Source organism: Doryrhamphus excisus, chromosome 16 (genome assembly GCF_030265055.1).
Source record: "Doryrhamphus excisus isolate RoL2022-K1 chromosome 16, RoL_Dexc_1.0, whole genome shotgun sequence".
Classification (NCBI taxonomy): Eukaryota; Metazoa; Chordata; class Actinopteri; order Syngnathiformes; family Syngnathidae; genus Doryrhamphus; species Doryrhamphus excisus.
The window spans coordinates 12,255,820-12,540,398 of NC_080481.1; the positions used below are offsets into that span (position 1 = coordinate 12,255,820).

The 284,579-nt window shown below is 41.5% G+C and overlaps 12 protein-coding genes across 32 annotated transcripts; 5 read left to right on the forward strand and 7 right to left on the reverse strand.

Moving 5' to 3' along the window:
- Positions 1 to 3,636: 3,636 nt before the first annotated feature.
- hspg2 (heparan sulfate proteoglycan 2) lies at positions 3,637 to 89,050 on the reverse strand. Of its 10 annotated transcripts, XM_058050689.1 has the most exons (91): positions 88,647 to 89,050; positions 62,002 to 62,131; positions 61,681 to 61,740; positions 54,737 to 54,796; positions 51,529 to 51,638; positions 51,342 to 51,400; positions 51,003 to 51,175; positions 50,844 to 50,882; positions 49,305 to 49,430; positions 48,975 to 49,172; positions 48,782 to 48,901; positions 48,367 to 48,498; positions 48,091 to 48,235; positions 47,651 to 47,808; positions 47,419 to 47,559; positions 47,144 to 47,307; positions 46,900 to 47,079; positions 46,619 to 46,815; positions 46,334 to 46,481; positions 46,111 to 46,238; positions 45,915 to 46,001; positions 45,480 to 45,538; positions 45,280 to 45,338; positions 45,040 to 45,180; positions 44,702 to 44,875; positions 43,927 to 44,106; positions 43,733 to 43,851; positions 43,541 to 43,652; positions 43,307 to 43,420; positions 42,995 to 43,122; positions 42,734 to 42,820; positions 37,950 to 38,017; positions 37,798 to 37,862; positions 37,550 to 37,690; positions 36,914 to 37,105; positions 35,704 to 35,937; positions 35,543 to 35,596; positions 35,130 to 35,213; positions 34,655 to 34,747; positions 34,481 to 34,573; positions 33,849 to 34,079; positions 33,659 to 33,772; positions 33,456 to 33,583; positions 32,756 to 32,842; positions 32,586 to 32,644; positions 31,880 to 32,044; positions 31,676 to 31,786; positions 31,489 to 31,589; positions 31,141 to 31,321; positions 28,940 to 28,999; positions 26,531 to 26,653; positions 26,298 to 26,450; positions 24,909 to 25,069; positions 24,587 to 24,664; positions 22,471 to 22,606; positions 22,238 to 22,389; positions 21,323 to 21,458; positions 20,936 to 21,079; positions 20,521 to 20,655; positions 19,552 to 19,733; positions 19,266 to 19,461; positions 18,976 to 19,155; positions 18,665 to 18,846; positions 18,373 to 18,568; positions 18,079 to 18,258; positions 17,633 to 17,893; positions 17,355 to 17,517; positions 16,512 to 16,609; positions 16,174 to 16,440; positions 15,837 to 15,949; positions 15,058 to 15,205; positions 14,856 to 14,972; positions 14,714 to 14,731; positions 12,838 to 12,922; positions 12,619 to 12,763; positions 12,460 to 12,562; positions 12,264 to 12,373; positions 12,084 to 12,192; positions 11,902 to 12,000; positions 11,585 to 11,806; positions 10,815 to 11,059; positions 10,550 to 10,721; positions 9,386 to 9,508; positions 9,117 to 9,173; positions 8,387 to 8,462; positions 8,227 to 8,305; positions 7,972 to 8,019; positions 7,381 to 7,451; positions 7,213 to 7,296; positions 5,815 to 5,918; positions 3,637 to 5,735 (listed from the first exon to the last, which is right to left on the reverse strand). In XM_058050689.1, the coding sequence occupies exons 1-91, from the start codon at positions 88,704 to 88,706 to the stop codon at positions 5,560 to 5,562; spliced, it is 11,676 nt and encodes a 3,891-aa protein (XP_057906672.1). In that variant the 5' UTR covers positions 88,707 to 89,050; the 3' UTR covers positions 3,637 to 5,559. The 10 variants fall into 10 exon arrangements, with proteins under 10 accessions (XP_057906672.1, XP_057906677.1, XP_057906674.1 ...); XM_058050694.1 differs by lacking the exon at positions 54,737 to 54,796; XM_058050691.1 differs by lacking the exon at positions 50,844 to 50,882.
- A 2,142-nt stretch (positions 89,051 to 91,192) lies between these two features.
- Positions 91,193 to 95,510, reverse strand: agmat (agmatine ureohydrolase (agmatinase)). The gene is made up of 7 exons (XM_058050549.1): positions 95,171 to 95,510; positions 93,972 to 94,174; positions 93,430 to 93,478; positions 93,075 to 93,270; positions 92,399 to 92,578; positions 92,237 to 92,321; positions 91,193 to 92,148 (listed from the first exon to the last, which is right to left on the reverse strand). Exons 1-7 carry the CDS (start codon positions 95,467 to 95,469, stop codon positions 92,075 to 92,077), a joined length of 1,086 nt encoding a protein of 361 aa, XP_057906532.1. The 5' UTR covers positions 95,470 to 95,510; the 3' UTR covers positions 91,193 to 92,074.
- A 150-nt stretch (positions 95,511 to 95,660) lies between these two features.
- LOC131103959 (tubulin alpha-1B chain-like) lies at positions 95,661 to 98,047 on the forward strand. Its single transcript, XM_058050547.1, has 4 exons — positions 95,661 to 95,828; positions 96,468 to 96,690; positions 96,770 to 96,918; positions 97,006 to 98,047. The coding sequence occupies exons 1-4, from the start codon at positions 95,826 to 95,828 to the stop codon at positions 97,984 to 97,986; spliced, it is 1,356 nt and encodes a 451-aa protein (XP_057906530.1). The 5' UTR covers positions 95,661 to 95,825; the 3' UTR covers positions 97,987 to 98,047.
- A 735-nt stretch (positions 98,048 to 98,782) lies between these two features.
- Positions 98,783 to 146,583, reverse strand: LOC131103963 (trypsin-3-like). Of its 2 annotated transcripts, none has more exons than XM_058050554.1 (6): positions 146,448 to 146,583; positions 101,093 to 101,158; positions 99,737 to 99,887; positions 99,511 to 99,649; positions 99,169 to 99,423; positions 98,783 to 99,089 (listed from the first exon to the last, which is right to left on the reverse strand). In XM_058050554.1, exons 2-6 carry the CDS (start codon positions 101,142 to 101,144, stop codon positions 98,937 to 98,939), a joined length of 750 nt encoding a protein of 249 aa, XP_057906537.1. In that variant the 5' UTR covers positions 101,145 to 101,158; positions 146,448 to 146,583; the 3' UTR covers positions 98,783 to 98,936. The 2 variants fall into 2 exon arrangements, with proteins under 2 accessions (XP_057906537.1, XP_057906536.1); XM_058050553.1 differs by lacking the exon at positions 146,448 to 146,583 and adding an exon at positions 101,327 to 101,422.
- On the forward strand, positions 103,436 to 109,366 carry zmp:0000001088 (trypsin-3). Its single transcript, XM_058050555.1, has 5 exons — positions 103,436 to 103,490; positions 106,809 to 106,968; positions 108,651 to 108,792; positions 108,867 to 109,133; positions 109,199 to 109,366. Exons 1-5 carry the CDS (start codon positions 103,436 to 103,438, stop codon positions 109,364 to 109,366), a joined length of 792 nt encoding a protein of 263 aa, XP_057906538.1.
- Positions 137,224 to 139,369, reverse strand: fam43b (family with sequence similarity 43 member B). Its single transcript, XM_058050552.1, has one exon. The coding sequence runs from the start codon at positions 139,060 to 139,062 to the stop codon at positions 138,085 to 138,087; it is 978 nt and encodes a 325-aa protein (XP_057906535.1). The 5' UTR covers positions 139,063 to 139,369; the 3' UTR covers positions 137,224 to 138,084.
- Positions 143,296 to 145,735, forward strand: mul1b (mitochondrial E3 ubiquitin protein ligase 1b). 2 transcript variants are annotated; one of them, XM_058050550.1, is made up of 5 exons: positions 143,296 to 143,444; positions 143,792 to 143,909; positions 143,995 to 144,082; positions 144,378 to 144,498; positions 144,563 to 145,735. In XM_058050550.1, the coding sequence occupies exons 2-5, from the start codon at positions 143,796 to 143,798 to the stop codon at positions 145,290 to 145,292; spliced, it is 1,053 nt and encodes a 350-aa protein (XP_057906533.1). In that variant the 5' UTR covers positions 143,296 to 143,444; positions 143,792 to 143,795; the 3' UTR covers positions 145,293 to 145,735. The 2 variants fall into 2 exon arrangements, with proteins under 2 accessions (XP_057906533.1, XP_057906534.1); XM_058050551.1 differs by lacking the exon at positions 143,296 to 143,444 and adding an exon at positions 143,458 to 143,646.
- A 6,881-nt stretch (positions 146,584 to 153,464) lies between the features above and the next one.
- On the reverse strand, positions 153,465 to 194,750 carry fgd (faciogenital dysplasia). Its single transcript, XM_058052291.1, has 19 exons — positions 194,519 to 194,750; positions 166,612 to 166,770; positions 164,885 to 165,089; positions 164,205 to 164,796; positions 161,710 to 161,799; positions 159,544 to 159,680; positions 159,125 to 159,281; positions 158,890 to 159,028; positions 158,591 to 158,649; positions 158,112 to 158,258; positions 157,942 to 158,034; positions 157,789 to 157,868; positions 157,551 to 157,581; positions 156,821 to 156,925; positions 156,152 to 156,205; positions 155,970 to 156,071; positions 155,753 to 155,881; positions 154,834 to 154,974; positions 153,465 to 154,687 (listed from the first exon to the last, which is right to left on the reverse strand). Exons 1-19 carry the CDS (start codon positions 194,538 to 194,540, stop codon positions 154,442 to 154,444), a joined length of 2,688 nt encoding a protein of 895 aa, XP_057908274.1. The 5' UTR covers positions 194,541 to 194,750; the 3' UTR covers positions 153,465 to 154,441.
- Positions 194,751 to 197,785: 3,035 nt separating this feature from the next.
- LOC131104778 (protein bicaudal D homolog 2-like) lies at positions 197,786 to 230,229 on the reverse strand. Its single transcript, XM_058052292.1, has 10 exons — positions 229,697 to 230,229; positions 215,776 to 215,988; positions 209,075 to 209,227; positions 208,765 to 208,979; positions 208,441 to 208,672; positions 207,120 to 207,377; positions 206,845 to 207,048; positions 206,206 to 206,754; positions 204,918 to 205,069; positions 197,786 to 202,049 (listed from the first exon to the last, which is right to left on the reverse strand). The coding sequence occupies exons 1-10, from the start codon at positions 229,934 to 229,936 to the stop codon at positions 201,695 to 201,697; spliced, it is 2,571 nt and encodes an 856-aa protein (XP_057908275.1). The 5' UTR covers positions 229,937 to 230,229; the 3' UTR covers positions 197,786 to 201,694.
- Positions 230,230 to 230,616: 387 nt separating this feature from the next.
- LOC131104779 (protein tyrosine phosphatase domain-containing protein 1-like) lies at positions 230,617 to 237,247 on the forward strand. 5 transcript variants are annotated; one of them, XM_058052295.1, is made up of 10 exons: positions 230,617 to 231,584; positions 231,694 to 231,806; positions 232,704 to 232,789; positions 233,058 to 233,223; positions 233,294 to 233,374; positions 233,443 to 233,561; positions 234,066 to 234,203; positions 234,285 to 235,297; positions 236,502 to 236,684; positions 236,760 to 237,247. In XM_058052295.1, the coding sequence occupies exons 3-10, from the start codon at positions 232,744 to 232,746 to the stop codon at positions 237,072 to 237,074; spliced, it is 2,061 nt and encodes a 686-aa protein (XP_057908278.1). In that variant the 5' UTR covers positions 230,617 to 231,584; positions 231,694 to 231,806; positions 232,704 to 232,743; the 3' UTR covers positions 237,075 to 237,247. The 5 variants fall into 5 exon arrangements, with proteins under 5 accessions (XP_057908278.1, XP_057908277.1, XP_057908276.1 ...); XM_058052296.1 differs by having other exon boundaries at positions 230,618 to 231,806; positions 236,760 to 236,870; positions 236,949 to 237,247; XM_058052294.1 differs by having other exon boundaries at positions 230,617 to 231,806; positions 232,693 to 232,789.
- fbxw12 (F-box and WD repeat domain containing 12) lies at positions 233,572 to 240,488 on the reverse strand. 6 transcript variants are annotated; one of them, XR_009119826.1, is made up of 12 exons: positions 240,338 to 240,488; positions 240,232 to 240,269; positions 239,993 to 240,159; positions 239,802 to 239,926; positions 239,456 to 239,662; positions 239,214 to 239,378; positions 238,922 to 239,132; positions 237,651 to 237,832; positions 237,435 to 237,565; positions 237,268 to 237,368; positions 236,990 to 237,087; positions 233,572 to 235,251 (listed from the first exon to the last, which is right to left on the reverse strand). XR_009119826.1 is itself a non-coding variant. In XM_058052300.1 (11 exons), exons 1-10 carry the CDS (start codon positions 240,428 to 240,430, stop codon positions 237,269 to 237,271), a joined length of 1,419 nt encoding a protein of 472 aa, XP_057908283.1. In that variant the 5' UTR covers positions 240,431 to 240,488; the 3' UTR covers positions 233,572 to 235,251; position 237,268. The 6 variants fall into 6 exon arrangements, 4 of the variants coding, with proteins under 4 accessions (XP_057908283.1, XP_057908282.1, XP_057908284.1 ...); XR_009119825.1 differs by having other exon boundaries at positions 236,990 to 237,368; XM_058052300.1 differs by lacking the exon at positions 236,990 to 237,087.
- An 858-nt stretch (positions 240,489 to 241,346) lies between these two features.
- LOC131104782 (protein Wnt-7a) lies at positions 241,347 to 250,190 on the forward strand. The gene is made up of 4 exons (XM_058052304.1): positions 241,347 to 241,694; positions 241,870 to 242,096; positions 246,162 to 246,433; positions 248,937 to 250,190. Exons 1-4 carry the CDS (start codon positions 241,624 to 241,626, stop codon positions 249,417 to 249,419), a joined length of 1,053 nt encoding a protein of 350 aa, XP_057908287.1. The 5' UTR covers positions 241,347 to 241,623; the 3' UTR covers positions 249,420 to 250,190.
- The last annotated feature ends 34,389 nt before the right edge of the window (positions 250,191 to 284,579 follow it).

A 284,579-nucleotide genomic window follows, 5' to 3' on the forward strand; every position in this document is an offset into this window, starting at 1 on the left:
ACTCACATTCATACCTATGGACAATTTGGAGTCGCTAATTAACCTAGCATGTTTTTGGAATGTGGGAGGAAACCGGAGTACCCGGAGAAAACCCACGCATGCACGGGGAAAACATGCAAACTCCACACACAGATGGCCGAGGATGGAATTGAACCCTGGTCCTCCTAGCTGTGAGGTCTGCGCGCTAACCACTTGACCGCCATGCCGCCCTATTTATGACATTATTCTTGTAAAATTCTGACTTTTTCAGCATTTTTGACTTCATTCTTGTAAAATGACCAAACCATTTTGCAGGTTTAGCATTTTTTTTCTTATAATATATATTATATATATATACTATATATATATATTATATATATAATATATAATTGAAATATTTGGACACCCGTGTTGTATACTCCAAACCAAAAAAACCCTTTACAAATCGATGTTTTCAGGTTAAAAATGCTTCCGCACTAACATGTGTCAGTTGCCGTTTTATAGGTATTGGTAATGAAGTATCAGATATCAGGAAAAAAAAGCCAATATCATACGTGTGGAAGACGTTCCTTGTGTTCTGTGACTTCATCCCGGCAATCGTCTGAGCCGTCATGTCCACTGGGTCGGAACAGATCCTGTTCTGATGCTTCCTTCTCAAGTCAGCCAAGAGCTCAGAGTCACCTTCTACTGATGCATCTCCGTCATCAAACCAGGCGGTCTGACACGCTGAGGGTCACAACCGCAAAAAAATGATGATTCCATTGAATGAACATGATTCCATAGTCATTTAGCATGGATACATTACTGGATACATACTTTCACTTGCGTGAATGCCAAATAAGTCTGCAGGAAAATCACAGTGGTCAATTCAAAACTTTCATTCAATTGTTATTTTGTGTCAATTTGTAATTGTATTATTACCTGAGACAATAAAACAATAAACTGCAAATCTCTGAAAAAAAAGTTACATCAATTCACAAGCAAATAGAAAAGATAAAGGCAATAAGGAAGGAAAAAAGTAAGTCAAATTACCTGAAAGGAAGTCATGACTGATGATCTTAAAGAGAGAAGATGACATACATTGACTTTTAAAAGTGTTTACTCACTCTGTCCTTACTGCGTGTAAAACGGTCATTCATGCTAGATAATCATATCCACGTCTTGATTCCTTACCTGGCCAATGGACTTGCTCCTCTGGGACTCTGTGGAGGGCGTGCGCTGCGTTTTGTGTTACTGCACTTCCCACAAAGGGTTGACTCTCACTTTTGAAAGAAAAACCAATGTTGTCGTTTTGGGTTTGAGCAACTTTCCATAGGATTAAATAATTCATTTATTTTCTACCGCTTATCCTCATGAGGGTTGCAGGGGTGCTGGAGCCTATCCCAGCTGTCTTCGGGCAAGAAGCGGGGTACGCCTTAGCACTATGGGGAGCAGAGCTTTCAGCCGCTCTGCTCCCCAACTCTGAAACTCATTGCCACCAGACCTCCGTAACTCTGCCACCCTTCCCATTTTCAAATCTAAACTCAAAACCCATCTGTTTAAACTTGCCTATTCCCTCTAACAGCTTCACATGGTCCCCCCTCTCCCGATTTATTGTATGCTCTTATTTATTGTTTGTTGTCTTTTATCTTGTATTTTATATAGGTGTTTTTTATCTCCTGTACAGCGACCTTGGGTGTCCTGAAAGGCGCTTTTAAATAAAATGTATTATTATTATTATTATTATTACACCCTGGATTGGTCGCCATCCAATCACAACCCAACGTTATTGGTTGATTACAAAATATTTTGACTTTTATTCTCATAAAATGACAGCAGTTTTTAGCATAAGTGCTGCTGCTGTTGTTGTTTTTAATTTGCCAATTATTTCACGTTTCTTCTAGTAAATTTTCTTCCTGTACTTTTCGTGTTACTCCCAGAATATTTTGACTTTATTCTTGTGACAGCTAATTTTCCCCAAATTATGTAAAACTTTGTTTGTTGTTTTGTTTGTTTCTCGTAATATGACAACAAAAAACATTTGTCTTTAATATTTGAACCTTTATGCTACTAAAATGACTTTTTTTCATATTTATGACATTCATTCATTTTCTACCGCTTTTTCCTCACAAGGGTCGCGGGGTTGCTGGAGCCTATCCCAGCTGTCTTTGGGCGTGAGGCGGGGTACACCCTGGACTGGTCGCCAGCCAATCACAGGGCACATATAGACAAACAACCATTCACACTCACATTCATACCTATGGACAATTTGGAGTCGCTAATTAACCTAGCATGTTTTTGGAATGTGGGAGGAAACCGGAGTACCCGGAGAAAACCCACGCATGCACGGGGAGAACATGCAAACTCCACACAGAGAGATGGCTGAGGGTGGAATTGAACCCTGGTCTCCAAGCCGTGAGGTCTGCTCGCTAACCACTTGGCCGCCATGCCGCCCGTTATATTATATTATACTATATTAAATTACATTACATTATTGTGTGGCCTGTTCCCATTTCCGAAAGATGCCATTTGCCACATGAGATTCTTCTGCATTATTTTTTGGCACATTTCAAGAACATCATCCAGCACGCTATAGGAAAGGCATCAGCCCTGTAACCTTATGTAAGTTAACCTTGATAATCACATTGTTTGCTCAAACGCTTCATGAATGACATCTCTTTTAGCGCAAGTTGACCTGCTGGCTTTTCTTTATTTGGGATGCGAGTGTAGTTCTTTCATCTAATAACAATGCAACACAATGACGTGTGGCAAGATGAGCCAAGTGAATTGGGTGTAACCTGGAACGTAACACTGGAGGACACTACTTAAATACGCTTTATAATGAACTTTCCCCCGTATCACTCTCACTCGACGTAAAGCATCCATTTGGGAACGATGATGGGTTGTCTGTAGAATGCTTACAGGGGACCTATTATGCTCTTTTTTCAACACTTTGTATTAAGTTATGGACTCCTATAGAGCAGCTATACACAATAACTCGCATAGAAAACTTTTTAGATCTTGCAGAATCTGCACCTATTCCAGCTGGAATGGATTTCCCATGCTGCTGTGATTGGTCACATCCCCAAGAACTGCTAAATACTGTAATTCCAAACTACTGCCAAACCCCACTTTCTAATTTTGTGGGTACAGGAAATTGATAACAAAAAAAAAACAAAAAAGCTACTAGTAGCTCATAAGCTACTGGCTGGAAAGAATGGTAACGTAGGTCCGTGTTTAGTGAGTGCAGGTGTCCGACATTAATGCACCTTTCCCGGCAAGAGCATCCTGCTTCAGGCTTCAGCAACAGTTTGGCGGATATTTCAGGTTCAAGTTCACAAAAACAGTCCTGTGTGAAATGGGAATCACCAATTCCAACCACTTTTTTCCTGAGATTGCCTCGTACAAAGATTTCCTGCGAGCCATAGCTAACAACCACAAACAGAGAGAAACAGAGCTGTGGGGAGGGCTTATCTGGTTTGCCCATATAAGGAAGTCCTGCTCCCTGTGACATCACAAACAGCCAGTGTTAGAAAAAACTCACTGAAACCAAGCTTTCTTCCAAATGATCTAAAACTTTCATTTAACATTTATAGGTCAGAAAAGTGGAAAAAGCATAATAGGTCCCCTTTTAAAAAAAACATGGTAGTAACAAAATAAAACCCACAACATTACAAATAGCACATGAATTTTGTTTTTATTAAAGAAACACAAATGGTAATGGCATGTCGCTCCAACGTTGGGTCATCAGTTTTTCCTGACATAGACTATAATTCACTCGGGTTCAATTTAATCCATAGAGAGAAGAAAATCCATCATGACTAAAAGTGCACTTTTTTTTATAGAGAGTTCATACCAATATGCTGATTTACAAACCAAACACATCTCAATTGACAGTGTACATATTTAGATCCAGTTTCAGAACATTTTAAACGGATCATGGTCTTGACTCTCCAATTACGTCTTCACATTCAAACATGGCGGAAATCTATGTATCAAATTCGCTGCCTAGGAGGAACTTTTATGGGTGTGTTCAACCTTGAGAAGGGGATGATACACAAGAGGAGGGGGGGCAGAAAGACAATGCAGAGCAAAAGAAGGTAAAGAGACTTAGAATAAATAAGAATGAAGCATGGTGGTCGTCTAAACATTATAAGCAAATTAAAAGTGTTTTGTCAAAACGTGGGCAAACATTGCTCGATCGGTGTCACAGCAACTCCAGACGACACACAGACATTTTGGTGCTGAAGGGTCCACCTCAGAACCACACGGTCCATGACAGAAGAAGACTAATACAAAACATCTCAAGGCACCTAAATGACCCGCCCCCCCCTCCTTTGTGAGGCCAACACATTTCTCACAAGCGCACACAAGCCACCGTTGGCATCTAATATTAGTGGCTTCAAACTGCTGAGCTAAGCAAAAAAAAACAAAAAAAAAAAATCGATTTTTGAGATCTACTCATTCAAATAAAGCTGGGGCGCCAACATATCATAATCACATTATCTCATTGACGGGCGATCAATGAATACGCATTTACTTTCCAATGCTTATCCTTAGCTGGAGCCTATCCCAGGTATGCCCTGTCAATCAAAAAATCAAAATAAAAAAACAACAATACACGCTGTGTTGGAATCAATCCTATGCTGACTGTAATAATGCCAAGCATGTGTTAGGTTAGACTTTGTTACCGGGAGCCAAAGCAGACGCAGCCGTACAGGGCGCTGCCATCTTGAAAAAAAAAAAAAAAAAAGTGTATCACTACACCACCGGAAAAGCTCTTCAATGATAATAAACTAAATTCTGAAGGCACATTTACTTACTGGATAGCTGACGTTAGCTTGCCAAAAAAATAAAAAAAAAACAAATAGCATGCTTGCTTTCCTGGAAGGTTGCCACCACTAAACATGATATCCTTTTTTTAAAAATTCGGAATCGAATTAAAACTGTACCCTCGTGTCTGATAATATTTAGCACCAGTTCATACCAAAAAGAACAAAAAAAAAAAGACACAAAACACAACTGCAAAGACATCAAAACAAATATTTTTGTTGTTGTTGATGACTTGAGTTGTGGACTGAAGTTGCATGCGACTGTGTGTGCCCCCCCCCCCAAAAAAAGCAAGCGTACATGCACCCGACACAAGCAAGGAAAGATGGAAAGTCAAGTGTGAAAACCTGTGAAACGCTCCGTTAGATGCCAGAATCATTTCTAGGAAGTGCACTGATGGTTAGTTAGCAAGTTTATACCTCCCACAAATATCATATTCATATGCATATAAATAAAATTCAGTGCTGTAAAAACGTCTCCTTCTCCATAGGATCTGACTTATCACGACAAAAAAACTACTGCTGCGAGTATGTAAACTGCACATGTTCTCTCCTTCATCCAGAATAAAACACCAAGGAGAAGAAGAAATGTTAATGGTTTTTTTTTTGTTTTGGTTTCACCGCACCAAGATGTTGTATCGTCCGTTTTTTTGGTAGCAGCCAAGCACCAAGTTTGTGTAAGTTTCCGTTGTCAGTCTCTCTGGGAAGTGTGTATGTCGATGAAATCACTCCACATTCTTTGCGTGTGTGTATGTGTGCATGTGTACGGGGTCTATAATGTGCAAGGCTGCACGTTGACGCTGTGAGCCGCGTGGGCTTGCAAGTCGACGGTCTGAGCCGCTTCATCGTCTCCAGGCCGGGCGTTCATCAGGGATAGGTTCCTCACGCATCCCGTCATTCCAGAGGAAAACTTCCCTCCAGTCATGGCTGCCATATCTGGAGCTCCACCTGTCACACAAAAAAATACATATTTGATTAATTTCCTCTACCATCACTTTCATAAAAGACACCGCGCAGGTCCACCCACCCAGGTAAAGGTGGCCTTTTGTGTTGACCATAATGCTTTTGCCCTTGGACTGTCCATGGAGAGCAGGTCCTTCATCAATCTGAATGTAGCCGTCTTTTCCAGTCCTGCAAGTAAAAAAAAAACACAACACATAATGTATGTTGAAATATTATATTTAACTAAAATAAAGCAAAATTACATTCTGACTCATCAATAAAAAACCTCCCATGTACACAAGAGTACACTTTCAAGGTTGTAGAACTTTATAGTCCATTGTTCTGTAACCGGGCGATCTAGTGGTTAGCGCGCAGACCTCACAGCAAGGAGACCAGGGTTCAATTCCCACCCTCGGGCATCTCTGTGTGGAGTTTGCATGTTCTCCCCGTGCATGTGTGGGTTTTCTCCGGGTACTCCGGTTTCCTCCCACATTCCAAAAACATGCTAGGTTAATTGGCGACTCCAAATTGTCCATAGGTATGAATGTGAGTGTGAATGGTTGTTTGTCTATATGTGCCCTGTGATTGGCTGGCGACCAGTCTTGCCCAAAGACAGCTAGGATAGGCTCCAGCATCCCCCGCGACCCTCGTGAGGAAGCGGTAGAAAATGAACGAATGAATGGTTTTGTTCCTAATTTCTCACCAGTTTCTCCTTTTTTTTTGAGGTGATTGGTTGGGGCACAAACATGGAGGCGCGCCCATGTGAGTGCAGGCCAGAGTTTGCTCACCTTAATTGGTTCCTCCCAAAGTGTCACCTGGAGGAGGGGGGGGAATAACTGGGTGGTAGTTGGGTAATCTAAGTTGTTATGTGTAATTGAGTGTTTAAATGTATACAGGAAGTGACACTTCAGTGTGGGACTCTTTGTAATGACTTTTGTAATATAAAAGAATGGTGTTATAAATGTAAATAGTATGGTACCTTTTAGACGTATTGCCTCACCCTCTCATTGGGAACTATGGTTGGCCTTTCACGGGTAAAAGGGGGCTGAGTGAATTGTTTAGGAGAGGCCTGTTGTGTGTGTGCTAGGGGGGAAATACTGGTGCACGGTCTGGCGAAATAAACTTGAAGAGCATTTCAGCTGCTATGGCTATCCCGGGCTCGTAAGACGGCATTGTTTCCAACTGAAAATCTTCCACTTCCATGCAATGTTGAAGAGACATGTCAGAGTTATTTGACAACCTCAGATGATCCCTCCATAGAAGGTATGTCAGTAGGATTGAAGAGGAGAACCTCAAAGTATTCCATCCCCGTGATTATGTCCTCAATCGAGGTTAGCAGGCACTGAATTCCCGCTGTTTCCTGTTTTGACGCCAACCAAAAATCATGTTCCACGAACCCGAGTTTTTACCTCAACACACAATTTGGATTCTGGAACCAAACACCTTAACTCTAACACTATGGATAGTGTAAATGCCGTGTTACCTGACTGCTGTAACTTTGTGCCATTTCCCGTCATTGATGGTCCTCTTTGACATGATTGCTGCTTCTCCGCTGCCCAACTGGTAACTGAGAGAGATCAAATAAAGCGTCAGTATGGCTTTATATGAAAGTACTCTCCTAAAGGAAATATGCAGAACTACGAGGCTGAACCTGAAAACTAGGTGTCCGTTGCGAAGGCCCAGGCTGATGAAATCCTTGCCTTTGCCATGTTCTCCTCGCTCCTGGAAGTTGGTGTATTTAGTTTAGCGGGTGCAACATGTAATAAAATTAACTTAATATAACAATAATAATTAATTATTTAATTATTATATTAATTATGTATTATTGTTAAATAATAATTATTATTAATAAAAATTAATTACAAATAATAATAATAAATTATTTAATTATTATATTAATTTATTATTATTATTATTATTAAATAACTAATTATTGTTATTATTTTTCTTATTTTATTTTAATATTATTTTTAATAATTAATATGTAATAAAATTACAAAATGCAAGAATTTTATTACAGGGTGTCACTAAAGTGGATTCGGTGACCTCCTAATTTTTGACCAACTGCTTAAAAACCAAGTGTTTTTTCAATATTCAGTCCTCAAGGACAATAATGGAATAAATATTCCGCCACTTCATAAACATTGTGCCAATCATGCAAACATATGTGATGATATGATCATATTAGTATGACAACATGCCAAATAAGAACGTGTCTGGTGGAGTGGATCAGAGTGGATACCTTTTTACTAGCATGCACCTTTCGCACATTGAGTGTGCCATTGGTCTCCTGGGGGACATGGGAGGCGGAGTTAGAGAAGCAACATGCATTAACTGAAACACAGCATGCCCATCAATGGCACGGTCAACAGCAGTGAGGTGATGAAAGTGACAACCATGATGTTAAAATGTACTAGATTCTTCAATGGTGATCTTAAAGCGAGGAAAAGGCGACAGGGTAAGTAATTCAAACCCGGATTTGGATGTCAGGACTTACAACTCCTTGCCACAGGACCAGACCCTCAGAGGAGAAGGTGTTGATCTCCAGTTCGATGGTCTCTGGAGAGTCATGAGCGCTAAAGCGTGTCAAAATATAATATTAATCAATCATAAATAGAGAAAAAACATGAAACAATTACAATTATAATAACAATTACCTTCTTTGGAAGCTGGACTTAGGAAGGGCAACGTATCCATCGTTGTTAAAATGAGCTGCATACTGATAAGGGGAATCTACAAGCAATAGAAAAACCCAAATTAATACTTCACATTTGTACTGCTATGGCGCCCTCTAGTGGCAAACACTGGGAAACACATTTTTTGGTGAAAGTCTTATTTTTTACTTGTGTGTCACATTATTTGGTGATGGAGACGATTAGAAGCATTTGCAAATAACAAATAATATCAAATGTTATATGCATAACAATAAAAATCTGCAATTATTAATGCTTCTTATCTCTGACCACCAAAAGAACTGCGACTCCATGCAGAAAATAGCATATTCAGCACAGAGTACATGACATCACTCTGCGCTTTAATGTCGTTAATAGAAGTGCAAACGTGGAGGACATTGAAGGTTTGGACTTGGACGGCTTGAGGAGGGACACAACATGTATTTGCAGCTTTAGTTATTGTCAAAAAGCAGAACAATTATGTGAGTCATCATATCATATGAACTGACACAACCAAAGGGAAAAATAGGAGAATTCCACTTGGAGCGTTCGAGTACTTGGATACCAGTTCTTAGTACTGATGCAGAACCCCCCCTTTTAACCCAGTTTGAATGCAGGCATATGTTTGGTATGTTGAGGGGTTATGGGGCCTCCCAACTTCAGATGGGTCCCTGTTAGTCATGGTCAGGTCAGACTCAATACGTATATACTGTACCATTGGCCTCGCTGGCCTCTGAATTCCACTTGGCCTCTGGGAAGATGGCGACACGGCCTGTGAGTGCAGGATATATAGCCATGAGAGGACGGGGGGTAAGACATATTGAATCATTGAGGGGGGGTTGTCTCCCAGCATGCATGCTGTGCAGTATGCCAACGAGAGGCATCCGATCTTCCTACTCGAATCATATGTTCTTATTTCTGACTGAGTACCAAAGTATTTTCCATGTCGTTAACCTGACAGCGAGGTCATCATTTCACACTCACTTTCTTCACAGTTGAGGCCAGTGAAGCCCGACTGGCACACGCACTGTCCACCAATACAGTTGCCGCCATTTTGGCATTGAAGGTCGCTCTGGCAGACATCTTTCATGATCTCACAATGCTCGCCTGAAGGGTCACATGACAATAACAGGTGAAAGCATGGACACATCCTCCGTAGTATGTCACCAAAGATGATAATAATAATAATAATAATAATAATAATAATAATAATAATAATAATAATAATAATAATAATAATAATAATAATAATAATAATAATAATAATAATAATAATAATAATAATAATAATAATAATAATAATAATAATAATAATAATAATAATAATAATAATAATATGATTTTTATTATTATATATTATTATATATTATTATATTATTTTTATTAGCAATAATATTATTTTTAAATATTATTTTTCTTAGTTTATTATTATTATTTATTATTATTATTATTATTATTATTATTTATTTATTTAGTTAGTTAGTTATATTTAGTTATTCAGTTATTTTTGAATTATCATAATATTATTCTTATTGTTATTAATTATTTTTATATTTAATAATAATAATTATTATTATTTATTAAGTTATTTTTGTATTATCATAATAATTATTGTCATTAATTATTTTATATTTAATAACAATAATAATCATAATCATAATAATCATAACATCATAATATCGTAATAATCATAATAATCATGATAATCATAATCATGGCTGCACAGCCGACAAGTGGTTAGCGTGCAGACCTCACAGATTGGAGACCAGGGTTCAATCCCACCCTCGGCCATGTCTGTGTGGAGTTTGCATGTTCTCCCTGTGCATGTGTGGGTTTTGAATGAATTAATGAATAATAATAATAATAATAATAATAATAATAATAATAATAATAATAATAATAATAATAATAATAATAATAATAATAATAATAATAATAATAACAAATTTTAATATAATATAGACAAAAAACATTCGCACCTATGGACAATTTGGAGCCCACACACATATGAGGAGAACACACCAACTCCACAGAGATGCCCTAACCACCAATCACTTGACTGTGAGGCTAACATGCTAACCATTTTCCCACCGTCCAACCCATTAACAATTACAAACTTCCATTATACTAGAGTGTATTCCCACAAACCTTCAAATCCATCCTTGCAGAGGCACTGGTACTCATACTCAGCATTGGGCATGCAGTGGCCCCCATGCAGGCAGGGCCTGCGGTCACACGGGCTGGTGTCCACACACTTGCGGATGGCCCTGCTTTCTGTAAAGCTGTAGGACAGATCTACCTTCTTGTTGTTTATCAGGACCTAAATAGAAAATGTGGAAATGTGGAAAAGTGGACAAAATGACATTTAGAAAATGACTCGCACTTTCTTGGCTCCAGCATAAAGACAACTCACCTCTCCTATGCAGCCCTCAAACATATTGCTGACATTTGCAGGCTTGGGCAGGATGTCCATGTTGGCGACGCCTCCTAGGAACATGGGCGTGTGGATATTGAGGCCCTGGGCTTTTCCTGGAGACGCCCTCTTTTCCACTGGACCATGGTCAACTCTAAGGTGACCGTCCCGCTTGTTCCGCTCAGCCACTAGTCGATGCCACTGGCCCAAAGAGACTGGTTCTTGACTGCGAAGTACTGCCTGACCTGAGAATGAAGGCGTATTCATTTATGTTCATGTATGTAGAACATACATATCTAGAAAAATCATTCATTCAAGGGTTGCGGGGGGTGCTGGAGCCTATCCCAGCTGTCTTTGGGCGAGAGGCGGGGTACACCCTGGACTGGTCGCCAGCCAATCACAGGGACAAACAACCATTCACACTCACATTCACACCAATTTGGTACCAATTTCTTTGGGCGAGAGGCGGGGTACACCCTGGACTGGTCGCCAGCCAATCAACCATTCACACTCACATTCATACCAATTTGGAGTGGCCAATTAACCTAGCATGTTTTTGGAATGTCGGAGGAAACCGGAGTACCCGGAGAAAACCCACGCATGCACGGGGAGAACATGCAAACTCCACACAGAGATGGCCGAGGGTGGAATTGAACCCTGGTCTTCTAGCTGTGAGGTCTGCGCGCTAACCACTCGACCACCGTGCCGCCCCTCTAGAAAAATCAATAACAACATGAAATAGCCTTGGCATAAAAATGTTCAAATTTTACCTGTGCCCAGTTCGTATTTGAACTCGACATGCCCTTCCGTCATGGAAATGGCCACAAAGTCCTCAACCCTCATCTTCTTCCCTCCGCAGAAGAACATCAGACCATCTCTCTGAAGGGGTTTAAACTCCAGTTCAACCCGCAGGTCATCATGGACATTGGTCAGAGGAGGGTAGGAGATGTACGAGTCCTCTCCGTCAAACAGTGGAGTTGTTACCAATTCCCCTTGAGGGAATGGGAAAATACATTAGCTTTTTCATTTTTTTCCCAAATAGGAAAAATAGTAACCAAAAAAGGGCGTAGGCGGCTTCCTGTCTTACCATCCATGCATTTGTTCCCAAACTTTCCGAGGTGGCAGCGACAATCATATCCCAGGCCGCTTTGCCGATTAATGCAAGTAGCGTCTGGTCCGCAAGCGTCTGTGAGTGCACATGTCACCAAAGGTCAGAGTACTTTCTCGTTATAGTACTCAGCGGCGTTAGCACTCATCTGTTGCATGTACCCGAGTGGCAGTGAAGGGATGAGTGGTGCTGGCAGTTGCTGCCAGTAAATCCTCTGGGGCAGCTACACTTATACAAGCTAGCATCCGAGTCCTCGCACCTCCCTCCGTTCTAAAAAAGGAAGTAAACACAATAAAAACATGCACACGGGAGAAGAATTTGAAGGTATGGAAGCTGCTGACCTGGCACGGGTGATCCTTGCAAGTGGGACAGTTTGTAACACCAGTAGAGCTGCGATCCAAATCCTTGAAGATGACCTCATCACCTTGGATGACAAGCTGGCGAATGCAACCTGGACATGTCCGAATAATAGTAGATGAATAACAGAAAAAAAAAAAAAAAGTCCCACATTTTCTCCTAGGGTGTGTCTAGTCATACCAACAAACCCGGTCTTGATTCCAGCAGTTTTAGCCAAAGCCGTATAGTTGGGGTAACCACCCACATGCAGCTCCTCATTCAGATCCAAGCCCTTGAACTTGCCCTGAGGAACGAAGCTGTAAAACACTAGCAGCACATATGCAGCATTGAAAGACTTACTTGTGAGCTTCCATTAATGGGCTCTCCCCCATCCACTATGATGTAGCCAAGGGTGTGGTTCCGATACAGCTTGACTGTGTGAAATTCTCCAAGTTTAATAGGGTTAGGGTCACGAATGGTGGCCATGCCAGAACCCACATCAAACCTGTGACGACACAATGAATGCTTTTGAATGACAGATGAATTTATGACGCAAACATTTAACAGTATAAAACTGACCTGAACTCTAAACGGCCGCCCACAAGACCAAGAGAAATGAAGTCGGCTCCAGTGGTCCTCCTCTGGCCATTGTAAAGGATCATACCTGCAGAGCAAAAAACAATGTTAGTTTGTATTCAATCTAATCAAAACTGCGTAAAAATATCCAAAATAAATATTTACATTCATGCAGCAATTGCAAAGAAATGGACTCAGTCACACTTATGAGGTACATACAGTACCATTACTTAAAATGAAGGCTTATAGTAAGTCGTCTCTATGCATTGATGCTTTCACTTTTAAGTTGTGCTTTCACTTTTAAGTCCCCCAAAACCAGAAAACTTTTCAATGATGTCAGAAAAAGTAATTAGTCGCTTTTGAGAAACATGCAGGAGAACATGCCCGAGTGGAGAATCGAACCCTGATTGTCTGCGCGCTAACCACTCGTCCACCGTGCATTGAGAAAAATAAGAAAAATAGACTGCAATGAGATTGTCAGTTTTTAGTTGAAAAGATTTATTAACGTCCTACATTACGTTTATTAAATCCCGAGGATCCGATCTGTACATGCGATGAATGCGACCAAAAATTCCAAAAAGTGGAGCGTGCACATGAAATATTATGTGATGGCATGGAAAAATTTGAAAACAAGTTGGTAGACGGGAATTTTACATCATACATTTACTGTGAAGATAGAACAACACGGAAATCTTCGGGAAATACCACACACAAAATAAATATTTACATTCATGCAGTAATTGCAAAGAAATGGACTCAGTCACATTTATGAGGTACATACAGTACCATTACTTAAAATTAAGGCTTATAGTAAGTCGTCTCTATGCATTGATGCTTTCACTTTTAAGTCCCCCAAAACCAGAAAACTTTTCCAATGGTGTCAGAAATAGTAACTAGTCGCTTTTGAGTAACATGCAGAAGAACATGCCCAATTGGAGAATCAAACCCAGATCGCCTGCACGCTAACCACTCGTCCACCGTGCATTGAGGCAATAAAAAAATAAGACTGCAATGAGATTGTCAGTTTTTAGTTGAAATGATTTATTAACGTCCTACTAGTGGAGAATCGAACCCTGATCACCTGCGCGCTAACCACTCGCCCACCGTGCATTGAGGCAATAAAAAAAATAAGACTTAAATTTCATCAGTTTTTAGTTGAAACAATTTATTAACGTCCTACATTACGTTTATTAAATCCTGAGGATCCGATGACTGCAACCAAAAATTCGAAGTGGAGCGTAAAAAAAAATTGGAAAAATTTGAAAACGAGGTGGTAGACGGGAATTTTACATCATACATTTACTGTGAGGTGATGTCAACCTAGAACAACACGGAAATCTTCAGGAAATACCACACGCAAACCAATGAAAAGCACGCTTTTGGGGGCTAGACCTCCAACGAAAGCTGGTACCGGTGAAGCGGACCTGTGAGTTGCATTAAGTAATGGCAATGACTGTATACTATGACATTCATTCATATTGCATACTCTTAAAGCTGGATGGTAATAGCGGCATGCAAGTGGAAAGCCAACCAAAAAGCCTGGTTATGATGACACGGGTACATTCCAGTGTATCCAGTCACATGATGAGCATCTCCACATGCCAGGCACATGCCATTATCCGTGGGGATATGGTCACATCTTTTGCAAATGTCTGCCTCAAGCATCACTGATGCTTTATTGTAGCAGAATACTGTATTTAAGTTCCATGTCAGTTTCCTAGTAAGAGTTGAGCTTGTGAGCTAGTGAGTTTGGTGATTGTGACTGAAAAGCCAGCACAAGAACCAAGCGCCATACATCATATTTGCGTCACTATGATGGCCGATAAACCAGCTCTGGATGCAGCATCAACATTCCTGCAATTCAAGCACTGAGACTCACCAGCATACAATATGAGACCTTCCCATAGAGGTGGTCAAGGAGGAGAAAGGGACGAAGATGCAGTGACATTACACATGAGTTATAAACAACACTGTTGATGTTGCAATATTTGTGTAAAATATACAACACTATACTCACTCACCATCAACATTATCAGGCCTGAAGTTGATTTTGATACTGAAAGCCTTGTAGGCGTTTTTGATGGTGGGCAGGGTGAGATAGGACAATGGCTCCTGGGCAAAGTATGGCATCACTCTCTCTGGAACGGTACATCATCTCACAGTTAGACACAAACAAAACTACATTTACGATCACACCTGAGATGGTCCACATAGCAGACTAACCATGAACGTCCAGTCTAGTGAAGGCTTCCACTTTGCCATGTTTGTTATAGGCGGTGCACACGTATGTCCCCGAGTCGCTATCTGTGACTCGAGGAACCGTCAGCACGTTGACTTCCTGGAAGCACTTTGCAGGAAGCTCACCTTCAACCTAAAAGTGGAAGAGACAGATACACAAACAGAGCGTATAGATTGGAACTACTTGGGGTTAATATTTCCTTCAAACAGAAGGCATCACTCTCGGAATTTAGTAATGACAAAAACATATCTTCAAGATTATTGAAAAAAATAAAAAAATAACTTAAACTGTATTATGGAAAGCAGGAAGTGAACAAATGTAACAGTTACTGATTGTAAAAGTACCAGATGGAAGGGTAGGATTTAATAAGCTTTGCTTCTTCCTAGGGCGGCACGGCGGTCTAGTGGTTAGCGCGCAGACCTCACAGCTAGGAGACCAGGGTTCAATTCCACCCTCGGCCATCTCTGTGTGCATGTTCTCCCGGTTTTCTCCGGGTACTCCGGTTTCCTCCCACATTCCAAAAACATGCTAGGTTAATTGGCGACTCCAAATTGTCCATAGGTATGAATGTGAGTGTGAATGGTTGTTTGTCTATATGTGCCCTGTGATTGACTGCCGACTGTGGAAGTGTGAACTGATTATGTGATGCATTCAATTGTAATCTGATGCATGTTCAAATGAAATAAAACCATTACCATTACCAGATTCAACATCTGACCCAGTTACCCCAAGAAAAACCTAAAAACAACTCTATCTTGGATACCTTGGACCATCTGATGTCCGGCACTGGATATCCCGATGCCACACAAGGCAAGACAGCATCAGATCCAACAGTCACCTCCTTCCTTTCAGGGAGGGCAGAAATTTGAGGAAGTGCTATTGGATAAAAAAAGGGTGGGTGGTGGTAACAGATTAGACACAAGGACCATTGGAGGAAACTGCATTAAGGGCAAGCGCCCCATCAGGTTTGCTTTTCTTTATTTTTCATATAGATTTCATGGAGATCACTGCAATAATGTTTATTGGGACTGTCCATTGGGACAAAATGATTATTTTGTTACGTAACAACCCACCATGTATAAGTAAGTATATGTACTCACACTGGACATTAAGGACCACTTGGGACTGTACCGAGCCCACGTCATTGGTGGCTGTGCAGCGATACTGCCCTGCGTCAGCCTCCGTCACTCGTTCAATCTTCAACATGCCGCCCATCACCACAATGTGTGCGGGCAGAGTGCCACCCACTTTGCTCCATTTGACTGTGGGCTCCGGGTCGCCAATAGCCTGGCATTCAAACTCTACAGAGTTCCCGATCATGACGGTCTGCACTGAGGTGCGCACGTTGATCATCACCTTGGGCAGTGCTGCAGAAAAGTTAGAGGTCAAGCGTGTACGACATTTGTAAAGAGCGTAGCATATGCTAAATGTAACAAACCTTGAATGGTTAGCCTGGCTGCATCCTGAGCCTGACCATACACACTGCTTGCTCGGCAGATATAAACACCTTCATTGCTTTGCTCAAGGTTCTCGATTCTGAGGAGGAGCATACAGATAAGCTAGGGCTCATTTTTAGCACCAAATATTTACAAAACTAAATTTGTGGCCTGAGTGCTGTAAGCCCTTTTAAGGACAGGTTTAGGTTATTATGCAGTGATACAATGGAGAAAATTATCTTGTGTGTTGACCTACTGCTGCTATAAATGACTGTATTACTCCAAAATGAAGAACATATTTCAGACTGTTTAAACACATGGGCTTGAGTTGGCGGAATTTTGTATAAACTGTAATAAATATTTTTCTGAAGTAGATGCAGGAAAGCATGCTAGCAGATATGGAGGGATGAAACACTACAGTGCACCTCCCACATCAATCAAAATATAACTTTGCATTATTTACATTTGTATTCAACTATCTGATCACAAGCCCAAAAGAAGTAGGCTGAAGCAAAAGCTTATAAATGCCTACCCCTTTTTGCAAGATATAATCATGTTCATGCCACTGTCTTGTTTTCCCCTGTTATTATTATCATTGTAATATTATTATTATTATTATCATTATTGTTATAATCTTTATCATTATTACCATCATTATAATCATCATTAATATTACCATTTTCGTCATTATAGTTAACAATTTTTTTTTATTTTATTTTATTTTTTTTAATTATTTAATTTTACAGACTTCATCACTGTACAGGTCTACACAAGCTGTCTATCATTGCAGGGGCTCAGCTGCAAAGTCATTAAGTAGGCATTGTTATCTGTTGGCTATGTGTCACCTGAGCACGCCATCCTTGACATGGTGGTTCGGGGGCAGAGCACCTCCCTCCTTCAGCCACTCAATTTTAGTTTCTACTCCCCCGGCTGCTGAACATGTGAACTCCACAGCGCTGCCCTGAGCCTTCACCTCCACTTGCGGTGACACACGGACAGCCAGTGGAGCTACAAAGAGGAACATCAGTGAGCAGTATGATGTTAGTAGTGTTCCAACACCGTATTATGGTCAGTTTTTAGTCATTCCGAGGTTATCTAGAATTAATGTATTCCTTAAACATACATCGGACTGCAACTTTAGCCACGACTTCACTGTGGCCAACTTTGTTGCTGGCCACACACTTGTAGCTGCCAGCGTCTTCGGTGGTCGCCAGATTGATCTGAAGATCCCCGTCGCTGACCTGGGCCCTCGAGGGAAGCCCACCATCCAGCTTGGTCCAAGTGTAGGCCAAAGGAGGAGTGCCATGCGCCAGGCACTGCAAGCGGATCACCTCCCCGACACGCACTGCCACATTGTCGGGCACAGACGTAGCATATGGAGGGGCTGCCAAAAAAACGTGTATCAGTACAAACACAAGAAATATTCTAATCTAAACATTACAATAGTGTATTTGCATGCATATTTAAAATGATATGCAAATATGGTTAAGGTTCACACTTATTGAAAACCGTTTTCCAAACTGTTATTTTAATAATAAAGGTGTATACAAATAAAAACCCGTTACTAACTTTCCACATCGAGTGTAACAGTGACTTCAGTAGTGCCCATGGTGTTGGTGGCGGTGCAAATATATTCCCCAGAGTCCTGCCGACCCACGTTGGGCAGTACTAGGTTGTTGTCCACCACCTTATGTCGCCAAGGCAGAGGTGACCGCAATTTGGACCATGTGACAATTGGAGGGGGGAAACCTTGAACAGCCAAAGGGAGAACATGCATAGATTTACATCAGTACTTTTTTTTTACTAGTATATGTGCCTTACAGTCACATGACACAGGAGAGAAGTAGAAATGAGTTTGACTACCATGAGCTTCACAACGTAGGGTGGCGGTATGACCTTCCACCACAACCATCAGTGGTTCGGGAACAAAAGCTCTTGGTGCTGAGGGCAACTGGGAGCCTTCCTCCACAATGACCTCCACCCTGGTCTCGGTGCTGCCTTCTTTGTTGCGTGCCGTACACACATATGTGCCATTATCTTCTAGACGAGCCACAAGAATCTGAAGCATAGAAAGAAAGATACGTGATAATATTTAGGAATAATGTGGTAACAAAAACAAATGCTAATGTAGAGATTGTGATAGTTTTTTGGAAACCTGCATGACTGCATTGGACTCCACTGGAACGGGGCTGCTAAGCATGACCTTGCGGTTGCTATCCAACCTGTGCCATGACACGGAAGGTCGAGGATCTCCGGAAGCCTGGCACTCCAGATTAATGGGTTCGCCTACCCTGATGCGCACTGGCCCAACAGGGGTGACGATGGCCACAGGGGATTCTGTGTACACACACACACACACAAAACCAACATGGCTGTATATCTGAGACACCACAAAAGGAGGAAGTCCTCAAGAAAGTATTATGTAGCACTTGTAAATACAGCAGGCATAAAAAAAACGTTACTAACTTTCCACATTAAGTGTAATGGTGACTTCGGTAGTGCCCATGGTGTTGGTGGCGGTGCAAATATATTCCCCAGAGTCCTGCCGACCCACGTTGTGCAGTACTAGGTGGTTGTCCACCACTTTATGTTGCCAAGGTAGAGATGACCGCAATTTGGACCATGTGACAATTGGAGGGGGGGAACCTTGAACAGCCAAACAGAAAAACATGTTTACATCAGTACCTTATTTACATATGTCCCTTTCAGCTTACAGTCACATGACACAAGAGAGCAGTGTAAATGAGTTTGACTACCATGAGCTTCACAACGTAGGGTGGCGGTATGACCTTCCACCACAACCATCAGCGGTTCGGGAACAAACGCTCTTGGTGCTGAGGGCAACTGGGAGCCTTCCTCCACAATGACCTCCACCCTGGTCTCGGTGCTGCCTTCGTTGTTGCGTGCCGTACACACATATGTGCCGCTATCTTCTGGACGAGCCACATGAATCTGAAGCATAGAAGGAAAGATATGTATCTTCAGGAATAACGTGGTAACAAAAACAATACAGTGTAAACAGCATGATTAGTTTTTGGCAACCTGCATGACTGCATTGGACTCCACTGGAACGGGGCTGCTAAACATGACCTTGCGGTTCCTGTCCAACCTGTGCCATGACACGGAGGGTCGAGGCTCTCCCGAAGCCTGGCACTCCAGGTTAATGGGTTCCCCAACCCTGATGCGCACTGGCCCAACAGGGGTGACGATGGCCACAGGGGATTCTGTGTACACACACACACACAAAACCACCATGCTGTATATCTGAGACACCACTAGGGGGAGCTCTCAAGAATGTGCAAACTCATAGGACACAAGGATGTGCTTGGTTAGGGGCTGCGCGAGTGGTTAGAGCGCAGGCTTCGGGTTCAATTCCCCCCTGGGTAATGTTTCGCAACTAACATTAGATATCATTGAATTTATAATAATAACACAATAATTACATTAATAATATCATCATCGTAATCATAACTATCTGTGTAATACTTGCTTTTATAGTCACTATAGTTACTCCAGACCCCATTCACTGTGCAATATCTGATCAACCTCCATGTGCAATATTAAGGGCTCAAGTGTGAAGTATTTCCATAATGCCTCATATTAACTCTCTAACAAGATCTCAGTGTATAGACTGGTCATATATCTCATCTCGTTTCATATTATCTACATACTGTATTGTATATAACTCTGGGAAAAACTGTTGATTTTGTTAATACTTGGGTTGTTTATATTGTTTATTTTTCTATATTGTGTATTTTGTACTGCTTAACTGACTCTGTACTCTTGCTGTTGTGCAATACAAATTTCCCCACTGAGGGACGAATAAAGGCATATCTTAATCTTAATAACATTGGCTATTGTTGACCTCAAATTGACCCCTGAATTTCAATAATCTTAAAATGTATTGCTATTGTTATTTATTGTTAATCAATGAAGAAAATGAGTGCCCATCTGGAATGTGAAGAGTTGTTGAGCAAATATTGCGTACATTGCGGTATGACATTCTTTTACCTTTCACAATCAAGGACACAAAAGTGTGGGTGATGCCAAATGGGTTGCTGGCCACACAGCGGTAAGCACCATGATTGACCGGTTTTGCGTTTGAAATGGTAATAACGGAACCATCAGGGCCAATCTGGACATTGTCTGTGGACAAGAGTTACAAACAAATCATTAGCGTAATGCTAGTTAAAAGGAAACACAATCAAAACAATGCTCAAAGAAAAAAAAAATCATCCTTCAAGTCTATATGAGACGTAACTTTGAGGGGAAAAAAAAAGTCATTAAAAAGTCATTAAACAAAGACAGATGTACTTCATGGGGGATGCTTGCTGTAATTATAATGACATCATAAAACCAGTAAGGTGAACATTTATGCTGTGTGTGAGAGAGCGCGAGAGAGAGTGTGTGTGTGTTTGCATAGTACCTGGCAACGGTTGGTTGTTGGATAGTTTCCACTCCAGCCTTACAGGTTGGGCTCCGCTATACACTTTGCACCTAAAGCTGGCCGACTCCCCCACGCGTAATGCAGCGCTGTGGGGCTCGATGGCTATGATGGGACTTTGAAGACCTGTGAAAGAGACAAGCGTTTTTTTGTTTTATTGCAGGAATATTCCTATGTGGCATCTCACTGACTTATCAATGACATTGATAGCATACGTCGGCACAGATTCAAGTCCAGAAAAAGAAACCGAGATCATTAAATTTGGACATGGAAAGCTCATTCACAAAGTGAGGTGTTTTAGTGCTGTCATTTCCTTTTCTTGCTGAAATGTAATTTAATCAATCTCTGAGAGGCCCTAAGCATGCTTACGTGAGGAGGATGAAGTGACCGAAACAAAGACAGTGGCCCGTTGGATGTGAGATCCAGGGATGCCCTGCACTTGACATATGTACTCTCCTGAATCCTCTGGAGTAGCCGACAGGATACGGAGCTGACTGCCAACAACCTGTAATCAGAATAGTAGTACAGTAAACCTCGGATATATCGGAAATTCGCTCACAACGGACAGATAAAAAAGAACCGATTTTTCTGTAATGCATTTCCAATAAAAATTCATTGCATATATCGGATTTTTTATAACGGATTTCGCCTATTTCGGACAAAATCTCCAGTCCCGTTCCAATGCATTTCCATTAAATTTCCCTCGCATATATCGGATGGCCGCATCGTGGCGCTCCGAAGCTAGCTGACATTCTGAGACGTTTTAAAGCAGAGGACATTTTTAATGCCGACAAAATTGGGTTATTCTGGCAAATGCTGCCAGAAAACACCCTGGGATTTATTGAATGAGATCTTAACCTCACTATTGGAAATAACGTAGGCCTGACGGGCGTAACAGGGCCTAGCTTAAATAACAATTTGTTATGCTCAGAGTCCAATAAAGTTAAATTCTCATTACCTTACGTCTCTTTTCATTGCCCAGTCCAGGTACATTGGAAACATAGTCAAGGAAGTGCCTTTTTATAACGGATAAAATCCGATTTACGCATATACCGGATATAAATCCGATATATGCGTAAAACGGACATTTTCCGATATACGCATATAACAGATTTCACTTATATCGGACAAAACCAGCGGGAACAATTGAATCCGATATATCTGAGGTTTACTGTAGTAATATGAAATACGCACAGTGGGAATGCCCAAGCGTAGAATCGAACCCAAGTCCCAAGCATATACAGTCTTTGTATTATATTCATACACAGTCATGTTTAAGTCTACCTGGTGGTTAGAAGACAGCCTTCCACCAGCTCTTGTCCAGGTGATTTGAGGAGGAGGATTACCAGAGGCCACGCAGTTCAAGGACAAGTCTTCACCCTCGTGGACGTCTGCTGCCGATGGCAGGATTTTGATGTTTGAGGAGCTTTGATCGGCTGCATAAACACAAACATAACACTGATGGGCAAAGCTTGATTATTACCAAATCATCTTGTCGCAAGAGTTGAACAGCTCACCTTTCAACACCGTAACTTGAATGGGGGCGCTGTTGGAGCCCACATTGTTGCTGCCTACGCACATGTATGTGCCCGAATCAGATACCTTTACATTTGGGATGAGTAGAGTACCGATATCGGTGCGATCCATGCTGACCTAGAAAGGAAGTGAGTAGATTAGAAAAGCTTGCCAAACACTATTATTTTGACTCACAGTTACACCATACCAACAAACAGTAGATGCACATGACTTACCTGAACGAGTCCTTTGCAATAAACACAAATATGACACACGTTGACATCACTAGCTAGTGCAAAACAAAAGCGCTACATTTGATAGAGACAAGAACAGACACTTCTACAGAATTTTGTTCCTAATTTCTACGTCATGTTTGAGAATGATTGCTGGTGTTATGATTTGTTAATGTCACTGTCAGTGATGATTACACCCCGCTGATTGGATTCAATGATGGATACGTTAGGGGCTGTTAGAACTGAGAGCTTGTGAGAAATGACGGCTGTGTGATTAAGTCTTACAAAATACTGTAAAAACTAAGTCCCCGAATGAATCAGAAATAAAGTGCCAGGATCAAAATCCACACAACTGAATGCTAACATCTGTCAGCCAGAATTTGGACTCTGTAGACTATGTAGTTTCAAGGCTGAAAATTAGCTTTTTTTTAAAAATAAGATAAGATAGGATATGCCTTTATTCGTCCCTCAGTGGGGAAATTTGCATTGCACAGTAACAAGACTACAGAATCAGTTAAGCAGTAAAAAATACACAATATAGAAAAATAAACAATATAAACATCCCAAGTATTAACAAAACAGTTTTTCCCAGAGTTATATACAATACAGTATGTACAGCTGTACAACCAGCACCGCTCCCAACAGACTTGTACACCACTATGTACATCTGTGTAATACTTTGTTTCTATACTCAGTATAGTTACTCCAGACTCCATTCACTGTGCAATATCTGATTAACCTCCATGTGCAATATTAAGGGCTCTAAATGCAATATACTAAGTTCTATGTGAAGTACTTCCATAATGCCTCATATTAACTCTCTAACAAGATCTCAGTGTATAGACTGGTTATATATATCATCTCGTTTCATATTATCTACATACTGTATTGTATATAACTCTGGGGAAAACTGTTGATTTTGTTAATACTTGGGTTGTTTATATTGTTTATTTTTCTATATTGTGTATTTTGTACTGCTTAACTGATTGTGTACTCTTGCTGCTGTGCAATACAAATTTCCCCACTGAGGGACGAATAAAGGCATATCTTAATCTTAATCTTAATATGAAACGAGATGAGATATATGACCAGTCTATACACTGAGATCTTGCTAGTGAGTTAATATGATGCATTATGGAAATACTTAACATAGAAGTATACTTCACTTAGTATAGTATTGCATTTAGAGCCCTTAATATTGCACATCTCATCTCATAGGGAGCGGTCTGGTACGGCATTCCCATATCCGGAGCTGCTTAGCTGCAGCTTGTCCAAGTGTACTGTAAGCTAAGCTAAACTGAGCATCTACGAGTGCAGGCGCTGATGGGTTCACAAAGCAAGTTGTTTGCAAGAATATAGAATTTCTGGATGATTGCAAGACTCATCCCGACTCACAAAAGGAGTGGCATAACTGAACAAGCCTGAAAAGTTTCTCTCAGCTCCTGGAGCTTGGTGCAGGACTCAAGTACAAAAAAAAAAACAAAAAAACGCAAGCAAAATATGCTTCTTGTGCCTCCTGTATGCTTTGTCCTGCAGTCAAATCAGTGCCGTGAGCCCAATTATGTACATGAGCGATGGTATGATGCGGACGGTACAAAACGAAGGACAATGGATCATCAATAGGAGACAACATAAAAGTGAGTGCTGCATGCAAGTACATTAAGAAGCCAATTGGATCCAGAAGGTTGCTTTTAATGTGTGTTGGCACCATCACTAAAAGGACTCTGCAAGTAGCTTAGGGGAATTAATAGCTCCTAAAAGGCGTGAATCAAGGACATATTGGATCATGCACTTAGTTAACAATGTGTGAAGACAGGGTCAGTAAAGGACAATGGATGTGATCTACACACAATAAGACGGACAGACAGCGGACAGATGGACAGACCTGCGTCTCCTCAATACGTCTGTGTAACACATCGACACTGTTGCTTTTAAACTGATGGAAACCATGAGAGGGAATGGCCTGAGTAAACGTCAGAACAAGGGGGGGATACCAAAATAAAAAAAGGGTAGGGGATAGGGGAGGAGACAAAGGGAAAAAAAAGGAAAAAATAGAGGTACAAGGTCAAAATGCAGAAACAGTCACAGTGTGGTTATCAACCTTTGGGGCCGGAATTGCCTGTGAGGATATTTGTTGTTGTTTGTGAGTACGCTGTCAGTCATGTTAGCATCATCTTACTTAATTAGTCATTCTGGTGTTATCTCACCTGGGATGGGATTTGTCCTCCATTTTTCAGCCAGGTGAGTTCAGGGGTTGGTGATCCTGTTGCACGACAGTACAATCTCAAGGTGTCCCCTTCATGAGCACGGATATTTTGGGGACTGACTTGGACTTGGGGCTGGGTGCCAAAGCCGTTGGGGTTGGATTCTTCCAAATAAAAAAACATGGTAAGAATTCCTGACATATAGATGATGTAGATGTAGATGCTTAATTATTTTTTATCAAAGTAATCTCATATTCATTTGTTGTTTATTTTTTTCCCTTTATTTGGGCAAATATATGAAACATTACAGTGCATTTCTTACATCAATCAAAATATAACTTTCCATTATTTACATTTGTATTCAACTATCTGATAACAAGCCCAAAAGGAGTAGGCTGAAGCAAAAGCTTATAAATGCCTACCTCTTTTTGCAAGATATAATCATGTTCATGCCACTGTCTTGTTTTCCCCTGTTATTATTATCATTGTAATATTATTATTATTATTATCATTATTGTTATAATCTTTATTATTATTACCATCATTATAATCATCATTAATATTACCATTTTCATCATTATAGTTAACAATTTTTTATTTTTTTATTTTTAATTATTTAATTTTACAGTTTTAGTGTTCATTAAATTGTAGGCTACTTCTATTGCTGGGTTGCAACCATCTGATCTACAGGATGTCGCTTAAATCCGGCCTCCATTCAGTTATCACAGAGATGGGTGGATGTCGGAGTATTATCTGCAAAAAAAATAGCTAAACAGTTTTCAAGAACTACCAAAGTATGGAGACATATCAGATTCATCAACTATTGTTCTTGGCGTGTCGTGATGACTACGGTTCTTTGCACCACCATCTGCAACTGCAACTGGACGTGACGTCACATGCAATCCAGCAGTTACCAATTATAGAAGATATACTGCTTCACAGGTTAATGGCTCTCCTTTGGCCCATTTGTTGATGGAATTTGTTTAGTATTTTTTGTGTACGGAAGTCTTGTCCTGCTCTACAATTTACTGTTTATTATCTAAAGTGTTTCACTTTGACAATCTCCGATCCAATAAGTAAGAAAGGTTTTCACATCCCAGAAGTCCAACCGATTCAGTGCACAATTGGGCTATTCATTCTTTCAAAGTATCCGACATTAAAGTTGTTAAATGAACAAATAATGATTGGATTGGCGCTGCAGTCATTTTTCAAAAAGTGTGATTCTTGCAACGGTGGCCAAAATGTGGTGAACAAGCCTTCTTTGATCCAAAATGTTTGTATTAAAAGTGGTAAGAGTGCACTAAAACAGTATGGAGCCCCTGATGTGACGTAGTGTCACCTTTCCTAAAAAAAATAAAAAAGTATCAGATATGATGCACAGAGAGAGCATACTTTTCACAAAGAGGGAAACCCATGCTGTGTGCTCGCCGTGGGTATTCAGAGCTTTGCAGGCATACTCGCCCTCATCCGCCTGATCCACTGCTGTGAAGGTCAACAAGTTTCCTCTTATCACAGCCCTGGGACTCATTCTGTTCCCGGGGCCCCCTGTAACAATCACAATTGCACTCTGTCACCCCCCAACAGTGAAGAAATAATAAATCTGCATGAACTCCAGCCTGTCGTACCGATCCATTCAACGGCAGGAGTTGGGTTCCCGGTCACAGTGCAGCGAAACTCGGCTCTATGCCCCTGCTGGACAGTCAGCGAAGAAGGGTTGATGGTGGCCACAGGCTGGGCCCCCTCCGCAGCTACAGAAGACAAAACAGTCAGAATGGATAAACCGATGGAATGTGTGATTAAGCGCCATAGTAGAGCCTCTATGGTACTTTTGGGTAGTCTTGCTCTTCAGAGTCGATGGAGGAAAAGAGAAGTGGCATGAAGCCCTTGGTTTGGCCTCAGGGCATATTGCTTGCCTTTAAGACTTTGGCAGGCTGCAAATCCTGTAAGCTGCCAAAGCAAAAGAAAGGCCTCTTTCAGCAAGGCTGGAGTAGTTTAGGCAGCCAAGCCAAAAACCTCTGGGACTGTAGCAATGACACTCTGCCCTGAGTGACAACAACAGTTCAGAGAGGCTTGATGGGAAGGAGAACAAAGGGGGGAAACATGGTGGGGATGACCTAAATAGTTTTAACCTTAAATTTAAAGTATCTGAAATGTGTCTTTGTATTTCAGGTTTTCAAGGATGAATTACTCAGAAAAGTTGCTCCGCAGTGACTAAAAAGTGATCCGATCAATAACTTCTTGTTTGTCTCATGTGTGCATAATCTTCACCGTTAGACCGACATTCAAATTTATGTCAGCAGGGAAACACGACGACAATGAATCAATCATCTTCAGAGTTTCTGGCAAAAAATGAAAGAAATGATTGCCAAAATCGAAGAGTCTTCAAAAATCATTGATGAAAAGTGACGTGATATTTAAGTACGACTCCTTGCAGATTTAAACTTAACACTCTTGTTGGTGTGGAAAACAGAAGAGTACAAATGAACTCTATAGAAATCACAACAGTAAATAATGTCTAAATTTGTACTGCATCTTAAATAGGCTACATGGTACATTTAGCTATTATGCAAGATGTTGTGATGGGATGTATTAAGCACAGTATGATGTTTGAAGCCCAGATGAGAGCACTTTCCTGGCTCAGCATGTTTCTTGAAAAGATGGAAGAAAAAAGGAGGGAAAAAAAGGAAAATGAGTAGGGACAGCTCCCATGCCTGAATGTGGAGACACTGTTGCTTTAATGATTTTGGCCATTTTTATGTTTTTTTAATAGTGCTTAAAACTGCAGTGGACCCTTGGAATGCAAATGCAAAAAATCAAAAGTTAATCCAAAAGAAAATAAGGCGCAAATTGTACTGTGCTATTTGGTTGCTACTCCTCCACAGAATGAGTGCCATGGAGGAGTTTATGGAGGACGGGGCTAAACATGATGTCAGGCTGACACACAGCTGCAGATATCTGCTGGAGAAAAGCACACTATAAAGAGAGAGACACCGCCTCGTTCCGTGGGGGAATTCCACCCGCAATTACGACTGTTCATGTTAAAGTGTGAATGTTAGACGACTGCATTAGCATTGCAAATGTGATATTTCGATACATTCATTCATTCATTTTCTACCGCTTTTTCCTCACGAGGGTCGCGGGGGGTAATGGAGCCTATCCCAGCTGTCTTCGGGCGAGAGGCCGGGTACACCCTGGACTGGTCGCCAGCCAATCACAAGGCACATATAGACAAACAACCATTCACACTCACATTCATACCTATGGACAATTTGGAGTCGCCAATTAACCTAGCATGTTTTTGGAATGTGGGAGGAAACCGGAGTACCCGGAGAAAACCCACGCATGCACGGAGAGAACATGCAAACTCCACACAGAGATGGCCGAGGGTGGAATTGAACCCTGGTCTCCTAGCTGTGAGGTCTGCACGCTAACCACTCGACCACCGTGCCGCCTATTTCGATACGTGATATTTATATTTACAGATGTAACATATATAGCTAGGATATAAGTTTGATGTGAAACATTTGGGTCACCGCTTATCATTGAGTGGTGTTGATGGGTCCTCGCAACCCTCACGAAACAGATTGCGTTTGAATACCGAGGGTCCCACCGTAGTCTCATAGAAAATGTATTTCATTTAGTAAACTTTACATTATCCACTCTTCATGTGGAGTGGTGATGTTTACACTACACGTTGAAATGTTTTCAAAGGCCTTACATTTATAGCCTCACCCAATGAGTGAAGGTGCACTCAACATTCATGAGGAGTTGCCCGTAAGACTGAATGTGTGTACTTTTCCCTGCAGAAACGAACCCCTATAAACCAAAGAGTGGGAGCCAGCAATGCTCATGTACAACCTAGAACATGTTACGGACTGAAACAAAGAGCCCACTTGATCGTACATGGGCGCTACCGGACCATAACCACATCCATGCTGTGGAAGATGAGTGCATGCAGACGATCAAGAGAGGCAAGAGGCGAGTGTTCTTCTGAAAAGAGAGAGAGAGAGGATACCATGCCCATGCTGACTTACGCTTTCTGTGTCCTTCAAACATTTCATAGGCTGTGTAAAACATCTGTGTCTGTGAGGCCTCTAGAGATGGGGGAGGAAGAAGGAGGAAGCGACAGGTAGACTGTCAGGTCAGTTCTCTCATGGGAAACACTTGTTTTAATCCCGTCTCTCCCAGAGACATTATCCACTGCGAGGCCATTCTGGTGTCGCTGGAATCGGTACCATTGAGTGCTAAACTGAACTGAACTCAATTGGCGTGGAAAGTACCAAAAGTAGATTCTCTGAGGGGTTAACATCAGCTTTGGTAAAGTATATGGTCATGTAACAGGCTTGTCTAAAGAGGCCCTCTTAAACATAAAACAGATGTATTATGTGGTAACTATTGAAGGTTTTGGGGGTGTGAAGGCCATTTTCACTTGCCCTGTCCTCTTTTCCATGAATGTTTTGTCACAGTTTGCCTCCAGAGAGGGCAAAACCATGGTCATGAGAAAACAATGTGCATTCAAAGACATAATACTTGAATTCAAAATGCAAAGCACAAACTCAGTGCATCCAATCAGATAGTTCATGATCAGGTTCAGCTTTCTTTTCGATGACATTGAATCTCTGCATGTTCTGCATGTGAATTGCTTGAGTATAAAAGTGTCATTGTTGTATTGCCATATTACATGAACATATACTAAACACACATCATAAAACATAAGCTTTAAGAGGAGATGTTTGTGCCTTGGAATTCATACTCACATGCAATCAAATTTCAGACTTACCTCATATATACTCAATGAAAATTTAATGCAACTGACTTGAATCACGCCTATGTCACCCCAGGACGGAAAATAGGTTAAATTGCAGAACAAAAACAATTTCTCACAATGCTATAGACACACACAGGGTATGACAATGAAGGGGGGTATGCAGGTACGCAGCATGGCCACACATGCAGGTTAGTAGCAGCAAGCCATTTCAGATACATCAAACCACACTATGGGGTTGCATTACAGCTTGGGGGTCATTTTGTATTTATGTCAAAGATAACATGAGATCTGTTCATATAGTATTCACAGTCATGATAAATAGGTATTACAACTTTGAAACAACACATACAACTTGGTGTGTGAACATTACATGAGTTAAATACAAGCACCTTTGGGTATACAGTATTTGGAAATGTTACCACATAGTCAATAAATGGGCACCAATGACAAATACAGGAAAAAAAAAAGCAAAGAAAATGTGACCTGCTAAGTCCGAGAGCCAGGATAAAGCATACAAATCATTTTTTTTTGGTAAAACAACTCCTCTTAATTCTTGAAAATTATTTGCAATTACATTGGCAGTAACATTTCTGCAACCGATTTCAGTCAAAGATTTGTCAACAAAACTGTGAATAGGAAGATTATAGCAAGTCAGACCAGAAATAAGCAAGTTACTTGCTCATAAAAGTGACTTCTGTCGTCACTCAGGCAACAAAAGCTATTGCAGGAAGACATTAAAAAGTCAACCACAGGTTTGGCCAACAGCACCGGTTCATCTGAAATATCACAGCAAATTCTTGAAGGAATACTGGGCTTCTTTTCTTTGCTCCTTAAAGAAGTCCTCGTTGATTGTCAGTCACTAAGCACCTTTTGGGCATCCACGTTCCTCCTCACTACTGCACTCTACAGCTCAGGGAGGGGAGGACACCAAAGAGCCCAAAGTTCAAGAATCCCACACCCTGCGAGCAGAACCTCTAGCCCGAGTAATCAGCAACAAGTCATCAATAAGCCAATAAACCACCACCGATTTATTCAACCCGTGTGGAAAAGAAGTAGAAAAAATATAAGCGCTCTCAGAAAAGAGTGAGTGCCCGTTAGTAATCACAAAATGCATCATAACTGATTCCTTAGTCGATTCCAAAGATGTCATTTTTTAAAAACCCACAAGCTGTATCCCTGGAGGTAGAGCAGAAAGAAGGAGTAGAATATGCAGCTGGATGGGCTGATTGCCATTCATTATGAGAACCAGGCTTCAATGTTTAGATGCAGAAAGCCAAAAAAAACATTGTGAGTCAGGGCTGCAAGCTTATGAAGTCGTTAGCCGGTCGCCAAGTGTTCACAGAGCACAAAAAGCAAACAAGCATGCGCCGTCTCAAACTGAAGCAGGAATAAGGGTGGGTGGGGTGGGTGGGGGAGTCAGAGCTGGTAGGGTGGTGGAGGATGCTAACGGTGCCATGGATCACGAACCTGGCACATAGAGGATGGCATTGCCCTCGTCCATAGCATACATGTTGGAGCCTGTGCAGACGTAGATGCCCGCGTCTTCTGGCTGGACATTCTGAATGGTCAAGATGCCGTTAAAGTCCATGGCCCGGTTGGGCAGCTTCCCGTTACCCTGCCGGGTCCATACCAGCGTGTAAGCTGGTGACTGTGAAAGAACACAGAAGATTGAATCACCCAAGATTAAAGAGTTCTTCATTTGTGATGTTGCAATCAGATTGAGAGGCCTTTGCTCTGTTTTTTATCTTAAAGATACCAAAAAGGTAAAATAGACTTTATGAATGGTGAGTTCAACAAAGCGATAGGCGATGTTACCTTGCTCTTTGCTGTACAGATGAAGTTTACAGTTGATCCCACTCGAATTGTTTGGGCTTTGGGTTCCTCAACGGTCACTTCTATGGGTTTGGTCGGGACACCTGGTGAAATGATGTGAAATTTAAACGCTGCAATTGATAACCACAAAGTACTGTTGTCCCTGTCCCTTGAAAAGACCCCTACACACTTGTGACAACAATTTCTGCCCGGCTCCTGTTGCTGCTGCGCTGGTCCCGGCAGGTACAGACGTAAACGCCAGCATCACTTGGCTGGACATTGTGGAAGTGCAGTTCTGCTCCTGCACACAAAAACAAAGACGTTATAGTTTTTGTCGCAGGTGTACAGCAAATCCTATCAATGATATTCTGAGTTTATAGCATATGTATGAGACCTTGTCTGCGTCTGTCAGCGCTGCTTGAGATGGGCCGTCCGTCCTCTCTGGACCAGTAAATGTAGTGTGGTGGCGAGCCAGAAACTTGACACCGCAAGATGACTGATCCACCCTGAGTTGTCAGAACCCTCTCTGGATACACCTTCACCACCAGTGATGCCGCAGCTGCAAAGTAATAGGTCAAAACAACCCGACAAACCATGTCTGACTTTCTGTTCCATGTAAAGAACACAAGGTAAAATGACTGAGAAGGCTAAAAAAAACATTAGTTATGATCATGTGCAAGAGATACAGTATTTAGGTACACAAAATTAAACTAGTTAATGAACCTACCTAAGACTAACCACTACTCATTAGTTCCGAGGTTATGGCAGAGTGGTTAGCATGTTGGCCACACAGTCAGGAGATCGGGAAGACTTGGATTCGAATTTATCATAATTTGTCTATTGGGTGGCGACCAGTCCAGAGTGTATCCCACCTCTCGCCTGGACTCAACTGGGATAGGCTCCAGCATACCCCAGTATAGAAAATGGATGAATGTATAGTTCCTCAGAAACGACTCTAAACTTTTTAGTTCCTCTGTATTTTAGTGTACCTTATTGTAAAGTGAGAGTGATATTTATGCCGACAGTGAGAAATGAGTTTTGCAAAAAAAAAAAAAAACTGTGTTCCTGTGTGTGTGAACGCACCCCAACTGTCCCCTTACCATCGTATGGACGACACTTCTGTCTCTCTTGTGGGTTGCCAACATAACCAGGAGCACAACTGTCAATTAAAAAGACAAAACAGTCAGAACCCAAATGTTAACAAAATAGCAAAATACTGACTAATTTTGTAGCTTTTTTTGCAGTTTGGCCCTGATCACAAGATGCTTACCGCTCGCAGTACTGGCCTGTGTATCCAGGCTGACAGGCAGTACACTGGTAGCCCCCGTTACCAAGGCTCTCGCAGGTAGGGGAGAACCTGTTGTAAAGAAGACACTGAAATACCAAATCTCTCTCACATTTCAACTTACTTCTGCACTGTCCTTTCCTTATGCTGTCTTAATGGTGTTTATACATAGATTACAGTTACAGTACAAAAGGCCACCAATAGCTTTGTTGTTTTACTGACCTTTTCATTGTAGTCATTTTGACAGAGTAAAACCGGAAGTAGTTGGTCAGACACAGGTGTTAGGTGTTGTATCTCGTATGTTTTCCTTTTTTAAAATACTGATTTGGGCACCATTTAAGCACTGGCATCGTTTCATGGAAACAGTACCCATCCTACTGTGGAGGTGTTTTTTTTTCTGGTTGAATTCTAGCAAGACTGGAAAAGTTGTGTTCCTGAATGAGATCATTCGCACAGCTCATAAATTCCCAGCAAGTGTGTTGTTGCGGAGAAAAATTCTGATTTGTTAAAAGATGTACATGGATAGTTTGGTTTGCCGTAAAGAATACTGGCTACAGGACTGAGCCACCCTCCAGATTTTACAGGATTGTTGCATTTGCTGTCAACAAAAGCATGTGAGCGATACAAGGCTTGGACTATAAATAGAGGAAGAATGTGCAGTCCAAAAATCTGTGCCAGGACTCACTGGTTGTCCGGGTCAGTGTGAGGGCAGGCGCAGGGTTGGCAGTCCTCTGGTGTGCCAACAGTGGGGTCACCGAAGAAGCCGGGGGCACACTGCTCACAAAGTTCACCCTGAGTGTTGTGCAGGCAGCTCTGGAAAGAAAAATATGTTTTAATATTGCTCGTTCATTATATAAAGGTATGTTTTGGTAGTTTTGCGCCTCCTACTGTGCAGACGCCAGTCTCTGGGTGGCAGGAGTCAGAGTGGCCATTGCATTCACAAAGCTCACAGTGACCCAGGTATAAGCCTCCACCGGTGCGAGTATAACCAGCCGCACAGTCCTGAAATAGAAAGTCTGTCATTTAGAATATGATAAGACCATTTTATTGTATTTTTTTATCCAGGAAAAAATATAACCTGGCAGGAAAGTCCGAGGTAACCGGGTGGGCAGCGGCACTGCTCCACCTCGAGTGCCTGCGCCAGGCCGCTGTAATTGGGCATGGCGACTTCCATGCTGATGTCAGAGATACTGGAGGAGCGCATCTCACTGTAGTAGGACGCTCGGATCAGGATGTCGTCTAGATCAGCCAGAACCATCAGCAAGTGCTCTCGTGTGGCAGGCATGCCGTCAGGGCGACGCCAGTGTTCCTAGAAGGGACAAAGATAAGGAAGTGTATCTACTCTTCAGTCCGTTTCAGATAAAACCATCCATTAGCTAACATTTTATTAGTTCTGGGCACAGGCGTGGGTAAACTACGGCCTGGGGGTTACATCCGAACATATGAGCTAGCAACATGACTTAGAAGTAGTCAGAGTCAGTCAATTTCATTCAACCTTTTAATGGTTTAAATAGCTTTCCACATGCAGCAGTCCAGAAAACTACATCACCAATGGTGGCAAACAATTCTAGATTTAGTGTGATAACTCCAACATGGGCATGCAGGATGGCTTCTACGTATTTGAATTGACAAGCTGGAAACAGTGAGTTGCCAACGGGCAATGTCCGGCACTTCAGCACAGCTTGCAGTCTGTTTGACCGTTTCGCTCACCTCCGTGAAGATGACCTCAAACTGTCGAGTCTCTCTGCTGCCGTGCTGCCTTCTCTGCCAGGACTGTCCAGCAACCAGAGTTATGTCATTACCCTGCAGAAAACAACAATTCACAACCTGGAGGTGAGAAAAAGATCTGCATAAAATGTGAATAAGAACAGAAGGAGCACTTACGATAATCTGCACATCGGCGTCTTCGAGTACGGTTCCTCTTGCACCAGCCACATAGGAGATGGTATATTTGAGTTTGCCACCGTATGAGCCCACCTTAAATATATTGAACAGGAATTAGTATATTTTAGATGCTTTGATGCTAAACAGATGTAAACGCAATGAAAACAATACAAGATTTAAATTGCATTCCTCAGCATACTGTATACTTTCATCAGCTAATGTACACTAGAAACATTATCAATATATTTATGTCATAGTCTGTTTTTAAAAACCTTTATCAATTGAATTACGACCTGAGGCCTTCCTCTGGCAGTTTAACCACAGAGGACTCATATGTGTGTGTGTGTGAGGACCCTTTCCAGTAGATGGAAAACAAGAGGACTGGGATAAAGGAAAGTTCATGGTGAATGTGGGATGGAGTTCCTAGGCTGCTGGGAGGTCAAGTTCAGGGATTTGACCCAGAGTTTTCAGTTACCTTATCCCCTGTGAACTGTGCAGGGAGCTGCCAGTAGAGCAGATCATCCTGGTGCAAGCTGAAACCTTTGTAGACCAGAGAGTACTGGGAGGCAAGGAGTGAGGGAAGCAAAGGAGATTGAGACACAGACATGGAGAAAGTCGAGCGAGCAGAGAGGAAGTCTGGGAGGAGGAATGTGTGGCATACAGCAGAACTCTTTGTAAGTATATGCTCTGGAGCGCTGTTAAACCGTCCATTGTGCTACCGACTGTCCCGCTCTGACAACTTCCACTCACAGTAATGTGAAAATGACAGCTTACGGCATTTGAGGCCAATTTTAAACAAGACATCATGAAAGTGAAACCAAAGTTGCTTTTAAGACGCCCGTCTCTTTTCTAAATCATTCACATTTCAGTTGAGCTGCTGTCATCTACCTCGCTTTTGGCTCCAGAGGGTTGGCCATTCGTCTTGCTCACTGTGTTCTTGCTCTGTTGATTCATAGCAAAACCAAATTCCAAGAGAAGATAAGTCACCATAGTAACGAGAAAGCTAAAGGCCCAACAACGTCACGTTCACAATCTCTGACTGAGGGTACCTGCAGGTGAGGCGCATGGCCTGGGGAGTACGGTTGGGGTCTGGTTGGTTTAACTGAAGAGGAGATGCCAGACGGACGAGGAGGCGGGCTCCGATTTTGCAAAGACCATTGAGAGGAAGAGTGTGAAGATGTTGGAAAACGAACAGAGGAGGAAGTGGAAAGTGGAGATCGTTGAAAGGAGAAGTTTGAGAGGAGTGCCCAGACCTCATCATCCAGCTGTCTGACATCTTCACCCTGACAGTGGGGATATACAGAGGATACGTAATGGTGCTGAGGCAGGGGTTTGGCGTTCTCCCATCATGTACACTGATGTACGTCACTGCAAGGAGCAATCATGCTGAATCATGCATTTTAGACAGTAAGAGTATGCACAAGTTTGACTGTTTTCTCACTCCCACACTGACACCACACAGATTAAAACCAGCAACCTTTCAGTAATTGAAGATTAATTGCTTTTAACTGTGGTCCCCCTGTAACTAACTACCTCTTTTTGTTCTGTGGGTGTCCTTATTCTCAGAGGTTATTCGGTTTCAAATGGAAGCATCTTTCCTTCGCTGCTTCTCGCTGCCAAAATTTGCGCCACTCTCTTGATGTGGACATAACGTGTTTTGACTTTGATCATCTTCCTTATGACTGAACGGATGGTATTTGGTATTGTTTTGGCGGTGTTATTCAAGCAAAGTTAAAATGTATGAAGCTCTTTAATGGTCCAGTAATGATTCTTCTATTTGCATGGCTTGCATTATTTCAAGCAGAATGCAATTCGATGTGCAGTAGGCGGCGGTGCAAGCTCTCCAAAAATGAGTTGAAATATCACGGAGCTCAACATACAATCACAGATTAGAGCAAAACAAAACAACTTCTCAATGTATAGATGCTCAAAATACATACATGACTAAACGACACTTAGCCTCTGTCTGACAGTTTCATACCTGCTCGGCTCGTTTGATACGAGTCAAGGACCGGTCGTTCTATAAGCATAACAGATCAGATAAAACAAGAAAAAAATAAATTAAAACATCAAATTGAGTGATTGAAAACCAATGGTTTTACCAGACTACACACAAATGCAGCTGTATAGAAAAGATAGACAGATAAAAGACGAGCTGAGGTTTTAAAGAAGAAAAGCAAAACTTGTAAGAGGAAAAGTGGTCTACAGGTTCCCGGTGCACAACAGGGTTCTCTGCTCAAACCTTCTTAAAGTACTGACCTTGTCTCCCTGGAAGACCCCCGGAAGCTGCCAGTAGTGGGGCTCTTGTCCAAGGTAGTCAAAGTTGCTGTAGGACAGCTGAGTGCCCTCGGTGGAAATCTCCACTGTGAAACCAGTGGAGATACGGTTGGTGCGTTGGCGGTTCACCAGTGCGAATCCTTGGAAGTTCCCTGGATAAAATGTTGAGGACACCTACAGGAATGCATTTACAAACACAATAAAAAAAAGGGCACAACAATCAAAGCAACAAAAAACAGTAAGGCTTTCATTTACAGCATTTTTCCTCATAAAACCAAACTGACTGACACAAACAGTTAGAAAATTGCTGCTGTATAAAACCAGAATAAATAGAGTTTGGTTTCCCAAGGTGGAAACCAACAAAACCACAAGGCCTTTTGCCATGCAAGGCCTCACCCTTCACTTTCCTCAGACGTACTGTTGTTCAGTGACAAATGGCGGACAGGCTATTTTGATTCTGGTTTATTTTCCTTCATTGCGACAGGCATACGCAAATGGTAAGAGTAGTTCAGCAGTGGTGCTACTTGATTGACAGTTTAATCTTTCTTTCCCTGTAAGTCCAAAAATTATATTTCAAGTGGGAAACGCTGCCCTATAGCTGGACCGTGTCTACCTTACCAGGTCTCTGTAGTAGTTAGAGCTGGAGCACTGCTGTGTGACACCCATACAGAAACAGGACAGGCAGCCATCTTTGTTTTGCTGGCTTAGATGGAAGGTTCCAGCCTTGCATGTGGCACAGGATGGACTTTCAACATTCATCTAGAAGACAGTGGCGTGTGATCATGGGGTGCATAATGCCATTCCTTTTGAAATTATATGCAGAAGAATTGAAACCAAACATGACAAAAGTATTTTGTTATGATTACTTTGCAGCGACAAGAACCGCCATGGCAGCCTTCGCTTCCTCTTGGGTCACAGTTGTAGCAGTTACCTAGAAAGGGACGATGGACCGGATAGTTTCAGTCTGTGGAGATCAGTTAAGAATAATATTGATGTGTTTCTAAGCTCAGCATTTTACCATTGACTTCGTTACCAGCGGTGCACCTTTGTCCAAGTAGTGGGTTGCCGGTGTATCCTGGTGCACATCTGGATTAAACAAAAAAAGACAACATTGTTGCGATGTACATCTTTTGGAAAACAGACAATCACTAATAGATCACTTAATGTACATGGAATTTTTATGGTATTCAGTTCTGTAAAATAAGTAATAAGTAATATTTCCATTTGACACAAAAAAGCTTTCCCAAAAAGCTTTTTTGATTGCTTGCCACAGAAAGGCATAAAGCACAGCCACAGAAAAGGTATTCAACATCTCTCTGATGAAGTGAGTACACCCCTCACATTTCAGTAACCCTTGTATTAAATCTTCTCAAGGGACATTAAAATAGAAATGAAACTTCATTCATTCATTTTCTACCGCTTATCCTCACGAGGGTCGCGGGGGTGCTGGAGCCTATCCCAGCTGTCTTCGGGCGAGAGGCGGGGTACCAAGTCCAGGGTGTGCCACTCTGGACTGGTCGCCAGCCAATCACAGGGCACATATAGACAAACAACCATTCACACTCACATTCATACCTATGGACAATTTGGAACTCGCCAATTAAACTAGCATGTTTTTGAGGAAACCGGAATACCCGGAGAAAACCCACATATGCACAGGGAGAACATACAAATTCCACACAGACATGGCCGAGGATGGAATCGAACTCCAAGCTGTGTGGCCTGCGCGCTAACCAAGCCATAGTAATATGTAGTAAATAAACTTTATAATGGAAGTTCATAAAATGAGTAGTCAGTGTACATCTGGCAAAGCATGATACATTTACTCATCTCAGAAAAAAAGCCCAATTCATAATTGTTTTACATTAGGCTTATCCTCATTAGGGTCTCGGGAGTATGCTGGAGCCTATCCCAGCTGACCTCAAGTTTAAGCTTAACTTGCCAATTGTACCGTGTATATACGTAATATACGTATTTCCAATGACATCCATCGTTAGCTTGCTCATATTAACTCACGCTCATATTTTCTCACGCTAAAGGCACAGTAAAGGGAAAGAAATACTGAAGAAATTAATTGTGAATGATGGACAAAGTTCCAAAAAAAGTGCAGATTACTATGTACAAGTTGTACACTGACTACTGTCCCTGTAATAGAAATATTTCCTGAAATTTGAGGGGTATACATTTTATACACAGAATACCAAAAAATACACTCAGAAACATACATGAACAGAAATATTGGACAGGTAATATGCTCAGTTGGAGAACGAGATGAAAGTTAAGACAATGTGCCATCCACCCCACCCAGCAGCAAAGCACTACCACCAGAGGAAAGGCTGATCCAAGTACAGACTAAGCAGGTCGCCTGGAGTCTTACCTCACCTGTCCTACGGCAGCTCCGAAGGTCAACTGTCAACAAACTGCTTCCATGTTGGGAAACTATTCTAACTTTTGAGACACGCTGTAGATTCCCTATTTTTTTACTAACAGAAGATTCTAGTAATGCATTTATTTGACATCGACATGTACCTGACAGATGCCAATGTTGAAATGTCGCCCCGTGAGTAGTCCAGTCAAGAATAGGTCAAAAGCTTTCAACAATGTCTACATTAAAATTGACTGCAAAGTATGCATCGTTGTTCTTGTCATTTTTAGTGAACCCCAAACCATCCTTTCTTTTACAAGGAAACCAACCTGTGCCAATCACACTTAGTTTTCCATAGACAGACTAATCATAGTCTGAATCCACACCACTGCTCCACTGGCAAAACTCTTGTTAGATAAAATACATTTAGTAATAATACAACTGACAGGACTGTCATCAGCTTTGAAATAATAAGTATCCCCATGTGCTATGTTTAAAAGGATTCAAATGTAACATCTGCGGACCAAATGTTTCCCTTTTATGGCAAGTAAAGGGATAGGTTTTGATGGTTCTTCACGCTAAAATGACACAGAAAAGCATTTTGTATCTTTATTTTAAGATCTAAAATCACCCTCAGTATATACAGGCTACATGCCGGCATGGAACTAACTAATAAAATGACTGCAGTCACTATAAAAACGTGATAGGCATGACCTTTTCAAAATGAGCAAGCCAATAAATGGTGCAAAGCCTGAGGTAGTAAAGTTATCAAAAAACAAACCGAAAAAAAATAAAAAAAATCAACAAATAAGAGGTACTAACGCTAAGCTGTCTCCTGACTGTACGACTTCTGTGCAACGACTTTCAAAGATGTAGCCATGAATCAGATCACAAACTCAAAAGTAATACATCATACGTACAGTGTCATACATTCAAACCCTTCATCGAGTTCCCTACATATGGTTATATTCAACATAAATAAAGAGCCAATGGTTATAAAGTCAGTGAGAAAATAATAGAAATAGTACAATATGCACTAGTCATCAGGGATAATCCTTATAGGGATGGCCAGCCTTCCCAGAACAACATGAAGAGAACCATCGTTGTGATTTTTCTGCTTTGTCGATGTTTGCCCTCCTTTCAATAACCTCAGTAGTTCCAAAATTCCAGATTTAGTATTTGTCTTGTCTTTCTGTCGTGTTTTCTTTCCTGCCTTCACTGCAGGGTTAGCTTTAGCTTTAGTTTTTGCTTTAGCTTTAGATGAGGGTGTTTTTACCGATGACTTCTTTACAGTAGTCGGTGCTTTTGTTCCAGGGCGTGTCAATGTAGATTTTGTTGGTTTATTTGACTTCTTTGTGGTTCTAGGAGGGGCAAGTCTTGCTTTTGTTGTTGTGTTGAGCTTTTTTGCAGACGTCACTTTGGATCTTACAGGAGTTAATATCGTTGTCGATGTGATTTTGGTTGAAGCTGAAGAAGAAGCCTGTGTTGTTGTTGTTGTTGTTGTTGGGTTAGGCCTGATTTTTGCCCTCACAACCTTGGTAGGATTCTCTGTTTTCACTGCATCCTCTGCTCCCTTTTGGTCATTCTTTTTAAGTGGTTCATCTGACCTAAATGATTTGTTATGCCCACGGTTAGTGGGGGTCCTTGCCGGGGTTTCACTGTGAGATGGTGGCTCCAGTTGAAATTTAGTGATTGCTCCCTCAGCTTGAACGTGCTTTAGTCGTTTAGTGTGGTTTGATTGGGAGACATGTTTAGCTGTCACATTAGGCTTCTCCTCAGACTTTGCTGTAGTTGTAAATCGAGGTTGAGCTTCATTGTTAACATTTTCTTTTGCCTTCAGTGTAGAATTAGAGACATGTTTACTTTTCCGAGGTGAGCGAGTGGGTTTACTATTAGGGAGATTTGGGGTAGGTATGATTTGGGGTACTGCGGCTTGATGGATGAGTGGTCTCTTTGTTTGTGTTCTTCTGCCTGGAGGCTGAGGTGTTGAGAATGTTGGTGGTAGAAGCACAGTGCTCAGTGAGGGCAGGGCCAACCTTTCCTCCGGCGAACGGGAAGTGTGTCTTGAACGTTTCATCTTGTTCATCTCCTGAGCGAGGGCCGTGAAGCCATCAATGAGGATCTCAAGTCTTCCCTCGAGTCTACTCAAACGGGCCTCCATATCTGTGTAGCTCTTTTCCAGCTCACTGACCCTCTTGGTCTTTTCCGTTGTTGCCTGAACAGCAATAAGCTCCTTCAGCTGGGAGCTGAGATCACTCTGTTGATCTTCCATTCTACGGATGCTTTCTCTCATATCAAGTGTGTTGCTTTCTAGCATGCTGAGACGCTGGTTAAAGGTGTTCAGATGAATCCGGAGGAGGTGCTGAAAGCTGGAGTGCCTAGTGTCTTGGTCAGGCATGAAGCGTGGTGGGAGTCTGGTTGCTATTGACCTATTGTGAGTGACTGAAGCACTGCCCGTCACAATTTTTGGAACAGAAAGCGTGGTGCGACGGTGAGCAGGAGTAGAAAGTATTTTCCTGCTTGGAAGGACGGTTGTTTGTGCAGTGGTTTCAGGCCAAAGGTAGTCATCGTCATCACTATCACCACTTCCAAAGGGTCTAATCACTTTATCCAGGCTGTAATTTAATACAGCTTCAGCTCCACATCCCAAAGGGAGATAGCCATCTAGCATCTTCTCTTGGAAAGGGTCCCCACAACTGTCTGCAGATGGCATCTCCTCTCTTAATGTCAAAACAGCACAATGAGGATGGTTGCTGGTATATACATGTTTAAATATTAAATTATTTGACAGTTGTATTTTCAACTTGTCATCTTTGCCGTCAAAGCAGCAAAGATTCTTTTTCAGCCTCATAAATGCCTCAGCTACATTTATGTTAAAGAGACCCAGAAAATCCATTTGCTGTGTGCACAGACAGATCACAAGAGCCAACATAGCCTTTAAATGTATGCAACCAGCATAGCACAAAGCTGAAGCAGGAAGCAACCATTGAGAAGACAAAATGTACAAAACAAAGCAAAAAGTCCATCAACCAACAAACTGAAGGTTACCAGAAAACATCAAGCACTAGCCTACTTGCACAAACCATTTTTCAACATATAATAAAATCATGGTCGGCACCAGAAAAGAACAAGTAATCCCTGATGAAGATGTGTCTATCCCAAAGCACATGAAATCAAAGTTGGCTTATATTTAAAATCTCCAAAAGCACAGTTAAAGCTAATTTGAGAATGGGTCTCCCATTCCTCCACTGCCAATGAAAAACCACGCACAAAACTAAAGTGAACCACCATCATGCATACATCCCATTCGAATGAAGATGCTAGTGCCTATTAACAGTGCTGCCGGCCCACCCAGTTACCCCAAACCCTGAGCGGTGTCCAAATGGCCCTGAGCAGAAGATGTAGGGGAAACGGAATCTAGGAAGAGCATAGTGTACCTTTCGCAGCGTCTGCCAGTGTACCCAGGGGGACAGCTGTCACAGGTTGGTTGACCGTCAGATTCAAGATAACAGGTTCGGGAGAATCTGTTTAAAGAGTATGTGAAGTAAAAATTATGTGAGGTTTCTGCAAACAATCATTCATTAGAAGCTAAGAAAAATTAAGTGGCATCATGGTCGACTATGATCCATGACCATGACCAATCTGAGCTTATCATAGCTTTTAACCCATTCTGAACATCAGTTTAGACTTCAACTTACTGGTTGTTGGATGCAGTTCCTGGACAGGGGCAAGGCTGACATGCCTGAGCACCTCCTGTTGTTGGGTTTCCATAGTAACCAGTCTCACACAGCTCACACCTTGGTCCAGTAGTTTTGTGGAGACATTGCTGTTGGTCAGGACAGACACATACAAAAAAAAGAGAGATGCAATTCACTGAGAGGTTGATGCAAAGTGCACAAGGCTTGTTTTGTATTTATCCAAAATAACATTATTGCATTCCAGTGCAGATATGATTTAGCAAGTTGAACAGTGAACAATAACTAAGAGATGAAAAGTATTATAAGACCTACAAGACACCTGCCGCTCTCTGGATCACAACTGCTGGCATGCCCATTGCAGTCACACCTCTCACAGGTGCCCAGGTAAAGACCAGAGGTGGTTCGAGTGTAACCTTCTTCACAGTCCTGCAATACCAAGCCATAACATCTCAGGTGAGGAAAAAAAATGGGAAATATGGTATCTGCAACTTCCCCATAAATAAATATTTTGATTCATTAATTCAGAAAACAAGTGAAACGTTATACCTGGCAAGATGGTCCTCTATAACCTTGAGGGCACGCACACTCTTCCACCTCCAGGGCACGTTCATTCCCAGTTGAGCGAGGAACAGCGATATCCATCTTGATGTCTGATATACTGTACAGGGAAATTTGCCATTAGCTGCAGCCATTTTTACATGACTTTAAATTGGCTTAAACGGGGACCTCCCATCATACCTGCTCTCTGCCATGTTGTCCGCATATGTGGCCCTAATGAGCAAGGCGCTGACATCGGCCAAAGCCATGAGGAGGTGTTCCCGCGTACACGACTGCCCATCAGTGCGACGCCATTCAGACTACCAGAAAATGTAATCCAACTATTATTTTGGGGTCCATTAAGTAACAAGATAGACCCTGAGAGTGACACAAACCTCTCTGAATGTCACCGTGACAGTTTGTGAGACACGAGGGAGGGTTTTGGTCCGCGTGTAATGCTCCAGAGAGATGCCATTGCCCTGGAGAACTACATCTGGCTGACCATCAATCGTCAGTGAACGCTGAAATTGCTCAAATCGCACAGTGTAGCGAAGTTCCCCACCATATGCTGTCACCTGGTGGCAAGATAGTAAACGGAAAAGCTCATGTGAACAAAGAAAAATATGTATAAGCAACAATGTGTTGTTGTCTGCAAGTTGCAATTGGTAAGGCGGAAAAAAAAGTATGACCTCAGATACCTCAAGTACTGTGTATTTCATATGATTTAAATCAGTGAGGTTCATTCAACAATAATGATTATATCAGTTGTACCGTTGATGTCAGCTACCTCAGCTTTCATTAAAAAAATGGGATTTAATCTCTAAGATATGAAGATTGGTGGGGAATTGTGTTGTGGATGCAGCAGATTGAGGCTAAATCCTGAGTGGTTCTGTTGTTTTGCCAAGACAAAAACTATTTTCTTAAGCTAATGGTGGAAAGGTATTTACCCGCCCAGGCTATGATAGTGAGAGAGAAGTCACAAGACATCTGTGCTTCACTGTGAATTTAAGGTTCAAAGGAGCTCTGCTGTACAGGCAGGTCCAGGTCCAACATGTTGAGGCATGATTGTGTGTGACGGAAAGGGCAGAGAAATGGAGCTAAATGAAACACCCAATTTATGTTTTCCTTCCTTTCCCCTTGCGTGCACTGTGCTTTGTTGATTTGCCTCACCTTATCTCCTCTGAAACTGTCAGGCATGACCCAGTAGTAGATGTCGTCTGGGATACTGGTAAAGTAGCGGTAGACAACCTCCGAGGGGCCCCTCTGAGAGATGCCCTCAGTAATAGTTCTCGTATTTCCACTGTTGGTGAGTTTAAAAAGCTGCCCATTTACTCCTCCTCGCACCTAAAAAACACATTACCTGAGATGTAACTTAAAATATTCACCACAAATACTATTCACTCCCTCTTTGTCTCCCTCCATGCGGTGCCTGCAAGGATGTGCTGATGCAGCAAGAGTGCAAAAATAAAAGAATGTACCCCTCCCTTTACTATTCATGTCTGCTGTACCTGATCTCGACTCCAAGTAGAGCTGGCACACTGTTTGGTGACGCCCATGCAGAAACAACGCAGACAGCCCTCGGGGTTGTTCTCTGATAGGTGAAAGAAGCCAGACTTGCACTCATCACATTGAGCGCCTGCCACATTGTTCTGCAACGTAAATAAAAACAGATCATATTGCTCGGGTGGCTCATTTCTTAAAAAAAAACTTGATATGAAAGAACTACACAATTAACAATAAATGTAAACCTTGCAGGTGCATGGCCTGCTGCTTGAGCTGATGCTTCCTCTGTTATCACACTTGGTTTCTGCAGGGGGGGATGAGGAAAGATGGAGACATATAGAGAGGAAGGTTCATATGGGAGTGTTCCAGAAACGCTGCATACACATTTTACTGCCAACACTACTGTGAGGCAAAAATCCTAGAAATTTTAGAAAAAGGCACTCACGCTGAGGAACGCATTTTCCGTTTGGCAGAAGAGGGTTACCCTGGTAACCAGGAGCACATCTGAAAAAAAAAATAGAGATAGTAGCGACCAATGTGCAATACAGTGCAATCCTATTTTAACAGACACTAATCTGGACTTTGCTCTAGTTAAGTTAAATTGTGTTTCTCACCTATGTTATCAAAGTTATGTAACCTTTTTTTGAAGCTGTCCTAAATTAAAAAAATCCTATACGTACTGCCCAGTGCTTGTAAGGAGGACGGAAGGAGACAGATACAGAGTTGTTCATCGTTGCGTATGTGTATGAACACCACCCACAAACCCGTAATAATAGTAATAATGATAATAATGACGATGAAAGGATTCCCCTCTATATTGTCCTGTGAGAACTGGGGAGTATAAAAGAGTCCCACTCTACATTTACTGTAATTTGCTCACTTTTCACAGCGTCTTCCTGTGTAGCCAGTCCTACAGGCATCACACGTTGGCTGTTGGTCAGAATCAAGGAAGCAGGTATCAGAGAACCTGCAGTGACAAAGAGCCAGAGGTGAACATTTACAGTGGTGGGTTAATAAGTAGCATGTGGAATGAATGCACCATTGTGTTCAAATATATCCGACAGAGCATGGCTTACCGGCGGGTGGTTTCATAGTATGGACAGGGGCAGGGCTTGCAGTCATCGGGCCGGCCTCGTCTTGGGTCACCAAAGTAACCGGCGCGACACTTGTCACACTGAGTGCCCTCTGTGTTATGCTGGCAGCTCTACAGTAGAGAATCGGTAGAAACAAAGTTAATCAGCAGCAGGGTAGGAGGGTGTATCCCTTTAAACCATCATAAAAATCACTATTGGTGTTTACCAGACAGTGTCCACTGATTGGATCACAGGCGCTGGCATGTCCATTACAGTTACAACCGGCGCAGGTGCCCAGATAGGAGCCACCAGGGACACGCTCGAAGCCAGAGGAGCACATTTGACAGGACAGGCCCGTATATCCAGGAGGACATCTGGGAACCATAAATGCGATCATGAGAAAGCAAAAGCCCACACCAGATGTCTCAACATGATGTTATGCAGAATGACACCACCAGCTTTGATATTATTAATAGATATCAGCATTTAAAGAACAGCTTGTTTTTCTCACCTGCACTCTTCAACGTCTTTAGCGTGACCCCGAGTGCTGAACTCTACAGTGGTGGTATCCATGACGATATCACTGAGTGCCACGCTGACCATGTGGTTGTCATAAATTGTGCGGATGCTGATGCTGTCCAGGTTAGCCAGTGTCATCATTAGTTCCTCACGGCTTACCTGCCGGCCGCTGGAGTGTTGCCAGTTATCCTTCATAATCACAAAATGTTTCCATTCGTGAAAGCATATCAGTGATTTAGTATACATATGTTGTCTATTCCTTTTAAGACATACTTCAGTGAATTTGATTTCTCTCTGGTTGACCACACCAGCAGGTACGGCGCTGCCTCTACGGTATATGAGCCTTCGTCCATTTCCAACAAGGATTACATCTGGCTTCTCCACAGGCTCAGACAGACCTCGAGCTAATATGTAGCGCACCTTGTACTTCAGGGATCCTCCATAGGAGTCAATCTATAAAAAGACAGATTCGTTTTGAAATGGACCTTAAGTCAAGAAAGTCTCTCAGTGGTTATACCTTATTGCCAAGAAACTGGCGAGGCAAGGTCCAGAAAGAATCCAGATTGAGAAAACGACGTGACAGATCAACTAGTTGGAATTCTTCCATCTCAGGGTTGATGAGGAGCTGAGTAGAGGAAAGAGGAGGAGTGCCTGGCCGAGATGGGTAGCTGACATTCACTCCTGAGAGGTGCAAAACAGACATATTCAAAGTAAATTCCGAGAATGTTGTAAATGCTTCTGTATTTTTGTGTCAGTTTGAATTTAATTCAATTGAATCCGTTTCATCTGTACCTTTAAAGTCTTCCTCCTCAGTGAAACGCAGGCTGATCTGATTGCGGTAGCGTCCAGTGCTCTTGCAATTCTTGGTGATTCCAGCGCAGAAGCAGGAAACACAACGACCTTCCACACTAAAGTGACCATCTGGGCAGTTTCCTGGCAAGATCAAGACCATTTCTCTGCTTACCTGAACTTGAATTCAAGCATGGCTTGCCATGAAAACCGTCCAGTGTTTGCTCAAGTGTACCTGGGTTGGGATTCGATGTAAGGGTTAGCACTCCATCAGGAATACCAAACACCAGACCTTTGGCATTGATGGCCTCGCAAGTGTAGGCCCCCTGATCGGCCTCCTTCACGTCACGTATTGTGAGGGTGCCACGGCCATTCTCACTGGTCATGGAGATTCTGGTATCATACGGACACAACACATTGTGCAAAATTACATCTGTTGATGATGACACAGCAGTGATACATCAAACATGTCGGCCCTTAAGAATAGTCTAAATGGGATTATGAGGGAGTACTGAAATATCGCTCTAAAATAGCTCCTGACAAGTTTGTAGCCGCTTTGTGACTCATAAAGCGTTGATGAGAAACCTCAACGGACTGGGGCTGAATGATACCTAAACCAAATAACCTAGAATAATCTGTAATGACAGTGCTAATGATGGTTTCCAGCAAACCCACCTGCCGCTGATAGGAATGTGTCCCCAGTTCAGTCTCCAGGTGATGATGGGTGTTGGCACTCCAACAGCCTGACAGGTGAATGTCACAGTAGCTCCTCTTGCAGCTTGAATGGATTCTTCTGGCGGGCTTGTCACCGAGGGAGGGGCTGTGAAGTTTTTTTAAAAAAACAAAGACAGGACCTTCCTTAAGTTCAGTAGAGCTCAGAAGCAGGAGCTCGGAGGCAGACAAATGTACTAGTACACTACAGAGAAAAATACAAGAGGGGTGCGGACTTACTGCAACCGTATTCATCCGAGCGGTCGGGGCAATCTGGCTCTTCATCACATTGGTAACTAGCTGGGATGCAAGTGCGATCGCTGAGGCATTCAAACTGCTCTGGAGCACACCTGTCATCGGGACCCTTGGTGGCTGCAGTGGACACAATTTGCTGATTCATTCATCATTTGCATAATTTCTGAGCTGACACTTGAGCCAATCGCTAGTGGACATTTTTTAAGTTTACATCGACTCAGTAGCTCATAAGCCATGGTTATAGTTGAGAAATTCGAAGTAAAAGCTGTCAAAGTGTCCAGACAAAGGTAACCTTCCCACAGCAAACTTCCTTATTGATAAAAAAATTGTTATAGTTATGAACATCATGACCACATCACTCCAGATGCATGTCAGAACAGTGCCTTAGATGGAGACTCACGGCAGTCGAGCTCATCGGAGTTATCCTCACAGTCATTGTCTCCATCACAACGCCATAGCTTGAGGGCGCAACGACCGTTTTTACACTTGAACTCATTTGGTTCACACGGGGACGGAGTTCCTGTAAAGACAAGAAGTAAGTGCCGATACTGCTCTAAGGGTGTGCACGCACACGAAAGTGTACAACCACTGACCACATCGGAATTCGTCACTTCCGTCTGAGCAGTCTCTTTCTCCATCACAGATGTAGTCTCGAGGGATACACTCTCCACTCTGGCATTTTGCTTGATCCGCCCTGCACAGTCCTGGAATGACGGGTGGCTGCGGAGGTTTAACGATGGTGGTTGTGGTGGCACGGGTGGGTACGGTTGGGATAACGGGCCTTATCAAATCTGCAACAGATCTCTGGTTAAATTTAGCAACTGTGGTGATAAGACACATGATGAGACACATGGCACAATGTCAGTTCATGCCGGGGCCAACCATGCTACAACCTGCCAGCCGGTCAGCCTAAAGCAACTCACCACAATTGTTCTCATCACTCATATCACGGCAATCTGGTCGGTTGTCACACAGGTATTCCAACAGGATACAAGTCCCGTCACCACACCTGTGCTCATCCGGCATGCAGGGTCTGATGACGGGGGGTACTAAGAAAGATGCAGATGGGGAGGAGGAGGGATGTGTTGAAGGATCAACATGCAAGCCAACACTTCAGGACAACCAATGCACTGCATCACGTCACAACACATATTAAGCAACTAACAGCCAGTTAATGGTAAAAGGACCACTTGATTTGTACTTTATTGGGTACCAGATTATTATTATCACAGTGAAGTGGTTCCAGATGCAACCGCAAAAGTCGGGAGTAGGATTCAATATGAATAAACAAAATATTTCCATAACTGGAGTATAGAAAACATGTTTCTAAATACAAATTTTAACACTGCTAGAGATCAGTAGGCATTAATTAACACCCCAATTGCCACTTTTACAGTCCAATTATTGGATCACATTGCACAGGCTACGGAATCATCTGCGTTGTCACAACTCAAATTTTTTACCACTTCCACACGAATTGAGAGGAAAGCTTTTTTTGTCATTCTTCACCTACTGCGTGCAAAGCACTTTCTCAAGTTTAGAATAAGTAAATCGATGTCTAACTAGTTGGCTCAGTAGCTTGCTATGCTAGCGGGGGCTTTTTTTGTCGTTCTTCACCTTCTGCGTGCAAAGCACTTTCTCAAGTTTCGAATACGTAAATCGGTGGCTAACTAGTTGTCTCAGTAGCTTGCTATGCTAGCGGCGGCCATCTGCGTTGTCGCAACACAAATTTTTACCACTTCCACATGGATTGAGAAGAAAACTTTTTTGGTCATTCTTCACCTACTCCATTCGAAGCACTATCTTGGTATGTTTTTACCACATCCTCGCGAATTGAAAAGAAAAAAACTTTTGCCCCCACACAATCTCAGCCATGGCATGCCGCTCAGTAGCCAGTCTTCGTGTAGTGTGAAAAATAATTTTTGGAAAAAATGTAATACATTGAGGGACATTCGAACCGTTATTTAGCGAGGGACGACTGTATTGTTATTTTTGTCCCCTCAAACAAATAATAGGTAATTAAAATAACATATGACAATGTAATGTTTTTGTCACATAATATACAGCAGAACCTTATCTAAACTATGGATACTATTTAAAAAAAAACAGCTTTACAGATGCCATAGCTGCCTGTTTTTAAATTCCGTCGCAGCATTTAAACGTAAATATGTCATCACTGCACTACACTTACAATCAAAAAACACACAAATTGTGTGTATTAGATACATAGATAGGTGGAGCAATAATAATAATGAAAGTCATGCCATGCGAGAGTCCTCTTTTTATTACTGTGCAATGCTATTTTTCATTGATGTTCCATGCAAAACATTCAGGGGACCACGTGAGTTTGCACTTTGCACGTGTCATCAAAGGCTCTTCTTAAAGCCACTACGTTACAGCCATCCTAATGCTTCTATGGCTCAGCTCAGTCGCCATGCAGAGCTACGTAACAAAATACAAACCTGGCACCGCTATGGGCTTCACTGAGGGCAGAGGTTGAACTAGAAACCAGAAGGAAATATTAGCAGCCCCCGCTTTACCACGTATGGTGGCTTCTATTTCGTCGCAACCTCCTGCGTCAATGAGTCTGTCAGCTAGCAGCTCCGGTGTGTGATCCTTACCTTCCCCAAGCTGTCTGAACTGAAAGCCCTCCACTGATGTGACGTAGGAGGCGATTTCGCCATGCTGCACTACGCTGTACAGCACACTTCGAATTTGTTCGCTGTTGCTGTTGTAGTCAGAGCCCACGTCCAGTTCCACAAATACGTCAACGCCGTTCTCTCTAACCACCTTCCTGTAAGAGCATAGTTGATGCGTTACAGTTGATGAGTTACAAATGGCAGTCCTTCACCACCTTGTGTGGTGTGGAAAAAGGAAAGAAATCAGAGGCTCTGGCACACAGCTGCAGGGACTCTACTTAAGGTGTCACAATGCTTGACTTAAAGCATTTGAGTACGTACTTAACAAGGACCACGCTGACTGTCTGGACACCTGAAATCCTGTTGTACTCTGACTCCAGCTGGGGAGGAAAAAAAAATCAAATATAAGCATATTTACCAAAGTCTTAAATCACACACACACACACAAGCCTTATAAGGTAGCGGTCTGGCGTCTGAGCGCAGTTAAGAAAAAGTATTGAAGACATACCGTGTCAACCACAGCTTCTGAGATCTCATTAAAGGCAGGGGAGAAGATGTCCTCCAGCTCTGAGCTGTAGACGATGGAGTTGGTGAAGTTGACTAGAGCTCTGTAATAAACTAGATTCAGAGAGTGTGAATAAGAATCTATGAGCAAAAAAAACACACAATATACAGCAACCACACACTGGATTTGAATTCAAACTTTGGATATTAAGCCGACATGAAATGCCGAAGCCCACTAACGTAGTGGATACTGGATATTTCCTCTCAAAACGTGGATGGAGCCGCCTGAGGCTTAAAGGAGAACCGCAGTCCAATTATGGGATCTATTTTCATATCTCAATTGTGGTTGGGTTTTCACTAAAGCCACGAGCTGCCGTGTTGCTCTTCCCAGGCACACGCTTTGACAGGCGTGTTCTTAACCCACACTGTCAAATATAACTGTGAAATTACAACATGCCTTTCTCTATACCCTTGTCGTCCTGTGAAATATGCTGACAGTCAGAAATACCTAAAATTGTTCGATATAAAATGAAGTGTAAGTGCTTCTGTTTGAACAGTTATTAATTATTATTAATTATACAGGTTGACCAGTTGGGGGGGTGCACTCAATGAATTTTACAACAGGCAATTATTGCATCAATTGAGGTTAGTACACTAGGTTACGCTTCCGCCTCTACAAAGATCAAAATGCTTAGCTATGATATGAGATGTATTAATTTTACAGCAAAGAATAGGTTGGGTGAATTACTGTCTATTCTATTAGTCTTTATGTATTGACATATGTAATACACACCGGTGGTTTATATGAGTGACTCAAGTACAATGTCAACACCATTATTATATTTCCTGTGTCACATACATAGCCCATGAAGCTAAAATAGTCCAGGCCTGCAGGGTGCCCTCTTCTCACATTGCTGCCAACACTTTGTTAGGAAGAGTCTGCCAGCCTCAGTCAGGCTGCCAGTGCAGTTCAGGAAGGAAGTCAATATTTGAACAGTTTCTTGCAGCCTTGTGCTACTTGCCATGCACAAAGGAAAGGGTCATGTTCTGGAGTGCTCCCTATTTTAAAGGCCTGTGGAGAGACTGACGGTATTAAAAGACATGCATCCTGAATGTGCTGGTTTAGCTGATAATAAATTGAGGACTGCCTATAAAAACTCACAGCGAGGTGAACTACATTATCTTCAGGCTTGAGTGCAGCCTGGCAGGGTGCCGAACTTCATGTGCTCATGGTTTCTGTTGAACTGAACATGAATAATTGTCAAATTGCCTAAATGTGTAACATCAAAGTTCCCCATCAAAGCGCTTCATTTGACCCGGATCTAATCGCATCACTTGAGTGGGCACCCGTCGTTAGGTCAGCTCCCTGCTCGCGTTAACTTTACAGGCTAACGAGTGTGGGAGTGCCGCCGCTTGAGATCTTTTGATGAGAGTGCTGCTAACGAGCAAAACCCATTCTCACTGGTTCCAGTGGAGGAAATCCCCAACAGCAGCTCCACTATGTCAAGGGTGATGAAACAGGGAGTATTAGTCCAGACATGGAAGCAAAAGAAGTCCGGGGAAAAAACATTCCGCACACTTGATTGAAAAACTTATTCGGCTATTAAAGCTGCTCAGCAGAACTGTAGCGGCTTTGTGCCTTGGGCTCCCGCCAAAGACAAAGACTTGATTGAGAGCTGAGCCCAGCCTGGCCTTTAAAGCCCAGTCGCTTTGTGCTTGACCTTCAACCCCCGAGGCAGCACCCACGGCAATGGTCTGGGCCAGAGTAAAAAGAGGATGATCAAAATATACATAACATTAAACCATTCAAAATCATGTAATTTTATTACATCTCTTAAATGACAGTGGCGGGCAGTCAAGGCCAGCAATACCCTCTCTGATGGCCTAAGCACAGTCAAAACAACTGACCTACATTTACAACTTAAATTCTCGTATGTGTTCCATTCAATTGTAATAATTTATTGCCATTTATTGCCTATTATCTCCATGCCATAGCGTGTATGTTTGATTTTTGTTTTTTGTCCAATTAGATTTGAGTTGTGTTGCCATGTCAATGTAATCTGCCCAGGGCCAGTGCTGGTGGATGTCACATAAACCCTATCAGAAATAGGGCTGTATAAATCCCAGTCAAGGTGATATCGTATCTCTTTAAAAGATAGTGGGTTTCACACCAACAACAATTCTGGCCCACGACCAAATGTAATTGAGGACCCCTGCTGTAATTGTAAGCTATTTACTGTATATTGGCTTTTTGCATATTGGTGGTTTGTTAAAGACACAAGCGTGGATTAAATATAAAAACTGTGAAGCCAAGTTTGTGTGTGTGGGGTACAGCAGTGATTCTCAACTTGTGGGTCGGAGCAGTTTTTTACCAAAACACTTTTGTTTAAATGTTTTTTTTAATTTGTGTATAAAAAACTGATCATGAAACTTTTTGTGTTGACACATCACATTAATTTGCACGACCGCAAATTCAAACTGTACTTTAATGTGTTTACATTAAAGGGACTGTTTACAACTGGCTCAAAATTACACCTCCAGCACTTAACAAAGGCTCCTGTGCATGTTCCCTGTGCATGTTCTTGGCAGACACATAGCTGTTGCAAACATTCCCTCAAAATGTAAAATTTTATTAAATATATAACATATATAAAGTTTGCATTCAAAGATTTATGCAATCACGGCTTGTTATGTATTTCTATTTCCCACCCAACAAGTCCGGTTTTTCTCTAATAAGAACGTGTGGCATTCAGTTGAGGCTTTGCTGTTAGTTTGGCCGGTAGTTCTCACAGTGTGTATGATATGATACATGCAGCAGAATGTCTATTAGACAGTCTGTGTTGCAGTGTAAAACAGCTGTTTCATTTCATCATCCCCACCCCTACACTATACAGAATGCAAGGTTGAATGCCCATTAGGACAACTATGTCATCCTTCAACAAAAATGTTTTGGGAAAGTGCTGTCATCCAATCATAATTACCATGTTCCTATAATCCATGATTTTTCCATTGCCATGTGGAAAAAATGAGAGACAGTGGAAAAAAAACAGCATTTCCATACACAATGGTGGCATGCCCAAGCTGAGTCTTTCTTGGAATGTTATCTGCAAGTGTCTTTAGAAATGAGAGTGAATAACTGAGCAGAGCAGATTGCGGGAGAGAGCGTTAGAGGAATGACACAAATAAAAAGAAATCACGGCTGGAGGACTTACTGTAGGATGGCTCAACTGAGTTCTTTATGTTCCCCACATAGGAAGAGTCCAACCAGTACTCTACAATAAGCAATGTTGGGTAGGGAGCAAAGGAGCGAGAGACACAAGGAGGAGACGTGGCGAACAAAAAAGGGAACAAACATCAACGATCATACAAGAAAAGCGACACAGTGAGAGGTTGGAGTGGAGTTAGCCAGGCAGGCCCAAAGAGATTATTGGACATCAGGGGAGTTAGGAAATGATTGGAAGTGGAGAGAAAATAGAAAGTTTTTATTATTTTACATAAACACACACACATACAGAGATGTTTCATGGTTGAAATCCATGAAACACTGGTGAAAACACATAAAGCCCTGGAGAAGAATTAAGCCAACTAAAAAACATACGTATATGTCAGCCATTCCATTCCAGTGTTTGTTGAATTTCTCTATATACCTGCATACCCGCCACATTGTCTCGCACCTACTGTGAAATTTAGCAACGGATCTGTGATCCTACAGCAGTGCTAGAATCTGGCAGATTTGTCTTTGTGAAGGAAGCATGAATAAAGCCCTGTACAGAATTGTTATGGAAGTCAATATTCTCTGTGCTCTAACAATGTTCTCTAACTCTTGAGGACTGTTTGTCCATGCCGCACAAAGCCAGGTCATTGAAGCTACAGGCCTGAATCCCAATGAAAACCTCTGAAGTGTGATCAAGAGAAACATGGTCACCATAAAAAAACAAACAAAAAAAAACCAGAACTGCTTGAATCTTGAATGTAGGAGTGGCATAAAGTCAATGGGAAAAACTGGTCTGGAGCATACCAAGAAGTGTACAGATCAGGGTTATCGCATTAAGTATTTAGAATAAACAAAAAAAAGAGTGTTGTCTGGTTGATGAATATGAACTTGTGTTATTTGTATCATTTAAGATCTGAAAACGGTTGTTTTGTTTTGACCAGTTGTGACTTTGTCCCCGAATAAATGCTCTAAATCAGTGGTTCTCAACTGGTTCTCAATTGCCGACATTTTACAACTCAGAATTCTCAAATATTTTATATTCAAACTACTTGCAACACAATGTAGGCATCTGTCTCTTTAAAACATTCATTCATTCATTCATTCATTTTCTACCGCTTTTCCTCACGAGGGTCGCGGGGGTGCTGGAGCCTATCCCAGCTGTCAATGGGCGTAAGGCAGGGTACACCCTAGACTGGGCGCCAGCCAATCACAGGGCACACATAGACAAACCTCTTTATAACATGCTCTACAAAAAAATGAATGTGAGGTGCATTCACGGACATCGGGTGGTTTAATTTTTTTTCCGAGGAAAAGACCCGCAACACACTGAAAACGGCTCTGCCACCCACCAGTTGAGAATCACAGCTCTAAATTACTATATTTGTAATTTTAGACAAACACAAAATGTTTATTTACTTCAAGTGTTATTTTACGGCTTAAAACACATACTGTACCTAGAACTCATAAAACAAGAGAAACTTGGCAAAAGTATGTCAGCCCCCCATAAAGCCATCACACAACTGAAAACTGTAACCTTACAAGTATCACCACCGTTTTAACTTTTAAGACCGGTTGAAAATAGATCAGATATCTAAATATCAGCATCTAATCTCCCTCTGCATATAAAAGGCCTATTTCTCTCAAACATTGTTCACAGATAACAGAGTCTGCGTTGGTGAGCGTTCATAATTCATCCACATATGGATGGCAAAACGCCCAAACGTGCAGTTTAACTGTACTGAAATCTGTGTCAAGTCTGGTTGCATTGCATGACTGTCCACCATGTAACTGCAATCCATGTATTATGATTAGGTCATGGCATAAAGGATGTTGGGAGCTTAACACATCTGGAGACAAACGAGGAAGTCTGCTGGCCCGATGGCGTCAAGGATGAAAGAGTCAGAGGGCATCCCTTTAGAGATGACAGCTCTTTAGTCCAACAAAGAGGATATCCTCCTAACTAGATAAATACACCCACTGCCGTTCACATCTTTGTTGTCTAAAACACATATCCACTGATGCCGGGAGGAGCTGCTTCCTGTTTTGCCTCACTATATGGACATAACCGACCCCCAATGCAATCATCGCAAAAGTTAAGCCCTTCTTGGACTGGCATCAGTGTGAGTGTCAGCTCTGATTTATGTTGACTCATTTTCCATCGCTTTGAATGGAGCTACAGCTTAGGGCATGAAATGTCAGACGATGCGCTTTATAAAAAGAACCCTTGTGTGAAGATTTACTCTCTAAGTCCGATCCAGATCTGGTATGAATCCAGTCCATAAACTGTAACACACTACTGCACTTTAACAATCAAGTGACTGTGGTGGATCCAGCTGTTTTTCAGTCACACACTTGAGACAACTGTGAGATTCGGGAAAATGTGGGTGTTGAATCTCGTTGTGGGTGCAGCCAAAGATGTTTACTGAGATAAAAAGTGCAAACTGTTTTTTCCAGGGAAAATAATTAGGGTTTGATGTCCAGCCAGGAAACATTTGACAGAAGTCTCTAATTTCCATCCAAGCTAATTAAACCTGAAGGAGTATCCACTGCTTTGAATCTGAAGCTCTAATCCTGGTCAGGATGGGTATCGGGTCCTGAGAGAAGGATGGATATTACTGTATCAGGACATATTACTTTTTGGTTTTGAGGCTTATTATGGTTGTTGTCCCGAGTCCTATTTGAATGTTCAGGATTTATATCTGGCATCATATGAGGGTTCAGTTTCAATTCAGTTTCCTTAGAATCATTCCCCCCTGTTCAGTAATTCCCAATGAAATCATCACAGTTATGAGGTCATGAGGTATTTCTGGGTTATAGGGAGTACAGGAGTGGTCAGAGGTTAGAGTGAACCTGACTTTTGACCACCAAAATTCTAAGGAAACTCCTTAAATGCATTGCTGCAACTGGAGGACAGACATACAGGCACAACCAGAAATGTTCTTTTTCAAGGCCATCGCTCGGAGGCATAATCCCCAAGAGAGATATTATGTTCCGAATATGCACACCCGTTTTAAGTTTTAAGCCAGGAAACCACTGGTCATCAGGGGGCTTTGTCCAAATCTCCAAACTATAGAACAACAGACAACATGGATGATAAACACTAATTTAATTCACATGCAGGATTTCTCCAATCTGTGTTCTCGTCTCTGCAAGCTCACATGATTACAAAGGTAAAGATTGTTAAGATAAACAATCAAACCCTATCTCTGTGCACTGCCCGAGGGGGGGGAAAGGTATTTTTAAACAGCAACACAGTCTCTTTCACTGAATTGCTTTCCTTAGGAGGAGCGGTACAGGTCAGTTCTCCAAGGCAACACGTTTGTTTTTGGTACAACAATGTTTAATCGTTGGCTTGAAGTGCCACAATGTGATCCTCCAGCAGGAGTCATCAACATAAACGGCCAATGTGTGTTAAACTGACGGACAACTATTTGCTAACGAGGACCATCTTTTAACAGTAACACATGCTATCTTCTGTTTATCAAAGAAAGGAAAATTATCGGATTATGATCTTAAGTCTCTCCTGAACCGTCCTATTTTTTTTCTCTTTTGTTTTATGCTCTCATGAGCCCCCTTCAGGGCCCACAGTGGCCAAACAAACAAAGAGCTCTAAAATAACCACAGCTGCCAGCACTCATCCCCCTCTGTACATAATGACCCAGCAGACTGAGGGCAAACTTATAGTATCTCACCCACTGCATCAAGAAAACCGTGGCGGCCGACAGCAAGTATGTTTACGTTTTGTCATCGCCACTGTGCGAAATCTGATAAGCAATAAGAAAAATCAGTTTAACTTAAAATATAAACGCTTACCCGCAAAATAGGCAGGCTGCACTGTGACCACCATTTGCCTCAAATACTATTGTAGTGTCCAGACAGTATCCTGGCTATTTAAGAACTGTGGTGTATCAAGCTTCCAGGAATTACGTATGTACAGATCCTTCCAACATGGGGTCATACATGATCATGCTACATGACATGATGATGCCCATATCATAACAACGCCACCGCCATGGGCCACTTGAGCCGCAACAGAGCATTTTATTGACTATTGGTCCTGACTGGAACCAGGAAATATGGTCATGTTGTTCTAGTACTCAGGTATCTGCACTGGCTTACTGTCACTCGGAGAATACACTTTAAAACAGGCGGACAACACTTCGACTTCAACTGTGCATTTGACAACTGAAAGTATTTCATCTGCATTCTTCATTTTTATTTTTGTGTTTTATGGAATGATTTTATATATTGATTTTACCCTTCTTTACTGTGCAGCACTTTGAATTACCTTGTGTACGAATTCTGCTGTATAAATAAACTTGCCTTGACTTGAAAGTACCATTTCAAGCACCTTTTAATAGGGTTTGATCGATTCTTGTTCCTAATAATGTTTGATTCAGATTGTTTCTAGAGGTAGGGTTGTAAAAAGTTTGCATGGTCCCTCGTATTTGAGGGGTAACTACGTAGCGACAGCGTTGCCGCTGTTATGCCACCGTATATCCAATTACTAATGTGAAGTTAACAGCGATGGAGATCAATATCCAATGTTCAACGTGCAACTAGCTTGACCACGCGAAACAAATAAGTTGAATCAAGTATCACTTAAAGCGGGGTCTGGTCAACTTCGTCAATAAGGGCCACGTCAATTACGTGCTTATTGGTTGGAAGAACTTGGGCATAGCGAGTCACTCTCTGTACACTGTGAATCCAGAGGTGTTTCATCCTGTGAGTGGTGCATCCACCTTTGCACAAGCCTCCTTTTTTTGCACAATTTCAACCACTGTACATGGTTGAAATGGATGAACACAAACACTTCCAACCGCATCTTCTTGTTTGACAGAACGTGGGCACTGGACGTTTTAAAAAAAAAACAGTCAGAACCAGTTCCCATCCATGGTCGATACCCAACCCTACCGTTTAAGCACCAGCACTGTTTCAAAAGTACCGATGTTGGCACCAGTACAATATGTACGGTAAATGATACCTGATGCTAGTGTTGCATACAATTCTAAATCTCCCTTTTGTGGTGACAGGCATTGTGCTTTAAAGACATCACTGATGATGATATGATGAGATGTGAGGAACTGCGTAACTTAACTTTTATAATAATAGAAATCATTACTGGGAAGAACGTAACCCGAGCAGCCCCACGCCCTTTTTACTCAATGGTAACCTTTATTTCTAAATGAAGTAGCCAACATCTCGGGTGCAGTGGGAATTGGCTGTGAAGCTATAAAAATATCTCACACGAGATAAAATGGATTTTGTGTACCAGCGCTCTCTTGGAATTCTCTTAGGGGACCAGAGTGCACAGATCAAGAAGAGAGGTTATAAGGACATGGGACTCCATCTCTCTCTGGAAATACCATTAAATGCGGGAAGATGGACAACAATGGACAAACAATGCTCAAAATAACATTGTTTCTGTAGCAATGCACAGTCCAGATGGTCAATACTGGTGCCAATGATCAGCACAAGTCGGGATCTTTCACCTTACAACAGGAAAGAAGGAGTAATGAGAGCAACAGGGGTACTGATAGCCATAGAAACGGAAGGAAGGCTTGGGTCTGGACAGAGACATTCAGCAAAGCCTATAGAATTCAGTACAGGAAACTACATTTCCTTCCCAACACTGTGGTCAGATCTATGTATGGCATCATTCAAATCATATCTCCATGACCATTTCACTGCAGAACCTGGAGGATTCTTCCTGAAGGAAAACAATTGTAGGGAGGAAAATTAAGGCTTAACAACATTTTGTTAATGTTTTGGTAAAACAAGCATATTGGCATCTTTGGGGGAAAATAAATATTTCTAAATGATCTTGCATTGTCCGGTCAAAATTTTTCACTGTACTTTTCTTAAAATTCATGTTAAAATCTCGTCTGGTTCTTGTGACACCCCTACCCAAAACCAATGGTTAGTCCAGGCAATATCAATGGTAACATTTTGTATTTTTATTATTTACCATTGTTTACTTTTATGTTATCACAAAACTCATGCTTTCAAGGTGCCACATTGTTCCGCGTACTGCATTTGTTCTGTGTGCATGTATGGATTATTCCAGTTAATGTAAACATGTAACGAATGCCGGTGTAGCTGTGTGAAAGGAAAAGTTGGTAAAGTGCTCAAAGGGTTACGGTTAGGACTAAAAATGATCGTACTCACTTAATAAAGCATTTTTGTCAAAATATGACAAAACGCCGTCTGGATCTGTGACGTCACAATCAGAACATGTTACGGGAATCAGATACAAACTCATGCAGCAATGAACTCACAGCTAGAAAATTAAATATTCACAACCATAACGCAATAATAACATTGACTGATATTGTGTTGTGATGAGTGTGATATACACAGACAGCTATATGTTACTGCTATACTGTTATTTTAAGATTCGAAATAAAAAAAAAGGAATTACTTTACTGATAGGTCGACTGCTTTACGTCGAGAAGTACAGATGACACAAACAAGAACAGCCATGAACGCACACAACAAAAGTGACATCCAGCAATAACATTCCCTAATATTGTCTTGTGAGGCGTATGATATGTTTTACTGTCAGCTGTCAGCAAGCTCTATGGACAATGTACAAAGCTGAAAACGAGTGGCATCAAATCCCATCGTTATCATTTTGAGATTCGTAGTGACGCTGCAATCAAAGAGGTTTTCCTTGCTTTTGTAGATCTTAACTGTATCGTCACCTCTGCCGGTAAGCGAGAGGATGAAAGAGATGTTTATGTCTCCGAGACAAAGCTAAAATGCAGTGTTATGACCTGACTGGCGGCTTGAAGCAGGATGTGAGGCCGTCATGGCACACATGAACAGACGTCAACACACAGATGTGGGAACATTAAAGTGAGCGGTCTTCCACACACATACACACACACACACACACAGAGAACTTCAACACAACTTATACAGTATTTACTGGTCTCTTACTTGTGGTATCAGAAACTGGGGGCCATGGTGTACTTCCGTCATCCTCACCACTTGGCAAATCTATGGGCACATGGGAATTGTAAGACCTTCAATGACTTTATCTACAAGGCTTAATTCCTGCCATTTAGACATTAATGAGAATTACATTCAGCAAGTATGTCCTTATATATATATATATATATATATATATATATATATATATATATATATATATATATATATATATATATGTATATAACAGGGCAAAATCTCTTCCGTTTTGGCATGTGCATATAAACGCAAGTAAACACAACTGGCGTGGTTGCGTTTGGTCCAGCCCACCTCCTGAGGCTTCATCAGCGACAAAGTCCTCATCGTCCCCCAGTAAGCTCGGTGCCGCCTGGACATCCTTCTGCTCCACTAAGTCGTCTGGCAGCGGGACCTCGCCCCACACCTTGGAGGCCCGTGTCACCTGAGACAAACAGAAAGATTAATAAGGGTCGAAGTCTCCATGGTGCACGGTTACACCCAGGGATATTCATGGACCTTGGAAGGGTGGAGGGAAAACAAAGGCAGCGGCAGGAAACAAAGCATTGAGATGTGTTTACTTTCAACGTTTATTATCTCGTTGAGGCCTCATCAAGAGTTCGCATGCAAATAAAAGTTTGTGGACACTTTACGTGACGTCTACGCCTTCACAAGACTGCCTCAAATACAGCTACTCAAACAAAGAAGATACTCAGGCAAAGATTGGAATGCCACAACAACACAGTTGTGTATTCCAGGTGAATATGTGTATTTCTAAACTGCTTATGCTGGTCAGTATTGTGGCGAATTGTGGAGTCGATCCAACTTACTTCACCCTGGATTGAACTTTGATCAATCACAAGGCATATACAATTTTGTAAAATCTGATAAAGTATGACTTCAACTTTAATTTGATACCCCATTCGCTTCCGTGCCCCAAATATCAAAGAAGTTAGAGCCGATTTTATACCAGAAAATAGTGCCTTTGGTCCCCACTGAGTAAAGACAAAAGCTGTGATCAACCCACAGACTTTAGCAAGTGCAACCGTACTACAAAATATAGAACTTAGGCTTTGAAAATCAGTCTTTAAAGTCAACAGAGTAGTTAATTACCTTTTTTTGATCATCAAAAAGTCCAGGGAAGAAAGTCAAGTGTTATATTTTTCCTGTACTATATACCTCACACATGCTAGTTTGCTAGCAAAAAAGTACTATGTGCTTGACAAGATTGCAAACTAAACATTTAAGCATATTTTCATATACAATTTTGTAAAAACTGATAAAGTACGACTTCAACTTTAATTTGATACCCCATTCGCTTCTCTGCACCAAATATTAAAGAAGTTAGAGCAGATTTTATACCAGAAAATAGTGCCTTTGTTCCCCACTGAGTAAAGACAAAAGCTGTGATCAACCCACGGACCTTAGCAAGTGCAACCGTACTACAAAATATAGAACTTGGGCTTTGAAAATCAGTCTTAAAAGTCAACAGAGTAGCTATTTACCTTTTTTGATCATCAAAAAGTCCAGGGAAGAAAGTCAAGTGTTATATTTTTCATGTACTATATACCCCACACATGCTAGTTTGCTAGCAAAAAAGTACTTTGTGCTTGATAACATTGCGAACCAAAGATTTAAGCATATTTTCATTATTTTGTCAAATGACGTTGTCTTATAGTATATTCAAATTTAAAATGAACTTCATCTACAAGTAATTATAATACAAGTCAATACTTTACAAAGATCTTGGAGGTCAATGAGGAGCACCCTCCCCTCGTGTCTACCTGATATATCTACACGACTTCACAGAGGAGTCTCAAAGTGAGCCAGACATCCTTGTATCTGATCATCTTGATAGAGCTAACCCTTTTGGAGAGGCACCGCTTTCCCAAACTCAGCAGCCGAGCTGCTCAGACGCGAGCTAGAAGTTTAGATACGACTCTGGCAGGATGACAGCGTTGGCATTTCCAGCTGGCATGGCCCGCCAGTTCCTATTTCCACCCAACTCTGTCATGGTAGTTTCCCTTTAAAATGGCTCTAGATAATAAATAACTACATCTATCCCCCCAAATCCTCTCTCCCCTGACTGAACACCCTTACAACAACAATCCTGGGCCATTTTCAAAAGCAAAGCGCTGACCAAACAAATTCCTTTCAGTGGTGCCGACCAGTCAACCATTAGTATGATCTTCTATTACGTCCCCCTGCTCCCTGGGGATGGGACATCGTGTGGTTGTGGGCACTGTGTGGCATCTGGGCAAAAACCTACACAAATTTACACAAGCATCGACAAATGCGCTAATATTAAAGCCAATAAGCTATGTGTGCATAAATAAGAGCTTCATATGATTGAGTTATCTGTCCTCACTCGGGTCACGGGAAGCTTGAACCTATTCCAGCTGACTTTAGGCAGGCTACAAACTGGTCTGGATGCCAGCCAATTACAGGGCACATAGACAAATAACCATACCCACTCACAATCACACCTGTGGACAGTTTAAATCATATTTTTGGTTTCCCCGTAAAATTTTTAGTATTATGTCATAAAATTAAGTGAAGTCGGTATGACTTTGTTGTGTCATATTCAACTTTTCCAAACTGACTCGTTCTTGCTGGCTCTCTGCTATTGCTGAGTCATTTGAATATAATATTTTGAGGACATGAATTCATGATCTCATAGATAATTAAATCCATCACGTTATTACATTCACAGCACAACCTTTAATATATTTTCGAATACGAGTATAAGAGTGGCGGTACGGCGGACGAGTGGTTAGCGTGCAGACCTCACAGCTAGAGACCAGGGTTCAATTCCACCCTCGGCCATCTCTGTGTGGAGGTTGCATGTTCTCCCCGTGCATGCGTGGGTTTTCTCCGGGTACTCCAGTTTCCTCCCACACATTCCAAAAACATGCCAGGTTAATTGGTGACTCCAAATTGTCCATAGGTATGAATGTGAGTGTGAATTGTTGTTTGTCTATATGTGCCCTGTGATTAGCTGGCGACCAGTCCAGGGTGTACCCTGCCCGAAGACAGCTGGGATAGGCTACAGCAAAGGAAAAAGCGGTAGAAAATGAATGAATGAAGTATAAGAGTGGTGGTATTACTACTCAAAGTCCAAATCTAAAAGTCTGGTGTTGTTGTCCACAGTGTTCCCATCCTAGGGACCATCGGGGGACTTGATGGAAGCTCCCATGTTGATAATAAAGCAAGTCATGCAGCTGCAGGACAAACTGTGGGAAACGGGTTTCATAGAGAATAAGCACGTTAGCATTGACGGATGTAACAAAGGTGTATCAAATACCCATAGTTCAAGCACTCTGCTGGGATTTGAAGTGGCAACATGCATTGACCAAGCACGAAATCTAAACTGCATGCACCAGGCACCAGGCACCAGCAAGACCTGGGCTTGGTTTCTATTTGAGAGTGTTGCATAAAATGGACAACTTTTAGCACCACATCCTTAAAAATGTGTTTTCGCGTGGATACATGGAAAAGAACTTTAGATATGACAATTGTGGCAACAAAGCAGCTTTGTGCGCCTGGAATGGCGGGTGAACTGACAAACTGCCACTCACGACACTAAACCTCTAACCTGGGCCCCTCCTGAATAAAAGGCCTGATGAGTGAGGTCCTGGAGCTCCGTGCAGCTCCTTTGACGTTTCCACAGGGTTTAATCTAAAGTGATTGGACGGGAGAGGAAGTGGAAAGAGGTTCTTCATTCAACAGACAAACACTCTTTGACAGGTGCAGGGATTGTCTTCCCAAAGTGTTCCATGACTAACAGGATGGGCGCAACAAACATGCTTGGAGGGGGGGGGAAAGGGAGGGAGAAGAGAGGCATTTGGAGTGAACAGTGTTGCTTTTTGAGAACACACTTGAAGTCTTCTTCTCCAAGGTCATCCAGTCAGTCTCCCACACAACACACATACCATGCTTGGTCTGCTGCTTCAAAGCAGCCCTGACATTTCCTTTCGGTCACTCCCATCCTGAAGATTTGGCAAAAAATCCAAGTTTAAAGTTTAAATAATAACTGCAACTATATACTGACAGCAGCATATATACAATGGCACAATCTTATTCTACATAACACTCTCAAAAAGAGCCAAATGTTGAAAAAAAAGCATTGCAATAATGCATAAAGCCATTATACCGCTAGTAGAGCAGTGAAAACAAATGTGTTGGCTCAAGATACTCCGACAATCCATAGAGAATGAATGCAAAATCACTATGATTCCTTTGAAACTAAAAAGGAAAAGACGCAAAATCTTAGAATCTGTTCTATAATTCAAAGGAACACCTTTTGTTCACTTTGCTATCCTGCAACATTAATACCACCAACCAAAAACAACAGGCACCCAAGTTTCTACATACATGTACGGAATCGCTGAATTGGCCAATAAAAACGGAATTTACTGATAAAAATTGAATCTTGTGGAAATTGACATAATATGAATGAAATGTTGTGACTGTGAGCAGAAGGATGTCCCTGTGGGGAAGTCTTTCCCCGGCAAAGTTTAGCAGAGCATGCTAGTGCGGCTGAGTGTGTGACTCAAACTGGATGAGTGCTGTGTTTTACAGCTTTAATGTAGGGAGCGTTTTACAATGTAGCATTTTGTGGCAATATATGCAGAGGCTGACATCCATGTTTTGCTGGTAGAATAAGTGTAAAATGTCAAAAACTAAATTCAAAAAATGGAAAGGGAAAAAAATGAATTTGCAAAAAAAATTAAACAGATTTCATAATTTCAGAATTCCATACGTGCCATGCTGTGTCTATCCTTTCTACGCAGGCACTGATTTGCTGTCATGCCAACCCAGGGGGCAGAAATGTTTTCACTTTTGAGAAACTGATAATAACTATTTATTATGTAGAGAAAAATACAAGCGTAATCAAGAGTCCAATTGCATTTTGAGTACAATAAATGTGTACATGTTGGCAGGTCAGCACTAATATTGAAAGTCCAGTTCACCACGCCACCCCAGCGGCGCCTTCCCCACTATTTGAAAAGCACTGGTCTACAGGAACAACAGCTGAACAACCTTGTTAGACTAACATTTTCACCATGTGCAGGCTGTGAAAATAGAAGTCAAGTTTCCTTCTCTGGTGAGCAGAGTCTGCAGCACATATTGTATGGAGGCCTGTTGAAAGAAGAGCATCGAGCCTGTGTGGACTTGTTTGAATACGGAAAGATGATGCCCACAAGGCGATAATTTAAGTGTACTTACATGTACTGTATCGCAACGGATGTACACTTTTCACATGGTTGCTTAAAAGCATGTTTACATTTATCTCACTTACATTTGAATGCCCTTTAAATCACAGCCTTTAAAGACCACAAGGCCTGAAGAATCGCAAACCATTTCCACCAATTTTACATTTGTTTTTCAGACTGTATGGTCAATAATAGGGCTGCAACTAAAGACTATTCTCTTAAATCGATTAATCTGAAGCTTGTCGTTGCAAACTGAAAAATCAAAGGATGCAGGGCCACTTTTACATTTTTTTAAACAAACACAGGTGGTTATGCTGACACAATTTTTAAAATATATTTAAACTATTTTTCTCTTAATTTTCTGACTTTATTGTCCTAATATTTTGTCTTTATTCTTGAAAAAAAATACAGATTTTTTTTCCTTCTTTTCTATCCCCTCCTGCTCCGTTTGTCCGCTCCAAATTTACACAAAAAACATAAAATAAAGCCAAATAATACGCCATATAACAGGGAAGATGGAGCTTACACTTTTCCCAAGCAGAGCAAATCTGTTTAGCATGCATCAATAATACTATCTACCCCAATGGTGGGACAGGACATTTTTTTCCCATTTTTGTTAGTTCTCTTGTTTAATTTTATTTTTAAAATGGTTCAAGGCCCAATAAAAAGAAAACAGCTATGGGCCATAAATGCTTGTTTTCCGTCAGCATTTGCCATCAGGACTGGAGTACACGTCTTGTGCTGGAAGACACAGCCACCCCAATGAGAGGAGACATCGTAAGTCATATTTCACATAGTAAGGATTGTGAATGATGCGCAAAATTCCCCAAAAAGTCCAAGTCCCCTTTAAGTTGGGGGGGGGTGATTATGTAAATTTCCGTGAGATTCTGCATTAAACAGTAAATTTGTGTTTTATTGGCTTATTCCGCGATTCTATTCACAATTCCATTAACAAGGAAATGATCGTGCTTGACCTGTATTCATATAATATCACACAATATTTTTAGCTTTTGGATAGTAAAACCTGTAGGAGACCGAAACTGTCTTTTGAAAAAGTGAACGGAGACATGTCCGCCCCCATATTAAGGCCAAAGGTCACAGTCCGGCGACACAAGAGCCATACAGCTTGTATGTTTAAATGGCTGTTGAAATCTGACACTTGACAGTCACCCAGATGCTCCCTGATGGGCTTTCTTATTGTAAAGACAGCAGACCACTATGCCGCGTTTTATTATTCCTCAAGCTACATTAAAGACAATCCTCTCAAGGTTATTTTAGTGGTGATACTGTAAGTTATTGTCACTGTGGGTGGGATGTCCCATTCTACCCAAATGTCCCCAAGAATGAAAGCCCTAAGAAGCCAGCCTTGTCAAGTATCACCTCAGCAGGGGCCCCCAACAGGACCCTTCATCGCCAGACCACCTAGAATCTCCAAAACTGAGAGCCCTCACCAGCGATGAAGAAAAGACCTCCCAAAGACACTTATTTACTCATGCAGCTTTTAACACTTGAGCACACATGGACATAAATGTAAAATAAAACACACCGGCTAAGAAGGCACACTTATCAAATGGCTGTTCTAGTCAGGAATGAGCCTGCTCCGTTTTTTAATAGGCGGTCTGTGGAGAAGGGCAATTTTGTGGACGGGAGTTTGGCGCTTAATAAAACCACTGGAGTGCTTGTTGATAGAAAAATATCCCAATTAATGTTTAGACTCACAGTGAAAACAAGTCAAAGCTAAAATATTTAGAGCAGATTCAAAGAAATACATATTTTTCTTACGAGACCTGAATAAAACATCCAAAATAAAACCACGTGAGAACGGTCTGTTGGTCTATATTTAGTGTTCATGTTTCCAGTAACATATTTGAGAGTCATGGGTTGGCTGAGAGACCAGCTCCAGTTGCTCCAGATGACAGCTGCGTGCCCGGCGTGGTACGGAGACTGGCAGCCACTTGGAAGGGAGGAGCAGTGCCAACGTGGCCATCTGAGACCTGTTTATTTATAACGGAAATATATACCATAAAAACACTAATGTGTCCCTTAGAGGTCTAGTCTGCTTCTTGCGGGCCAAATGCCAAATAGCTGACGCAGATGAGCAGTGCCACCACGGTGAGCTAAATTGACGTGTATGACGGCATAATACCATCCAGCACTTTTTTGCACAATGGAGTCAATATCATTAAACATCAGTAGCATTCCACATACTCTGAAAAAATGCCTCCTCATGCAATGCTCTTTAATTTGAAAAAACTCAAAACCCATCCATCCATCCATTCATTAATTTTCTACCGCTTATCCTCACAAGGGTCGCAGGGGTGCTGGAGCCTATCCCAGCTGTCTTCGGGCGAGAGGCAGGGTACACCCTGGACTGGTCGCCAGCCAATCACAGGGCACATATAGACAAACAACCATTCACACTCACATTCATACCTATGGATGAATGGACATATAGACTAGACTTAGACTAGACCAGGGGTGGGCAAACTTTTTGACTCGTGGGCCGCATTGGTTTAACAAAATTGACGGGGGGCCAGACTATATATTTTACTTATTTTACTTTATATTTTACTATATTTTTAGTTATAAATTAAATGTATTATTATTATTATAATTATTATTATGTGCTTGTGTCCCTTTTTTCAGGAGCACTTTGTAAACAACAGACCACACCAAATAACAATATTGATAAAACAGCTACTTCAACCATGAAAAGCCATGATGCCAGGTTGTACGTTAAGTTTAAATGAAAAACCTTAGAAAGAACGGGCGGGCCGTAGTCAAACACTTGGCGGTCCAGATGTGGCCCCCGGGCCGTAGTTTGCCCACTCCTGGACTAGACTCAAATTGTAAAGCACGTGTATTTATTGGTAACAAACTGGCTAACTTTTCTAATGGGATGTCAGCCTCTGCAGACATAGGTAATAAATCTTCAACTAAATGTAACGCCAGTGCTTGTGATTAAGGAAGATGTAGTCGCCCAGGCAATTACAACTGCAAGATATTTTTTATGACAAATAATATACGCAAACTGCGTACGTTTACGCAAACTGCAAATGCATTCTTATTTTGAATTTACAGACCTTTCACAGCCTTGCAGCTCAGCCATACGGTCACATAAAAACGTGATTAATGGCTCATTTTTTAGACAAACTTCTCAATTTTCTCTGTGCCTAATTAGTTGTTTCATTGGATGTTTAGTTTTGGCTCCATCTTCGTCAGAAGGAGGTGTACACAGGGCCAAAATCCACCTCGGTTCTCACTCTAACGCTACATCATCGGAGGCTGAAAAACAACTGTTTTTTTGCAAACAACTCCTCGTCCTGGCCACACCGTTTTAGCTAGCTTGATTTCTTTTGGTGAAAACTTAGAAATCTTCGTCCCTTTTCCAAAAATGTCCCTCTTATGGCTGAGCTATGTACGGATTGCCCTCTGTGGCCCCTAAAAGCGACAAAAGCCTAAAAATTCTCCCATTGACTCCCATGTTAAAGATGCCGTCTTTTGTTTCTCCAACTCTTCAATTGTCGATGTTTTCGACTCGTCCTCTTGCGGTCATTTCTTGACCTAGCATAATATCTGTTAGCATGTATGACTCACATCTAAAGGCTAATACAGACATGGCGTGATGCAGGGATATTGTAGGTTTCGCGATAGAATGCCATCTCACTAGATGCTAGCGTGCTAACAGTTAGCATGTTTGTTTTTTTGCTAAATTCCTCATGTAATGTACGCACAGCATTGCTCGGCGGTGTGGCACAGTAGACACCGGGCCCATAAAAATTTGTTTATGTTTATGTTTTAAGTCATTTTATTTTCATTGGAAGAATCTATCCCGGTATTCCGGTATTAAAAAATGCAGTAGAAAATCAGGATGAACAGGTTGGTATACACATTAAACTTTTAAATGTACAAAGGAAAAACTGAGCAATATAAAATGATTCTTGTGCGTAACAGTGGACAACCCTCTGTTGTTGACAACTAGAAAACATTTGAAATCTTTTTATAACAATAACAGCTCATCCTGCATTGGTTTTTGGAGAGGAGAGCTGTGGTTTGAGCCCTGGTTTTCCCCCAAACTGATGTCAACAGCAACAGACTCACCCTCCTCCCTTTCTTTCACACTCATTCCTGCCTCAGGACCAAATAATTGGACACCACCTGTTGACTTGGCCCCACTCGTGTTGTCCCACATAATGGCAAGCCAGAAGTCATTCATGGCCCCCTCGTGTAACACACTCCATTAGCTCATCTCTCCTGGAGGAATAAAGACAAGCTAAAGCTGATGCAACCTTGATTGCAATTGAGGGAGGTTCTGCGCCCCCTCTCCCTGTATTTTGCATCTATTAATACATGAGAGTTAGTGATGGTATTGTGAGTGGAAAAATAATCAATTGAATTATTCAGGAAAATAAGATTAAGGTTAATTAACTGGGATTTGTGGGGGTACCATGGTGACATTTTAGAAACCTAAAGCAGTTCCAGCAGTTTTGCAAGCCAAGATGTAGCTTGGAACATCACAACAGAGCCTGCTATTCAACCCAGAAGAACACGTTCAAAGACCGTAGTCATTCCCGCTTTTCACACAACTTTGGTAGAGCTGTGCAAAAAGTGACAAAAGGAAAGTTAACTAAAGCGAGGAGATGTGAGAATGAGAATATTCCTTCTCAGATGTTGACGTCACTGGTATAAATAAGATTGCTATAGCAACAAGGACAGATGTGCACCTCTCCTGCACTGCACATCCCCAATGGAAAGTACCTAACCACTGTTGTTGCTAAGCAGTCTACAATGGGACAGCTCAATGTGGGAGTGAGGAAGCAGAAATGAGAGCCTGTCTGGCATCATTTTGCCTCTGTTGCTTCAAGACACAAGCGAAAATTAAGTTTTGTACTTCAGAAGAATACCGCACAAACCTACGAAAAAACCAAGCCATGTGAACATATCAGTCTAAACAGGGCATGCTAACAAATAACAATGAAGAAAAGAACAAGGAGCGTTTTGTGATTGTTGGCCACAGTAAGGAGATTTTATTCAAGGAGAGACTGAGGGCAGCTGAAAACTGAAAAAAATAGAAAAAAAATGAGACTGGAGACTGTGGCTTATAATAATAATAATACTGCAGTAACAAGCGCTAAGGCACAGCAACAGGGTAAGCTATCGTTAGCATATTTCTTTTTTTAGTTGTTTATCTTCTAGAAATAGTACCTTGTATAATGTTCTGAATCAGTTGAATTTCAGTGATTCTGGTTCTGATTCCAAGTTTTGATTCTGGTTCCTAACGAGTCTTAATTTAGATTTTTTTTCCACAGGTAGGTTCATAAAAAGTTAGCATGGTTGAAAGGAGGGTGCTAACTCAAGTTATTAATGATATTATGTTGCCGTTTTCCGTCAATGTAAATGCTTTTGTACTACTACAATAGTAAATCATGTGAAAATAAAACATGAGAAAATTTCTCATTTCAAAAAATCTGTCACAATAATAAACCAATAAATTAATCACATGATAAATTCATTCATTAATTCATTTTCTACCGCTTATCCTCACGAGGGTCGCGGGGGTGCTGGAGCCTATCCCAGCGGTCTTCAGGCGAGAGGCAGGGTACACCCTGGACTGGTCGCCAGCCAATCACAGGGCACATATAGACAAACAACCATTCACACTCACATTCATACCTATGGACAATTTGGAGTCGCCAATTAACCTAGCATGTTTTTGGAATGTGGGAGGAAACCGGAGTACCCGGAGAAAACCCACGCATGCACGGGGAGAACATGCAAACTCCACACAGAGATGGCTGAGGGTGGAATTGAACCCGGGTCTCCTAGCTGTGAGGTCTGCACGCTAACCACTCGATCACCGTGCAGCCCCTCACAGGATAAATGAACTTCATAATTTTGCCGGTTTCCATATATTGCCATGCATATGCTTTTCTTGTCTCTTGTCTATTGGTTCAGCACCTAGATGCTTCATTGAACAAAAGAGAACAGAGTGAGACATCTTGTCGGCCATGCAATCGGGAAAAAGTTGTCGTGTAGTGCACACATCAGCAAAAACAGAAGAAGAAATATGTTTTGAAGAGTTCTGCTGTTCCACCACCCCAGGTAAGAAGTAGCTATAATAGCTAATTAAATGGTGCCCATGAGCACATTGTTTGTGGCTTTTTCGTGTGGGGATAAAAAAAAGGCATTGTGAGGCAAATGTGTTACTCTAGAACTATTTTCCTCAACACCGAAAACTGACCAGAATTTGCCTACTTGCCTGAGTCAAATAATTCACAGAGTTAGATGTGTTTAGACGGGAGAGGTGGAAATTTAGAGGGAGATAAAAATACCTCAGAAGCCATGTAGCTGCAGGTGTTATTTCACCCTTGCACCAGCGTTCCTGCAACCTTAATGTGTATAAGACAGAATATACTGGAGGTGCCTGTGTCCAATCAAATAAATGTAATAAAAACTAATATATATAATATCATAAAAACAAATATATATTCATTCATTCATTCATTCATTTTCTACAGCTTTTCCTCACGAGGGTCGCGGGGGGGTTGCTGGAGCCTAACCTAGCTGTCTTTGGGCGAGAGGCGGGGTACACCCTGGACTGCTAGGAGACCAGGGTTCAATTCCACCCTCGGCCATCTCTGTGTGGAGTTTGCATGTTCTCCCCGTGCATGTGTGGGTTTTCTCCGGGTACTCCGGTTTCCTCCCACATTCCAAAAACATGCTAGGTTAATTGGCGACTCCAAATTGTCCATAGGTATGAATGTGAGTGTGAATGGTTGTTTGTCTAAAAAAAGTGGTTTTAAAGTAGTTTTAGCCCCATCATCAAATAAAACATTTTCAGAAGCTCTAAATCTCTACAAGACCAGCCAAGGCTGCATTCAAAACAGACTTCACAGTCGTACATAGGGCATTAATATACACTTGATTGCATTAGAATATGTGTTAAGATGTTCTTTTGCGAGGGATTCAGTCCAGTGTGCTGTCTGCCGCTGTGGTCTGCAACCCTTCCCCCACCTTCTAATTTGAGGTTGGCCTTGGACAAGAACCAATAAACACAGAAGAAAGTGGCGGCAGGCACAACCAACTACTAATCGCCGACTGACACGCCCGCATTTGACCTAAGATGTCATTCACCTAGGTGCGAAGAAGAACCTCCAGTCTAAAATGTTACAGTGTATAGACAAGAAATGTTAATGGCCGCTACCCAAACAAGTCAAAAGTCACACTTATATGTTTTTGGTCAGCGATTGCGTTGAAGAAACTGCTGCGGCTACTGCCTGTTACATTTTTAATGACTAAAAATAGACTTGCATGTTATGAATCAAACCCAGCTTCACTGCGGGAAGCGTAGCTGTGACATTAAGCTTGGGCCTAAAAAGGGACTTCCCAGCAGGTTGTCTCTTTTGTTTGGTGAAGGAAGTCATTTACCCCCCCCAAAACCCAGGATCAAGGCAAATCTTAACCATTCACCGACCCCAAAAAAGCCAGTAAGCTTTACTGCTTTAACTATTTACCCTAAAGCAGAGAGCAGTGAACATTCCTGAAACCAATTACGGGGTTTCAGCATGTGAGAAGGGTCAGGTGCCCACTTTGTCTGCCTTCTTTCTGATTGGCTCACACCCTCTCCATTCAGATCCCCTCTGTCACCTTGTGACAAAGGATCAAGAGGCGGGACACTTGCTTATCTTACGACGGCTATCTACAGCAGAAGGATTTAGGGCAGGGGTCTCAAACTTGCGGCCCACGGGCCAAATGCGGCCCATGAGACACTAGTTTGAGGCCCCTACCTTGATACCAAACTTTAATGTTGAAATAACAGCTTAAAGCTGTGTGCACACCGGACACAATTAACATGATTTTGCCCCACCCATACTGTTACCCTACCCTGTTACCCCCCGCCCTGTTTTGCTTTGGATTAGCAATGAAGCTAATAAAGGCTTATGACGCTGGGTACAAATAAATGCAGGAAATGATTTGGAATAAAACGGAAAATACACGACAAGATAAAGCATCTCATCAAACATGTTGTTAAAGTTACGACGCTGTTCCCAGATGGAACTGAGTACGATGCTAACTTGCTAATTGGGTAAAAATTATTAAGTTTCATTAATGTTCATGTTAAAGGTTAAATAACTGTTAATACTGTGCATTTGAATCTGAAAGAAATAATTTCTCTACCAACTGTATGTGGTTTCTTACGTTTTTCTTATTTGCTGTTTTATTATTATTTTACTTATTACTGATTGATTGATTTATTGTCTTTATTCTTAATTTGTTTATTTTTTTTATCTTATTTTGTGTATAGAAAAAAAATTAAGATATTTGAGAACAGTGGAATGTTTTATCAGATATTTTGGTGTGGAAAACCGGAACCAAAGTACTGAAAAAGTGTAGGGTATAGCAGAAGCAAAAGCATTGAAGATTTTTTTGTCCAGTTTTTAATAAATGGGTTTTGGGTTTTTTTTGAAAAACTGATGCGGCCCGGCTTCACCCAGAACCTAGCTCCGGTGGCCCCCAGGTAAATTGAGTTTGAGACCCCTGATTTAGGGAATCCCAGTAATGCAAAGCTTAGTCAGTTTAAAAACAGCAACGGGGTAAGTTCTCATTATTTTGAAAAGTTCTCCATCTTTTTACACCTACAAATGCCCCTCCCGAGTCATTGTCGAATCCCGCATTTGTTTGTGATAACAGGAACTTCCCTCGTTAATGAGTTGAAAACAAAAAACCACTCTGTTAAACTTTTAACAAGATCAGACAGCCGCTGTTTCACAGTTGAGCACTCGCCTGAGGGGTTCCTTTGCGCTTCTAGTGCATCCATGTTTAGAAATAAGTGTGTAAATCCAAGACAAATAACAAGTGCAGACCTTGAAGGATGGAGATATGGCAATAAATGACGGTTACAGAAAATTCTGTTACTACTTTTACGAGTAGCTGCAGTATAGCAATGAACAAATACATGAACAGTCACGTTCCTCGGGCGCACTGCGATTGTTTTATCGTTTATGAGTCTTCAAAGCACGTGTGATTGTGGATATGTGTTTATTGACAGTATGGACCGAGTGACTTCATGAAGTTTATTAACTCACCTCCTGATTCATCCTGTCTAGACTTTAAGCCTGCAGGGATTCTTCTCGCTTTTTTTTTTTTTTTTTGTATCAGACATACTGACAAGAAGCTTATGTTGTGGTATATAAATATAAGATTTAACGCCAGCAGATGTGCAACGTGTGTCACAAATCACAGATCAGAGAAAGAGTTAATAGCATCAGTACACTGACATTCACATATTACATATATGCAGTCAAATGCCTATGCTGGAAATGTTTATACTAGCTTTGACCTAGTTGACCGGTTGTAAACATCCTTAAGATCAAATCAGAGCTTTGGAGAGGGAATTACCCCCTAAAAGGGCCGTGTACGACACGGTACATAAAAGGCTGAAAAAATCCTTGAGCTGAATTAAAACTCGTCTCTCGCTTAATTTACCCTTCCGATGAACTACCGTAATTTCCGGACTATAGAGCGCACCTGATTATAAGCCTCACCCACTACATTTTTAGAGGAAAACCGATTTGTACATACACAAGCCGCACTTGTATATTAAAAGCTTGCAACCAAAAGCGCTAAATCCAATTTTCACTGAGTTGCATGTTTTTCATGAGTTTAATAGACCTCTGTCATGTGTATCCAAATCACATATTTTGGTCTTGAAATCATTTTAAAAAATATGAACCAAAAGGCGCTAAATCCAATTTTCACTAAGTTGCATGTTTTTCATGAGTTTAATAGACCTCTGTCATGTGTATCCAAATCACATATTTTGGTCTTGAAATCATTTTTAAAAATATGAAAAAAAGTGATATGAAATTTATGCTTTCAACCAAAAGGCGCTATTTCCATTTCAGATTTCAACCAAAAGGAGCTAAATCCCTTTCTTTATTCTTTATTCTGATTGGCCCAAGTTTCCCATCTATAATCTGACCAATCAGAGAGAAGAATACAATTGGCACTGCACATACAGAAAGCCAGTATCAGTGCGCATCCTGTTTTGTTTGTGTACATTAAGTACACGTATGATAGTTACAGTATGTTATGCAATTCAGGAGAACACAAATTGTGTTTTTACAGTATTCTGTAACATGGAAGTTTTTTTTTACGCCATAAAAGGCATGTCTCTACCTTGACACCTCCAACTTTCACGAGAAACATTATTTTACTTGTACTAAAAAACATACAATGTAAAGAGTTTGTAATGAGATGATTTTTGTCGAAATCCATCATTTCAGCCAAAAGGCACTAAATCCGAAAAAAAAAAATAATTCAAAAAAATATATAAAATACATGGTGTGTGCATGATTTTTATAGCATGCATTTTTATGACCTATATTGATAGCTCTTTCATTTGCAATATAGACTTGATGACCAAATAGATTGATATGTGCGTAATTAAAAATCATTGATTTTCTCGAAATCAGTCAAAATGGATTTAGCGCCTTTTGGTTGCAAGCTCATATTCATATAAGCCCACATTAAAACATGTAAACATATTTACACAAGAAAGACGGCTTTTATTACCTCTGAAAGCTTTTTTTTCGTCTTTTTACATTGCTCCAGTTCTTCCCGCTGCAGTTTCCAGCGTCTCACCATTGATTCGTTTATGCCAAGTTTACGTGCAGCAGCTCTGTTTCCTTCTTTATTGGACAGCTCGACAGCTGCGTCATATGCTTTTCTTTTTGCATTTTCCATGATGAGGGTATGTTCACGTTAATTTAATTTATGCACAAGACAAGAAGTTGCAGTCTTCGTCGACGCATATATTCCACCGGTCTTAATCTTACCTTTTCTACTCGAGAGCCCCTGGCGGACGTTAGAAAAATTACATAAATTGGCCGCATCACTGAATAAGCCGCAGGGTTGAAAGTTTGGGAAATTACGGGAATTTACGGTACTGTTGTCTAGAATTGGCATTGGTTTGTTTCTCAGGGAAGTTCTGTTTAAAAGTAATTAATTTCCAGCATCACATGGTGCTGAAGTCGCTCCGATTGAATCATAATATCGTTTTATATGATTGTTTCTCGTTGCTAATGACCGCTAACCCCAGCGTCCCTGCTGCTAATTGGAAGTCTACAATTTATTGAAGCTAATCGTTGCTGCTGTTCAGCTTGGAAAAAAAAGGGCTATTTAACGAGTGTGTTCTGTAAAATGCTAAAATATAGCCGGGAGCTAGAAATAAAAGTCAGTCGTAAAAAAAAAAAAAAAGAGGTGAAGTAACTGACCAGAAGGTCTTTTTCATAGGATTACTGAAGGTATTGGATACAATTTAATGAATCAGTTTGTCATTAAGACACCAAACACACGTGGTTTGTATGTTGGCGTTTTACAAGTCGCTTTTCCAAATGCATGAAGGCTAACCAGGGCCAGGTGGAGTCCAAACAACATCAGAGCTGCTTTGATTTCCCTTATTTTATTACAAGCAGGGCGTTCTGGCCAACTGAAACAGGTCTATAGAGCTAAGCGAGCCCAGGGGGCCCCAACACAAGACATCCCTTAAACAGAGCCTGCACGGGAATATCAAGCTCACAGCAGCTGACAGATAAATTTCACCTGTCCTCATAACTCACAAACGGGGCCTTAATTTGAAGGTGTGCTCACACACCCCAAAAACATCTGTTAACCAGGAGTTGATGCAGTTAATACAAGAAAGCCGCACGGCCAAACCTGCCCTTTCATTGGAAGCAGATGTCAAGGGGTCCGTTTCCTTCTGTAATAAGATGTAATTATAGGCAAAGGGGGACTCTGTGGGCCTGTGTGAAAACACACCACCGAGGTCTGGTGGTTAATCAGCAATGAAGACGACAAGAGACAGTGAAAATCACTTCGACCTTGGGCTCTAACAGACAAGCCAGAACAAGCGAGTTGGGAGCTTCCAGCAGGAAATAAGCAAAAAAATTATTGCATGACACCTCTTTGATGACATTTTTTTTTTATCACTCTGTTGCTCTTTTTCTTTGAATACTTTTTTTTCTGACATCACAGAAGTGCACCAGTGATGCAAAAGAGAAAACATGTGATAAAGACCATAAACGTGATTAGTGTGATGGGTTCCAAGCCGTGAGAGACCGCATACAGATCAGCCCTGACTCGTATTTTTCTTCTTCTATTATAAGGCTGACATCTACTGTATTTGACAGTCGTCTTAAGATCCTCTGCCCCCCCACCACCTGTACCCAACACAAGGTCACGGCAGAGCCTGAGCAGGGTGCTTATGTTGAACTTGCATGAAGTATCAGCAAGAAGCATTTAATTACGTACGCCTTTTAAAGTCCGAATTCACCCACAATGCTGGAGGATTTGACATTTTGATAAATAAACAACCTTTATATGATACAAATTGGAATAAAAACACAATTTTCGACTTGTGGATGTCAGACATAACCAAATATCTGCAATAGCCATACACTAGTAACTTCATTGCAATACTGTACATATTACTGTTTTTATATATTGTCACATCCATACTGTGCATACTGTTTATAATCTGTATAATCTATCCTCACTGTATTATAGTCATAGCCTGTTATAGTTTTTTTTTTACAAAAATCTGTCCATTTTTTTCTACATTTACTTACTACTAAGGTACTTATAAAATTGCACTTCTGGTTGGATGCTAACTGCATTTTGTTGCCCTGTACCAGTGACATGAGCAATAACAATAAAGTTGAATCTTATCTAATCTAATATCAGTCTTCTGCTGTCTTGTGGCATGGTGCAGGCACTGTTGGTCAGACTTAAAAGTAAATTATCACAAGTGAATACGCAGTCTGACTTGTATTTCCATGAAGGTTCCTGATTTTTCAAGTGTATGACTATACAAACAAATGACCTGAGCATCCATTGGACCTCTGTAAGCACCATCAGACATGCACACTGTATTATCACACCTGTCCAAAACCTGAGAACTGAAGTCGTCCGACTACTATGTATGTATATGTGTGGGTTCAAAAGGCAAAGCATATTGTTCATAATTATTTGTTAATGTTCCATTTATTTTCTTTTTTACCATTTATTTTGTTAATTATGTATACTTTAGGGCTGCACGGTGGACGAGTGTTTAGCGCGGAGGCCTCACAGCTACAGTTTACATGAGTTTACATGTTCTCCCCGTGCATGCGTGGGTTTTCTCCGGGGACTCCGGTTTTATCATGTGAAGGACTGCACGGCGGTCGAGTGGTTAGCACGCAGACCTCACAGCTAGGAGACCCGGGTTCAATTCCACCCTCGGCCATCTCTGTGTTTGCATGTTCTCCCCGTGCATGCGTGGGTTTTCTCCGGGTACTCCGGTTTCCTCCCACATTCCAAAAACATGCTAGGTTAATTGGTGACTCCAAATTGTCCATAGGTATGAATGTGAGTGTGAATGGTTGTTTGTCTATATGTGCCCTGTGATTGGCTGGCGACCAGTGTAGGGTGTACCCCGCCTCTCGCCTGAAGACAGCTGGGTTAGCCTCCAGCACCCCCTGACCCTCGTGAGGATAAGAAAATGAATGAATGTATACTTTAATTCCCTTGGATCTTGTTACTGATTCTTGTCCTCTGCCCAATGGTACAGAGTGAACTGTTTTGTATGTTATTTACTTTATTTGGTGCGCTTCATAGATTTGCGCGCCTGTGCACCTGTAAGGGAACATTGGTCATCACTGCTTTGCAACAAGAAACTCGACAAAAACCACGTCACCAAGTGTTTATATACTGTTAATAGTGTCCCACCTTGAGAGCTGGCTACTATTCACCACTATGCAAACATTTGCCTGCTCATTATACATGACCATTATGGTAGTGTGAAATGTAACAACAACCAAAAAGCACACAGCCATTCATTTTTACACAAAGACTTGAGACAGCATTCCACCTATATACAGTATGGGGGCTACTGCAACAAGCGCTGACATCAACATAGTCGTTGCAGAGTTGACAGCAGTTTACTACGTGTAAAAGTCAAGAAGTCGGACAAAAGCCATTACCTCACACGAAACATACTGACTCATGAACACCAAAACTTTTTGCCCGGTGTCACATTTTGACCAAGTATGGGCTTTTTTTTTGTTTTGTCACATCAATAAATGTCCTGCCACTCAGGGGAAACGTGCTTTTGCAAGAGGTCAGGAGAACTTGGGTCACAAAGCAAAAAGTACATTTTATTTATTATACCTATTGATTGCTTAGAGAGATTGAGGTAATAACCACTTGGGGTGTTCAGTGCCTTGCTGCATGGCACTACTGCAGGATACTTTTTCAGGATAAAAACTGATACATAAAGTACCATAAAATGTAGTTAGAATTTTGTATTGTGGTGTTAACCGATGCCATAGTTTCAGATAATGAGGTTGGCGCATTTGGAAGTGGAAGTTTGGGATGGCACAAAACATTCGGTTTCAAAAGGCGTGGTTAAACTGCCCCTTTGTGATGTCACAGAGCGGTGGACTTCCTTATATGGTTCATATATTGGGCATGTGACTAATCACAATGGAGTGGGTGGAATAAATTAATTTGATTTGTCAGAAAGCACAAATCCAAGGAAATACAGCTGGAATAGTTGCAGATTCTACTAAATCTAAAAAGTTTTCTATGCAAGTTATTGTGTGTAGCTGCTCTATAGGAGCCGGGCTATGTATGATACATTAATATTTGAGGACCACAGTCCAAGTATCACTAACTTTGTACCCTTCATCTTCAGACTTGCAAGCTCCCAATGCGTCCAGTCTTTGGATTTATTTTGAATAAGTCAAAATGAGCAGAGATAAAATCTGAACCCCCCACCCCCTTCTCAGCTTCTCCCTGATAACAATCTGGTAAAGCTAGAGGAGTTTAAACGCGATCAGAATGTGGCCATAATTTCCAGAAGCTACAATTTTAATCTTGTTAAAGATTTCACCACATTCCAATCTTATCCATGGCTTAAACAATGAAAATGCTATACCTTTACGCTCGATATTGCCATGACTTCCTCTACTAGGTTTCTTAAAACAATGCACTGTCCTGAAATGTTGCTTGACATTGTACTTTATAAGTACCAAACTTGTAAAGGAAACTTTCTAACCAATGTACTACAGAAAATGTAAGAAGCAGAGCTTGCACAAATAGGCTGCAGGGGAATTCATCATCCATAATTCAAGTAGGTTAATTTAATAATGCTGCTTTAAGCCGGCACAAAATTGATTCCGGTTGGGAAAAAAAAAAAAAACACCATACGGCAGGCATATTTGACTCAGCATATACTGTACTCAGCAGGACATTCGAACGACATACAGGAAAAGCCTGAATAAACTTTGCTTCAGGGGAAATAGGGGGGGGGGGCTCTTGGCACGAAGATAACACCAGGTTTTATTTCCCCAACAGGAAGGTGACTCAACAGAGGTCAAAGCTTTCACATCATCACAAGCTGATGCATCTGAACAATAGATAACTGCGAACATTTCCCTCTGATAGGCTGATAGTGCTCACATGTATAAATACACATATAGACAAACAACCATTCACACTCACATTCATAGCTATGGACAATTTGGAGTTGCCAATTAACCTAGCATGTTTTTCTCCCCGGAGAAAACCCACGCATGCACGGGGAGAACATGCAAACTCCACACAGAAATGGCCGAGGCTGGAATTGAACTCTGGTTTCCTAGCTGTGAGGCCTGTGTGCTAACCACTCGTCCTACTTTTGCTACTTTGCAAAACAATATATTCATTCATTCATTCATTTTCTACCGCTTATCTTCACAAGGGTCGAGGGGGTGCTGGAGCCTATCCCAGCTGTCTTCAGGCGAGAGGCGGGGTACACCCTGGACTGGTCGCCAGCCAATCACAGGGCACATATAGACAAACAACCATTCATACTCACATTCATACCTATGGACAATTTGGATTTGCCAATTAACCTAGCATGTTTTTCTCCCTGGAGAAAACCCACGCATGCACAGGGAGAACATGCAAACTCCACACAGAAATGGCCGAGGGTGGAATTGAACTCTGGTTTCCTAGCTGTGAGGCCTGCGTGCTAACCACTCGCCCTACTTTTGCTACTTTGCAAAACAATATATGTATAATTTATTTTTATTTTTGTACTAGTAAATAAAAGTATAGTATTCCGAAGTATTCCGAAGGGGCTCAGCATGTGCAATGCAATTCACTGGATCAAGATCTGGAAAAAAATTAGCATAATAGATCCCCTTTAAATTGAGACAGGGACTGTTACTGAGTTAACACATACTGTAACAATGTCTCTAATCGCCACAATTTGGACACCTTGGCACAAAGTGCTTTTAGCTACTGGACTGACTGAGGGTATGCCATGTTTGTTATGTTATGTTTGTTATTTTTCTTACAGTTATCGTATGTATTTGAATGTGAAGTGGCTGAAACTACATTTATATGCGTCAACCCATTCAGTGTGATTCCAAAAATATGCATGTTAGGTTAATTTGAGATGTTAAATTGTCCATTGGTATGAATGTGAGTGTGAATGGTTGTTTGTCTATATGTGCTCTGTGATTGGCTGGCAACCAGTACCCCGCCTCTCGCCTGAAAACAGCTGGGATAGGCTCCAGCACCCCTGCAACCCTCGTGAGGATAACCTCGTTTGGGATAGTCTCATTCCATTAACTGGGACTGATTTTCATCAGTTCAGTATATTCTTTTCACCCCAGTTTACTCGATATATTGTGTTTATGTGTGTGTCTACTGTTGTGCCTAGTTGGGATGGCGGTTCAAATTTGTGCAGGTCCTCCTGGGAAACTCTGCAGCGGGAATCTAAGACCAGAAAAACTTCTCGATTAACTTTTGTTATTGTGCGAGGACTACATTTATACTGTAAACATAAACATATACAGCTGCTTTAGGGATCCTAGGTATCCTAAGGTCTTATCGTCTGTTGCAAATTAATTACAAGGAAACTGAAAAGGGGAGGCAAGCATTTGCGTGTATTTCCTTTTCTTTGAGTCATTATACCCTGAAGCTTGCACAAATCCACTTACCGAAATCCCTCTGTGGATTTTAATTCATGAGCAGAAGCTCCAGATAAAATTCACAGGTAGAGACTTGTTGCACAGTAAGACACCATGGCACTGTTTGCCCAAGTTATAAAACGTAAGAGACACAGAGAGTTGTGGCTTTTTAAAAAAAAAAAACGACTACTTGGGTGAAAAGGGTCATGGCGGTCTACCATATAAGACAAAGCAGCAGCTCTGCCAAAAGTGGCTTCACATCACAATGCCATTAGGAAAGACAATGGTTGACTACAGAGCAGCTTCAAGGGGAAGCATGACCATCAACTTAGCATTTCAATGAGTCAACAAGCCTGGTGGTCCCTTGCAGAAATGCAAAATAGAAACTGATGGCAAACTCATTCCTGTTGAGTCAGAGCAAATTCCAACGGACAAGGCAGGATTTTTTTTTTACGACCTACACAAATAAGTCAAGTTCTGATTTGCTACACGCAAATACTTGACCATTAGCTGGTTTTTATTGCTCTTTATTGCTTGTTCGTGTCCTCGAGTCATCTGCGACCTGACTATGAACTCTGTCGGGTTTACTGCACCTGCAGCTTCATAACACAGGAATGAAGAGTGATATATACTTTCAGTACACAAGGAAAACGGGCAGATGTTTAAGACTTTGACTGCTGGAAAATGTCATGCAAGAATGCTGTTTTTTTCTGATGTATACACGGGTGCCAGTGTATATGTATAAACAGAAAATATATAATGTGCTTTTTTTCGGATACAGCATTGCTACAACTATGTGATTTGTGCCACAAATCCTGTTCAGTCACAGAGTAGGGGGGGGGGGGGGGTGCACCCTGGACTCAACGCCGGTTTCATTGCCATTTCAAAAATCCATGTGTTCCAGGTGAGCCTTGCATCGACTGTATATTTACAGAACAGCGTCATTCCTCCAGCATGAGCACTACATAGGAAAAAAAAAAAACCTAAAGGTGTGAATGGAAAGAGTGGGGCTCCAGTTACAATGAGAAGTACTCGAGAGTATGTGCGCGCATGTCGGCACATGCACGGTGTTGCTGCGGCACTAGCTGAGGTGCAGCTGTGTTTGGAGTCTGCGGCTTAGACGTGTATGGATGCAGCGCTATGCACAAAAGCGAGGCGTGACAATCTGATGGAGACGACCGACATTTGTTTGTCAGGGGCAAATATTTCCATAGAACTTTATGGAGGGTTGTGACATGGGTTCAAGACCAAACCATTGTACAGCCAGTGTATTTAAATTCAACATAGTTAAAAACATGTTAGGTTAATTGGCGACTCCAAATTGTCCATAGGTATGAATGGGAGTGTGAATCAGGGGTCTCAAACACGCGGACACTAGCTTGAGGCCCCCGCCTTGATAAGAAAGTTTAATGTTAGTGCGGCCCGCGCAAGTTTGATATGGATGCTGTATGGTATCATGTACCCAGAAAAAATTATTACGTTTGATTAATGTTCATGTTAAAGGTTAAATAACTGTTAATAGTTATCCTCCCTATCCGTGTGGAAGTGGTAAGTTTTTGGCTATTTAAGTTTAAAGGAAACAACTTGAAGGCTACCGTTTAGGTCGCTAGCTCTCTAGTTTGCGAGTTAGCATGTGTCTCAAGACCCTGCAGTTGCGCAATATGTTGTAAATAAACAGAGTATAAATGTGACTATAGTCGTGTTTTGGGCTCTAATAATGCTTTGTTAATTTCAATCTGAAAAAAATAATTTGTCTACCCACCAACTATATGTGGTTTCTTAAGTTTTTATTATTTGCCGTTTTATTATTATTATTATATTTATTTATTACTGATTGATTGATTTTCTTTATTCTTGATATGTTTATTTATTTTTCATTTTATTTTGTGTAGAAAAATAAAAAGTAAAATATTTGAGAACAGTGGAATGTTTTATCAGAGCTTTTATTGTAGAAAATTGGAACCAAGGCGAAATTTTTTTGTTTTTAATAAATGCGTTTTTTGGGTTTTTTTTTTTTTTTGAAAACCTGATGCGGCCCAGTCTCACCCAGACCCTAGCTCCAGTGGCCCCCAAGTAAATTGAGTTTGAGACCCCTGGTGTGAATGGTTGTTTGTCTATATGTACCCTGTGATTGGCTGGCCACCAGCCCAAAGACAGCTGGGATAGGCTCCATCACCCCCTGCGACCCTCGTGAGGAAAAGCGGTAGAAAATGAATGAATGAATGAATAGTTAAAAACCAGATCTTCTGCTTCGACTGTTCTCAAACTGACTATGCATCAAACTTCTGCAGACTGCTTCATCGCTTTTCTGCGGTGTTAAATTATCTACCACAACACGGCCTTGGCAGAGGTGTACGCTCTGTTGAGTGCCAATCTAGTTTTAGCTGTAAATGAACCCCGGAGAAACCACCGATGAATCACCAAAAAACCACCTCACACTTCCACAGAGAGGCAACAACCGTCCATACGTGCCAGTGTGCTGCCTCGTGCCACCCGCCAAGATGGCCTCCCTCCTGCCGCTATAACTCAACAATGCAATGTTTACTGAACCCAGTCTTCAAGTAATTATGTGGAAGGGTCTTGTGTGGGTGTGTGGGTGTGTGTGAGGGGGGTTCCCTTCTGTCCAAACAATGGAGTGCAGTTGGTGTTTGCCCTGCTGTGCTCGCAAGTCCTCATCGACTGTGAATGGGAATTAAACACCAGGTAGTCTGAATCAACAAAGCGCCACACTCAAGCGTCCACATATTACTGAGCAAAATAAATCAAGAGATTAAGTTGTCACATTGAAATACTTTTCTGTGCATGACGCGGTTAGGTTACACAGACCGGAGAACAAAATTATTGCCACCAATGACATATGCAAGATATATACCGTCAAAGGAATTCAGGCCACCCCACCCCCCAACCCTCGTCCACCATGAAGTCAGGGGACACTTGTGTCACTCTATCCTGGGAGACAACGCAGATCCAAAAGTGTTCTTAGAGATGATACAAACATGTAAAAAATACCCAACACAACAGAGTCAAACTACTGCTGTCTGTTAGCAGGACACTGGTACTCATTTGGGATGCAAAAACTACTTCTGTTTTGATGTGCATGACCCCAACATTCCAGCATGGTGGGAGGGGTTGGAGGGGGGGGCCTGTGGCAACAGCAGTGCAGACGCTTAATTGAATCATGGGACAGTGAAAATTTTGCCGCCGTAGTTCAAAGTCATCATATAGAAAACAGATGCTTGCGGTTCCACGTAATTCAATTATGTTTTGGTATGTTTGGGACCTGGTAATCAATCAAGGCTGCGGGTTAGGACTCATCTTGATGCCTTCCAGTGTCATTACTGGTGAAGACGCACATCGCCACTCGATGATCAAAATACGTTCAGCACAACGATACGTCTTCTAAATGCTGCAGGTGGAAGATGTATGCCGTGGCTGGATCCTCATCGTTCATAACGTCCTCGGATCAAATCAGCACCGGAGAGGCCTGATATCTCAGCAATGACAGCTACAAGACACCCAGACACAAGATCTACTGGGTGTTGGTGGGGGGGGGGGGGTGCAGGCAAGCCTCTTAAACAGTTCAGACATAGACATATCAAGAAATAGTAACTGATGCACGGTGGTCTAGTGGTTAGCTCGCAGACCTCACAGCTAGGAGACCCGAGTTCAATTCCACGCTCGGCTATCTCTGTGTGGAGTTTGCATGCCCCCCCCCCCCCCCCCCCCCCCCCGTGCATGCGTGGGTACTCCGGTTTCCTCCCACATTCCAAAAACATGCTAGGTTAATTGGTGACTCCAAATTGTCCATAGGTATGAATGTGAGTGTGAATGGTTGTTTGTCTATATGTGTTGCTGATGTTAATGACGTCTTCCATATCTTAGCATTTAACTGACTTGGGAAGCATTGGGAAGCAGGTCACCCACCCACCCACTCAACAAGCACTTTTTCCACACATGGAAAAACAGGTGTGATGTCATTGACCCAATATTACATTGCTTTGATTATCTGAAACAATTAAGTGTGACAGGCTGCAGTGGTTAGCATGCATGCCTCACAGCTTGGACACTCGAGTTCGATTCCACCCTCAGTCATCTCTGTGTGGAGTTTGCATGTTCTCCCCTCGTGCATGCGTGGGTTTTCTCCGGGTACTCCGGTTTCCTCCCACATTCCAAAAACATGCATGCGACTCCAAATTGTCCATAGGTATGAATGTGAGTGTGAATGGTTGTTTGTCTATATGTGCCCTGTGATTGGCTGCCGACCAGTCCAGGGTGTACCCCGCCTCACGCCCGAAGACAGCTGGGATAGGCTCCAGCAAAGTAAAAAGTAAATGAATGAATGACATTATGAAGTTTAATAGAAGTGAAGGTGAAGCCGGAATAAAAGCCAAATGTGCAATCAGAACACAGTATAATGTAAACACAAGTGCATACTTGGTTTACATTAGTTTAGATATTTATCAACAAGTTTGACACTGGAGCTTTTGGTGCATCCATGAGTGCTTTGAGGGGCGAAGGCCATGCAGGTTGGACTATGAATAGCTTGTTTCTGTGGACAAACTTAGAGCAGGTCTAGTTTTCTAGAGCTAGTTTGTCATCTTTACATGCTGTAACACCAAAAAACAGTTCACTGAACATATATGGCAACATCAGGATATAAGATATAATGTTCTTATTTATGGATTTGACCTTTCAGGAGGTGAGAGCAAGGGAAAGTTTAAAAGTCATTCCAAATCTTACTTACAGTAACCAGCTGGCATGAGAGTAGCAAACAGAGGAGAAGTCCACGGATCCAAGAGCCCATTTTCCTCCAACCCAGCACAGGCTGCAAACCGCTGGGGGAAAGGGAAAACAACAAGGTCCTTCTTTCCTCTTGCCCACCGGGACTGGATCCACTCCCGCACCCTCTTCACGCGTTATGTCCCGGGGAACAAATCAAACGTCTCTCCTGCGTCCCGGACCCCGTCGGGACTTCATCAACAGGTGGTGGGGGGGCGAAGATTTATATTGAAAAGGAGATCCACTCCGGTTTTGGCTTTGTGCGTTAGGCGATCTACTCCTAAAACGTGCGCGCTGGGCCGTGCGCTCCAACACTCTGAAGTGGCTGAGGGTTGAATGCATGCACTCTTTTGCAAGTCACAGGGAAGTCCTGTGTGGGACGGAAGAGAGCTGCTGGAAAAGTAAAAGGCGGAATGGAATTCAGGGAGCCAGTGGGCTAATCTCTGTGCGGACAGCCGCCAACTAGCAGACTCTTAAACCGGCGCGCTGCGTAACTGCGCACACATATTACAAAACTATTCTCAAGACAATAAATATGGCGCTATGGAGTTAGACATTAATCATGTTGGTACTTGTTTTATTTATTTGACGCTTGATGTAACTTTTAGCTTTGTTTTCATGACTCTTTCTGATCCTACAAAGATTGCCATTAATGTGTGGGAATACTTGCATATTATTGTACATTTTCTAAACCTTACACGATTCTATAATAGTCTACAAATACGTACTAATGTACTGTTCTGCTACATGCAATTAACAGCCATGCAAACCTTTAATTGCGCCTTATAGTTCGGATTATTACAATGTAGATAGTGCCCTCTAGTGGAGAAAGAAAATAACACTGGAAAAAGTCCTTATGGTAATCTTCCATTCATTCATTCATTCATTTTCTACCGCTTTTTTTCAGGAGGGTCGCGGGAGTGCTGGAGCCTATCCCAGCTGTCTTCGGGCGAGAGGCGGGGTACACCCTGGACTGGTCGCCAGCCAATCACAGGGCACATATAGACAAACAACCATTCACACTCACATTCATACCTATGAACAATTTGGAGTCACCAATTAACCTAGCATGTTTTTGGAATGTGGGAGGAAACCGGAGTACCCGGAGAAAACCACGCATGCACGGGGAGAACATGCAAACTCCACACAGAGATGGCCGAGGGTGGAATTGAACCCTGGTCTCCTAGCTGTGAGGTCTAACCACTAGACCACCGTTCGGCCCTGGTAATCTTCCAATGTGAGATTAAAAAATAATGACTAATAACTTACTGTGCCATTATATGGTCCATTCTTAGCCAACGTACAAGGCTGTATGAATCCACTCTTTCTGTCTGGGAGCAACTGGAGCAGCGAGAGATTTGTCACAACAGCTGCTTTCCAATTAAAGGCTGAAGTCTGGATAGAAATAGAAAAGAGCTGCACTTATGTGCTCATCAAAACGTTTGTCAAATATACCTATCAATAACACAGTACAGGATTGGGTGTCACATTTTTTTTAAAACGCCTTTTAAGTCAGTATAGCCTCCAGCCTTTTACTAAAAAGTAATGGAAAAGTTGTCTCAACCATGTTGGGGGGGGGGGGGGGGGGGGGGGAACCAAACCATTATTATAGGTCCCAAAACCAAAGTACACTGAAACAGTTTGGGATTCTTCTGCTGAACACTCTGACTCACATTTCGATTTCACTCATTATACACTTGCACGCTCCAGTACACATAAATATAAAACTGTTAAGCTTGACTTACGTTGTAAGAGAGATATCATAAGCGCAGTAGTTTCCAATGCAATAGTTCTTTTTTTATTTAAAACACTACCTTAAACTTATTTTCTCGGCATATTGATACTTCCAGCTAGTTCCAGCAACAACAGCAGCATAGATACAGCGACAACACTTACGATGTCCGCTCTCCTTGGGATGGCTGTGTCTTCCAGCACATGACGTGTGCTCCAGGTAAAAAATGATAACAGCAAACAAGCATTTTGTTGACTCTTTGTCATGAAATTGAGAATTTGCATGTTCATTCATTCATTAATTTTCTACCGCTTATCCTCACGAGGGTCGCGGAGGTGCTGGAGCCTATCCCAGCTGTCTTCAGGCAAGACACCCTGGACTGGTCGCCAGCCAATCACAGGACACATATAGACAAACAACCATTCACACTCACATTCATACCTATGGAAAATTTGGAGTCGCTAATTAACCTAGCATGTTTTTGGAATGTGGGAGGAAACCGGAGTACCCGGAGAAAAAAAACCCACGCATGCACGCGGAGAACATGCAAACTCCACACAGAGATGACTGAGGGTGGAATCAAACTTGAGTGTCCAAGCTGTGAGGCATGCGTGCTAACCACTCGCAGCCCGTCACACTTAATTGTTTCAGATAATCAAAGCAATGTAATATTGGGTCAATGACATCACACGTGTTTTTCCATGTGTGGAAAAAGTGATTGTTGGGTGGGTGGGTGACCTGCTTCCCAATGCTTCCCAAGTCAGTTAAATGGTAAGATATGGAAGACGTCACCGGCCGCTTCTGTGCATTAACATCAGCAAACACTGTGCATGTCGTGGTAGAGTTCAACTTGAGCAGGACTCTGCAGCTGCAGGAAGCAGCTGTGATAAATGAGCAAGACATCGGCCAAGTTACGGTCAACGCCCTTTTCAGCTGGACACACTTTAGAACCCCAGTGAGAGACAGAAGGACTATTCATTTCCAGAAAAATCTGATGGGATTTTGAACAACTTGAAATAATTGAAATGGCATATGCTTATCTTGCTCATGTCCAGTTTATAACGAGCCAATAGTACCAAAGTACAACAAAGCCAAACAGTGTAGTGGATCAAGGACTTTGACTTCTGTACTCAATTTGACACAAACACCTTTTAAAATGAGTCATACTGTCAGAAAATACACACAAATATTTCAATTCATTTGTGCTGGAGCCTATCCTAGCTGTCTTTGGGCGAGACATCCTGAACTGGTCGCCAGCCAATCACAGGGCACATATAGACAAACAACCATTCACACTCACATTCATACCTATGGACAATTTGGAGTCGCTAATTAACCTAGCATGTTTTTGGAATGTGGGAGGAAACCGGAGTACCCGGAGAAAACCCACGCATGCACGGGGAGAACATGCAAACTCCACATAGAGATGGCTGAGGGTGGAATCGAACTTGGGTCTCCTAGCTGTGTAGCCTACGCGCTAACCACTCAAGCAAAATGAAGCCCACACATAAATATGTTGTTTTTAATTAAACATTCACCTGTATCCTCACGTGACACTCCCCTTATATTGTACATAAAACCTTGCTCGCATATAATTAAAATATATGAAAATATTCTTGATAATCTTGATAATGCTGAATAAGCGCTTAGGGTACTAAGGATCAGTAGTATTTCACATTTGGGAGGACACACAACATTTCAAAGAGGAGGTTGGCACCTGTCAGGGCAGTGTTTCCTGTCAGGGGAAAAACAAACAATTAGGTAAAACCACATCAATTACCTTTAATGCCACAAGGTGGCAGTGTGTCGAGTAGGTAAAGTACCTGTTGTATCATAGGGAGGAGACACCTCAACCAGATCACATCCCACAAGGCTTAGTCCACGGCAGCCTCGAATGATCTCCACACCCTCAATTCACACAAGACATTAAATATGGCTTTGAGAAAACCCGATTACTGATATGTTGTGTAATGGACAACGAGTACCTGTATAGGAGTGAGCCCAGCAATCTCTGGTGTTCCTGTTCCAGGGGCAAAACCCGGGTCCAGAGCATCGATGTCAAAACTGAGGTACACGGGGCCGGTGCTGACTTGACCCCTGACCTCAGCCATGAGAGGTGCCAGTGATTTGAACCAGCATTCTTCTGCTTGTATCACCCGAAACCCCTGAAAAAAAAAAACAAACTCTTGCTTATTTCGTCCGATGACAGATGTCATTCAAAATCATTCATTCATTCATTTTCTACTGCTTTTTCTTCACGAGGGTCGCGGGGGATGCTGGAGCCTATCCCAGCTGCCAGCCAATCACAGGGCACATATAGACAAACAACCATTCACACTCACATTCATACCTATGGACAATTTGGAGTGGCCAATTAACCTAGCATGTTTTTGGAACATGGGAGGAAACCGGAGTACCCGGAGAAAACCCACGCATGCACGGGGAGAACATGCAAACTCCACACAGAGATGGCCGAGGGTGGAATTGAACCCTGGTCTCCTAGCTGTGAGGTCTGCGCGCTAACCACTAGACCGCCGTGCCGCCCTCATTCAAAATCAATAGACTGGAAAATACATACATACATACATTAACATTCAAAAACATGAACAATATTTGTCCGTATTATATTGTATTATATTGAACAGTTATCAAGCTGTGTACCTGTGCCCGACTCCATTCGTACGAGTCAGCTGAGTAGCCTGAACCTCGCAGGCCGATCTGTACCACTCGCTTGCAGTCCAGCAGGCCCTCCTCAACGCATCGCCGGAACGGGGTCCCATGGCCAATCTTTTCCCCCAAGACCACATTGCTTGTGTCAGAGTGAGCATCCACATGGATCAGCCCAACCGGGCCATACCTGTTTGTACACAGTAGAATAGTAACTACAGTATACCTGTATAACTCCATGTTAGGCATTTATCACTATGCTCTTCATGCAAATAGTAGCCTCATTGGTCATTTTTAGAAATATACACAGCATCGTTTATGTAGATATGCAGTTCCTAACAATGCTTACTTCTCTGCAACAGCTTGCAAGATTGGATATGTAATTGTGTGATCACCACCTGTGACATAAACAAAACAAAACAATGTTTGGTCAATAGACCACAATATTTTACAAGATAAGGTCATACAGCATTTATGCAAACAAATTATAAACTTCCTGAATGATATGTCAGTAGTGGTACTGTTATGTTCGGTGACATAGCCAACCGTCAGACTTGATTGCCGGAACAACAGGCTTTAATTGCAGGTTTGAATTATCAGGCACATATTATTATTCATTCATTCATTCATTCAAACTCATGCAAACTCCACACAGAGATGGCAGAGGGTGGAATTGAACCCTGGTCTCCTAGCTGTGAGGTCTGCGCACTAACCACTCGAACGCCGTGCCACCCATTATATTATTATATTATAATATAATTAACAGGCAGTTTTCTGCTTACTGCACTTCTTACTGTACTGGGATCTTCAGGTTTTCACACAAACCACTATAGTAAACTTTTCGTCTGACAGGAGGACCCCCACCTTTGGTTTGTTATTAGTTCAACTCACCCATAGTCAGAGGAATGCAGCCAAAGGCCATAATCTTTTGATAGGCCTCCCTGATGCGTCTGCATGTGTCCTTCAGGTCATACATGTTCACATTTACATCCCCGATGTCAGCCACCACCAGAGATTCAAAAGGAGCCGCCCTGGTGCCACTGTTATATGCTCTCAGCATGGCTGATTCCACTCTGATCTGCCGGGGACCAAACCTGAGAAAGTGGACAGAACAGTCTGTTAATCATTAGCATTTTCGAACTTAATTCAAAATATTATAACTTTTAAAATAATGTTCGATATACTGCAATACATCACTGGGGAAGGTACTTTTTGAAGTTTTAGTTTTCACACAATACTTGAGGAGGGGGGTGCAGATCAATGCAAATATTTACGTTATCTATACCAAGGGAAGTTAGGTAATGGTAATTTTTAACACGCATACAACATTAACATTAAAGGAGACCAATTATGCTCATTTTTCAACTCTTTGTATTGAGTTGTGGACTCCTATAGAACAGCTACACGCAATAACCAGCACAGAAAGCGTTCTAGTTCTTCCAGAATCTGCACCTATTCATTCATATATCTTTGTATTTCGTGGCTCCCGCAAAAACAACTCTTTGTATTGACTAGTGGACTCCTATAGAACAGCTACACGCAATAACCAGCACAGAAAGCATTCTAGTTCTTCCAGAATCTGCACCTATTCATTCATATATCTTTGTATTTCGTGGCTCCCGCAAAAAAACAACTCTTTGTATTGACTAGTGGACTCCTATAGAACAGCTACACGCAATAACCAGCACAGAAAGCGTTCTAGTTCTTCCAGAATCTGCACCTATTCATTCATATAGCTTTGTATTTCGTGGCTCCCGCAAAAAAAAAAAACATCTGTTTTAATGTATTCCACCCACGGCCAGCCTCCAGGTAGGCCCACTCTGCTGTATTTGGTCACACTACAGAGTGCATAAAAATACTTCCGGTTTATGTCGCCAATATTATTTATTTACTTGGTGTCGGATGGATCAAAAATAGCAGTATAGCCCACCCAGCTAAAAGTAGCTGCACGCCTGCAACTAATGTAAAAGTTAGCAAAGTGCAGTTGCCTACAATCAATTAATGAAATACACCTGTTGCGTTTTAGCGATGAATGAAAAAAACAGTTTCGCAATGGCTGTTGTAATCATAAGACAATATGGTAAGAGCACCTCGCTCCGGGTCGGTTGGAGGTCCCCGTATCAATCGGAACTCCAATGAAGGCTGCATCCAGGCCGTCCGCGGTGTCCCGGTAAGGTAGTTTGGCCATTGTGGGGATTCCGGACACTCTCGCAACAAACTCGGCGCTTGGTGGAACATTTAAGCGTTTCCCGGAGTATTTTCTGTTGAGACTATTACTTAAAACTCCACATCCCGGAGCACCAACAGACTGCCGAAGCCGTCCCGAGAAGGTACGTGCAGAAGACCAAGTGGAAAATACAAGATTGTAACGACTGGCAGTTGTCAACATGATTCTCCACGGCTGCTCACCCACACAGTGCAGTGACCCGAGTGTGTGGGGGCTCTTTTAAAACATATGGGACTCCTTTATTACATATAAATTAACTGTATTTTATAAATTAGATATTGATAGTATTATTAATATTTAATTCGATTAATATTAATAATAGTAATTATTTACTATTCTAGTCTGAAGCATTAATTTGGTTTTGTCAATAAAGTTTATTTAAAACGGTTACTGCGGCAAAGGAGGCGTGGTTTTGATTACGTCACCAGCTAAGGGCTGGATGAGCGGGTCAGTAAGCCGGCAGGATTCAGACGAAGCACACTTGGTTTATTGCCTCAGAGTAACTACAACAACCAATCATGGTAAGCCCATTTTTTTCATTATTATTTGCCTCACAATTTGTCTTTACATAGTTTGTTTTAGATATCTGATTGTATTAAAGACGAGTGAGTTTTATTAGAGCGTTACAGTATAAGGTGTCTTATTGTTCCTCCTCGAGCGGGAAATAGTCACATTTTCATCATGGCGTCGATCCGCTAGTCAAACGGTTCTATGTGATGCAGAACGTTATTCCGGATCACAGTACTCGCTGTTAAAATTATTTAGGGTGCTTAGTCATTTTGATTTTCTTACTGGTTTTGCTACACTGTCGCACTGTGTAGAAAATGGATGTATGGCAAATCTGAATGACCCGCACCCCCCCTTTTTCCAAAATGTCTGCCCTAGACTAATCCTACTCTACAGTAATCCCAAATACGCAGTTTGGCATTGCAGCAAGCCTGCAGCAAAGACCAATAAATACCATCTGAAAGAGATGGGAGTTTCCTAATGAATTGATGACATTTGTTCCTGTTAAACAGCAAAATGTTTTAATATTTAGTATAATTAATGGAGGTTTTTTTCTGATTGAAAAAACGGTTTTAGGAAAAAATAACCAGACATGTTGTATTCTAAGTCATGTTATTTGAGATTTCACAAGGTTTTTGCTCCCCGCTCCGCAGCGTGAGTGTATCTCCATCCACGTCGGTCAGGCCGGTGTCCAGATTGGCAACGCCTGCTGGGAGCTGTACTGTCTGGAACATGGGATCCAGCCGGATGGACAGATGCCCAGTGACAAGACAATTGGGGGTGGAGATGATTCCTTCAACACCTTTTTCAGTGAGACCGGAGCTGGAAAACATGTTCCTAGAGCTGTTTTTGTGGACCTGGAGCCCACAGTCATTGGTAAAACTAGCTCAAATAAATACAGTTTTTTCCTGGTCTGTAATAGTCTTAATCATATTGACTGACTGTCTTCTTAAAGATGAGGTGCGTACTGGGACCTACCGGCAGCTGTTCCACCCCGAGCAGCTGATCACTGGCAAGGAGGATGCTGCCAACAACTACGCCCGTGGACACTACACCATCGGTAAAGAGATTATTGATCTAGTACTGGACAGGATCCGCAAACTGGTGCGTAACTTCACAAGTTTTGGCCGAATAAGCATTGTTTTACTAGAATCCATTAAGTGAATCTGTATCTTTTCTCCGTATGGTCAGGCCGACCAGTGCACTGGTCTCCAGGGCTTCTTGGTGTTTCACAGCTTCGGAGGTGGCACTGGCTCCGGATTCACTTCCCTTCTGATGGAACGTCTCTCTGTAGACTACGGAAAGAAGTCCAAGCTGGAGTTCTCCATCTACCCAGCTCCCCAAGTGTCCACTGCTGTGGTGGAGCCCTATAATTCTATCCTGACTACACACACCACTTTAGAGCACTCCGACTGTGCCTTCATGGTAGATAATGAGGCCATCTATGATATCTGCCGTAGGAATCTTGATATCGAACGGCCTACTTACACCAACTTAAACAGGCTGATCAGTCAGATTGTGTCCTCTATTACGGCTTCTCTTCGTTTCGATGGTGCCCTCAATGTTGATCTTACAGAGTTCCAGACCAATTTGGTGCCGTATCCTCGCATCCACTTCCCCCTGGCCACTTATGCACCAGTCATTTCAGCTGAGAAGGCATATCACGAGCAGCTCTCCGTGGCCGAAATTACAAACGCCTGCTTCGAACCCGCCAATCAGATGGTCAAGTGCGACCCTCGCCACGGCAAGTACATGGCGTGCTGCCTTTTGTACCGTGGCGATGTGGTGCCCAAAGATGTCAATGCTGCCATCGCCACCATCAAAACCAAGCGCTCCATCCAGTTTGTGGACTGGTGCCCGACTGGTTTTAAGGTGGGCATCAACTACCAGCCACCTACTGTGGTTCCTGGCGGTGACCTGGCTAAGGTACAGAGGGCGGTGTGCATGCTGAGTAACACCACTGCTGTCGCAGAGGCCTGGGCTCGACTCGACCACAAGTTTGACTTAATGTACGCTAAGCGTGCCTTTGTTCACTGGTACGTAGGGGAAGGTATGGAGGAGGGGGAGTTCTCTGAGGCCAGAGAGGATATGGCCGCCCTGGAGAAGGATTATGAGGAGGTTGGAGTCGACTCAATTGAGGGCGAAGATGAGGAGGAAGGAGAGGAGTATTAAAAAGTGAAATGATTTGTTCCAAATGTACTTCAAAATAAACTCCTGTTCTAAAGTCCTGTAACATGTGGGATTTTTTTTTGCTTGCAAAACAAATATGTTAAAAGACATTGATGCTGTAGTTTCGCTTTGTTCATGATATACAGTAAACCTCAGATATATCGGAAATTCGCTCACAATGGACAGATAAAAAAGAACGATTTTTCTGTAATGCATTTCCAATAAAAATTCATTGCATATATCGGATTTTTTTTATAACGGATTTCGCCTATTTCGGACAAAATCTCCAGTCCCGTTCCAATGCATTTCCATTAAATTTCCCTCGCATATATCGGATGGCCGCATCGTGGCACTCCGATTTGCCGAATCGTGACAGGCCGCTATATGACGTCATTTGCAGCGTTGCCTGCGCGTCCAGGTACATTGGAAACATAGTCCAGGAAGTGCCTTTTTATAACGGATAAAATCCGATTTACGCATATATCGGATTTATATCCGGTATATGCGTAAAACGGACATTTTCCGGTATACGCATATAATGGATTTCGCTTATATCGGACAAAACCAGTGGGAACAATTGAATCCGATATATCCGAGGTTTACTGTATTTATCTGGAAATGGGGCTGAAATAAAACAGCTTTATGGTACGAATGTGAGTGTGAATGGTTGTTTGTCTATATGTGCCCTGCGATTGGCTGGCGACCAGTCCAGGGTGTACCTCGCCTCTCGCCCGAAGACAACTGGGATAGGCTCCAGCACCCCCCGCGACCCTCGTGAGGAAAAGCGGTAGAAAATGAATGAATGAATAAAACAGGTTTATCAGGGAAAAACATTCTCAATTCATACATTCCAAGCTAAAAGTGTATTTGTTTACATTATATTGCATGGTTACTGGCTACTGACTGATAAATCATAATTGGCATCGGTGATCCAACTCAAGATACCCGTGTATTTATGATCCGTTTTCAATAATCCCATTGATCCAAGGCAAATAGTTCCTCACTTTGGTGTAGACTCCTGGGTAGCGGGGGTTGGCACAGCTGATACCCCATGACACTATGCCCTCCAGGTAGCCATTGCAGATGAGGGGACCACCTGAGTCACCCTGTGGATGACCCACACAAAAGCAATGTGATAACTGCATTTGAGGATACAATTATAAATACAACAAATTTTTACTTTACCTGGCAAGAATCTTTTCCTCCCGTTGCAGATCCAGCACATAACATATTTGAGGTGATCATACCCCAGTAGTAATAGGAGCAATAAGTTATGATATTGATGTCCACAGCTCGTAGCACAGGAGAAAGGGCGAAGCTTTGCGCTGCCTTCGCACCCCAGCCGCTCACCGTGCAGACGTCACCGTTGAGCAGAGGCCGGTTTACATCTGGCAACTTGGCTGGTTGAACGTTAGCGTTAAGATGTGCAGGTTCGCTTAGCTGGATCAGATAATAAACCGAGTTAGCTCGCTATAGTATATCTCCATGGACCGTACCATTGTGTTCAAGCATCTACTTCATGTGCACCTTGAGGAGCATGATGTCATTGTCAAACGTCCGGGAGCTAAAACTGTTGATATATATCATGGATACGTTGAAGATCTGCTCAAATCCATCTGTTGTAGTCAGGTTGTGTTCACTTAACACCACCGTCATTATTTGTCTCCTTGAGGTCCAAAGCAGACACAAAGTATGCTACTTTATATCAAGATGCGGTTTTAATGGTATATTTGTGACTAGTGTCAGTACTTACGGTCTCCAGCAGTGGGCAGCAGACACCACCCATTGAGGGTGCACCAGTGTTCCTGCACAGTAGTGCTTCCCTTTGGTCTGAAGAGAAGCCTGATACTTGACGGAGTATGGCTCGACCTCATGACCCCCAACAATCCTATCTGCGTATGTCTCTAGAGACCGTGGAATTTTTTTTTTAATTATTCAAATGTTGCATTTGCGTGCATGCGTGGCTTTTCTCCGGGTACTCCGGTTTCCTTCCACATTCCAAAAACATTTATTCATTCATTTTCTACCGCTTTTTCCTCACGAGGGTTGCGGGGGGTGCTGGAGCCTATCCCAGCTGTCTTCGGGCGAGAGGCGGGGTACACCCGAGGCTGGTCGCCAGCCAATCGCAGGGCACATATAGACAAACAACCATTCACACTCACATTCATACCTATGGACAATTTGGAGTGGCCAATTAACCTAGCATGTTTTTGGAATGTCCAAATGGCCAATTAACTTAACATGTTTTTGGAATGTTTTTGGAATGTCCAAAAACATTCCAAAAACATGCTAGGTTAATTGGCAACTCCAAATTGTCCATTAGGTATGAATGTGAGTGTGAATGGTTGTTTGTCTATATGTGCCCTGTGATTGGCTGGTGACCAGTCCAGGGTTTACGCCGCCTCTCGCCCCGAAGAAAGCTGGGATAGGCTCCAGCACAAGCATAAGCGGTAGAAAATTAAATGAATTAATGAATGTATTGGATCTCATTAGAGTATCATTATGCAAATATACTATGCAAATAAATATGCAAATGCAATATACTAAGTTCTATGTGAAGTATTTCCATAATGCCTCATATTAATTCTCTAACAAGATCTCAGTGTATAGACTGGTCATATATCTCATCTCGTTTCATATTATCTACATACTGTATTGTATATAACTCTGGGAAAAACTGTTGATTTTGTTAATACTTGGGTTGTTTATATTGTTTATTTTTCTATATTGTGTATTTTGTACTGCTTAACTGATTCTGTACTCTTGCTGCTGTGCAATGCAAATTTCCCCACTGAGGGACGAATAAAGGCATATCTTATCTTAACTTATCTTATTATTGCCATATTGAATATAATTATATCAGCTACTTTGATTACCTGTAAATTCTGAAAATGTAAATGTGATTTAGAGAAAGAGGTACATCATTTTGACATTTTGAACTTGCATGATAAAAATGTGTTTGCTGTCCTGATTTCTATGTATAACAGGCCTAAATAATTACTCATATATTTTCATAACTAGACTTCTGGTCTAGGATGACATATTTACAGTCAAACTGGCAATTTAAAACTATTCACAACTATTCCGCTTGACAGCAAAAAGAACTTACCTGTTAAAAAGAAAGCCAAAAGTAACAACACCGATCTTCTCAGCGGAACCATCTTTTATTACTCACCTGTAAAAACACAAATAGACAATTATCAGCTTCATTGGACAGTTACTCTACCATGTATGACTTTCAAGCCGATGTTACAATATTAAACATTTGCATATTGTCAGTAATAGCATTAAATTCTTAAATAAAATGGTTGCATCTTGACATTGTGTTGGAAATACTACTCACCCGGAAACTTAAACACAGCAACGTTCCACGTTTCTCCAACAAATGAGGCCACATCTCTGGTGTTGCCTCTTATAGTGTCACCTTCATCCCGTATTTCTGATAAGACGATAAACACAACAATGAAACTGACCTACTTGTTGACCTACTTGTTGGATACTCCATTGAATAGACGTTCTAGTTTTTCTGCTTGTACTGTATGTGAATGTCGTCATGGTGGCACCCCCTTTTACACAGAATGCATCCATCCATTTTATATACCACTTATCCTCAGTAGGGTGGCGGGGGCATGCTGGAGCCTATCCCAGCTGACTTTTAGCGAGAGGCATGGTACACACTGAACTGGTTGTCTGCACAAAACAAGCTCACATACACATAGTAGTTGGTTAATATTCTGCATTATACGTTGGTAGTGTCTTGTTTTTTTTTACAGAGTCAGTACAGAGTCAGTTAAGCAGTACAAAATACACAATATAGAAAAATAAACCATATAAACAACCCAAGTATTAACAAAATCAACAGTTTTTCCCAGCGTTATATACAATACAGTATGTAGATAATATGAAACGAGATGAGATATATGACCAGTCTATACACTGAGATCTTGTTAGAGAGTTAATATGAGGCATTATGGAAATACTTCACATAGAACTTAGTATATTGCATTTAGAGCCCTTAGTATTGCACATGGACTTAACTACATCTAAAAGAAATACAGTATGGTTTCATCTTTATTGTCAATGTGCTCATATTTGCAGTCACTCAAATGAGCCATAAAAAAACAGTGTTTATTTCTTTCCGTGCAGAAGGTTGTGCCACCATGACATGAAAACTAGAACGTCTGTTCAATAGCGTATCCGTGTCAACAAGTAGGTCAGTTTCATTCTTGTGTGTTTATTGTCTCATCAACAATAAGGAGTGAAGGTGACACTAGAAAAGGCAACAACAGAGAAGTGGTCACATTTGTTGGAGAAACGTGGAAGATGTATTATTCCTAACACAATGTCAAGATGCAACCGTTTTCAGGAGTAATGCTGCTACTGACAATATGCAAATGTTTAATACAAACCAGTTGAAAAATAGCTAGAATTTGGATCTTAATGAGGTGCCGGGTAGAAAAGGTCAAGGTTACATTTGTTCTCATGAGAGAATAAAACCTTTTTCCACCTTTCAATGTCCCATGTTTAATGCATCTTTGTAGCGTTGAAGGAGACAAGGTCTTTGAATTTCTTTTTTGTTTTTTGAAACCCTTTTCCTGCAGATTCCATCTGATGGCAGTCTGCACCAGTAAGGGCCTTCATTAGGATCAACAATAGACAGGATCCGGATCTTCCGGCTCAGCGCAGGTGTATTTTTTGGGGGGTCTACCACTTGACTTTTTTGTTCTGTTATGCTCAGTATCGTTCAAAAAAGGTTTTAGGCAGTTTCTATTGAGTCGTGGACCCCTATAGAGCAGCTACACACAATAACCCGCAAAGAAAAATTTCCAGATCTTCCAGAATCTGCACCTACTCCAGCTGTATTTCATTTGGATTTCCAAGGTCTGTTTTAATTGATGTTGGAAAATTGGATTTTGTCATACTGTACAGATAACTTAAGGGGTTGGTCAGTTTAACTGTCAAAAAGCCTAAAAGAGTAAAAAAAAAAAAGAAAGCGGTTGAAAAGAAGAAAGAGCCCAGCAAAGAAGCTGACAGATTCCACCTGAGGTTGAGTACCAGTTAGGAGACCTTCCCTGACTACAAAGATGATCTATTGGCATCTTCCATCAAGATGATCATCTTTGAAGAGCTTCAACCTCAGCTCAATGGTGTCAAATGACTCAGAAGGTGACATCGATGGTGTTACATAAACCAAAAAGGACCGTCTGACAATACATTTTAGTATATACCATCCACTTGTCCTCTCATTTGAAGGCCCCCCCCCTTCCCCAGCATGGGTAGGTCACAGAAGAGGCACCGGGGAGTTCAATTACTGTATATATCAGTTCGTCACATAGAGGTGACCATGGAAACTGAAATCGGAACTACAAGAAACTCGAGAGTGTTGGTACGATGTGTTGGTCACATTGACTGAATACAGGTAGAAGTCAAGTCTTTCCCACTGTGTCTGACGATGGACTTTATGTTTATATTACTCTGCATTCTGATGGACGTCCTAACCAGCAGCTGTAAGTACCGCCATCTTTATATTCCCTTTTGACAAATGAATGATTCTTTGATTGATTCCAGCTCAGCCATGCAAAAAGCAGATACCCACTTTCAAAGTGAAAAGGTCAATAAGAACGACAAATGAAAGTGCAGAGCAGCATTACGATAACTAATCAACGCCAACACACCCTCGGTCGGTTATGTCACAAAGACCCAATGTAAAACGAGACCGATAACCATTGTGAGGTAATTGAGCATCTATTTAGTGAACACAAGAGCTTGAATGCATTTAAAACAATGCTTGACTGATGAAAGTCTATTCAGACATGAACATTTCAGCAGATACGGTTAAACCTGCGAGCCAATTCTGTATTGTGGATTACACACGATAACCGCACACAGAAAGCCTTTCTAGATCTTCCAGAATCTGCACCTATTCCAGCTGTTTTAATGTATTCCACCCAAAGACCACTCCACTGTGATTGGTCACAATCTTTCCAAAGACTACTGTCCCATTGTCGGTGTTAGAGTTGATCACAAATTAATAAACCATTTTTGGAGAGTGGTTTGGACCGTGAGGGATAACGTAGGTCGGCATTTACGAAGTATTTTAGCACAACATCGGTTATGAAAATATGTTCATTAGTCGTTTTTTTTTTTGCAGAACTGAAAATAAGCACAATAGGTCCCCTTTAATTAATGTTTTAAAAAACACAATAAAGTGAGGGGTCCATGTTCGATATTCGACTGTACATGGAAAGAGGATCCTGATCCTTTTGTCGATGATGTCATCAGTGGTTGAAACTGTAGTTTTTAGCTAACTGACACAGTTACACCACAAGTCTAAAAAAATAACACAAAACCTGCTTTGATAGTTTTCTAATTATAGATTTACATGCAAACTATTACTAAATAGTGATTTGGACTCAAATCAAATGTGACAATAACACATGCATCATGGGTTACGACAATCAAAAAAGTGTACGCCAGGAAGTGAAAATTTTGGGGTACATTTTCCATGCTCACCGGGGTTTTGCAAAAGGCCTGTTATTAATATTCGGTTAAATTCAAGGAAAACACAGAGTTGCATCTCAAAGATTGCCACCATAAGTCTCACTCAAAATTATTCATTCAAGATTCAAGTACATAGCGTGCCTTTTTTATGTAATATATAGCTGCGAGTCACCAATTTGTAATTTCGCCATGTGAAAACACAATAAAGATTCTTGATTGATACTCGAGAAATGATTGGCCTGCGGTTTTTACGCGAATGGCATAGCAAAACTGCTGCACGGGGAATGAATGAGCAGCACCCCATTGACATAATGTGGCTGAACATACGTCTGAGAAACCCCGATGGTCTCATCACTCTGGAAGAGGGTCAGTCTGGACTCATTAAGGACAACATTACGATTTTCCCCATTATTCCACAGTCCAATATGTTTCCTTACAAATTGATTTAATAATAAGTAGAGATGCTGGATATTGTTTTTTTTCTAGATATCTGATATCTACAAACTGTGTAGTACTACGTTTTGTAAGGGATACACAGTTTTCTGTTTTTTTGTATGTGAAAATGCTCTTCTATTTTCTCACCTCATTTCTTCCCCAGAAGTCCAATACTATCCATCCCGCGTTTAATAATGCATGAAACAGTTGTCAACTCTCTTTTAGTTGTTCAAGCAATGTCCTTGTCACACTTTCTGATCAAATGGTTACCGAGACCTTCAGGGTTCTACTCTAAGGGATTACATAATGCGCTTTCAGTATGTGTAAATGTGTTCTTCTGAAACACACCGATTGCACACACACAGAGGTCACGGTCTTGTGTTACCACTTTACTGATGACTTGCACCTTTTGGTGCTCAGCAGCAGCAACTTAATGCTTATTGTCTCTGGCAGTGTTAAAGTCATAGTAAGAAAAGCCTTTAGGTCAGTCAAAAAAAAGCACGGAGCGGCGATTAGTATTTTCTGTTCACATTTTTACACGTTCACAAGTTTACAGGTGGGCGGCACGGTGGTCTAGGGGTTAGCGCACAGACCTCACAGCTAGGAGATCAGGGTTCAATTCCACCCTCGGGCATCTCTGTGTGGAGTTTGCATGTTCTCCCCGTGCATGCGTGGGTTTTCTCCGGGTACTCCGGTTTCCTCCCACATTCCAAAAACATGCTAGGTTAATTGGCTACTCCAAATTGTCCATAGGTATGAATGTGAGTGTGAATGGTTGTTTGTCTATGTGTGCCCTGTGATTGGCTGGCGACCATTCCAGGGTGTACCCCGCCTTACGCCCGAAGACAGCTGGGATAGGCTCCAGCACCCCCCGCGACCCTCGTGAGGAAAAAGCGGTAGAAAATGAATGAATGAATGAAAGTTTACAGGTAATAAAATCCTTCATTCATTCATTCATTTTCTACCACTTTTTCCTCACGAGGGTTTACACGAGGGATTACACATGATAACCGCACACAGAAAGCCTTTCTAGATCTTCCAGAATCTGCACCTATTCCAGCTGTTTTAATGTATTCCACCCAAAGACCGCCTCCAGGCACGCCCACTCCACTGTGATTGGTCACACTCTCAAGCCTTTCCAAAGACTACTGTCCTATTGTTGGGTCGCGGGGGGTGCTGGAGCCTATCCCAGCTGTCTTCAGACGAGAGGCGGGGTACACCCTGGACTGGTCACCAGCGAATCACAGGGCACATATAGACAAACAACCATTCACACTCACATTCAATTTGGAGTCGCCAATTAACCTAGCATGTTTTTGGAATGTGGGAGGAAACCGGAGTACCCGGAGAAAACCCATGCATGCACGGGGAGAACATGCAAACTCCACACAGAGATGGCCGAGGGTGGAATCGAACCCAGGTCCTCCTAGCTGTGAGGTCTGCGCGCTAACCACTCAACCGCCGTGCCACCCGGTAATAAAATCATTTGATATAATTATATTCAATATGACAATAAAGATCATTCCACAATAATTGTGTGTTGTTTTATGTCGATGCTATGTATCGATAATAAATAGCTACAAAGCGTCCATTAGGATAGTAAACTGATGGATGCCGACCACCATTTTCCTCCTTGGGTTCATTATTGCTAATTTGTCAAAGAACAACGCTATCAGAATGGATCCAAGACCTCAAGAGCCAAATAACGTCAGCACGTCTCACTCAATCAGAATCCCTCCCCAGGTGAGATTGTGTTTCATCGATCTCCTCAATCCTAAACAGTCACGTCCCTTTGGTGACGTCTAAGACAAGACAAAAGCAGAAAAAAAAGACACATGGTGCGTTCGATGCTGTGGTGTAATTTTTTTTTCTTTCTGTGTGTGTCAAAGGTCAAGTCTTCCAACAGGGACGCATTGTGGGAGGATACGCACCAGTTCCACATTCAATCAGGTACATTGTATCGATACAGACGACAGACCGTCGACACCTTTGTGGGGGTTCCTTGATCACTCGGGACTGGGTCATCACAGCAGCACACTGTGATATCGGGTGAGCTGTTTTATTATTGGTTCCTGATTGGGAATACTGGGAAATATCAAGCTGGATGTAGTTTTTATTAATTTAAAGAGTAAGGTTATTACCCAATACCGGTGCCAAATCAGTACTTTTTAAGTTGTGTTGGTACTTAAATGATGGCCAAACCCCAGTCGCTTGAGGCTACATCAGGGGTCTCAAACATGTGGCCCGCGGGCCAAATGTGGCCCACAGGACACTAGTTTGAGGCCCCCGCCTTGATATGAAAGTTTAATGTTAGTGCGGCCCGCGCAAGTTTGATATGGACGCTGTATGGTATCATGTACCCAGAAAAAATAATTACATTTGATTAATGTTCATGTTAAATGTTAAATAACTGTTAATAGTTATCTTCCCTATCCGTGTGGAAGTGGTAAGTTTTTGGCTATTTAGGTTTAAAAGAAAATAACTTGAAGGCTACCGTTTAGGTCGCTAGCTCTCTAGTTTGCGAGTTAGCATGTGTCTCAAGACCCTGCAGTTGCGCAATATGTTGTAAATAAAAAGAGTATAAATGTGACTATAGTCGTGTTTTGTCATGTCTACAGGGCTCTAATAATGCTTTGTTCATTTTAATCTGAAAAAAATAATTTGTCTACCCACCAACTATATGTGGTTTCTTAATCTTATTATTTGCCGTTTTATTATTATTATTATAATATTTATTTATTACTGATTGATTTTCTTTATTCTTGATTTGTTTATTTATTTTCATCTTATTTTGTGCAGAAAAATAAAAAGTAAGATATTTGAGAACAGTGGAATGTTTTATCAGAGCTTTTCTTGTAGAAAATCGAAACCAAAGCAAAGTTTATTCATTTTTCTGTTTTTAATAAATGAGTTTTTTTTTTTTTTTTTTTGGAAAACCTGATACGGCCTAGTCTCGCCCAGACCCTAGCTCCAGTGGCCCCCAAGTAAATTGAGTTTGAGACACCTGATCTACATTAACTTAACACTTAAATGAAGTACCGATAGCTACTTAATTTTTCAGTCCAGTTAAGCTTGACTAAACTTGTTCTAAACTGGCGTCAAATACAGTCGTCCCTCGCTCTATTGTGGTTTTTCAAAAATGAATGACTGAAAGAATGAATAAATTATCGCTGTTTTGTGGTTGTTTATAGCCTATTATTATTCAATAAATATTGCAAGACAATTCACATGTAGTCTTCTGCTCACTAACTGTCAGTCATGTTACATTGATGGAATATTACCTTAGATTACATAACCTTAAGGGTGCATGTAGATGAAAAATGTTCTCCTCCCATTTCGTGTGGAAGTGGTAAGTTCTTCTTCCCCACTCTATTTAAAATATAATAATATGAACTCAAAGAACTCGGGCATCTAGTCCGGATGCCTCCCGGATGCCTTCCTGGTGACGTGTTCCGGGCATGCCCACCCGGGAAAAGGCCCCGGGGGAGACCTAGGACACGCTGTAGGAATTATGTCTCACAGCTGGCCTGGGAACGCCTTGGTGTCCTCCTGGTGGAGCTGCAGGAGGGAAGTCTGGACTTCCCTACTAAGACTGCTGACCCCCGTGACCCGGACCCGGATAAGCGGAGGAAAATGGATGGATGGATGGATGGATGAACTCAAAGGATGATGATGATGATGATTTTTAATAATGACTGATGATTTGACTGAAAGTTTTTTAACGTTGGCAGGGTGGATAAAATGACAATAGTGGCTGGAGATTACTCTCTGATCATCTATGAAGGGACAGAGCAGGAAATCGTACCCAAGCTATTGGTGCCTCATCCCAAGTACAGCAGCTCAACCAATAACAATGACATCATGCTCATAAAAGTTAGGTGACACCAAACTGCCCAATATTAGCATACAGATAAGGAGATGTTCATCCAGGTATTCTCTCTCTCCAGCTGAGTTCCCCGGTGGATCTGAACAACTTTGTATCCATCACATTACTGCCCAGTCAGAGTGCCTCCATTGCTGAGGGCAGGCTGTGCCGGGTGTCTGGGTGGGGATTCACAAAACCAGAAGGAGGCCAGATCCCTTCCACGCTGCGCACGGTTAAGCTGCCTATCATCGACTCGAATAAATGCAACACCAGTGACTCTTTCAATGGCAGCATCACAGAAAACATGCTCTGTGCCGGCTACAGTATCGGCGGGAAGGATGCCTGTCAGGTAAGAACTTTTAACTTTTGATTTTACTTCACATAACTAACATGGAATGCCCGCTGCGTTCGCAGGGGGATTCTGGGGGTCCACTGGTATGCGATGGACTTCTCTACGGCTTAGTGTCCTGGGGTAATGGGTGCGCTGATGCCCAATTTCCTGGAGTCTATACCGCTGTATCCAAGTACCGCAGGTGGATAGACGATACGATACTTAGCCACCAGAGCAGATGTACCAATTAGAAACAATCAGGATCTCTGCTTGGCCGTCATTGTGGACAAAACTATTACTTAACTTGATACAGGTTGGTTATCTGAATGTATCTAACTCTTTTCCAATCAAACTTCAGACCTTCACACCCTTCTGTTAAACTGTTTGAATTTTTGTCATATCAAATCAAATCAACTTTATTTGTATAGCACTTTTCCTGCAAAAGACATGCAACACAAAGTGCTTTACAGAATTAAAACAATTACCACAATTAAAAGGAAAAAACAAAGAAACAAAAGAAAGCCCCTCCTTCCCACCCTCCATACTAGACCCACACACACACACACACACACACACACACACAATCACACACAGTAGGGAGACATGGCATAGCACTGAGGAACAAGGAAACGCCACCTTTGGGGTCGTCCACACTGGGAGGAGCTGCAGGCCGTGCCATCGGGGGACCAGCACCCGGGCTCCCCCGACTCCGACAGACGGGCGGACCCCCACATTAAAAGGGAGGAACCCCCAGCCGGCCGGGTCGAAGGGACCCAAGGATGGCACCCCCTCAGCAGACCCGACACAGCCCCCAGTGTGAAGGACCCCCCCCTGAGGAAACACTGGAGTTAAAAGCTGAAGACTAAGAGCATAAAATAGGACTAAAAAGATAAAAACAAAACACTGGAGTTAAAAGCTGAAGACTAAGAGCATTAAAATAGGACTAAAAAGATAAAAACAAAACACTGGAGTTAAAAGCTGAAGACTAAGAGCATAAAATAGGACTAAAAAGATAAAAACAAAACACTGGAGTTAAAAGCTGAAGACTAAAAGCATAAAATAGGACTTAAAAAGATAAAAAACAAAACACTGGAGTTAAAAGCTGAAGACTAAAAGCATAAAATAGGACTAAAAAGATAAAAACAAAACACTGGAGTTAAAAGCTATAAGACTAAGAGCATAAAATAGGACTAAAAAGATAAAAACAAAACACTGGAGTTAAAAGCTGAAGACTAAAAGCATAAAATAGGACTAAAAAGATAAAAACAAAACACTGGAGTTAAAAGCTGAAGACTAAGAGCATAAAATAGGACTAAAAAGATAAAAACAAAACACTGGAGTTAAAAGCTGAAGACTAAGAGCATAAAATAGGACTAAAAAGATAAAAACATAAGAAAAGTTTAAAAAATATTAGTTAAAAGCCTGATTAAAAAGGTGTGTCTTTAACTTTTTTTTTTTTTAAATATCAACAGTCTCCGCAGTCCTGAGACTCTCCGGCAGGCTGTTCCACAGGTGGGGGCCATAGTGGCTAAATCTCATTGTGGGTTTTGTCATGTGCATTGTCAAATAGTTTCCAGAAAAAAAACAATATTAACATGTCAACAATGAGGTGCCATATTGTTGTGCATTATTTAGTGTTCAATTGCTGTGGGTGTGCTAGCGTGCAAATGCAAAAATGACATATCATGTGATCATTTGTGTACAAGTGACAGCAACTTTGTGACAACATTGTCTCACAATTGCATTAAAAAAACAAACATCAAAGTACTGCAAAAACAATGAATAAAATGTCTTCTAGTCATGCATACATGCCACAATATATTCTCCTGTCAGTTTGAGTGCATCGTGTGTGTGACGACTTTTGTTTTTTCTTTTCAAAATGATTGATTTTTATATGCAGTTGAGGACTGGCTCCGCTATAAACATTGTTTAAGGCACCTTATAATGAGAACAATGAGAATATGCATACACTAGAGATGTGGTTATGTTAGAAAACAATGATTGTCATATCATACATTTAAATAAAATTACCCATCATCACAAATCCAACAGATACAAATATGAAAAGATAACACTTCTATTTTCTAAATCTACTGAATGTTAGTCCTGGTCACTGGCAGCTGCTGAAATTGTAATGGTCTTATGAAATATGCATGCAATCTGTCATTTCCTCCTAGCAATCTGTTTAATGGCTGCAAGGCCATTAAACATGAAGACGTTAGCCTTAGCTGACATGGGTGTAAATCAATAAAATCTCACCTTAAAATAAGCCCTTATTTGGCTAATAGAGTGGCAATGGCAAAATCTGATTTGCTACATTTGTGGTCCAATATTAGTGGAGGAATAGACAGCTTCTTGTTAAAGAATAAACAGGAAGCCGCAATCACTGCAGCTTACTTCTTGATGCATATATATATTTTTTTTCAATGGACAATTGTTAAATCTTCTAATAATACTACTAGTATTATTAGTGCCTCAGAATGGTGAAAAATAGCTGACAAGTACTGGCGCACTGTCATGAGTCCATGACCTGGTTTCAGTCAGTGGGTGTGACGGGGACCCCATCTGATTTGACACCTTTTCTGATTTTACAAGATCAATTACATGACAGAGGAGGTCTCTTGTTTCAGGACAATAAGCTTCACCTCACTATTCTTTGGGAAATCATGACTCTACGCCCTACAAATAACGGTCCTTCCTTGAATGTCTACTCCCAATAGTATTAACCCAGACAATATTAAGCACTAGGTCACGTTGAGCCTTTACTAATAGAATGTAATACTGTACTGTATAGGGTTGCCACTCCCTCAAAAATAAATCAGCCGACCCGATTACCTTTACTTATTTTTATTTGTGGGAAACAACCTTTATACTTATATTTTACTTGATCCAGAATTGAATTAGATGCATGTTTTGGAGTAATTTTTTTTCAATATTATAGTATATGTATAATAATGATGATGTTACGCTAGGTGGCACTAGTGTGTGGTTAGTGGTGAGTGGTTAGTGCACAGACCAGGGTTCAATTCCACCTTCTGTGTGGAGTTTGCATGTTCTCCACGTGCATGCGTGGGTTTTCTCCGTGTACTCCGGTTTCCTCCCACATTCCAAAAAAACATGCTAGGTTAATTAGCGACTCCAAATTGTCCATAGGTATGAATGTGAGTGTGAATGGTTGTTTGTCTATATGTGCCCTGTGATTGGCTGGCGACCAGTCTAAGGTGAACCCCACCTCTCGCCTGAAGACAGCTGGGATAGGCTCCAGCAACCCCCGCAACCCTTGTGAGGAAAAGCGGTAGAAAATGAATGAATGAATAATAATGTGGAGAATAAATAAATAATAAAATATGAACAACAATGTACAGAGTAAACACAAATAATTTAATAATAATTTAAATAATTTTGTATAAATAATAATAATTTAAAGTGCCAAAGTGTTGAGGACCACAGAGCAGAGACCAAGGCAAATGTAGTAAAAAGTATTAAATAATAAACAAAGGGCGCTCGGTAAGGAGGAAAAACAAAGTACAACAAAAGACGAGTATGAAGTAGCAAATAAGGATTACAAAGTGGCTCAACTACTCACTCAAAGTAGGCAGAAAATACAAGTTACAGGGCAGAGAGACAAAAGGTCAGGAGCAAAAATGAAGCGTGCAATGTGCAGGCATGACAAGGCAACGAGGGGAACAGGGGAACAATGGGAACGGAGTGGTATAAGAAGGCTTCATAGCTGATGGGCAACAGGTGTGCAGACCAGGAGAACAAGGCAGGAGTGACAGATAATAGTGGGTGTGTGTGCTGGGGGGGGTTATGTTCATTTTTTTGTCATGTATCCACTATTACCAACGTTGCTGTTGCTTTAACCAATCAAATTTCAGACTCAGCCAGCAGGCCCACAATAAGGTCAGCGTGGTTTGTACAATAGCGATGTGGTAGTGGTGGCATTTAGAAGTAGATTAAATTTGTTCCCGCTCAATGAAGTCCCCACTGAAGGCTCAGGTACCGAATGAACAGCCCAGCACTGAATTTCGAAGATTGACTGACACCGACCTGAGATGTTCAGGGTTTACTTAAACATGGGAAATCCCTCATGGGGGGAAAAAGTTCAAATTAATTAAAATACACGTGACTTATTTGAGCCACAAGGGAGCATTTAGTCATAGAGCATAAATAATAAGAGCATAGCAGATGAGGAACTGCCTCATTTTCTCCCTTAAAAGCCAATAAAATAAATAAAAATGAGACCAGTGAGAGAAAGAGGTCAAGGCTGGGACTTTTATGTGTCCACTTTGATACTCCGAGGCAGGACAGATGCTTTATGGAAACGTGACTCGGTTAGTGTTTTGTCCTCCAAACCAAAGAGCCATTCAATTTCCCAGACAAGGTTTTTTATTTTTTTTTATTTTTATTTTTTTAGCTGTACACTTCCTCTCTTTTGCTCCTGGCCCTGCAGAGATGCATTTACTTTGTTAGTGATTTCTCATCCTAATTTGTTATCATGACTTCAGCCAGGAGGCATTTTTAACTGAATCTGGGACAGCAGGTCTGCCTGTTAAAAAGGGACAAATATGTTGCAATGTCATCTTTTACCAGAACTATATTAATATTGTCTGTTAGAAATATTTCTTTTTTTTTAAACATGCTGTTTAGTTGATTTTCATGGCAAGATTTGTTTACTACTACTGTAGACACAACAATGGTAGATGGGAACTTAATGTTATCTGTTAACTTAACTTAAAAAAGTTAATTTTTTCTACCACATTTTCTACCACTTTCTACTTTCATTTTCTACCACTTATCCTCACAAGGGTTGTGAGGGTGCTGGAGCCTATCCCAGCTGTTTCCGGGCAAGAGGCGGGGTACACCTTAGACTGGTCACCAGCCAATCACAGGGCACATATAGACAAACAACCATTCACACTCACATTCATACCTATGGACAATTTGGAGGAGAGTAAACATTTTAATTGTAAATCCGAGGAGGTAGAGCAAGTTGTGCAGAACCCAGAAGGTTCCCTTCACACAGTCACTCTTGTCCACACTTCACCCACTTTGCCCCCCCCCCAGTGCTGCCCACAATGGTGTATGTATGTGAATGAATATTTGGTGGTCGTAGGCACGAATTGGAATACGTCACAATACCCCAGGGCAGCTGTGACTACAGATGTAGATTACCACTGCGCGACTGAGGACTGAATGAATAATGGGTTTACTTCACTTCACTAATCTATTATTCATTCCATTACATTTGAACCCACTTTCAATGCCAGCTGTGAATGTTGATCACATACACAATGACCATATTATATATATATATATATATATATATATATATTTTTTCCCTTTATTTGGGCAAATATATGAAACATTACAGTGCATTTCTTACATCAATCAAAATATAACTTTCCATTATTTACATTTATATTGAACTATCTGATACCAAGCTTATGCCTACCCCTTTTTGCAAGATATAATCATGTTCATGCCACTGTCTTGTTATATATAATATAATATAATATAATATAATATAATATAATATAATATAATATAATATAATATAATATAATATAATATAATATAATATAATATAATATAATATAATATAATATAATATAATATAATATAAATATAATTGATTTGTAAATTTAAAAATACAAAATGAGTAAAGTACTCACACAACCCTCTCTTTTCTCTTTGCCACTTGCGCCAGTGGGAGGGATGGAGGCGTGGGTGCGCTGTGCTGCACCAGACTGCGCTCATCACGGAATTTGCAAAGCGGGTGCGTCGCGCCTCTGCCTGGTCTACGAAATTAGAGCCTAAAGTGTAACTGTAACTGCTCTGTGTTTCCGAAATACAGTAGCTAACATTCCAACGCTGTGGTGAAACATCAACTTATCATATTAAGGGGAAAGTTTGTTTTGGTGTACAACTATGATTCATCATGAGCAGAAAACATTGGGAAAAGCTCAGGTCTTGCCGGGTTGTATGCAAAACACTCATAAATTAAAAAACCACCAACACATCTGGAGTCAATAATGTGGACGCCTGGAGCAGCTGGTGTAATGCAACCAAGCTACATGCAATCATACTTGCTACTGTGCAGTACTTCTCTGAATAATAAATGATGAGCACGGAGCATTGTCTGTCATAGTACAAGACCCCTGTGCTTTAGTGGGTTACTATCAGGGGGGCCTTGTCACTGTTTAGATTCCATCGAAATTTAAGGAAGTAATGAGATGCCAATACTAATTCCAAATAACAGTGCATCAGTTCTGTGACGCCTACACAACAGAGAACAGGAAAGATGAGAATTTTGTGTACCCAAGTCATCAAAAGGTGAAGTCACCACAGGTTTAACGTGCAACAAGAAGGGATGTCAAACTACATTTTTGAAAAGCAGCTCCCATCCCTTCTTTTCGTCCTTTCTCTTACTCAGTAGATTTATCACATTTCCCCCTGAGAGAATTGGCAGAAAGTAGAGCACTTTAATCATGTTTCCCCTCGATAGGGTTGCCATCAAAGGGAAGCCCGTGCTTTGTTCTGTGGACTAGCTATTGCTGATAAGCCCCACGGCTGCCCACTTTTGTAAGGCGGATGGATTTTGTCTCAACAAGTCAGAAGTACAAATGTTCACGTCTATTCTAATTGACTTCCTGTATTACCCTTCTGTTACCTCTGACAAACACACGGATGAGTGCAATAAAAATGAAAACTGCAAGCAGTGATGAGCAGGCTCGAGCACCCTGCACGCTCGGGGGTACGCACGCGAGCGGATGGGCGCACGGACACGTCGTACAAAAAAGCGGGGTGATTGGATAAGTCGTAAGGGAGTTACGGGACCTACAAATCCCCAGGAGGGGGTGACACTGGTGACAAGGTGGGTAAAAACACAGTGGAAACCTCCCACACACTCAACAGGGGCCCCAGAAGAACCCAAAAATGGCATAAAATGCCAGAGTTTAAATTTTGTGATTTTTGGCAAAAAACGTAAGGGGTTAGTATGTCGTTTTTTTTCAGTTTTTTCAACTTGCTTTTAATGCACCTTTCTGGTGAAAAAACACAGTGGAAACCTCACACACACACTCAACAGGGGCCCCAGAAGCACCCAAAAATGGCATTAAATGCCAGAGTTTGAATTTTGCGATTTTTGACAAAAAACGTAAGGGGGGGGGGGGGTGTATCGTTTTTTTTTTCAGTTTTTTTCAACTTGCTTCTAATGCACTTTTCTGGTCAAAAATACAGTGGAAACCTCACACACACTCAACAGGGGCCCCAGAAGCATCCAAAAATGGCATAAAATGCCAGAGTTTAAATTTTGTGATTTTTGACAAAAAACGTAAGAGGGGGTGTATCGCTTTTTTCCGTTTTTTTCAACTTGCTTCTAATGCACTTTTCTGGTCAAACAAATCGTCATGAACAATGTGTAAAATGCATACTTCCACTTCCACATAATGCAGCCTAATACGGCCATCTATTCCGAACCTAGAAAACACGTGTGCATGAAATGAAATCAACTTTATTTGTATAGCACTTTTCCTGCAAAGACATGCAACACAAAGTGCTTTACAGAATTAAAAACAATTACCACAATTAAAAGGAAAAACTATTCCTAAGAACGCCTCCCTCCCACCCTCCATACTAAACACACCCAACACACACAGTAGGGAGACATGGCATGGCACTGAGGATCAAGGAAACGCCACCTTTGGGGCCGTCCACACTGGGAGGAGCCGCAGGCCGTGCAATCGGGGGACCAGCACCCGGGCCCCCTGACTCCGACAGACAGGCGGACCCCCACATTTAAAGGGAGGAACCCCCAGCCGGGACCCAAGGATGGCACCCCCTTAGCAGACCCGACAGCCCCCAGTGTGGAGGACCCCCCCCCCTGAGGAAACACTGGAGTTAAAAGCTATAAGATAAGCATAAAATAGGACTAAAAAGATAAAAACATAAGAAAAGTTTAAAAATATTAGTTAAAAACCTGATTAAAAAGGTGTGTCTTTAAAGACTTTGACATTGATAGGTGTGTGTGTGTGTGTGTGTGTGTGTGTGTGTGTGTGTGTGTGTGTGTGTGTTTGATGTGGAAAAACTCACAATCCCTTTGAAGTCAGCCAGCATCTTAAACCCTCCAACATTCCTAATCTTTAGTGGATTTTGGTTAAGTACATCTAAATCTCAAACACGTTCCTTTAATCCTTGAAGGACTATCGTATAAATATTTTCACGCTACCACAGAATAATACACTTGATGGAATGAATTTCTGCATGCTAATTATTATTTACAAATAGGATGCAATGGTGACTTAATTGCTGGCCTTCTTATCTCGGTAATCGTTAACCAAGACCTCATATGGTAAACTAAAGGCTGCCTGTGCCGAGATGTTCTCTTTTGAGATTGTCCATCTTATGTTTCAATCAATCACACTGTAAAATAAATTGTCAAACAGCAAATCTGACATTGACAGAACACACACACACACACAGTGTTGCTCTGGATTACGGCATGTGAAGAAGCATCACGGCCTTCAGTGATTATTGCAACTTGAAAGTGAGAAAACTTGAGCGCTTTAGTTGCTAAGCAATGGGATGGCACCTTCTCTTGAAGGGGTAAGAGCGATGATATATTGTAGCTTGTAGCAGGGCCTGAGAGGTTTCAAAAGAGAACCATAACTGAGGCCGCACGGTGTATAAGTGGTTGGCCATACAGTCAGGAGAGCTGGAAGATCTGCATTCAAATCTCTATTGGGCATCACTGTGTGCGTGTTTCCATGTCCAAAAACATGCATATTAATTGAATAAGTCCAAGGTGGGGCGGCACGGCAGACGAGTGGTTAGTGCGCAGACCTCACAGCTAGGAGACCAGGGTTCAATTCTCTGTGTGGAGTTTGCATGTTTGCATGTTTGAGTTTGCATGTTTTCTCCGTTTTCCTCCCACATTCCAAAAACATGCTAGGTTAATTGGTGACTCCAAATTGTCCATAGGTATGAATGTGAGTGTGAATGGTTGTTTGTCTATATGTGCCCTGTGATTGGCTGGCGACCAGTCCAGGGTGTACCCCGCCTCTCGCCCGAAGACAGCTGGGATAGGCTCCAGCACCCCCGCGACCCTCTTGAGGAAAAAGCGGTAGAAAATGAATGAATGAAAGTCCAAGGTGTACCCGCCTCTCGCCCAAAGTTAGCTGGGATAGGCTCCAGCATACCCCCGCGACCCTTGTGAGGATTAAGTGGCATAGAAAAAGAATGAATGAATGAACCATAACTGAACATAACAGAGTCAATTTCTGCTCCTGCCTCCCAGGGGGTTCAAGTCCACACTTTTAAGCTGGACACATTAGATCTCATCTGCATGCACAGTGCAAGAACAGCCGTCCTCGGTCTTCTCCTCGAGCCAGTGATTAGTCGGCGCAAAGAGGGAGGGCAACAAAATCAATATGGAGGAAAAAGCAAGAGATTGGACCCAAAAGTACACAGGTCTTAGCTAAAGAGATTCACTTTAATGCTTGCCAATAACAAACTAAAGGTAGGTGTAATGCAGAGCCCCCGGGGTCTTACATAATGGTATTTCTAGAAAAGCAGAAAAAAACAACAAACTCATGATAACAACCACATCAATAAAAAAATACTATTGATGCAGGCAAACCAAGTACTACTACAATAGTATGCCCTGCACAGGTTTGGTCGCCATGATGGGAAGATCCGAAAACATTGACTATGAATGTGAGTGTCAATACTTTAATCTTGCTGTATTTTGACGATTTAAAACACTACCGAACACGACACCTCGCTAACCACTCGCCTCAGCGTCATTCACAGACGGTAGAGTGGCTACGTACTTCTCCATTTTACTACAAAGACTCAACAAGATTCTCGTTTGCCGTCAACCTTGGAGCACGCGTCTTGTGCTGGAAGACACGGCCATCCCAATGAGAGCGGTAAGTGTTGTCGCCGCTGTTGTTTTTGACAGAACTAGGGGTTTCAAACACGCTCTGATAACACCCCTTCTATAAACCTTTTTCATAAAACAACAATGAAGTAGAATACAAATATAAAGGCACCCAGGAGACGCATACATTTTTTTTTTCTTTATCTGTAATCCATTGCTGATGTACAGGTAAGAAGATGTAATCTTCCATCCATCCATTTTCGGCGGGGTACACCCTGGACTGGTACCCAGCTAATGTCAGGGCACGGATGTGATTTGCTCTCACAAATATCACACATTATTATTATTATTATTATTATAAGTATGATTATGACTGAGATACAAAGTGCATGGGTGTCCACATGTTTGGTAAAGGTTCGTTAATCCTAATCAGTGGCCTTCACTAATGATGTGATCGCCAGAAGCATTCTGGGCTGCTAATTACCAGCGTGACCCAACATTAATTCACTTTTTATTTGCTAATGACTTATTCATTTATATTTTATTTGTTTCTATTGGGAGATAATTATTTCGTTCACAAGGCTCATTCTATTTAAGTTTCACTCATATCCAGTTCATATGTGCTCACATGTAAACCAATTGCAAATTCACGAGTGACACATTTCAATGAGGACTTTTGAAGCTGCAGGAACAAGGACATGTGTTTGTCTTGGGAGGCCTGAAGGCGGAGTACTTGTGTGGAGAAGCCAAAATGCGAATAAATAATATAACATGATCTTGGCAGTGAATGTGCATGAGGCCCGAAAGTCACTTCATTATTTAATCATCAAGTCAAACATAATACCGCTTCATCGTTAAATTGGAGATGGAAGTATTTATATAGCTGTGTTAATAATGATGACCTGGAATTGGAATAAGATTATGATGATTTTAGAAGTCAGCACAGCATCGGGAGTTTTTTTCCCTCTTCGTCTTCATGCAGCTCATGTCGGACAACAGCTGTCACTTTTTGAGGGCAAAGCAAGGTGAATGAAAAGAACCCAGACGTGATTCACATGTAAACTACTAACCATGCAGATTAATATCATATAATATCATATAACCATTCCAATAAAATGGTACCACAAACAATGGAAGACATCAGCATAGAGATATGAGTATGTTTACATATTTTGTACTAATAGTCGACTGGGCCGACGCCAGGTTTGACCAGAACTGTGGTGCCAGTTCACGGCAATGCAATTTGCTGTGGCTCCTAGTGTCGCCAATAAGGTGCCTAGTGGCGTGCAGTGGCTCAAACGGCCTCCCAATTGAGTTTGGCAGCAAATTTCAAAATGTTTAAAATCTTCGTTGCGAAGTGTCTACCAAGTGGAACCAAATGTCACAAACCTATTGGAATCCACTGGATTGTAATGGCGCGAGCCAAGTTGCGCCAATGATGCTAGGAGTCCACTGGGCCGGTGCCAGTTGGTGCCAAAGATTATGTGATTGGCACGTAGTGGCTCTCTGTAGCGCTGAATAACTGCAACATGGCAACATTCCGAGCGAACATTAAAACTAACAAAGTATTATTAGAGCCCTGTAGACATGACAAAACACGACTATAGTCACATTTATACTGTTTTTATTTACAACATATTGCGCAACTCCAGGGTCTTGAGACACATGCTAACTCGCAAACTAGAGAGCTAGCGACCTAAACGGTAGCCTTCAAGTTATTTCCTTTAAACTTAAATAGCCAAAAACTTACCACTTCCACACGGATAGGGAGGATAACCATTAACAGTTATTTAACCTTTAACATGAACATTAATCAAACGTAATAATTTTTTCTGGGTACATGATACCATACAGCATCCATATCAAACTAACATTAAACTTTCATATCAAGGCGGTGGCCTCAAACTAGTGTCCTGTGGGCTACATTTGGCCCACGGGCCACGTGTTTGAGACCCCTGATATAGACCATACTGACCATTTGTACATATCATCTATGCATATTCAGAGAGGTCGATTATTGTATGTCATTGTATGGGACCTATTGTTGTTTGGCGTTTTTGAGGTCAGCAGTCAGTTTGATGCATGTTTTTGTTGGTGTTCTACCAGGCACGCTCCACATCATCAAAGTGTTGGTCCCACGAGTGAGGAAAATAAAGCATTGCTCCAGTGTTTACTTGCTAGCAAAGCCTCGAATGGGAACGCCACGTTTGTTTACAATTCCTAAAGATGCCACCATCAGGCACAAGTGGTTGGAGTTCCCGATTCCCGACCATGCGTTTGAATTTGTCAACGACGTTTCACACTGGATTGTTTGTGATCATGGGCCACTATGCAGCTGGACTAGCTGACAGTAGGGTTTGTGTTGTTTGTGTATGTGTGTGTGTGTGTGTGTGTGTGTGTGTGTCATGCAGTAGGTGAAGGAAGAAAATTGCAAAGCATTTCTCTTCTCCACCTTCAGCGTTAATGTCTCACTTGGGCTCCCTCGCTCATGATTCCTCATTTTCCAGCTGCTGCGTTTTAATAAGAAGTCCACCCAGTGAAACTGGACAATTGGTGGATTAATAGCCTAACCGGTGCTCTATTTGGTCTTCAAGTACACTTTATGATCCTCCTCATGTATTTGTGGCCTCCCACCTCATTGGTTTGTGTTTTCCAATGTTCATGCATCAACACATCTGCTGCTTGTGCCATCATCTATATCCCACAGTAAAAACAAGGAAAACATAATGTATTACAAGTGAAACATTATCTGTAAGCGTCGGCTTTTTATTTCTTTTAGGTTCAATCCATTTGCTCGGTCTATTCCAGGACATTTCTACAAGAAAGCAGATTAAGAGACTATCAAGGCTTTTGAGAACATCCACCGGGGACTTTAGAGGCTGAAGCAGCAATATTGCGACCAACTTTAGTGAACCAGCACAAGAAGCAATTAAAAAGAGCTACTGCAGCTACTGCCCACTAGACAGCTCTTTCAAATTAAAAGGACAGAGACCAGAAGGAGGTAGCTCCTTGCGGCCGGGATGAGTTAAGTTGTCAGAGGTTGCTCTGTGGGATTTGTTGCTAGTTATATGAAGCTTCTCGCCTGGGAGGACGTACAGTATGAAGAAACACTAAAGAGTAAACACGGCGACCGCAGATATGATGAAAGGATGTGATGAATTTATGGACGCTCCCTGAGGAGAACCTTGGTTCTCCACTTAATGATGTTATGAGGGCAGCGGGCAGTAAAGGCTCTGTATCGAGTATAAATTATAGTGCCCTTCCTATAAACCAGGGGTCTCAAACACGCGGCCCGCGGGCCAAATGCGGCCCACAGGACACTAGTTTGAGGCCCCCGCCTTGTGCTGGAAGACACAGCCATCCCAATGAGAGTGGTAAGTGTTGTCGCCGCTGTTGTTTTTGACAGAACTAGCATTAGTACGTGTATCAATGTACTGAGAAAATACGCTTTGGTAGTGTTTTAAAACAGGGGTCTCAAACACGCGGCCCGCGGGCCAAATGTGGCACGCAGGACACTAGTTTGAGGCCCCCGCCTTGATAATGAATGTTAGTGCGGCCCGCACAAGTTTGATATGGATGCTGTATGGTATCATGTACCCAGAAAAAATTATTACGTTTGATTAATGTTCATGTTAAAGGTTAAATAACTGTTAATAGTTATCCTCCCTATCCGTGTGGAAGTGGTAAGTTTTTGGCTATTTAAGTTTAAAGGAAATAACTTGAAGGCTACCGTTTAGGTCGCTATCTCGCTAGTTTGCGAGTTAGCATGTGTCTCAAGACCCTGCAGTTGCACAATATGTTGTAAATAAAAAAAAGTATAAATATGACTATAGTCTGGTCTATATCCTATACAGTATAAGCACGGATGAAGAGTTTATCTTGGATATAAAGGAATTCCAAGTGGACCATCCATCCATCCATTTTCTGTACTGCTTATCCTCACAAGGGTCGTGGGCATGCTGGAGCCTATCCCAAATGTCTTCGGGCGAGAGGCGAGGTACACCCTGGACTGGTCGCCAGCCAATCACAGGGCACATATAGACAAACAACCATTCACACTCACATTCATACCTATGGACAATTTGGAGTCGCCAATTAACCTAGCATGTTTTTGGAATGTGGGAGGAAAACCCCACGCATGCACGAACATGCAAACTCCACACAAGCGGGAAATCAAACCCGGGTCTCCTTGCTGTGTGGCCTATGCGCTACCCACCGTGCAGGTGTTGATGACCATGTACAATTGATAAAGTTGCACTTAAAGTGGACCGACAGTATTTTGCTCATTGTCAGCGCTTTCTATGGAATTGTGGACTCCTATAGGTAAAAACACAGCTACATATGAGAGCTTTCTAGATCTTTCAGATTCTGCGCCTCTTCTACAGTGTTTCCATGGAATTCCTGCTTCTGAACCAAATGATCTGTTTGATTTACCCCAACTTTTCTCCAGGTACGATTGGTCACACTCCCTACAACTTCCGCATACATAGGTTTGAATGCAGGCAATTTGCAGCCCATATAAGGAATTCCAGGTTGCAATGCCGTCAGTAGAATCTATTATCGAACACAAATACAACATTGTATCAACGTTTACAGGTCAAAAAAGAGGAAAAAGGCATAAAAGATCCTCTTTAAATGAATTGATGTTGCCATGAAGAGCTGCAGCTTAACTTGAATCCCAAAGGAGGTTTATCTATCACAGCTCGGTCCCAGAAAGCTGATGCGGCTTTACTGTAACGAAGGCTCTGACCCCCCACTGCTTATTACGCTCACACTTACGTGTGTGTGTGTGTGTGACTGGGATTGTGGTGTGAGTCGACTCAATAAAGCAGTCTTCATCAAAATAACCAGGAGGAACATGAATACATAATTCTGCTATGGGATTCCTTTTCTAGATATTTCTACAAGAGTTCTCTTAGGAGTGACTCCCAAATGAAACTCGTCTATTCCTGACCTACTTTCTTTTTATGTCACATTGTGACTCTCTAAACCCTTTCTAAATTGTATTTTTATGTCTCTATTCTTTTCTTTTCTTATTGTTGTGGTACCCGCATCCCCATTCAATCATGTGGGAAAAGCTTGGTTTCACATTGTCATCTGTTTGGGATGAGGTTTCCGAGTTTGTTACTTGTGCATCCTATGGTTTGTGTAGCAATACGGAATGTGCAATGTTCATGAAGAATGAAAGTCAACTGGGTATTCCATAGAGAGCTGGACTAGAGCTTCGTATTTCTCTTTGGGCTTTTCCCTTCAGGGGTCGCCACAGCAAATCACACTCCTCCATCCAACCCTGTCTTCTAACACCAAGTACCCTCATTCACTACATCCATAAACCTCCTTTTTGGTCTTCCAGCTCTAAACGTAGCATCCTTCTACCAAATATATGGACATGTCCCAACCATCTCAGTCTGGCCTCTCTGACTTTATTTCCAAGGTCTCTAACAAGTAATGTCCCTCCGATGTCCTGATCCTATCCATCCTGGTCACTCCCATTGAGAACCTCAGCATTGGGATTGACTAGAGAGCTAGACAAGAGCTGGAGTTCCAAAATACTACACCAAAATACTGGCTTAAAATATTCAAGTAAACACAACAATGGGGATATGTGGCCTTATTTTGAGGTGGGTATAATCTGCATTCAGACAGAGCTCAAATCTAATTATGTCATCGAAATAGAACTCGCCATATGTGTGTGTGGGCACACCCGCGACTGCTTTTTGTTTTACAGTCGTTTCATCCACTTGTCTCATGCGGAACACTGACGAGTGGGTGGCTATTTACGGACGTCAATGAGAGCTTCCTGATGAACTGTGGGAGTGTGGGAGGCAATGCTTTCACATTCTGGTGGATTTACACCATCTATGGCTTACTCTCGTCTGATTTGTCAAATGGCTTTGTAGTCTAAGCAGGCATTATGATGGAGCAAATGATTTATGGATTTAAATATATTCCAGACATATGTTCCTGAAAGTACCGCCTAACCTGCAAAAAAAAAACACCAGCGGGGTTTGTAATGAAACATCGGTTTGCGTATGTTTTTTTTTAAAGCTGAAAGTGATGTTCAATGTTAATTTATTAATTTTATTCATCATTTATTATTATTTCACATTGTTTTCTGCACGTTAAACTGTAAGGATTCTCTATAAATTGTATTTTTATGAATATTTTTAGCTGTCTGAAACAGATACTCGTTTTGGTTTTGTCTGACCTTGAGGAATTAATTAATAATGAGAAATAAGGCACTGCGTTATATTATAATGATAATAATCGCAATAGGCCTACCTTCCATTGAACTTTCAGAAACAATTTTTTTTTACCATAACTAAAGAGCCAATCCCGGGGACTCCAAATTGTCCATAGGTATGAATGTGAGTGTGAATGGTTGTTTGTCTATATGTGCCCTGTGATTGGCTGGCGACCAGTCCAGGGTGTACCCCGTTTCTCGCCCAAAGACAGCTGGGATAGGCTCCAGCATGACCGCGAACCTCGTGAGGATAAGCGGTATCGAAAATTGATTGATGGAAGGAGCCAATTCCCATGTTATAGGCTATATGCTAATGTTAATTCTAATTACTCAGTGTTTGTTCGTTAAAAAAGACAATTAAATAGCATTTACTCACAGGAACCAGATGCTACTGTAAACAAGTGTGTGAAGCAAGCGGGATGAAAAAACCTTCTGCACCTCAGAATCATTTGTGTGAACAAGAAAAACAAATAAGAAGATTGATAAGACATTTCAAATGAAGCCAGATTCCACTCCCGTCCCAGAAGAGGAGAGGAGTGATGCTGGAGAATTTGTCGTTCAAAGACTGGGTTTCGCCGTAGGGCTTGGCAGGCCCACCACATTGTTTAAAGCTTCATGAGATTAGTTGAGCTTCGACTGCTGCCAGTGTTCTGATACGACGGCTGGCGTATTTACGGCAGCACCACCAAATTGATGTTGGCTCAGCCTCTCCGGAGAGAGAACCTTTGGCCGGGATGGGCAGCCTATTGCTGTGGAGAAGCTTGTCAGCAACCACTGAAACAGCCTTGAGCTGAGGCAGGGAGAAGGGCACAGGTTATCACCTCCCCCCCCAGGCGATGCCTCCACCTCCAGGCAATTTCATTACCACTGAGCCTCTGCAGTCAGGTACATCGTGAATCATTTGGCTCTAATTTATTCTTGAATGGAGCCTCCTGGAGAAACCTCACCTTCTCTCAGTCACATGAACTGGGAGAACATGCAAACTCCACACAGGAGGTGCCCAAGTGGAGATTTTAGTCCTATTTTATGCTCTTAGTCTTCAGCTTTTAACTCCAGTGTTTTGTTTTTATCTTTTTAGTCCTATTTTATGCTTTTAGTCTTCAGCTTTTAACTCCAGTGTTTTGTTTTTATCTTTTTAGTCCTATTTTATGCTTTTAGTCTTCAGCTTTTAACTCCAGTGTTTTGTTTTTATCTTTTTAGTCCTATTTTATGCTTTTAGTCTTCAGCTTTTAACTCCAGTGTTTTGTTTTTATCTTTTTAGTCCTATTTTATGCTTTTAGTCTTCAGCTTTTAACTCCAGTGTTTTGTTTTTATCTTTTTAGTCCTATTTTATGCTTTTAGTCTTCAGCTTTTAACTCCAGTGTTTTGTTTTTATCTTTTTAGTCCTATTTTATGCTTTTAGTCTTCAGCTTTTAACTCCAGTGTTTTGTTTTTATCTTTTTAGTCCTATTTTATGCTTTTAGTCTTCAGCTTTTAACTCCAGTGTTTTGTTTTTATCTTTTTAGTCCTATTTTATGCTTTTAGTCTTCAGCTTTTAACTCCAGTGTTTTGTTTTTATCTTTTTAGTCCTATTTTATGCTTTTAGTCTTCAGCTTTTAACTCCAGTGTTTTGTTTTTATCTTTTTAGTCCTATTTTAATGCTCTTAGTCTTCAGCTTTTAACTCCAGTGTTTTGTTTTTATCTTTTTAGTCCTATTTTATGCTTTTAGTCTTCAGCTTTTAACTCCAGTGTTTTGTTTTTATCTTTTTAGTCCTATTTTATGCTTTTAGTCTTCAGCTTTTAACTCCAGTGTTTTGTTTTTATCTTTTTAGTCCTATTTTAATGCTCTTTGTCTTCAGCTTTTAACTCCAGTGTTATGTTTTTATCTTTTTAGTCCTATTTTATGCTTTTAGTCTTCAGCTTTTAACTCCAGTGTTTCCTCAGGGGGGGTCCTCCACACTGGGGGCTGTGTCGGGTCTGCTGTGGGGGTGCCATCCTTGGGTCCCTTCGACCCGGCCGGCTGGGGGTTCCTCCCTTTTAATGTAGGGGTCCGCCCGGCTGTCGGAGTCGGGGGGGCCCGGGTGCTGGGCCTCCGATGGCACGGCCTGAAGCTCCTCCCAGTGTGGACGACCCCAAAGGTGGCGTTTCCTTGTTCCTCAGTGCCATGCCATGTCTCCCTACTGTGTGTGATTGTGTGTGTGTGTGTGTGTGTGTGTGTGTCTAGTATGGAGGGTGGGAAGGAGGGGCTTTCTTTTGTTTCTTTATTTTTTTTCCTTTTAATTGTGGAAATTGATTTAATTCTGTAAAGCACTTTGTGTTGCATGTCTTTGCAGGAAAAGTGCTATACAAATAAAGTTGATTTGATTAGATTTTGATTCGAACCTTAGTCTTTGTGGCCAAGATGCAAATTATGATTGGGAAAAAGCGTCTGTTTCATCCCTGCATTGCAAATGAGTAATAAAGTGGAACACTGGCATTTTGATGTGCATCTGACAGCTAAGTTATCTGGGTTTAAAAACTCTTGCCCTAAAATAACAGTCGCTTAAATGTAGAAACAGCCAGACTTTATGTCCCCGGAATTCTCTCACGCAATAAATTATTTGTAGAGCGGCTTAGATTTGGTCTCCAGATTATTTCACAGGCAGTTGCTCGGGCTTTCTGCTTGAGCTTCATACGCTGTCTCACATGCTTAATGTATGTATTGCAGTGTTACCTTATCCACGGTGGTCTAATTTGTGGCTTTATGAGCCGTTCCTCTGAGGTCACTGCGGAGGGTGTAGCCTGCTGAGATATTCTCTCATTAGAACTAGAGCTCTGAATGAAGAGGCTATGAGCATATAATATGATGCATCCTAGTAATAAAGCCTGCCTCATTCAAAGGTCCACTTAAATAGTTGGACTCCAGCGTGGGTTGAAAACTGTAAAAGTGAAAAGAAAAGTGTTCGTTTGGGTTTTTGTTTGATATTGAAACTGCCTGGTGCTGGCAGACAGTCGGGTGAATGCTGACAATGACTCTCCCCCACCAATGTGTGGGAAGATTAAAAAAAAGCACTATGCAAAGCAAAGTATTGGTCATGCTTAAATGCGGATGATCCCTAGCTCTGCTGAATTGCCTTACAGTTTGCTTGTGATGTGGGGGGGGATCGGGGGGGGGGGGGGCACTGAGGATGTAAACAAAGAGGACTGTGACAGAATGAAGAAAGCTCAGGTTTTTAGTAAGCTTTACTGCAGGGGTGGGCAAACTTTGACATGCTGGCCACAATGGGTTAAAAAAATTGTGGCGGGGCCGTCTATATATATATATATATATATATATAGGCGACATCAAGCATAATGACATACTTGCTCACGGAGCAACAAAACAAAAACACAACACATCCACAGCAAGTTAACGCATCACAAAACATAACACGTAACTTAAAAATGTTATTTCCAAAGGCCCTCAAGGCATGCTGGGCAGTTCAGCCGCAATAACAATATCAACTATGAAAAATAAAACATTGGATATCAAGTGTAAGTGTATGCTAACTCCACCTTGTTCACTTCTCTGACAACTTCCTCAACATATTTTGCCATCAAGCAAAAATGTGACAAACACAGCAAAATGTTGGGAGAAAAAGCTACCCAGCATGCCTTGCGGTGGGAATATATGGGTGTTTAGTGTGGGAGATGTTGCCACCAATATTATCTCAAAAACAAAATGACCAAAGTAATATGATAGTATCCCGGAACCTTGGTTTGTGTCATTAATATGTTCCATATGGTCAAATTTGAACCAAAACGGATGTTAACCAAATCAACATTTCCCATGCAAAATCATGCAAATGAATCCCATATGTAATTTAATTCATTCATTTTCTACCGCTTATCCTCCAACTGGAGCCTATCCCAGCTGTCTTCAGGCGAGAGGCGGGGTACACCCTGGACTGGTCGCCAGCCAATCACGGGGCACATATAGACAAACAACCATTCACACTCACATTCATACCTATGGACAATTTGTCGCCAATTAACCTAGCATGTCCGAGGGTGGAATTGAACCCTGGTCTCCTAGCTGTGCGGTCTGCGCGCTAACCACTCGACCGCCGTGCAGCCCCATATGTAATTTCTCTTCCAAAAATCATCATAAAAAGCATCCACGTTACTATTCTCTGAAACAGACGCTATTGCAGAGGCTCTAACTCGTTTATTTCCAAAACTGCCAAAAAATGACAAATTCCAGGTTCATTGGAGAGAATAAACCAACATATCCATTTAACCTGAAGCAGAGTTTGAAATAGTAGGGAGCTCGGAATTGTCAACAACACGCCGACCCCTTCATTCATCACGCTGAGCATGCTGGCGTTTCCTGTCAGGGTGGCGTGATATTTGGTTGCTTTTGGCAGCACTTGACTACGTGCAAAAAGATGTTAAGGTTGAGGTTCATTAAACATGCAACACATTCCATCACATGGTTGGGATGTGAGGGTAGAACGTTTGATACAACTTCTTGTACCGTCATGTATATTAACCATGTTTCCTTTTCTTTGCCATCTCTTCTCATCACTTATTCACCGACAGTGCCTCAGATGAGCAGGACATCCCTGTATGCGTTTTGTCAGTCGCGGCTCGACTCTGAAACTGTTGAAAAGAGCCGGAGGGCAATCCACATAAAACACGCTTTAATGACAATTACCATACAACGGCATCGTCTCCCGTGTCTGGATGAGGAAGACTAATGAAGAAAAAAGAAACAACAACAAAATATCCCAGAGCTTGGTGCACATGCTGTGCTTGATTTCCTCCTTCATCATGTGCCACAGGGAGAGACTGAATGTGTGTCATTGGCTCCAGCTGTTGTCTTGATTAAGTGCGTGTAGAACTTTGGGTTCAACACAAGTTTGTAAATGAAGATTTAAAATACAGCCGTGACGCTTTTTTTTTTTTTTAACCCAAAGTGTCATGTTCCTTTTAATATGAAGCGGAAGACAAAATCTATTCAATTCCGAAATTACCCCCTGATGGTAAAGATAATATAAAGATAATAGATAAAGATAATATTGATAGCAGTGAAGTATAGCAGGCGGCACGGCGGTCGAGTGGTTAGCGCGCAGACCTCACAGCTAGGAGACCAGGGTTCAATTCCACCCTCTGCCATCTCTGTGTGGAGTTTGCATGTTCTCCCCGTGCATGCGTGGGTTTTCTCCTCCCACATTCCAAAAACATGCTAGGTTAATTGGCGACTCCAAATTGTCCATAGGTATGAATGTGAGTGTGAATGGTTGTTTGTCTATATGTGCCCTGTGATTGGCTGGCCACCAGTCCAGGGTGTACCCCGCCTCTTGCCTGAAGACAGCTGGGATAGGCTCCAGCACCCCTCGCGACCCTCATGAGGAAAAGCGGTAGAAAATGAATGAATGAATGAAGTATAGCATTAAGTTGGGAGTCTTAAAGGGACAGACCCCGCCATTGCATTCATGTGTATGTGATGAAGACGCTAACATTTTCCTTCACATCCATAATGGCAGCAGCGCTCCGTCTCAGAAGTGGATACAAGCGTCTTTGTCATATACACTACATGGACAGGCGGCAGACAAAGTGCTATTACGACACGTATGTGCATATCTCCAACTCACAACCATATCTAAATAAATCAACAGAAAGCGCGCAGACCTCACAGCTAGGAGACCAGGGTTCTATTCCACCCTCGGACATCTCTGTGTGGAGTTTGCATGTTCTCCCTTGTGCATGCGTGGGTTTTCTCCGGGTACTCCGGTTTCCTCCCACATTCCAAAAACATGCTAGGTTAATTGGCCACTCCAAATTGTCCATAGGTATGAATGTGAGTGTGAATGGTTGTTTGTCTATATGTGCCCTGTGATTGGCTGGCGACCAGTCCAGGGTGTACCCCGCCTCTCGTCCGAAGACAGCTGGGATAGGCTCCAGCACCCCCTGCGACCCATAATGAGGATTCATTCATTCATTCATTCATTCATTTTCTACCGCTTTTCCTCACGAGGGTCGCGGGGGTGCTGGAGCCTATCCCAGCTGTCTGCGGGCGAGAGACGGGGTACACCCTGGACTGGTCGCCAGCCAATCACAGGGCACATATAGACAAACAACCATTCACACTCACATTCATACCTATGGACAATTTGGAGTGGCCAATTAACCTAGCATGTTTTTGGAATGTGGGAGGAAACCGGAGTACCCGGAGAAAACCCACGCATGCACAAGGGAGAACATGCAAACTCCATACAGAGATGTCCGAGGGTGGAATAGAACCCTGGTCTCCTAGCTGTGAGGTCTGCGCGCTAACCACTCGACCACCGTGCCGCCCCCATAATGAGGATAAGCGGTAAAAAATTATAATGAATGAATGAATGATGTGTATTTGTATTTTTGTCATTCCATGTTCATTTTAGGCTGCATGTTGCTAGTGGTTAGTGCGCAGGCCACACAGGTAGGAGAGCTGAGTTCAATTCCGGCCTGTTCTCCCTGTGCGTGGGTTTCCTCCCACATTCTAAAGATTTCATATTGTCCATAGGTATGAGTGTTCAAATGTCACTGGTATTATAAAGTATTCTTGTCATGCATCATGCAAAGTCGGAATGGTCTCTCTCTTTTTCATATTATTTAACATATTAGTTAGATAGGTAGGAAGGAAGGATGCAGACATTACTGTTTGTTTTGGTACATTCAGTGCCGTCCGAACATGTGCCAGCCCACTCACATGCCATCCGTGTCCACCCACTCCACTGCCCCCTTTCTCCACCTGCCACTCTTTATCGCTCATCAAATTGAAAGAGACTGAAAAAAAAACCCTCTTATCCTTGCTAACTACCTAAATGTAGTGCCTCCCAGCTGTGTGTGTGTGTGTGTGTGTTATGTGTGAGTCTTGGCCCTGATTCTTTCATGGCCACGTGTACCTTTATAAAAGCTCTTTCCGTCACCAGATGACCTGCGGCCTGGCAAGTGGCGACAACCAGATGTTGGACTGCGTGGCTCTTTTCTGTCAAACAAAAACACGAGGGTTCATTGCGAGAGCCTGCATAATCATAACAGCCAAGGAGACGTCAGCGGTGTTTAATAAGAGGAGTGTTTTAGCTGTGAGCCACAACATCACTGCAACGTTGTTAACTGCGTGAGGCGTTTGCGCTTTAATTCAAATTCCTCTTGATTGGCTCTGCAGGTTGTGCATAAACATGAAAAGACCGTCACTGAGGCTCATTCTTCACTTTAACCCGAGTATGCAATAATTCCCTGCTCTTTGCATGCTTTTTCTCTTATAAGTCAGAGAACAACACCTTTTTTATGTTTTCATGCCAGGAGGCCTGAAAACGCTACAAACCCAGCATGCACCTTGCAGCCTCCATCTGCTCCCTCTCTCCTTAATGCTTAACGAGACTCATGTAAAGTGCCGATGTATTTTAAGGGGGAGGAAAACAGACACGCACAAGAAAGAAGTAAACACACAAAGGCACGAAGAGAGAAATAAAGTGTCTTGTGATGACAGCAGGTGTGACCAATACCATTCATGCATACTGGAAATGTACTGTACACCACTTGGAAACCTTCTGAGGGAAGGTGACCTCCATTTATTGAAATAAAATGGAATCAACACATCAACAGCAGCGCAGTTCCAACACCATATACGTATGTATGTATCTCCAACTCACAAAAAGCATTTGCTTATTGAGACGACCGTGAGATGCATTCATGGACACTCAAAAAAATCACAATAATGTCCTAATTATGCATGGGTGTATGGTCTAAATCAGGGGTCTCAAACTCAATTTACTTGGGGGCCACTGGAGCTTGGGTATGGGTGAGACTGGGCTGCATCAGGTTTTCCAAAAAAAAAAACGCATTTATTAAAAACAAAACATTTTTTAAAACTTCGCTTTGGTTCCAATTTTCTACAAGAAAAGCTCTGATAAAACATTCCACTGTTCTCAAATATCTTACTTTTGATTTTTCTACACTAAATAAGATGAAAAATAAATAAACAAATCAAGAATAAAGAAAATCAATCAATCAGTAATAAATAAATAAATATAATAATAATAATAATAAAACGGCAAATAATAAAAACTTAAGAAACTACATATAGTTGGTGGGTAGACAAATTATTTTTTTTTCAGATTAAAATTAACAAAGCATTATTAGAGCCCTGTAGACACGACAAAACACGACTATAGTCACATTTATTTTTATTTACAACATATTGCGCAACTGCAGGGTCTTGAGACACATGCTAACTCGCAAACTCGAGAGCTAGCGACCGAAACGGTAGCCTTCAAGTTATTTCCTTTAAACTTAAATAGCCAAAAACTTACCACTTCCACACGGATAGGGAGGATAACTATTAATTAGTTATTTAACCTTTAACATGAACATTAATCAAACATAATTATTTTTTCTGGGTACAGCATACCATACAGCATCCATATCAAACTTACGCGGGCCGATGGTCAAGGGTGGAATTGAACTCGGGTCTCCTCGTTGTGAGGCCTGAGCGTTAACCACTCCTCTGCCGTACAGGCCAAAAAAAAAAAAACAATAAGTGAATATTCTTATCACAAATCTAACTATTGCAGAAGTACAATTTGATGCATTTAAGTATGCTGGGAAACCCAAAATGTGAATTCAACTTAAATGACTTAGTGTCTTTGAAAACTCTTCAAGGCTCATATAACATAGTTAACATGTGATTCAAATGTTGTGTTACCATTCAGGAGACTAGTCGATTTTCATTACTCCTTAGAAACGAGTATCCCTTACGGATAATGCATTTTTGTCGGATATGAGTCATGAAACGAGTCAAAATGATCCTTATATATTCAGTCTATTCAAACCAAGGTTTGACTTGCTTTTCATTGAACAGAACACTACAGTGCTCAATTCCACGTCTGGCCTTGCATGCACACTAAACTATTATCAGCCTGCAGATAATCTTCACGAAGTTGCTGTGTAATCAAGAAGTCTGCAAAAATTCTCCTGACTTTTAGTGAGACGGTCGTCATGGAAACACAGGCCTCGGTCTTTAAGTGCACCCTGGCGACGTCAGAGGACAATTATATGAAGGGTTGATAACAGTTAAACGCACCAGTGTGGGTTTTATGAAGTGGAACGTGTTCCTGTCTTTTGGAACAAGAAGTCACCTTTTTCCCCCCAATCTAATTACGGTTGATGGCGGAGTAGTGCCAGAAAGGTCGGGGAACATTTTGTGTGACTCATTTTCAATAAGGTGGCAGCAGAAATGTGAAATGTAGCCTATGTAACTAAGCTCCTGTGGCATTTTTATCTGACCATTTTATCACATTTGTGTCTACTTTGGTACCTAAATCGGGAATATCCCATAGATCTGATCCTCATGAATAAACAAACTCTGGTTTCAGGCTGCTGGCTGGCACTCAAGCTCAAACAGAACATTCTGACAACAACTTTAATAAGTTCCCACCTGCTATATTCTGGATTGCAACTCAACACAAAGTATTTTAGTTTATCATAAAAAACAATTTGCATATTGATGCAGCAGTGCGCTTTGTGCTATTTGTGCCAAAAGAGATCATCATACACCTGAACGGTATTTTTGGCAGTCTAGCTGAGCAGCAAAAAAACACAGCCCATCTCATTTGCAAGTTGCCAGGTAAGCAGCTCTTTTCTCGGAAGACCGAATGAGATACTGTATGCATGAAACAGAAAGTGCTACTGCTTGATGGCACAATCAAAAAATGTAAGCAAATGGTGTGGGATGAGATAGTTGGTGGATTTTCTGCACTGGTAGACAAACGCACACGTTTTTACATGGGGACGCCGCCTTTGCACCACTCTAACATTGCTTTTCCAAACAAAACAGCCATTTTCTTTGTGTGCTTTTTAGACAATTTAGCTTTCCGGTTTTACACATCGACTAAGTAATTAATGATCTGCAACTGTTTTGGGCCCTCGGTTATGTCTGCCAAAAATTTAGACTCAAGAGTCTAAAAAAAAAAGTCAAAAAGTCAAAAGTAACAATACAAAACATTGCTGAAAACCAAGCAGGCAGTTAGCAAATGCTAGCAAAATCCAATGCCGGAAGACAGCAAGCAGGGAAAAACTTCCAAAATTACAAAAAACAGGGATAATGACCAGCTAAACACGAGAAATGCGTGAGGCTGGAAGGAGCGAGTAGCAGGTAGCCGGTAGCAGGGAAAAATCTGGCAACTAGTGCAGTCCACAATTCAGCTTAAAACGGGAACTTTTGGGGGGAATTTTGCCCATCATTTATAATCCTTATGTGAAACATTAACACATATTTCTTTCCTTTTCTGTGCATTATAACACAAGAAAACTAGTAAATTTAAGCTAGTTTACAATGCTGTCATTGGGATACACCTATTTCGACTATGAATCCCTCAAAAAAAACGTTGCGTGGTTTGATATACACGGTCTGATTATGCATTAACACAAGATACCAGGACAAAGCCAGAGCACACAATCACCTCCGGGGGCCAAAACATCATCCCCAAAAAAGCTCCCGAATGCATCCGTCCAATGCCAAGCATCCCAGCAACCGCCCTCCAACAAGGACCCACAAGGATGTATGATCCATAGCCAGACTAACAGTTTTGATGGTTGCTGTCCCTCGTTATTTTAGAGCAGCAAGCCATGCAAAAGCACCGAAACGGCAAATATCCCGACACACACAGAAGCTCGGGGAAGGTAAAAAAAAAAAAAAACATCTCTGCATATATGCATGGGTTGGTTTAAAAGATGTGGATAGAGATTTACACTACTAACAATATTTGTCCGTGTTATAACATTGTGTTTTGATCTGTCCTCAGTAAAATATAATTGCCCTTGAAGTAGCACCTCTATTTGCTTTTATTCATGTCACTTGATTGAAACACATTTACTCACGGGGAGTAAATGAGCTGCCACTTCCTATGGGGCCGTCACTCATCTTTTTGTACTTGGAAGCACTGTGAGCTGTTTCTAAAATGACACGGTATGCGTTTTGATTTTGTTTTTGTGATTTTTTTTTTTTTAATGCATCATAGAATTGATTCCAGGTTTCCCTTGTGGCGGACAATGTGACATGGGTTGTAGGTTTCAAGTGCTTGTTATTCTGCAGGGTGATGGTGATAAAGCCCAGCATGCACCTTGCCGCTGCCATCTGCTCCTTGGTTAGTAAGCCTGGATAGTACTGTTGACATAAAAGCACTGTTGCTGTTCTGTGTTAACACAGCATGGGAAATGGACTCGCTCTTGTAGGGGACTCGGACAAATGATGGAAATGCATGGGCAGTAAACAAGGCCTCATATTATATTTTGCTGTTGATTATTACTAGAAAAATAATTATATTGATCGATAAGGTGAACCTCTCAGGCAGACCATTTATTTTTAAAATATTTAGATTTTTTTTATTAGATTTTTTTATATTTACACTAAAGCTATTGAAATTCAAATTCTTGTTAATTTACAAAAAGACAACAATTGGGCTGCTAAATATTCAAACCCGTGCACGCTTACGCTTAACACCTGACATGTTCTGCACATGCAAGATTCCAGTAAAAGGGTAAAAAGGTGTCGTCATCGATAAAATGGCTGATGTTTGGGTGAGTCACTGCCTCTGTTTTGGAGTAGTGGCTGATGTCAGACCCTGACAGCCTTACCGCTGTGGCAGGTTCTTTATGTTCTCACTCCAAACAATTCAATCTGCTGATTAATTGCCCCCCCCCCCCTCTCAACGTGAGCAACTGGGATGTCGGCGAGGGCCAGCGGGAAACCATCAACCCACATTCAAATGGGGCTGACTTCCAATTTAAAAGTGACAGTGTTAGTTTTTTTTATTATTTCATGTGACTACTTAATAGGTCAGGAAATACAATATGCAGGAGTGTATAACTGGATATGGTGTGTTCAGGGTCCCTAAAGTGTTGCTTTGACATATTTTTCACATCTGAAACATGCAAATGCTGAGTTTCATTTGAAGAATCCCTTTGATAGCAAACCCGCATTCTAAGAATCACCAAGGAATCATAGAGAAGTTGATTTTTATTCAACGTGGTTTGAAAATAAATATTCTAGATGCTTCATTTCATGGAATTAAACACACTGTCTAGATTTACTCAGTAGCCCCAGTCATTTGCCAAACAATTCTATTCAAATTGTCAGCCTTTTGTGGCAGGTTACATAAGAGGAGATGTGGCACAAAAACAACAACACTGAAATTTGCCTCAAAAATAGGTTTGGTGTCCAAAATGCATCACATAAATTATACACCCACGTATTCATCCCTGCTCACAAATGTATCACAGTGTTCTCTTTGAAGGTGTCACATGATAAAAGACAAACTCTAAACGTGAAAGGTTACAGCCGACATGTCATGCATAAATGATAAGCGTGGTAACAAATGGTCGTAATTAAAACACATCCCCTCAATGGCTTGCATCCTAATCCATCGCATAATAAACAACAACATCAGTGAGGATTGTCACAGTAGAAAAAACTACACAAACATACAAACGGGCTTTAAAAAAAAAAAAAGTCCAATCAAAAATGTCCTGACGTGAAATATGACAAAGAGGCCTGTTTAGTGGTCAATAAATGGCCTAATAAATCGTTTTGCCTAAAAGCGATGTTCGTCATTGTGCTCGTAAGCGTGTGCATCAGCAGTCTGCCTTGTAAACATTCCCGAGTCGCTACAGTCAATCTGGCACACCGGCACCAGAGCCATCTGGCCAGAACACAAAGTGCCCCCTCAGAAGACCAGCCAGCCGACAGATGCTGGTGAATACATTTCACGGAGGGAGAAGAAGGAGGAAGCCTTCGTGGGCTGCATCGGTGAAGGACGGAGACACGGATTATAAGTCCCAAGTGATGTTGTGTTTCGCAGTCACACCAGCGAGGTTATAAATGTGAAGGTGTTGTTGTTGCTGTCGCTGACAAAGTTGATTTGGCACTGCTCCAGTCCGGCAATATCCCCGAGGTCCAACTGGGACAACAACTGAGTCGGGTCTGTGTTTGTCGTTAAAACTTTCTGCTTCCTTTTGGGTTCCATCTTTTGCTGGGGTGCCGCTTTCTCCTCATCCTCCTCCTCCTCTTCTTCTTCTGTGATGGAGCAGAGGCGTGTAGCACTACCCGGCGTATCCGCGGGCGGTCTGTAGTGGCACTGCCCATTGAGGAGCCGTCTTAGGGGCATGAGGGGTACCGCCTCCTCCCCCAGTAATTGCTGTTGGCAATGCCGGAAGTCACTCTGACGCTTCAGACGTTTAAACTCGCTGAAGGCAGACGTGGCGTGCTTGTAGAGGCTTTGCGCAATGGCCTGGGCCTTCTCCGATTTGCTTACCAGGACGGCGTGACATCGAAGGACGATCGCCATGTTCTTGATTTGGTGCCGGTAAATCCAAGCCAAGATCTTAGGCCGGCATGGGTCGGCGGCGCAATACGTGATCCTGCTCAGAGAGTAAAGATGAATGGGACTTTTTTTCCCAGATTTGTCGGCACTCATGCGGATGCCTTGCGGGCCCACCGTCAGCCTCATTTTGACGCTCTGATCCCCGTAGTTGCTCTTTGTCCAGATCTTGGCCACCGCTTCCTGTGTGCAGCCTTCGCCCTTCGCCGTGATGGTGACCACACTTCCCAGATAACGCACATTGTAAACTGGCTCCTCTTTGTTCAGTTCCACCTTCTGACGTTTGGTGTGGAAGATGCTTCCCACCCAGTCGAAGGGGCAGTCAGGCAGCAGGTCAGGACAGGAGCGTAGCAGAGAGGAGAGGATGGAGTGGTAGGTCAGTCCTGTCCCCAGACTCTTGGATTTCATCTTATTCTCATCCTCCACAAGAACAAACTTATTCCTCCTCCAGGGCAACATGGTGTCGCAGCAGGAAGAGCTCCCGTGCTTCCGGGTGCCTTCTTTAAGCTCAGGCTACAAAGTTATGGATCAGTGTCGCTTCGGAGAGACTACGGACAGAGAGAAGGTGCTTTGCCAAGCACGGAAAGAGCGAATGAGACCGGCGAAAACTCCAGTCCGTCTGCTTGCCTGCTTGCTCCTCCTTCCTCTCCTCCTCTTTCTCCTCTACCGGCTGCATCGTGATGCGCCGAGCTGAGCGTTCGTAGCGTTCTCACCCCTCCCTGCTTCTTTGTTTGGCTTCCAAATGGTTCCCTTCTGAAGCATTACTTATCTGTCCAGCTCTGAAATGAGGTATCGCTGAATTTACGATTCTTATAAAGCTGAGGCGGAGAATTCATCACCCACAGCAAGTCTCATGGGGGGGGGGGGTTACATGACTGCTCTGCAACTACTCCTACAGTAAAAGTAATTCCATTGTTGATAGAAAATGGAACACAAATGGAACAAGGACATATATCCAGAAATAATTTATTGTGCACAATAACATCTTCCATTTCTTTCAGCTAACGACTCAAACGATAACATGGTGGGCGGTACATTTGGTACACCTGGGCCTTCAGTGGGGAATTAACCAGCCAGAATGGTTAAATATAATAACAGTGATAATAAACGTAATATGTATATAGCTGTACATTGTCATGCGCCTTGACTGCTATTTAAACCCCAGTCCCCTGTGCCTCGCATCCATACCCACTGTGCCATGCAGGCGCTTACATAATCGCTCAACTCTAACTATACATAACTGCCAGGTTGCTACAATTATTAGTAAAGATACCCACTTAACTCTCTGTCTTCCATTGCATCAATATGCCACAAACATAACAGAACACAAGAGTACCAGTCTTATTTATGTCTTAAATGACTTATTTTCCGTTGTAATGTCTACTATAAAGGTGACTATGGGTGTTATTTCATGTCTAGAGGGCTCTAATAATGTTAAAAAACATCTTTATAAGGTTGTCGATAGACTCTCTGAGCACTGAACAATGAAAAAACAATGAAAATATTCAATTTATACTGTAAATAAGGAATCCTATATTGCGTAAATTCACTTATTATGGTCGGGTCTGGAACCAATTAACCACGATAAAAGAGGGATTACTGTAAGTCAGCCATTGTGGGGATAAATTGGCTTGTTGAACAGTTTGCTCTGGTCAACCAATCAGAGGGCAAAACAATGCTGCCATTATTGTAAGCCTGCTAGCTGGCCTTGCAATCGAAAATCTTAATCTGATGCAATCTACCAAGCTAAATATCCATCTTCTATTCCACGTGTTGGCAGCTAAACAATCATTCACACTAACATTCATACCTATGGACAATTTAGAGTCGTCAATTAAGCTAACATGTACATTTTTGGAATGTGGGAGAAAGCCGGATCAAGCATTCTGCATGTATGGCTGGCATAAGCGGGCTCAAATATTACACCCCTCTCAGTACATTGCACGATGCACGTTGCAATCGTAAACTTGTTTCATAAAATACGCAGTCTCGTTAACAAGATAGCAGGCACGATCGTGCATCAGTCACTGACAATGGTTTTTTTTTTCTTTTGCTTGCTTGCTAGTGATATAAAGTCAGTTGGAAAGCTACTTGTATTCATGAAAACGGAAAAATACAGTCAACAAAGCTCACAGATTTCCCTCTTTGCCATGTTTGCATAAATCACCAACGTCACACAGCTCATTCAAAATAAGAAAAGAATAAAGTCTCAGGGATCACTTCTAATCAATCCGAATGCACAGGATGATCCCCTTAAGAATAGCTTTGAAACGGGGTGGGGAAAGAAGGACAAAATAAGACATACCACTTCCACACTGAATAGGAGAATTTTTTTTCCTACTGTCATGTGAGTATAAAGGACCCATGACTGCAAATTAATTTGTATTAACTTGTCTTTCAATATTTACTATACTATACTTGTAGTAGGTCATAGTCTACCATGAAACAATAATTAATTCATTAACCCCATGTTTAAAGCAGTAGAGGAGGCTTTGCTGGCCCTCACTGCACACCATTTATTAATTCATTCAGGACAATGCATATTGATGAACATCTGCAAGCAATACAGATGTAAATATGCCAAATTATAGCACAACTGGAAGTTTTTGTTTTCTCTAATATAAATATAAAGTCGAATGCCTGACTGAACCAGTTGGTGACAATCAATGCAAAGGATTAATGAGACACCAGACTTAGGACTGTACTTGTTTATCGAGAAGACGACTGACGTGAGGCAGTGGTACTTCCTCTCTCTTACTTTTAATGTGTACCACATGGGAAATCAGTATGTGCCATTACACACCTAGTTGTTTCAGGCTGGACCAAAGTGGCAGTAAATACAGCAAGCAATTATGTTTATGAAGGTCTCTTCCAAAATGTGTCTTTTCACTAAATTCCCTCAGCATGTGTCGATCTGTGTTTGTTACTTTTCTCTCCAGCATATGCAGCATTGAATCAGACACTTCATCATCCGAGTGTGTGATGTAATCAATGAAAGGGGCCTTGTGAAAGAAGGACCCTAGCTCTGGAAAGGCTGATTTATGTTAGATGTGAGGGTGGCGGTGGGGAGACGGCGACGAGACAATATTAAAAAGAAACCCATTCCAAATTAAGGAGCGGAGAGATTTTTGTGGAGAGGTTTGTAGCAAAAAAATAAATTACAAGCCACAGTGGAAGGGGATCAATATGATCTCAAACACGCTCTTGCTGTCCATTAATCAGGAGACAGATACTGTATGTGTACGATTACGCCCTCTCAATTACTGGGTTCCTTTAAGAGCAGGAGAGTGCTGCACCACATTGAGGGATTCATTAGTGCGCTTGTAAAGTCAAATAAAAACAAAAGCCACCAATTAACCAACAATAATGAGGACTAAGGCTTTCACATGACGTCAGAGAGCTTAGAAGCAAGTTCAATAATTTTTGGTACACTAAATTGTTACTCTAAAAATATAACTTGCCTCATATCAGCTGCTGCTTTTGATGCTACTCCATGATGAAGAGCATCTAAAATTAGCCTCATCTCACCGTTCAGTTCAGTGCAGGAATACTACTACTTTACTAGTACTACTACTACTACTACTACTACCTTAAAGGGTACCTACTATGCTAATTTTTTGACCCTTTATATTAAGTTGTGGACTCCAATAGAGCAGCTATACACAATAACCCGCACAGAAAACTTTCTAGAGCTTCCAGAAGCTGCACCTATTCCTGCTATAAGATAAGATAAAATAAGATTTCATTTATTAGTCCCACGAGGAACATTTTCAGGTTTGCAGCAGCAAAAGTACAGTAGCACACTAGAGTATAGTACAAAGCACGCAAGAGCAGATAAAGTGCTCTTGCCCTGCAAATTGACATAATGATGAGTTCAACATGAGTTCAACAACTGACAGATGCGGTAAAAATTATCCAAGTGAACATATTTTAAAAAGGCGTCAAAGAACTTTGACACTTAAACAACACACCCACACACTTCATAAGGCTTCATAAGGAGGCGATGTTCAACTATTACAAAGTAGAAGGTGGACCACAAAACAAGGTGACTGATGCTGAATAAAAAAAAAGGCCTGCAGAGGTATGTATGGTGACAAACAATTTCACACCACTTCCTGTCAGAAGCAATTTCAAAGGTCTAATCATTCACATGTCAGGTTGATCATGTCACAGTGTTTTAGCCAGCGGAGATGTGAAAACTTTGGGTCAAACGTGGGTTATGCACTCTTTGCTTGCTCTTTGGATTGCTGCTGCAGCAAACCATGAGAATGTTAAAAAGGTTGTACATTAACTACAGCTATGTAGCACTTTAAGATTTATTAGAAATGAAAAGTGCACTACAAATAAAATGTATTATTACTAATATCACTATCATTATTATTAATATTATTTTACTATATGATTTTGCTCAGCTGAAACATTTCAATATTGTTCATTTTTGTTGCCTTTTTTCATGATGAATGCATGTCAAAATCATACAAACTGAAAGTAGGTAATAGAGCTGATTAACCAGGTGATGCATGACAACAGTGACACCTGCCGGTGAAAAAACTGAAGTACCCGAACTCGGTTGCAACGTTTTAGAGCATTAAACTTTTAATTTTTATAGTAAATGACAAAGCTGTGTAATCAGAAAAAATATCTTCTACATTTGTTTCTAATGAATTTGCCAATATTGTGGAACGCGAACACGTAATAGTTGACCCTTTTCTCTCCCCGTACTGTCATGGCTGGAAATCGTCATAAGTATCCGGCAACGCCATGACGTCAGTCGTTGATGTTGTTTTGACAAAGCTTCTTTGACTGTAGGCCACCGTGACCTCATGCGGGACACACAAGCGGTTCGTACCGACAATTTGTTCATACTCTAGCATTAATTGCTAAATTAGTTTGTATTTAGTTAACTTAGGTAGTTGTAGTTAGCGGAAGCAACGCTGGCAACCTGCTGATGCAAACTATTAGCATGTATGCTACCAAACCCGTTCCAGGGAGCGTTTCACAAAGTGAAAGCGTTTTGTAACTTTGCTCCTACTGGCATTAAAGGTAAGGGTTCACTTGCAACAAGCTAATGTAGGTTTTGAGTTTAACACACCTATCATCGAGGATGGATGAATAGCAGAGGGAAACTGCTGTGTGAACGAAACAAAAATGTCAACTACATGTTTATCATTATCCTCTGTCATGACAGCATCATGGACTGGAATCCCTCAGTTGCACAAGTCGGTCTGTTGGTCACCAGCTCAGCCCTGACCGGCATCTTCTACACGGTGTACAGAAGTCGAGCAGCAACAGTGACCAGATTGAAGGTCTCCCACTTGAGGCATACACTCCCCTCCATCACCACAGTGAAAAACAAGTGTGACACAACAAACTTTTTGCAAATTTTTGCAGGAAGCCAAGAAAGTTCCCATTGACCAGGATTTAAAAACCATCTTGTCTGAAACACCTGGAAGATGTTTCCCTTATGCCGTTGTGGAGGGTAAGTGATCCACATGTGTTCATACTCATGCTGCTTCCATCCATTGTGCTGTTAGTTAAGGCCAAAACGTGTTCATCTGCTTATTTGAGGTACTAAACTTATGGTCCAATAAAATGTACATCTCCGGGATTTATTAGTACTTAGCATTGCAAAATTTATTGATGGCTCATAATTAGCAACCTTTTTTATCATTCGATAAATCAATGTATTATCATGGCAGGCCTATCTGAAACAATAAAATACTTTGCTGTGTAGAGAGTTAAAATGTGCCATTCCGGTCTGTCACTTCTTGCAGGTGTTGTGAAGTCCGTGAAGGAAACTCTTAACAGCCAATTTCTTGACAATTGCAAAGGTGTCATTGAGAGACTGACTTTGAAGGAGGAAAAAATGGTGTGGAACCGCACCACTCACCTTTGGTAAGGTAGCAAGTAAGCATGTTCTGAGATAAGATTAGGTTTCATTGAAGTTTCACATTTGCAGGAACAACACTGAGAAAGTCATCCACCAGCGCACCAATACAGTGCCGTTTGCACTCAGCCCTCACGATGACGACATCACTGCCACAGTACTCATCATGCGACCGCTTGAAGCCACAGAGTTGAACCTGGAGACCACATATGAGAACTTTCACCCTGCGGTACAGTCCCTGTCCAGCGCTATCGGCAACTTCATAAGTGGTGAGCGACCTAAAGGCATTCATGAAATGGAGGAGATGTTGCGTGTAGGCGACAGCGTCACAGGCGTAGGCGAGTTGGTGCTGGATAACAACATCATTAAGCTTCAGCCTCCCAAGCAAGGCTTCTCCTACTTCCTCACACGCCTGGACTATGATACCCTCCTGAGGAAGCAGGAGAGAGACGTCAGACTGTGGAGGATTCTGACTGTGGTCTTTGGGATTGCTGCCTGTTCCGCCTTCTTCTACATCCTGTGGAAGCAGTATGCACACCACAGACAGAGAAGGCGCGTGAGGCGCATGCTTGAAGAGTTCCAGGAGCAAGAGAAGAAACACATGGAAGACCAGAATTCGGAGGAAAGCAGTGTGCAGGCCAGTAGGTGCACAGTGTGCCTTTGCCAGAAGCGCTCATGTGTCTTTCTAGAGTGTGGTCACGTGTGCACATGCACGCGGTGCTATGAAGCTCTGCCAGAGCCAAAGAAATGTCCCATCTGCAGGGCAACTATAGCCAGGATGGTGCTCATCTACAACATCTAAATGATAAACACAGGCACATTTGCGTCGCACTGATCTTAACACTTAGGATGACAGGGATAGACATATTAAGGATAGCAATTTGACAAAATTTCTTCTGGCTAAATATGGGAATCTGGCTCATCTATACATAGCTAATGTGTTCTTCAGACTGTAAACTAGTTCAGACACAACAGTGCCTCTGCTAGTTGCAGTCAAGTGCACCCGGTTTTGCCTCATTTCTGTTAGATACGGTTACTGTCATTATGGTGGAACGGTGTTTCATAAATGAATCCCATCAATTCCATAAAATTATAATATTACTATGACAAACTTTGCATATCTTAGCCAATCAGAATGGTGGACTCTAACACCCCCTCACTGGACAAAGCCAAAACAATGCAAACATTGTGTATATTGTCTTTTCTGTTCATAACCATGTTTCAAATAAAGACATTTAGATCTTTGTCCATTGTTTGCGGCTACAAAGAAAACTAGGGCTGCAATTACCACATTTTTTGTTGAGTAATCGGGGAAAAAAACATTTTTGCTTGTTTAAAGAAATAATACATTTCACAAGAAAAAAAAATCAAACATTTCACTAAGTAATGAAGGACCAATTGGTTGAATTATTCAAGCATTTTATTTCTTAAATGGATATTGTGCATAGTATTAGTGGTTTAGGGCTTTATATACTACACGCAATCTGACCGCGCAGAAGACTTGTTGAGGGAATATAATTGCTGTGGATGAAGCAGGCAAACAGATATGGTTGTAATAAAATGCTTTGGAAAGGGTGTATGTGGAACAAAATATAGTGTAACAAAACCACAGCTTTACTTAAGTTGTTGAGTATAAGGGTTTTTTTATGGAAAAGGGAAACAAAACAATACTTTCATGGGGAGTTAGTAAAAGATCAGTAGTTCAGTTCAGGGATTAGCAACCATTAAAGATACAATAGACAGACAATTATTTAAAATAAAATAACAGCCTAAATGAAGGTAACAACAAAAACTTAAGCCAGTGACAACTCTAGTCCCGCAATAATCAACAAACAAGTTCATGATAAAAAAAATACATTATCACAATGGCGTTCTTGGTATGAACAGTGCAACCAAACTACACAACATGGCGGCTTCAAATACGAAGAATGGCAACTGAAAGGTGTGTACATCTTACCGCAAAGTTGTTTTTATCCACCAGGAAACGCCGGGATTTCATTGTTGGTGCGGCGTTAAAACTCGTCACGGTGTTCCAATTGCTGTTTAGCCACATTTACTTGTCTTTCGTTGTCCTGCCACTTTTAGCCGCTTCAATCTTCCCGCGTCTTCCACCACTTCCTTCTTCCGCCTCTGCGTGTGTGACGTAGGCACATCGGTGTCGTCGTAAGTGATTCTCATTTTAAATTTGAAGTGCAGGGATCTTATTTCTATTGGTTGGAAGCTTTCATTCAGTCTTCATGTAGCACACCAGCGGCCAAGTCAGAACCGTCACCATTTGCACGTTTGTGACAAAATGTTGGTTAAACTTTGTCCATTGTTTAAGTAGACATTTGTAAGTTTTTTGTCATCAACTTTTGAAGTCTTGTCATTACATTGGCACGTTTGTGCAACAGTACATGTGGCTACCAAACTGCTAGCCTGAATCAGACATTATGCTAATTATGCTAATGTTTGAAGTAGTCATCAAACTGTCAAAATAATTGTTTTATTAAATTGACAAAAACATTAAATTTATTGTGAAAACACACATTACGACAAAAATACACACCACCACTTGAACCTTTAACAAAAAACGTCCTAAGTGGAATACTTTATTCTACAAGCTGTGCCTGTCAATAGCATCATGGTAGATCTGACTTACAATAGTCAATGCTATACTGTATGTTAATCTTTCTATACAAAACCAGTCTTTGTTCAAATAGTTTTAGTTTTTTAAATGTTATTTTAGCAGTCGCGTCGTGGTGAAAAGAGCTGAGCTCTCAAATTTACTGGTCCATCTATGTTCCTCTCACCCTCACCTATATGGTCATGGCCGAAATAAGGAGACCACGGATACAAGCGGCTAAAATAAGTTCCTCCATAGGGTTGCTGGACTCATCCATAGGGTGAAGATCTCAGTCAGCCAGGAGGGGCTCAGTAGATCCGCTTCTTCACATCAAGAGGAGCCAGTTGATGTGGCTCGGGCATCTACTCCGGGAGGGGTATGCCCAGCCGGGAGAAGGCCCCGAGGCAGACCTCGGACACGCTAGAGGGATCATGTCTCACAGCTGGCATGGGAATGCATTGTGTCCTCACGGTGGAGCTGGAAGTGGCCGGGTCTGGGCTTTCCTACGGAGACTGCTGCCTATCACATCAACGTTCGACCCCTCTTAAAAAGGACACATTTTTTGAAATTAAATTTACAGGCATTGTGTGGATGACTGTCTTTTCAGGCAGTGGGTAGTATAGCCCCACATTTGTCAAAAGGCACATTTTCAACCAATTAAGCAGTCCATCATCACGGTTGTTTTTGGCTATTTTTGGATGGAATGGGGTAGTAGTATCGATCCTCTCTTTTTGCTAGCACTTGTGATTCATGGCTTCACATGTGGCGAACACTGACTACGATGCTGCCACCGAAAACCAGGGTCTTCAGTGGGGAGCGGTACATGACGTGAGCTTGTCAACTTGCTGCTTGTCGCAGTAGGGACGTAGTCAGATGATTTCACGATCTGTACACGTCCAGATGCTTGGTGGATAAATTGTGGGTCAGCACCAAGGGTGTACCATACAGCACACCTGTGGGGGGGTGCAGTTTGTTTTAAGCACAGTTCATCATTAGACACTGAAGTTCTCACCTGTTCTCACACAGGTTGGCTGGGGTGTGGCAGTGCCTTGGTGAGACGTTGTTTTCCAAGCGTGCAAGGCTGTGAGCATCCTCCATATTCCTTTCACACAGGAGAGAAGATTTTGGTGCTTTTCAAGGATACTACACTCTCTAAACTGCTCTTTAATGGAATTTGTTGCCCATCAACAATCCTTATGTCAGACATAAACATAAGTTTTTCCCTTTTCTGTGCGTTCTAAAGAGAAAAAATAACTAGCATGAGGCAGGTAACAATGCACGTAATAGGAAGTTCACCTACAAAGCCGTCTAAAAAAATTCAGAAATGCACCAGCAATGTTCCATTTACATAACATGACTTGCATATTAACCAGGCTACAACAACATTGTTACTGTAGGCTCTAACATCAAAGAACAACTTTTCCGGGAGTGGTGAAATAACACCTCACACCACTAGTGAGCGCTAACGTAAGCTACTGGAGTTGCTGCAAATTGAATTTACCAGCTCAACGGGGAACACAAGCCTTGTGCTGGAAGATACGGACATCCATCAGTCGGCATCCCAGTGAGAGCAGACATTGTCGTTTATTTGGTCAATGAAACATTGGATCAACATTGGATCTACAGTACAAGCAGGCTCTAACAAAGTCTGCCATGATTAGTGACACCGAATCCAATTACATCACATTATTAGCTGCCTTGTGCTTGCTAGTTTTCCGGTATTTGGAACGCACAGAAAACAAGAGATGGGTGTCTCACCCAAGGATTGTGGTTGATCCCCCTCCCCCAAAAGTCCAGTTTTCATTGAAATCCATCTCACCTCTGGCGCCTTTCCCTGTTACTCTGCTTGGAGTCTAAAATACAGCAGGCGATTAACAGTATGGACATGATGAGTATTATGGCAACGCTTACAACGGATGCAGTAACAGCCACAGAGAAGCCAGTGTCCTGGACAATAGACACCCCTGCAGAGTGAAGACGAGAATTTTTAAGATGACTTGAAACTTTGGATCGTTTGAGCTCTCCCATATCAACACCAACTTTCATTTAAGAGCCATTACTTTAATCGGAGATGTCGTATTAGACGAACAAAAAGACGTCTGACTTTGCATGTAAAGTAGAAATGACTTCTCCCCAGAGCTTTTCTTCCTGTCACACACCAGTGACCTGGCGACTAGAGACTAACTCAAAAGAGTCAAACACTGAGCAGGTTAGCAAACAACATAGGAGTAGTTATGATGCCAATTGTAAGATAATACTGATCAATGTTATCAATTCTAGTTTTCTGTTCTAAAACTCTTATATTCTAGTCAACACAATACAATAATCTCTCATTTACTGTAGTTAATTGGTTGGATAAGTGAATTTCTGCACATTAGGATCCCTTATTTACAATAAGTGAATATTTCCGTCATTCATACATGAACATTAGAGACATCTAGACTTGAAATAACACCCCTATACTCAACTTTACATAAACACACAAAGACTTGTGCGCGTTGCTGTATGTGTTCCGGTGGTGAGAGAACAAGAAATGACATTGGGGGGTTCAAGTCTGGTGCTTGTGTGTCTCACTGAACATTACAGTAACATTACCGTAACCACTGTCTCTGTTCATTCAGCCATTTTTATGCTTGAATATACCTATAATTCAGGCACACAATATTTTCAAATTTGCTTCACCACATGACTGTGCTAGTTCAAAGATTTGAGAACTTGCATTACCATTAAGATGCTAAAAATACACATCTTTTAACTTTGATATCTTTGATTAGATTTCCAGTATTTCACATTCTGACTGCACCTTGTGTAGTTCCTGTTTTCTACAGAAGAGCAGACATCCGGGAGAAGTATTCAGATGCACTCCCCTTCTGTTAAAATTGCTCTATTTTCATCTAATATGGCACATTTTTAAAGATAATATTGTCAGGATGCAAACATAAGTTATACAAAATGTACATCAACAAAAATAGACTATATGGAGACTTCTTTGTTTACATTCCGGAAGTGATCTTAAGACTTTTGTTTGTTTGTTTTTGGAGAATATACATATGCATTTTACACGGAAATATTACACACATTACAATAACACAAACTGAGTATACTTTTCCAAGTAAATATGCTAAAACACAATAATAGTAATACTAATAGTAATACTAATGTCACTTACCCAGGTTGTCCTGCTTGGTTCCGTTATCAAGATGAATGCGGGATGTATGTTTAGAATCTACGCTGAAAGACATGATGATTGCGTCTGCGGACCAGAAATGACAACAAGAGACCCGCCGCCCGCTGGAGAGAGTTTATCACGTGACGTCACCATACACAGATACTGTGGATTGGAACGGAGGCGCTTTGTGAGCACGTGTCACGTCAAGCACGCGCCACAATTCACGAGATTCTTACAAAAAGACACGAGAATCCATCCAAACATGTCGACGTCTTGGCCGTCATCTCATGTCTTGATTATCGAGACGCAAGGGAACAGGAAACGCGGTTGGTGTAACCACGGAAACGAAGACGTTTCTCGAACAGGTGCCGTTTTATACAGTTTAGCACCTCTGAAGGTTTCATAATGTGTTACCTTTTTCTATGGCTGACATTCTCATACAATTGATACTTAAAACGGGACATTAAGATACAAAGAATGCTTTGAACCCACTTTGAGATTGTAGCAATATGACCGCTCCTTTTGCCTTTTAAATGACAAAAAAAAATTGGCAAGTATCAACATGTGCACTACTGTAACCATATCATTTATACAACTTGTCGAAACAAATAAACCATTAACATTAATTCACCTAAAAAGGCAAGGCTACATTAAAAACATGTTATTTTTTCCCCACATTTATCTTTTGTGATGTGGGAGGAAGCTTAAGTCTTCTGTTTTCGGCTATTTCCTGATTATGAAGTCACCATCGCAGATCAAAAACCGCAGATTTCCGTTATCTCCACTATTAAGGATTATTGGTATTCGTCAGGGGCGGCACGGTGTTCTAGTGGTTAGCGCACAAGCCTCACAGCTAGGAGACCAGGGTTCAATTCCACCCTCGGCCATCTCTGTGTGGAGTTTGCATGTTCTCCCCGTGCATGCGTGGGTTTTCTCCGGGTACTCCGGTTTCCTCCCACATTCCAAAAACATGCTAGGTTAATTGGCGACTCCAAATTGTCCATAGGTATGAATGTGAGTGTGAATGGTTGTTTGTCTATATGTGCCCTGTGATTGGCTGGCGACCAGTCCAGGGTGTACCCCGCCTCTCGCCCGAAGACAGCTGGGATAGGCTCCAGCACCCCCCGCGACCCTCGTGAGGAAAAAGCGGTAGAAAATGAATGAATGAATGAATGGTATTCATCAGGAAGGGCATCCGGAATATAATCAGTATGTGGGTCTGTGGCGACTCCGAAATCAGGAAAAAGCCGAAAGAAAATACTGATTTCCAGAAGCCCTTCCTGACGAATAACTAAGATACTTACTTGTGGAGAACGCTAACCACTACACCGCTACACCACGACACACACCTCGACAAAACCAATGCACGCACGGAAAGACCACGAAAACAGGGATCCGAACTACTCGAATTTCCACGACACCATGTTGCCCATTCAAAGCATGCAGAAAATGTCATCCCTAATCTGAATACTTACTTTGCTATTGTAACGATATGTGTATGTAAAATATGTATGTTTTTTAATTCACTTTCTAGAAAGTTCAAGTCTCCTTAATCATAGAGAATACAATCAAAGTGTTTAAAATGATGCAGACATGATTAGACATGATTGTTTTTAAAGAGTTGTTTTCAGGGTCGACAAGAATGGCTGCACACCTATGTAAATTTGTAATGCAAAAATCCCCCAAATCCCACTCCACCGAAAGAGACGGGTCATCGGGGGTGTGATTTGGAAATGTGAAATGATTTTTGGGCCACACAGATGCGTACACACACACACACACACACACACACAATGTCAGTCTAAAGCCAACATCTGGTAAGAGGATTACGCTTGAATGGTAAATGACCATTTTCCCATTACACCCATTCTCTTCAGCTGCGGTGCGAGAGCATACACTCCCTCTTATCTGTAACTTGAAAAAGTAAAGTTAAACTCAACTGTACTTGTACACAAATACAACAGTAATACAGTAATTTACTAGTTTTTACCGTGCAACAGAAAACATCTAAAACAGCCATTATTTGCATGGTGTATGCGGCTTTACTCTAGTATTAAAAACTGTCAACACCGTGTATGGTGGGGATGCTGACCTCGACTCGCGATGTTGTTCGAAGATCTTCTCGATCCCACAAACACGTCTTTCAATGAGGAAGCAGTGCCTGGGGGTTCCATGGTGGGCTCTCAAATATCTGGGGCTGAGGTTGCCAGTAGTGGTCAAAATGCTCCTCGGTGGCAGTGCCCCAAAGGAGGATGAGATCCAGTCGGAGCTCTTTAAGGCCCTGGGGGCTGTGGGGGTGTCGTGGTTGACATTGCATGGACATTGGCAGTGGTGCCTCTGGATTGGCAGTGACACCTGACAACTATGGTGGTATCACACCCAGCCTTCCTGGTAAGGTCTACTCAGGGCTTATTCAAGGCTGACCATCAGTCGGGGAGTTCTGGGGATCCAGTCTATAGTGGTTGCAGGATTGGGTCAGATGATGTGGTCCTGCTGGTTTCATCGGACCTTCATCTTTAACTTTCACTGGATCAATGTGCAGCCAAGAGAAGCGTCCTCCAAGTCCATGGTTCTCTGGTTTGCGGATAAGATCCTGTTGAGGAGTTTAAGTACCTCTGGTTCTTGTTCATGTGTGAGGGAAGGATGGAACGTGAGATTGACAGTCAGGTGTGACGTCTTGCAATCAATAGACTCTGCATTGGTCCATTGTGGTGAAGCCGATACGGAAAGCTCTCAATTGACTTATCTTGAGCTTTGGAAAGCGACTGCAAGGACAAGGTCTAAACCTCATGATGAGTTTTTGCCATAGGGTGGCTGGATTCTCTCAGAGAGAAACGATGCTTCCGCATTGACAGGAATCAGATGAGATGACTGGAGCATCTGGTCAGGATGCCTCCGGAACGCCTCTCTGGGGATATGTTCAGGACACCGCCGACTGGTAGTCCTCCAGTGTGTCTCTGCAGACTGAAATCTGAGCAAAAGTTTGCCTTGACCCATGCCACAAATTAATTAGTCAAGTTGTTCAAGGCTGTTTTCATAACACATTGCTTTTTCCGTGTCTAATCATTCTGCAATGTGATGATCCGACCTGGATATAAAGTTGTCTGGTCCAGTTCTCCATCTATCCAAGCTATAGCGAAGACTTCAAGCTATTAAGAGAACCTAATGGAAAAATCAATGACCGTTCCGTTACACACAAAACAAAACTGACATGTTGTTGGGACAGTGTGGTACTTCAGTCACCACATTGTTTATTATTGATATGCTTTACTGATTTATGGGTGACTTTACATGCAAGAGGAGACCGATGTTGTCTTTTCATTGCTACTTTATCTTAAAGGCTGGTGCTGATAGCAGGGTAGAGAAGGGAAGGCATAAGAAGAGTCTGAAAGTACAGTACTTCATCTCCATCACATCACCCGAGGGTGAGTAGCAGGTGTTGCTGAGACAAAAACACAGAAATGAGTCATGTGGAATGTCTACAACTGGAGATAATGAGGACCAAGAATCATCTGGTTAAGTTTAAATAAAAATACTTCATCAGGAAAGGAATATTGCATGGGATACAAAGGTGTGGTGATAGGATTTGTTAAAAGGTGAGCATAAGGTGGCCAGCCACAAGTGTACACATCTCAGTGTTTTGTTGTTTTTTTTTAACTTAAAATGTATTTTTTCTTAATACATCACACTCTGGTATACATACTGTACAATAATACCTACTGTGTCCCAGCAACAACAGAAATGTGGCGCAGGTTTATGACACTTAACATTCAATTGCTTCATATACACAGGAGGGGCGCACATGTTCTGACACGCATACACACGCACACACACACTTTCACATAATGGAAAACAAAACAAAACACCAAGACTTAAATGTTTTTCAAAGATAATGTACAAAGAACTTGTTCTTTTAAAAAAAACATCACATGGGAACCTTCCATTATAGTACAAATAAAAGACAAGTTCTTCAAAGCTTCCTCCAAACGTGTCCACCTATGGTTATGGTGGCAAGGGAGAGTCGTGGAAGTGAGGATGAGGCTGAAGTGGCATACAGGAAGGACAGCATGGTCCTGTCCAGGGAGCAAAAAAGTGCCAAGGTAAAGCAAATTCAAGTAATACACAGGGAAAGGTTAGGGCCCATTGCGGTAAAAGGGGACAGCGAGCCCTGCGTCCACTACTGGCTCTTCCTGTGTTCAGTCAGATTTGTCAAGACCTCCGCTGGCGTTTCTCCTCGAGCTGCTTTCGAGAGGAGCTCCACCCACTTGGCTTGGAGTTCTGCATCTTGCACACTTAGGAGCAAAGTTTGCTGACCGTGACTGAGTCGGACTGCGTGTTTGATGTCTGACTTATCACTTGCGGATGGCGACACCGCTGTCACCTCAAACCCTAAGAGAGGAATGGCCCGTGCACCTTTGAGCTCCTGCGGAAAAAGAGTTCAATCAATTAAGCAGCACAATGTATGTTTCGGTTTTAAAGTCAAGTTTGGTACAGTAAGCGAAATAAATGCAAAATCTAGCTTTTGTGTAAAATCTGTAATGTTAAAAGGAAAAACTGCTAAATGCATACCTGGCCACTACTTTGCAGGTAAAGCACAAGCGGCTCCGCCTTAGTGACGGCCACCCACATCTTGGTCCAACTCTTCCCTTTCTCCTGCACTTGCATGTGCCCACACAACAGGCAGTTCTCCCCCGTCAGTGATGTTTGCCTCTAAAGGAGATCACACAGTATGTGTTGAGTCCAGATACATCAAATCAAATCAACTTTATTTGTATAGCACTTTTCCTGCAAAAGACATGCAACACAAAGTGCTTTACAGAATTAAAACAATTACCACAATTAAAAGGAAAAAAACAAAGAAACAAAAGAAAGCCCCTCCTTCCCACCCTCCATACTAGACACACAATCACACACAATAGGGAGGACATGGCATGGCACAGAGCATCAAAAAAACGCCACCTTTGGGGCCGACCACACTGGGAGGAGCCGCAGGCCGTGCCATTGGGGGACCAGCACCCGGGCCCCCCCGACTCCGACAGACGGGTGGACCCCCACATTAAAAGGGAGGAACCCCCAGCCAGCCGGGTCGAAGGGACCCAAGGATGGCACCCCCTCAGCAGACCCTACACAGCCCCCAGTGTGGAGGACCCCCCGCCCCCGAGGAAACACTGGATTTAAAAGCTATAAGACTAAGAGTATGAAATAGGACTAAAAATAGGACTCATTGGGAGTGACCAGGATGGATAGGATCAGGAACAAGTACATCAGAGGGACATTACATAGTTAAAGTCATAAAGAGTCTTAGACTCCAGACTTAGCATAAGCATAAAGCATAAAATAGGACTAAAAAGATAAAAACATAACACTGGAGTTAAAAGCTGAGTTAAAAGCTTAAAAACATCAGAACACATCAATACAACCATGCCAATTGAGGCTTTTGTTTAATTATTTGCAGATGCGTATTATATTTATATTTCTCTTATGTCACCTCAGGTGCTGCTTTCTTCTTCTGTTCAACGCCACCAAGATTCTCCAAACTGAGACTGGCTTCAAAACACTCAGGACACATTCGACTTGTTTTGTTGTCCAACGTTTTGGAACACTTTGCACAGATGGCCTGCAGGACAGCACAGGAAGTAGTGAGTTGTGGCACCGTTGTACACTGTTCTATTTCTGCATTACACCATAATCCCATCCGTGCTCACCCCTCCGCAGGACTTGCAGTGGTGTTTGCGCTTAGTGAAATTGAAACTTTCATTGCAGCCTTTACAGGTCTGTTTCTCTTTGTCCTTTTTTCTTGAACTCTTCTGCAGAAAGAAAAAAACACAAGTTTCCATCCAGTTCTGGACAACATAACAAACCAAGTGTGAATGGTGATATATCCTACCCTCTCGTGAAGTCTTTCACCATCTGAATCGATGGATGTGTTGGACCAGGGACTCTGGAGATGACAAAGCACATGGTGAGTATCTTCCCCTTGCAGTGATACATCTCTACCACCAGGTGTCAGGATAAACACACAAAAAGAGCCCAACTCCACATAAAGTAGGTCAAAGCACATCCATAGGAACTATGACTTGGGTTCTCCTTATAAGGTCACAGGAGAGAGAGTTGTGGTGGACTAGGCCTGAAAGAACCTCTTTAAGTGCTGTGCTGTGTTAATGATTCATAACCATACATGGAGATTATGATAAATATGGGTGACCATATGACCTATCTTCCGAGGACATGTCCTGTTTTCATGTGAAAGTGATGATTGAGCCATTCATTCCTGCATTCATTTTGTACTGATTATCCACATGAGTGTCGCGGGTGTGCTGGAGCCTATCCCAGCTATCAAAGTACACCATGGACTGGTCGCCAGCCAATCACAAACAACCATTCACATTCATACCTATGGACAATTTGGAGTCGGCACATGTTTTTGGAATGTGGGAGGCAAACCGGAGTACATACAAAATCCACACAGAGATGCCTGAGCGGGTAAATCAAACCCGGGTCTCCAAGCTAATCACTCGACCATCACTGATCAATCATACAATTGAAAGGAACTTACAGGCGATTCGGGAGCGTGGTCATCCTCCCGTGAGAAGGAATTGTTGAAAGCCTTGTTGAAGGTTTCGCTGTTTTGCTTGTGTCGATCGATTGTGGCTCGGATCACCTGAAGATATGAGGAGCAGATGATGATGATGATGATGATGATGATGATGCAAAATGCATCTGTTTAGAGCTGTATCAACAATCCTGATGACACAGTCAGAGATGGATTTACCAATAGATTATTATTATAGATTATTATTATAGATTAATTGGCTTCCCTTCCACTGTCAGCGTTCTTGATTAGTTTCAACTGACCCCTCTTTGGAAAAAAGACCACCTCCTCATCAAAAGCCTGTGAAACCCATAATCAGCTTCCCCTGCTATAATGAGCTAAATGGACCATTATAGAGGGGCTCTAACAGGGAGTATAATTCCCAAACACAGTGTGGGTGGGCAGGAATCCTTTTCTAATTGCATTCTCTTAATTAAGTCCGAATTCTAAACGGGACAGACCCCAAATTTACGAGCAAAATCATTTTCCTTTTCCACACCCACACACACACACACACACATATTGTGCAAGAGCATTCACCATTATGTTGCTTTGTTTGAATACACACAATGTTGACGTCACGCTGCTAGTTACTTTCGTCAATGCAATATGAAATATTATAATGCCCACGGTATTTGCGGTGTGATGCTACCATGGAAATGAGCCGTGTTTTAATAAGAAGTATTATGGTTACCTGAATCCAATCTTCTTTCTCCTCAGCTGTCCTATGAGGAAAAACAAAATCATGAAATTATTTTGCTTCCACTTGCAGGTTGTTATCAACACAATGATATCTGCACCCAAAATGTGTTTTTTGGGCTTTTGGATTTCTATGTTGAGCACGTCATTTGTCGACCAGAACATTTTGACATGGACTACCTATCTTATTTTTGATTAAATAGATGTTGTTAATACAGATTAACATTCTTTACCTGGCTTGAAGTTCAAGTGAACGCTGTTTGCCAATAATTGCAAAAGTGTGAGGAAGATTTTGCTTCACGTTCTCCTGCACCTGAGGCCAAAACACAGACAATATGGTTTGAATTCCCAATTACTTAAAAAAAAAAAAAAAAAAAAAAGAGCACCTCCATGCCAGCAATGTCAATCCTCTCCCTGACGCTGAACTTCTGCCCCATCAGTCTTAGTTTAGGCACACAGTATAGCACCATGTTGTTAAACTGTAAGGGAGAGAAAAACAACAGTTGACAAACAGTTCCCGTATCATCCACGGACATCCGTCTAACATTCCTCTCACCAAATAGAGGTATCGGTCTTGTGCTGTTCCGTTTTTGGCTGACATCTTCTTGATATGTCCTTCCTTGATGAACTCATTGGCGGGGTTCACAATATCCTCCTCTCCTCCCAGCCTCTCATAAACCTCAAGCAGCTTGTGCATCTTCTCCTGCAAAAAAAACAAACCACCAGAGGGTGCTATTGTATCAAAACACAGGTGGGCTCTGAGATGAGGCAAAAAATAAAACAGATATTACATTTCCTTTATTGATCATTTGACCACATTTGGTGGATTCAGGGAAGTAAGAAATACGAGTCAGACAGAGGAAAGCGATGAAGACGATGAGTGTTACAGAAAGACAAGTCAGATATCCGCAGGCAGGAAACAGCAACTTCCTGTCTGAGCTAACTTCACTCCCTCAGATCAGCACTTGCACCAACAGTGCAGTACCAGCAATGCATCACATGAGTATTCCATAATATATAAATAAAAAGTCTTACCATTTTCTTAATTGCTGCATTGGAGTGATTTGCTGCAGTAGAGATTAACTCCAATGCCTCTGTTGAAAAAAAGAAGGCATCAAATTAATAACAAACTAACAGAAGTTGCCAGCAACACTGCTGTGATGAACTACACGGGAATGTGGCGCTGATGGCTGAAACCCTATAAACGACATAAACAAAGGGCTGAACTTTGTAACAGGACACTAGGATGCAAGAATGAGTTGACCTTCCCGGAAGACTCAAGACCGCTGCGCCCATTTTCTCCCAGGCCCCCTGAAACTAAAGGACAAACTCACTTTCAGCGTCCTTTCGGTCAAGATCATCATCAGGTAGCTTCTTCAGGTAGTCTTTGAGCAAGAGCTCATACCGAGGAATCCTTTGGACCGGCTCCAGCATGTGGTGCTGCAGTGTCAAGTTCCCGCATACGTCTTGTTTCTGTTTGAAACGTTTAAAAAAAAGTGACTTTGTAGCACTAAAATTCTCATATTAACAGTAATGTGATGGTTTATGCTAAATACAATACCCACTTACTTGTATATTCTGGACTACACTCTTGAACTGGGAAGACCGCTGAGTCCACGTATTGACCAAGTCCATCGCTCGATCAAAGTTCTTCACGTACTCTCCGTACATCTTCATGAAAGGTGCCAGTTTCTGGAGGATGTCCCCGATACGAGGATTGGAGTTCCTGTGGGGAAGAAAAAAAAACACATTTAAAGGTTGATTAAAAAAACATTAACCAGAATTATATTAGCATGACATTGATCAAAATATGGCATGCCACTGTTCAACTAGCCATATTACATGCACTGTTCAGAAGAAAAAAAAAACATTTATTTTCTCCTTAAACCTGCTTGGTATGGCTAATATACCATTCAATCAGATATAATATAAAGTATAGTATAATGAATAATGAAGTAGCGTTCTAGGGACAACGGTTCCTTCCACACCATTCATCAGTGATGCGTGTCTTGAGCTCAGGAAGCAGGAACTTGTCATGGAAGCAGTAGATGGAGGAGATGTTGGAGAAGATCCCTGTAATGACGTCCTGAGGGATTCCAGCTTCTGTGAGCTTAGTGCAAAATTCCTGCAGGAAAAAAACACACACACACAAAAAAAATAGGATGTTAGCACACACGTGGGTGCTGACACCCCATGAGAAGTGTCCTGGCTGTTCCACCCATAATTATAGGCCACTAAAAGCAAGGTTGTAATGTGGTATACAAGCTAGTATTGCATTGTTATGATTGTGAAGCTGACAATGACAAGGACATGCTAACCTGTAAATCGGGGGTGGGCATTGCTTTAACAAAATTTATCGGGGGCCAGACTATATATTTTACACGTAACAGTCTACTTGGAAGTATTGTATCTGTAAAAGAGCGTGTTTTGGGGAGACAGAGCATTTTCCATTGCTGCCCCCACCCTCTGGAACTCTTTGCCCCATTCACTCCGTGCTTGCCCCGACCTTCCCTCCTTCAAAAAACAACTAAAAACCCACCCATTTAAATCCAATTAAAAAAAAACAAACTTTAATATGTATATTTTATGTATTTAGAATTGTTATTGTGTATTGTGAATTCAAAAATATACATTTTTATCCACTTTAACATAATTTAATATATATTTCATATATAATATAATGTATAATTAATTTTTTAAACGTGTCTGCTCATGCCATTCCAGTGTCCTGTAAATCCGTATTTAATGTCTAACTTTTTATACCCGACTGCTGCACTCCGTCCCGCTTTTAGCCTTGTTTTAGCTCTGAATGAATGCTTGGATATTGTATTTTAATGCATCTTTTACTCTGTTATTACTCAACTCTATTTTTATTTATTTTTCTCTAATGTAAACGGTCTTTGAGTACTCTGAAAAGCGCTATACAAATAAAATGTATTATTATTATTATTATTATTTTGTGTAAATCTTTTTCAGGAGCACTTTGTAAACAGCCGACCACATCAAATAACAAAATTGATGACAAAAAAAAACTACTTAAACCATCAAAATTAAATTAAATACTTTGGAAAGAACGGGCGGGTCGTATTCAAATACTTGCCAGGCCATACGTGGCCCCCGGGGCCGTAGTTTGCCCACCCCTTGCTGTAAATTCAAGCTCAGATTAGGAATACATCTGCTTTGTTTAATTACTTTCAGAACCTTGTATTTGCATGGCCAGAGGCACAGTAATGGATCTGCACAAACATTTCCATGGAAAACAATCAATGTCACATGAATGTGGCGTGACCACTGCGAGCGGGAACGCTAGGAAGTACCGTGGCCGCATGGTGACAGGGTCATAACTAAGTATATACAGATTAGAAAGGACAAAAGCTCTGATCACGAACATGTGAAGGTCGGCAAACATGTCAAAATCTCAACCTGGGGGTAAAACTAATTTTTGACATTTTTTATTTAATTTAATTTTAGATAATTTATAATAATAATAATAATTTAATAATTATTTTATTTAATAATTATTTTATTTTAAATTTAATTTAATTTTTTAAATTTAATAATTAAATTTTTAGAAATGCCTATGTTGAACTTACTACCTACATGTGATTTGTCAAAATTGCACATTTGGTTCATGCTGAAATCTGTTATAAAGACACATTTTATTCCAAATACAAGAGTGATCAGTGTTCTCCTAATGTGCCTTTTAATAGCATGGAAATAAACGTCGCTTCTCATCATCCGTCACTAGACACCATTGTCTCTTTTTTTTTTCTGCCTTCTAATTATAAACCCTGCTAACATTCAAGAGACACAAATCTTTAATCCATCATTAATCTAGGGATTTGCACACATTTGTACATGTCTACATGTATCTCACATGTATCACTCAGCTTGGATTTACGGCGACGGTGTACAATTACATGCATGGTCAGACATCAGTCCGTTCTTTTCTCTCACGGCTTTGACTTACACACAATAATTCATAAAGGAATGTTGTTGTCCTACGGATCACGGAGCACTTATTTAATCCGGCTCAAGCCTGATCTCAATCGCTAAGACCGTTGGCACGGTTAGGATATTGAAATTTGGACCGAAAACACACCATGATGTTTACAAAAGCAACATCTGGGAGAAACGAGACTTCCGTCCTTTACCTGGTCGAGGAGGTTCAGCCTTTTGACGTAGGCTTCTTCAGTGTGGAGAAGTTCTTTGGCAATGTTCAGCAGCCTCTGCGCCTCTGAGCACTGATGGATACGACACACACAAACACATATAAACACTTGTCTCGACACCAGACATGCACACTCACAAATTGTGTGTAGACCAGGGGTCTCAAACACACGGCCCGCGGGCCAAATGTGGCCCGCAGGACACTAGTTTGAGGCCCCCGCCTTGATATGAAAGTTTAAGTTTGATATGGATGCTGTATGGTATCATGTACCAAGAAAAAATTATTACGTTTGATTAATGTTCATGTTAAAGGTTAAATAACTGTTAATAGTTATCCTCCCTATCCGCGTGGAAGTGGTAAGTTTTTGTCTATTTAAGTTTAAAGGAAATACCTCGAAGGCTACCGTTTAGGTCGCTAGCTCTCTAGTTTGCGAGTTAGCATGTGTCTCAAGACCCTGCAGTTGCGCAATATGTTGTAAATGAAAAGAGTATAAATGTGACTATAGTCGTGTTTTGTCATGTCTACAGGGCTCTAATAATGCTTTGTTAATTTTAATCTGAAAACAATAATTTGTCTACCCACCAACTATATGTGGTTTCTTAAGTTTTTATTGTTTGCCGTTTTATTATCATTATTATTATATTTATTTATTACTGATTGATTTTCTTTATTCTTGACTTGTTTATTTATTTTTCATCTTGTTTTGTGTAGAAAAATAAAAATTAAGATATTTGAGAACAGTGGAATGTTTTATCAGAGCTTTTCTTGCAGAAAATCGGAACCAAAGCAAAGTTTATTCATTTTTCTGTTTTTAATAAATGCGGTTTTTTTTTGAAAACCTGATGCGGCCCAGTCTCACCCAGACCCTAGCTCCAGTGGCCCCCAGGTAAATTGAGTTTGAGACCCCTGGTATAGACTATTAGAAATGACAAGTTCTATTTTCTGCACCTTTAAATGCAGGAAAACCTTGATGCTGATGATGCCCTACTTCCTCTATTATCTTTCACTTTTGTGCTCCTGCTTAAAATGATAACTTTCCCTTTTCTACCCTATATCGAGACTCATTTTTAATCCCTTAGCATCCCCAAACTGTCTCAGGGAAGGCAGTACCAACACACATTCTGATAAGCAGTCCAATTGTTTCATTGTGCAAAACACATCACTAACCAAAGCCACATCCTCCACAATGTCAGCCGTAGCTTCACAAAAATATGGCCACACCTATTCACGGAAATGTCGAGAGATGAACACAATCGCTTTAAGCTTTGTCTAACCTCACCGTCCTTATGCAATACACCCGATGCAAGTGTTTTGTTTACGATCAATAGCGGAGCTGAAGGACAAGAGAAAAGTGAAACTTCAGCTCAGATGCAGGGAGTCTTTCATACAGCGTCCATCGCAAAGCTCCTATTACCGCTTTGGGGCAGGTATTCATCTCTTTATGTAACAGCGGAGCTGCTTTTAGAGTCGAGTCGATCGGCAAACTGAGGCTGTCATAATGTATAACGTTTCATGAGAAGTATTCTTTGAAGATGTCTATTCAGGCTGGGATAATAATAGACCCCCCCCCCCCTCCTCCCAGTGCAGTGTTAGAGGAAATGTTATTACTGGCAGGATGAGTCAAATGGGTTGCAATTATATTCAAAGTATTCTAATCGCTTTTATGTTATAATGATGTCTTATTTTGACCTTAACTGTATTATATTTGACCAGGGTTCAATTCCACCCTCGGCCATCTCTGTGTGGAGTTTGCATGTTCTCCCCGTGCATGCGTGGGTTTTCTCCGGGTACTCCAGTTTCCTCCCACATTCCAAAAACATGCTAGGTTAATTGGCGACTCCAAATTGTCCATAGGTATGAATGTGAGTGTGAATGGTTGTTTGTCTATATGTGCCCTGTGATTGGTTGGCGACCAGTCCAGGGTGTACCCCGTCTCTCGCCGGAAGACAGCTGGGATAGGCTCCAGCACCCCCCGCGACCCTCGTGAGGAAAAGCGGTAGAAAATGAATGAATGAACTGTTATTATATTGGCGGCACGGTGGAGGAGTGGTTAGCGCGCAGACCTCACATCTAGGAAACCAGGGCTCGATTCCACCCTCGGCACATCTCTGTGTGGAGTTTGCATGTTCTCCCCGTGCATGCGTGGGTATTCTCCGGGTACTCTGGTTTCCTCCCACATTCCAAAAACATGCTAGGTTAATTGGCGACTCCAAATTGTCCATAGGTATGAATGTGAGTGTGAATGGTTGTTTGTCTATATGTGCCCTGTGATTGGCTGGCGACCAGTCCAGGGTGTACCCCGCCTCACGCCCGAAGACAGCTGGGATAGGCTCCAGCACCCCCGCGACCCTCGTGAGGAAAAAGCGGTAGAAAATGAATGAATGAATAAATGTTATTATATTTGATGCAAAGATAATTCAGGTACCAAAGTTCCAGGTTCCAACTAACGAGACTGAAACATGTAATGTCGATACTCACTTTGTGGGCCTCCGAGTGTGCGTCCGCCAGATAACCGCTTTGTGTGTCAGTCAGAGAATTGACCTCTCCGCCACTGCCCTCGTCTAAGTCACTGTCCTCATCCTGAGTCGAGTCTCGTTTGTTGCTCAGGTTAACACAACAGGACACGCTTTCCGTTTCCGTGACACTATCGTAATGATCCTCCTCATCGATGGCGTCCTCATTAGGGAACGCTTCGCCTTCCGCGGCGCACGACGGGCTGTCAATACCACTGTCCCGGTTTGGAATCTTCATCTGCTCGGAGGAGTCCGGATTGTCTAAGAGCTCATGAGAGGAGACGTCGTCAAGGCAACCATCGCCGTGCGTGATGTCGACCTCCACATCCAAAGGTGTGTCATCGGAGCCGTCGATGTGCATGGATGCCAGGCAGGACAGTTCGGTTGCATCATCTGATCCTTCAGAGGTACATGGTCCAAGTTTTTCCACAGGGCAAGGGTCTTCCAGAACCTTCATCGAGGTGTCCTGGCCACAGGTGGAGGTGATGTCAGATGCAGTGTCCATTCTAAGACCCAGGTGCAGGTGGGGGCGGGGGAGGACCCCCAAGATGGGGACCCTAAGAAGAAATAAATAACATTGTACAATAAGACAGGATGCAAAACAATGTATGTTATATATCATTTCATACATTTTTTAATTCTCACCTTGAATTTTCAAACCTTTCGATGAGCAGCCCCACTTTCTGAACCTCCCGCTGTGGCGGTGCTGCCCCCAGAATAGGTGGCACAGCACTGGGCTTGGGTTTAGGTGAAGTAGGAGGTGCTGGCAAAGGCCTGCAGGGTGCTGGAGGTATCCTCTTGGGTTTCTTGTCTTGCCCGAGAGCGAGCAGATGTGCAGGTTTAGGGGGCACTAGAGAAGCATACGTCAAAAAAATAAAGCAAAACAAGCACAGCGAGTGACTCACAAACTTGAGGCTGCAGGCGTGGATTATTTCAAAATCAGAGTGAGAAAACTTCCATGGTCTAATCCATAAGATCCACACGTGAGATGAACACTCACAAATAATAGCAGTGTCGAACTACAGCGAGTTTCAGCAGTCTGACGACTTCCTTATTTCAGAACAGGATACTGGTGTGTGTGTGTGTGTGTGTGTGTGTGTGTGTGCAGCACCACAGTTCCTCAAGAGTTGTAGTCCAGTGTAGTCCACTGAAAACGATGCAGACTGTACTATGTAAAGCATGTGTACGTTGCTAATGCTTCTCTATACACACTTATATATATTGCATATATTTGCATATGCTGTATGAATGCTGTTGCTGACAAAGTGTATTTGTAAATGTAAAAAAAAATGCAAAATTTTTTTTTCAAAGCCAATACCAATGCGGTAACTTGCTGCTTCTCAAGACCGATGCGATACTGATAACTTTTGATATTATTTTTTACATTTAGATTTAACTGTATGTTAAAAGTTGGATTTAACAAACTGTACTTGTACTGATCATGACATCACAATGGTTAACAAAATATTAAAACAATAACATCAGTTCTGAAGTACAAACTGTGGCGACAAAAGTCTTTAAAAATGGTTGTCTCTGGCAAAACTTTTTTGGAGTTTTCAAACACGGAAGCGATAGGAACAAGCCCCGGACATCATTACGATGCTGGAGTTTCAGGTGGCCCGAAATTGTTTGATTGTTTGAATAAATGTCCTACACAATCGACAGCATGTTTTGTTTTTTTTTTATTATCAGTGAGCTCAGGGGAAGTTACGACAGGTCAGAGAAAAGGAGCGCTTGATTTGCTCACAGTACGAGTAATCTCACTTTTTTTTCGGTTATCGAAGCTATGTTTTAATATTATTGCATTTATCGGTATTATGCCATAATTCCTGTGCCCTGTGATTGGCTGGCGACCGGTCCAGGGTGTACCCCGCCTCTCGCCCAAAAGACAGCTGGGATAGGCTCCAGCAACCCCCGCGACCCTCGTGAGGAAAAGCGGTAGAAAATTAATGAATGAATGTCATAATTCCACATATTGGCCCGTCAATCACCTGGAACTAAATAAAATAAACTTCCACCAATTTTAGTCATGCTAAATTTGCTAACATATCATTAAGCAAGCCATGTATGAATACTACAATACTACAGCGCTACTCTGGTTCTCCCAAAATTCCCCCAACACAACACATGTTCATAATTAGCATTCATCAAAGATGCCGCAACACAATCCCCAAGGAGCCTCTGGCCTGCTTTTTAAAGCAGCAGCTTGAGAGGAGGCGACCTAGTGAGCAATTTGAGTGACAGCATGAGGGCAGTGAGCTGACATGTACTTTTTTTTTATCACATGAGAGAGTGTGTCAGAGAAGAATAAATGACAACACAGGATCAGGCTGTAAAATGGCGGTGTGCAATAATAGGAACAGCCTTGATACCTTGAGGTTTCTGTGCTGCCGACGGCCTGGGCGATGTGGACGGCTGGTGCCACGGCTTGATGGCAGGCTTCTCGTGACATAGTCCCTTTTTTAGCAGCCGTGGAGAACACAGGGAGTCCGCTGACCCACACTGGTACTGCTGGGAGGCTGGAGCAAGGTCTGAGATGGAACATGAAGAATGATAAAGATGAGTTTCATCTTAACGAAGCACGCACAGATCTTCTCAACACTATGACAACACAGGAAGTGCATGACCTTGGGCTGAGTATGTGTTTTGGGGATTATGCTGAGCGGAGAGTCACTGCATCGATCGTGTCAATCGGCCTGAGGCAGCGGACCGAGCTCCAGATTGGTATCTGATTGACGATATTTTAATCTTCTCAGACTGAGTTTGCGTGCAAGCGGGTTAGATGGCACATGTACATTTTTAAAGAAGTAGCCAGGCATCCAAAGGTCATTTCCCTAGCCCTGTGAGTGAGTAACAGAGCCGAGACACCCCACTACAGGATGTGCAATTACAGGAAGTGAAAAGCGGACAAAAAAACAGAACTTAGGACAGAATGAAACTACAAATGTTTTGTGTTTTATAGTCATCATATTTAATGTTTGCATGTGAAAATGAACCAAATAAGGGTGGAAAAGATCTAGATTAATATAAAATGGATACATGAATAGCATCACCAATGATAGTGATAGCAGTACAGTGTGCAAAATAAATCAACAGGACTCCTGCTACCACTACTTATTATGAGACCAGGGTTCAATTCCACCCTCGGCCATCTCTGTGTGGAGTTTGCATGTTCTCCCCGTGCATGCGTGGGTTTCTCTGGGTACTCCGGTTTCCTCCCACATTCCAAAACATGCTAGGTTAATTGGCGACTCCAAATTGTCCATAGGTATGAATGTGAGTGTGAATGGTTGTTTGTCTATATGTGCCCTGTGATTGGCTGGCCACCAGTCCAGGGTGTACCCCGCCTCTCGCCGGAAGACAGCTGGGATAGGCTCCAGCACCCCCGCGACCCTCGTGAGGAAAAAGCGGTAGAAAATGAATGAATGAATGACTCCTGCTACCACTACTTATTATGAGACCAGGGTTCAATTCCACCCTCGGCCATCTCTGTGTGGAGTTTGCATGTTCTCCCCGTGCATGCGTGGGTTTCCTCCCACATTCCAAAAACATGCTAGGTTAATTGGCCACAGGTATGAATGTGAGTGTGAATGATTGTCTATATGTGCCCTGTGATTGGCTGGCCACCAGTCCAGGGTGTAGCCCGCCTCTCACCCCAAGACAGCGGGGATAGGCTCCAGCACCCCCCGCGACCCTCGTGAGGATAAGCGGTAGAAAATGAATAAATTAATATATTAGTTATTGGCCGGCATGGCGGACCGAGTGGTTAGCATGCAGGTCTCACAGCTAGGAAACCCGAGTTCAATTCCACCCTCAGCCTATATGTGTGGAGTTTGCATGTTCTCCCCGTGCATGCGTGGACTCCGGCTTCCTTCCAAAAACATGCCAGGCAAATTGTCCATAGGTATGAATGTGAGTGTGAATGGTTGTTTGTCTATATGTGCCCTGTGATTGGCTGGCCACCAGTCTGGGTGTACCCCGCCTCTCGCCCCAAGACAGCTGGGATAGGCTCCAGCACCACCCGCGACCCTCGTGAGGAAAAAGCGGTAGAAAATGAATGAATGAATGAAATGAATAGCATCACCAATGATAGTGATAGCAGTACAGTGTGCAAAATGAATCAACAGGACTCCTGCTATCACTACTTATTATGTTTTTGTGTTGTGCACTGCAGCTCTCCAAACAAGGAGCAGCAAAAAAGGAAAATAATCTGCACTCTAGTCACGCATATGACCCCCCAGCAACACACAACATTATTAGCACACTGTTAATCAGAGACCTACGGTAAATTGAGTCAGACGCTAACTTTGACTTGTAATCAAGTCAACTTTCATGCCTAACCAAGTACTCTGTGACCTAGTAAGGTCTGGGGGTCATGCCTGGGAAAAACAAACAAGTGTGCATGGTGGTAGCATGTCTGCTGGTACCTATGGAAACTCTGTGGAGCCACGGAAACAAAAGTCTGGCCGCCATATCAAAACACTTTGCAGGAACAGGATTGTTTTGAGTTAAAACTCGTAAATCAGGGCTTTAACATTTAACAAGTACATGTAATTGTATAAAGGACAATGCCTGAATGAATGAATGAATTAGTGAAAGGAAATTGTCTGGAAAAAAACATGAGAATTGAGTCAACAGTTAACCATATCAACAAAAATTACAGAAGTCCTTCAACAGCATTTGTCCTTTCCCTGGTGTGTATACCTGCCAAACCTGATTCCAGGTTGCTCCTCCTGGGACAACAGAGAAACGTGATTGTGCAGCTCAGCCACCACAGGAACATCTTTACCAGTAGAATAACAGTATTCATACTGGGAACCAACAGATGTGACCGACAAAACAAGTGGGTGATTATTAAGAGTGATTTTTGTTAACGGCACACAAGAGAATAAAGACTCATTATTAATTTGCTTCGCTCAGCCCCCCCCCCTGTTATTGAGAGATGGATGAATGGGGCAATTAAGCAGGAATTACACTTCTGAGGACCGTTATTGGCAGCAGGCTCTACTGGCTGCACATCACTATGACAACCATCCACCGCTCCAATTATCTAATCCACATTTTTTCACTGTATGTTAATTCATTCATTCATTCATTTTCTACCGCTTTTTCCTCACGAGGGTCACGGGGGATGCTGGAGCCTATCCCAGCTGTCTTCGGGCAAGAGGCAGGGTACACCCTGTTACTGGTTGCCAGCCAATCACAGGGCACATATAGACAAACAACCATTCACACTCACATTCATACCTATGGACAATTTGGAGTCGCCAATTAACCTAGCATGTTTTTGGAATGTGGGAGGAAACCGGAGTACCCAGAGAAAATCCACGCATGCACGGGGAGAACATGCAAACTCCACACAGAGATGGCCGAGGGTGGAATTGAACCCTGGTCTCCTAGCTGTGAGGTCTGCGTGATGTATGTTAATTCAATAGCAATAAAAATGTGTAACGTTATTGTTGTAACGCCATGTCGTGGTTGTATTATTATTCCGATACTTTCAGCTATTTGACCCTCAAGAAAGTCGCTTCAAGTGAGACAACAACCCCCCCCCCGTCCTCTGTTTGCCCCACATTTCACTTGACTGACTTTTTAATGGTAAAGGCTTCATTTCAGAACAAACCCCAGAGACACATACAGCTCAAGGTGATGCACAAGCCTCACGAGCCGTCTGTCACTGTCAACCCGAAGGCGACACCCCCCCCCACCCCCTTTTTGAGTCATTTATCACACATCATCCCTTGAGTCCTGTTAGGTAGACATATCACTCATAGTCAAGCGCAGTTTCTTCTACAGTCAGACCAATAGTCAATCAGGTCGACCCCCACAAAAAAAAACCCTACACCCAGCCAAGACCTCCTTTTTCTGTGCGTGACACCTCATTATCCCCATATGAGTATCGTATTTCCCAACGCCACTGGATGCATTACAACTTCTGTTGTTCCATTCTGCCTCTCTGAGCTGCCTCATATTGACTTTCTAACCACAGTCTCACACTGAAAAAACGACAATGAGAAGTGAGCTACAGGCAACACAGACACATACGTGTGATCATGATAGCGTGATGAAACACTAATCACATGTAAAAAAAAAAGGGCAGCTCGTTTGAATAAGCCCACCAATGCAGCTTAAATGACCTCATACTAAATAAATGGAAGCATCCAAATTGTCCATAGGTATGAATGTGAGTGTGAATGGTTGTTTGTCTATATGTGCCCTGTGATTGGCTGGCGACCAGTCCAGGGTGTACCCCGCCTCTCGCCCGAAGACAGTTGGAATAGGCTCCAGCACCCCCCGCGACCCTCGTGAGGAAAAAGCGGTAGAAAATGAATGAATGAATGAATGAATCTTCAGTATAGTTTAAGATGAAGGAGTGAGTGCTAGAGCTTGGAAAGAGAACATGGTGGTACCAGATGGCTGAGAATGGAGTAAAAACAAACAAAGTACTGTACAGTAGTTGACTGGAGCACCAGTGACAAAAATCACACAACATTGCCAAGTGGTATTTAAGAAGCAATAATGTTAGTAAGGGGGGAAAAAAAAGCCTAGTCATGTCTGCTTTCACTTCCGGTAGGAAACGTGAAATAGAATGTTGGCAATATCCACGCTGTAAAAAGTACTAATTCAACTTCATAGAACAGAGATGTTTTTACAATTGCTTGGTGCACATCCAAACAAAACTCCGCAATGGTAGCCGTCTTGATAACGACAGAAACAGACTTGTCTAAATGGATCGATTCCTTCGATTCTGAACCAAATGCAATGTAGTCCAATACAGTGTAATATGGTATTTGTATTGTCTTTTTTTTTTAATGTAATGGTTTTATTTCATTTGAACATGCATCAGATTACAATTGAATGCATCACATAATGTAACTGTTACATTTGTTCACCTCCTGCTTTCCCAATATAGTTCAAGGTTTTTTTAGTGGGTTTTTTTTGTCCCATACCGAAGCACGAGGCGACACCCATTATGTCCATTGTATGGTCACACCACCTAGCACCTCGGTATGGGAAATAAATAACTAAATAACTAAATAACCTTAAACTATATCAGGAAAGCAGGAAGTGAACAAATGCAACAGCTACTGATTATGTTTTTGTGTTTAAAAGTTGGGTAAAAAAATGTATAAAGTTCATTATAGGAGATATGTAGTTGTGCAGCTACTTAACATTAAAGCTCCAGACACACAAAACGGCGACTTGCATCAAGGTTCCTTTTGGCCAACACGCTTCTAATACAGGACTTATTTTTTTTTTTTTTTTTTTTTGTATTGTCTTGCAAGATGCTTAAAATGACACAGCCATCACACACACAACGTAGGAGTTGCCTGATTACGGCATTCATACAAAGATCTTTGGGAATCATCATTGTACACAAACTTGCATTCACTACTGCTCAAATGGATTAATTAAAACACATACTCATATATTCTGTAAATACAGCCACAAACCAAATGGACATTCAAACAGAATGCACAACAGCTATTACCAAGGAAATGCTGATAATCTATATTGTTAATATAGTAAGTCGGTCGACATAAATAAGTGAAAAACAGCTTAGTAGAGGCACATAAATCAACAAGCACCTAGTCTGTTGCCCTTTACGGAGCAGAGCGGTAACAACAACTGCAAATCAGGTCAAGAAGCAGTCTTTATTTACCTCTTTATGCTCTTGTGTCCTTGCTGCCTGCACACAGAAGAGAGACGGAATGGGTTGTGACACACTCACTGACCTGAGACCTTTTTCCAACTGCATGACTCAAGGCCCCTAGGAGTCAGCCGCCACACGCAGGACCGGTCAGAGTTTACAGTAACAATCACAACAGCAGACAACACCGATTAACAACTGAATATGTTCGAAATTTCAGCGCATTTGATACAAAGTTTTGCAGAAAGGGCGCTGTTTTTTTTCTGTCTGCACTGAGCTGTAGCAGCCCAGAGCACTGTAAAAGATAGAGACACACATTAGCAATTACAGAAGACAAACAAGAGAACAAGAGGGTTTACCGGACTTGCCTGTGGTGGAGAACGCTCAACTGTCCCAGAAACTACTGAAGCCTAATGTAAGTGACTGTCAATGGAGGCTTTCACTGAGCAATGCTCAAACCTAACTGGTCGTTTAGCACAGAATTCAGGATGAAGCTCCGTGGTAGAGTCCATGGGTGCATGTCAGACCATTCTCCCAACTATTTCCATTGCCATCGGGGGTGGGGGGGGTCATGACAAACACAGGTCTATTCTATGAGTCAACAGCAGCCGAAGCCTGAAATAGCATTTTCAAAACACATCACAATCATCCACTGTCCTAAAATGGCCGTATTATAATGAGGATGATATCCTGAAGGTCTTTGAAGCCTTCACTACTCCAGTTGGAGGAACTAAAACCAGGGGTCTCAAACATGCGGCCCGCGGGCCAAATGTGGCTCGCAGGACACTAGTTTGAGGCCCCCGCCTTGATATGAAAGTTTAATGTTAGTGCGGCCCGCGCAAGTTTGATATGGATGCTGTATGGTATCATGTACCCAGAAAAAATTATTACGTTTGATTAATGTTCATGTTAAAGGTTAAATAACTGTTAAGTTATCCTCCCTATCCGTGTGGAAGTGGTACGTTTTTGGCTATTTAAGTTTAAAGGAAATAACTTGAAGGCTACCGTTTAGGTCGCAAGCTCTCTAGTTTGAGAGTTAGCATGTGTCACAAGACCCTGCAGTTGCGCAATATGTTGTAAATAAAAAAAATATAAATGTGACTATAGTCGTGTTTTGTCATGTCTACAGGGCTCTAATAATGATTTGTTAATTTTAATTTGAAAAAAATAATTTGTCTACCCACCAACTATATGTGGTTTCTTAAGTTTTTATTATTTGCCGTTTTATTATTATTATTATATTTATTTATTACTGATTGATTTTCTTTATTCTTGATTTGTTTATTTATTTTTCATCTTATTTTGTGCAGAAAAATAAAAATTAAGATATTTGAGAACAGTGGAATGTTTTATCAGGGCTTTTATTGTACAAAATCGGAACCAAAGCACTGAAAAAGTTTGTATATTTTTCTGTTTTTAATAAATGCGTTTGTTTTTTTTTTTTAAAAACCAGATGCGGCTCAGCCTTGCCCAGACCCTAGCTCCAGTGGCCCCCAGGTAAATTGAGTTTGAGACCCCTGAACTAAACTATCACTTTGTCGGAGAAAAGTAGTCTAAATCTCAGTGTGGGTTTCACTGGACAATCACTAAATTGATGACTTGAATGTTAAAGGAAACTGAGGACAACAATTTTGCCACACGTGGCAAACACATGCATATGCATACATAACGCAGAGTGGATAAAACCCAGATGCAGACCAAACCCTGTAATTACTTTGACACCGTTCAATGTGCTACTGTGACGACAGCAGCTATCAAAAGCAATGCCAAGCAAAACACTGTCGACAAAGCGAGACAAGTGTTGAGGATGAAGCCCGTCCAGCTTTTGCAGCACATTCAGGAAATAAATATAATCAACAATATCCATTGTATTTAAATATAAACAGCCTGGGGTTTATATTTTTGCTGTTAGGCACCTGTGCTAACCGCTAGTCTGCCAAGATAGAATTATTCAGAAATATTTGACACCTCCCTTGGCCCCCGTTCTCGTGGTGTGTGCTCGCACTCGAAGGGAGGAAGTGCCCACTTGCACCACCCTGCATCTGTTCCAGGCAGGCAGGATGGATGTCAGCATGTGGAGGGGAGCGTCTGTGAGCCTGCTGACAGCCAAAGTGTCCCAGAGCATGTGAGCCCAACCCAGTAGAGGTCAAAAATGTCAGTCCGTGCAAAACGGGACTGGGCGCCTAAGGAAGCTCGGAGGTAAGGGTGAGGAACTGGGGAGTATCTGCCCATTGTCGCTATTGAACTGTACTGCTACATAACGGGACAAAAGATCACCGCACACTCTTTGGGGTTCTTGACGTCACAATCGGTTTCAAAGTGTCACTTGGATGCTGAAAGGCCGTGTCAGCATTGAGCTCGCCAAACTCAAATAATGAACAAAGCTTGGCAAAAACTTCATGCTATTCAAGCTTGAAGAAATAATTTGGATTAGGAATACTGTAGTTATGAATGGAGTTCTTAAATCGCAGTACACACGGACATACACAAATTAGTGTACAAGGAGATGCCTGTTATAGAATCCAGGTGTACGCTAGACAGACTAATAAAGGCTTCAATTTCCTCCCAAATGGCTCCACTGTTGCCCCTTACAGCATTGGAGTCCTTGGGGTCCTTCTCGGCTACTCAACAGTAGAAGCTTGTCTGAATGAACTACTGTGACTGTGTTGAGTAGAGTTAGTGTGTTTATACATTCATGATTTATTCAAAACTCAACTTTTTCCTTTGGATTTTTTAAAACTTTCCCACACTGGAGGTGAAACATACCTGTAAAAAAACAGGAAGTGCACAAGCTTTAAATTTGGGCAAAATTTGGGAATGAGTACCACCTCAGTATGGATTCAGGAGCATGCAGACACTATGTAGCACTTTTAGTGCAGGAGGAACTTTTGTTGTGTGCAGGGCTGCATTGGACTCCGGGTTATATGTGATGAGTGTGACATGTGACGGGTGGGCGTTGGCACTGTGCTTAAAATGGGCATTGTGCACACCGATATTTGATCTACTCTCTGAGCGCAGAAGAAGGTTTTCGGTTTATAATGTGAGAAGACTATAAATAAATGCATTGTGAAATACAAAGTGTGTATTTTGGTAATGTTCTGGTAAAACATATTGGCATTGTTTGGCTATGAAAATAAATGTTACCAAAATTAGTAGCTCTTGGCCATTTGCTTTTTGTAAAAGTAGCTCACACAAGGAAAAGAAATCGGTATCGGTCTAAGTCACTCATGAATTATCGGGATCGTATCGGCAGCATAAAACTCTGATCGGAACATTCATTCATTCATTTTCTACCGCTTTTTCCTCATGACGGTCGCGGGGGTGCTGGAGCCTATCCCAGCTGTCTTTGGGCGAGAGGCGGGGTACACCCTGGACTGGTCGCCAGCCAATCACAGGGCACATATAGACAAACAACCATTCACACTCACATTCATATCTATGGACAATTTGGAGTGGCCAATTAACCTAGCATGTTTTTGGAATGTGGGAGGAAACCGGAGTACCCGGAGAAAACCCACGCATGCACGGGGAGAACATGCAAACTTCACACAGAGATGACCGAGGGTGGAATTGAACCCTGGTCTCCTAGCTGTGAGGTCTGCAAAACATTCTTATTGTTCTCAAAACTACACAACAAATAGTATTCTACCAGTCATAATTGCAATCTTCTTCAGAGTCTGGGACTAAATTATTTTGATATCTAGTTTATTGGACTTAACATCGAAATATGCTCCTCTCATCTTCAAGTTTCCAAGTCTTAAAGCAATCAAACCAAGATTGGTTAACATGTGGTGCACAAGTTGATAGCGGTCAAGTAAAATCAGTACATTGTCACTCCTTTATCTTGAATTCTAACATTTTCGGTCACATGTCTGACTGTGTGGTACAAGTCAGGATACAAAACGAGAGCAAACTGAAAAATAAGAGGAATGAACTAGCAAACGGCTAAAGTAGCAAACAAAAGATCACCAGGAGCAGCTTTCCGTCTAGAAATTCACCATGTATGGTAGTCTGTGAAAAGCAGCTCCATGTGTGCACAGGTACTGAGATTCCATTTTACAAGGATGCAATAAAGCCCCCCCCCCCCCCACACACCCCGATGGGAATATAGCAAGAACTGACTCTCCAGTCAAACATCCCTAAAGCAGGAATACTGTAAGAACCATAAAAAAACACACATTACACACATGCACTCACTTTTGGTCCTGCAGTAAAAACTCTTGAATTATCCGTTTCCTCATCGTTCTCGATTGTCTGACTAGACGTTTGTCATGTTTCTGTGTGTGTTTGCGTGTGATTCCTCCATTTTTTCCTGTCGGACGCCAAAGTCCCATTCAAAGACAAACACACATGCTTCAACGGAGACAAGAGGGCTCCTAACACTTTCTGACTGACTGCTCACAACAAATGGGAAAAGCAAAGGGCGCATGCATGCAGGCGCATGCACGCAAAGGACACACAATACTGGGGAAAACACGGCACTTGTGTCTTCTTACTGTTCAATCGACATATTAAAAAGGGGGCTGCTGGTCAAGAATGCTGATTCATTATTATCCGATCACTTGACCTCTTTTTTTAATGCTCGTTCCTGTAATTATCATGCCAACGCTGCAGGAAATACCATCAACTACTGTAAGAGGAGGACCCAGGTGCTGTGGGTAAAGAGGAAGCCATGGGTATAATTACCATAGTGACTGAATAACGCAGATGGTAGGTGAGTCAAAAAGCAGAATAAAGACATTTTTGTCTCCCCGGGCTGTGCATACAGTGCACAAAATCAGAAGTTAGACACAATTATAAACACAAGTCATGTTCTGTCTATTTCTACAATATCATAGACCGCTAATTTTGTTCTTAAATATATACAAACTGTTGCACTCCATGCAGTATTGTTGCTTTAAGGCTTCCGTCCACATCACCACCAGCAGCTTTAACCAAAATGACTTTTACTTGATTCAGCCAAGGAATGAAGAGGAAAAACCACTGGTATGACTTTCATGAGCTTCTAATTACAGGGAGTGGACAAAATAATAAAAATAAACACCTTCACGATAAATGTAATGCTAACTAACTCACACAGTGCGTCCACTCCAGGACGGGCTGCATCACTGTTTCACCCCTTGTATTGAAATAGTTTTGTGTGATACGCATCCCCTACTTTGGCTCGGTCTAAAAGTCAACCTGTCCAGACTTTGAAAGGAGGGTGGTGATACATGATGTAATACTTTTTTTTTCCACTTCTCAGGAGTTCTTGGGACTTTTCACACAAGCCTACTGTGTGCATCTTTGTTCGTAGCCTTGACGACAAGCGGCTGATACATGGCAGTGTTGGCATTAATACGTACTTATGGTGTTTATGGAGCGCTTGATGGCTCAGGAGGTACTGGACTCACTTCATTTTTTTTTACTTTATGGTAATGGTAATGGGTTTTATTTCATTTGAACATGCATCAGATTACAATTGAGTGCATCACATAATCAGTTCTGGTACTTTTACAATCAGTAACTGTTACATTTGTTCACTTCCTGCTTTCCATAATACAGTTTAAGGTTTTTTTGTTGGGTTTTTTTTGGAATAATGCACCTCGTACCGAAGTACAAGGTGATATGACCATACAATGACATATAATGGGTACCATAGTAAGTGTCAATATAGTGATATATATAGCACATCATGACTGGTTCAAGACTCTTCATCCTTGTATTTAGCAAACATCAACTGCTTGTATTGTTTCTTGAATTCGCTCATCGTTGTGCATTGTTTGAGGTCCAACGATGAGCGAATTCAATAAACAGGAGTTTCTTGACAATAACATTTGATGGGGTATGTTTTTAAAGTCTCTTTTCATGTTCTGCTTGCCGATTTTGTCTATCCATTATGCATGCAAAATTAGTCCATTTCAAGTAGAGCAAGGAATTCTGTCAAGTACTCAAGTCACAGTTTAATTACACTTAAATCCATCCAATGAATGGACTTGATTATGTTGACACACGAGAGGCCTGTTGCTCCACTGTCGAGATCACCGATCCGAGAGGATCAACCGCGATCATGTAAGCGGGCCAAAGCTGCTCAACATTGGGGTCCCGCTACAGAATGTATGTCAACCAGACCCTACAGATGCTCGGCTCAGCATCATCCCATTGATTTGGGTCAAAAGGTCAGCGATTAGACAAGTCGTCACCGTCTCTAGGCAATGCCACAGTGTCTTCCACACACTCAGCCTCAGTGGAGCTCACACAGCTGCTGCCGGTCGTCATGGAAACATTCACAGTCCTGTCTCCTTAAGCAGACTCACCAGTTATAAATTACAATGCACAATATGACACTAAAAATATACTAAAGGTGATTAATGTAGATGTATTATCACGCAGCTATATACCGTAATTGTTAAGGGGAAAATGCCTGCCTTCTGTTTTATGAGACTACATGAAGAGGTAAGGAAACAAAAAAAAAACCCTTGGCATCGCTCACCTTTCACGACAATTCCTAGCACACTTCAGTACCAAGGAGCCAGAGGGCTCAACTCGTACTCCCAATTACCCGGTGTGGTCCAGATTAAAGAGGAAACTCTGCCACCCAGAATTTCCATGAAAAAACCCACTGCAGGCAAGAATCAAGGCAGCAGAAAATTGCCCCCAATGTACGTCCTTAATAAAAAATGCAGACTAGCATGTATATTTCAGAGGGCAGTGGGAATTATTCTGCATTCAGCAGACTGTGTGGAGCCCACACACCCAAACACAACCCAGTCGGTGGTTTGCTTCCCGGGCATGCATAGTGAAAAAGCACCTGCCACAGACTCATGGCATATATACAAATGGACACAAATACAAAATGGAAAGTGAATGTAAGACTCACCAGCTAAACTCAATTAAGAATCCAGATCTGATCCACTATGTAGATCCAGCAGAGAAACAAGACCGGTCCAGTCCAGCACGGTGTCACGAGGAGCATGGATGCTGGAGTAGTGTACTCACGGAGCGAGCATGAATGTGCTACTGCCACTTCTCCTATGCCCTCATTGACTCACTCAAAGCACCACGCTTCCTGCCTCTCTTTCTCTCGTCCCTCCTCTGTCGCCTCCTCCTCCTCGATCCCTTCCTCCTAGCGGCACCCTCTACAAATTCAGAGACAGCGGCAGAAAAAAAATTGCACTCCTGTCTTCTTCTCCTCCCCTTTTCCTTTCCCAGCACCATTCACAGCAGAGGACCAAACAATGCCTGGGCCGCCGCCACTCTGAAAGGAACCCAGGAGCCGTTCTCAGCCAGCAATAATGCCTCCCAACTGTCACCATGGAAACTAATGACGGGGCCTGGGCTGGCGGGAGGAGGGAGGCTGAGGGGCGATGGCAAGGGAGGGGAGAGTGAAGTGAGAGAGGGGAAGAAGTGGTTGAATGCGGGATGGGGGAAGTGTGTATTCGCATCAGTGAGTATGCATGCGCATTTGTTGCATGATAGTGTCTGGACTAGAGACCGACCGATATGGGATTTTTGGGGAACCGATGCAGATATTGATATTGAAGGTTGAAAGAAAGCCAGATACCGATACTTTGGCCGAATTATATTTATAAAGAGTATCGATATACACAGTATATATACTGTACATGAAAATTCAAATTCAAAATACAATTCAACGCAAAGAAGCAGAAGGAAAATAGGAAGTCAAATTAGTAATTGACTGATCATAAGGGCATGCCTCTGTCATTTACTTTTAGGTGTGGCCACAAATATGTACTGTACGTATTATTAGAATCTTCTATTATCATGTTAAATGATACCAAAGTTTCACATCATGAGGTCTTTTTTCTAACACCGCCATTGTGACATCACAGTGAGCCTTGTGAGAGAAGTCACTGGCATCCCGGGGTACAAGCTGTAACCATACAAACTGAGTGGGACCAATCACAGTGGAGTGGGCGTGACTAGAGGGAGGCCGTGGGTGGCTGTAATAGGTGCAGATTCTGGAAGATCTAGAAAGCTTTCTGTGGTGGTAGCTGCTCCAAAACAATGGGTCGAAAATGAGCATAATGGGTCCCCTTTAATATGACTAATCACGTGATTAATCAACTAGCAGTTTTTAATTTTTTCTTAATTCAAGTAAGATTTTGGTTGCTTGAAACATTAACTCAAAAATGCCATAATAAATGTCATAATATCAGACTGCTTGTTAGGTGTTGTATAATGGAGGTTGCTCCATCCCGGGGGGGGGGGGGGGGGGGGGGCAGTTTGGGAAAATTCCCAAGGGAGTACCATCCGTGTCTCTGGGCCGCTTCCCCCCAACAAACACAGATCACACCACCAAGCTGAGCCGACCCGCTTCTTATGCACACATAATTACAAGCAGCCTGCCCGCTCCGTATCTCCATTTACCAAGCTTTGTAACCCTCACCCCCCACCCCCCTCTTGATGTCGGCCTGGAAGAGAGGCTGACATCACCTGAAACCAGCATTGATCCAACCGTCTAATACCGCTAATAACCATGGTAACAACACAGAAACATCCAAAACGATAACAGGATTTTAAATGTGGGTGTGAGAAGACGACGCAGCCGATTGGGGGACGGGGGGGATGGGTGGCTATTTTACATTCAGAAAAGGAAAGCTTTGGAGTGGGTTGAATATGGACTCTGAATGACCTAAAAGTTAAGGCAATGACAACACTCAGCTTGGCTACATCTTATATCAATGCAGTGAATTCTGCATGACTTTTGGACGGCGGTGCGTACTGGATCTGTGCACCTGCAGACATGAAGATCTAACATGAAGATGGGGACTCTTAGTGCACCAGGCTTCTTTGGGGCTTGTTTCTTCTCAGAAACAAGACCCACCCTGGACTATGTGGGCCAGTGCACCCTCTTACACTAAAGAGAGGAATGTGAGCTGTGCTTTAGAGAGGAATGTTGAACCTCTCACCACAGTGTTACTTCTTATGCAAGACTGCTATTGCTGTACATTGACTTCCATCTATACATTTTTATAGACTGGAAAAGAACGAATGGACTCTGTGACTTGACTGGAAGAAAAGTATATGTTAATGGATCAATAATATACCACATTTCTAAAAACAAAACAGTAAACATCTTCTGTCTGATTCAATATATTTATATTATAACCAGAATAAAAATCAATACACCTGCACTCATGTTGATAAATGGCTGCATTATCACAAAAGTCACATTCTTCGAACCTGCTGACTAAAAAACTGAAAAGTTCTAATAATCTAAAAGCTGCACTGTTCAAATAGTGGCAAATAAAACCATGCACTCACTGAAATATCGGTGATAACAACTGTGATGATATGGACACCACATAATTTTTAGATATCAAGAATAATTTGGCCGCAAATTTGGTTATACAGTAAACCTCGGATATATCGGACTCGGATATATCGGAAATTCGCTCACAACGGACAGATAAAAGAGAACCAATTTTTCTGTAATGCATTTCCAATAAAAATTCATTGCATATATCGGATTTTTTATAACGGATTTCGCCTATTTCGGACAAAATCTCCAGTCCCGTTCCAATGCATTTCCATTAAATTTCCCTCGCATATATCGGATGGCCGCATCGTGGCGCTCCGATTCGCCGAATCGTGACAGGCCGCTATACGACGTCATTTGCAGCGTTTGCAGCGTTGCCTGCGCGTCCAGGTACATTGGAAACATAGTCAAGGAAGTGCCTTTTTATAACGGATAAAATCCGATTTACGCATATACCGGATATAAATCCGATATATGCGTAAAACGGACATTTTCCGGTATACGCATATAACGGATTTCGCTTATATCGGACAAAACCAGTGGGAACAATTGAATCCGATATATCCGAGGTTTACTGTAACAGCAAAACGGAAAGGTGCTGACGATGTGCTTCCCATGCTAATTAACGGGCGTGACGACGGCAAACACAAAAAAGTAACAATTGTTTTTAGATTTCCAAAGTTCCTGTAGAATTCGACCCTAACTTAACCTACTTGTGTGGCAGCTGTGGTTCTGGTTTTTAAATGTCCTGAAAGGGAGAAGAGACGACAAGCAATTTCATCCCCCAATGCGATTAACATGGACGTTGCCATAGCAGCAGAACTGGAGCTTCTTTAATAAAAAGCGTTTTAAAAAAAAAATTTAATGAAGAGACACTGGCTGCTTGTCAGGTTAGTACTATGTATTGAACTTGTTGAGCTGATTGGCCCCTAATGGATGTGACAGGCAGAGTGTATTTTCTCCGAAATACCATTGCTATTCCAAATAACCTCTAGTTGCCCTTACTCAGATAATATACCACTGATAATAATATAATAATATACTACTCAGTGTCTGGTCCTCTTGAATGAGGACACATTATGACAACACGATGTTTACGTTTTCATTCAAACGTCCCAGAAGGTCTCTTAAGAGGCAGCAAGACCAAATATACCGTTTAAGCATTCACCAAGAGGTCAAGCAAAGTGCGGTTACTATGGTTACTGACATACATTCATTTGGATTCATGCACTGTACTGTTCGATACACATCTGAAAACATGTTCCATTCCGAGCGGACCAGTGATTTTTAATGCTAACATTAAACTGCCATTGAATATAAAAGTATTTTTGACCCATCGGTTCCCTGACGAGAACCCTCTTGACATTAAGCAAATAAAATCAGAGACATCTTTTAAAATTATACTAACAAGCCCGTTATCATATTCCCTCCCTGCGGAGTCAAAGCTCCTCTTTAAAAGAAGAATCATTAATATTTCAGCCACAAGAGAATCCTTCAATTTATTATTAATACCTGCGGCAGGAAGAAGGTCTTATATCTGCATTACAAAAAGGTTGGCGCCGTGCGATGATCAATCTACAGTCAGCCTCGGGTTTTAAAAGGAGCTCCTGCTGTCGCCGAGTGGGCTTGGGAAATGTATTCCTAAATCGACCCCCATGTTAACTGGATGTGGGGGTGCTCAAGGCACGGATGTGACGGGAAGGATACAGACAGAAGAAAATTTGTCAATAATTTCTTAGTCATAAAAGAACTAATAATGCAAAAGGTAGAATCTAACCTTCTACCGTGTGAAGCACATTCGCTTCCTTTGCTTGCCCTTGAAAGGTGCAGTGATGCAGGTGGAGGTCTGCCCCCCCCCCCAATGAGGTCCATACGTGTGAGCGTGTAAGCACGTGCATGCACATGAGGATGCGTCCACCCATAGTGGGTCTGGTCATCTGATGAGCTGCAGGCTCATCTCCGCCTGCAGCGCCCAGATGGCCTGCGATTACGCACGGCTCAGCAGAGATTAGTGCGCAGCAGAGAGGGAAATAGAAACATAGAGGGTAGACATAAATAGTTCAAATGAGGAGAAAGTTGGAACGATATGAAATGAAAACATGCAGGTGTGCACGTTCAAGAGCAACAACCTTAATACTCATCTTTTATGTTAGCCTCATTGACAACTGCATCCAAAATGGAAAACCGTGTGCTGTGAAAGACTGATTGTGAAACCTTCACATATGTGAGTGTTTTTCATAAAAAAAGGACACAGGGGGATTTGTCATTACCAGCAACGAGACATGATGGATCATCCATTTCAAGTAAAGTACACCCAAAAGAGCTGGGAGGAAAACGCCTCTGCTTGTGTGATCCTTTAAAGGGGACCTATTACTATTAAAGGTTGTTAGAATGTCATATTCTCATGTTAAAGCTCATTTAATGAGTTTTTCTAAACACAGCTTACTGTGACATCACAGTGAGCCAGACTTCCTTATATGGGCGTTCCCGGGTACAAGCTGTAGGCTTGCACTCGTTTCGCTCCTCTCTGATTTCACTGTGTTAGCACAGAGCTAATTCTAATGGCTTCCAGGTAAGGGATTGGAAGTTCAGGTTTGAACTTGCCTACAGAGGCAAACATCAGGCAGAAGTGGTTGGAGTTGCAGGCATTCATTTTCTACTGCTTATCCTCACGAGGGTCAGGGGGAGTGCTGGAGCCTATCCCAGCTGTCTTCGGGTGAGAGGCGGGGTACACCCTGGACTGGTCGCCAGCCAATCACAGGGCACATATAGACAAACAACCATTCACACTCACATTCATACCTATGGACAATTTGGAGTCGCCAATTAACCTAGCATGTTTTTGGAATGTGGGAGGAAGCTGAAGAAAACCCACGCATGCACGGGGAGAACATGTATACTCCACACAAGTGGAATCAAACTCAGGTCTCCTAGCTGTGTGGCTTGCGTGCAAACCACTCGTCCACCGTGCAGCCCCAAAAGAATATATATTCATTCATTCATTTTCTACCGCTTTTTCCTCACGAGGGTCGCGGGGGTGCTGGAGTCTATCCCAGCCGTCTTCGGGCGAGAGGCGGGGTACACCCTGGACTGGTCGCCAGCCAATAACAGGGCACATATAGACAAACAACCATTCACACTCACATTCATACCTATGGACAATTTGGAGTCGCCAATTAACCTAGCATGTTTTTGGAATGTGGGAGGAAGCTGAAGAAAACCCACGCATGCACGGGGAGAACATGTAAACTCCACACAAGTAGAATCAAACTCAGGTCTTCTAGCTGTGTGGCCTGCTGCTAACCACTCGTCCACCGTGCAGCCCCAAGAGAATATATATTATCCACCATGTCTTTCCAATGTTACTTGGTCATCAACACAGTCAGAAGGGAAAGCTGTTAAGTAACAATTTAATATATCTGTGTCTTAACTTAAGCAGTTAAGAGTGTGCACGCAGATAATAGCCAGTTAAAGGAATTACAGTGTAAGCACTTAATATATTTCACAAGATGTTTGGGAAGCCAATTTATGACAAGAATTTAGCTTTGGGCATGTAAGTAGCAGACAAATGTTGACATGGTCATCCAGTAAAAGGCAGATGCCAAGCAACCTGAGGCAGTTTGTTGTATTATTTGTAACCTCCTTTCAGGATCATATAATCAGATGAAGTGCTTGTTAGTGATGAGAGAGAGAGAGAGAGAGAGGGGGGAGCTGAAAGCCTGAAATAACTGAGGAAGATAATCCACTGTGGGCCAGAGGAACAGGATCCATCTGTGTGGATGTAGCTCTCATCTCCTCATTAGGCTCGGGCTCTTATGACTGTCCAGTGATGAGAGCTGTGGCGGGTGCAATATGGCACAGGGGAGAGTGCCAAAATGAATACTACAGACAGGATGGAGAAGAGATTTGGTGACTGATAAGATGATGGGAGTAAATGAGATTGCTATTCACACTACATATATCTATATATCTACATGCTAACTCTTGGGACGCTAGAAATGACCAATGCCATTACTTCATACGCTTAAAATACAGGAAGTCATTGTTGTGTCTTTTTTACAGTTTTTCTCGATTGTTTAAACACATTTTCTGAAAGGATGCCTCGTATTCTCAGAACTCTACACACAAATCAAAAAATCACTCACACATTTCTAAAAACCCCTCAATTCTCCTGCAAAATGAAACTTTACATCCAAAACAGTCTTCATTCCTCTCAAAATGGTGTTTTGTCTCCAAATGATGCAAAAAAACAAACATTTATATGAACCAGTTGAACACTGATGTGCTCAGTGTAAAACACTGTGATTACATAATATTCATCATGACTCGGGTCTTTTTGTGTTCAGTGTGACACAAAATATTTTAGAATTGTTCTTTTGGTATTTTTTTTGACTCAGATCACAAAATTACACAGAAATATATATTTTCATTTTTCACAGAAAAACAATCTACGAAGTGTTCATCACAGCCAACATAAAGTTCCACATACAGTGGTCTGCATCTAAATGTATACAGCTTCAGTTAAAGAAATAATAATAATCATAAACAAAAAAATCAATCAATAACAAAGCAAAAGACTATGCTTTGCATCACGTCTTCCGTTTGGGTCAGGCCACAGCACCTCATCTACATCACATGCAAGGTTTTCTCTGGCCAAGCAGTGGGGGAAATATCACCTAGCATGGCGAATCCAGCCATGGAAAGCATCCGCTGGAATCTCTTCACATGCATCTTCCATATCTTGGAGAAGGGGATTTGTGTGTTTGTGGATTTCTGACCCTTTGCCCCGCCTCCCTCAATGTTAGACCGCTAATTGTAAAAATGTGTGATAGGTGTTTAACCATGTGATGAGTCAGTGTGAATAATAGGAATGTTAATTTTACCGTTTTGAGTGGCATTGTGTTCTTTGTGAAAACAAGAAGTTTACTTCATGAAAATTGTGCCAAAACTGAGTGCAAAGCAGGAATTGTGCTTATAGTTTAGCAGACTTGGTTCATGGAGTTGGTGCATTGGTTCTATGTTGTGGTCATTGTGTCTCAGGCATCACAAATTGTGTGTAAACAAATCAAGAAAAACTGTAATAAGGTGTTTTTGTTATTGTTAAGTGGCATTTTGACCTCCAGACATTACGGTGTCCAATGAGGCTGACGGGTACAGAGGTGACATTTTAAACAGGATTGCGGTTGAAGTGAAACCACATCTAACTGGTCACGTCACCTTTCTGCGCTCTGCTGCCTGCAGCCATTTAAGCACAGATTTAATGCACATTAAATGGTGCTATCATGTTTCAGAAAGTCATTACAGGAGAGAGCGGTATTTCATGATAAATGGCTGCCGGGTACTAGTGCAAACTATTATAGGAGGACGGAGACAAGGAGAGTGAGTCTGGTGTTGCTAAAGTGACCTTTAAATTTACAGTGACATCCCTCGAGGTCACCCGAAGAGAGACGAGAACTGCCTGAATAAAGCTAGAAGCATGAAGCTGTGGACAAACTGCACAAAATGACTCAAATGTGTGTTCCTATGGTGTATGGGAAAATGAATTAACCAGGATTCTTGGACCAGAGAGGTTGCAGGCGAAAAATACATCAAAAATGAAACCACACTGCCCTCTACTGATAGAGTACCATTTGTACACTATCGGTATTTGCCATATTGTAAAATGTAACATTGAAATGCATAGATTGGCAGTTCTAACTTAGTCTGCCACAATACTCTATGCAGGTTTACACAACGCTATACTTCCCCGACACTCATAATTGTAGCAAAATGTAAAGAGGAGAAAACATGGAGGTGTAAAACACAGGCCGTTTGTGTTAAACTACAATCCGCCACACTGGGACAACATTTAAAAATGCTTTATGACCCCCATTAGGTGACTGAATGGGGGCTTGTATGATGATTACACAACACACAACAAGCAGAGAGTTCTAAATTAAACTGAGAAACTAGTCCCTCGTCCCTTCCTCTGTGTGTCCAGTTGACTTTCATACGGATGTCCGACAATCCATGCAGGAAAATAAACATCCGGATATTTGTTTTTCATTTTAGTAAGCAGGCGGAAATGCATGTCAATGCATGAGCTTGTATGAAATGGGAATGTTTGGAAAAACGGTGTTCTTGGAGGTTATTCTAGGAAAATCCCTCGGCCTAGATTTGAGTAGTTCATTTAGCTTGAGCAACACTACACTGACAACTGCTCGCCATCTGGTACCTACAAGTGACCTCGACCTTTATGTGCCCCCCCACGACCCACCCTGCAGTCTACAGGAAGCATGTTTCCACCGTTTTGGAAGAGTTCAACTCATAAAATATCAACACACTTTCACAATAGCCAAGAAATAGGAATGGACATGCGTTTACTATTAGGGCTGTTTTTTTCCGTATGACTTTCCCAGGAAAATCCCCCTCATCTGGGAAAGGTTCAGTCCAGGCAGGCGGACAGACAGAAGACTGTGTGGATAGATACACTGTGACCAAGACACAAAGACATACTTTTTAAAGGCCTCTGAAATGTGTTATAACTTTTATCGGGTCTTCGCTATCGTTTTCACATCCCCCACAGTCAAGGATAATTTATATTTGCATGTGCATATCATACAGCGGATCAATACACACAGCTATTACTTTATTCTAACAATCAACATCTGACATATCAGTCCGTCACTGGGTGACACACAGTCAGTCTGTCTTCAACAGTTGGTACCATTTAGGAAAACTAGGTCACTTCCTCCTTCTGTATGTGTGAAGGAGAGTGTTGTGTGCCTCTGGTAGACCCTACAATAAAGCCAAGAGACCTCCAGCATAAACACATTGTGCAGGAAGGACTGCTCGTCCGAGCAGAAACATCCTCAAACCAAACATGTCTCCTCTCTTCAAGTGTTGAAACTATTTCGCCTTCTCATGAGTCAACGTTCCGTGGGCGCTGAAAGTGTCAGTGAAGGTGGAATATTATATGGCAGCTCTTGATTGTTATTGCGGGGCTGTCGCTTTAGATCTACAAACTTCGGAACGTTTGGTCAGACTTGTGGAAAGATGAGGCAGAAGCTCAAGGCTACAGTATTTTCAATGGGTGACACATTATATTACATTACAGCTAAATAAAATCCCCAAATAATTGATAAGCCCATAATAATGTTTATTTTTCACTCACAGCAACGCTTACCCCTACAACTCTCCTGCAAGCTTGACGATGTTCTCTAATTTCAGATCAGCATTTGCAATAAAAGTGACTGAATTATTCGATTAAATGCACCTCCATAACAACACTCTCTTCAGTTGCCATTGTTCATTAGCTATGAAAGCTAACTTATTTGTAATCTGTTTTTAATGTCTAACTTTTTTATACAGTAAACCTCAGATATATCGGACTCGGATATATCGGACTCGGATATATCGGAAATTCGCTCACAACGGACAGATAAAAAAGAACCAATTTTTCTGTAATGCATTTCCAATTAAAATTCATTGCATATATCGGATTTCGCCTATTTCGGACAAAATCTCCAGTCCCGTTCCCATTTCCCTCGCATATATCGGATGGCCGCATCGTGGCCTTTGATCCATCTTTGATCCATGTTCACAGCCAAAGCTGAAGATTATAACATCTTTGTATGAATTACAGACATGTACATGAGCATGTACAACGAAAAAAAAAAATTCTCAAATCTGTAGAAATGCCTTCTTGTTGCTATTAGCGAGGTTTAGAAACCAAATGATAAACGTAAGTGCAAACAATAATGACGTCACATGCTATTGAAATGTATGGGAACTTGCCAATAAAGTTAAATTCTCATTACCTTACGTCTCTTTTCATTGCCCAGTCCAGGTACATTGGAAACATAGTCAAGGAAGTGCCTTTTTATAATGGATAAAATACGATTTACGCATATACCGGATATAAATCCGATATATGCGTAAAACGGACATTTTCCGGTATACGCATATAACGGATTTCGCTTATATCGGACAAAACCAATGGGAACAATTGAATCCGATATATCCGATGTTTACTGTATCTGACTGCTGTCCCCCGCCCGGCTTTTACTCATGTTTTAACTGTGTATTAACCAATAAATGTTGTATTTTGGTTTGTCTTCTATTCTGTTTACTTGCTTTATTCAACTTCACTCTTCTGTAAAGTGTCTTTGAGTATTTTGAAAAGCGCTATACAAATAAAATGTATTATTATTATTATTATTTTGTCTGTTGCAGTGTCGGCTCCACCACATTTAGGCGGTACAGTACCCCCCACCCCACTACTAGAATTGCATTTCACTGCAACTGTACAACCTACAATTCCAAAAACACCTGTCACAGAAGCGTGCCTTCAAATGAGTCAAAAACCAGTCAAACAGGCGCGTACCTGCAATACGTTCTTCTGGCCGCACGCGATTGGATACACCTGTACATAAAAAAATGCACCGCGCAGCTCTGCAATGCTGAGTTTGAGCAGTAACAAGTACAACACATGTTTATAATCAAGCCTGCAGCAGGCTGTGGTTTTGTGTGTGTGTGTATCGAGTTGAATGGCATTTGTGAGGAAGCTAAACTATTAGGAACATCTCTTGGAACTTGACAAATGTGATCTGTTTTTAACCTCGTACATATGTTTAGGAATACTCAAGGCTGCTGCATTGGCTCTAGTTTGAGACAGAAAGTTACACATCTTGAGCATAATCTATGTAAAAAAAAAAGTCAATTTTTAGTCCTACTGTATGTGTGCAGTTCACACTGCTCACTTGTAATGTTAACCCAGCAAACAATTACCTACAGCACATTAAACACTATAATAACTTTTGACACGCATTTATGATCCATGAAGCTAGGTCAAGCGCTTTAGATTGGGATAAAAAAAAAAAAAAAAAGAAATAGAAAAATGCCCTGTCAGAGAAGTGATCCATCACATTGCAGCAGTCACACATGACGCCCATTAGGAAAATCAATGTGGCACTCAGGCAAGCGTGGAAAGAGCCTTCAGCTTCTGGATGGCCTGGGAAGTGACTCATGCTGTCTCACTCGTGTAACGTGAATGACAGGAAGATGGAGTATAGTGCATGTGTGGGTATTGTTGTGGCCGATGGGATGTTGGCAATTGGCACTCATGAGTGACCGACTTGCAAAAAACTAAATAGATACGGTAAGTATTCAGATATTTATGATTATATGTTTATTCAGGGGCGGCACGGCGGTCCAGTGGTTAGCGCGCAGACCTCACAGCTAGGAGACCAGGGTTCAATTCCACCCTCGGCCATCTCTGTGTGGAGTTTGCATGTTCTCCCCGTGCATGCGTGGGTTTTCTCCGGGTATTCCGGTTTCCTCCCACATTCCAAAAACATGCTAGATTAATTGGCCACTCCAAATTGTCCATAGGTATGAATGTGAGTGTGAATGGTTGTTTGTCTATATGTGCCCTGTGATTGGCTGGCGACCAGTCCAGGGTGTACCCCGCCTCACGCCCGAAGACAGCTGGGATAGGCTCCAGCACCCCCGCGACCCTTGTGAGGAAAAGCAGTAGAAAATGAATGAATTAATGAATGTTTATTCAGCTGGAGCCGAGCTACACAAAGCTGAGTCTATTGATATCTTCCTCTGCGAGCTCAATTGCTTTGCCAAAACTGGAATCAAAACGGTATGCTGACTTTTCAGCAATAAAAAGATTCACTGACGGTTCCGAGTTCCTGTGGTGGGGAATCACTTCAAGCACCATCACTCAGGTTTCCTTCTAAATGCAACACACACACTGTCAAGAGTTTTCATTTAATTAGCCGAATAATTGTTTTTAAACTTTTCCATTTTAGACGGCGCTACAGTGATTAGATCTCAACTACTCTCATAAAAAGAGAAATTTTAATAAATCGATTCCGTCACACAATTCAGCGGACTGATATGCAACGTGTTCCCCAGGTGCCCAGAGGGCGCCAACATTCACATGTGTTCCAAGCATTATATGCAGCACTCTTCCTGCTTTGTAAAGAACACCAGACATCTGACTGGGAGTCATACACGCCCTACTTCTGCACACTTCAATAACATAAACGTCAACATCATTTTCTACCGCTTTTCCTCATGCTTTATAAACCTATGAAGTTTTTTTTGACAACAGGAAGCGGAATTGTGTGTGATTCATAGCTAATATGGTATAGTGAAAAGTGAATGTTAGTGATACAGGAAAAAAAAGATGACGAAAGTATTTAAGTAGTTCATTCATTCATTTTTGACTGCTTTTTTCCTCACGAGGGTCGCGGGGGTCCTGGAGTCTATCCCAGCAGACTTTGGGCGAGAGGCGGGATACACCCTGGACCTTTTGCTAGGGCATATATAGAAAACCGACGCATGCAAACACACAGAGCACATGGTTGGTTAAGCAGATGGTTAATATTCTGTATTATACGTTGGTAGTGTTTTGACAACAGGAGGCAGAATTGTGTGTGATTCATAGCTAATATGGTATAGTGAAAAGTGAATGTTAGTAATACAGGGGAAAAAAATATGAGGAAAGTATTTAAGTAGTTCAGTTTGTCATTATTTCCACACTTATTTCAGGCTACATGAACCTGCCATGAGTTAGAGAATTGATGTCTGAGAGAAAACTGCAGTGCAGCACTTAAGGTTCAATGCTCTCTTGATATTGTGCTAACTCGTTATTTAGATCTATCTTCAAGGGCAAAGCAGTTATGTGTATTATATCCAATACATCCAATCAGAACAGGTAGAAAAGTCAACACATCACCAAGGAACATCTAAAGAAATATTGGCTGCAGTTCTGATAAAACTGCTATTATGATTTAAGTCCATGCTGTGAACCTTATCAAGATGACATACCTGCACGCTCACAAGATTAGAACCAAGCATCTGTATAGATACACATGTGTGTCTGTCCTCATATCTCACCAGTTAACATGACCTCAAGTCAAGTTTATGGCTGGGAGTGCACGGGGGGCCAAATGCTCAAAAAAAAAAAAAAAAAAAAAAAGAAGGGAAGCTGGGTAGATTATATTCTCACCGTCCTGTTCATTTTCCTCCTGCTCACTGTTTATCTCACACAGAGAGGAGATGTTTACATTGGCTTGGTTAAACACAGACAGTCCCACATAGTTTTTGTTAATAATAAATAACCTAAACAGTGAGCCAGGACGTGCATCCTCAAGCGCAGTGAGAAGCACAATTGACTGTGAAATGTCACACATAAATTGGGACTATTTGCTGTATGTTCATGGTTCATAAGAGATTTGCAAATGAAGCTTTATAACTCATGTGACCCTGCAGTGGCCGACACAAAAATAGGCCACAGAGTGCACACACTGACTGCCTTGGTTCCCATGTGGAAGAAATAAGCAACATGAGAATACAAGGGAGGGAAAAAGTAGATATTTCATCCGATAGCGGCTGTAGTGAGACATCTGTGTGTGTGTGGCGGAGGTGTGGGTGGGCAGTGTGATGGGGAAGGGAGGAGAATTAGGGAACGGCCTTGAATGAGTATGTAGGAGAAAAGAGTGATATTGCTGAAATGCCTGGAGGGCAACTTCATTGGGGGCGGGGAGTAATTGTACCGGTTATTCTTTTTTTTTTTGCGTATATAAATCTGACAAGGGAGTCAAAATTTAACGGTCACTCAAAACTTGCTATTTCTTGCATCATAAAAACTATACGACTGTAAAAAAAAAAACTTGCACTCATCAAAATATATATCAGTGATAATCAATTCTAAATACAATTCATTTGGACACCATAAGACTTTTATATATAACTATAACATATAACCAACTATTAGAAGCAAAACTGAAAGGGGCTCGAGACGCTTCCCATGCTAATTGAAATTAGCAAATTCGCAAATCGTTTTACAGGATGCAACTTGAAAATAGTGAAAAAATAACCCAGCGACATTGAATGCGTCAACTGCAAACAACAGCAGAAAATCAACGAGTGTAAAGGCTGGGTTATACTTTCCGTACAAACGAGCCACGCGGAAATTGAGAGATCGTGCGTGTCTTTACACTAATCTACGTGGGGCGGTGTATCAAAAACACGCGTCAACCACAATACCGAACTAGAGCAGAAAAAAAGTTTGCTATTGTTTATTCAACTTCCAACATAGCGACACTTGCTCGTCTACTTCTTGAAGAGGAATTTTAGTTATTTGTTGCTGTGCCAGATTGCTGCTACGCCAGATAAGGAAGAGTAGGTGGTCCACTCTTGCTTTTTTTGAATAGGAGTACCGCTTGTCGTTCTGTGGGTATGAAAATGTCGTCATTTGTCCACACGGAGCCGCATGGACCCATAAACCCACTGACTACCGGGCTGAGTACTCACACAAGGACTCCTGTGACATATAATATTGCTGTTCTGCAATATATCTGAGTATTTAAGCAGGGAATGCTAGCGAATGAGCATGATCTGGAGGAATCCCGAATTATTCTTGCTCACATGTCAACCGAGTTTCTTCACAGCCATTTTGAAGATCAAAGTTACCATGGTGACATAGCTGCTTTGAAAGAGAGCTACCTACTTTAACTGTAGTTTACACCCAAGTCATCTCACTAAAGTCCCTTTGCAGTCTAGCCCCATGGTTAGCATGTGTGTTTATTTTTGTTATTTCTAGCCTCAAATGTTCCAATAGCAGATCAAAATTGACCTACTTTCGATATAATCGCTTGACAGACCGTATCCATTTGGGTTAAATAACTACATACAGTAATACTTATTTGGCAGGCTCTTAACTATTTGCTTAGTTAAAGCCAAGTGGGGGCCTTTTATTTGACCAGGCAGTGTACAATAGCATCACAGGTTGCATCAATTCCTCACAATTCAAAACACTGCTTGGAGTATACACTCTTATTGTCTGCAACGCTTCACTTTCTTGTGTTCATTGTAGGGTTTTACACTCATTCATTCGAATAAAAGACAGCAGTCAAGACATATGACACACCATCTACACCTCATTTAGACCGGAAGTAGTGACCCCTGTTTACGGCATCAGTGCATCATACCGGTCCATCACATACACAGAGACACCAATTGTCAACACCTCTCTTATCTATAGAGCAAACCGTTCGAAAGGTATGACCAGTCACCATTATCACAATCACAAAAGTCGACTTAACGCAGAAGTCTGAACAAAACGCTCCGATTTTGTCATGTCAGCTTTCTTGCTGGTCGGTGAGGACAATAAGTAACACGACTCGAAGCCGACGTGGAGCCGACAAAAGCTAGCAGCTGTCCCGCTGACAGCTGGCAACAACAACACAAACAAGCAAAAAAAAGCGTTTGTGGACTTGTAATTGGAGCTGTCGAGCAACTGTTCTATTCAATGGGAGTTTTGAAAATAAGCAACACCAAGACGCGTTCACGGTCTGTGTGGACTTACCAGTAGTTGGAACACCCTGCATCTTGAATAAAGTTGATATCTTGTCCGAAAAAGGCGGAAAAAAACTCACACACTACGGATACTTCATGGTGTCCTGGTGGCTACAACCGACTTTAATCGGGTCATCGTGTGTGTGTTATTTTCAGTCAAAGCGCCCTGGTCCTGCGTGGCTCCTTCTTCCTCCTCCTCCTTCAGCACATAAAGAACTCTGTCCTCCCAACTGCTGGAAACATGGAAATGCGCACTCCCGACGAGAGGCGCGCTCACGCAAACCCCCATTCACACTGGTGTCATATAAAATGATGCATCTTTTGATCATGTCATATGCTTTGCAACGATCAACTTCAAAATGTTCCTCGGTGTTTTAAGTTTTTTATGCAAATTAAAAATACTTATTGTTGACTTTTCACAATCTGGGACGAGGGGTACTTAAAACACATGCTGTATGTATTTTGAAAAAAAAAAAAAAAACATGAATGGCAACAAGGTTCATGCTGGCTTTGTTCTTCTGTGCAGTCAGCTGAGGGGTCCTCTGCCTTTATGAGTCATAAACACGTGATAGGAGGGTGTACACGTCATAGGAGACATGGGAAGTAGTTGGCAGCTTTTATGGCTGAGTTGCACTTTTGACGTCATCATTTGTGTACGTCCGTTCGTTTTCAACCGCCTAACCTGTCCGGGGCACACGTGGGCACTGCTTGAGTTTAGGGATTTGCAGTTAAAACAAATGTATTTCCACTCCAGACCTCTAGGTGGCGGTAATGAACATGACAGTATGGTTGCCAAACATGAAAATAAACACATTTTCCACGATAAAATAATATTAAAATAGTATTTTATTCTATTTCAAGCTAACATACGCCTCACCGGTAAGGTAAGCAAGAAGTTTACTGATTTTAAAGAAGAACCAACTCAAAATGGTGGCAGCTATATGTGAAATAAACACATCTAAATATGTGTAATGTAAAAATATCATTTAAATAAATGGAAAAAGGGGTATCCGGGTTCCAGGTAGGTGTTTGCCAAAGCTTCAAGTGAAGCTTTTGTTTCCCGTTTCCTCACCTTTCAAGCAAGCTGGAAAGGTGTGTAAACCCTGCCCCCCCCCCCCTTCTTCTGCTAAGTGTTAACACATACAGCACCACACATTTTTTTAAAACCACCATCGCAGCACGTTTTATGACAGTAGCATCTCACCCGTTATAGCAAAACATGACTCCTGTATTTGAAGTAAAAAAAGGACACTGGAGACTAATTGTTATGCTATCTCTGAAGGATCTGAAAGGCGGAGAGAGTTGAGTGAATGGCTGAACTCGTGTTTTAAATAGACCAGAGGCCGGCCAGCACAGAGGGATGCCTGTCAGGCCAGTACTGTACAAAAAGCCAACCAGCGTACAAACAGCCCCTCTGGGATCCATTCTCTCCTCTGCTCGCTTTGTGGGCTTGCCACCACTCAGAACCACAGAGCACGGAGAAATAACATTCACAGGCAGAGATGGGGGAGGTAAGATGGAGGCACACAGTTGTTAGGCAATTAAGCCGGTGTGAAAATCGACACAGATAAGTGTGACTTGATACCTGCTTGTTCTATGACACATCTCTGAGTGGAGGTTCGGTCACAACCCAGACGCCATTGTTTCTCTTTTGGAAGTGAAAAAAAAACCCAAAAAGCCACATCCTGATTGAATCAACACCTCATTTAGCACTACAACAGGAGCAATATTAGGCACACCTCCACAGTCTAATGAATTGGGTCAATGGGCAAATCAGCATTAGTAGTCCACCCTATTCGCCCTGATAATATCTGTAAGTACAGTATGTGATAATATAGCATTAATATAGCATTGCAATCATTTATAAAGATGCTGTCAGTGACATGACTGAACAGTATATTTGAAAAGGTTTGTTATGGAATGTCTTCAAGTGGAAATATGTTAATTGCAGATACAAGTCAAGTGAGTATTGAGTGTTAAATCCCATCACGAGGCTAACATCACATCCCACCGGTCATGCATTTGTTGTCACCATCAACGGTCTTATCCCTGCTCCAGTGGAGCTCCTCTGGAAATGTTCATGCGCATGTGTGAGGTTGTACTAAGGAGCTCCGCGTGAGTCTTGTGTGTTTGTATCTTCTTTCAAAGCAGCTGATCGTGGCTCACTGCCCCTTCAGGCTCCCACATTGAACCCATCACATGGTTAAAAGCACATAAAGGGGACTCTTTGTAGGCAAGTACAGCACATACTCTCAAAAAGGCCTCAAAAGCAACTTCACTGAATAGCGGCACCCAGTGGTCGTTTTTCAGTATGCATACAGTAAATATTTTTGGAGCAATGGGAGTAGTCCCACTGACCCACATTACGTTTGCTACAACGGTGACCTCATGTCGTCTAGTACAATGATTTTCAACCACTCTGCCGCGAGGAATTATCAAATATCATAAACAAAAATTAATTTTCTGCAAATATGATGACATTGTCGAGTGTCCGTGGTGTAAAGACTGGCAGAGCAATGTAATATTCGTCCGTGTGGCAACACGTAGCTGATTGCCTCGTTCCTCCAATAGACTTAGTGATGCACGTGAGGTGGTTAGTGTTTTTTTCCAATAAAAAAACGTGCAGTGGCTCAAATGTTGAAAAACACTGGTCTAATGCCTTATCACAGTGAAACACATAAGCTTACAGTGTGTGTCAGTCATTAATAACTGGCAAGCATGTGTTGAAAAATATACATTCCAAACAATAACAAAGTATGTCTTGCAGTTTGGAGTTCACAGTTGGAGCCTGTCCCAGTTTTAGGGTCTGTTAGTCGATGCGAATGGGACCCAGTATCACTCCCGCAGCTATGTGAAACACTACAGTACATTTGTTCAAACAAAAATACGAGTATATGATTTGTACTAATTGTCAACTATACTGAGTTGAACAGAACTCAACAACAGCTGCATGAAGTTATGCAGAATGCCTGCCTCTAGGGCTTGGACAGGAAGTGTTGAGTCCACCAAAGGTCACAGGAAACTCACTGGGATGAATGCGTGGGCGTATCTCTTGAGGGTGGCGAGGAAGGCGGGAAGCAGGAGAGAAATGGAGGAAAGGCGAGAAGGGGAGAAGATTGTGGGAGTGTTTCAGTGCATTGTGTGAAATGTGATCCTTGAAGCCCTCCACAGCTGGGAAGGTCTCCCGTGCGCGGGGTCCGTCTGGGAACGCTCAAGCTGCTGCTGTGGGGGAGCTATGCACACACATACACAAAACAAACCCAACGCAGACACAATCTGCAACTTAAGTCACGTTTATTGATTTTAGTCAGCATGACTACCTTTACACAGTTCAGCCCACACCCTTACTGGAAAACAAACCAAAACGCTTTTTCACGGGATTAGTTTCAGCAGTATTTCATTTCACTTCATTTCAATCAAAATTTATTTCCAACACCCTAAAAAGTTCACCTGTTTGTTTTCACTGCTGTGTAAAGGTCCCATATCTGAGAAACATGCATATGACATTTAGCTGTAATCCATATTACTAATCATAATGCACATTATTGATAAGAATACAGTACTGCATGACAAGTCAAATAAATACCAACGAACAGGTGAAGTAGTTATTTCATATAAAGATATCAAACTCTCATTATGGATCAATACTGAAACACAATATAACAGTATAAAGTTTGCACAGCTAGTTTAATTATCACAATGCTGTCGCTTCCAGCAAACAGAAAACATCTTTTTCTCTTGAACAGTATCAGAATTGCACTTTTTTTTTTGTGTTAGGATCACTTCCGTATTAGTAACTTTGACGCCTCAACAAACGAGTACTGGCGAGCATGGCACTATTCACGCTTGTTGATGCCAATTTCGTTTTCTGTTTCCTGAAAACAAATTGCTTAAGATGTAAAAAAAACAAAACAAAACTCCAAAATAATAATAATAAAAAAACAGACCAAAAGTAAGATAAAATGCGCTCTCTGCACATTTTTGTTTTTGCAATAATACTATTGATATCTCATGACCATCACCAAACAAAGCCTGTAGTTTCCAACAGCACACCCAGCTACACAAACACACTAAAGATGCTTGGAGCTGTTCGTTCAACAACAGGAGGCCAAAGGGATTTCTTTTGGTTCCCAAAAGTGTGATTAAAAAACACATTTTCTTAATACCCCTGAATTTGATGAGAGGATCACTGACCTGCAGAATTCAAAACAATGCTTGATTTATTGAGCTAATTTCTCACTCAATGCAGAAAGGGGCGGAATTCCCTTTTGCGTTTATTGCTGCTCACAGTCATTTTCAGTCCCAAACCCTCCCCCGGAAAGCCAAAAAAAAAAACATAAAACGCCAGTCTAAAATTCTCCCTTGAAACAATGAAAGGCACTACTGGTCAGAAACAAAGAACTAATCTATGTAAAAAAAAAAACAAAAAAAACAAGCCCCCGGCCAAAAATCTACACCTTTCGCATTGGCCGCTTGTCTGTCCGACCTTAAATGGTGTACCAAGATTTGGCACGATAAACCAAGAGAGAATAAAACAATTCCAATTTGGAATTTAATGGTCGCTTTTTGCAGAGAATTCTGAACATCAGTGATCCCGTTTCAGTGGAACGCCCTCGGTAAGAAGCTAGGAAAAGCCGTATCGCTCAATTTTTCCCAAGACTCAGCTTACCGATTTGGTGGGAGAGCGTTGTCAAGTTTCATTGAGTTAGTTTGAACTATTCCTAGGAATAATAAATACATGAAAAACCCCAGAATTGGATCACCCTGGATTTTTTGTAGAGAACATGGCAGTAGAACGAACATAATGTATAAATATAACAGCACAACATATGATAAAAAAATGACACACTGATGTAAAAACTCTTTAGGATTATGCAGAAATTGTAGATCTGTGGTTTGTGAAGTACATATTTCCTTTGGAGGACACTCATAACTTGGACTATACTGAATATCTCACAAACCATAGTACTACCACATGTTCCTACAGGTTAATATTAGTCTGTTATAATCCTATATTATGAAAGTGCACAGATTAAAAAAAAAAAAAAAAGTAAAGAAAAAAACATTTACATGGAGCAATAAGCCCACCTCCTCTGGTTTCCCATTGGTGGATGGAATCAGTCAATCCAAATCAATGTATCGGCCGTATTGTGTGGAATGTTAACGCCACACAATCTGGAAACTGAACCAGAGAAGATGATGCTTTTTCATACACGTTAATGAGTAATACGTTTAACATGCATGTCGTGAAACGTAAAGGTGAAGTGGTAGGAGGTAGGAGGAGCCTACAAGGTGACACGCTATTATGACACCGCGTAAGCTGGACGCCAATTCTGATGAAGCAAAGGCAGGTATAGGAAATCAAAAAAGGGGAGGTTCTAGTAAAGATCACATCCTGACGCTCAGATTCCACTGAGCCTTTTACAAGAACGTGGAACTCAAACAAGAAAGTCTCCCCCTCGGCTAAACATATTTTTCTTTTCTTCTCCCTCCTCTCCATCAAAGCAAACAGATTGAAACTGAGATATGGGAATTGTCAACTTAAAAGTGACTTTATCTTCTTTTTTTTTTGTTCTCCGTCACCATGCTGTGAGCGGTCGCTAACCAATGCACACTCAAGCAGGGTTGACCACTGACAAGCGCCCCTTCTCTTTGACGTTTAAGAAGCGGAATACTTTACCGGGATCCTGCAAGATCGGTACCTGAACAAGATCGTATTAAGAATATAGAGTTTCCATATATATTGGTAGAAAAAAATTGCAAAGTTTGCTAAATCTTGCAGGAATCCCTCATATCAACCCTGCTTTTTGCATCATAAAGCTAATGTGTCTATGATCCACAAGCAGTACATAAGAGTATTAAACACAAGCCCCCACTTCTATTGGAATTATTTGTCTAACACAAAGCTCCGTGAGGTGATAAAGCTATTCCGGCTACCAAGATTTGCTTTGTCCTCACACGCCAAAAAAAGAAAAACATCAGGTTTAACACACACAGGGGCCAGACGTACACGAGTAAGGACACTATCAGACGCATTTTGGGGATGCTGGCAAAATATGAGAGAGGAGGTTGTCATGGCGACACAGCATCAAGACAACAACTGAAGACAGTAGGGACAAAGATAAGGACGAGGGAAAGTAGGACACAAGGGCAGGGCTTCAGATCGACAGATAAATATATCAAGCGTTTGGGTTATCAGGCACTTTTGCCAAGCAGTTTTGGAGAGTTAATACCCAGGTTTGAATTTTTTAGAATTTGTGCTCTTTTGTAATTAAAAAAAAAAAAGACGCCTTCTTACTCAAAACTATAATGTAGCTCTTCTCACAGTAGTCAATAAATGTATTTCTGCCAGAAGGTAGAACCTGAGGCACCTATGCTGAAGCGCACTTATTTTGGGTTTTGGAGATTTGTCAAATGGTCCGTCTCCCTCCTTATATGGCTCTAATTTAGTGCCCTGTGGTACACCCGACAACAGAAAAGCACTTAAAAAAGCTCCTACAGCTGCAAAGCCATGCGTTTCTATTGCGCCTGAGCCTTTAACTTGAAAGAATAAACAGCTGCGGTCACAGGTGCTCCTTTACAGCCATTATTAAAAAAACACGTTCAGATTTTTTTGTGTCGATGTAACCAGTGCTCCCCCTGACAGGAAGACCAGGTGGAGATTGCATATTTTAGTTCAATCTTCTTGTAAACATGGATCAGCGTTTAGCTGAGTTTGGATTTTTTTGTCGAAAAGGAGCACCCGTGCCATCAGACGGAGCAAAGGATATCACATTTGGACATCATCATCATCCGCTATCATCTCCATCATGTGATACTGTTGCCAAGCAACACAATCAGGAGGCATAGGACCGAAGCACAAAGACCACCTTGCGCTTCATATGTACAGCACACAGACTGCGGAAAGAATAGACAAACCCACAAAGTCCCCTGATGATGGGGCCTAACATCCACATGCCAAGTATGTCTACTACAGTCCAAACGTACTGTACATCCAACCTGTGCTTTCCCAAGCCTTTACACTAGCACACACAAGCAGATGGTTAGTCACACAGTAGTCCCTAGAGGAGCGCAGGCTGGCCAGGGAGCAAAGCGAGCAAGTGGGGCTCTTTTAACACTATAGCAGGAAGGGTCACCCCCCCCTCCCCTCTGTACACAGCAGTCCCATGCGGACTTTGCAGCTACTTCAGTCGCAGTAGATCTTATATTTCTCGCTGCAGAAGACGCTGGGGCCTCCAAGAATGCCACTGGGCATGGCGTTGGTGTGCTCAGCTTGGCCCGAGCCAGCGCAGGTGAGACCCTGACTTACGTTGGCGTTGCTGCTAACGCTGACGGAGGCCTTGACGCGGGTCTTGGAACGAACGCCGCTGCCGGTGCGACGCGTCTGCTCGTGGTCGAACTCCAGGTCCTCCAAGCGCTGTGTCAGGGCAAGCTTCTGCTGGATGGCCATCCTCAGAAGGGAGTTGAGGGTCTTCTTCTCATCCTCTGCTGCAGCCAGCTGTCTCTGCATCTCCTCCAGCTGGGTGACATACTCGTCACAACTACAGGGGGGGAAACAAACTGATTCAATGGGAGCAAAGGGGTAATGCATATTTGACTTCTTATACCTGTACTGAAAAATGCACCCTATTGGCGGACTATATTTTCATTGACCAAAAACAAGACACTCCGCCCACAACGAGAAGGAATGAAAATGAAAAGGTCCTTCATAAAAACACCGATGGCACACAGCAGTCCAAATTACTTCCCAGCAGTGGTCGTTCTGTCACCACCAGGGGGAGCCATTAAGCCATTAGTACATACAACTCTCCTGCATTGTCAGACATGTTTCCCTTTTACTGACTGAAGTATGTACATTTTGATATCTGCAGTGTATCATGGGACTTTTTGTCCATTCTTTAAAGTTACACCTGCCTTCCAAGTCCCAAACCTGTACAACCATAACTTTATTTACCATGCAACTATGGTAAACTACTAGGTTACTATGGTACCGATTATTACCTATTGTATGGTCATATCACCTCGTACTTCGGTACGTGACAAAAAAAAAAAAAAACTTAAACTATATTAGGAAAGCAGGAAGTGAACAAATGTAACAGTTTCTGATTGTAAAAGTACAAGATTGAGGGGTAGGATTTAATAAGCTTTGCTTCTTCCTACTCCTTTTGGACATGTGGAACTGTGAACTGATTATGGGATGCATTCAATTGTAATCTGATGCATGTTCAAATGAAATATTACCATTACCATACTAAAACAGAAAAGAACCCAACTCCCAAACAAGTCACACCAATGTGACGCAGCAGACTGTATGTTTCCAATTAAGAACCAATGACGAACTTCTTAACCATGAGGACAACACTTCAATCAGAACTTAGCTGAAGACACAAAACTAAAGATGTTGTTTACCACGATGTGGCGTAACTCCTCACACCTCATCTTAACTTTTGAAATGGAAGTGAGAACATATTACAGGTCACACTTTACCATACATGTGCAAAAAAAACACACAACAACTATCCCGTGTGACTGCATCTTGTATTATGTATGCTAATGTCATAGTTGTTGTATTTTTATCATTGCTATCTTTTTACTGTTTTCAGTGCTGCTAACCACGTATTAATTACATTTGCACAAAAGGATGCTGTTGTTTTAAACTGAAAAAAAAACAACAACATTGAGATCAATATGTCCTGATGTTTCTGCGGCGTGTGTGTTGCACGTGTTTGAAAGTGTGAATCTGACACACATAACCTTGGCCCCTCCCCTCTTGTGTGCTCAGTTTGATTCCCAATGGGACACACACCCAAACAAAGGGATTAGTGCTGCTTCATTAAAGCTAGCGATGATGTGGTTGGGTGGTGGCAGGAGGAGTTGACCCCAGTTAAGGAGGGGCAGGGGGGAGTGATGGGGTTTTTTTTTCCCGGGAAAAACTGAGTAGTCTATTCTTGGGACAGCCTTTTGTTTGTGACGTAGCATGAGGAACAACGATGGAGGGATGGCTCGCTATCACATTCACATTTTTGACAAACTTTTTCGTATCATGTGACGATCTACTCATTACAACATCCCTCAAGTATTGCTTCAGCTATGCAGACGTGATTCAGGATCACAGGAACACACACACACACACACACAGACAGTCGTGTTGTCTGGAGTTGGATTGGTCACGGTGGGTTAGATTGCCCTCAAAGAGCAGGAGTGGAGGAGGAGGTTTAATTGAATGAGAGCGAGAAGAACAAGGCTGACAAAAGGGGCAGCAGGTCTTGACTGAGGTTGACTAAAATGGAAAGACTGTTCATCAGTGGGAGCCTGTACTGACAACACATCTGAGGAATGTTAAGACGCACGGGGTAACAGGATACCAGAAGCTGCAGCTGCAAAGGCATGTCCAAACACTTGAAACCAAAAATATACACATTTTTTTTCCATTTCTCAAAGATAATTTGTACAATTTCACCCTCGTAATACACCCTGACAAAGTTTACCACATGGTGAAAATAACAACAACGAAGGCCTCTTTCCTTCCTTTTCTTCTCTATGGGGGGGAATTAAAAGGATGTTTGATGGTGAGGAAGTACGGAAGGGGGCGACGGGAACACAATAGAGAGGAGTGTGGGAAACCCCCCAATGTCACCTCACGCTGTATAGGACAGAATTTACATACCAATATAAGCAGCACGTAAACAGAGTATAATTCATGCATAGGAAACAGACCACTGAGAACCAGAGATTAGGGTGGGTTCTTTGGAGACAAAGATTTTGCTAACTTTGGTTCAGAATTCCATAGACATGTCGCTGCCATCTGCCGACAGTCACACCGACAGATAGGAAACTGTAACTAATGAAACTTCATTCTATAATAGTCGAGTTGAGGGTAGACGAGTAGTCTTAAATGTGAAACAGAAAGCTGTCTCAGCATCTGGGTCAGGAAGTGCACACAAGACTCCCCAGTCATCTAAAATCAACTAAAATAGTATAAGTTTAAAGTACTCAGATGTAAAAATGATGTAAATAAACAGAGCAGAAGTACTCAGGGTAGAGTGGGACTAAGAGTAATCCAGACCAAACTGAGGTGGGATTATACACAGAACCTTTGACCGGCTTCTCTTAGGAATCTGAAAAGATTAGTGAGTGCAATGGACCGTCTGAGGCCCTCCTTTCACACACACATACACACACACAGATCAAAAACAAAACATGAATGACATATTGACGATTTCCAGATTAGATACCTTCTGTTCTCCATAGTGCATGTTTACATCATGTATCATCAACAAGCAGCATCCTCCTTAATCACTGATAGCCAGAATAACGTCACAAACAAGGATTACACCTTCATTATATCTCAATTGTGGATGGTTGTTGTACTGAAGCTAATTTTTTTAACAATGATTGTGTCTTATTACCGTGTGGCAAACATGGCTCGGAGGGAGGAAAAGGTGGCTGCGTCTTCCTTCAGGGCTTTCAGCTCATTCCTCAGTTTCATCATGGTCTCAGTCACCATGGCCTTCTCGTTTTCGTACTTGCTCTTCAGGTTGGCCAGAGCAACTTCAGCTGTCTGCGGGTAGCAAAAAAAAAAAAAAATCAGTGTGGTCAGAGTGCTTATACCAGGGGTCTCAAACAGGCGGCCCGCGGGCCAAATGTGGCCCGCAGGACACTAGTTTGAGGCCCCCGCCTTGATATGAAAGTTTAAGTTTGATATGGATGCTGTATGGTATCATGTACCCATAAAAAAGTATTACGTTTGATTAATGTTCATGTTAAAGGTTAAATAACTGTTAATAGTTATCCTCTCTATCCGTGTGGAAGTGGTAAGTTTTTGGCTTTTTAAGTTTTAAAGGAAATAACTTGCAGGCTAGCTCTCTAGCTTGCGAGTTAGCATGTGTCTCAAGACCCTGCAGTTGCGCAATATGTTGTAAATAAAAAGAGTATAAAGGTGACTATAGTCGTGTTTTGTCATGTCTACAGGGCTCTAATAATGCTTTGTTAATTTTAATCTGAAAAAAAAAATTTGTCGACCCACCAACTATATGTGGTTTCTTAAGTTTTTATTATTTGACGTTTTATTATTATTATTATTATATTTATTTATTATTATTACTGATTGATTGATTTTCATTATTCTTGATTTGTTTATTTTCCATCTTATTTTGTGTAGAAAAATAAAAAGTAAGATATTAGAGAACAGTGCATAGCTTTAGCAGAGCTTTTCTTGTAGAAAATCGGAACCAAAACAAAGTTTATTTATTTTTCTGTTTTTAATAAATGCGTGTTTGTTTGTGTTTTGTTTTTTTGGAAAACCTGCTGCGGCCCAGCCTCACCCAGACCCTAGCTCCAGTGGCCCCCAGGTAAATTGAGTTTTAGACCCCTGGCTTATACAGTATACGTGATATTCTGCCGCGTGTAAATGATGAGTGATGCTTTTTTCGGTGGTTTACGAAATAAGGGTATTTGCTTTCTTTGCTGGGACTGAAACACATTAAAAAGGGACAACATGGTGACTTTATATCCAGTTCCAGTTTTCAGTGTAAATGACACCACAAGACTGTTGCCCCTCATCTGCGGTGCATTTTCTCAAACAGCTGAAAAGCCTTGAAATAGCCGTCACCCCTCATGTCCTGTTTCTGTCCTTCAAGGCACACTAACACATGTTTGAGATCTTTTAGTGACTAAAACACAAACAGACTCACTGACCTGCTTGTTGGCCTTGAGGACAGTCCTCAGAGTTGCTATCTGCTCCCTCTTTGTGCTGAGGAGAGACTTGAGTTTGAGGATCTCCTCCATGCAGGCCTCCTTGTCTTTGTCGGCTACGGTGCCGAGCTCCAAAGAGGCGACCCTCTGCCGTGACAACTCGGTGGTACGGTCGACGGCCAACTGCAAGTGCTTGATTTGGTCCCTGATGATGGCGACCAGGTTGTAGATGTTCATGGGCTCGCGGCGGTGGTCAGACACAGGAGAAGGCAACGAGGACCCAGGGGATAGGGTGCCATCGTTCAGCTCGGTCTTCACAGGCTCTGGGAAGAGGCCCTTGGTGAGCAGGATGGGAGAGCGGCGTCCGCGTCCCTCTGGGCTGCTGCGTCCACCTTTACCCTCCTTGTAGAAATCGAGCATGACGCGGTTGGGGGTCTCGTTGTTGCACATGCACACATGGTTGTAGAGGGTCGCTAGTTCTTCGCTGAAGGTGACCAGCTCATCCTGAGCCACACTCAGACTGCCCTGAGATTCACCGGCCACGTCACTCAGCTGACGACAAAGTGACAGAAATGCATTAATGAGAAGAATAAACATCTCCGAAACCTCCAAACAATCAACAGGAAGTCAGTTTTAACACACCTTGCGGAGCTCCTTCTCCAGTTTGACCTTCTCCTCCTTCTCGAGACCGCTCGTCTTCTCCAAGGTGGCCAGTTTCTCTCCAAGTGAAGTGACATCATTCTCCAGCCGTGTTCGCTCCTCTTCATAACGGGACTGACACGCCTGGTATTCTGTCTTTAGAGTCTTCAGTTCCTCCTTCAGCTCCCCAGCTTCTGAAACAGCAACCTAAAAGGACAAAGACGCTAACTAAACCGGGCCTTAAGTTCTTCTGTCTTACCTCTTCACATTCAAGGTACCTTATATTTGCATTCCAGGATCTCCGGTCCATTGATGTCCACCTCATAGTAATCTCCATCTTCATTGCTGTCACGTTCTTTCTCATTGTCCAGGGCAGACTGGCGCTCCTTGCTGGCCTGAAGCTTGCGGATGGTGTTGAGATTCTCCGTCAGGCGGTTTACCTTCTCCTGGTGCTCTGACAGAGCACCGTTCACCTGCTCTAGTTGTTTCTGTGAATCCTGCAAAGTGGATAGCAGGTTGACCTTCTCACGCTCCATCTGGGGGAAAAACACAAAAACACCCCCACGAAAACCCAATTATTATATACAGCATATATATATATAACAGTGTAATTACAATTAAGGTCCCCTAACATTATCGTGAAGTAGTTTGTTTTAATTATAGGATATGTTTGACAAAAGGAGAGGTGGGGAATAAAAACACAGCAAAACAAATAGATTTCTCCTGGTAACCATGGTAACCACTCATAGGCATAGTGTTGGATTCATTTAGTGGCAATGAAGCAGATGGCAGGTCCACTGGTGCCACACCACCCACTGTCTGAACAGTCTGGTGTGTGTGTGTGTGTGTGTGTGAGAGAGAGAGAGAGATTGTGATATAGCTGAACATCACAAACACCAAACAATTCATTTATCCTGGATGGTCAGAACCAGGGATCGACCGATATGGTTTTTTTGGGGCCGATGCCGATACCGATTTTTTTCCATCACCCTCAGCTGATGGCCGATTTTGCTTGGGCCGATATTTGTGGCCGATACTGCTTTTGATTCCTCAATTTACATGAAAAAATGACCATGATAATAAATATTACAGGTCTCATGTTTATTTTTATTTTTATATTTATTTTTATATTTATTTTTATTTTTATTTTTATTTTTATTTTTATTTTTATTTTTATTTTTATTTTTATTTTTATTTTTATTTTTATATTTATATTTATATTTATATTTATATTTATATTTATATTTATATTTATATTTATATTTATTTTTATATTTATTTTTATATTTATTTTTATTTTTATTTTTATTTTTATTTTTATTTTTATTTTTATTTTTTATTTTTTTCAGGTCTCATGTTTAAACAAATATTTATTGAAATGTAAACACTGAACACGGTAGGATTCGGCTTTCTTAAACACACATTTAAACGGCATTATCAACTTTAAAAGGAATAAATATTCAACCATGTGCAAAACATTTCTTTCGTAGTTTAAATTTATCTAGCATCAATGCGATGACTGCTCCTCCGCAGCGTGACGCGCACCCCCCACCCCCAAGCCGGCCGATATATCGGTCGATCCTTAGTCAGAACGCTAACCTGCATCAGCTGCTGCTTGAGCTTCTGGATCTCAGAGATGTTGAGTTCACTGAGCAGGTCGTCCACAAGGCTGGGTGCTGGATGGAACAGCTCTTCCTTCTTGAACATGCGGTTGTCGTCATTGGGTAGCTTTCTGAAGCCATTATCGTATCCGTGCAGAGCGTCGTCATTGTTTGGTTCAGTGGTGGCGTCATCGCAGAACTTAAGTCCGTCCAGAGAGATGCTAAGAGGACTGCGGTGGGGGAAAAAAAAAAAAAACAGTGGCATGAGAACATGGCAATTAGAATTCATTCAGAGAATGGCGTCTTGTTGCGCTTCGCTTACTTGTTGTAGAGCGTGTCTCCGATGTTCATGTAGTGGGACAGCTCCTTCCTCAGGGAGGCTTTCAGCTCACGCTCAGTCTTGATGGTCTCGAGGGCTTCACCCAGCTGACGCTCAGCAATCTCTTTCAGGCGGATGGCATCCTCCAGTTGGCTGTTCAGGAACTGTGTATCTTCTTCCAGACGACGGATTTCATGCTTCAAACCCTCAAACTCCACCTGGGAAATAACCACATGAGAAGTAAGCGAGTAGAAGTTGCAGTGTTGAAACATGAACATGAAAGCCCGAAAAAGTGACGCTTCCTTCTTCTTACCTGGCTCTGTTTTAGCCCCGAGACCTGCTTCTGCAGTGAGATGTTTTCCTCCTCCAGCTCGGTGTAGTCCTGCAGCAAACGAGCCTCCCGGAACTTGTACTCCTTGATGTCATCACGCAACTGATTCCTCTGGAGCTCCACCATCTGGCTGTTCTGTAGCGCCGGGGGCAAAGGAAAGAGGAAGTATTGTCACTAACAATCTTTCTGATCTCGTTTGACTGAGCAAAGGATGAGGATGCTGATTAATTTGATAATGTTGCTCGTGTCAGATTGTCTTGTTAACGGGTCCAAATCTTGAATGGGCCTCCATCTGGTCGTACCTGACATGCGTGCGAGTGAGTGATGATGCGGGGTGCCAGATGTCTTGTAGCTGATGCCACCAAGAGACACTTAAACCTATTTGCAGAGTATTCAGTGGCAAGGCAGCACTCTAATAGTCAGTCACAACTGTAGAGTTCTTGCTGAATTTTAATCAATTCAATGATGTCGTGAAAAAGGAGAGAAATACATTTTGGGTAACACATCCTTGTAAAAGTGCAGCTTCCTGTTTTGTGTGAGAGGAAACCTTGCAAACCTGAATACTAACGTGTCACGAGCGCCACTAAACCATCCCTTGTCTCAAAGTAATGGCCGATATATAAGCTCAGACGTCAAGCCGTCGCTACGTCACTATGAGCTGCTAAAAACAAAACACGTGTGATCAGGTGATGCGAGAAAAGGAGATGTAAAGCACATGTGATCACACACAGCTAACGGTGTCATCGCCTGAGCCATGTTGCGGAGCACGTGGAGCTTTGCGTGTGTGCATGCGTATGTCATTCAGCAAAGCTGGTAGAGATAACCTAATAGCAGAGGCATAATTAGCCTACCCAATCCCTTTACCAGGTGGTCCCTTCCACCCATGTGTCTGCCTTCTAACCAGTGCTGACAAGCTGACCAAATAATAGTGAATAGACGTCCTATTTGATGCAAATATCTGCTAAAATTGGACAGCCCGGTGTCTTCAACGGATTCTCACACATGTACAGGCAAGGTTTATCCAGCGTTTTGGTTGCAATAATACAAGTCGCCTTTTTTGATTCATTGGAGCATCCCTAGAAGAAACATAATGTGTTCATTCCTTTCATGGGGAAGAGTTGCTGCCAGTATCAGAATTAAAGTGCAGGGCAATATTGGTGGAAGAAAGCCTAATTTGAACTATTTATCATCACTCAACACTTTATCATTTCCACTAAAATGGTTTATTTATGAACAAAACAACAAAACATCGCCAACATGCCTCAGGAGATATTCAATCTATGCAGTAATACCACGGAGTGTAATTAGAATGGTTTTGCTTCCAGTGAAGACAACAACACGTTTGATGTCTGCCGCATGAAATGATTAATAACGATGTGCCACAAGAGAGCTACTGCAGATATTTCAAGCGTACTTAATATTTAGGATGGGACTGCACATGTCTAATGACATAAAATTTAACAACTGACAAAAAAAATAAATAAAAATGATTGATGTTTTTATATGTTTACCACAAAGGGTAGGAAAATTGGCCTGGGCGTCTGGTTGGCCTTGGTACAAAGTAATTTGAAAATTAAATTTTACGATTTTTCATGAAAAACACCTTCTTGGAAAAATAATCTCAGATAAAGCAAAAAGAGAAAAAAAAAACAAAACAACTGACAACAATTCATGAGGGCTATGAAAAATTCCGCGTTAATGGCCGTAACCAATTTATTTAATAAAGTACGTAAATTGTTTTCGGGGGGGATTGATTTGGAATGTGGAAGGAAACCCACGCATGCACGGGGAGAACATGCAAACTCCACACAGAGATGGCTGAGGGTAGAATTGAAGCTGTGAGGCCTGCACACTAACCACTCATCCACCTTGCAGCCACGTTAATTTATTTTAGCATAATTAAAACAGTAGAGATAATGACCCCATAATCAAGCAAGAAAAACAACCAAATGTCCATCCCCAGTCCAGATGGTGATCTATCCAGTTTTATAGAAGCAGATGTTGTAAACCTTATTCAGGTCTCTTCAGGGTGATATGTCACTGGTCTCAGCTGGAGCGTCAGTGCTGTTATTCATTATATGAATACAAACCACAAGTGAACCTGATTAAAAGCCGTCCTCAGCCTGATTACATTGTATGTCAAGGTCGGGACCTTTAACATGAACTCCACATCCTGTGGCACACAGAACCCCCCTAAACGCTGAGAGGGGGGGTTAGATGGCCCTGCTTCCGGACAGAAGGCCAGTTAAGTAACCAGAGAGGCCTTTTGTGTTGTTGTTGGGAATGGACAGAAGAGGCAAGGAAGAATGATCAGCATGTGGTGCTGATTAGATAGCGAGGTGGTCTATAGGTTTATACGCCATAACAGGTGATGTTTTGGCAGCTGCTCACATACCACACACATACAGACAAATGTGCCACTTACAACCACACCCTCCATTCCAAAGCAGTGGTCAAAGAAACAGTATTTACAATAGATTCTAGCCATGGAAGCCATGTTTGATGGAACTCTGTTATACGGTATAGTGCTTATTTATGCATGATAAAGCAGCTGGGTCATTCAGAGACTCTTTCTAGGCCACAGAGTGCTGCAAAATGTCTCTCAAAATCCTTTTACTGGTGAGCGCTTTTAAAAGTCGCGTCTGACTGAGCTGCAGCGCTGTCAAGCGAACCAATAAACCCCATCATAGTGTGATAATGCTCGGCTTGCTTAAATCACCCCAAAGCTTGCCCGTTATTTCTCAATGTGTTTAAGCGGCTATAGGCAAAACGTCAATGGGAAATAGCTCAGTTGCTCACACGCTACAGTGGCAAAGTATTAGGATTAGCATGTGTGTAGATTAGGAACATTTTAGTGCTTTAAAAGCTGTGTTAAAAAGTCTATATTCAATAGCATGCTATTGCTATGCTCTTGATTGGCTCCAAAGAAAAGTGTCGTATTATTGCTATAATAAACACTTAGAGTGTATTTAAAAATGGTCTATATATCTCTGCATCCATGCTGACTTTGCACTCCACAAAAGCACCGCTCCTCTCATTTCATCTTGTTAGCATCTCAGATGACCTTCAGCCCAGTCTCTGAAAGTCTCTCGACTCTCAAAGTGAAGCTCACCCAACTCAAGTATCATAATATTAGAAAGATAATGAAGCTCAAAAGGCTGAAAGCAGATGTACTTTCATATTTCTCTCCACTATAATGTAACCTTTCTCTATTTTGACCATATGCGAAAATGTCACAAAACATGGCTTGTACTTTTCGCATTGTGTAACCGCTAAAAAGTGATGTGTCTTCATGCAATCAAATGTGTTTGTAGGTCATTTGGACAAAAGTGAAGAAACACACACAAGTGTCCATTAGTAAAGTGAATATGTCAGCCTATTAAGAGTGTGTGCTGTTGATTAGGATCCATTGATGCAGCACAGAAGAAACACCCCTTTTGTCATTCAACCCCTCAGGCTTCAATCAAACCTGACACTTTGGTTTCTTTGTGAAAGCTGACAAAAGATGAGACATCTTTTGGGGTTAATGGTACATTCTGCCAGATATAGTATATTTGTGTGACTCTGTCTGGGCTTTAAAGGATAGCAGATAAAGAAAGCAGATTTAGCAGAGCTGGACTGAATGATGTTGACTATCAGCCAACCCACATAACACCTGGAGGGTTTAGTTTCAAGGTTATTACGTTGTTAAGATATATGTACCTGCAAGAAGTTATTATATGCAATTTTGCATATAATACCTTTTACCAAGCAATTTTCTCTTGCTATAATTTTTAAACTCATACTCTATTGTCGTACCCACCAACGGCCCCGAGGCTCCCACAAGACGGGAGGTGATCCGTCATCGACTCTAATGTCACAAGAAATAATAAGACAGAGGACTTCAAAACCCCAAAGCCCTTGAGGAGTCCTGTTACATTTGCTTTACGTCCGATAATAGCAAGCGAGAACAAAGAATGGTTCATTATAAGAGCTCTACTGTGACCTTTTGACAGTGAAGGTAACACACGCAATGTGAAATTCAGCATTTGACAATTGAAATCCAGAGAGAACCTTGTTCCAATGGTCTGCAGATTACCCTTAATCATCAATCTATCCTTGATCCCTTTGCCTTGCTCAACCTTCCACAAGTCAAATCCATGTCAAATCAATCGTGCTTGACATTTGAATGGCTTTCTCATTATGCTGATTGACAGAAGGTGTGCGATGTTAATAGTGCATAGAGTGATGCCGTTGTCGAAAGGACGCACTGAACATACGGTATCAACTGAAAATAACATTCACAGTTCTCCTCTAAGCAACATTTGCAATATGAGGCAGGAAATGTAAATCCCCCCATCACTGTAGGCATAGTCATCTTGTGGCATGCAAATTAATTTAATGAAGTCATGCTTATTAGGGTGCGCCTCCCTAGAATGATACTCGCTCTTTGTGAGGGTTTAATCTTATCGACTGTACCGTAGCGAAGAAATGCGTCTTCTTGGCGCTTGGAGGATAATATTGGATGTCTTGGCATCAGAAACTGCCAGAGATTTATATGTCATGTGTGTAACGTGTGAATATTCAAGCTCTTTCCCTTTTTTATTCTATAATAATTTGGAGTTATTCAGTAATGGCATTCTGTCAATGGTAGACCACCATACACCAATGGAGACAATGCAGTCTAATTTAGCACGGATCCTTTGCTAAAAGACTCATTCCCTTTCTATTGTACCATTTCATCTCCTTTCTTTCTCGCTTCAGCTTCGAGGCTAATTTAAAACCATGGAGACAAAAGCCTCTTTCAGGTTTGGTTACAATGCCAAACTTGGTGCCCATGCCGCCTCCGTTTGCCTGCCACACAAAACTCTGCCAAGCACCCGCAGAATCACCATTACAAGGGTCATTATCTGCCATCGATGGGGCGACTTACAGCTTCAGACACTAACATGTACTCAATTGGAATTGGCTGTGGTTTATGGACAATCATGCTGCACAATGGCCGACATGTTGGCCACCGGCAGAGCACTTGTTGGCTGTCTTGTGCTCTGTAATTAATTATTTGTATTTCAATACAGGCTGATGCATTCAAAGGCAAACATTGTGTCTTTGACACATTTGTATGAAGTCTTGTAGATCTTATTGATTTAGACTACATTGTCAGACACATTGTCAAACCGTTTGGTGAAGCACATCTGTTTCTGCAATGGCCAACATGCACCAACTTGGATGCAAAGCTCAGCAGCAGTTGACCTAATTATAGGGGGACTCAAAAGCTTTTCGGAACTTAAGTCTATGAGAGAGACATGCCATTTTTAAGTCCATCCCTAAGCTGAGTAAGAAACACTGCTGACATCTGTCTCAAGCTACGAATCGCAGAAAACAGCAGTGATTCCCTGCAGCTTTAAGTACACTAAGTTTGTTGGAGTTTTTTTTTTTTTTTAACTCTATCTGCAGCTTACATTGGAATTATCAGTTTGACCTTAAGCATCTGCTCCACTTAAAGATGTGGAATAGTGATGCATTTAAGTAGCACATAGTGACAGGAATGTAGGAGAGTAGAAGGTCATCTTGATGAAACATACTAATGCTTTAAAACTTGATATATATGTTGATACTTGGACATCACAGGAACACTCTAAAGGTGAACACCATCTTCTGCTCTCCTCTTGAGTTTCTTTATCTCCTTTCATCCCTTCAGATGTGCATTCATCACCCACATCATTACACATCACATGACCAAAGCCATGCAAGCCTCTGCACTTGCTCTCTTGTCTACTCTAATGAGGTCATTTGTGAGAGCAAGTAATGGAAGCGATGACGGGGGTCACACATTGTCCAAAGTTGGGCACACACAATAACGGTATGCATCATTAACTCATTCACTACCACAGACGTACACTATGTTACAGTTTTTTCCCCACCCAAATACCCGATCCCAAATAAGTATTTATCCATCGTTTACGTTATTTTGTGCAAGACGCAAAAAGAGGTGATGATGCAACTGCACAATAGAAGAGATCATGTTTGGTGCGGTTTTAAACCATAAAAACGGCCACATTGTGGAAGAAGTACATTTTATAAGAACTCGGCAGGAAGTCAAAAAGCATATAGTCATGTAGCGTGCACACGGGTACGCATTGATGGGACATTTTAATGCATGCACGCACATGTACATATGTGTGCACACACACAGTTCAGTTCCGAATGTGAGAATTAGAAAATGTAAATAAACTGTTTGTGTCTTGTTTATGTCATGGCATAGTTGATGACATATTTTGGTACTACTGCTACCCTTTCATGACCTCAGTGATTTCCCTCAATATGTAATTTGAACTCCACCCTGGGTGGACAATAAAGGGAGAGAACATCACAAAAAGCCCCAGAAGGCAAATTGTTCCTTCAAGCCAGCTCAGTCTACAACAAACAATTAGTCTAGCTCTAGTTTGACAATAACAATAGACAAGGTTATGCAAGGTTATGCAATCTAACCTTAGCTCCTTGTGGCATGGATGACACTGAAAGAATCCGAGAGATGATTGAATGTGGCACTCATGCATCACTGTCAATCTAGTGCAGAGTTGCATTTAAATGAAAAACCCACCTTTTGAATATTTGTTATGTTTCATGGCAGATTCTGACACAGAAAAACGCAGGTCAACATGTACCATTTCAACAAGATATTACATAGAAATGGTTGTCACCTCTCTCATCTCTTGCGAGATGATGCCCAGGCGTTCATTCTCAGACTGGGTGTTAGTGAGAATGTTGCGGGTTTGACGGATCTCATTCTGCAACTCAAGGACTCTTTGCTCGTAGTAGGCCTCCTTCCACGCCGACTCCTGGATAAGAGACTCCTCACGGCTCTCCCCATCCGCTGCCACTTTTCTATGGTTGGAGTGAGCTTGTCCGAAGGCCTGGAAGGTAAAATGACATTTTTAACATTTGAATATATTACTGATCTTCACTATGGCTAAGCTGTGGTGGGGGGGGGGGGGGGGGGGGGGATCACATCACCCTGGAAAGATAATCAGTCCAGCACCATCTGGGCTGCATCATACTGTCCCCACCCCCCCATACCTCACCCCTGCACGTGCACTGTGGTGACAAGACTAATGGGAAAGCGCACGGGAAAAGTAGAGCAGTGGGTCTAAAGACTGGGCGACCATAAGCATTAATGCTCTTAATACCTCAGGAGGGATATCATAGCGGAGTTGGGGAAGGTCGCTAGATATTTGAATTTTATACAGATTAAGTCACTAAACAGGGGCACGTAGGGAAAAGTCCACCTTCTGTTGGGATTATATTATCTTCTGAGAACCTGGAAACCGTTCATTTTGATTTGAATGTTTTGCTCAGAGCAGAATCTAGGTTAGGCTATTCCCTCTCATCATAATCACCTCCTCCCATTTTTAATTCTCCTACTGTGTCATCAGCAGTGATCCAAATCCAAATTCAAGTGCACCACGTAATGTAGAATCACCTGAGCAGGAATCTGACTTTGTTTTTGCAGCCACTTACAGCACTCTGCTACTGAGCGACCTTCCACTCGCACGTGCGCACGTGAGGGATTTTCTCCATTTGACAGAAGACTATTGCATTAATCCCCATAATTCTATCAGAGAAAGAGAAATCTGGGGAAAATGATATCAAGTCAGACTGACCTACTTTTGAGACTTTGCAGACAAACGTGAGAATGTGTGCTACTGGTTTACTGGGTTATTGTACAGTGCAAGGATTTGTACGATAAACTGTTGGATTTTGGTTTATGATATCTTAAGAGCTTTATAGTCAACCAAAATGCCTAATTCATATTCATACTATCTACAATTGTGTGAGTGTAGTAGCAGGTTTTTAACCTAGTGGATCAGTATGTTTGTAAATATGGGTCACATGTCTGAAGTGAAACCAGTTTGTCAATTCAAATCACCAAGACTATATGTTGATTTCATTTAAATTGGGTTTTCCTTAGGCATTCTGTTGGAAAATTAGGTGGAAATAAGCAATGTGGTGTTGGACTAATCCTTCTATCAGACAGACAAATCAACACTGGCCAAAACAACCTCCTTCCGCCAATGAAAATAATGGATTAGTCTTGGAAGGCTATTGCAAGGAAGAGCTTTTCTCCTTAAGTCATGCTGGCGACTACCTGGCCAATGGGAATTTGGTCAAAACAGGAGCCTATCAACCAGTCAACTGACCAAAGGACATTGGAATTGGCAACAACATATAGCACAAGCAGGAGCTATTTGCATTTATACAAAAGAAACAACAGAAAATGTCCAATTATGTGAGCCATTATGGATTTATCGTTAGGGGTTATCCACACAAAAATGACCGTCTCATCGTTTCTGTATCCACTGCTGTTTTAAAACAATGACGTCAGCGACCCATCGCTGTCACATGACCAGAAGTGAGCTTTGACGACAATCCAACATAATATCTGAATATTTTGAGTGTTGTAGTAGACATTCCGTTGTGTATTTTTTTGTCTTCTATTCCCGAAATGCCACACATGGAATTCCACTTTGCCGTAAGTCTAAACAAGCCTTAGCAAGTGGAAGACGTTGACTTATGTGCGTGTCATGTCTGTTCCCAGCGCCACATGTTGGTGTGCCTTCTGTTTTATATCATGTGGACTTAAACACAAATCTCTGCTTTGAGGAGAAAAAAACACAAATCATCAATCAGCAGGAGATTTTTGGAAATTATGTCCCATGGATTAAACAAATCAAGGAAATCCCATCCGTATATATTGCTATTGCATGTGGATACCGAGTGAACATGTGAGCTCCCCAAGACAAAAACCTACTTACCCCGAGGCCTCTAATCTCAGCACCCAAGCATGGGTTTAGGTTAGGGAGGGTAACTTTGGGACGCACGCCACCAAGCCTCTAATCTCACAGAGATCTGCCTCCCCAATTTAATATTCATCTTTATCTTGCCATATGCTACAGTTTTACATTGGACATGTGAGTATGGATTATTAATCTCTTGTAAAGCTAATCAACGGCCGCTGTGTAGTCTAGTCCGGATTTCCCCCTCAAAGAATACCACATCAAACATAATGACCCGACAGAACAGACGGTCATATCCCCTCGACACAAACTCATGTCTGATTCCAGATGAGTGCATACATCATGGGGTGAGGTTAGATGCCCTGCTGGGCTGGTTTTTACATAAATAGCATTTCTAACCAAAAAACAGAACTAAAGAAGCCTTTTGGTTAAAGGTAGAAAAAGTCCAGTATCCTTTAATTCATCGTTTTATGGATTACCGTGAAATGGATGACTGGGAATGCACATAGAGGGCAGGTTTCAATTGTCTGCATTGTTAAAGTAGCGCGTGATAAATACGTGCTGTACTTTGTCGTTTAATTCAAACAGCAACCCATAGGTTGCTACAACAGCGATGGGCAATTCTTCAAATTTACAAAGGCGTATTGTTCAGAACATGTTGGAACAAGTTCTGGAGGTGGCGGCTCCGTAATGAATATGAGATGAGACCATCTAATACCGTGACTTCTGCTCCCAAATAATTGCGAGACATTCCTGAAGTTCAATACCTAACGTAAAGAGGGAGGGAAATAATTATGAGGGAATGCAGTATACAGTGTCAATCCTCCTCTAATCCACTGACTTGTAAGTATAAGGGAATTTGACCTTGGGTCTCACCCTACATCAATAATGCAGTCAAACTAAAATATATGCAATATATAAATATTTTAATTCCTCTTTCACTGGTAACCTGGAGTAAAGGCGTGAAGTGGGGGGCAGAGTGTCTCCAGAGATATAATTACTGAAGGCCCTTTGAAGAGGAGACCAATACTAGGTTGCATGTGCAATAAAAAGTCTTGGGTTTGAACAAGACGTACAGAGAATTTCAATCAATGCAACAGCAGCATTCACCACTTATCCTAACGAAAGTCGCAGGGGTGCTGGAGCCTATCCCAGCTGTCTTCCGGAAAGAGGCGGGGTACACCCCGGACTGGTCGCCAGCCAATCACAGGGCACATATAGACAAACAACCATTCACACTCACATTCATACATATGGACAATTTGGAGTCGCCAATTAACCTAGCATGTTTTTGGAATGTGGGAGGAAACCGGAGTACCCGGAGAAAACCCACGCATGCACGGGGAGAACATGCAAACATATAGGCTGAGGGTGGAATTGAACTTGGGTTTCCTAGCTGTGAGACCTGTGTGCTAACCACTCGGTTCGACATGCAGCTCAATAACTAATATATTCATTCATTAATTTTCTACTGCTTATCCTCACGAGGGTCATGGGGGAAGCTGGAGCCTATCCCAGCTGTCTTCCGGCAAGAGGCGGGGTACACCCCAGACTGGTCGCTAGCCAATCACATGGCACAAATAATAGACAAACAACCATTCACACTCACATTCATACCTATGGGAAATTTGGAGTCGCCAATTAACCTAGCATGTTTTTGGAATGTGGGAGAAAACCCACGAATGCATGAGGAGAACATGCAAACTCCACACAGAGATGGCCGAGGGTGGAATTGAACTCGGGTTTCCTAGCTGTGAGGCCTTTGCGCTAACCACTGCGCTCGGCTGCTGTGCTGAAGATTATCATTTATATGGCAAATAATATATATATATATTGCAATATTGATTGTAGGCCCTATCACCCATTCCTAATGTCCACAAAGCAAACTACACAAGTAAAGGCAATAACAGAAAACCAGTGAGTGTAAAGGTGTTAAATTAAAGACTATAAATGTGGAAAAAAGCCCATTTAGTATGTTTTGTGATGGAGAAAAATAACATGTTGGACACAGACTGATCAAAAACTAAGATTTCTTGGTGGCTCCTGCCACCAGAGAAAAATGAAATACCCAAGCCTTGAGATGTAGACATGTGATACCACAATAGACATGACCAGACTCGGCATGAGTATGAGAGGGTTTCGCTTTCTTGCGACATTCATCTTGCTATGACATCAAGTCATTTTGACATTTACATAGTGAGACCACTCTGTGCTATAGTAGTTTTTCAGTGAATACTAAGGGACAGAATTGGGTGCTTCACTGAATGAGGCTGTGGAGGAAGAACAGCAGAGCAGGAAGGAAGGAAAAAAAAATAGGCACAACACTGAATGGAATCTCCTGCCTCGTGAATCACAGCTCACGTGGAGTCTGAATTTGTGATGATAAACAGGAACGCCAGCGTCCTCCCACTTTCTTCCTGTGTCTCCAATTCCACTCACGGGCTAATGAACACCACTGCTCCGAGATATGTGGCATTTTTATGTTTAGCTGACCAATGGTGCATTACACAGTTCTTTTATGGGCACATGGTTAAAAGGCATCCGGAGAAGTGGTGCATTCTTACAACACACACCCATGACCCAGCACTGCAGGCTGAGTATGTATTGTTTTTATTGTGACAACATGGTTTTTGCGAGGAATGCACACCATGTCACGTGCGGCCGTGCGCGGGCAGGAGTTAACTCAATTTACTGCCAGTTACTGATTAGTGCATGCAATGCCAAGACCAATGACACTCCTCTAATGAGTAACAGAGAAGCTAATGATTGCTTTAGACTTTACTCTTCAGTAGCCATCTGCAGAGATGGTTTCATGAAGTAGAATTTAAAAAAAAAAAAAGAAAAATGGAGGTAAAAATGAGAGAGCCTGAGATATTAGCTGTTCCCTGGCAAGGCACCACTGTGAATTACTGCAGAGCCCAGAACTGCAGGGCTATGATTCACACATCACACATGCGCATACACGTACATCCCATTTTTAGTTTCCTAGTGTGCCCTGCAGTCAACCAGACTGCAGCACCTGGCGCTCAGACTATGTTAAGACTTGCTCTCATTTTTATATGGAAGAGTTCTACTTGAAAGCAACTCATTTTGTCAACAAATCGAGTGGAAAAACAGAAAGTTTGAAGATTTATGCTTCCTTGAAAGCAAAAAAACATCGAAAAAGCGGAGTTCCTCTGGACTAGGAAAAAGAGAAAGCCATAAGAAATGGTGTACGTATCAGTACGTTTACATGCCTGCCTCAAAAGATAAAAAAACGTCAAGCATTTCTGGTCTTTAATCATCCAATATTTAAATACATACATAGCGAAATACAAGGATGAAGAGTCTTGAACCAGTCATGATGTGCTATATATATCACTATATTGACACTTACTATGGTACCCATTATGTCATTGGATGGTCATATCACGTCGTACTTCGGTACGAGGTATATTATTAAAAGAAAAACAAATAAAAAAACCTTAAACTGTATTATGGAAAGCAGGAAGTGAACAAATGTAACAGTTACTGATTGTAAAAGTACCAGATGGAGGGGTAGGATTTAATAAGCTTTGCTTCTTCCTAGGCGGCACGGCGGTCGAGTGGTTAGCGCGCAGACCTCACAGCTAGGAGACCAGGGTTCAATTCCACCCTCAGCCATCTCTGTGTGAAGTTTGCATGTTCTCCCCGTTCATGCGTGGGTTTTCTCCGGGTACTCCGGTTTCCTCCCACATTCCAAAAACATGCTAGGTTAATTGGCCACTCCAATGAATGTGAGTGTGAATGGTTGTTTGTCTATATGTGCCCTGTGATTGGCTGGCGATCAGTCCAGCGTGTACCCTGCCTCTCGCCCGAAGACAGCTGGGATAGGCTCCAGCAGCATTGTGAGGAAAAGCGGTAGAAAATGAATGAATGCTTCTTCCTACTCCTTTTGGACATGTGGAACTGTGAACTGATTATGTGATGCATTCAATTGTAATCTGATGCATGTTCAAATGGAATAAAACCATTACCATTACCATTAAGGCATACAAAACAATAGCCCGTTTTTTGGGGGGATTGATTTCTTAGCTTCGGTTCATGTCTTTGCATGTCTTTGCCTTTGCAATTAAATATGAATGAAACCCTGAGAAGGGATGAAATTACAGTACAAGGAAGAGCAAAGCTCCTTTGAAACCAGTGTGCCTAGTGATTGACGACCAATGTGCTCAGATTAGAACTCTATACAAATAAAAAAAAAAAAAGATTCATTTTTACACATGTCAAAAAAAGCTCTTACTAATTTAACCTTGATCAGAAAATACTTCAATGTAATTATCACAATGGTGTAAAATGGACTCCATAACTGTAACCCCTGGACGGCATCTTAGGCATTTGTGTTCACGTGTGCGATAAATCTGTATTTCTCACACGTGTGTGAGGAAGATATTCAAAGCCATTATAGAGTCTTGAGTCAGCCTGAAAGATGTGACATGTGTGTTCACATCTTAGCTCCTCTGTCATTACGGTGTAAAAACAGTCATTATAATTCAAGACCTATGGATCTGAAGGGTTTATTTACCTTCAACTGCATAGTGTTTAAGTTGATGATAACTCGTAAATGTATACATAAACTTGTGTTTCTTGTTTCCAATGTCTTATGATATGATAATGAGCCAAGCTTTTGCATTATTTCATCACTAGGGCCAAGCTTTATTTTATTTATTCATTATTTTATCACTAGGAAGCATGTGTTTGTGTTTTTTTGTGTTGATAGTATATCGGTGCATGCCAGTATCTCAATGATTTGTGATGCAAAATCTGCCTTATCTCATCTGCTTCAGTTTTGTTCTGATGGGAATACCCAAGTCCACGCACCCAAACCCCAGGGGAACTACCGTCGCCATGGCTGCTACGCCAATTACAATGACAGAGTGAGAGGCGGTCAGGACAGGGAGGTGTTGACGGGTGCACAGATGGCTGTTTTTAGGGCTCAGCTTCCACAGATTCCGTTCCTTCCGTTGTTCTTGCAAACATCTACACTCCATCTATGCTGATATTTAAACAAAGAGCATTCAGACACGTTCAGAATAAGTAAACTGGAGAGGCGAACTAGTCCAAAAAAATAAAGATATGTTCGGTTCCCTTGAAAGCACCAGTCAAGCCAGCTGATGGAGAAACCATTGTTCTGTACTCTGAAAAAGCTGTTTCCCACGGGAGCCCCCCCCTGCATTGAGTGGCGCCCTTCCATTCCACACATCATCCACCTCATTCTGTCTACAATCGCCATTTCTGAAGAACCCCTGAGGGTCTGGCAACGATCCATCTAAAAACCCCTCCACTCATTCATCTCTCAATCCAAAAACTTGTTTTTACTGTGAAACCAAAAGTTCCTCTCCTCTCACATTTTTAGTATGTCAATTTTTCCCATGAGTTGGGGTTTCAAAGCAGAGGCTACATGTGTCTTGGGAACAACATGCTGTGATAACAGAACCAGACTCACTAGTCTATTTATAAAACAGGAGTCTGGGGAAAGGAAGGAAGGTAGCACTGGGAAGGAATGGAGATACCACTGTTCTCTAATTGTATGATGGTGTAAAAGGGGCAACCCTTTGAATTAAAAATTTAAAAAACACATGTATTTCTAACTATAAAATAGAGTTGTCTATATTGCACTCAATAAAAGTTCAAGTAAGTTCATAGTGGCATTGCATTAGCAGTCCTGTAAACAAAGGAAGTGTATCAAAATGGGTGTTGACTTCCTCCATGTTGTGGAGGTGACTTCACTGCTACATTTCATGTGATCATTTCCTGTGATCCATTTGAAGATATCCAACATGATTCACATGAGACCTTCCACATAAACAGGATGTGGTTTAAGGAGCAAGGGGCAAAGTGGAGACAATATTTCAAAATAAGCCCCTCTACCTGCCCACACGCACAACCAAAACTTTTAATTATTATTACAGTAAACCTCGGATATATCGGATTCAATTTTTCCCACTGGTTTTGTCCGATATAAGCGAAATCCGTTATATGCATATACCGGAAAATGTCCGTTTTACGCGTAAATCGGATTTTATCCGTTATAAAAAGGCACTTCCTTGACTATGTTTCCAATGTACCCGGACGCGCAGGCAACGCTGCAAACGACGTCGTATAGCGGCCTGTCACGATTCTGCGAATCGGAGCGCCACGATGCGGCCATCCGATATATGCGAGGGAAATTTAATGGAAATGCATTGGAACGGGACTGGAGATTTTGTCCGAAATAGGCGAAATCCATTATAAAAAATCCGATATATGCAATGAATTTTTATTGGAAATGCATTACAGAAAAATTGGTTCTTTTTTATCTGTCCGTTGTGAGCGAATTTCCGATATATCCGAGTCCGATATATCCAAGGTTTACTGTATTTATTCTAAATTATTTAAATTATTTGTACAAATTACTGTTTACGCTGTACATTGTTCATATTTGATGTCATCTATTTATTCTCCACATTATTATTTATTATTACACAGGAGCCAGGCAACGACAATGTCGTTGGCAATTTCACTGCTGTGTTATTGTGCAATGACAATAAAGAAAGTCTATGTCTAGTCTATGTCTACTTTACTTGACAAAAAGATTGTTGTTCTACTTTGTATGTATAATATAAACATATTTCTGTCCTCTTACTGTAATAGGTGCTTCCATCCCCGGAGCAAATTATTATCAATAGGGCACTACAGAAATAAAAATGACTTTATACTAAAAGAAGCTAAAATACGGGTCAGAAGCTAATACATCACACACACAAGGCTTGCCATCATTTCTGACTGCATACTGTGGCAAAAGAAATAAAAGCCACATTTCTTCTGGAGACCTTAGTAATAATGGAGGCGAGGCTCAAAACACTCAGATAAAAGCATGTGCTCTTCCCACATTCCAGGCTGATTCATCTGTTTATATAAGACACAAACTTATGACTTAACATAGCCTAAACTGAACTAGGAAAGATAAGAAAACATAAAGAAAAACATCTTTCATGTCACTGTTGTGTAACATTCCGAGTTATAAAATTAAGAGAATATACTGTGATGTGAAAATAACATACTGTACATCGGACACAAAGCATCTCTTTGATTCTTTGGCTCGGTCACATGTCTGACAGGGAAATGTATTGTAGCACAGCCTTTTTGATGACCTCATCGCCTGCTTTTAGACCTCACTAGTCTGTGGTAATTGGATTACGCACCGGTTGAACCATCCTCCGCTGTTATTGTTTCTGTACTTCTCAAAATTGACTTCTGCAAAAATGCATTCAATGACAAGAGGATGTGACATTTCAGGATTTAATTTTTTAAAATTCATTTTGGATTAGATAAAATATTTGGTGTGACAATTTGACAAAGCATTTTGATTCTTCTTAATAGGAGACAAATAATATCTAGGAAATACCATGTTTCATTTAGGGAAACCATGTTTATTCTAGGGCTGCTAACCTATGATTATTTGAAAACCGATTAATCTGTCTATTTTTAGATTAATCGATAAATCCGATTTTTTTAAACATTTTTAATTTCCACCTTTTTATTCAGAAATAAAATATTTGAAATGACATAGAAAATAAAGTGCACAAACACCAGGTTACCACTTTAAAATAATGTTAAATAATTTAAAAAACTCAATGTATAACATATCAGAAAAATGCAAATGAGGCAAAAAAGCCCTTTTCCAAAGTCACAGCTGATATGTATGAATATCTTATTTTGGCTAAAACACAAAGATAATCGGTCAGCTTTCATGGATGACTGAGGAAATGTAAAAATGTTCACATTTGAGAGGCTGCAAATTGACATATTTAAATTAAAAAAAAAACATTGAATCAATTACCAACATAGTTGTTCATAATTGGGTATCGATTAACCATCGATTAATCCATTAACTGTTGTTGCTGGAGTTTATTCCCTTATGTTTACAATTAGGGGTGTCCCGATAAAACTTTTTCATTTCCTATCCAACATTGCAGCCTTGAATATCGGTACAGATATGAAGCCTGTGTCTGAACTGTAGACGGGTGCTGATGGTATTTTATCTATCAGCATTAAAGACAAAAGCTCTTAAAATCATTAAGGATTAGCAGTGGGTCATTTTACCTAAAATGGGCGGAATGATTCCCTCATTACTTTGCAATAACATATGGTTGCCTGTCCATGATCCAGAAGCTAGTGGTATTGCGGATTGAAACACCCCCCCGGAAGGAAATTCAGACTTAGACCGAATCAGGTTAAACACAATATATGGGTAGTCCTGATGATGATTCCGAAAACTTTATTGAGGCTGGTGAGCAGAAGGATTTGTTTACAGGATTTGTTTTTGTCTGGGCAGGGAAAAAACGTCCTGGCAAAGCCAGCCTTTACAAGTCACCTCTCTACAGCACGCTGGAGAGGTTGCGGAGACCGGGTGGGCCTGGCAGATGCCCAGTCCCCAGTAAACCCTGCATAGTAGTGGGGATTCATCCTCTTATGCCCCGAGGGGAGGGGATTTGGTTCTTTATTTAGTGCCATTTAGAATAGATTACCCCTAAAGTGCAGACTTGTGGTCCAGAATGGATAAAAGGGATAACCAAAATACCCAAAACAATACTGAAAGTTCTAGCACTTCCTAGGACTACATATTGAAAGGCTATAGAGAAACACTGAGATTGTTTGCGACAAGCTAAAAAAAATGCAAACTAATCAGATGCACCACATTGACTTGACATTTATGACACCAGATGAGTTTTATGTCCATATGTGTTATTATTATCGACATCCAAATCACAATGAAAATCCGAATCAGAGACCTGAGAGTCACACTAGATATCATTGTTCAAGAACAATGACGTATGTGTTGGAATCCTTTCAAATCTACACACAATGGGTCGCCGCTTTCAACCTCTTGCTTTGTCATAAACTGTTCTGCTGGCATTGAACGCGCTTCTACATCCGTGACACCCAAGACCTGTTAACCCCGTAGAGCTCACACACACACAAAAAAGCCACAGGACTGAGCACATAACCTCAACATTTACTGAGCTGAGCAATGTTTAGGGTCCTGATTGTCCACTTAAATTCCACAATGCAGATGAACAAGGGTCTCTCTCTGCTTGTGACTGAACAGAGTCAGCATTCCATTGATTTTCTCTTGGAGATTAATAAAGTATCAATCTATCTTGAGGGGTTGACAGCCTCATCTACTGAACAACATGACGGTTTTGATGTCTTGATCAATAATTGGTTCTATCTTGGCTGACTACCTGTGCATACTGGACCTACTGCCATAAGGCTAACATGGTGATAAATGGCTGACCAGAATAATGATGCAAAATATACATCCAAATATGTTAACGTCCAATACCCAGTTGAAACATCTCATGCATATCTACTTTTCTGTCTGCCAATGATAAGATCCCTTGGCACTCGCCAATCAACACTCTACAAAGCAATGTGGACGCTCATGTTCAGGCAATAGGCACTGTGCTGTTACTAAGCAACGCCACGGTACAGAATTCCTCCAATGCCCAGCCTGGGGAGTAGTGTAAATGTGGGGGTGGAAATATTAGCGCACTATCTACACAAGATAAGAACACACAAACCAACTTGATGGAAATGGATATTTGCACGCTGTAAGAAGAATTATGCCCCAAAAAATAGAGAGAAGAGTACATCTTGGTTGTTAGGTCTCTGGGAATAAAATAAATGAATAATTATAAGGTGTTTGTGGCATTTATGCATGCCATCAAGCAAGAAGAGGGGTGCTTGGGAACAGTCAAGCATCACTACTATCAGTGTAAGTAGTAAATACCAAAAAAAAACAGATGTTAACATATGTCAAACACCATGCTTGGTGATGTTATTGCACATGTAGCACATCTTGTGTTTGCTCATTATTGTCTCTGGTTCGTCAACAAACAATAAAGAGAATGTCAAGTAGGATAGGCGAGGACTGTGTTTGTATTTGTTGGGAGATAACATCACTTGTGTCCTTCATACAAGCCGCTGCTGTTAGGCTTGGGGGTGGAGGATGGAGTAGTTGTGGAAATAAAGGACAGACATCTGATTAGTACGGTAATCTGCCACCAGCAGCTCTGGCTAAGAATTGACTTTATAATTGTTGGCTCTGATATATTAATTGTTCGACATGGATATTTTGCATGTAAAAACACAGCAAAGAGAAAAAGCATGGAGGAGTGTAGCATGCAGAGGTTTATATTTGTAAATATATTGTTATTTTTATGTGAAACAACCGTTTTTGCGTTGTTTATATTATGGTATACAGTAGTTGTTGAGATGTTTGAGGTGTCACAAAAGCAAAAAAATTGTGTCAAAGTCAAGGTTATGCTTGAAATTTATCTTTTCATTTAAAAAAAAAGCTCGGACATATTAATTGTTCGGCATGGATATTTTGCATGTAAAAACACAGCAAAGAGAAAAAGCATGGAGGAGTGTAGCATGCAGAGGTTTATATTTGTAAATATATTGTTATTTTTATGTGAAACAACCGTTTTTGTGTTGTTTATATTATGGTATACAGTAGTTGTTGAGATGTTTGAGCTGTCACAAAAGCAAAAAAATTGTGTCAAAGTCAAGGTTATGCTTGAAATTTATCTTTTCATTTTAAAAAAAAAAGCAGTTTTTCTCCTTTTTTTGTTGGGAAATTATATTTTCTTGAAACCTACCTATGTTCTACTGCTGGAAAAAGGTACAAACTTTTTCTTTCTGATGAAAAACAAGAGTTCTAATCTTTCTTTTGGTATGGTCTATGCATGTTTATATAGCCATAGAACAAAAATAATACTGTGTGTGCCTTGAAAAATCTGTCAAAATTGTGTAAAACAGCCGGTAATGAAGGAGCTAGGATTGAATGAGTTAATTTTGAATTTGCAGATTTGTTTTTTGGATTCAAACTAAAATGTTTCTGCACAAAAACTCGACAGATGATCAGATTTTTTTTTTTACCATTGAACCATCTGTCAGTAGTCTGGTATGACTGTGCAGTAAAAGCAGGATATGACAACCACAAACTACCCTGAGTCAGTGACAGGAATGTGCATGTTTTTCCACGACTAGCATGCTACTCTAAAAGTAACATTTTGTGTCTCCACAATTGAATAAAGTGCAGACAATTGGACACAGTGTGAAGAGAAGGGTGGGAATTAGTCCGGCCACTGTTCAGAAACAGACACCTCCTTTATGGGTCTCCCTATAGCTAAACTCCAGCTGTCACATTCTTCCCATTCCCGAAGGATTGTAACGAAAACTGTCTTCCTCTAGTCTCCTCTTCCTCATTCTGTTCTCTTCTGGGCGGGAAGTTTTCAAAATTCAAACTTACTCCGCCCCCCCTTGCAACAGAAACTGGTCATTCTTGTTACCAGAACAACTTTTTTGTTGTATGTATACATTTTGAATGTGTTTTTTTTAATCCCTTTGTGTTATTTGTTTTAAATAAATCTGAAATATGGTGCTGACAACACATGAAAATAGGGCACAAAACACACACAAGCACAAGGCCTTGGTTAGCCGTGACCAACATGTCAAGAAGAAGAGGCATGAATTAATAAAGGTGGCAGTGCAATGGGGATACCCTGCATAAAAAAAGGGGGGGGGGGGGGGGGGTTGGGTGTGGAGAAGCCCATCCTCATCCTGACCTTGCAGCATCATAGACATGATGGTTGAAAAGCCATAGTAGAAACATATTAACATATTAAAAAAGCCTATACAACGACAAAGAAATGTATATTGTCTTATAAGATATATATATAGTAAGAGCATGATTAGATTCAATTCGATGCTAGTTGACTAAAATCATTAAATATACAAAATGTGAGATTATTTTTACCTCTTTGAGTTGGTCGAGCTCCTGTCTTACGCCTTCATACTCAATCTCCAGGTCATCGTACTGCTGTTTGAGCTGCTGCTTTTCCTCCAGCACCGCAAGCCCATACTCAGCCGCTTGGATCTTCTCGTTGGTGGTCTCGCTCAGCTCCCGGGAGAGGCGCTCGATCTCGGCCCGCATCCACTCCGGACCGGCCTGTAGGAGAAGTAAACGATCGGGGTAGCCCTGGTCTTCCACGGACATTGTCGCTACAGATGAAGCCGACGAGCCGACCAAGCTGGCCTGAGTCAAGAGGGATGCGGTGCGTCTTCAAGAAATGTAACCTTGAAGAACAGGAGCTTGCTCAAATTCGTCTGTATTTGAATTGCATGATTGTTACGTTTGGCTTTTTTTTGTTGCTGGTCTTGCGTCTTTGGTCATGTAGATGACTTCTTTCAAATCCCTCAAAGGATGTACGCCGTAGCCTCTTAGAATATCTTCATCGTTTTTTTGGTCTGAGGCTTGCTTCGCCCCCTCCGCCGGCTTGTAAAAGCTATTGCGCGAAGTAGGAGGGTACAAATTGTGACGACACGGAAAACGGATAAACTATTTATTTTGCTTACTTTCACAATAAAGTACACATAAATATAATATATTATTTTGCTGTTTTTCTATGGCCACATTTGATTTTTTTAGATATTGCAATGATAATGAAATGCGAATAATATGTGCAGTGCAAACATTTATTATTCAATTATCGAAATGAAAACGATATAATTTTATTTTGAAGACACAAATGACGAACTTCCGCCATCTGCTTGAAATTCGGAGTGGCTTCAATGAAACAGCTGAACCGGCTCTTTCTGACGCTCCACGTTACCAGCTGGTCCGCCCCCTAGAACTGCAGCAGTGCATAATGGGAGACATAGTACTACAGTGTATAAAATAGGCAGCTGATTCATTGCAAAGAACTCATATCCCATGACGCTTTTCGCGTGTGCTTATGTGGAACCCGGAAACGTCTGTTGGCGCCGGTTGTCAAGCAACTGACAACTAACGGCTCTCTCTGCCATATGCCTGCCTGCTGCCATCTGTTGGAAGATATTATGAAATAGATCACTAGTTATGTACGCCATGTTTATACTTTATACGGATAAGATTTATACGACACTATATATGCTTTGCGTTACTATATTGTTGTTCTATACTTTATTATACTACAGCATACTTCTACATGTTGAGAATTTGAATATATTGGAATTTTTTTTTATTTGGGAAGCTTCCTGCGGCTGGCGGGTGACCATGCCTCTCACCCCAAGTCAGCTGGGTTAGGAGGGAGGACAAGTGGCAAAGAAAAAGAATGGATAATGGGCCGCTTTTTTCCTTTTCAATGGGTTTATTGGCTTTTTTCCAAATCCTGTACACTTCTTCACACTTACCTAAACCCTAACCAGCTTTACTAAGATATACTTGGTAAGCCACTCAGAATGTATCCACTTGCTGTGTCACCAAGTTGCAGCTATTTGTAGAACATGACAATATCAGAACTCTCACAAATATTTATATGGAAAAATGGACATGGAATGTGTTTATAAATGAAGCAATTTACTTTTAGAAAAATAAATTAGAATATATTAGTAGATGATTGCAGATCCAAGCACGGCAGCAGAAGGCAACGCTGACATGACCATGCATGACTTTAGTTGAGGAGTGGGTACTCTTTTATACAGTGCACTAATAAGATTAGTTGTCTTAATCCAAGAGAAGACAGGAATAGTCCAACGCTTCCCCCCTCTGCCTCTGAATTAAATGTAAAACCTGAGTAAAGATTTTTTATTTTTTTTTACACCGCACGCATCTGTGCTACTTTTAAAAACGATCTTCATTCCTGCACTGGCGCCATCATAACAAGGTAGACATCTTTGACAGACCACAATATCCTGGTGAACAGCCCCACCCTAACACAGAGATAATCTGAGGCAAATCAAATCAAGCAAGGCCAAAGGATTGACTTTCTACAGAGCTGAAGACGGAGAGACAACAGCAGAGCTCTGCAGGTTGATGTCACTTATGTAGGCAGCTACGGTGCATGTGTGCTTTGAGATGGCGCTCACCTGAGAGTAACGTACGACAGGTAAATCTCCCTTTTGTTAAATAATGTTGCATTTGTCTGTAATTTTTGTTAGTGATTTTTACATTGTTGACTTGGAATTCTGGGTCCCATGGAACAAAAAAAAAATATTGGGCCCTCTCTTGCTGTTGTCACTCCATATGACACCTCTGCTTAAGTGTATGTACATGTATGTGTACACTCTAAAAAGTAATTCAGAGTATCTGTTGACACCACTTGATTTAATACATAAATGCAATGTAAAAAATGTAATTAATTGATTTAGATAAACTTTCTTATTTTTTAAGTTATGTTCAAATAATAATGTTGGCTATTACATGAATTTAATTTAGAATGTCATATACACTCAAATTTTATTGTTGGTAAGCTTAGAACAAAATTCAAGTTGCCATGACTTAATAAAATTAGCTTGGTAACATAATACACACACACATATATAGCATATATATTAAGTTACTGCTACTTAAAAAGCTGTGTGCATTGTTATTATAATTAAGTAGACGACAAATTAAACTACTTTGAATAAAATGATTAAGTCAGTAGACTTAACATATTTCTTTGAGTTACCAACTTAAAAACTTAAAAACAATTATTCAGTAACCATTACTTAAAATAAGCTTTGAGTGTCGTGTTGTTCATATTTGGTGTCTATGTATTCTATCTATTTATTCTCCACATTATTATTATTATTATTATTTATTATTACTTATCTTCTTTTGTGTCTGTTATTATATGGGAGCCAGGCAACGACATTTCGTTGGCAATTGCACAAAAGCTAATTTGTGCAATGCAATATTGTTTGTTGGTTCAAAGCAATTTCAAATTAAGTTGTCGTAACTAAACTGTTGCGTTGATTTTTTTTGTTGAGGCTAAACATTTATTTTTTGAGTGTATGTCCAGGCTCTGCTATGACTGTGGATGACCAAAAGTGGAGGTTCCTATGGCACTCCATGAAAAGTCAAGTGGTGGTGCTCTGATGGAATTCAGTAAGTTATTCTAATAGCCAGGGGGGAAGTTTGCATGGCGCATAAAGGTTTTATTACAATACGTTTTAAATATGCTGTCGGGGTAACTATTTTTGCTGATGACAGACATGGAATGCCAGACAAGGATTAGTTACTGCTAATGATCTTAATCACATATAGTAGGTGTTTTAGATAAAAACAACTTCAATTTAATGTTCCATCAATGAGTTTGTAATGGTTGATGTTGTAAATGCTTCAGTTTGTTTAATGTTACTCCTTTCATCTGCAGTCAGAGCTCCCCGGGCAAATTACACTATAATTGGAGAGGCGATACGCTACGTCATACCACCACAAATGCAATGTTCTATTGGTTGTGGAGGTCAAAGCTGCAAGTATGACAACCCAAATTACTGGCGTGAGGACCAGCAGGCTATTAAAGGCCTCTACTCATCATGGTAACACTTCTATATATCACTGTCGAGTCTTTTTAGGTCACCGTTATTACTGCTTTTTAATATCTTTTAGGGTGACAGATCATCTCCTTGCTATGTCCAGACCCTCAACTGAGATCATTGAAAAATATAACATTATTGAGCAATTCAGAAGGTACACAATATAGCACTCGGTTACGATGTATTAGTATGAGCTAACGGCATGTCTGTGCTTATTTCAAGGAACGGTATTAAAACCGTGATCAACCTACAGATACCCGGTGAGCATGCCAGCTGCGGAAACCCTCTCGAACCGGAGAGTGGGTTCTCTTACAATCCAGAGGCCTTCATGAAAAATAACAGTAAGCACTATACTACTACTTCAAATATATTTATAAGTTATTGGTTCATATAATGCACTCAGAACTCTGTTGTTTCTTTTCTTCATGCTGGAACAAGCTCTGTTTATAATGATGCATTCAAACCATACTGGTAATTTTGAGAGTTAGGGAATAGAATTCTGAATGAACAAATCATTGGTTAAAAAAACAGCCTCATTGCTAATAGTTCGAATGTGACATGGGCCAGCACTACTGATTCTGAAGGCCCAGGGTAGATTACATTAACATGGCAATATGTAGAAGCTGAAATCTCATTGGACAACAAAAATCTTTACAAGTACTGAAGTCTGTTGGGAATAAATCAATATAATTTCATGGAAGAAATACTAGAATTTAAGGTGTAAATATACTGTTGGTCAGTGCTTCTAAGATAAGATAAGATAAGATATTCATCCCTCAGTGGGGAAATTTGCAATGGTATTTAGGTTAGCTTATAGTGATATTCACATGTATGCTTTTTCTCAGTTTATTTCTACAACTTTGGCTGGAGTGACTACGGAGTAGCCAACCTTACTACCGTGCTGGACATATTAAAGGTCATGGCCTTTTCACTACAGGAGGGAAAAGTATCTGTCCACTGCCATGCCGGTCTTGGAAGAACAGGTAGACTTCCACCAGGAATGTTCCAAGACAGTTTGACCTAGCGCCTCGTCTCACAGTGAAACTTGTCTCCTTTCCCCATAGGTGTCCTTTTGGCATGTTTCTTGGCCTACACCACCAGGATGACAGCCAACCAGGCTATCTTATATGTCAGGGCTAAACGCCCTGGTTCCATCCAGACAAGGTGTCAGCTGAGCTGTGTGCGGGAATTCGTCCAGTTCCTCTGCCCTTTGAGATGTGTGTTTTCCCGTGCTGCGCCTCGATGCGAACCCATCACGTTGACCGAGTATCTGAACCGCCAGAGACACATCCTGCATGGCCATGAGCGTAAAGAACTGAAGCACCTACCAAAGATAGTCCAACTTGTGTCGCGGCTGCTATTGGACATTGCAGAGAACCGACAAGTGATTGAAGAGGACATTTTGGAGGCACCGGATATCCATGATATTGAAATGACAATGAGCATCATTGAAAAGCTTGGACCTGACTTTTGCGCTAAGGAGCCTCGATTACCAGGTTCCCCGACCTTACCGAGACATTTTAATGAGCCACCCATCTTCTACCATCGTAAAAGTCTTAGTTACAGTGAGTCTGATTTAAAACGTCTGGGCTCACAGCTTAACCTCCTCAGGGAACCGTTGGGCTCACTCTCACAGGGAAACGTAGCCAGGTCCATTTCCTCTTCAGACAACGCTCTACCTGCAGCCAATTGCCAGAGCTGGAGTTGTAACGCATCTGAAATATCTTACACCTCCAGCGGATCACTATGGCAAGTCAAGAATGTTGAAAAGGATGGATCCATTCTGTTGAAGAAAATGAAGAAAAAACCCATCCAACGCTGTGAGTCCATGCGAAACAATGGACTCCTACAACAAGGTAGCATGCTGTCCAGGCTAAAGGCAGAGCAGAGGGAAGCGTTAAAAGAAAATGAGAGGAACTCCCTGTGTCAAGAGGAGGAGCAGTCAGAGGTGCCCTTCATCACCCTGCAGTCCGAGTTGTGTTTGGACGCACGGAGGCTGCTGGTGGCACAGGCCCTGGCGGTAGATCTTTTCTTGGATGGGGAGGAAGAGCACAGGAACAAAGTGTTAGCATGGCAGGTAACTGATCCAGTGTGTAGTTCTTTGTCCAGCTATTACAATCACATGCTTTGAATGGCATCTTATATTTAATGTTAGGCCAACATGGCGTCTGTTGTCCTCTGTGGAGCCCTTTAAGAGCAGGGGTCTCAAACTCAATTTACTTGGGGGCCACTGGAGCTCGGGTCTGGGTGAGACTGGGCCACATCAGGTTTAAAAAAAAAAAACGCATTTATTAAAAACAATTTTTTTTTAAAAACTTCGATTTGGTTCCAATTTTCTACAAGAAAAGCTCTGATAAAACATTCCACTGTTCTCAAATATCTTACTTTTTATTTTTCTACACAAAATAAGATAAAAAATAAATAAACAAATCAAGAATAAAGAAAATCAATCAATCAGTAATAAATAAATAAATATAATAATAATAATAAAACGGCAAATAATAAAAACTTAAGAAACCACATATAGTTGGTGGGTAGACAAATTATTTTTTTCACATTAAAATTAACAAAGCATTATTAGAGCCCTGTAGACATGACAAAACACGACTATAGTCACATTTATACTTTTTTTATTTACAACATATTGCGCAACTGCAGGGTCTTGAGACACATGCTAACTCGCAAACTAGAGAGCTAGCGACCTAAACGGTAGCCTTCAAGTTATTTCCTTTAAACTTAAATAGCCAAAAACTTACCACTTCCACACGGATAGGGAGGATAACTATTAACAGTTATTTAACCTTTAACATGAACATTAATCAAACATAATAATTTTTTCTGGGTACATGATACCATACAGCATCCATATCAAACATTTAACTTTCATATCAAGGCGGGGGCCTCAAACTAGTGTCCTGCGGGCCGCGTGTTTGAGACCTCTGCTTTAGAGGGACACAGAGGGGGCGCCACAGCAGATGGAGGCACCGTTATAGCGTTGCTCTCACAACCAGGCTAAAGGCTAGAACCTCCATCTGTTCCATCGATCATCTTTCATTATCATTAGTGGTACCTCTACATTTTATCATTTAAAATGCATTTAATACCATTACCCAATGTCCTACTGGGCCTCTTTCGAGGGCGATAAAAGTGGCACCGCAGCAGATGGAAGCACCATTATCATTAAAATGCATTTACGTGCATGAGTCATAATTATAGCATCGAGCTTCCTTGAAGAAAGATGCTGGTTATTAAATCTAATATCTACATGAATGTGTTTGCAGGCAGAGCTGAATCAAGGTGGTGCATGGGAGAGGCTGTGCATGGAGCGGGATCCCTTCATCCTCACAGGTCTGATGTGGGCATGGTTAGAGCAGCTTAAGGAGCCAGTCATCTGCCTCCAGGATGTTAAAAACCTGAAGCCTGAAAACAGCGATGCTCAAACTGTCCTGGATGCACTTGGCCAGGTGAGACCTTGCTAGTCATTCTCACCTTCCAGGATAACCCTAGACTATATTTTCCTTCTCTCTCTCTCTCTCTAGGCACCTAAAGAAACATTAAAGTGCATACTGGACTGTATGGCGCATTTACTGACAGTACCAGAGGAGGTTGAAGATGCCTTTCTGAATCGTACCATCAAAGCTTTTACTTGGGTAAGAAGACATTCAAATTGCTCAATTCCAGTCCCAAACCTTGTCAACAGTATACACACGATGGTCACCTTTCAACAGATGGAAAACAATGAAGAACAACTGTACGAGTCCATGACTACCGTCTTAAGATGTGTCCTTGAGGACATGAGATGTGTTGCCACCAAATCAGAAGAGCCAACAGAGTCTTCTTCCTCTTTAGTGTAAATACCGCAGATCACTGTGGAGACACCAAGTGCCTTTTGATGAAGATATTTATTATGCAATTGCTGATGTTGTGAGATGAATACAAATATTGAGGTACACCAAAGAAGAACAGTCTTTTTATGTAATGTTCTGCCTTAATAACCAAGGAACCTCATAATAAAAGCACGCATGATGTATACAGTGAATGCAACACCTCATGATGTGAACGTATAAGCTTTTAAAACGTCTTTGCCATCCTTCCCTTGAACTGAACCAACAATGCTTGAGTAGTCACAGGAGACGTGGCTGAACCCTCTAAAAACACAGAACCATAAGGTTAAATCCAATATTCATACACTGATATTTCATATTGAAACACACCTGGACATAGAGTGAGAACCTCCTAATAAGTGGTATCGACTATCCAAGGTCAACCCCTGATCTCTGTCATGTCTCCATGTCAGCACACGTAAGGAGAGGTCCTGGGACGCCGTTACCACACGAAAGCTATCCTGTAAATCAACACCACTAATCACTTTCACATACATGCTAACTGTTGTTTTATTATGATATATATACACTTTTTTTTTTTTTTACCACGCATATAGAAGTAATTGGCATGATGTGCTCTTCAAAGCTGGCAAGCAAGATGCCTTTCAGAGAGTACACCCACAGATGATGGTCAGCTGCCATAACAATGCAGTTGCTGTCTTTTGCCTCAAGAAGAATGTCGGAGGAGGTGATATTCAGTGGCAAGGGGAAGGACTCCACCTGCTGGACTAGAGTCAAACTTCAGTTTTTTTTTTAGGTTTAAATTTTGCCTTTTGGCAAAACGATTTTCATACTAAAAAATGAAAAAAATGCAAGAGCTACATTGATGTTTTGTACACCAAATGCTCTATGTAGATATGTTATATATATTTCAAGAAATTGACATTTATTCCTATAATACCGTAACTAAATTCCCACAATTTTTATTTCATATTTCAACTATATGAAATTATATATCTGCACGGCGGTCAAGTGGTTAGCGCGCAGACCTCACAGCTAGGATACCCGAGTTCAATCCCACCTTCAGACATCTCTGTGTTGAGTTTGCATGTTCTCCCCGTGCATGTGTGGGTTTTTTCCGGGTACTCCGGTTTCCTCCCACATTCCAAAAACATGCTAGGTTAATTGGCGACTCCAAATTGTCCATAGGTATGAATGTGAGTGTGAATGGTTGTTTGTCTATATGTACCCTGTGATTGGCTGGCGACCAGTCCAGGGTGTACCCCACCTCTCGTCCGAAGATAGCTGGGATAGGCTCCAATACCCCCGCGACCCTCGTTAGGATAAGCGGTAGAAAATGAATGAATGAATTTCAACTATATGCTACTGAAATATTGATAATAAATGTAGATTTATTGTCATTAGAATATGATGGTTTCTCTTAGCATTTTGAGTTTATCCATTTCTGATGTTGTTATTCTTCCAGTAATAATGACTCTATTCTCATAACTTCTTCCACTACAATTACAACTTCATGCGTTTTGATTGTTTCACATAATATTCCTTTAATATTCCAACTTTATGCTACTAAAATGACTGCATTTTTCATCGTAATATGACAACATTATTCTCAGAAAATTATGTCAAATTTTATCTGTTCTATTTTCACTTAATTGCTTTAAAATTACTGCAGATTTTTTGCTGTTTTTAAGTTTTCTTGTGAAATTATATTTTTTAGAAAGTGCTGTATGTCATGGGTCAGCCAAATGTCTCCCAGATCGCATTGCGCATTGTTGAAGTCAATCTTGTCATTTTAGATACTCACTACAGTGGAGATCTGACGTAGGTATCTACATTTGTAAAATGTCCTTACTCACCTTGGATCTGGGACTTGTACTTTGACTTTTTAACGCTGACATCGAAGACAGTGAGGGCTTTGTTGACGGTCCGCTCTTTGCGGTGGACCGTGGCCAGTCTGGCAGACTGTGTGGGGATGAAAACAGCAGCATGGCATCCCGTGACCGGTACTAACTGACACAGGGGATCTTCGTCCTCACTTGGAGAGGTCAAACTCTCAGTGTAAATCACCTGGCAACAAAAGCACCCAACAAAAAAAAACCCTGAATACACAGAAAGTTATATTGCAATTAGTCCAAAAAAACGACATACCTTTGGACTTAAATCAACCATGTCCTTGGATCCAGCCGCGATCCATTTCTTGTCAGGTGACACCAGGACTATGTTGACCTTAAAACTGTCACATACCACTATACTAGATTTTTTTGTCAGAGCCAATCCAGCTAGTGTACACAACGACCCCTGATTTGTCCCAACCTAGATAGAAATATTTGTAATGATACAAGCTAATATCATCAGTGCTTGTTTAAACAAAGAAATGTAAAGATACCTACTGATAGAAACCAATCATTCTCCTTATTGTACTGCACTAACGTACAGTGCGTGAATGCAGAAGAATAGGACGCCACCTCCTGCCCAGTTTGACCTTGCCAGACCTTGATGAGACCGGTGCAGTCTGCTGTGATGACAAAATCACTCCGCTCATCACGTATGATGCTTGATAAAGGTGACTGTTTGCCACTGCACCACAGTAGTTCACCCTGAGAGGAAATAGACCCAAATTAGCTGAACTGGTTTGTTTATGTTGAACTTATACGTGCAATGGATGTTAATAGAAAATAAATAAAATGAACGATAAATATATATTGTATGTAGAAATACTGGTGGGTGTTCACTGACATTTTGGATGTTCCACGCTCGGACTGTACCATCAGTAGAAGCACTGCAGACAGTGGTGGATGTGCTCCACAGATCAGGATTAACAGGTGAGTTCCCCTTCAGGTAAACCAAGCCCACGACGCCCCCTAGTGGAAGACATGAATCAAGACTGAACTCGGTTCTATACGCTTAAAAAGCAGACAAATTCAGACCTGTGTGGCCTCGAAGACTTTTGCAGGTATATCCCCCAGTTCGACCTTCCTTCATTTTCGTCTCCAAATGGGACCGTCGAAGGAAGTATGTCTTCCAAGAGTGATTGACGAGTGGGCTAGCCAACACAGCCTGGCTGCAAAACCCCCATCGTTGTAGGCACATCTTCCTGGTAAGAAGAAAAGATAAACTTCGTTTTTTTTTTAGTTTCTTGAAATCTAAGAACATTTAAGAAACCTACCTCCATAACCACTGAGCCTCGGCAGCATGGTGCCAGTGCTGGAAAACAGAACAAACTTCATGTTGTGCTGTCAAAGCTACTTCCGCCTTTTGGAGACTCCTATTACCTTGCACACACCGGAAACGCTGATAAGATCTTCCTCCTGGAGAAAGGTAAAAATATGAATGAGACAGTCGCTTATAAGGCTCTGTGGGTTCATGCTGACGTTGTAATGTCACCTCTCGTAACTCAAAAGCGTCATAAAGTGTCAAGATTACGCAACACGCAGGAAGAATGCAGGAGAGTCACCTGCATATCATTCATCCTACCGCTAGGTGTCGCCATAATAAAGACAAACCGACCCAGAAGTGTGTAACCGGTGTGTAATCGTGTAGCACAGTCGCAATAATGCATTGACAAAGATAAAATACGTTAGAAATAATAATAATAATAATAATAAATAGAAATAGTGAAATTAGCTGTGGATTAAATCGTAGTAATAGTAATACAAAATATATTGAATTGAAACATTTTGCAGCAATCAATGTTGTGTAGTTCAATTGAAGATTTGATGTCTTATTATATGAAAATCAACCGTCGACAAGCCCAGAAGATGCATCATGGCCGAGATAACTACTAACTACTGTAAATACAGTAGTTATCCATCTGCATTGTGTATTATTGTTTTTCAATTCCAAGATCCAAACATAATTTATGTCAGTGGTGACAAAGAGAGAGTAGCATTCCAATTCCAAACTGAATGTAATGATAAATAATCATATTTCGTAATGCTATAGTGCTGTTTTTGTTGTGATCCCCCAAACATGTCTGCTTTATTTTCCCGCCACATATATAACCTATTCTGTGCTCTATTTGACTGTTCTAGGTTGTCATTTTTTGTATATTTAAACACCCCTGCCTTTTATATAGATTGTCCATTTTGCAATATGAAGTTCGGAAGTTTTGAAATGTGTCGTTATAAAGGCCCCGGAACATGAATCCAACACCTGAATGCAAAGTTTCTAAAGAGAGGGAGAGACAAGATTCTTTCCGTGGGGCCCCAAGTCTCCCGTGGCCACGCCCCACGGAGATGAGCGCGATATAAAGCAGAGAACCTGCGGGTGGTACAAGAACTGTGAGAAGCGGACCATCGCACCTTCTGAGAGTTACCTGCGTGGTGACGTCATCCTCGCAATGACAACAGGGTCCGGCGACCAGGGGGCCACCTAAAAGGAATTTGGCTCGACCTGGCAATTTATAAAGAAGTGGGGAGGGAAGGTTTTTTTTTTTTTGAATGTTTTTCTTGCTTGTGGAGTTTCCTTTGGAGTTACCTGAGCTGTGATCGATCGGGGAAATAAGCGTATTGAGTTCTTCCTCAGCTGCAACTACTGGTTGCATGACAGTGAGGCCGAGATGAGTCGGAGAACACGACGTTGGATTTTAAGAGTTTTACTTTGTTTGGGGATTGTTTACTTGAAAATTGGGTGAGTTGCGCTTACTTGGATTATTTAAGTGACACAACTCATAATTCCAAGTAACTTGCCAAAACAAAACGCTATGCTTTATTGTTTCAATAAGTGAATATGGCAATCAAATTGCACCTGACCTACATTTCATCAAGATAAAACTAATAAGTCCGTTTTTTTTTCTTCTCCACAGTGGCTTCTCCTCGGTGGTGGCCCTTGGAGCGAGTATTATCTGTAACAAAATCCCCGGTTTGGCCCCCAGACAGCGGACTATTTGCCAGAGTCGCCCGGATGCCATTATCGTCATCGGAGAGGGCGCGCAAATGGGCATCAACGAGTGTCAGTTCCAGTTCAAAAACGGGCGCTGGAACTGCTCGGCCCTGGGCGAGAGGACCGTCTTCGGAAAAGAGTTGAAAGTGGGTATGTTGCTATCTGTTCATGTTTGTTAACAATTGGAAAACAGAGTCAGTTAGCTGGGTGCGTAATTGTGTGTGCCCTGTGCGTAAAAGTGCATTCCATATCCAAGAAAACAAATACTATTTTACAATTAAAATATAGTTGCGCACCTGCCGTTTACTGAATCATATTTCTTTGTTCTTATTTTGAAATAGAACTTCAAATTTTTTTTTTAAACTTTAGAATACTTGCTTTGGTTGGACATGAAATACATTTTAAACCGTGTGAGACCCTTTTCTATAAAAGGTATCTGGAGCCAACACTGTAACAAAGCTCCTGTGAATAGTCGCAGCCTTTCTTTTCATCCCAGGCTGAGTCTCATGAGACACATTTTCACTGGTCTTCATTATCCTGTCTGCTGATGGGTGCTTCAGCTTCCACTGTAAGGACCCTAGATCTTACCACGGGTATAAGTTACAGTGTAACGAGTCGGACATGAACGTGTCCTACACAGATTGGATCACTGTTTTTTTTTTTTTTTTTAGTATGGTGTCTAATAAGGTGTTTTTGCATTTTTGTTCATTTCAGGGTAACCCCCTCTTCCAATCCTATTCAGTGCAAACAAAACCTCCTAAACCCCTTTTTACACAATGCTTAGTATAGCTCGCACCAGCTGTTTGACGCCATTTCTCCCACCGCAAATGCAAAGAAAGGCTGATCCCGGTCATGCTGTCAGGCATTTGACAAGTTGAGTTTTTTTTTGGCACATCAGGATTTTTGGTGTGCACCATGCAGGTCCACGGCTTGGACAACCATAGTAAATAGATTGGTTTCACCGATCAGATTAGCCCAGAAGCCAAGTGGTTGCAAATGGTTGCCATTGTTGATGCCTCAACCCGAGTAGGGGGGGTTTGCTCTTTTAAGCAACGAGGGAATGCCAAGTTTATGGGTAAGTGCATGGGTAGCTTGAGGAGAGGCTGAGAGCATAAATATCAGTTCACCCATCAGTCATTACACTCTTATGAAGGGTTCATATCTGGAGGGCTTGTGCACAAAAAAAAAATTGTAGGGTAGAAAAAAAAAGAACCACACTGCACTCAGATGTGACTGAGTGCACCGACACACCTTGTTTTTTTGGCCTGGAGCCCGTTTAGTCTGTGAAAACGTCTACATAGTTTATGCCTCGATATGAGTTTTTGTTTTTTTTTTCTTTCTTTCAAAGTTAGAAATACAGCACACAGTGTGTTGATGAACTGGGTGGCGCAAGGAAGAATAAAGTGATGCTGTCAACAAACAGCAACAAGAGGAGTTTATTTACACACGGATATGATGGATATAATCATCTGTTTCCTGTTTGCGCCATAATGAAAGGGGTCAAAATATATACGGCTGTGATGTTTTACACAGCTCCTTTCTTTGCAGTATTTCATATTTCACCCCGGAGCTATTTGTCACACTCCGTTTAAGAGTCCTGTCAGATTAACCTTTAGTTAATTGTCAATATTTCCGCATGTGTAAATGATTTGTTCACCGGACTCAATGGAGATAACAGCCAGGATGGAGATGCTCGTGTCTTATACGTTTGCACAGAGTGTGTCACTTCCAAGTGGATCAATAGCTTGTTCCCTTTTTTGACAGCCCTCTTATTCATGCTGCTTTGTTGACTAAACTACCAGCAGCCATTTTGGTTCACAGACGGGACAGTTTCCGGGGTCAGGTTTCAAAACACTTGGAGTCGTTTAGTAATTTGTCACTGAAACGATGATACATATCAGAGTTGTTTATAAAAGTGACTTCTACAACTTCTGAACATGTGTTTGTCTTTTGAATAAATTTCTGCTTGTGGAAAAGGTGGCACGGCGGTCGAGTGGTTAGCGTGCAGGCCTCACAGCTAGGAGACCAGGGTTCAATTCCACCCTCGGCCATCTCTCTGTATAGAGTTTGCATGTTCTCCCCGTGCATGCGTGGGTTTTCTCCGGGTACTCCGGTTTCCTCCCACATTCCAAAAACATGCTAGGTTAATTGGCGACTCCAAATTGTCCATAGGTATGAATGTGAGTGTGAATGGTTGTTTGTCTATATGTGTCCTGTGATTGGCTGGCGACCAGTCCAGGGTGTACCCCGCCTCTCGCCCAAAGACAGCTGGGATAGGCTCCAGCACCCCCGCGCGACCCTTGTGAGAAAAAGCGGTAGAAAATGAATGAATTAATGAATTATGGGAAATGTATGCACACAAGAAATTCTCTCTATATATATTTTTATAGGAGCTGAACCTATCGATGCAGCATGTGTGGTCGCACAGCTAGCTACCGAGCTAGTCCAACGCCTAACCTCTGATTTTTGGACTCTAAATGTAACTTTTTCAAAACAGTGGCATTTTGTCTTTAAAGGTTAGTTTGGAGCTCGTTTTTGCCCCATTCATAAGGTACGAGTACGTACTTTGGGTATGGGATAATTTACATTTTTAAAGTGTTGCTTAAGAATCATTATAATAATAACAAAGGCCCCAAAAAACTGAGAAAATTTGCTTTTTCTGCAGAGAAGCAAAATCAAGCAGATATATTTTTTTTGTTTTAGTGACACCTCAAAGTTATGAAAGAACAAAAGCAACATGTCCGTAAATGTTCTGGTTGCATTCCTAAAATTTTAAGAAAGGGCCTATGTGCTCTTCTTCTTCTTCTTCTTTCTCTTTGGGCTTTTTCCCTTCAGGGGTCGCCACAGCAAATCAATCTCCTCCATCCAACCCTGTCTTCTCACACCAACTACCCTCATGTCCTCCTTCACTACATCCATAAACCTCCTCTTTGGTCTTCCTCTAAACGCAGCATCCTTCTACCAATATATTCACTATCTCTCCTCTGTCCGAACCACCTCGGTCTGGCCTCTATGACTTTATCTCCAAGGTCTCTAAGTCTATGTGCCCATAGAATAAAAAAAGTTAGTCTGAAGCCCTGCAGTGGTACCTTGGTTTTCATGATTAATCCATTCCAAAGTGTCTATCTAAAACCGACTCATGGGAAAATTGAGGGTTTTTCTAAGTAAATCTAATTGATCTGTTCCACACACCCAAAAATGCTAACACAAAACACTTTTAATATCAAACAGCTCCGTTTTCCCCCAAGCTCACTTTTTGTGTGGGACTTCTTACTGTTTCAGATGCTCCAAAATGATCTGCAAACATTCCATGATGAGAGAAAAAACAGAGCTTGAACACAGCATCACTACAGCGCCCAGGGCTTGTTACTATTGCTGCGGCATTTGAGAAGCGCGTTCTGTGATTTCAGCATGAAAATGATGGTGGTGCTGGCAGACCATTCCTTTACCATCATTGAATTACTGGATTTCCTCAGCTAGTAAACCACTTGGGGTCATGGTCATGCTAATTTGCTAATATTTATAGTTTATAGTTCTGTTAATGCCAGTGATGTCATATTGGTTAAGGACAAATCTAACTGTTCCGGTGTGCAGATCTATAAGTATGATATCAAAAGTTTGTCACACTGCGGATTAGTGGTTAGCATGTAGGCCACATAGTCAGGAGATCTGGAAGATCTGGATTTGATTCTCTGTTGGACCTTTCTGTGGGGAGTTTGCATGTTCTTCTCTTGCTCGCAGGAGTTTTCTCCAGGTACTCTGGCTTCCTCTACACATTGCAAAAATATATTTCTCACCTTCATCCTCATTCTTCTTCGATTGCTGACACTTGCATCTTTGTTTGGTCCCATGGTGGGTTATTTTGCAGTTACGATCGATAAAAAAAGATGTGTGTAACTGCGTTAGAGCTACACGGTGATGAGGATGTCTTAGCTGGGGGGGGTCAATGACTTCCATGTGGGAGTTGAGAGCTTGCTCAAAGGCACATTACGAACACAGAGTGGACAAGATTGAGTCACCAATGTGTGGAATTCTTTGCTTGGGTGTTCGAGTCCATGGACTGATAAGCAAATGGAGTAGTTTTTACAGGAAGTAAGACATGATGTGTTGTCGGGTGTGCCATCCAAGATGGAGGAGTAAACAAGCCATCCACATTCAACGTGCCAATGGGGTCAATGCTCAAACGCTGATCGATTTCATTCTTTTCTTTTCAAGGAAGTAAAGAAGCGGCCTTTACATACGCCATCATTGCGGCCGGGGTGGCCCACGCCATCACCGCTGCCTGCACGCAGGGTAACCTGAGCGACTGCAGCTGCGACAAAGAGAAGCAAGGTTTCTACAGCAGGGACCAAGGCTGGAAATGGGGAGGCTGCTCGGCGGACATCAGCTACGGACTCAGCTTCTCCAAAGTATTTATCGACGCCCGGGAGGTTAAACAGAACGCCAGGACGCTCATGAACCTCCATAATAACGAGGTGGGACGCAAGGTAGGTTGCATCCATCCTCAAAGTCACTGCTCTTATTTGCGGGGGCCTGATAACCCGCGGTGACCTGGCAGCTTCTAGGACCAGGCTGTTGCCAAAGATCTGCTTAGGTTGAACAAGCAGCAGGATAAAGGTGGCTTTTAGGGAAAGAGCAGGAAGGATTGATTACAACCCAGATGAGAGAACACATTGGCATTGGCCAAAAAAGGCAGTCTGTGTTGTGCTGCACCAATGGGACATTATCCAGTTACTTTTGTGCTAAATGTTCCTGTAATATCATAAGTTGGTTATGTTCCTTTTTGTGCAAAACGGGGCTACAGTGATGACTGGAAATCAATGCACTCTTTCAGTTCACTTTCAATGATTGAATGTAATCCAATCCAATTCATTGTTATTCACAGACATGAGAAAAATAACAATATACTTTCATTTCCTGCAAGAAACAACCCAAATTTGCAACATAGAACACCCCAAGACAGACAACAATTGTGCGACGGGATACAAAGAGCACAAACATACCGTTCTCCTGCTCTTTTCAGCAGGCCAACGCAATGGTGACAATGAGACTCCATTCGGTCTAAGAGGTTAAAGACCAAGTGGAGTGACGTGCCAAACAGCCGAAGCGGACTTGGTGAAGAATAAAAGAGCTCTGCTTTTTTTTTTTTTTTTGCCAAGTTAACTCATATCCCCTCTACCTCTCGCCCGGTGCCAAAAAAGCCTGATTCACACAACCAACACGTCCATCGCTTCAACGTCTGAAAGGCCTCACAATCGCCCGGAGCGGATCATTTTCTATGTGCGCGTCCAAATTGGCTTTTCTGGACAGCAAATTTGTCTTCCAAGAAACTTTGAGCAGTTGTTTTTTTTGTCCTTTTTGCTAATAAAGGAGCTCTCTGTTTTGATAGCAACCCCTCCCCCACTTTATTTATGCTAATCAAACGCAGTCACAATGAGCTGGAGCTCCCCTTGGTCCAATCATCCGCACAAAGGCTGTCACAAGTGTTGGTCACACAGCAACTGATGGATTAGGGGCCGTTGAAGCCAACAGCTTCATGAAGTGATTTGGGTTTTTTTCATGGCACAAAATGGCATCCCAGAGATATGCCCATATGAACACTAAACTCCAAACATTTACATGAGAAAACTCCAGAGTTCACACTATTTGGGAGGAAAATTCCTGTTCCTGCCATTGGTGCTGCTTCATTGTGTCATCATGTCGGGCTTTAGCAGTAATCCCAGTCACTCTACGCCTCCGACGTCTCAGTCTTGACATTTGTGTGTTGTGTGTGTTGACTACACACACACACACACACACACAGGGGCTGACATCTGATACGTTATTTTGGCTTCTGTGTGTACGCTATCATGCAGCAACGTGATGACACTTGTCACGCCGTTATTCATTAAATTGCACCCTAATTCTGTTTGAAATGTATTATCATGAACCACAATGGAGACGCCTCTCCGCTTTAATTACATTTAGGTTCCCCGGAATTTTATTTGTGTCCTTTAGAATGTTTAGAAGGTCAGCATCACCAAGAACATGAATAAGGAAAAAACGTCTCGGACAATCATGTGGAGTTGATGTATTTATAGATTTCACAAGGGCATGCTTATTCACTTTTATTTAAGTTTTTGTTGAGAATAAAAAAAAACAACTTCAGCTCAATTTTCCACTCCTGCACGGCGTCCTGTTTCAGTTCTTTTGTTAACAAATAAACAAAAAAGGGTCAAAGATGAAGAAATAAAGGATAAGTTTGAGTGTCTAAAAAAAAAAAAAAAAATGAAATGTATTACAGTAAACCTCGGAAATATATATATATATATCGGAAATTCGCTCACAACGGACAGATAAAAAAGAACCGATTTTTCTGTAATGCATTTCCAATAAAAATTCATTGCATATATCGGATTTTTTATAACGGATTTCGCCTATTTCGGACAAAATCTCCAGTCCCGTTCCAATGCATTTCCATTAAATTTCCCTCGCATATATCGGATGGCCGCATTGTGGCGCTCCGATTCGCCGAATCGTGACAGGCCGCTATACGACGTCATTTGCAGCGTTTGCAGCGTTGCCTGCGCGTCCAGGTACATTGGAAACATAGTCAAGGAAGTGCCTTTTTATAACGGATAAAATCCGATCTACGCATACACCGGATATAAATCCGATATATGCGTAAAACGGACATTTTCCGGTATACGCATACGTATAACAGATTCCGCTTATATCGGACAAAACCAGTGGGAACAATTGAATCCGATATACAGTAAACCTCGGATATATCGGATTCAATTGTTCCCACTGGTTTTGTCCGATATAAGCGAAATCCGTTATAAAAAATCCGATATATGCAATGAATTTTTATTGGAAATGCATTACAGAAAAATCGGTTCTTTTTTATCTGTCCGTTGTGAGCGAATTTCCGATATATCCGAGTCCGATATATCCGAGGTTTACTGTATCAGCGAAAAAGCCGCTAAGCTGTTTTTTTTATGTTTCCAGGTCCTTGAGAAGAACATGCGACTGGAATGCAAATGTCATGGAGTGTCGGGCTCCTGCACCACAAAAACCTGCTGGACTACACTTCCCAAGTTCCGCGAGCTGGGTTACATTCTCAAGGAGAAATATTCCCAGGCGCTGCACGTGGAACCGGTGAAAGCCAGCCGCAACAAGCGGCCTAAATTCCTAAAGATCAAGAAGCCATACTCCTACCGGAAGCCCATGGATACAGACTTGGTGTACATAGACAAGTCGCCAAACTACTGCGAGGCGGACGCTGTGACGGGCAGCCTGGGGACGCAAGGGCGGGTGTGCAACAAGACTATGATGCAGCACATCAGCGGCTGCGACTTGATGTGCTGCGGCCGCGGTTACAACACACACCAGTACTCTCGAGTGTGGCAGTGCAACTGCAAGTTTTTGTGGTGCTGCTACGTGAAGTGCAACACGTGCAGCGAAAGGACAGAGGTGTACACGTGCAAATGAGAATATTTATTGGACGGTGCCGGTGTGTGAATGCGTGTGTGGTTTTTTTTCGTCATAGTCACGGACAAACTGGATCCATGCTGCACAAGGAGCTACTACTGAGACGTACGTCGGATATGTCGGAAGACTTGAAGCTACATGGAATACGGGATGGCTGTGCCGTTCACATTGCTGTCTGTCACATAGGGAATGACTCAGCCATGTGGAATATTTAACATACTGTGTTTTAGAGAATGGAGATCATTAATATTAATTTATTTGATAAGAACTACTGATTTTGTTTGTTATGGGTCAAAAAAAAATAACTAAATGTTGGGAGGGCTTAGTTTATCAAAGGGATCAGAAACTGTTAACACGGTGGATTTATTCACTCCGCCTGCTGTTTAACTGGTGTCGGCTCCTCATATTAACTTGTGACCCGCTTATGTCTTCCCTTTTTTTTTGTTGCTGCTAGTCCCGAGAATTCCCATTTGTTTAGGTCCAAGCTTCCAAAACACTGGCACATTTTCCATTTTTTGGTAAATATTGGTTCATAGAGTATATTTTGTAAGAGCCTATTTTTGTATGGATGTCTTATTTATATCTGTTGCATAATATTCAATGTTAAGGTCTGACAAGTGTCTGTAAAAAAAAAAAAAAAAAAGGCTGATATGTTAGATGCCCCCCCCTCTGCTGTCAAGTCACTGCCATGGTTGTGTAGTGTGAGTAATAGAAGCTGTTCTATGTCTGTTGTTTACTGCATTTCATGACTACTACTGATGGAATACAGGAACAGAGTAACACAAACTATGCATTATTTCCTTTGTGTTTCCGCTGACATCCTTAAAGCACTAATATGTGTCTTAAATATCATATTGAAGGTACAGTGGCTTCAAATAATAAGTTGTCATACTTAAGTGATGTTGCTGGACCAGCCAGGACCAGCATACAGTGTTAAGTAGAGATGCTCGATATTGGCTTTCTTACCAATATCTAATATTGCCCGACACTTCATTCAATATCATGTATGTATTTATTTATTTTTTTTGCCTAAATTAAGCATTTTCAAGCATAAAAACATCAAAATGAACAAAAATACACATACAAGACATTCAGAAGACGCATTCAAATACATGTTTTTGATGTGTAGTATTCTACACTGGTCACTAGGTGTCAGTACTGTTACTGAAACATATTGCGACAGCCACAAAAATATCTAACAAACTCAACTTTGAACCCCCAACGTCAATTCCTGTCCTCCCTGCACTTAGCAACATATATGATTACAAGTCTTATGAAATCATAAATGGCTATTTTTATTTTATTATCTGTATTATATTGGGTAATTTGAGTGCAAAAGTGACGATAAGGGTGTCATTTTATATCTAATAATGTTACAAAGCACATTTAGAAGGTTGTAAATAGATTTTCTATACTCTAAGAAAATTTGAAAAAAATTTTGGAACCAATTTTAAAGCAGTCATAAATGAGGGATTACCGAAAACACTTTTGGAAAATAAGACAAATACTGCGATATGCAGTAGCAAACACTACATGTGACTAGAAGTAGGTTACAATTATCCATCCATTTTCTAACGCTTATCCTCACGAGGGTCGTCGGGCGAGAGGCGGGGTACACCCTGGACTGGTCGCCAGCCAATCACAGGGCACATACAGACAAACAACCATTCACACTCACATTCATACCTATGGACAATTTGGAGTCGGTAATTAACCTAGCATGTTTTTGGAATGTGGGAGGAAAGTGGAGTACCTGGAGAAAACCAACGCGTACACGGGGAGAACACAGAGATTCCCGAGGGTGGAATCGAACCTGTGTCTCCTAGCTGTATGGCCTTCACGCTATCCATCCAATTTCACTCCTGAATGATCGATATGGGGATGTTGTGCATAGTTGGACTTTAGTTTAGGCTTTCCTTAGTTTTTTTGTCGTGTCCTCATATTTTGTTTTTCTGTTTCCTGTTGCAGCGGCACGTCGGTCGAGTGGTTAGTGCTCAGACCTCACAGCTAGGAGACCAGGGTTCATTTCCACCCTCGGCCATCTCTGTGTGGAGTTTGCATGTTCTCCCCGTGCATGCGTGGGTTTTCTCCGGGTACTCCGGTTTCCTCCCACATTCCAAAAACATGCTAGGTTAATTGGCGACTCCAAATTGTCCATAGGTATGAATGTGAGTGTGAATGGTTGTTTGTCTATATGTGCCCTGTGGTTGGCTGGCGACCAGTCCAGGGTGTACCCCGCTTCTCGCCCGAAGACAGCTTGTGAGGCGACCCTCGTGAGGAAAAAGCGATAGAAAATGAATGAATGTTTCCTGTTGCCATGATGTGCAGCCATTTTGAGGTGTGCGGCGGTTTGTGTTTCGTAGTAGTCAGCGCTAACAGACATTGCATTTTGATGCCAATTTCTGCCATCCCTATTGTTAACACTTGTCTCAGTGCCGATGTTACTCACATCAATTCTTTACTGTTGCTTTATTTAGAGCAGCACTGATACATAAATGACATAAAAACCCTAACTACTCATTAAATTGTGATCAATTGATCATTAGTCATTAGTCGAACTTTCAGATGATGACATAGGTTAATTATTAATAGCAGTTGGCAGATTTCAGCATGGTGATAAATCATTGTATCCTGCTTGTGTCCAATGCATACAATGGTGACAGAAGTACAAGAGATGTTCTGTGAGAGGGGGAACGTTATTAAGGCTTTAATTGAGGGCCCTCTCGCAGACTGGGAAGTGGTTGAAGGTGTCGAAGGAGAAAGAAGCGTTCTCTAATAGCAGGGTACCGGCGTAATTGATGAGACGAGTTGGGCTGACTGTGACGATGATGGCTTGCTCAGTCGTGGGAGTGGGAGCTGTCAGGTGATAGATGACTCGCACATCTGCTTCATTCACTTCTGGGCCGCTCGTTGCTACAACAACGTGAATGTTGCTCAGAAAATGCGGGGCAGTCTCCAAGAGAGGCCGAACGACGTGTCAGGGAAATGTTAACGATGCCGAAGCTCTCAGTCGTTACAGATTCCACTCTCATCGGCATGGGAGTGGAGCAAAGGGGCTCATGGTGGTGACGGAAAAAAACTCCTGGTCTTCTTTGGGGACTCTTTAGGTTTAGATTTTCACCTATGCTCCATTTCGCTGTAATTTCCTCAGGTTAATTAACAGTATTGTAGCCATATCATGTGTCTTTGTCAGGGATAATCTGCCCAGGAGGAAGAAGAAAAAAAAATCCAGTCATGGGAACAATAAGGAAGGCTTGTCACTTCTGACAAAAGCTTTTCATGATATTGACACAAAAGGTTCATGGAAGACTATAGGCAGCCGCTCAGAAAGCTCAGGCTAAACCCAAACAATTTTTGGTGCATCATATTACCTCATGGTTTGCGTTTCAAATTTTGCAGCTTCATTCAATCCTGGTTTTTGGTTGACTATGGCCTATTATTTGTCAAAAATATACATATTTAACATTTTCAAGCATAAAAGCATATGTGAGTCTATGTCATATCTTATTAATGTTTTTTCTGTGTGCTATAATTGGGTAATATAGTAAAGCAAAAGTAACTATGGAGGTGTTATTTTATGTCTAGAGGGCTTTAATACTATTATTATTTGTGTATTTTGAACGTTGTAAACAGAAAAAAAAATAATTCTGATTCCAAGAGCATAATTTACAAGAATAAAGTTGTAAATTGATGAGAAAAAAGTTGGAACTTTCACATAAGTGCCCCCATAAGGCAATAATGGAATAAATTAAAATAGGCCGTTTTGACAGAAAGCACAAAATACAGCTGGAATAGGTGCAGATTCTGGAAGATCTCGAACGCTTCCTATGTGGGTTATCGTGTGTAGCTGCTCTATAGGAGTCCACAACTCAATACAAATGAGCATCATAGGTCCCCTTTAATATTTATAACCAACATGTTTTCTTGTCAATAGGAATATGCAATATAGAGATGATCTAACTAAATAAATAAAACAATTTTTAATCAAAATACAACAATTTGCTGTTCATTTTTAAAACACAACCCTATAAAATAATTTTTATGTTATGGTTTCTGGTTTCCTTGCTTCCTCGTGCTGTGTTAGCACCTATGCTAGGTGCTTTCAAATATCCGATATTAAACTGGTAACTGGAAAAAAAATAGTATGTATTAAAGGGGGCCCTTTTTTATTGAGTTGTGGAGTCCTATAGAGCAGCTAAACACAATAACCTGCACAGAAAGCTTTCTAGATCTTCAAGAATCTGCACCTATTCCAACAGTATTTCTAAAACAGTGTGTTTTAATCTATTCCACCCACAGCCCGTCTCACTCCACTGTGATTGGTCACACTCCCAAGCGCTCTCGAAGACTTCCGGACTACTGCCGAACCCCACTTTCTAATTTTGTCGGATTTGATAATAAATGAATAAACCCTTTGGAGAGCTACTTGACAAGTGGTTAGGAGCTACTGGAAGCTCATGGAGATCCTTGCCTTATTGTGTATGAACTCAGAGTGGTAACGTAGGTCCGTCTTTATTGAGTGCAGACAATTTTTCCGTAAATTTGGTCATTAAATGTTTAAAAACTCGGGTAGATCCACCTATTATTGAGGAAAAGGCATTGGTGAGCTTGTAATTTGCATGCATGCAAGTAAGCCATGCCCTGTATGCCCCTGTATACACAGAATAAATACAATTAGGACACTGATAAATTAAATTGTTCCTTACAGCTTGCCCTTCTGACTCTTCAACATGACCAAGTAAGATTGGAAAAACATCAAGCTTCTCCCATGTTTACAAATATTTTGCTCTTACTGCTCAGGAATCGTAAACTCCAACCAGTTCTGTCTGATGCTTGCCTCTTTAGGCAAGTTCTAACGTGAAGTAATATTTCCCTGGAAGCCATTAGAGTTAGCTCTGTGCTAACACTGTAAAATCTTTGACAAATACAGGAAGTCCTTTAAAAAAAACCTCTCTGAAACGGAGCATTCAGAGCAATCCCAAACTTCTTTCAGGGCTCACTTCCAAATGTGCAAAACTGCAAAATCTGAAAGTTTGGCATCAGAATACAACATTAGGTCAGAAAAGTGGAAAAAGTATAATAGATCATTTTTAAAAAAAGTCACACTTAATATCTAAAAATAAAAAAAAATTACCTTGCTTATCTGGAATGTGGTTGCAACTTCAAATTCTTCTAACCCTAAATAATGTTAATTCACACCGTCAAACCTTCATCCAGGTTAAACAAAAACAAACACATCGCCCGCCAATGATCCACCTGTTGTGTTTTCCAGCTGCACAAAAAAAAAAAAAACACCACACAAGCCACATAAAGGCTCCAGCGGCTTAACCCCCCACAAAATACCACCTTCTTTGATGTCAGACGTTCTGCGCGATCACTGAGATGCTAATTATACCGTGAACACTGTTTTTCCACCAACAGGACCGCGTCCATGCCAAGGTGCTCTTGGGTGTTAATATGTTGCTGTGAGGTTTGCATGCATTCTCCTTTGGTGTTTTTGTTTGTCAAAACACACTAAATCATCACACAAAGTTGTTGGAAGTGGTCTGCTCGGTTTGGCTGTGAGCTTCCACTTGGTTTGTTAAGCTATAAAAAAAAAAAAAACAGCAAAGTTGCTCTGATTTTATTCTGGTTCCATTATAACTGACCCTATAGATTTCACTCAATCAAGTGGACGGCGTTAAAGACAATAATTGGAACGAAAGAGGTGGAGCGATAAAAAGGTGGCCTCCCATTTTCTCTCTCCCCCCCTTCGCTCTCCCTGGCCGTAAATCTTATGACACATGATTATGTCAGTCATACTTTTGTCTTCCCTCTGGTTGAGACATGCACAAGCACCTGAGCAGTGCACAGTAAATTGCAGAGCACAAAGTTGTCTTTATGTGATTCCAGAGATACTGCGAGAGGAGCTGCAGGAGTTTTTCATTCATGCACTCTCTTAACAGCGTGGCGTTTGAACGGCGGCAATGGAAGGCCCAGATAGCACACAATCTGTGCTTTCCAACAAGGGAGATCCACAAGACCTCACAAAAGTCTATCTGACTTCCCATGTGCTATCTGATTTTTTTGCAGGTAAACATAGCTTCAAGGTATTGTCAGTGGCATTAAGGTACTCACAAAGAACTCTCCGGGGGGGTGGGATTTTATGATGATTTTGAAAGCCTTTGAAAAGCTCTGCAAAGAAGCATTTTTCCTTTTAAGAAATGACATGAGAGATTGGACCGTGTTAAAGTCACCTTTGATGGCATATCTTTAAATGACGGTGTGATATATCGTTCCCTTTTATTAGTTATAAACGGGCCCTCATACGGGGCCAACGCCTCCCCTACTAAGCTTACAGTAATCCTCCAACGTCTCGGGCGTCATGACACGGGGTGTTTAGAATAAAAACACTAAAGTCACTACAAACCCCCGTAGATGCTTAGGCAACATCACTGATCGTCATCTTGCACGGGGAACAACCACCCACCCACATTCCTGGATTCATGGCCATGTTCCCTGGCCTTCCACAGCATGAACCTAACCTGAATCTGTGCAATATGATGTATTTGATGATGATGTATTTGAGTAGTATTATTCTCGGAAAAACATGAAAACAATTCAAAGCTACAAAGTCATTAAAAAGAACATGTTAGTTCTTTACTGACTGTTCTCCATGAAGACTTGAGTTTCACTGACCCACAGGTTGATGAAGTCGCGAGTTTTACCGACTCATGGGTACTCAATGAAGACTCAAGTTTTACTGACTCATGGGTCGACGAAGTCTTGAGTTTCACTGACCCACAGGTTGATGAAGTCGCGAGTTTTAGCGACTCATGGGTACTCGACGAAGACTCAAGTTTTACTGACTCATGGGTCGACGAAGTCTTGAGTTTTACTGACTCACAGGTTGAAGAAGTCGTGAGTTTTACTGACTCACAGGTACTCAGCGAAGACTCAAGTTTTACTGACTCACGAGTTGACGAAGATTAGAGCTTTACTGACTCACGGGTACTTGGCAAAGATTGAAGTTTTTCTGACTCACGGGTTGACGAAGTTACAAGCTTTCCTGACTCACAGGTACTTGGCGAAGACTCAAGTTTTACTGACTCTTGGGTACTTGGCAAAGACTCAGTTTTACTGACTCACGGGTTGACAAAGTCTTGAGTTTTACTGACTCACAGGTACTCGATGAAAACTCAAGTTTTACTGACTCACGAGTTGAAGTCTTGAGTTTTACTGACTGACGGGTACTCGGCGAAGACTCACGTTTTACTGACTCACAGGTTGAAGAAGTTGCGAGTTTTACTGACTCACGGGTTGACGAAGTCGCGAGTTTTACTGACTCACAGGTACTCGGCGAAGACTCAAGTTTTACTGACTCACGGGTTGACGAAGTCTTGAGCTTTACTGGTCTTGAGCTTTACTCATGGGTACTTGGCAAAGATTGAAGTTTTACTGACTCACGGGTTGACGAAGTTGCAAGTTTTACTGACTCACAAGTACTCGGCGAAGACTCAAGTTTTACTGACTCTTGGGTTGATGAAATCACAGGGTTTACTGACTCACAGATGCTTGGCAAAGACTCAGTTTTACTGACTCATGTGTTGACAAAGTCTTGACTTTTACTGACTCACCGGTACCCCGTGAAAACTCAAGTTTTACTAACTCACAGGTACTCGATGAAAACTCAAGTTTTACTGTCTCACAAGTTGAAGTCTTGAGTTTTACTGACTGATGGGTACTCGGCGAAGACTCAAGTTTTACTAACTGACGGGTTGACAAAGTCTTGAGTTTTACTGAGTCACGGGTACTTGGCGAATACTCAAATTTACTGACTCATGAGTTGAAGTCTTGAGTTTTACTGACTCACAGGTACTCAGTCAGTTTTACTGACTCGTGGGTTGATGATGCCTTGAGCTTTACTGTCTCACGGGTACTCGGCAAAGACTGAAGTTTTACTCACTCACGGGTTGACGAAGTCTTGAGTTTTACTGACTCACAGGTACTCAGCGAAGACTCAAGTTTTACTGACTCACGGGTTGACGATATCTTGAGCTTTACTGACTGGCGGGTAGTTTCACTGACATAGCTTGTTGCACATGCCCGAGTTTCCGTGCATGCATTCTGCGAGAGGTGGCTTGAGGGAATTGAGTACTTGATAGAGGTCAGTAAGAAGTCAGTAAGAATTGAGTTTCCCATCACTACTACAAGGATATTCTGCACATGTTTATAAATTATGCACAAAATAATAATAATCAACGGATGGGTTACGTGAGTGCAGATTGTACCCTGATTTTTGCTTTTTCACCCGGATCCCTGACAGTGTGGTACGCTCAGTGCTGCAGGAACTCAACAGTCAACAATGGAAAGGCTGGCAAACAAGTGTCTGGGATGTAAACACTTGCGTGTACTTTCCTGATGGTGTCATTGCTTCCAAAGTCTGTGAACGGGCTGAGGAGTTCAGGGGGGAGTTGCAATGAATTCTCTCCTCTTAGAATCTTTCAACCTGTCCGGACACGCTCCAAATGTATCATTGCAGAAAGCCATGAAACAATTTGAGCTGGTGCTGCCAGTTTAAATAACTAAACCGTGTGGTCAGAGCTATTATATCATTAATCTTCTCTTCTTCTCTCCACTCATGCTTTGCCAAGATGTGGGAACACCCTCACTTTCAACCCAAAGAGGTAAAGAGATACCTGAAAGTGCTTCTTTTGATATGTATCCCACAATGCTGGTGACCAAAGTGTTTTGAAGTTAGTGCCACGGACCTTTTCCAAGCATGTTATCATCCTTTTATTCTCTGATGCTGCAAGTACACAGAAAATATGTTCTGTTCAAGTACCTGGAGGCACAAAACAATTGTATTGTTTTGTATTGGCTATAAAAAAAAATGTCGTACAGGTAATATCTCAGGTCATTTCCGTATTTTGCTTTGCTGCAAATAATGAAGTTCTTATAGGAATTGCAATGAACGGTATAGCGTAATGTGCCCTGAATGACCTCTGAGTCACTGAGGTCATTGGGTGACAGTTGCAGATGAGGACGTGACAGTGCTAGATGATCCTGCAGTTCAACACCGGGGCAAGGGTTTGTCTGTAGGGCAGTTGCTCACAGCTGGATTCTTTGCTCCGAGGTCAGCCTCAGTGATGGTAATGAGATAAAGAATAGCACAAAAGGGAAATGGGATAAAGAGAGCAACAAAATGGAGAGAAGCTCACTTTCACTCTGTCTTTAATGATTTTACAGAGCCTTTACACATACAGTATGTTGATTTATGGTTATTGTTGAGTTCTATTCCCATGAAACGGCATTATGCAAGACATTCATTAGCGAGTGTCTCCTCTTGGCGTCATTAAATCGAAAACAAACAGCAAGAAAGTGTTCCGTTGTGGATGCACCTGCAAAACAAAAAAGTGCAACGAGAAAATGGTTACGTGAGGTCAATGGGTTAATGAAGCTAAACAAATTCTGGACTTCTTCTCCCATGACTCATGGAAACCAAACAAAGCCAATTGAAGAGTTTTCTTCATAAATCACAGCTCCTCTATAGGACTCCAGTCAGGTGCATGAAAGGGACCACAAAGTCACATCCTCATCCTCTATGGAGGAAACGACTGAAAACCATCTTACACTCGTTAGACATTTTAAACTAAAGTTATGGAAGTCTAAAGTTCTTGCAGAGACCTCCACATGAATCTTCTTTTCTATGTACTACGTATATTTTGAAATTGTTGATGTGCTGTTTGCAAATCGACAAACTACAAGGACCCAATAAATCCCGTAAAAATATTTTTTTTCACTCACGTCCTGAGTGTCAGCCTTTGCTTATTCCTTAGTTTTCCCCTTTTCATGATCTTAATTTCTAGTTCTTCCTGTTTCAGTGTTTCTGTTGCCTTTACTTCCTGATGACGCACACCTGTGGCTAACTTGAGTTTACCTGTATTTAGTTAAAGGAGACCTATTGTGCTTATTTTTCAACCCTTTGTATTGAGTTGTGGACTCCTATAGAGCAGCTACACACAATAACCAGCACAGAACGCTTTCCAGTTCTTCCAGAATCTGCACCTATTCAGCTGTATTTCTTAATGTAGTCCACCCACGGCCCGCCTCCAGGCATTCCCGAGTGCTTAGGACTTTTACTCTGTGCCGCTAGCTGCACAGTATAGGTATGTTGAGTTTTAATATATCCGGGGCTGCACGGGTTAGCACACAGGCCTCACAGCTAGGAGACGCAAGTTCAATTCTGTGTGGAGTTTGCATGTTCTCCCCGTGCATGCGTGGGTTTTCCTCCCACATTCCAAAAACATGCTAGGTTAATTGGCAACTCCAAATTGTCCATAGGTATGAATGTGAGTGTGAATGGTTGTTTGTCTATATGTGCCCTGTGATTGGCTGGCGACCAGTCCAGGGTGTACCCCGCCTCTCGTGTGAAGACAGCTGGGATAGGCTCCGACCCTCGTGAGGATAAGCGGTAGAAAATTAATGAATGATCAAAATAAGGTTTAGAGTGTGAATTATTGTTTGTACCCTGCCTCTCACCCGAAGACAGCTGGGATAGGCTCCAGCACCCCTTGCGACCCTCTTGAGGATAAGGGGTAGAAAATTATTGAATGTATTAATATATCCCGAATCCGATCCAGAAGTAGAGACTGGACAGTCCGAAGTTTCTCAATAAATGAAGTTAATTCAAGACATCTCTGAATGGCTGCTAGCTTTAGCATTTTAGCATGGCGAAACACATTTCTTGAGGACCTGTAAAGGCTGACTCTTACATGGAATAATCCAGTGAAAACTGGGATGACTGGAGACAACTTGCAGCCCAATGTACAGGAAGATATGATGTATTGATATCTAAAACCCATGGAAGGAAATCAGAGTGAGAAGGTTGACAGGTTTGTCATTAGTGGCCTAATGACAGGTTTATCTTGAACGGGAGACAAACATTACCTCAGAGCTGCTGCAGACTTGCCATACACACCAAAGACAGTTTCATTTCACCAAGTCTGTACTGATCTGTCCTCAGGGAAATTCCTTTGTCCCTCTCTGAACAGATTGTAGTTGTCAGTGTTGGGTCGTACCATCATTTATATTTGTGTATTCCAGTAACGGGGATAATTCTGTTATCATTTACACAGCAGTTCTTGAAAGACAGCAATGTTGAGGAATAAATATACCAAGACAATATAGTGAATTAATATGGAACTGCTAGCGAGTTCTACTGTACATGATAGGAAAAGACTCCTCTCACAAGCTGTCTCAGATCAAGTCGGGCAGGTTTGCCGCAGTTACGTGAAAAACGGCTTCAGTCGCTCAAGGGGGTTTTAGACACATTTCACACACAGAAAACGTTCATGTACGAGAGTGTTTATGTGTGCAAATAGATCGGTATTGGAAAAATAATAACAATACTATATCACCCGCCAATATGACATGTGGAATAAAAACAGCAGGTGTCCTGCTACTTCCAAGATGCACGCCATGCCAAGGATGGCACCCCCTCAGCAGACCTGACAGTCCCCAGTGTGGAGGACCCCCATGAGGAAACACTGGAGTTAAAAGCTGAAGACTAAGAGCATAAAATAGGACTAAAAAGATAAAAACAAAACACTGGAGTTAAAAGCTGAAGACCAAGAGCAAAAAAAAGGACTAAAAAGATAAAAACAAAACACTGGAGTTAAAAGCTGAAGACTAAGAGCATAAAATAGGACTAAAAAGATAAAAACATAACACTGGAGTTAAAAGCTGAAGACTAAGAGCATAAAATAGGACTAAAAAGATAAAAACATAACACTGGAGTTAAAAGCTGAAGACTAAGAGCAAAAGAAAAAAAAATAGGACTAAAAAGATAAAAACAAAACACTGGAGTTAAAAGCTGAAGACTAAGAGCATAAAATGGGACTAAAAAGATAAAAACATAACACTGGAGTTAAAAGCTGAAGACTAAGAGCATAAAATGGGACTAAAAAGATAAAAACAAAACACTGGAGTTAAAAGCTGAAGACCAAGAGCAAAAAAAAAAGGGCTAAAAAGATAAAAACAAAACACTGGAGTTAAAAGCTGAAGACTAAGAGCATAAAATAGGACTAAAAAGATAAAAACATAACACTGGAGTTAAAAGTTGAAGACTAAGAGCAAAAAAAAAAAAAAAGGACTAAAAAGATAAAAAACATAACACTGGAGTTAAAAGCTGAAGACTAAGAGCATAAAATAGGACTAAAAAGATAAAAACATAAGAAAAGTTTAAAAATATAAATAGATAAAAACATAACACTGGAGTTAAAAGCTGAAGACTAAGAGCATAAAATGGGACTAAAAAGATAAAAACAAAACACTGGAGTTAAAAGCTGAAGACCAAGAGCAAAAAAAAAAGGGCTAAAAAGATAAAAACAAAACACTGGAGTTAAAAGCTGAAGACTAAGAGCATAAAATAGGACTAAAAAGATAAAAACAAAACACTGGAGTTAAAAGCTGAAGACCAAGAGCAAAAAAAAGGACTAAAAAGATAAAAACAAAACACTGGAGTTAAAAGCTGAAGACTAAGAGCATAAAATAGGACTAAAAAGATAAAAACATAACACTGGAGTTAAAAGCTGAAGACTAAGAGCATAAAATAGGACTAAAAAGATAAAAACATAACACTGGAGTTAAAAGCTGAAGACTAAGAGCAAAAAAAAAAAAAAAGGACTAAAAAGATAAAAAACATAACACTGGAGTTAAAAGCTGAAGACTAAGAGCATAAAATAGGACTAAAAAGATAAAAACATAAGAAAAGTTTAAAAATATAAATAGATAAAAACATAACACTGGAGTTAAAAGCTGAAGACTAAGAGCATAAAATGGGACTAAAAAGATAAAAACAAAACACTGGAGTTAAAAGCTGAAGACCAAGAGCAAAAAAAAAAGGGCTAAAAAGATAAAAACAAAACACTGGAGTTAAAAGCTGAAGACTAAGAGCATAAAATAGGACTAAAAAGATAAAAACAAAACACTGGAGTTAAAAGCTGAAGACCAAGAGCAAAAAAAAGGACTAAAAAGATAAAAACAAAACACTGGAGTTAAAAGCTGAAGACTAAGAGCATAAAATAGGACTAAAAAGATAAAAACATAACACTGGAGTTAAAAGCTGAAGACTAAGAGCATAAAATAGGACTAAAAAGATAAAAACATAACACTGGAGTTAAAAGCTGAAGACTAAGAGCAAAAAAAAAAAAAAGGACTAAAAAGATAAAAAACATAACACTGGAGTTAAAAGCTGAAGACTAAGAGCATAAAATGGGACTAAAAAGATAAAAACATAACACTGGAGTTAAAAGCTGAAGACTAAGAGCATAAAATGGGACTAAAAAGATAAAAACAAAACACTGGAGTTAAAAGCTGAAGACCAAGAGCAAAAAAAAAAGGGCTAAAAAGATAAAAACAAAACACTGGAGTTAAAAGCTGAAGACTAAGAGCATAAAATAGGACTAAAAAGATAAAAACATAACACTGGAGTTAAAAGCTGAAGACTAAGAGCAAAAAAAAAAAAAGGACTAAAAAGATAAAAAACATAACAGTGGAGTTAAAAGCTGAAGGCTAAGAGCATAAAATAGGACTAAAAAGATAAAAACATAAGAAAAGTTTAAAAATATTAGTTAAAAGCCTGATTAAAATAATACTATATCACCTGCCAATATGACATGCGGAATAAAAACAGCAGGTGTCCTGCTACATCCAAGATGCACGCCATCGCCATCAGCGCTGAGCACCTTTTTTGCGGTTCATTGTCAAAGTCTTTCATGAGTCGTTTTAAATTGTGAAAGATTCCAACCTAAATCCTTGTGATCGATCAAAAGCTTTCAAAAACAAGCCCCAAGGGCGACACGCTCAGGAAAACCCCCTGCTGTTCTCCAACGGAGCAGCAGATGTTGAAGAGGATCCTCCTCTCTTCTCTGAACGGATCCAAGTTTAGTCAGTAACATTAGGAATTTATCCCGTTCACGCAGTAAGCTCATTCAAACCCACAATATGCGCAAAAATTGTCGATAATCAGGGCACGGGCTGAGGCTGTCGGTGCTTTGATAGATTCGGGTGAGAGCACGATCTGTCTGGAGCCCAGAGGCCTGCCAGATGCTTCTGTATCAACACCTCTTTTATCACCTGAAGAGAGTCATCAAGCCAGCTATGACAGTAATTCTATCTGAGAGAGCCACACTGACAGAGTGGCTACATTTCGGTAACGTGCATTTTTTTTTCTCTATAGATTTCTCCTGGGCACCAATGGCAAATGTTTGGATTCTGCACATAAAAAAACTGCACATTCTTTCATCGGCGTGTGTAAACCTACTTAACTCTATTTGAGTTAACATTAACACCCATTAATGCAGGTAAACAAAATGTAAAGAAAAAGTCATCCATAAGCTTCTGGCTTAGGTAAACAATATTTACTGGTCGGGTTACACATGGTGTCAAATACATGTACAGTCAAGAGGCGACATGCTATAACCGTATAATCAAACAATTAACATGCATATCATTCATTTGTAAATACCGTGTATTTGGTGTAATTGCATGTGTGCTGCTAGACCAACACGTGTTTTATCACCAGAACTGCTAATTAGGCACCTTTACTTACCTAGTTTTCATTGTTCATGTGCATGTCTCACGTTAAATGGCTTTCCAATTATTTCAAATCAAATCAACTTTATTTGTATAGCACTTTTCCTGCAAAAGACATGCAACACAAAGTGCTTTACAGAATTAAAACAATTTCTACAATTAAAAGAAAAAAACAAAGAAACAAAAGAAAGCCCCTCCTTCCCACCCACCATACTAGACACACACACGCACACACACACAATCACACACAGTAGGGAGACATGGCATGGCACTGAGGAACAAGGAAACGCCACCTTTGGGGCCGTCCACACTGGGAGGAGCTGCAGGCCGTGCCATCGGAGGACCAGCACCCGGGCCCCCCGACTCCGACAGACGGGTGGACCCCCACATTAATGGGAGAAACCCCCAGCCGCCCGGGTCGAAGGGACCCAAGGATGGCACCCCCTCAGCAGACCTGACACAGCCCCCAATGTGGAGGACCCCCCCCCGAGGAAACACTGGAGTTAAAAGCTGAAGACTAAGAGCAATAAAATAGGACTAAAAAGATAAAAACAAAACACTGGAGTTAAAAGCTGAAGACTAAAAGCATAAAATAGGACTAAAAAGATAAAAACATAACACTGGAGTTAAAAGCTGAAGACCAAGAGCAAAAAAAAAAAGAAAAAAAAATAGGACTTAAAATATAAAAACAAAACACTGGAGTTAAAAGCTGAAGACCAAGAGCAAATAAATAAATAAATAAATAAAATAGGACTAAAAAGATAAAAACATAACACTGGAGTTAAAAGCTGAAGACCAAGAGCAAAAAAAAAATAGGACTAAAAAGATAAAAACATAAGAAAAGTTTAAAAATATTAGTTAAAAGCCTGATTAAAAAGGTGCGTCTTTAATCTTTTTTTAAAAAATATCAACATTCCAAATAGCTTCTGGTTGTCAGGTTAAATTTAATGTAAAGTTCATTTACGAACTTTTTCTGAAAAAAAAAAGACTCGTATTGTATTATACGTATTGGTCAAAAAGTGTACAATTGCTGCCCTTCTCACAAACTGGCAGCCTTATGGGAATCCCGAGAACAAATCCCAAACATGCCGCAGCACAGTCTGCAGCCATACGATGATCACAGCGTGAAACGGAAAAATGTGTTTTGAAATAACAAACAAGCCAACTCATTACTTGGATGACATTGTTTCTTCCCCAGCAAGCCTCAACTCTTCAGTCTTTCCTCATTATACAACTCAATGCCCATTGCTCACCTGCAGAAAATGTACCGAGACGCTTACAGTATATCCACTAAGAGCAATAGACAGCAACACAACAACAATCTACGACTACTAATGACAAGATTTTGATGATAGCTCCGTGAAACGGGCTCGGTCACATGGTTTTACATTGATTGGAATCAGACGTTATCCCCGAATATATATATATATATATATATATATATATATATATATATATATATATATATATATATATATATATATATATATATATATATACTGGCAGGCATATATATACAGGCACTATATATATATATATATATATATATATATATATATATATATATATATATATATGTATATAGTTAGCTTGCTAATGTGGTGAGTGAAACCAGCCATGTTGTTTGGTCGAGAGACAATGCCACTGAGGAAAAGACAGGAACCAGAACTGGAGGTAGCAGAGATGAGGATGCTGAGGTTCTCATTCAAATCAAATCAACTTTATTTGTATAGCACTTTTCCTGCAAATACATGCAACACAAAGTGCTTTACAGATTTAAAAACAATTACTACAATTAAAAGGAAAACAAATACTAAGAAAGCCCCTCCCACCCACCCTCCATACTAGACGCACACACACACACCCACACATACACACAATCACACACAGTAGGGAGACATGGCATGGCACTGAGGATCAAGGAAACGCCACCTTTGGGGCCGTGCCATCGCACCCGGGCCCCCCGACTCCGACAGACGGGCGGACCCCCACATTAAAGGGAGGAACCCCCAGCCGGCCGGGTCGAAGGGACCCAAGGATGGCACCCCCTCAGCAGACCCGACACAGCCCCCAGTGTGGAGGACCCCCCCCCCGAGGAAACACTGGAGTTAAAAGCTAAAGACTAAAAGCATAAAATAGGACTAAAAATAGGACTCATTGGGAGTGACCAGGATGGATAGGATCAGGAACAAGTACATCAGAGGGACATTACATGTTAGAGGCCTTGGAGATAAAGTCAGAGAGGCCAGACTTAGATGATTCGGACATTTCCAGAGGAGAGATAGTGAATATATTGGTAGAATGATATTATGATATATATGATATGATATGATATGATATATGAATACTTATGTGCTTTATAATCTGCTGTACAAAATAATATATTATAGTACTTCTTGCCAAGAAGTCTGTGGTCTTTTCTTGGCACATCCCGACGCTCAAGTCATGTCAATAACAGATTTAATGTTTACCATGTTCACGGTATAATTCTTAAAGAATGTATGCATTTCTCACTTGGCAAGGGATACAGTACAGCATGGGCCTGTAGCAAAACACTAAATAATGAAGTAGACGTTCCAGTGAGAGGTGTTAAAATTAGTCCTGTGGTTACAATTAATGACTGTACATGTTGGCACCCTACCTGCCATTGGGAGAAAAACATAACCGCAAACTAAAATGAAATCTCACTACAGTAAGTACCGTTCATTTTTTACACTCAACAAAGATAAGACAATCAACGCTTCCATCTTAGGTGAGCACATCTGTGTCAAATCTCTACTAAAATGTGCAGTTTTACTCTATAGTGAGGGACATACATACAGTACATACTCTACTTCATTTGCATAGAGTTGACTAGGTTGTGGATTGTGGTGCAAAGTTGCTGGATAACAACAGAAATTGATACACAATGTCGTGTATGCTGAATCGAACATCCAAAAAATCCTCAATGGGTGACAATTGAGGGTAACCAGAATGCTGGCCGTGCAAGAACTGGGATGGATTCAGCTTCCAGGAACGCCTGCCCATATCAAACCCCATAGCCATCATAGTCCACTCCATCTCACCCACACGACACTGTTCACACTGTCTGTCATCCGCCATGTACAGTGAAAACCAAGATTTATTCATGAAGATAATGCCTCTCCAAAGTGCCAGATGCCAATAAATGATAGCTTTGCCCACAAGCATGAAGATGAACTTCCCTGAGATGCTTTCTGACAATTTGTGCAAATGTTCTTTGGTTATGCAAACCATTAGCTGCTGAATGTAGATGTCCGATATTAGTGTGGTTACATGCGGTTGAGGAAGTTGGATGCACTGCCAAATTATTTGAAATGCCTTAAGAGACAGCGTATGGTAGGGAAATTAACATTTAATTTATGGCCAACAGTTCTGGTGGATATCTCTGCAGTCCGCATTGATATTGCATAACCCCTCAACACATGCAGTTTAGCTCATGAAAGACGGGAGTGCTGCATTTTATAGTTTTGTCAAATGTACTAATTGGCTTACCAGGCTTATTCACACAGCACAGCACAGTTAAAACTGTATTTTCCTCATCTGATATTAAAACTGGTTTAATATGGTACAGTATTATAATGGTTGACTGGCAGCATGGGATGAGTTCCCACTCCGTGAAATTTAGTTCAACATGTCTGAATGTGTACGAGACAAGGCACCTGTCTGTGATCAGCAGAATGGATGATGGCGCTGGCCCCTTTCTGCAGGCCCGTATTTTCCATGTTTGCAACACTTTGTGTTTGAAGTTTGATTTGAGTCTTTAGGCAAAATAAAAATAAAAAAAAATCAAATACAGTCATTTGACACCACAAAGATCTGCATTCTCATCATCATGCACCTTTGAAATGATTTTGAGTCACCAGCTCCTGTGGGAACAAGTCTGGAGATAACCCATTCAGGAAGCCCATATTGGAGTCAATGAAGCAGAGGGGGAGAAAACACGGGGAAAACTCTAAGCCCTGCAGGTAAAAGTTCTGATGGCTCCTGGATGAATAAGCTGCTGATGTCCTGTCATCCAGCAGAACGGGAAGGAAAATGCAAATGTGATCTGGATTATGACTCATGATGAGCAAATTAAGAGACAGACATAAAAATTGCTTCAATCAGACCAAAAAATTGACACACAGGAGTGAATCACACATTTTTTTTAAAGGGCCACACACCACCAAAGTAAAAATAAGCAAACCAGCATCACATTCAAACATCTAACCTCTATCCCCATTTGCTTCACATTCTCCACCAGGGGGAGTCCTCCCCTGTTGTCTGATCAGGAGTCACCAAAATGACAGTCAGGGTCACCAACAGGAGAGGAAGCTGAGAGGAGGGACGCATCAGATACAGTTTGTACATCCTGCCCAGACCGATTCACATTTAGGAAATGTATGCAATTCTACAATTAGCATGATGACTTCATAAATCAGGGGTCTCCAATTAAAATCCATTTTTTTCACAGCGATGGTCAGAACCTTATTTTGATCATTCATTCATTCATATAGACAAACAACCATTCACACTCACATTCATACCTATGGACAATTTGGAGTCGCCAATTAACCTAGCATGTTTTTGGAATGTGGGAGGAAATCGGAGTACATGCAAACTCCACATAGAGATGGCTGAGGCTGGAATTGAACTCGGGTCTCATAGCTGTGAGGCCTGCGCACAAACCACTCGTCCACCGTGCAGCCCAAGATGTGAACACCCATATATTCTAATCACACCTCTCCAGTACTCCCTCAACTAATATTAAAGTCACCCATGAGTACAATATTGTCTGCGTGGGTCGGTAGAGAAGTGCCAGATAAAATGTCAACGATGCTGTCGATCGTAAAACAAGGACCTAAAATGTTCATCTGAGCAAGTACTAAGGTTAAGCTAAGGTTAAGAACGTATTCATGGATGAGGGCAACACCCCCGCTTTTCCTATTAGGATGTGCAACCTGCGAACTCATAAAATTGGGGGGGAGGATGCCTCATTAAGTGACATAAAATGATTTGGTTTCAACCGGGTCTTGCAAAGGCCGATATATTAAGTCTATATATTCTCTTATGAGATCATTAACGAGCACAGAGCCATCTAATATGCATAAGGCCAGTTTTCATTAAAGTGGGGCTGTTTGAGTCCCCAGAGAATTCATAGTAATAATATTAATAAGATTGCTTCGTCTAGAATATGTCATATTTTCGATTTGTTGTACGCATGATGAGAAGTTAATTCCATAAAGGTCGAATAGCTGTGGGAGTTTCAAGTTTGTCACCAAGCGCTACCTGATTGTGTGGACAAGGGATATAGGAAATGAACCACACGAGAGGTCACATGACTGCTTGCACTTTTGCAGCCCTATAGTTGTGGTGAACAAATGCCTCCTGCTCATCTCTGATCAACTAAATGCATGAAAGAAAGAAAAAAGATGAGACCTTTTGATTAGACTCTTTTAAATCAGGCAGAAAGGAATGCACACTGACTCTCAGCTCGCCTTGGGGCCTCAGCCTGAACCAAACATGTTTTTCGAGTGGAGAAAAGCACTGCTTAGCAGCTCTTGAGTCTTGGATTCGTACGTATATATATACCATAAGCTCCTATTGTGGAACAATTCCATGTTCTCATAGTGTTATATAGAAATGATTCATGACTTGCAATGAGTACAGCATTGAACATTATTAAAAAAAAGTGTGTAGTTGCGTTAATATTTTTGCTCTTTAATAATACCATTTATTTCCTATGTGCCAAATCTCTCGTGTGAAAGTTGACTCTTGTAATCCCATAATGGACCCATCTTCACGATTTTTGAAGACAAAACTACTGTCATCCCATTGTTTTGTGTGTGTGTGTGTGAGAGTACACACTCATACAAGTGGAGGCATGAGTGTGTCTCTGCACACTTTCATGAACGTGTCAGCCAAAATCCTGGCCTAACAACATAAATCAGGGATCATCTACGCCTTTGACAAAACACTCATACTTCTTTTGATTCTCTTGCAAAATGGAAGACACGGCATGAACTTGGGACTAAAACTAAAACATTGGGTGGCGGGATGGGGGGGTGTACCGCCCTCAGGTGCTGAGGGGCTACGGCATCTGTTTGATCAAACTAACAGCCATAGCCTATAGCTGCAGGTGCCTTCTAAAAAGTCCTTTTCCAATTCAAAGGGGACCAAAAACTGTATCTCCAACCCACTCCAAGCTTCTGAATCGCTCCTTTGAGTACCCATACTGGACTTTTTTTTTTTTTTTTTCCCTTTCAGGCGTCTCAACAAATGCTGCTGTTGTAGTTCTGCACTGTTTTCCAACCAGGGAGGTGTGAAATGTAACCGTGAAGACATCTGATATAGCTTGTGTTTAGATTGATTGTACAGCTGATTGCGTTCTCGGGGCATTGTGGGATATAAAAGAGAAAGCAGAGCGAGACACAGTGAAAGGTGGTGTAGCTCTGTGATTCTGAGAAGCATAGTAGATGACTGATAACCAAGGTGTGGTGTTGTGTAAGTGTGTGTATGTGTGTGTGTGATGTGAATGACTGCACAACAAAGACTCCGAATAGATTTGAGTCCAAGCTCAAATGCTGATGACGCTGCATTCCGAGAACTTTATGATGTGAAACACCAAAGGAAAAGAAAACAATGATGGCATTCATAGGATGTCATTTTCTTTAACTTTTATCTCTGGAATTTCTCCAGTGTTCCTCCTCTTTCTATAACGTCATGTGTGCACCTTGTCCAAAGTGGGCCCTGAAAGCCGGATCGCTGCAATAGTGGCTCACCAAAAGTATCGGGACATACAACTACAGGAATAGAAACCGGAAGAAAATATTGCATTAAAGCTTCTAGGAAGAGTGGGTAATGTTTTTCCAGAAGAACGCAGAAACATTTATTATACACCCTGACTCCACTTCCTTATTGTTTTTAATTGGACAATAAAATACCAATAAATTTAGCACACAGACCTCACAGCTAGGAGACCAGGGTTCAATTCCACCCTCGGCCATCTCTGTGTGAAGTACTCCGGTTTCCTCCCACATTCCAAAAACATGCTAGGTTAATTAGCGACTCCAAATTGTCCATAGGTATGAATGTGAGTGTGAATGGTTGTTTGTCTATATGTGCCCTGTGATTGGAATGGCGACCAGTTCAGGGTGTACCCCGCCTCTTGCCCGAAGACAGCTGGGATAGGCTCCAGCACCCCCCCTGCGACCCTCGTGAGGATAGCGGTAGAAAATGAATGAATGAATACCAATAAATGTCTGTGGTGGCGGCATGTGTGAGCTGGAAGGTGCTTGTCACTGCAGTCCTTCCATAGAGAGGAAAATAGTTTTTTTTTGTTGTTGCTGGAGAAAAGATTTGGAAAAATTGAAATAATACATTTATAGGACTAAGAAATATTTGAAAACTACATTTTGAACAAAAGTGAGTTTTTGTTCTTGTCATCTTAATGGGCGACCTGTATTATTGTATTATTATATTATTATTAGGGGTCGCGACAGCAAATCAATCTCCTTCATCCAACCCTGTCTCTCTCACATCAACTACCCTCATGTCCTCCTTCACTACATCCATAAACCTCCTCTTTGGTCTTCCTCTACACCTCCTACCTGGCAAATCTAAACGCAGCATCCTTCTACCAATATATTTACTATCTCTCCTCTGGACATGTCCCAACCATCTCAGTCTGGCCTCTATGGCTTTATCTCCAAGGCCTCTAACATGTAATGTCCCTCTGATGTACTCGTTCCTGATCCTATCCATCATGGTCACTCCCAATGAGAACCTCAGCTTCCTCATCTCTGCTATTTCCAGTTCTGCTTCCTGTCTTTTCCTCAGTGGCACTGTCTCTATAGCAAACAACATGGCTGGTCTCACCACAGTTTTGTATAGCTTTTCTTTCATTTTAGCTGAAGCATTTTAAATAGTTTTTACATAGACCAAAAATCAAGGCGGTAGACTTACAGCTTATTTGACAAGGAAGATTCAAACTTATGAAAAAACAATAAAAACAAAATATTTAATTGACAGTATCAAGAAAAATTACATGAAAAAAACACTCAGCAAAGAAAACTGTATGTGGTTGCAGCAACACTAACCTTCCCCAAAGAAGTCCCAGGTGCTCCTTTATAGGGTTCTCAATCTGCCCAGAATGTCCCATTCCAGCCCATAGGTTGGTCTACCAACTACATCCGTTATTATAACTGGATTTCAAACTATTTTGCTATTTTATGTGACACCAATGCCGCTACAAATCTCATAAAACATTCATGAATACAAATATTTCCCTCCCCTAACCTTAAATTAAACCCCCTATAAAACCTCCAACCCCCCCTCCCTCACCCCCAGTACATGGTACGACTGATGATGTGGTGACCTCATTGGGAAGTGTGGACACTTACGATAAACACTGTACACCTGTTCCTAATAAATCCAAATACTAAACACCTGTTGAATTAGGTGGAAATTAAACCAGTGTTGATATGAAACAATGAAATAATGAATATATATAATATATATAATATTCTTTCATTCATTTTCTACCGCTTTTTCCTCACGAGGGTCGCGGTAATATTGTAACGTCGTTGCCGACGCTATGGAAAGGACACGACTGTGATCGCTAACAAGCTTTTATTTACACAACAATAATGGCTACTGTCGGCCGTAACCACGCCAGCAACACAACAGTGCTTCCACGACACGCCCCCACCCCTGGTGCATTCACAGTCACCCGGAACAGTCAGACACTCAAGAGCACAACATGTCAACATGAACACGTCAGGGTCGCTACAATATAATATAATATAATAATAATAATAATACATTTAATTTGTATAGCGCTTTTCAAAATACTCAAAGACACTTTACAGAAGAATGGAGTTGAATAAAGCAAGTAAACAGAGTAGAAGACACCAAAATACAACATTCATTAATTCATTTTCTACCGCTTTTTCCTCACGAGGGGTGCTGGAGCCTATCCCAGCTGTCTTCGGGGCGAGAGGCGGAGTACACCCTGGACTGGTCACCAGCCAATCACAGGGCACATATAGACAAACAACCATTCACACTCACATTCATACCTATGGACAATTTGGAGTCGCCAATTAACCTAGCATGTTTTTGGAATGTGGGAGGAAAGCGGAGTACCCGGAGAAAACCCACGCACCGGTAGAACATGCAAACTCCACACAGAGATGGCTAAGGGTGGAATTGAACTTGGGTCTCCTAGCCGTGCGGCCTGCATGCTAACCACTTGTCCGTCGTGCAGCCTATTTTGATCATATGAACATCATTCATTCATTCATTCATTCATTCATTCATTTTCTACCGCTTATCCTCTCGAGGGTCGGAGCCTATCCTAAGGGTGGAATCGAACTCTGGTCCTCCTAGCTGTGAGGTCTGCGCGCTAACCACTCGACCGCCGTGCCGCCCTCGCTACAATATAATAATAATAATAATAATAATAATAATAATACATTTTATTTGTATAGCGCTTGTCAAAATACAAAATGGAGTTGCATAATAAATAAAGCAAGTAAACAGAGTAGAAGACACACCAAAATACAACATTCATTTGTTAATACACAGTTAAAACATGAAAAAATTAAAAATATATATTCTATACCTTAAAGGGCCAGTGTATTTCTAATATAGACACGCCAAATTACTTCTTCTTGAAAAAAGCCTATGCACGGACGGGTAGAACATTCAAACTCCACTCACAGATGCTGTTGATGCATTCAGGGTAGCCCTAATCTGAATGTCTTTTTTTTTTTGAGTGGATTGAGATTCCCTGATATCAGACACAGTCCTTACATGTCTGAACAGCAAGCATCGTCAAAATCAATTTTCGAAGTCTGTGGAAAGACCCCACATTTTATCAGATCGTCTTGAAACATAAAAAAAACCCCTACCAAATAATTGTCGAGTACACCATCACCTGACCACAGATCTGACAGGACTCTCTGAGCATTCTCCATCAAGTCACACTGTTTCAACATGATGAGAATTCCCCCCCACCCCCACCCACTCTTTTTGCCTTGATGCTTCACTTTGTGTCAGCCAGAAAAATGACTACATGTCAGTTGGAGTTGTTTTGGAGAATGGATCAGGAAATACCTCCACTGTGCTCCAGTGCAAACGTGCGTCCATACACTTCCTTGGGCTACTTTGTGACTTATTGGGAAGAGTCTGGGAAATTTCCCACTGTTAGCAGACCATTATCTGGGCGTGTTGCTTGTGAGTCATAAGTTTGTGCATTAGTGACAAGTTAGACAATTACACAGAAATAACAACAAATCAAACCTGTCATTAAAAAAATATCTTTTGAAGCGTATATAAAAATGATTTATGCTCATTGCTGCTTGTGTTTTTGGGGATGAGAATATCGAGCAGCTGTCAGTCATCGTCCAACTTCCTTAGTGCCAAATGCAATGGGATATACCATACACCAAATATCCACATGGCATCAAACTGTGTCAACAAAACACAAGCAGCCGACCCCAGCATGAAATAAGAGCAAACAGCATTTTTTTTCAGTTTTAACTTTTCAGAAATGGAAGATCAGTCAAGCTTTGGGCTTAAACCCACACAAACAAATGTACATACTCCACAAGTTTGGAGGTGTATTTTGTCTTTTTTTTTTTTTTTTGGAAGGAGAACAGAGTGCGTTCTAAACTGGTGCCGCAGGGTGCAAAGATAAAGAGAGTAATAGTTAGACTGCGGTCACATTGGAATGCAGACAGTCATGAAAGCAAAGCAGTACCTGTTGCATCTTGCAAATTCATTTGCTAAATATTGTGAAATTTCACAGCTTAAATTTAGAACCCCCACCCCCACCCCTTGGTCTTTTTTTAAATGACAGCTTTGAGGGATGAGCAGCAAATATGTGTGAAAGGCACCAGCAAACAGGAAAGGATGTTCAATTAGAATGCTGAGTGGATGTATAAAGGGGCATCAATCACTATGTGCAACTCTTTCTCTTACTACAAAAAACACTTTTATGGTGTCTTGTGGATCCAGAGATGATTGAATTGAGTGTGGACGTACAGTGTTAGAAATTTTCCTGTAAAAAAAAAAAAAAACGGTAAAGAACTGGCAGCAGAGTTGCCATTATGTTACTGTAAAATTAACATTTTTTTTACTGTCACTGAAATTTACGGTTTTGTACTGTTCATGTAAAATACAGTATGAACTGGTTTTAAAATTACTTTCACAGTATTTTACATTCATTCATTCATTTTCTACCGCTTTTTCCTCACGAGGGTGCTGGAGCCTATCCCAGCTGTCTTCGGGCGAGAGGCGGGGTACACCCTGGACTGGTCGCCAGCCAATCACAGGGCACATATAGACAAACAACCATTCACACTCACATTCATACCTATGGACAATTTGGAGTCGCCAATTAACCTAGCATGTTTTTGGAATGTGGGAGGAAACCGGAGTACCCGGAGAAAACCCACGCATGCACGGGGAGAACATGCAAACTCCACACAGAGATGGCAGAGGGTGGAATTGAACCCTGGTCTCCTAGCTGTGAGGTCTGCGCGCTAACCACTCGACCACCGTGCCAGTATTTTACAATTAAATGTAATTTTGTTTGTATTATTTATACATTTTAATAAACTATTTTGAAAATTTAAATTAATTAAGACATAAACAGTCATATGATTACATACAATTAATTTTAATTTAAGAAAACAACAGCTACATGCACATAAGGCAAACCATAATAAAATGTCCTATGTGAAATAATTGATTTTTCAATCTGTGATTACAGTGTAAGAGAAAAAAAACTACACAGCTACTTATTGCACTTTACTTTTTTTCATGTAACGTTCAAAACATGCAGAACAAATGCGTTTCAAACAACGACTGACAAAACACTTGGAGTCAAAAATATTGACTTGATCAACTTTATACTGTATTGAACATACTGTATTACCCAGCCTTAAGGCATAACAGTTGTAAAAAATAAAAGAAAGAATGTTAAATTATCTTAATGAATGTTCTTATCTTAATGAAAAAAATGTCAAATGTCAAATTGTGTCAAATAAAATTGCTACTCACCAAATAATTAGTAGGATGGAGATGGATCAGGAAAGGCGAGTTGATGCACTTCCCAGAATGCAACACATACTGCATGATGCAGTTAGTTAAGATGATTTAATGGTAGAGTGCTGTTTTCTTTAGGAATACATTACAGTTCTGTTAAAAAACAGTAAATAGGGTGTAATTTAACTGATTTTCTTTAGTATTAACAGTATTGTACTGTATTTAAAAAAAAAACACCATAATACTGTTGAAATCCTGCTGTAAATTTACAGCAATTATTTACAGTGTACATACTTCCAGGGAAAATAAATCAGCGTCCATATGTGTCCACGGTGTATGAGTGGTTACCGCACATGCCACACAGCTAGGAGACCCGAGTTCGATTCCACTCTTGGGCACTTCCGTGTGGAGTTTGCATGTTCTCCCCATGCGTGAGTTGGTTTTCTCTCACATTACAAAAAAATGCATGCTAGGTTAATTAGCGACTCCAAATTGTCCATAGAATGGAATGGAATGGCCTTTATTGTCATTATACAAGATGTACAACACGATTGGAGAGCTTCTCCTTTCAGTGCAGTAGTCAAGTTAAAAAAAAAAAGAGGCTGGGATAGGCTCCAGCATGCCCCCAACCCTCCTGAGGATAAACGGTAGAAAATGAATGAATGAATGTGTCCATTCGACATAAAACATCTTAACCATGTTGTTGACTCATGCACACCAGTGACTCACCAGTTGCAGCATTCAAAAGCAATGACAAAGCAAAATTAGCGGCATAGTTGACCTTGATGATGGTTACCTCTGAATCCCCTCTGATCACTTGCCTGAAGTCCGGCATCATTTCAGTACAGTATATCTTCTCAATGGACAATATTAGAAGAATAAAACTATTTTAGAGTAGTCAGTGAACAGCTTACACAGCAGTTATAGGTTCACTATCCCCTTGAAAAATGACTCAAACACACAATCATTCTTGTCTGTGTAGCTGTCAACACAAGTTAGTGTTGATGAATGTGTCTAGCCTCGAGTCAAATGTGGTGGTGGTAGTGTCATGGTCCTAGACTGCGTGCGTAGGTGCTTGCGGTTCACTGAGGGAAACATGCATTCCGATATGTACTGTCAAATTATGGAGCAGTTTTTTCTCAAATGATAACAAGCCCAAACACACCTCCAAGGTGATGGTTGTGGAGTGGTCCGCTAGACCTGAGGCAATTGAGCACCTGTGGGCATCCTTGAGCAGAAGCAAGGAGTCTAACATCTGTCGTTGATGATCAGTTATGTAAAAATAAAAAAATATCCAGCGCCTCTCAAAGTCTAGACCAGGGGTGGGCAAACTACGGCCCGGGGGCCACATCCGGCCCGCCAAGTGTTTGAATACGGCCTGCCCAATCTTTCAAAAGTATTTAATGTAAACTCAACATACAACCTGGCATCATGGCCTGAGCCAACCTTTTGATGGTTGTATCAATTTCGTTGTTTGACATGGTCTGTTGTTTACAAAGTGCTCCTGAAAAAAGAGACAAAAGCACATAATAATAATAAAAATTAAAATAATAATTATTATATTGTTATTATAACTATTATGATTATTATATTTATTATATTAATGCTACTTATTATATTAATTATATATAATAATATTGTTATATTTGCATATTTTACATAATAATAATAATAATATAATTATTATTTTAATTTTATTTTAATTATTATAATATTTTATTATTTTTAAAATATTTAAATATAAATATAAAATAATAAATAATAATAGCAGATTGCATGACAATTTTACAGATACAATAATACCAGGTGGACTGTTACGTGTAAAATATATAGTCTGCCCCCCCCCGGAAATTTTGTTCTATCAATGCGGCCTGCGAGTCAAAAAGTTTGCCCACCCCTGGTCTAGACAGTGCATTAATCATGTTTTGACACACTAACAGGTAACATTTAGGTTGTAGGGAGATGTCCACGATGTCCACGACACAAAGAACTCCGCTATGTTCTCAATGTGCCGCGGAAGCTGACTGCACACTGACCCCGCTTTACCAGAAAACTCCCCAACAACACCAGAAAAAGATGTCGGCATTTGCTTTTGGCAACCCTGCCACTCCGCCGCCACACATTTTAACCAATGCCCTCAACAGAAAACAAGACAAGGAAACTAAAGCGTTCAACCCAGTGGAGCAAACATTAGCATGTCATAACCTGCAAAGAATCCGGGACCTATCGATCAAATAAACAAATTACTGGATACCTAAGTTTAAAAAAAAAAAAAAAGAAAAAAATGTTTGAACTGTAGGTGACCTTGAGGAAAGGTCAACAGGTTAGCAACACCTCTGGGATGCAACCTCTTGACACTATGAGTGTCTATGCTAAGCTGATTGACAATCTATCACACTGTTGTTGGGCTCCATAACCTAGTTTAGATGCCATAACAGATCTAAATGTACTTATATGTATATATATAAATGTACTTATATATATATATATATATATATATATATATATATATATATATATATATATATATATATATATATATATACGTATATATATATATATATATATATAAATATATATATATATATATATATACACACAAAGAATACCAAGAATCAAGTTTATTTGTCATTCTAAATGTAATGATGGTGTATTTACTCAATTGTTTTGAGTGTTCTTTTTTCCTACAACCTTTTTTACAACACCATATGAAAATATGAAAATTATATGCAAATTAGACGATGATGTTATTTAGCGACTTCTAACAGCGAGCTGAAGAAAACCTCATAAAATGGCGGCATTGTGACAAACGCAGACATGTTTTCAACTTCCCAATTGCACTGTGTACATCAGGGGTCTCAAACACAGCGGCCCGCGGGCCAAATGTGGACGCTAGCAGGACGCTAGTTTAGGCCCCCGCCTTGATATGAAAGTTTAAAGTTTGATATGGATGCTGTATGGTATCATGTACCCAGGAAAAATTATTACGTTTGATTAATGTTCATGTTAAAGGTTAAATAACTGTTAATACTGTTAATTTTAATCTGAAAAAAATAATTTGTCTACCCACCAACTATATGTGGTCTCTTAAGTTTTTATTATTTGCCGTTTTATTATTATATTTATTTATTACTGATTGATTTTCCTTATTCTTGATTTGTTTATTTATTATTATTTGAGAACAGTGGAATGTTTTATCAGAGCTTTTCTTGTAGAAAATCGGAACCAAAACAAAGTTTATTCATTGTTCATGTTTTTAATAAATGCGTTTTTTTTTTTTTTTTTGGAAAACCTGATGCGGCCCAGTTTCACCCAGACCCTAGCTCCAGTGGCCCCCAAGTAAATTGAGTTTGAGACCCCTGGTGTACATGAATGAGGCACCACTGAGCTCCCCTGTGGCCAATCACAGAGCTCCATACTCGTATCTGGCAAAATGCATTATCCATAATGAAAAACACAATACACAAAATGGACCAAAAAGCACAATCAAGGTAGAGCATGAGGCAGGGAGGAGCAGGAATCAGGAGACAATCTGGCATAGAAGAGTCCAAAGAGCACAACATAATTGGCTGCAGGTGAATCATAAATGGTCCATCATAAATATTACCCAATAATCAATTTTAGAGCATAAAGATTAGGTATCATTATATGGTGTAAGACACTTTTTTCAACACAATGCCATCTTGTGGATATTGAGTGACATTGCGGCCCTTGTTCTAAATGCAGAATCACCACTCCATGTACAGTTTATCTGACATATAAAGTATTTCATGTCACATTTTTAGCTGCTTTTTACAGTCCTCATCTTGATTGAGTTCGAAAACATGGTTTGCGGTGTCAAAAGTCTCACATGCCGAGGATGTCTGGCATTACATGATGTCAAAATGGAAGTTAAAAAGGCAACGCGTGGACTGTGGTGCCCCTCCCGTTGGTCAGTGAACACGTTGCCAAGGTGTCGACCTGTGATTAGAACTCCAGTAAATCATCCCACCCAGGGAGCCTTGGGGAGGTGCTTTCCCCCGAGGTCAATGCGCCGCTGCAGGGATGCGCCTCCCTTTCCTCCCTGTCTGCCCTCAGGAATAAATCGCATGCTTTGACCTGGATCTCCTTCACCTGCCCTCCTAACAGGCCACAATAAAAGCAAACTGTCATTTTTTTTTCCTCTCCCTGACTTACGTTTGCACAGTGTCATTCATTTCATTTGCAGCAGCATAATATTAGGAATATGTTGAAATATGTGCTGAAATGCGATCAGATGAAACCGAGGTTGAGCTATCAGGCGCCTCAAAGTGACAGACAACCTTGCATACCTTTTTTCATTTTCCTCTCGGGCAAATTCCTCACACACTATCTCACTATCTGTGTTGATTTTCTTTTTTTTTTCCATTTAGGACGATCATACTCATCACACACATACACATACATATACATATACAATATATATACATACTCTACATTAGGGATGTCTTTTTTGATGATAATATTGTCCCACTCTCAATTTCTGATTTCGATATCTGATTTGTGTAACATCACATATATTTTTTCTCAATTATCTCAATTATTTTCCATCATTTCTGTCCAATGGACAGACATTTTTTCCACCCCCGTCCATGTTGAGTACTATAAATGTGTACCTGTTGGTAGGTCTGCATTCAAATGAAAGCTTCTCATGCACCCACAGATTATTCATTCATTCATTTTCTACCGCTTATCCTCACAAGGGTCACAGGGGGTTGCTGGAGCCTATCCCAGGCGGGGTACACCCTGGAATGGTCGCCAGCCAATCACAGGGCACATATAAACAAACAACTATTCACACTCACATTCATACTTATGGGCAATTTGGAGTCGCTAATTAACCTAGCATGTTTTTGGAATGTGGGAGGAAACCGGAGTACCCGGAGAAAACCCACGCATGCACGGGGAGAACATGCAAACTCCACACAGAGATGGCCAAGGGTGGGATTGAACCCTGGTCTCTTAGCTGTGAGGTCTGCACGCTAACCACTCGAGTGCCGTGCAGCCCTGGCAATAATTATTAGCACAATATTAGCCAGCATCGGGATATTTTTTTTTGTATTTTGAAAAATACATAATGTAATTAAAAAAAGGTAAAATGTTGATACCAAAATCTAAGAAAAACACAAAGATTCTTCTAATATACAGTATATTAAATTTTTTTCATTATAAATATCAAAGGACATATTAAGTATCAAATCAAGTACAAGTATTTTTCCGATCACTCGATTAATTAATTGTTTTTTATGGCAGTGCTTTAATTACTTAAAAAAAATACACAAAAATGACATGGGTGGCACGGCGGTCGAGTGGTTAGTGCGCAGACCTCACAGCTAGGAGACCAGGGTTCAATTCCACCCTCGGCCATCTCTGTGTGGAGTTTGCATGTTCTCCCCGTGCATGCGTGGGTTTTCTCCGGGTTCCAAAAACATGCTAGGTTAATTGGCGACTCCAAATTGTCCATAGGTATGAATGTGAGTGTGAATGGTTGTTTGTCTATATGTGCCCTGTGATTGGCTGGCCACCAGTCCAGGGTGTACCCCGCCTCTCGGCCAAAGACAGCTGGGATAGGCTCCAGCACCCCCGCGACCCTCGTGAGGAAAAGCGGTAGAAAATGAATGAATGAAAAATGACATGTTTATGTTTAATAAGTAAAAAAAAAATTGTTATGGTCATGTAATGCAACCCTATTTTATCACCTATAGTGTTCCTAGTAGTTACTACTTAAATCATGCTCTTCTATTGCCTCACTGAAGCATGCAGGATCCATCCAACACCCCCTTGTGTTACCAAATATGGCTCCCTTCTGGTTAAGCTTATGCAAACACTTTAAGTCAAATCTCTATGTGGTAAACTTCCAAGTCAGAAATCTCTCAGGTGTGCAGAGTTCAGAGGTTATGCTACTGGACGAAGTCCATTGCTGATATAGTCAGGTTCCATGTACTATTAATACATACTTCCCGCTGCTTGTGGCAGATGAGGTGCTAGCCCATGCTTGTCTGCTCCTCAGAATGCCCATTAACACTTGCTTCCCCCCTCAGGTGATGACCACCTGAGCTATCAAAGACAATTGTGTCTATGACTCCGCCCACTCCTACTCACTCTCATTGCTACGGTCCATCTTCAACCCCGCCTTGCTCCCACCTCCACATAAATATTGCTTTTTTTCCCCACTCTTGACCTTTTAACCGAATACATCAAAAACACATTTTCTATGCTCAGTAATGGTTCCATTTATCGCAGCAACTCGAAACGACCCCAGACCATCACACTACCACCACCATATTTTACTTCTGATATGATGTTCTTTTTCTGAAATGCGACGTTAGTTTTACACCTTTTCCCAAATGTTTTCTGGCAAAATTGGTACAAGCCTTAATGTTCTTTAGTGGTTTTTGTCTGGACCCTTCCATGCTGGCTGGTTTTGTCCTTAACGTGCAGTTCTTTAGATGTTGTTGTGGGGTCTTTTGTGACCTCTCGGTTGAGTCGTCTCTGTGCGCTTGGGGTAATTTTGATTGAGAAGGTTCACCACTGGGCTGGACGATGGTCGAGTGGTTAATGCGAAGGCCTCACAGCTAGGAGACCCGAGTTCAATCCCAGCCTTGGCCATTGGCGACTCCAAATTGTCCATAGGTATGAATGTGAGTGTGAATGGTTGTTTGTCTATATGTGCCCTGTGATTGGCTGGCGACCAGTCCAGGGTGTACCCCGCCTCTCGCCCGAAGACAGCTGGGATAGGCTCCAGCACCCCCCCCCCCGCGACCCTTGTGAGGATATGCGGTAGAAAATGAATGAATGAATGAATGAAAGGTTCACCACTGTGTCCTGTTTTCGCCATTTGTGGGTGATGACTCTCACTGTGGTTTGCTGAAGTCCTAAAGGTTTTGAAATTGTTTTATACCTTTTCCAGAATATTAGATTTCAATTCATCTCGTTTGGGGTCAATAATTTTTTTGCACACTTTTTCATACTCAGTGCTTCTCAAGTAGCGGGAAACAGGGTAGACTATCAGTGTCTTCGTGCTCAACTCTACTAGTTAATGTCAGGTTAAAAACATATGAAAAGGCTGTTCACACATCATTCATTGTGTTTATGTCAGAATATTATGTAAAAATGTTACATGGAATCATATTATTGTAATTGCGGAAACATACACTTAGGTCAACTGTCATGCAGGTCATTTCCAAACTTCCTGTCAGTGTCCTAAAGCCATAATGGATGTATGTATCTTCCTGTCAGGGACGTGTGATTCACTGTCCCTGGAACACAGCACCACCTAATCTTGGAGAGCAGATAAAGCTAATTAGGGGAAAGAGATGTCAGTCATCATACATGAGAGACCGGCTACGCGTTCTACATACCACCAGTGGCATCTCAGTCACTGAAAGCTGCAGTCAGTAATGCACACACGGCTATTAGCGTGAGTTATGCCAGGGGGAAGATGTCAAACTCAGGAGCCGCATTGATTGCTTTTGTGCTACCCGTGCAGCCGAGCAGCTGTTACCGTTCCCAAAAACTAAAATTAGGGCTGAAATGACACAAATCAGTATCTTTTGTTGGAATGACCTTTGCTGTTATAACTCATCTGAAATAGCAGAAAACTGGCAAGCGGCTCTGTTTGGATGTGCAACATGCATCAGTGCTGCTGTCACATAGACACTCACACCTTTTCCGATGATTACAGGAGGTCTGGGAAGTTCAGTGAACTCAGTCAGCCGTACAAGAGCAGTACAGTACTGTACAGTCCCAGTTTGCGCTTCCAATTTTGTTGCTTCGATCTGTAATGCTTTTTCAGAATAAGTTAAAAAATAAATGTGGTTGACTACGGCCTGTTATTAGTAAAAAAAAAAAAGCATAGGGGACCTATTATGCTCATTTTAAGACCCTTTGTATTGAATTGTGATCTCCTATAGAGCAGCTACACACAACCACACACCGTTTTATATCTTCCAGAATCTGCACCTATTCCAGTTGTATTTCCTTTGATTTGTGCTTCCTGGTTTAATTTATTTAATTAAATGTATGCCCACTCCTCTGTGATTGGAGTCAAAGTGTTTCCTAACTTTGAACCATATAAGGAAGTCTGCCCTCTGTGACATCACAAAGGGGCAGTTTTACCACGCCTTTTGAAACCGAGCATTTTGAGCCATCCCAAACTTTTTTCAGGGCTCACTTCCACATGCGCAAATCTCATTATCTGACACTTTGGCATCATTTAACACAAGAATACAACATGCTAACTTAACATTTATAGGTCAAAAAAGTGGAACAAGCATTTTAGGTCCCCTTTAAGAAAATGTTACATTTTTGCCTAAATTAAGCATTGAAATTAAGCATGGCTAAAAGAACTAAAATACAAATATAAGCCATTCAAAATGCAAAATATGTATTTTTGATGTGTGATATTCCATACTTGAAATTAGGTGTCAGTAATGTTGAAGTTGATGAGATAATAGCCACTGCAGGTAGTACTTGTGTGTGATCGTCTATATTCTTTCTTTTTCGTCTACT

What these genes read in the sequence shown, in the direction of transcription:
- hspg2 (XM_058050689.1), bottom strand. Translation starts at nt 88,706, where the DNA reads ATGGGCTCTTGGATCCGTGGACTTCTCCTCTGTTTGCTACTCTCATGC. An exon ending in CTCGGATGAATACGGTTGCA is followed by an intron (nt 48,236 to 48,366) that starts GTAAGTCCGCAC and finishes AAAACTTCACAG; the next exon opens with CCCCTCCCTCGGTGACAAGC. An exon ending in GGGTCTTCCAGGGAGACAAG is followed by an intron (nt 35,938 to 36,913) that starts GTCAGTACTTTA and finishes CCCCACTGTCAG; the next exon opens with GGTGAAGATGTCAGACAGCT.
- agmat (XM_058050549.1), bottom strand. Translation starts at nt 95,469, where the DNA reads ATGTTGACAACTGCCAGTCGTTACAATCTTGTATTTTCCACTTGGTCT. An exon ending in TTGCAAGCTGTTGCAGAGAA is followed by an intron (nt 93,271 to 93,429) that starts GTAAGCATTGTT and finishes GTGTACAAACAG; the next exon opens with GTATGGCCCGGTTGGGCTGA. An exon ending in ACGAATGGAGTCGGGCACAG is followed by an intron (nt 92,579 to 93,074) that starts GTACACAGCTTG and finishes TTTTTTTTTCAG; the next exon opens with GGGTTTCGGGTGATACAAGC.
- LOC131103959 (XM_058050547.1), top strand. An exon ending in CCTGGAGCCCACAGTCATTG is followed by an intron (nt 96,691 to 96,769) that starts GTAAAACTAGCT and finishes GTCTTCTTAAAG; the next exon opens with ATGAGGTGCGTACTGGGACC. An exon ending in TGGACAGGATCCGCAAACTG is followed by an intron (nt 96,919 to 97,005) that starts GTGCGTAACTTC and finishes CCGTATGGTCAG; the next exon opens with GCCGACCAGTGCACTGGTCT.
- LOC131103963 (XM_058050554.1), bottom strand. Translation starts at nt 101,144, where the DNA reads ATGGTTCCGCTGAGAAGATCGGTGTTGTTACTTTTGGCTTTCTTTTTA. An exon ending in GCTGCCCACTGCTGGAGACC is followed by an intron (nt 99,650 to 99,736) that starts GTAAGTACTGAC and finishes TTGGACCTCAAG; the next exon opens with GAGACAAATAATGACGGTGG. An exon ending in GAGGAAAAGATTCTTGCCAG is followed by an intron (nt 99,090 to 99,168) that starts GTAAAGTAAAAA and finishes GGTCATCCACAG; the next exon opens with GGTGACTCAGGTGGTCCCCT.
- zmp:0000001088 (XM_058050555.1), top strand. Translation starts at nt 103,436, where the DNA reads ATGGACTTTATGTTTATATTACTCTGCATTCTGATGGACGTCCTAACC. An exon ending in GCAGCACACTGTGATATCGG is followed by an intron (nt 106,969 to 108,650) that starts GTGAGCTGTTTT and finishes TAACGTTGGCAG; the next exon opens with GGTGGATAAAATGACAATAG. An exon ending in GCGGGAAGGATGCCTGTCAG is followed by an intron (nt 109,134 to 109,198) that starts GTAAGAACTTTT and finishes CTGCGTTCGCAG; the next exon opens with GGGGATTCTGGGGGTCCACT.
- fam43b (XM_058050552.1), bottom strand. Translation starts at nt 139,062, where the DNA reads ATGTTGCCCTGGAGGAGGAATAAGTTTGTTCTTGTGGAGGATGAGAAT.
- mul1b (XM_058050550.1), top strand. Translation starts at nt 143,796, where the DNA reads ATGGACTGGAATCCCTCAGTTGCACAAGTCGGTCTGTTGGTCACCAGC. An exon ending in CCCTTATGCCGTTGTGGAGG is followed by an intron (nt 144,083 to 144,377) that starts GTAAGTGATCCA and finishes CACTTCTTGCAG; the next exon opens with GTGTTGTGAAGTCCGTGAAG. An exon ending in AACCGCACCACTCACCTTTG is followed by an intron (nt 144,499 to 144,562) that starts GTAAGGTAGCAA and finishes TCACATTTGCAG; the next exon opens with GAACAACACTGAGAAAGTCA.
- fgd (XM_058052291.1), bottom strand. Translation starts at nt 194,540, where the DNA reads ATGCAGGGTGTTCCAACTACTG. An exon ending in ACACGCATCACTGATGAATG is followed by an intron (nt 159,282 to 159,543) that starts GTGTGGAAGGAA and finishes TCTTCCCCACAG; the next exon opens with GAACTCCAATCCTCGTATCG. An exon ending in TCACTTGAACTTCAAGCCAG is followed by an intron (nt 157,582 to 157,788) that starts GTAAAGAATGTT and finishes TTTTCCTCATAG; the next exon opens with GACAGCTGAGGAGAAAGAAG.
- LOC131104778 (XM_058052292.1), bottom strand. Translation starts at nt 229,936, where the DNA reads ATGTCCGTGGAAGACCAGGGCTACCCCGATCGTTTACTTCTCCTACAG. An exon ending in TCCTGGAATGCAAATATAAG is followed by an intron (nt 207,049 to 207,119) that starts GTACCTTGAATG and finishes TTGTCCTTTTAG; the next exon opens with GTTGCTGTTTCAGAAGCTGG. An exon ending in CGAGCCATGTTTGCCACACG is followed by an intron (nt 202,050 to 204,917) that starts GTAATAAGACAC and finishes CCCCCCCTGTAG; the next exon opens with TTGTGACGAGTATGTCACCC.
- LOC131104779 (XM_058052294.1), top strand. Translation starts at nt 232,744, where the DNA reads ATGGCACTCCATGAAAAGTCAAGTGGTGGTGCTCTGATGGAATTCA. An exon ending in AAAGGCCTCTACTCATCATG is followed by an intron (nt 233,224 to 233,293) that starts GTAACACTTCTA and finishes AATATCTTTTAG; the next exon opens with GGTGACAGATCATCTCCTTG. An exon ending in TCCTGGATGCACTTGGCCAG is followed by an intron (nt 236,685 to 236,759) that starts GTGAGACCTTGC and finishes CTCTCTCTCTAG; the next exon opens with GCACCTAAAGAAACATTAAA.
- fbxw12 (XM_058052300.1), bottom strand. Translation starts at nt 240,430, where the DNA reads ATGAACCCACAGAGCCTTATAAGCGACTGTCTCATTCATATTTTTACC. An exon ending in GAGGCTCAGTGGTTATGGAG is followed by an intron (nt 240,160 to 240,231) that starts GTAGGTTTCTTA and finishes TCTTCTTACCAG; the next exon opens with GAAGATGTGCCTACAACGAT. An exon ending in AGAATGATTGGTTTCTATCA is followed by an intron (nt 239,379 to 239,455) that starts GTAGGTATCTTT and finishes ATTTCTATCTAG; the next exon opens with GTTGGGACAAATCAGGGGTC.
- LOC131104782 (XM_058052304.1), top strand. Translation starts at nt 241,624, where the DNA reads ATGAGTCGGAGAACACGACGTTGGATTTTAAGAGTTTTACTTTGTTTG. An exon ending in ATTGTTTACTTGAAAATTGG is followed by an intron (nt 241,695 to 241,869) that starts GTGAGTTGCGCT and finishes TCTTCTCCACAG; the next exon opens with TGGCTTCTCCTCGGTGGTGG. An exon ending in CGGAAAAGAGTTGAAAGTGG is followed by an intron (nt 242,097 to 246,161) that starts GTATGTTGCTAT and finishes TTTCTTTTCAAG; the next exon opens with GAAGTAAAGAAGCGGCCTTT.